Genomic DNA, 260,115 nt, shown 5'->3' on the forward strand with positions numbered 1-260,115 from the left:
AGCTAGGCGAGGAGATTTGACACATTTGACCATTAAACTGACAGAAAGATGATCTCTAACTGTCATTATCTGTCTTGTTGCATCTCATCAGTTGAAACTTCTAATGTGGGACTGTTTCTCACATGCACAAATGGACCCTCAGACACCACTCCCACCCCCTGATCCTCACCCCAGCAGGTCTCTGCAGGCTGGAAACCAATGATTTTTGGAGGTTCCTCCCTGTTGCCTAGCAACTAGACCAAAAATTACTGTTTGTGAATTTAGCAGAGACAGTTAAGGTCTCTTCAGTTCATGATATGTGTGTAAGAATTTCATTGTTAAATTTTTTATAAGATCTGCTGGAGCTATCCCAGATAGCAAGTATACATTGGTCCAACGTTGGCTCAATGGCATTGTTAATGTTTGCATGACACATTAGACACATCTTTTTGTCCATGGGCCTGTGTTGGTTTGACGTTGGGTATCAAGTGATGTTTGATGTTGGGCCTACATTAGATTGACTTTGGCCTACATTGGATTGATGTTGGGTATCAAGTGATGTTTGATGTTGGGCCTACATTAGATTGACGTTGGCCTACATTGGATTGATGTTGGGTATCAAGTGATGTTTGATGTTGGGCCTACATTAGATTGACATTGGCCTACATTGGATTGATGTTGGGTATCAAGTGATGTTTGATGTTGGGCCTACATTAGATTGACGTTGGCCTACATTGGATTGATGTTGGGTATCAAGTGATGTTTGATGTTGGGCCTACATTGGATTGACGTTGGATATCAAGTGATGTTTGATGTTGGGCCTACATTGGATTGATATTGGGTATCAACCAATGCCTGCTGTTGGGTGTGAGTAGATGTTTTATTGGGCATAAACAGATGTTTATGCAAATATTGGTCTGGCATTGGGTGCCAATTAATGTTTGCCAATGGGTCTTCATTGGTCTGACACAGGGTGTGAACTAATGCTTGAAGTTAGGTCTATGTTGGGCTGTTGTTGGCCTCTGCCTGTTCTACATGGCACAGCTGTGTAATAGTTACATTGTCAGAAAAGTTTCTTACCAGTAGATTTTACTTATAATGTAGCACCATATACACCCATGCATCTTCCTAAAACATAAAAACATATCACTGTATTCTAAACTGATGTTCCCAGGTCCCAGTACCTGAACTAAATCTCTTACATCCTAGTACTGCTGCTTACTCATAATGTGTTTAATACTGATGATACAAGTGTAAGAACAGCACCTAAATTCCAGAAATGAACTTTCCTCTTTTCATTCTGCCTCACACACACCACATCTTGCTCTCTGCCTCAGGATGCTGAATATATTTCTTTTAATTGGGAGACAATGAGGATGATGTCATTACCAGCATGAATTAGTGACAACTAATAGAATTTTATAGTGATTACGACCTCATTTCACGCTCATTATGCTCTATACAGACACACACTGGACCTCATTAAACTAATACCGAGTAAAATTAGTGCATTATCCACGATGACGCTTAATTCATCACATTAATGCTCTGTTATTTTCTGCATCTCTCTCTCTCTTTTTTTCTCTCTTTGCCTCTCTTTCTCTCTGTCTCTCTTTCTCTGCCCACCCCTCTCTAAATCTCTGTTCTCTATCTTCCTCTTTCTGTTTCTCTTTCTCCCCGTATTTTCTCTCTCTCTCCGTCTGATTCAACTGTATTTCCTCTCTCTCTCCCTCTTTTTCTCTGTTTCTTTTGATTTTTCTCTGTCTCTCTCGATGTCTCTCTGTCTCTTAGCCTTTCCTATAAATCTCTCTTTTCTCCCTCTCTGTTTCTCTGTCTCTTTTGTATTTTTTTCTCTTTTGTGCCCTGTTTCTCTCTTTTTCACTTTCTTCCTCTGTCTCTCTTCTCCCCCACCCTCTCTCTCTCGGTCTCTCTTTTTCTGCTCACCCCTCTATAAATCTCTGTTCTCCATCTTCCTCTCTCTGTTTTTCATTCTCCCCCTTTTTTCTCTCTCTCTCTCTGTTTCAACTGTATTTCTTCTCTCTCTCCATCTCCTTATCTCTGTTTCTATTGATTTTCTCTCTATATATGTTTCTCTCTCTCCCTCTCTCTCTAGGCCTCCGTATAAATCCATCTTTTCTCCCTCTCTCTTGTATTTCTCTCTCTCGTGCCCTGTTTCTCTCTCTTTTTCTCTTTCTTCCTCTGTCTCCCCCCCGCTCTCTCTCTCTCTCTCTCTCTCTATCTCTCTCTCTCTATTGTATGTTCTCTCTGTAACCCATGCTGTGTTATGGTGTTGGCAGGTGGTGAGTTGGGTTTATAGAGAAAGCTAAGCTGTAACAAGCAATGGCAGCTTCTATCCCATAATTATCACTGTAGACACTGCATATTCAAATCAGCACAGCTTTAAAGGGATACTCTGGCAAACATGAAAAATGGAGCTCTAACTGTAAGCCTGGCTGCTCACCTCTCATCTAGTGCTGCAGATTTTGGATGTATGGATTAGAGATGCATGAATAGTGATAGTGATATAGAGTATCTGCCCAATCCCACGCTCATTTACTCATAATCACATACAAGTCCCCGATACTAACATGTGATACATTAAAACTAATGTTTCCAGCAACTTCATCATTCAAGTCCAAGTTATGGACATCCAACACGAAGTATCTCCAGCAAAAAGACCAAAACTTGCTTAAAAGCTCCGCTCGCTTCTCCTCCCCTCCACCCCTCCTATTTACTCTCTGTTTTTTTTTTCCAAAAGTCTCTAGATTGATGTGGTCCTGAGATCACATGATCATGCTGGGGTAATGAAAAGTAACCTCTATTTTTTTTATCTAAGCATAGTATCATAAAATATATGCTTGTTTGAAAATATATTTTAAAAGTTCTACGCAATTAAACAATGCTCCTGATTGCTTCATTCTTAGTTGGTCTCGTTACCAGCAAGTACAAAAATACACACACACACTATGTATGCATCTGTAGAATGGACTTTTGAGTGGTGATGGATTTAAGTTTAAATGGAGCTCCTCAACACTGTGATCTGTTTGTGTTGTGTTGGTTGTTATGTATGGTTACTGTGGGTCAGTGGCGGTTGCTCTAAGACTGCAAGGGAAGCTAAGCTTCCCCTAAAATGTAAAAAAATAAGTGATTAAATATATACTGTTGTGTGTACATGTCACTGATTAAATATGCGCTACAACGGGCTGAACTTAGTTCAGAATCAGCTTCTTATCACTGGTAACGCTGCGGCTCTCCTCTCACTCATTCCCGCAGCTTCACAGCACTGCTTTAAACAGTGCACAGGCTTCAATAGCGGAGCAAAGCGCGCGGCCAAACGAGACGAGTCATTGGATAAATGCTGGGCTTTGTCCCGCCCATCGGACGCTCAGCGTCTCTGGGGGTCTATGGAGCAGTGGGCTGGCCTCGGCCGGCCCGGACGCTCAGCTTCTGCATGACGATTGGATCTGTCTGAGGCGGAGTCCCTTTTTGATTGACAGCGAAATGAGCGAATCAGCGATCTTTTAGTGTAAAACTCCGTGATGGGAGCATTTTCATTCTGTTGAACCTGAGACTTTCCTAATCCTTATAGCGGCATTTTCTTTGATAAAAACGACTAATATTGTGTTATCATCAAAAATAAATTAAATCATTTAAATTAATAAAGGGATTATTCAAGAAAATTAAAACTGTCCAAAAAGGAACTAAATTTGCCTGCATTTTTTCTTTTACCATCTTTAAAGATTTTGCGTAATGTTTTTTTTTTTACTGATCATTTTATGTTTATTCATGTCATAGTTCATGTAATTGTTCAATGTAAAGAATGGGTACCTTTTTGTTGTGTAGTGAAAACTTGAAAATAATGCCTTTTGTTTACAAAAAAAAAAGAAAAAACATCTCATGGAGAGTAGAATTTTTGTATAAATAAAACGACATATGTTAAGATGTAGGCCGAAATTGAGCTTCCCCTCCTTGAAAGAACAGCATCCGCCACTGCTGTGGGTGTAATCTCTAACACAAACTCTAACACAAAGTAAAGAAATGTGGCTTCCTCCTTGTGGTTGAACTCATTTTAACCTTTGTGTGTATTGTGGTTTTCCTTCCTTTGTTGTCCCTGTCCTGCTTTTTAGTCTGTTTTGTTTCTGTCTTGTCTCCTCCCTAGCATCACCTAGTCATTAGTGTTCTCACCTGTCTTGTTTGTTATCGCCCCTTTATTTCCTCCCCCAGGTGTTTCCTGTTTCCCAGTTTGTACAGTTGCCAAAAAAGTATGTGAACCTTTGGATTTAATAACTGGTTTACCCTCCTTTGGCAGCAAAAACCTCAACCAAACGTTTCCTGTACTTGCAGATCAGACCTGCACAATTTCCAGCATTTGAAGCATTCCTCTTCACAAAACTGTTTCAGTTCAACAATATTCTTGGGATATCTGGTGTGACTCTCTCTCTTGAGGTCATGATGCCACAGTATCTCACTTGGGTTGAGATCAGGACTCTCCTGTGGAAGCCATTCGTTTCAATTTGTTGATTTACTTCAATGTTTTGGGTCACTGTCCTGTAGCATCATCCATCTTCTGTTAAGCTTCAGTTGGTGGACAGATGGTCTATAAGTTTTCCTGTCTTAGTTAACTTAGGAATTAATTTTTCCGCAATCTGTCCAGGCCCTGAGGCAGAAAAGCAGCCACAAACCATGATGCCCCCTCCACCATATTTCACAGTTGGGATGAGGTTTTGATGATGGTGTGCTGTGCCTTTTTTCTCCACACATTGCATTGTGTGTTCCTTCCAAACAAGTACAAACAGTATATTTAGCCAGTAGTGCTGTGGAACATCCAGGTGCTTTTTTGCAAACTTCAAACGTGCAGCAATGTTTTTTTTGGACAGCAATGGCTTCCTCCATGGTGTCCTCCCATGAACTTTTGTGCACAGAAATGTAAGCATGTGCCAGAGATTTCTGTAAGTCTTCAGCTGACACTCTACGATTCTTCCTCACCTCATTGATCTTTCTGTGCTGTGCTCTTGCAGTCATCTTTACAGGACGACCACACCTAGGGAGAGTAGAGGCAGTGTTGAACTTTCTCCATTTGTAGACTGTCTGTCTTACCATGGACACATGAACACCAAGGCTTTTAGAGAGACTTTTATTAGGAAGCAATACTTTTTCATGCAACTGTATATTTACCCTTTGTGTTCGTTTGTTCTCTGTTGTGTTTATTGCTGTTTGTTTGAGCCTCAGTCCTGCCATGTTTGTAAGTTTCTGGTTTGTATTCTTTAGTGTGTTTGTTTTCTTATTTTTTTAATTATATATATATATATATATATATATATATATATATATATATATATATATATATATAATGAACACTGGTTTATGCCACCAATATATCCAGGTTCGGGTGTGTGACACACACTTAATACTCATTCGGTCGATACGTCCTGCTGCCTACGTGGTGCACATGTTCGAAATTCAGAAATCCAACCAAGCTGAGATGTTTATAATAAAGTAAAAAAAGATCCTTCTGATTAAAAGATCCTTTTAATTAACACCAGTAATATAAATAGAATAGCATTTTACATTTCTTACATTCTTTATTTCATTCACCTTAAAATATCCACTATAAAAACTTACGTCTTAAGAAGAACTCATGAGGAAAACACAATTGGCACTGTTTAAGCACAGCTGTGTGAGTGGGAGCACGGTGGGTTAAAACTAATGACTTCAGAATTGAGTGTTTTGTTTATGTTGGTGCTGAACGTGATAATAAACATTGGTTGGTAATTTGTATTTGAAGTCACGTGACTCCGCCTCTCCACAGATACACAGATAGGTGTAAGTGAGGATCAGATCCACTGTGGTAAATAACTCAACATTGAGAACTTGCTGCTTGTCTGACATAAATGCAGCATGTTCCAGAGATTTTAAAATTTAAAATTTAAAGGGTTTTTTAGTTGTTGATGGTCTATGATATATAAAACTCAAATTTTAATAATTTAATTGTAACAATGTTGCTACTTACAATATGTTGCTTGATTTTTGGTTTAGCATATTAAGAAGTAGTTTAGAAGTGAACGGGACTGTTAATAAATTCAGTCAATCAGGTAATAATTGTGACCTCAGGATGTCTGTTAGGTCTAAAATAATAATATGTGGAATAATAATGCCAATTATTTATGTATTGATTTACTTCTCTGTTAAAATTAATTTTACTGCACAAATGAATAAATGTGATTGTCATGTCCTGTCTGTCCTCGTGCCTGTGTATGTTCCACGTGACCTGTGCCCCTGTGTTCTGTTCCAGTACTTTTCCACCTGTGTCAATTTGTAGCTCCGCCCCCTAGCCCCAGGTGTTTCCACTTCCCTTGTGTATTAAATAGCCCTCCTCTGCCACCTTGTCCTTCGTCGGTCTTTGCACTAACCCCTGTCGTTTGTCTTCCCGTGTTCCCAGATTTTCTCTCAGTGTTTCTCTCAGTGTTTCTCTCCGTGTTTCTCTCCGTGTCTATCTTAGTTTAATCCTTGTAATTATCCTTGCTCTGTTTAGTTCATAGTCTTGTTTCATTATTCATTTTGTTTTCCTTGTATATATCTCCCTGTTTTATGTTTACGTGTTTATTTTGTTGCCTGTCTCTGTTTATCTTTGTTATTTATTTATTAAATTATTCGTTTCGCTCCTACCTGCACTTGTGTCCGCTTTCCTCGTCTCCCTGCCTGGGTCATCCGTGACAGAAAGACCGACCGAACATGGACACATGGCACCAGAATGGCGATTCGTCGTGCTCCTTGCGGGACCCCGGCGCAGGACACCTCGAGGCCTCAAGGACGCCGCAGGCCTCGGGGTAGGCGTTCTAAGGGGCCCCACCAGCCGGAAGAAGACCCCTTTTCCGGGGAGGATTTTCTTGGGGGGGCGATACGGGTTGGTGCTATGAGCCTCGGTGCCTCCGTGTACCCGAGGCTCAAGGAGCGGGATCCGTGGGACTTTCTCGGGTGCGCTCCCAGCAGCTCCGAGGACGAAGAGGAGCTCTACCCTGCACCAGCCCGCACTCCGTTGCCGTTCCCCCCAGGGGCGGTGCTCTACCCGGCTCTCGGCCGCACAGCTCCAGAGGCCGTCCCGACTCCCGTCCGTTCCCCTGCGGCCAAGGCTCTCTTCTCACCGGCGGTTCCAGTGCTAGCTTCCCCGGTGGCTAAGGCGTTAGCTTCCCCAGCGCCTCCAAAGCTAGCTCCTCCCGCGGCCAAGACACTCTCCTCTCCAGCGGCAAAGGCGCACTCTGGGACTTCCGCAGCGGCTGTGAAACTGCGCTCCGTGACTATCGCGGTGGCAGCCGAACCGCGCTCCGAGACTTCCGCGATGGCAGTCGAACCGCGCTCCGTGTTCCCCGCGGTTACTGCCGAACCGCGCTACAGGACCTCCAACCCGGCGAGCCAGCCGCGAGCAGAGACTTTCCCCGCGCTTGACTCGGCCGGAGAGAGTAAAAATCCGGTCCGGGATTTTGCGGCAACCGCACTCTCAAGCCCTGCAGCTGCAGCGCTAGCTCCTCAGGTTGAGGAGCTGGCTTTCATGGCGGCTGCAGATCTGAATTCCGCCGCTGCAATCCAGCCTCTCTTTGGGACTATCTCCGCGGCCACTCAGCCGCACTCTGGAACTCTCTCCGCGCCGGACTTTACCGGCGGCCCCGCGCTTTCTGCCTCTACAGTCTCTGCCGGCGAAGCTGCAGCTCCGGTCCAGGTGTTTGTTCCACCCGCAGTCTCAAGCCCTGCTGCTGCTCCGCTGGATCTGCACACACCCACCTCCGAAATTCTCTCGGCGGCCACGCCCATCTCCGAGGTGTCTTCGGCTGCTGAGCCACGCCCCCGGACTCCTGCCGTGTCTGCAGAAGCTGCTCCAGCCTCCGTGTCTGCAGAAGCTGCTCAAGCCTCCGTCTCTGCTGAAGCTGCTCAAGCCTCCGTGTCTGCTGAAACTGCTCAAGCCTCCGTCTCTGCTGAAGCTGCTCAAGCCTCCGTGTCTGCTGAAGCTGCTCAAGCCTCCGTCTCTGCTGAAGCAGTTCAAGCCTCCGTGTCTGCTCCAGCTGTTCTAGCCTCCGTGTCTGCTCCAGCTGTTCAAGCCTCCGTGTCTGCTCCAGCTGTTCAAGCGTCCGTGTCTGCTCCAGCTGTTCAAGCCTCCGTGTCTGCTCCAGCTGTTCAAGCCTCTGTGTCTGCTCCAGCTGTTCAAGCGCCAGCACCAGCTCCTGCTGCCAGAGTCGCCGCACCGCCAGCACCAGCTCCCGCTGCCAGAGTCGCCGCGCCGCCAGCACCAGCTCCCGCTGCCAGAGTCGCCGCGCCGCCAGCACCAGCTCCCGCTGCCAGAGTCGCCGCGCCGCCAGCACCAGCTCCCGCTGCCAGAGTCGCCGCGCCGCCAGCACCAGCTCCCGCTGCCAGAGTCGCCGCGCCGCCAGCACCTGCTCCCGGAACTGTGTTTCGTCCCAGGTCCCATGTACCCAGGCAGGCACCGAGGTCCCCTGACTTTGTTCCCTGTACTGTGCCCAGGCTGGCTCCTTGGACTTCCCCTCAGACATTTGCCAGTCCTGGGCACCCACCCGTGTTTCTGGTCCCCATGTCTCTCCCTGTTTTGGTCCCTGTCTCTGTTTATGTCCCTGTACCCGTGTCTGTCTCTGTCTCTGTTCCCGTCCCAGTTACAGTGTTAGTTTCTGTCCCTGTTAATGTCCTCGTCCCTGTTCCCATGTCCAGTCCCGTCCAGTCTCCTGTCCCATTTCATGTCCAGTCTCCTGTTCAGTCTCCGTCCACCGTCCAGTTCCCTGTCCAGCCTCCATCCCCTGTTCTGTCTCCGTCCACCGTCCAGTTCCCTGTCCAGGTTCCGTCTCCTGTCCAGTTCCCCGTCCAGGCTCCGTCTCCTGTCCAGTTCCCTGTCCAGTCTCCGTCTCCCGTTCAGTCTCCCATCCAGTCTCTGTCCTCTGTCCTGTCTCCGTTTCAGTCCCCGGTCTCGGCTCCTGTTTTCCCCGGCCTCTCCCCGCCGCCGGCCCCCGGGGTTCGTTTTTACGCGCCTCGGGAGCTGCGCGTTTAGGGGGAGGTTTCTGTCATGTCCTGTCTGTCCTCGTGCCAGTGTATGTTCCACGTGACCTGTGCCCCTGTGTTCTGTTCCAGTACTTTTCCACCTGTGTCAATTTGTAGCTCCGCCCCCTAGCCCCAGGTGTTTCCACTTCCCTTGTGTATTAAATAGCCCTCCTCTGCCACCTTGTCCTCCGTCGGTCTTTGCACTAACCCCTGTCGTTTGTCTTCCCGTGTTCCCAGATTTTCTCTCAGTGTTTCTCTCAGTGTTTCTCTCAGTGTTTCTCTCAGTGTTTCTCTCCGTGTCTATCTTAGTTTAATCCTTGTAATTATCCTTGCTCTGTTTAGTTCATAGTCTTGTTTCATTATTCATTTTGTTTTCCTTGTATATATCTCCCTGTTTTATGTTTACGTGTTTATTTTGTTGCCTGTCTCTGTTTATCTTTGTTATTTATTTATTAAATTATTCGTTTCGCTCTTACCTGCACTTGTGTCCGCTTTCCTCGTCTCCCTGCCTGGGTCATCCGTGACAGTGATAACATCTGGTACCGCACAATTTGCTGTGATTACAAGACCATACACAGCATACTTGTGCTGGAAGCACAGACAGAACACATCCGTGCACACAGTGATTTTGTGAGAACACCGGCTCTGAGAGTAGCGAGGGTTAAAGGTCTTGCTCAAGGGCTTAACAATGGCAGCCTGCCAAACCCAGGTATTGAACCCACAACTTTATTATTGATGCCCTGTTGCTCGAACCGCTGAGCCGCCACTGCCCACCTAGCACAGTTTATCACATCTTTCTTTATTAAGACTGAAATTATTTATAATGGATCTTTAAATGTAATACACAATAATCAATGTAAAGTCATCACCTCACAATAGGATTTTATTTATATTCACGTTTGTTTAATTGTATCGTTTTAACTTTGAACACAGGTTGTCCCATGTAAACTATATTCAAGTACCAGTTGAAATTCACATTAGCAAAAGTGCAAAATATGAAAAAAAAGAAGAAAACATTTTCCTTAAGTATTCTCTCTGTAGGTGATCTCACTTCATATTTAGACAGTAATCTACTTTCTGAACTCAGCAGTAGTGACATTGTGTTTGTATCTCTACATAATGCTAAAAACTGCAATAAAAAAAACAAAAACACTAAAATGTCACCAAACTCTATAAAAAAAGAGGGAATTGCAGCAGGACATTGGTGGTCTAACTTGATTAAATGGTAATTTTGTTAAAAATGAATAAAACATTAAATAAATAAAAATAAAAGATTTTTGTTTACATTTTTCATTCTGTTTAATTTAGGGTTGTACAAATGGTTTAAGGGAAATAACTGTGTCTGTAACATTACTTGTAGCCAGTCATGGTTGATGGACCTAATTTGGAGAAAATTTACATAGGTCGGATATTTTTCTGTAAACTAGTGGGTTAATGATGTAGTGCTGTTGTGAAGAGTGTCCTATTTTGACACATTATTAAATGTAGACAATGTTGAGAATCAGCTTCCCAATTTGCCTTCAGGGTAGATTGTGTGTGTGTGTGTGTGTGTGTGTGTGTGTGTGTGTGTGTGTGTGTGTGTGTGTGTGGCCACTATAAGAAGGCCAGTCTCTCGGTCAGCATGCAAAAGCCCCTGCTTATTCTGAGTAACAGCGATCGGTCACAGCAGGAGCTGCCGGGGGAATGCAGTTCTCCGCCGGACAAACGTCTGAAACACGTCGCATCCTAATCCCTACACCCGCTCCGAACAGGGGGGCCACAGAACGCTCTAACCACCCTCGGGTGGAGAAAGAGGGAGCGTGGGCGTCTGATGGCCCAGAGATGCAAACAAAAGCACTCAGACTGATGCTCTCTCTGTGTGTGTGTGTGCGTTTGTGTGTGTGTGTGTGTGGGAAAGATAAGAAAGACTTAGAATCCGGGAAAAAGCCGTGAACAAATGATGAGAAATAGCAGGGAAGAGTCTGTCACTCTCTGTAAAGTGTTACTGTCTAATTATTTAAGCAGGAAGGGGGTAAAAAAATTAACCCTTTAACTTCTGCTGAACCATGCGATAGAGCACATTATGAGTCACTATATATTATATTAAACAAAGTGTTAAACTGAACTCAATTTAATTTAATTTTATCTAATCGGCAGTGTCATATTAGGCTAAAATATCCACTAGAGGTCACTGTGTCTTATTAGTTCTTATCCTTAAATCATTAGACAGGTTGATGGTTTTTGGTAAAACCTTCAAAGGTTAGCATATTACTGTATTACTGTCAGCATATTATCATTTCAGAGGATTTGATGAATAAAATTATGTAACCAAATACAACAAATATCATTTTTATTTATTTTTGTTTGTTTGTGTTCTGGATTTACCACAAAGTGTCACCTTAAATTAAATTTGATGGAGGTGTATATTTAAACAACTGTGGAGTCTAATCAGTAATCATTATAAAAGAAATAAAAAACAAAAATGCTGCCTTGATCCAGGGATCACTGATTCGAATCCTGGCTTATGCTGGCTTACTGACTGCCCACCTGTCTGACCCGATACCGATGGATGTTGGACCCTCAGGCTCTCACGTCTCCTGTGCGGCCAGACTGATGGAAGTTTCTGAAGTCAGCTCTTCTCCACCACCACCACAGATCAGCTGCTCATCGTCCACCTTACTCTCCACTACAGATTACATCCAAGCTTACATAAACTCTAACTGCTTCCATTAGTGGCGCTGATATACCACTGAATATATAAAACCTGTGTGGATGTATAAAGACTTTTTACAATTAATGTAAAAGCCGTTTAAGCAGTGGTAGGATGGTCCCCCCTTAAATGTGAGTCTTGGTCCTCCCAAGGTTTCTTCCTCCTCCTGCAGCTCTGAGGGAGTTTTTCCTTGCCTCCGCGCTCACTGGGGGTTCTGTATTCTGTATTTTCTATGTTTAATGTTTTGCCTGATTCTTTGTCCTGTAATCATGTTTCTGTAAAGTTAATTTAATTGATGTTTTATTGCAATTACATTTGTGGCCTTCTTTTTCATTTCATCTAAGTGAAATGTGTTATTATTATATATTTTTCTAGAAAAGCAATTCTCTTTCTGAGATTGAAACTGGCCTTCTGATTAGGGGAGAAATGGAATAAAATTTGAAATAAATTTGAAAGGGAAAAGGAAAATATTACTATTAACTGACAGTGCCAGGCTACAGTGTATGTATGTAAGATGCTGCTGGTGCAGCAGTGGGCGAGAGAGCAAAGGGGGAGGGAGGAAACGATAGACAGAGAGAGAGAGAGAGAGAGAGAGAGAGAGAGAGGGGAAAAACAAGGAAAGAGAGATAATCGCAGGCATAACATCACATGCATCACACACACTCTCAAGGAATTTCTCTTCAGGCGACCTCTTTTCTTTTTTCCCCTCCTTTGCTCCTCCCCCTCTTTTCACTTTGCACTTTTAATTTATTCTTTCTCTCTATTCCTCTCCTCCCTCAGTATCCCTCTCTCTAACATCTCTCTCTCTGATCAGCTTCACCTGAATTATAGATGCTGAAGCTGGGTGAAGGCTGCGTACAGGCATCTATAGCTTTTCATCTTTTTTATCCCTCTTTCTGGCTTTGTCTCGCTCGCTCATCACTCTCTCACATTCTGCTTCCCTCCTTCCCACCTGTTAATCCTGGTCTGTCTGGCGCGAGGTTCCTGCTGTTTATGAGAACTTTTACTCTCAGGCTTTCTCACAGGTAAGACCTGAGCTGCTCGTGCTTTTCACGCTTTATTTCTTTTATTTCCTTTTATTTTCTTTAAATCCTGTCTTTTTAAACTGTTGAAGGAGAATGCCAGTAATTCAGAAAAAATCCTCCCAATCATCCAGATTGGGATTTGTTGAGATGTAAACAGTGAATCATAGTTGGGGGTTTGGTGTGAAATGTCTTTACAGTGGTGAGTGATTGACTATAGTAAAGATGTGCTTTGGCAAGAACGCTATGTATCAGGATACGGGGCTTACGAATGTATTTTGCTGTACATTACAATACTGTAAGCGAGGTGATATAGTGCAATTGTTTAAATCAAATTTTAGAAACAATATGGTCATAGTATAAAAATACAAATTTAGATAAAAGTTGATAGCACTTTTTTTTAGGGAACACAAATTAACTGTATAAAACTGTATTAAACTCTTTGTTTAGTAGAGCCTGTAAATATATGGCCATTAAAGCAAAAACATAGAGACACATATTTGTGCAAACTATATATATGGAATCTATTCAAAATTGGAACAGTTTAATATATATCACACATATGTTTGGGCCATGAAATATCTATGTTACATGTCTACAGAAGAGGCTGCACTTCTGAAGGAATTTTGAAAGTATATTAATTTCCAGGAAAATGTACTGCTGCTACAAGTATTTCCTTTAGTAAATGAACTGAATGTTTTGTTTTCTCTCTTAAAAGAAACACAGCACTGTAGATCATGAGCAAGTATAAGTGTTTTTAACAGTTTTTCTAATTGTTTCGGACAAATAACGACGCTGGGCATCGTCTATCTAACGGAACTGGTGGCATCTAATGGCTTCTTGATTAATCATTGGTTTTGTCTCTGTCCAGTTCCCTCTTTCTTTGTCCACGTGGGACGTCCAGCATATCACAGCATGTAGTCACTGTTGCTTCACTGGACTTCAGTGCTCTAGTTCTCCACCTGTTTTTTTTCCCCGTCACCTTCCATAAGCTGCTTCACTGCTGTTTGTGATGCTTGTGTCGTTTGGTCAGCAGCTACTGTATCTCATGTGGTCAGTCTTGTACACAAGCAGGCAGACACACACACACACACACACACACAGACAAAACACACACAGGCAGACACATACACACACACACACACACACACACACACACACACACACAGGCAGACACACACACACACAGGCAGACACATACAGACACACACACACACACACACACACACAGGCAGACACATACACACACACACACACACACACACACACACACACACACAGGCAGACACATACAGACAAAAAAACAGTAGCACAGTAGCACCATTGTGACTGTAAGGGTGTACATAGTTGTTTGATAATAGTTTATTGTAATGTTACAGTAATTTAATGTCAAACAAAAAGTTGGGGGGACGGGTGCCAATAAGAAAGATATGTTTTGTGTATCATACTAAGAAATGCTTGATTTTTTTGAGGGTCTTAGCAGTTCATTTTTAGCAATACTTTCTCAAAATATGGAGTAAACTCTTCCCCAACCAAGTGAGGGCAAGTTGTGTCAAGTTAGAGGTTAGATCAGGCCCAAAAAATCCAACCCGACCCAGCCCGAGCCCGTGCACGTTCTGCCCGAGCCCGACCCAACCCGAACCATAAACTGTCATTATGAGCCCGACCCGATCCGCCCCATATACTGGCTATTTTTGGGCTGTTTCAATAAGCGAAATATGATCAGAATTATGTTAATTAACACTGTAAGCACAGTCTGTAACATAGAAGCATAGATCTATTATTTAATTAAAATGATTTTTAAGAACAGCTACACACAGTGCTGCAAGTCAAACGTGGAGGAGTTCATGTGCGAGAGAGAGAGAGAGAGAGAGATTTGCGTGTTCTGGTGTATGAGCTACTCACAGGTGAAAGTTCTCACATACTGTATCTCCTGTTTCTCTTTTATCTCCTCGTGCTAGTATTCTAGTCCCATACATAGTTCTGCAGTTTCTCAGTGTTTTCTGTCGTATTTTGTGGCTAACGCGAGCGCTTACAACTAACACCGCGGACCGTGAGGTGCCGCCGCGCTGCCGCGCTGCCGCTGTTGTGCTGAATCCGACTCCCTGCTGAATCCGACTCCCGCTTCGTGGACAGAATCGGCACAACACCCTCGCTGTAGAACTGCGGGAGTGAAAACAGCATTATAAATAAATTAGTTTTTTCACTTTCAGTTTTCGTTTTTTGGTTTGTTTTCGTTAACAATAATAATTGGTTACTTAGCAACTTTGTGATTATCACACCAGAGCTTTATTTAAAAAATAAAAATATAATTAAAAAGCAGATGCCTACATCTCAGACTCATCTCTATTTTCTGGAGCCCGACCCGACCCGGGACCCGACCCGAGGAATGTGGTGGGAAATCTCTGAACTGACCCGATTTCGGGTCGGGCCTCGGGTCAGGTCGGGTTTGGGCAGAGAATCTAAGCTCTACTTCAAGTTTATTAAGTAGATTGCATACGTTACTGTTTACAGTGTTTTATTGGATAATATTTAGGAAGCCTCTGCATGTGGTAGATTTGATGTGTTTTTGCCTGGTATTTAGTCTCACACACTGAGAAATGTCTTCCCACATCTAGCCACCCAGTATGAGGTCATTTGTTCCTGTTGTTTACTGAAAGCTTGAGGTCATTAAACTTTAAAACGTTCTGTCATGTAATAAACAGATTTGTATTTGGTCTTTATGTTACTTATCCAAAATCTGAAATACTCATAGAAAACTTTAAATGCTAGAGAGTGAACAGTATAGTCCACAAACAGCGCAGAGGTAGCAGTTCAGAAAATGATCCTTGCTCTTACAGCCTACAACATAGAAGCCAGGCAGTTTTAAATCAGATTGTAAATCTAAAAGCCAGTAGAAAAGAAGCGATTAATGGAAACAGGCTAAACTCTTATTAAAAGCTGATTCAACTGAAAGATCTCCATTTAAATATATATGTGGACACAAATGTATAATTAAACTCAAAGTAGTTTTGTAATGTTTGGAAATATTCAGTTTCACATAAACGTAGTTTATCTCAAACAAAGAAATTGAGGGTTTCCAGTAGGGGAGGACGATACGGCCGTAAAATTATATAAAAATATTTCAGAGTATATTTGCAACAACTATGTTATTGTGTTCCAAAACATTAACATTTTAAAAATTAATAAAAAAAAAAAAACGTAAAGACTAAACAGTAACATACCAAAAGCAATATATTGCATTCTAGATTTTATGAGAAAACATTACAAAATAGTTATTTACTGTATGCCAATAACAATAGCCATTGGATACAGTGAACATATACACAGCCACACTCGTACACACTGGAGTCATGTGTATAATTAGTAGCATAGCGTACCAGAGCCAGGCTCGACAGGCTTACTCGTCTCTCGCTCTCTTTCTCGCTGTCGTCTTCTAAAAATACAGCCGCATAATTGGCAGCACTACATGGCGGTTGTAGAGGAGTGAGACTTTTTAGGTGTAATGAGGGAAAAAATTGCAAACAATATCAGCAGCAATATTCATAAAATACAGTCTGAATGTTTCTGAATGGAGGAGCTGAGCTGTGTGATCAGCAGCATTCAGCAGGAATATAAAACAGGACCCTTGATTTGGCTGTTTCCTGTAGAGGCAGATCTGAATAGAGTTGCTGAAATTCGTCAACAAAAGAAAATATTCTGTAGGAATTGTTAGCACAAAGAGGTTTAGTGAACAGATAGACTGGCAAACCCAAAAATATTATAAGTGTTACATTTATTATAATAGTAATAACAATAATAACAACAACAACAAATACTAACACTAATTCCAGGATATTCTGACAATGGGCTCAATTCCCTATTCAGAGCTGTTCACAATGTAATATTATAAATATGCTGATGAGGTAGATGTATAAACTGTTGTGTTAGAATTGTTACACCCTAGCCTAAGTCTGTGTTATGTTTCTCCCTCATTTGTTCCCTAGTGCTCCTCCCCTCTGTTTTCCTGTCATGTGTTCACAGCCACGTGTTTCTGTTGTGTATCTGTCACGTCTTAGCCCTGCCCTAACCATCAGTGTTCTCACCTGTGTCTTATCTGTAGCCCTGCCCCCTCATCAGCCCTGCCCAGGTGTTCCTCCTGTATTTAAGCCCCTCTGTTTGTACGTGCTGTGTCGAGTCTTTTGTGTTTTCTAGTCTGTTAATCTAACCTTGAATCCTGTTTGTAGTGTTTAGCCTTAGTAGCCTAGCCTTGTATCCTAGTGTTTGTATCCCAGTCTTTACCCCAGTCTTAGCCTTCGTTTATGTATTTTGTTTTCTTTTCTGTGTTTGTTTGGTTTATTTATTAAAGTATCATCTTTGCACTTACGTCCTCCTCCTCCTTCACACCCCTCCGTCTTCCGTGACATAAGACTCGACCAAAATATGGACGTAGCAAAGTGGAATGCCACGAGGAAGGCGGACCTGGCGTATCTCCGGTTCCTCGCGGAGCTAATTCGGGGGGATGAACCGCTCCCGGCGCCTCTCCGTGGGGTGGAGAGTGTCGGCCCAGCTCCAGCTAAGCTAACTAGCATGTTAGCTCCACCGCACTCTCCAGCCCGGCCGACTTCCAGCACTCCAGCTCGGCCGGCTTCCAGCTCTCCAGCGCGGCCGGCTTCCAGCTCTCCAGCGCGGCTGACTTTCAGCACTCCTGCTCGGCCGGCGTCCAGCTCTCCAGCGCGGCCGACTTCCAGCACTCCAGCTCGGCAGGCTTCCAGCTCTCTAGCCCGGCCGGCTTCCAGCTCACCAGCCCGGCCGACTTCCAGATCGTCGACTCCGGCTCCGGAAGCAAGCTCCGGTCCGGTGTTTAAAACCACGCCCTCTGCTGAATCTGCGGCTCCAGTCCGGATCTTGGCGGCAGCCGCACTCTCAGCTCCCGCTGAAGCGGCTTCTTCGCCAGCGGTGCCAGCCGCCTCCAAGCTCGCGGTGGCAGCCGCCTTCACGTCAGCGGTGCCTGCCGCGCTCACGCCAGCAGGACCCACCGCCTCTGTTTCAGCGCTGCCCGCGGCTCCGGCCGCCTCTGGATCAGCGCTGCCCGCGGCTCCGGCCGCCTCTGACTCTGTGCCCACGGCTCCGGCCGCCTCTGACTTTGTACCCGCGGTGCCTGCCGCGCTCACGCCAGCAGGACCCACCGCCTCTGTTTCAGCGCTGCCCGCGGCTCCCACCGCCTCTGTTTCAGCGCTGCCCGCGGCTCCGGCCGCCTCTGACTCTGTGCCCGCGGCTCCGGCCGCCTCTGACTCTGTGCCCGCGGCTCCGGCCGCCTCTGACTCTGTGCCCGCGGCTCCGGCCGCCTCTGACTCTGTGCCCGCGGCCCCGGCCGCCTCTGACCCAGTTCCCGCGGCCCCGGCCGCCTCTGACCCTGTGCCCGCTGTTACCCCAGTTCATGTGCTTGGGGGTCCAGCCTCTGCTCCTGTGCCTACTCCCAGGTCACAAGCTCCTAGACCCGCCGCGCCTGCTCAAGCTGCACCCGCCGCGCCTGCTCAAGCTGCACCCGCCGCGCCTGCTCAAGCTGCACCCGCCGCGCCTGCTCAAGCTGCACCCGCCGCGCCTGCTCAAGCTGCACCCGCCGCGCCTGCTCAAGCTGCACCCGCCGCGCCTGCTCAAGCTGCACCCGCCGCGCCTGCTCAAGCTGCACCCGCCGCGCCTGCTCAAGCTGCACCCGCCGCGCCTGCTCAAGCTGCACCCGCCGCGCCTGCACCAGCAGCACCCGACGCGCCTGCACCAGCAGCACCCGCCGCGCCTGCACCAGCAGCACCCGCTGCCACAGCCTCAGCTCCAGCACCAGCAGCTCCCGCTGCCACAGCCTCAGCTCCAGCACCAGCAGCTCCCGCTGCCACAGCCTCAGCTCCAGCACCAGCAGCTCCCGCTGCCACAGCCTCAGCTCCAGCACCAGCAGCACCCGCTGCCACAGCCTCAGCTCCAGCACCAGCAGCACCCGCTGCCACAGCCTCAGCTCCAGCACCAGCAGCTCCCGCTGCCACAGCCTCAGCTCCAGCACCAGCAGCTCCCGCTGCCACAGCCTCAGCTCCAGCACCAGCAGTGCCTGCCACCCATGTGGTACCCACTGCCCCTGACCCGGTACCTGCTCCCAGAACTTTGTACACCCCCAAGCCTACTCCCAAATCAATGTTTGGTCCCAAGCCCCGTTATTCCCGGCCTGCTCCGAGGCCTCCTGTCTTTGCCCCCAGAACTGTGCCCAGGCTGGCTCCTTGGACTTCCCTACAGACTTTTGCCAGTCCTGGGCACCCACCAATGTTTGTTCCCATGTCTCTCCCTGTCCTGGTCCCAGTGTCTGTGTTTGTTCCCATTCCTGTCCCCGGTGGTGTTTCTGTTCCCGTCCCAGTCACTGTATTTGTTTCTGTCCCCGTCTCTGTCATGGTTCCAGTTCCCCTGTCCAGTTTTGTCCAGTCTCAGCCCCCTGTCCGGTCTCAGCCCCCTGTCCAGTCTCAGCCCCCTGTCCAGTCTCAGCCCCCTGTCCAGTCTCAGCCCCCTGTCCAGTCTCAGCCCTGTGTTCTGTTCCCTGTCCAGTCTCAGTCCCCAGTCCAGTCGTTTGTTCAGTCTGAACCCCCTGTCCAGTCCCAGTCTCAGTTCCCTGCCCGGTCTACGTCTCCTGTCCAGTTTCCATTTCCTGTCCAGTCCCCTATCCCGTCTCCGTTCCAGGTCCTGTCCCCGTTTCGTGTCCAGTCTCATGTCCAGTCTCAGCCCCTGTTCGGTCGTTAGTCCCGTCTATGTTCCCTTCCTCTGTTCCCTCTCTCTCGGCGCCCCTGGTAGTGGCGCCGTTGAAGGGGGGTTATGTTACACCCTAGCCTAAGTCTGTGTTATGTTTCTCCCTCATTTGTTCCCTAGTGCTCCTCCCCTCTGTTTTCCTGTCATGTGTTCACAGCCACGTGTTTCTGTTGTGTATCTGTCACGTCTTAGCCCTGCCCTAACCATCAGTGTTCTCACCTGTGTCTTATCTGTAGCCCTGCCCCCTCATCAGCCCTGCCCAGGTGTTCCTCCTGTATTTAAGCCCCTCTGTTTGTACGTGCTGTGTCGAGTCTTTTGTGTTTTCTAGTCTGTTAATCTAACCTTGAATCCTGTTTGTAGTGTTTAGCCTTAGTAGCCTAGCCTTGTATCCTAGTGTTTGTATCCCAGTCTTTACCCCAGTCTTAGCCTTCGTTTATGTATTTTGTTTTCTTTTCTGTGTTTGTTTGGTTTATTTATTAAAGTATCATCTTTGCACTTACGTCCTCCTCCTCCTTCACACCCCTCCGTCTTCCGTGACAAGAATATCTGGTCAGTTCATATTAAATTAATTCTGGTTGTATCATATTTAAATTTAATGCAGTCTGAAATAGTAACAGCTGTGGAGACTGACCTTAGAGTAGCTAGCTACGCTAACCCAACATTCCAATAGGCTATATTAAACCTTATTTACAGCATAGCTAACCAGCTTTTACTCACAATACACAAAAAGATAGTGCAGTCCTGAGCTAGCCTGCTAACAAAAGCTTACTTAACAGCTACTGCCTTTCGGAGAAGGGGAGCTGTGTCTGTGGTTGAAGGGTTGGGTAGTCGAGTTTAACGCCACATCAGCTCGTCGGCTATTTCGCGGCAGGAAAGGTACTGTCTAATCACAAGGTTCTACGATCTAAGCCATCGCAAGGCAGACATTCACTCACACACTCACACCTAAGGGGCAATTTCAAACAAGTTCCAATTAGCCTGAACGTGCCGTCTTTGGACTGTGAGAGGAAACCGGAGAACCCGGAGGAAACCCACGCAGACACGGGGAGAACGTGCAAACTCCACACAGAAAGACCCGGGACGCCCCAGCCGGGAATCGAACCCACGTCTTGCTGTGAGGCGGAAGTGCTACCCACCGCGCCACCGTGCCGCCCTGTGGTTGAAGGAGCTATGGAGCTAAGTTGCTGTGAGTCTGTGGAAGGAAACTTTGTTCTTAAGCTCTGGTGAAGTGGACGGGTCGGTGCTGTGAGTCTGTGAAGTGAAACTGGGTTCTGAAGCTCTGGTGAAGTGGACGGGTCGGTGCTGTGAGTCTGTGAAGTGAAACTGGGTTCTGAAGCTCTGGTGAAGTGGACGGGTTGGTGCTGTGAGTCTGTGAAGTGAAACTGAGTTCTGAAGCTCTGGTGAGGTGGACGGGTCGGTGCTGTGAGTCTGCGGAGGGAAACTGGGTTCGGAAGCTCTGGTGAAGTGGACGGGTCGGTGCTGTGAGTCTGTGAAGTGAAACTGGGTTCTGAAGCTCTGGTGAAGTGGACGGGTCGGTGCTGTGAGTCTGTGGAGGGAAACTGGGTTCTGAAGCTCTGGTGAAGTGGACGGGTCGGTGCTGTGAGTCTGTGAAGTGAAACTGGGTTCTGAAGCTCTGGTGAGGTGGATGGGTCGGTGCTGTGAGTCTGTGAAGTGAAACTGGGTTCTGAAGCTCTGGTGAGGTGGACGGGTCGGTGCTGTGAGTCTGTGAAGTGAAACTGGGTTCTGAAGCTCTGGTGAAGTGGACGGGTCGGTGCTGTGAGTCTGCGGAGGGAAACTGGGTTCTGAAGCTCTGGTGAAGTGGACGGGTCGGTGCTGTGAGTCTGTGAAGTGAAACTGGGTTCTGAAGCTCTGGTGAAGTGGACGGGTCGGTGCTGTGAGTCTGTTGAGGGAAACTGGGTTCTGAAGCTCTGGTGAAGTGGACGGGTCGGTGCTGTGAGTCTGTTGAGGGAAACTGGGTTCTGGAGCTCTGGTGAAGTGGACGGGTCAGTGCTGTGAGTCTGTGGAGGGAAACTGGGTTCTGAAGCTCTGGTGAAGTGGACCGGTCGGTGCTGTGAGTCTGTGTAGGCAAACTGGGTTCTGAAGCTCTGGTGAAGTGGACCGGTCGGTGCTGTGAGTCTGTGGGTGGAAACTGGGTTGTGAAGCTCTGGTGAAGTGCCCACAGACGCCTCGTGCCGCCCGGCGCCACCATTAGCATGATGGGGAGAGAGCGCCATCTACCCACCCGGAGGGAGCAGGGCCAATTGTGCTCCCTCTAAACACCGGTAGCTGATGGCAAAACTGCATAAGCAGAGGTTCGAACCTGCGACCTCCCGTTCATAGTGGCAGCGCATTAGACCGTTGGACCAATCGGTTAGATTAGCTTTAAAGCTAATCTATGAGTGCAGGGGCATGGGGAATGTGTAGCAGGTAACCTCACAGCAAACCCACTTTACCGGAGCTTTAAAGCAGGCGTATGGGTACTTGGTAAATTGAGTGTTAAATTTAGTTCCATTAACTGTAGACGTAGCTCCTCTTCTGTTGAAGGTGGTAGAATAAAGTTAAAAGGAACTTCTCAAAAAAATTCTCCTCTTCTTTTAATTCCTGTGACAACTTGTAACTAACAGAGTATATTATATTAGTGTAAAGTTTGGTGGAGGAGGGATTATGGAGAAGGTTGTTTTTGAGGAGTTCAGCTCTACCTCTCAGTTACAGTGATAGAAACTTTTAATGCTTTAGCTAACTACGTGATTTTTGACAATTTCCAACTTAGCAGGAACTGTTTGGGCACGGCTTCTTTTTGTTCCAACATGACTGCACCCCACCAGTGCACAGAGCAAGCTCCATAAAGACATGGATTTAATTGAATTAGAGTGGAGACTGAGAGCGTTTTCACACCAGCACTGTTTGGTCCAGTTAAAACGAACTCTGGTCCGTTTGTAACTTTAGTGCGGTTCGATTGAGCAGCACTTGGGTGTTCAGTACCGTTCAGTACTCACAGCCGTGTGACGTTTACTATGTTTACATCTGTGCTGCACGTAGTAACACTAGCTGCGGTCCAATCTGAAGGGAGCTGCCTAGGTAGTCATTGCCTTCAAAGGCAGCTCCCTCGTTCGGCAGCATTTTCACAAGGGATCTTATAAGGCAGCGCGTTCGGGACACGCTCTGGAGTCAGCATACGTCATCACGTCTAGCGCGCTGTGCTCGTGAGCTGTTTATAAATAACTAAAGTTAATGATCACTTACCTCGGGATAAATCTCAATGCAGCGGCAGCTATTTCTCTTTTACTCATCCAAATATTACATATATTTAAATATTCATGATTTACTTTAATTCTACACTTTTCCTCACTTAATTCTCAGAGTATGGTCAGTTTTATTTATGTATTTAATTTATTTTTGATAAGATGCTTCATAGAAATGCATAAGTAATGAAACCATAATATAATAAATATTTTGTATGAGCCATCAGAGCTAAATAATCAAACTAAGCTACGTTTCACACAATAGTACATTCATACACAGTAAGCTAATTTATCTTTACCTTTTAGTTGCATAAAACACATGATTCATAAACTTTTTATTTATTTATTTACCCATACCCACTAGTTGAGATGTGATACTACAATAAGCATAGTGACTATAAAACAGAGCAAGCAAAAATAATAATGTTAAGAGAGAAAACTTTATTACATTCAAAGAAAAAATATATATATTCATAAAGGGAGCTAACGCTGCCTCCAGCCGGTCTGACCAGCGTTCACCTTCCCCGGCCCACGTTCATCCCTGTGGAAAAAATAAATCTGAATTAGTAACAGCGGTTTATGGAGAACACGCTCATAATTCCACTATTTACACAATTAATCACTCAGTTACAGGTAACTCTAGTTATTCCCTCTAACAATTAAACTGTTTACGCATTAAATCACCAAATTACAGGTTATTCTACACGTTTACACTATTTACACAGTAAATCACTTAGTTATACGTAACAGTGACTTACAACAGTTAAAACTTTTTATACTGGACGGCCAGGGTATCTTTGTTTCCTAGCGGGGGTTTCCTCAGCGCTGCAGCCGCGTTTGGTACTCTGTAAGTCGGCTAGATGCGTGTTAGCTTACCCGGTAAATTAGCGCGATAAGCTAACGGTAGCTTCCGCCGGTCAGGTCTTACATTAAATGAAGTACAGGCGAAAACAACGATGGAAAACAACTTAAAACAGTCTAAAATATGCTAGTTTGATAAACCCACGCAGCGGTGAGTGGAAATACAGGCGGGAATTACTTACATTTGTACAGAAACTCCGTGGCAGGCCGGCTCCGTCCGCCATGTTTTTAAATCTGAGCGCTGGAACTCTGAGCTGGTGAAATGCATCATGGGATTGCCTTCGCCGTGAAGGATACACCTCACGCTGCCTTCAGAATTGGGGTAAAATAAGGCAGCTGCCCAGGTAGGCAGCACATGCTACCTTCCGAATGGGACAGTCCTTTTCTCGGGAGCGCGCCTATGCTGCCTGAAAATGCTGCCTAGTTGGGCAGCTCCCTTCAGATTGGACCGCAGCTACTATGTTTGAAAGCGCATCGTTTCAGCGTTCAGTGTTAAAGCACAGATACAAGCGCTGGAACACAGAATCTTCTTGCTACATTTACTTTTTTCGTATATGTATATTTACTCCCACGCCAGACAGCTCTGACCAATCACAGGACACAGCCTGCTCGCATGGTTTATTTGTTCGCATTTTGGTGCGTTTACAATTATGTCTGTGTGAAACCAAACCAAACAGAGGGAGAAAACGCTACAGGTGTGAACACGCCCTGAAAGCCAATCCTTGTTGCCCAACATCAGTGTCTGACCTCAAAAATTAAAAATGAACGAATGGTGAAAATTCCCATAAACACACTCCTAAACCTTGTAGAAAGCTCTCCCAGAAGAGTTGAAGCTGTTGTAGCTGCAAATGGTGGGCCGACATCATATTAAATCCTATGGATTAAAAATGGGATGTCACTCAGGATCATATGCATGAGAAGGCAGAAGAGCGAATATGCCACTTTCACTCCTGTACTTTACCAGAATAAATAATAGATTTTTCAGGGATTGGTATGGAATATGTTTTTCTCGACAATACGAACATGATTACCTGTCAGAACCAACCCAAGCACACGACTCTCACACAGAGAGAGAGGAGGACTCAGGGAGGAGAGTAACAGGTGATGTAGATGTGGAATGAAAGACGTGAGGAAACGGAAGAGAATAAGAGATTATGAAAGATTGAATAAGTGTGTAGAGGAAGCGACAGAGCAGGGAGGATGAGTGCAATCGGAAGTGACTGAGGAAAGAGCTGTGATTGTTGGGGGCTGGTTTGTTTACACTGCTTTCCTGTTTTCCTGCCTGAGGTACGGCCTGTCGGGACACTTTATCGCATGGGACTAATGTAGCATTGCAGCCCAACATTTAGATATTCAAGACTGAAGCTCTCACTGTGTGTGAGTGTGCATGCGAGTGTTTTTATAAAAACATTTTTTTTATGTTTACAAGGTCATGTTAGGGTTATTAAGGTGGAGATCAGTGCTGATAAGGCTCAGTTAAAAAATGTGATACAGATGGCTGCTCAGGCTGCATTTATGTCACTATGATAACTACCATAAGAGGTAACAATGACAACTGCTTTGATACTTCCTAATATTGCCTATAAACAAAAACCTTCACAGTAGACCCCTTCATTGTTATATATAAAATATATGGCCATATGAAATAAAAGCATTTGTGTTTATATATGTGCAATGCTATTTAAACTTGAAACCATTTTATATATTGGCATTTATGTCTGTCCCATAAAATATGTATGGTTATGTACATAGACTGTGTAAAGCTGGACAGAGCATCGTCTCTCAAAAGTGAAGCCACCACAGGTTGGGTGCCCCTGCTGTTCGGTTTCAGAAAGCTGTGTAACTCCACCCATTCCCATAGGTTTCAATGGCAAGACAGACAACTTTCAATCACGTTTTTTTCTAATATACTGTAATTCTACCTCCATTATTTAAATGTAACAGCTAGTGTAACCTCTGCTTATATTGTCAAATTTTTACATCCCCACAGAATTCGTTTATAAAAACGTTATTCAGCTCTATTAAAAAAATGTGTGGTTATTGTAAAAGGGCTGGTTATGGGCGGGACCAATAACAGACCGTCAGCTCCGCTCCGCTCTGCAGCCTGTGACCTCGAGGCAGCCCTCTGGGGCGGAGTTATTTAAATGAGTAGGCTGTCTCTCCACAGTCTTTCTCTCTCCTCTGGTCTCTGCTGCACAGACTCGGGTATCGGGATCGCCAACATGGCGGAAGATTTTGGCTTCATTTTCATTGAATGAATGGGAACGGCGACACGAAGTCCATCTTTTTTACAGTCTCTGGTTATGTATGTGAAATGTACGTACATATTTTGAAATGTAGGTTATACATATGTCAGACCCATAAAAAGTGTTATGGTATAAATATAGTATACAAAGGGTAAAATAGGGCCATTAATATTACTGAGTTATGACTCTTAGTAACTATTGATGTGACAGTCTCGGTAAATAGAAATCTCATCTCATCTCATCAGACCCATAAAAAAGTGTTATGCTATCAGTTTTGGGCACGTTACTTTGAAAAAGTAATTAGTTATAGTTACTAGTTACTTCTCCAAAAAAGTAACTGAGTTACTCTATTATAAGTAACTAGTTACCAGTAAAAGTAACCATAGCGTTACTTTTGTGTTAATCGCCCCCGTAACCCCCCCACCTGGCCCCACCTTCTCAGAGCATGTTTCATAAGCAAGATGAGTAGAGTGCTCAACAGCAAAGAAAACAGTCATTGCTAACCCTGCGCTCACACTGGAAAGATGTGACACGCGAGAGGCGAGAAGCGGCAGAGTGACACAGAGTTGAAATGTTCTCAACTTTATGCAAATGAATTATGATGCGGTAAAGCGTCATTCTAACCCGATTGGCTTCTAACTTTTTGTTAGACCTATCACAAACATGGCAGTCCGAGGTCCTCAAGCTTCTGCTGTCTGAACTTTTGGTTCCTTTCGCTGTTCATTCTGTTGAATAGGGGGGGGCCACGTTGATCTGTGGGAACGGCTGTGTTTCCAGTGCAGGTAGATCACAGAAACGCCCAAGAGTCTAGCAAGCTCAGGAGTTATAGCTGTAGCATAAAGTGGCCAAGCGATTCCTTTTTTGTGCTTTTTCTCTTGTCGGAGGCTGGACCATGATACGCGCTAACGTTGAGCTTGACACGCCCACAAGCAACAAACGTGGGGCGACACAAGCGACTCGTCGCATTCCAGTGTGAACGCAGGGTGAAGCAGTTGTCTCATCCTTCCCTCCCTTGTGACTCACACAGCGTCAGTAACAGCGTTAGTAGCGCCATTTATTTCAACGCCGTTATTCCCATCACTGTATGCTATACATATAGTATACAAAGGGTATTATATTGCAAATTCATAGCATTATGAGGAGCACAGAGGAGACTACTGATGATAGTGAGCTACTTCACTGTGTAGTACGTGACTAAATCAATAGTTACTAAGAATCATAACTCAACAACATTAGGGGCCCTATTTTAGCGATCTATAAGGGAGCCATTAACTGTGCACAGTGCAACTTAATTTAACATGTGTCAGTGTTTATTTGCTCTAAATTGAATGGCATGTGACACGCTGCTTGGTTTATTTTATATTACTCCCAAAACACCCATAATTAATTAAGAGAATTAATACAAGCCTTTGAGTGTTTCAAGCATACTTTTCCCGCCATTATGATAGCAAATAAACACTGACACGTGTTAAATTAAGTTGCACTGCACAGTTGATGGCGCCCCTATAGATCGCTACAATAGGGCCTCTAATATTATTGAGTTACGACTCATCTGGTCACTGTACCTTGTGAATGTGAAGCCCCAGTCTCAAAATCACATTTAAGGAACAGAACAGAGTGTACCCTGCATCATGATGTCACCTTATCAACTTCCCCATTTTATTTATGAGGTTTATCAAACCATTCATACAGCACATTAAGTGGTATCCTTTTAATGTGTGGCTAATCATCCAGAGACATCCCTGTTCTTTTGAATGGGCTCTATGCTGTGAAAGTGATAAACGGTTCACAGCTGATGGTTCTGAAATGTCCAGACTGCCTTATTCATGTGTAATTATAAAGAGCCATCACACAGAGGCAGCGTTTGCAGATCATAAACACAGAGAATGTTCCAGCTAATTGAGGGCAAGTGACCCTGGACATTGCTGTGCTTCCAATCAAGACATGGCTTCAGACTTCACTAAGCGCTATGGTCCTTTCAAGGACCTTTGAAGGTCAGAAAGGATCTTGGAACACACTGGCCGCAATGGAGGGGTCCTAATTGTTTGCAGTGTTAGTCATTTTCCCCTCTGCTGAGAAAAGCACCGGCTTTATTCTTGTCTCGTTGTACCTCTTTCACTTGTCACAGCTCTTGCTTTTAATTCTACCTGCTCCAAACAATTTGTTGAAAGTGTTTTCATTCAAGCTTTAAGTCACCATCTGTTCTTCCATTCCTTCCCCAAAAGTACAGCTGGCTCAATATGACCACTAATGATTAAGAAAAACTGCTGTTGGATTTAGCTAGTAGCTGCATTATCAAGCAAAAAAGTCCTTCATTCTTTCCCTGTTAAACTACAATGTTTTACAATGGAATTTATTTTTATCTCCGCTCTCAGAGGCATTTTTTTAAACACCACGTGACTAGCTCTTGTTTTTGTTTAAAAGCCACTTTATTAATTGCTTGTTACGGGGGCGAGTACAAAAGTAACACAATAGTTACTTTTACTGGTAATTAGTTACATTTATAGTGGAGTAAATCAGTTACTTTTTTGGAGAAGTAACTAGTAACTATAGCTAGTGTCCAACACTGCATATAGCACAATCATCTACACTTTAATAATTTAGAATAAAGTTTCATAAATTAGCTTTAATACGTCACATTCAGTAGACCTGTCCACACTAGGCTGCTCTCCTAGCTAATGTTACATTTCAGAGTAAACTAAAGAAATAACATGATGGAAGTGGTTTTCTCTTACAGTAAAGGCTAGACTAGCAGCATGTAGTCATAAGCCTGCTTTGTCCCTCTTTTTAACTCTGCCACTGCTGTAGTTTAAAGTTTGTCAGCCTTCAGGGGTCCCAAGTAGTTGGTATTAGCCTTTAAATCAGCTTTCCCACAGCTGCCAATCACCTCATCATCACACAGCTTTAAACATCACCAAATAACTCATAACTCATAACACTTAATAAAAAGAAGCAGAGCTTGCAGAATGAACAGAACTCAACTGGCAAAAAACACAATATGTCAGGGGTCAGCAATTAGTTTTGGCAGCGGGCCAGATATTTTCCAAGCCCTTACATGGTGGGCCACAGAACAAAATCTGTTTTTGGAAAATGAAGCAGGTAAACCCAGGAAAAAAGGAAGAAAATAAATAAATAAACACACCGCTCCTTACGCAGGGCTCGAACCCGAGTCATCAGGATCGCTGTCCAAAATACTACCGGTGCCCCGGCTAGTAAATTGAATAATAGCTTGGAAAAAACGCCTTACAAGGAGACCGATAGCCCGAGAATGGGCGGAAAAATGAAAATAGGCGGTAACTAAAGTCACGCCGAGCGCGAAAAAAGACAGGGAAAGCGTGTAAACTAAAGTTCGCCAGAGAAGCGTTCTATATTTTTATTTTTTTCATTATCGTCCATTACAGTTCAAACAACCTCACAGGCCAGATGTTTCACGCCTGCGGGCCACATCTGGCGCGCGGGCCGCCTATTGCCAACCTATGCAATATGTGAATATTTTATTGAATGTTTTATTAAGTGAGATTAGGTGGGATTAAATGTTGGGTAACACTTTACTTGGATGGTCCATTTGATGGCCTCGTTGACGCTCAACTGACATTCAACCAACATTCAACTGAATGTCTGTTAACTGCAACTTAACCATATGTTGAATATAAATTATTCAAAATAGAACATAACCCTACACCTAACCCTAATCTTAACCCTAAATCAACCCTAAAATCTAACAAAACACTTAACCCTAACCTAAACTTTAAATCTAATTCTAAACCCAATGCTAAAATGTTAAGATTAGAGTTTGGGATAGAGTTGGATGTAGGGTGACATTCAAATAGTGTTGTATCTTGATGCATTGCCCACAATAATGGTGATACCATGATACTGTAATTCTGCAGTACTCGATATATCAGTTCTCTACGATACTTTTGCGTAATCTCTGTGTTACTCTACAGTGGTGATATTTAACCTGTTGGCCGCTGTTCCCCAGTGGGCCGCAGAGGTACTGCAGAGGTACTGCAGGGCGGGTGTAGGCCAATTTTTTTTTTTTATGTTTTGCAAAATATAAATGATTTTAAATATATAAATAGTTCAGCAAATGTAATTTAAGATGTGAGTTACATAATAAGATGATAAGACGTTAATTGTTTTGTGCAAAACAAAGCATGTTTAGGTGGAGCTACTTAAATGGTTTGGTGTGGTCCAGTCACATGACAGGCAGAGTGAGCTAGTAGAGTAACACACTAGTTGTGTTATTAATGAGAGTCTGATTGAAGCGATGAGCATTTTACTTGGATAAACAGTTGTCTTTGACAACAACAGACTCTAAATCTGCACCACAAGTGAAGCAGCCACTGGATCACTGTGTTTCTACAGAACATGAAGCAGTGAGTACCGAGCACAAGGCTTCGTATTTAGAGTTTAGATTTCTACCTGAATTCACACTGCTTTCAGGAAAATTGCCTATGACATTTTTAATGCTATTTATTATTGTATATAAAGCTATTGTGTAATAATCACAATATAGCAATATCTAAGCAAATATGTGTCATCTAAGCAGAAGGTGCCTACTTTGAAAAATCTAAAATATTAAAAAAAAATTCTAGTTTGTTTAACACTTTTTCTTTACTAAATAATTTTCTTAAAAGTCTGGATGAGTTTTTTTTGTATTTATCTACAATACAGAACATTTTAAAATAATGATAAAACTAAGAATTTAAGGTGTGTCAGAACTTTTGACTGGTATTATAATTTAATAAAAATTATATTTGATGCCTTGTATATATAAAGTATTGTAAACAAAAATGATACGATATATCGCAATATGTTTTGTCCCACCCTAACTGTCTTCCGGTATATTCTTATATAGAGTCTCTGGTTCACGCTGTCATGATGTTAGCTCACATGCTGCTTCAGAGCTCATAGCCGTGTGCATTTTCTGCCCTTTTGACCTCTCGGCTCTGAGAGATTCATCAGCCTGGACTGACCCACAGAACTCAGCCGGTGTCCAGCTTCACCACTGACTGAGATTCACACTGACAACCTGCTAACGGGGCTTCCTCTCACTATTGATGAGCAGAGCGTCTACAGAAGGCTAATGCAGTTATCGGCTGAGAACACTCACTGAGGCCCTCATGACTTTGCAGAAAGCCACAGGCCTAATCTAATCTGACCTGTGTAAGGAACTGGACACTAATTGTGCCACCAGGGGACGCTAAGGGGCCCATAGCCACCCTTATACAATCACTGCCACCCTCAAGTGCCCCCCGCCTTAGAGAATAAACTTGCATATCCCTTCTTGCCCAATGAATACAGTTTTAATTTCTAGTTTCCACTTTCTCTCATTTTTTTTCTACATTTTCTACATTAATTAATTGCTCTGTATATTCTGTAAATAATTCTGGATGCATAGACCAACAGAAATGCTCTAAAATGACTTAAACTATTAAAATGTATTAACTGTTTATTTACATAAACTAAGATTAGAGAAGTTTAGCTTTCTCTGGTAAACTCACCACTTTGGAGATACGCGTTTTTCACAGGATAACGACAATATGCATAATATGCTAAATATATCTGGCAAATTACATTATGTTCTATGATTAATCACAATTTGTCTTCTACTTAATACTACGCTTTAAGCTTTAATCCATATTTTAGCACAAATACTGTATAAATAATATATTAAGTTACGTATAGAAAGTCCACAGTAGTGACAGCATGTTTACGTAAACAGTTACCTAACAGTACCTAATAATGCAAATACAGCACCAGCCAAATGTTTAAACACATTCTTATTAATATTTGTTCCTTATCTGTATTATTTACTACATTGTAAATGAATATTAAATACTTAAAATCTATGAAGAAACACATATGCACATATGCAGATAGAACACAAAAAAGCATTCCGACATAAAAACCCAACCTAGACGGTTTGGGGCAAAGTGAAAGAGAAGGAGTAAACAAGATTTCAGCTCCTCAAGATCTCCTGTATGACAGTCGGAGAACCATTCCAGGGTCTACCTCATGAACTGACTGAGAGAACGCTTTTTTGCTTACTTCATATTTGTATAAAAAAAAACATTAAATGAGAAGGGGTGTGTCCAAACTTTTGACTGGTACTGTACATAAATACGGTAGAAAGTTAGGGCCAAACTTGGTAACGTGATTAATCTGTGTTATAGAAATAAACATGTTTTTTTCAGTTTAAACACATTTGTTTAATGTAATTAATAAATGTAAAACTATTACCCAGAACCTGCATATAATCTTTTTAATAAAAGAGGTGGCACTAACAGCATGCTGTAGTTGAATAAGAGCAAAAATCTGTGCTGTGATTGGTTAAATAAAACTTGAAAAAAAAAATCTGGTTTGACTACTTAAAGCTTTCTTATTGGCCAAACAGGGTCAGAAATTTGCAGTTGCAAAATGAGGTTCATAGAACACACAAGCAGTAGAGAAGGTGTGTGTGTGTGTGTGTGTGTATAAAACTCCCACTGTCAGATTTAGAACCTCAAAAATTCCATGGGATTCCAAGGCCTGGCTTTAGTTTAGATTCTCTGCCTGAGCCCAACCTTATGTCCAGCCGGAACTGGGGTCGGGTTTTTTTTTATCTGGCCTTTTCGGCTCCACCTGGCCTCTTTTTACCCTTCATCACAGTCGACTGACACTTCGTGCTATTCTGTTTCTATATTTAAGTTCATCACTCCAGAAAAGACCACTCGTGGGCGCAACCAACTCAAACATTTGGGAGGGGAGAATTCCCTCAGATGGTTAAACCCATCTAATCTACTGAGAAGTAGGGGCTGTGCTGTCAGATGAATAGAGAATGCAGACGTAGTTGAATGGAAATGAATGCGATAATAAGATTAGATAAGTGACAGACAAGTGTCTAAATTATTTTTTCCGTTCACCCGCCCTCCTCCCGAATCTCCCGATTAGCCACTCCGGGCCTGGTTCCTCCACTTCTCCACATTACACTCTTCCATTCTTAATAAACAGTTTTATTAAAAAACAGGTCTATGCTTCTTTTGTGCTGCACTGTTCATTAAAACCATTCTGAACACATCAAACAACAAGAAATTGTAGTTTATGCTGTTTTAATGCTGTACTGCTTTCACTGTATCAGACCAACTCATTCACCGCTCTACTTGACTCTTCTACATGATTCAGATTTACTCATCCATGGTATGTGTCTGCACAACCGGGGTTATCTTTACTTTTTAGTGCTGAAGATGATAAAGAATGAGAATTTTCAGAAACACAGATTACACAATTAATGTGTAAATCAGCAATTTCTGCACACAAATACGAACCATAACTAAGATTATTTGTGACTGTTCCTGATCTCTATTAAGAAACATGTGGAATAGTGTTGTCACAATACCAAAATGATGATATTCGATACAATACCAGCATAAATATCTCAATACTGATACTGGAGTAATATCAGGGAAAAAACCTAAAACACCAGAAATTAATATAATAATAGAAGATCAAACATGGAACTATTTTTTTTCAATTAATAATAAAAGACTAAGAATGTGATGATTCTTAATTTCTTTTAGAATTACTTTGATAGTTAACTTTGTTTGTGAGCTGTGAGATGTTTGACAGGAGAGCCCCTCCCAACCAGAAAATCTCTGCTTTAATAGTATGACAGTGTTTTAAAATACATCACCTTGCTTACAGTATTACAATATATTACAATATATAATCAATTGTAATACAGCTCCTCTGTTACAAAAAAAATCAGCTCTCTCTTTCAGATGGATTCAGTTCTCTTTTTTTGCTTTAGCTTTCCTGCAACTGGTGTAAATATTCTGCCCACAGTAAATTTCAGCTTCTGTGTTACCTTTAAACACCAGTGAGATCCTCCTTTTTAGATAAGAGGTTTTTGTCTGGTCAGTCTGGGACTAGCTGAGCTGTTTCCTGCTGTGGCTCTGCTCTTCAGGGTGCCATTGCCCTCTTCACAACAGACAGGTCTCAGCTCAAATGGAGCTGAGGTCATTACCTCATTACATACACAGATTTGGGGAGAGAATGACTGATTCACCTTTAACTCCATAAATTATTACACAACTATTCACTTGCTTCTATTATTTGAAAGGAAATTCTACGGATTTTTGAGAATTTCAAACAATTTGACATTTTTATACCATCAACAAACGCCTAAATGTAATGGCAATATTATATGGTTTTATTTTTGGAAAGTTTTCTGGTAGCAACAGTCTGACCACTCTTTGGATTGGCCAATAGAGATTGGGCTGATTAAATCCAATATAATATTATTATTAGTCTTATATTTATGCAATTAATGGTTTGGATATCAAATAGACACTACATAACTTTTTGAGTTGTCAGTCGTTTTGCTGATCACACAACACGACTCGTTTTTCTGTAATCGGCTGTTGAGATTTTCACACTACATGACTGATCGGCGACACAGGGTCACAAATTACACATTGTTTTTCACTGTGGTAAATGACAGACTCACCTGGCTGCTCTCCAGAAAAGTGTTTCATCACAAGAACACGCCAGAACTTAACACACGAGAACTAGTGATGCCATGCCAGAGAATAGAATATGCACTCGCATTGGGTTCAACAGGAATGGATTTATATCATAGACTGTATATAGCTGGACAGAGAATCGTCTCTCAAAAGTGAAGCCACCACAGGTTGGGCGCCCCCTGCTGTTCGGCTGCAGAAAGCTGTGTAACCCCACCCATCCTCATAGGTTTCAATGGCAAAACAGACAACATTCAATCACGCTTTTTTCTAATATACTGTAATTCTACCTCCTTTATTTAAATGCAGCAGCTAGTGAAACCTCTGCTTATATTGTTACATTTATATATCCCCACAGAATTCGTTCTTTAAAAACATTATTCCGCTCTATTCAAAAAGTTGTGGTTATTGTAAAAGGGCTGGTTATGGGCGGGGCCAATAACAGACCGTCAGCTTCACCCTGCTCTGCTGCCTGTGACCGCGAGACAGTCCTTAGGGGCGGGGTTATTTAAATGAGTAGGCTGTCTCTCCACAGTCTTTCTCCCTCCTCTGGTCTCAAATGCGCAGACCCAGGTATCAAGATCGCCAACATGGCGGAAGATTTTGGCTTCATTTTCAATGGTAACGGCGACACGGCGTCCATCTTTTTTTACAGTCTCTGATTTATATGAAGCAATGAATAAAATCAGAATTTATAAATGTCTGCTCAGTTTTATACTGAAATATGTACCTATGTTCTCAACACAGAACTATATAGAATGTTTCAGTACCAAACACATAATTTTTTGTCTTTTTGAACTCCAGTTATAAGCCTTTTAAAACATGCTCTACCTGTATCTCCAGAATCAGCTCGCCAACCAATCAGCTCACAGTAGCAGTAATGCTAGTGCTCTACTGTGTAAATCCTGTTTTCTTTAGATAAACTGAAATATACAGACACACTTTCTTTACTTTTTAGTCAAATACATTATTCTACTTTCTAAAATTAAAGAAATACTTAGAACAAGTAGTTCATTATTATTTTTTATTTAATGTTTTTAGCTTTTAGCTCCATTCACCTCATTCATAGAGGACTCACTCACGGCTCCCTCTAGAGTTTAAGAGTAATTTCATGACATAACAGAGGAACAGAAAGTGGTCTGACCCTCTATATAATGTTGGGATGCAGACCATTATTATGGATCATTATTTCTATAACATTAAAGGCTAACGTTGCTGGAACCATTTTTTATGTGATAAATGTCGTTATAATGCTTCTGTTAGCTGGATTAAGACTTCTTTTCAGTAGCCAGACATTTTGAAAAGTCTAACGTGGTTTTGTGGTGATGTCACACGTGAGTGTTACATGATTAAAATGAGGCGCTTTTTAATTTCTTAATAGAAATTAGTTATAAATCATTTAAAAATTTTAAAACATTCTTTGTGCTATGTTCCTTTTTTCAACTTTTGCCTTGAATGTGGGCAATGAGGACCATGAATGATACATCAGCTCTGTCTTTTAAATTATCTTGAACTTTGACTGAATTTCTTTGCTGTATATTATATAAATTCTTCTGTTTCGAACTGCCTTCAATTACTTTCAAGTACTAGTCGAGAAATGCAGCCCCCCTTTGATGCAGCTTCGACTTTGGAACACACCAACTGGCTTAGCATGTACTGTGTATGTTTTTTATTCACCGTTAGTCCAGCAGGACTAAAGAAATTAACAAATCAGTGTGGAAAAATGTTGGATAAAGCTGGATCTGTATTCACTGTGTAACAGGCAGTTTACCAGACTTACCAGACAATGCAGACCTGTCAAGAGATTTCACAGAGAGATACCACACACAGTGCTGAGCTGAAAGGGGACAGCTGTGTAAATAGAATTTTTGATGAAGTGTTCAGCAGGTGCTGGACTGGAGTGTCTCTGACGGCAAAAACTGTTGCCCGTCTTCTCCCTAAAGTAGAAACTTAAGGAAACATTTTTAGAACACAGTATAATTTGTATTGAATGATAAATTACTGATGATTTAAAGTGGCAGTACTTTACACTAAAACTTGGTACTAGGACCTCTTATTTTTTCCTTCTCAGGTATTTTCTACCACTGTTATACAACTGATTTTTTTCTTCCCACCTTCAGACAATCAGATGAAACGCCACAGCATCCCAAGCATTTCTCTCTAGCGAGTCCATTCAGGTGTACTACTAAATGTCTTGAAAAAGTATTCTTAACTCTTGAATATTACCACTTTTTTCATGTTATACCCACAAACTTAACTCAAAATAAAAAAAAATGTCCATACCATAAAACTGCCCCCACCATGTTTGACAGATCCCCAGGCAAGGCTTTCATTGTTTTTAACTCTTACCAGACATGGATCAGTGGCGGTTGCTCTAAGACTGCAAGGGAAGCTCAGCTTCCCCTAAAATGTAAAAAAATAAGTGATTAAAAATATACTGTTGTGTGTACATGTCACTGATTAAATATGCGCTACAACGCGCTGAACTTAGTTCAGAATCAGCTTCTTATCACTGGTAACGCCGCGGCTTTCCTCTCACTCATTCCCGCGGCCCGGACGCTCAGCTTCTGCGTGATGATTGGATGATCTGTCTGAGGCGGATTCCCTTTTTGATTGACAGCGAAATGAGCGAATCAGCGATCTTTTAGTGTAAAAATCCATTTGATAGTCTTCCTTACGAAGAAAAACTTAGAGTTAAACAGCAGGGCAGATCAACTGCTCAGATGAATTTAGTGTAAAAGGTGGGGAAAAGTTACAGGTATTTCCAGTTGTTCTGGGATGATAAAGTGAGCTGGCTGACTGGAAGTGCTGTAAATAAAATGTACTGATGGCCATTCTTCTTGATGAAACGATCTCAGGACATAAATGAACAGGGGCCAGTAGTAAGTATTGTGTTATTATTAAAAATAATTTAAATAATTAAAATTAATAAAGGGATTATTTAAGGAAATTAAAACTGTCCAAAAAGGAAATAAATTTACCTGCATTTTTTCCTTTACCAACTTTAAAGATTTTGCGTAATGTTTTTTTTTTTTACTGATCATTTTATGTTTATTCATGTCATAGCGTCTTTTTTATGTAATTGTTCAATGTAAAGAATGGGTACCTTTTTGTTGTGTAGTGAAAACTTGAAAATAATGCCTTTTGTTTACAAAAAAAAATCTCAGGGAGAGTAGAATTTACGTATAAATAAAACTACATATGTTAAGATGTAGGCCGAAATTGAGCTTCCCCTCCTTGAAAGACCAGCATCCGCCACTGACATGGATATATTTAGAGAATTTAAAATTCGGTCAATTGCACTTAGTGCAGCTTGATTTAGGGCGTGTCAGTGTGTCTTTGCGATTGTGAGTACGCCTTACACAGCTTAAAATGCACAACAGGCATGAACAAATTCTCTTAATTAATCATGGGTGTGTTTTGGGTGTAATGCGAAATAAACCAATCAGTGTGCCACTTGCTATTCCCTTTAAAAGGCTGACTTTGGCACGTTCACGCTGTGAAAGTGCACCAGCAGCACATTTATTCCTAAAGTCTGTCGCTTTTTTAATGACATGGGCACTAAGCATGAAAAAAGACTGTTGACAGGGTGTAAGATAGCAACAAGCATTGTGACATGCCTAGCGCAGGGTGTACGATAGGGCCCCATGTCTCCAAGGTTTAGGATGGACTTTAAACCCAACCAGCTCATGTTCAGCTGGTGCTACTGGCTATAGGAGAGCAATGAATCAGAATGTTAAGGCTTTTCAAGGTTGCTGTCAAAAGGAGACTGATAATAGAATATGAAGTGATCACTCAGTATGCTTTGTTTACTAAGCTGATGTCATGAACATTGCATAGTTTAAAATCAATAAAAGTCCTTTACTTAGTCTATCCCAGTCCGGCAGTGTAATCCTGGACGTGTGGTTTGTGGAGGACGCCGTGCCTTTCAGACGATTTGGCAAGACTTCTTGGCCCAGTCTGCCAAAGCCACTGCAGCCACTGCAGTCACAGCTACTGTAAGACCCAGGCTGGGAGAACCAGTGCGTTTGAAGGAGATCATATGAAGATATTTATCAGCACACACTCCCACGCACAGATGTTCTTATTCTGGTTGACTCCCCATTGCCTGGAACTATGCATTATGCATAGCGCTGCAGAAAATGCCTGTAAAATGTAAATGTGCACGGAGCGCCCACCCAGTTCCTGCAGTGATAGGCTTTGTGAACATGCAGGAGTTAATTATACCTGAATACAAATCCAAGAACCAAAAAACTTCCACCCATTTTAACAGAAAACAACAATCCTGCTGAGTGTGTTTATAAACACAAGCAGCTGCATCTATAAACTCAGGTTAACAGGTCTTATTCTCAACACTGATATTTTTATACCTAGTCCTGTACTGTCTGTACATTTGCTGCCTTTAAGTCGTAAGTGTAAACCTCCCACAGAGGTTTGTACTTACGGCATTAGAGATCATAAGTATGATTGTATGAACAGTATCATTTCTGTTCAAGAAACAAAATGAATATCCAGGGAATAAACTTTTTTATTTGAGAAGGTCCTTGTTTTTCCAAATACTCCAAATAAAACAAACAAGATACTAAGAGCAAAGTGTGATCATTGTGTAAGCAATATTAATAAGCGGTATGAATTATCAGTAGCGTGTACGTATCTGTTTTTTTTTCACATATGGATGAGAGTAAACCATTACCAAATAAAATGCAATTACTGTGAAATCAATTGTCATACTCCATCTCCCAGATTCTCACTAATAAATATGAGTTTGTGGCACCATTCTTGTGCATATTGTAAAATTCTGACTTAAGGGCAGCATGAGGGTGATCATATTTTGTAAAAACGTGTTCTCCTCCAACAGACTTACACACTGCGTTTGAAGCAGCTTGGTTTGTTGGCTTGTTATCATCCATCATCCTCTTGAGATTCCAGCTTGACCACAATCAAATGCAGCACACACTATGCTGGAAAAGGAAAGAATACTCTCCTTTACCAGCATAGTGTGTGCTGCATTTGATTGTGGTCAATCAATTGTGGTGATTGGATGAGCAGTTTTTCAATGATCTTCTCAATCAAGCACCAGTTTAGACTCTCTTTCTGTTAGTCACCTGCAACCAATAAAAGCTGGTCTTGAGCTGGATTTTCCAGCAGAAATATAAAATTACTACTATTTTATTAGTCAGAATGTATTTCTAAATTTTTGGATATATGTAGCATAAACTGAACTTCTGGTTATACCAGCAAAACCATCTTTTCAACACAAATTCTCTATAAGTATCGACTCTCTCTCTCTCTCACCGACAAAGGTTGCTAGGAACCTGGGTGTTCTGGTTGATGACCAACTCTCCTTCACGCACCATGTGGCCTCAGTTGCTCGGTCCTGCCGCTTTGCGCTCTATAACATCCGAAAAATTAGACCGTTCCTGACGCAACAGGCCACCCAACTCCTGGTGCAAGCGGTCGTCATCTCACGCCTCGACTACTGCAATGCCCTGCTAACTGGCCTCCCGGCCTGTGTAGTAAAACCACTCCAGATGATCCAGAATGCAGCAGCACGTCTGGTCTTCAACCAGCCAAAACGGGCACATGTCACCCCGCTGCTCATTGAGCTCCATTGGCTACCAGTTGATGCTCGCATCAAATTCAAAACTCTTACAATCGCCTACAAGGTGATGACAGAACAGGCTCCTTCCTACCTGCACTTGCTCCTGAAGGCTTACGCTACCTCCCGGCCGCTGCGCTCCTCCAGTGAACGTCGCCTCGCTTTGCCAAACATTCACACAAAGCAATCCAGACTGTTCTCATACAGAGTTCCCCAATGGTGGAACAAACTACCCTCCACTACCAGATCAGGAGAATCTCTCGCTATCTTTAATAAACTCCTGAAGACAGAGCTCTTCAAAGAGCACTTACTCTCTTAACACCTCTAACACACTAACTACTTCTAACCTCATTTCCTTCTTCCCCTCCTTCACTCCTCTATCCTATTATTCCCCTTTGTCCTCCTTTTATCCCTATCCAAAGATGTTTTTCCTTTAAACTTATTTTACATTGTACTTGACTATTGTAAGTCGCTTTGGACAAAAGCATCTGCCAAATGTAATGTAAATGTAAATCATAGCATTCATTAGAGTTGCTTGGCTGTGAAGTACTCTGCAACAGGTTGATTGGTTGTTAGCTAGCCAGCTAATATTATCAGAAAGATAACTAACACAGCACTTTAAACAATTTAATTATTTTAATTTAACTAATTTATTTGGATTTTTATGTCAGGAATTGCACCTCAGACACTGTTCTGACAGATATTGCTTGTTGTTGTTATCACAAAAGGCTAATGTAAGTAGCATAAGCCACGTAGCTATTCTTCATTTTGCATATAAAATGGTTTATTTCATTAAATAATCTTATTTGTAAAACATATGTTGGGTCAAATTGTCCAAAATTATTCACTTCAGTACAAAAGAGCAGTAAATGAGCTTGAGTTGACATGTTAGAGCAGAGAATTCATAAAAAAAGTGGCCTCTAAGAACAGACGACCCCTGGCCAGGTCCATTTAATAACCTGCTGGTGGACTGTTATGTGGGCTGACGTGTTGGTGCTAAAAGCTAATATTTCCTCTGTCTGTTTTGCAGCTAGATGACGGTGCAGAAAGGCAAGCGGATGGGCATCTCCATCCAGGAGCACATGGCCATCAACGTCTGCCCAGGCCCTATTCGGCCAATCAGACAAATCTCCGCCTACTTTCCCCGCCTCTCTCCTACGTCCTCGTTTTCGGATTCGCTGTCGCCCAACCAGCTGACCTTCCCGTCTACAGCTCCCCCAGCTGGAGGGGGGAGCTCTGGGGGAGGGGGGCTTCTGTCCCCCCTGTCTCCGGGGGCAACCGGAGGCGGAGGGACGCTGTCCGTCATGAGTAGCATGGACACATCCGTGGAGATCGACAGCTGCGACAGCGATGACAACAGTGAGTGGCATATGTGGGGAACTAGTGTTCCTCTGGGGGATTGTCTGAAGCACCAGCTCAAAAGGACTGCAGAACTGAGGGAGTTATCTGTAGTCTGTCCAGGGAATTTTTAGAGCACTTTTGTCACGCTGAATAATTGCAAAATGCCTTAAAAATAAATTTAAATGTAAAATATAAGAAGTGCAGGGCTCCTCGTTAACTGGTCCCAAACATAACCACAGGTATTTTATAAACTAGGAAGCGTACTCATCATTAGCGTCCATGCAGTAACATTCAGAACACACACTGGGGTTACAGTGTAGAGTTAAACAAGTGACATAAGCGGTAATGTTTCAACAATTCCAGGCAATTCGAATTTATTGATGTTGTTGCAAAGCAGCTTCAGAGAAATCCAGTGATTAAACTAAACACAAACATTAACCATTAACCCCCCGGTGAGCAGCCGAAGACAACTGTGCCAAGAAAAAAGATATAGGATTAGTTCTGATTAAAATCCTTTAATTTTAATATAAATAAAAATCTTCAGTGTGCCTTTTAATCCAGTGCGTCTTACGTACACTCTGCTGAAGTACACTGTTATACAGAAGTTTCAGTTTAGCATTAGCCACTAACCGCTATTTCCCTGTTCAGAGGGGAGTATTATCGGCATGTAGCCTGCTGCTAACCCCGGCTAGCTCTGCTGGAGCAGTTAGCCACTAATGCTAATGCTTCAGTCTAGTGCTGGAGAAATTTGTGAATCTAAGCTTACTGTAAATAAATGAAATCGCTTTACTCACCCAAATGAACAGTTTTCAGGAGTGAAATCTGTGTAGATTAACATCCAGTGCTCTTTGACTTTAAAATAAAGTCTTTTTTATTACAGTTTTGTTTACTTAGCTTATCTTTATTTAACTTAGTTAGCCACAAATTCTTAGACTAAAAAAAAAAAAAAAAAAACAAAGAAAAGTTTTTTTTTTTTTTTTTTTTTTTAAAGGGAATCCATGAAAAAACTTATCATTTATCAACAGGGATTATTTGGCTACTGGGGCAAGCTGGATAAATCTGATCAGCTGAATCCAACAATCCTACAAATCATGTGCCAAAGACCTTAATAAAGCCATATTGTTTCTTTTGTATTATATATGGACATATTATATTTGTAATGACTTATTAGATTAGTGCTTTCCTTCTGTGGTCCTGGGAAACTTATGTTCTGCATATTAAACTTTCTCTGCTCTAACATACTAAAAATTTATCAGCTCTTTAGTAAGCCTCTCCTAAGCTGAAGTGGATCTGTTAGAGAATAAAAACACTAAGTGTATCAGGTAAGGGTACTCCAGAGCCAGTCTGCGGAGCTGAATTACAGAGTGTGGCAATGAGGGCGTACTCTGTTTATCTGTTGCAGCATCTTTAGGAACGCTGGAGTTTGATGTGCTCTATGAGTCAGCCACAAGTTCCCTACACTGCACCGTCCTCAAAGCCAAGGTAAGGTTTTTGCTTATTCAGAAACATAAATCCTGTAAAGCATCTTTTCATGGGGCAACTCTGAAGATACAGTGTAAAGTTGTCAGTGTACAGCTTGTATAATAGTGTAAATTTGCTGTTCCCTCAAAATTACTCAACACATTGCCATTTATGTCTAAACCGCCAAGTGTATCTTAATCTTGCTAGACTACAGTAAATGGTTACAATAAACCATGGTATTGGACTGCATGTCTTCAGAAAACTGTTTGCGGGCTTTCTTGTGCATCAGCTTAAGAAGAGGCTTCCATCCGAGACAACAGCCATGAAGACAGAGTTGATGCAGTGTGTGGCGTATGTTCTGAGCATTGCAGACTGACCTCATAGTTTTTCAAGCTTGGCAGCAATGCTGGCAGCACTTATGCATATTATTGTTTTGCGCTAACATTTATATATGAGGCTGAACATGTGGACACAACTTACATGTTTAACCCTGGGGAGGCCTGTTCTGAGTAGAACCTGTCCTGGAAAATGTAAAATTTTAGTTTAAGGGTGTTAGCCAATTTTTTATAGCCTAGGCCATCAATGTGGAGAGCCATACTTCTGTTTCTCACCTCCCGTTTACACATGACATTGTAACACTAACGAGTCACGTGACATCCGGGAGGAAAAAGGCTTTTTGGGGTGTACTCCTTATATTTGTTGCCAGCAGTTTAGACATTACTGGATGTGTGTTAAATTATTTTGAGGGATTTTACAGTTATACAAGCTGTACACTGACTACTTTACATTGTATCAAAAATCCATATCTTCATTTTTGTTCCATGAAAATATATAATTAAATATTTTCACTCACTTTTGTAAGATACTGTATAGATTATCACTGAATCACAGGCAAAGTATTGTGATAATATTATATCCTGGGATGCCCTGAGATTCAATCCTTATTATCAGTAGATTGCAGATCGCAGATGTACCGTGTATAAAGTATGTTCCATGGTGATGCAGGTTCTGGAGTAAGCCAGGTGGTAGTAGATATGTTTAATATCTGATGACAAAATAAATGTAAACGATGAATTTGAACCATGTAATTCAAATTGAGAGCATGGAGTCTGGAGTCCTCAGTGTACCGTGTCTGTCACACAAAGGAAGATTCTGTTAATTCCTGTCACCTCCGAGTGCCGCCTCATTTCACTGAGACGAGGAGGGAATTTAAACGACATCCCGCATTATTAAAATACACTACAGAGGACACCTACAGTGCTCGGGTTCCAGGCAGCTACGTAATTTGATTTCTGCTGCGTTGTTTTCACCGCCGTTGTGTCTGAGGCGTCTAGTGTAGAGCTGAGGAATTGAATCTGGTCTCGTATGACGGTTAGGAAGTTAATAATTACTCTCTATTGACCTTGAATAGCAGCGATGAATGTAACGGGAGATGAGCTGGACCGTATTGGAAAGTTCCTCCTCAGTGAGTCTCACGCACAGCTGTTTCCCAATCTTTCTCCTTTGCAGACGGGCTATTGATTACAGGCCCTGGGGGCCGACCTCAGCTGAGGCTTTGTTAGGCACTCCGCGGTCACGGAATCTATTGCCGTCATCTGTATTTCACCAGTCAAAAGTTTGGACACACTCACTGCAGTGTTACAGGAATAATCCTGAACATTTTGGAATAATAGTAATAAAAAGTAATAGTAATAAATTGGGATAATAGACAACTGCTTTAAACTAAACCTCACTGTGTGCAGTATGTGCATACCAAAATACTGAAAAAAATTAGAGACCTTAAAAATTATGAGAATTATTGAAAACCCCTCTGGAATATAATCTAGAGGAAGATGGATGATCACAAGCCATCAAACCACCAAACTGAACTGCTTGAATTTTTGGCATGAAGTTATTCAAAAGCAGTGTGTAAGACTGGTGGAGGAAAACATGCCAAGATGCATGAAAACTGTGATTAAAAACCAGGGTTATTTCACGAAATATTATTTCTGAACTCTTAAACATTTATGAATATAAACATGTTTTCTTTGCATTATTTGAGGTCTGAAAGGTCTGCAAGCTTTTTTGTTATTTCGTCCATTTTTCATTTTCTGCAAATAAATGACAATATTTTTATTTGTAATTTAAGAGAAATGTTGTCCGTAGTTTATAGAATGAAAGAACAATGTTAATTTTACTCAAACATACCTAAACATACCTATAAATACCAAAATCAGAGTAATTGATTCAGAAACTTAACAGTCTCTTAATTTTTTTCAGAGCTGTATGTCCAACACCCCTTCTAATGAGTGCTGCATTCATCTTCTTTAAGTGACACCCACTACTGTACAAAGTGTAAATGCTCATTTATATAGTCTGTCTAAACCATGTAAAAAAATATTGCCAAAAGAATATGACTCTGGAGCAGATAAACTTGAACCTACTGGCACCATGCCTTTTAATGCCAGGCGTGGTCTAGAGAGGTATAAACTTTGTTTCCTGGAATTATTGTGCTCCATCCAGTACTTTTGGGATTTTGGAGATCCTGACCTCAATAAAGATCTATTCCAAATGCAATCAAATCCTTACAACAATGCTCCAAAGTCCAGAAAAAAAGTCTTTCCTAAACGGTAGATACAGTTATTCCAACAAAAACAGGATGAACTCTTTTTAATAGTCTTGAGTTATAAATAAATTGAAAAATGAATGATTACGTTTCCCAATAACATATTGTAGCAATAGCATGTACTGCATTTTCGAGTAGACCCTTTTCACACTTATGTTCTATTCAATGTTTGAAGCTACTGCCCATTTCTAAATACACCGGTTATTCAGTTAAACACACTCACAAGAGTTTATACTCAATCAGGATTAACTCCAGCTTTAAAGCTATGCTTATTTTGTGTTATTTTAACCAGCAAATCAATAAAAGGAGTAAAACTAAACTGGAGGGACCCAGCGCTCAGCCCAGCCTTCACTCCGGTTTATTGATTAAAAAAAGCTAAACTCAACATCATTAATTAATTCAGCATTTATTTAGATTATTAACAGTGAGGACTGTCAGCTGTGTTTAGTTTAACACTACATAATTTAATGTAGAAATAGCACAGTGTGTGACTGAGTGGGGATTTTTTTTCCCCTCCAGAATATAGAAGCTCAGTAAGCGTTATTATTTTATTCTGTAGTTCAGAGATGTGATGATCCATACTGATTTTTCTTTTATGTAGAACTTGTGAAGACAAAAGATATGCTATGCTTTTATTGGCTGGTTTATATCACAGAGATCTGCCGCGGGGAGTTAGCATAGCATAGCCTAGTCATATTGATACTAAACAATGCTCCAACCTCCTTATTTTTTTTTTTATACCTAACACTTCCACACTTAAATACTATGATTGAAATATTGTATTTCTATACTGTATTTATACCATGTTTGCCCATCCCTAATAGCCGATGGTCCATTTACCCACACTCTCTTTTCTTTACAGGGTTTGAAGCCCATGGACTTTAACGGCTTGGCTGACCCTTATGTGAAGCTACACCTGCTCCCTGGAGCTTGCAAGGTCTGCTCTAATTCCTCACCCTTCTCTTCATATTCCCCATCCTCACCCACTGAACCACTAAGCTGACCATGACAGTCTGATACTGTTATTTACATTCACACCTCAGGATAAAGAGAGAGAGAGAGAGAGAGAGTTTTTGCTCTGTTCAGATAAATATACAGTATGCATGTTTTCCCCCTCAGGCACCTGTACTGTCTTATATTCACCCTACTTTTACAGAAAATAAAAATATGGCACATTGCCTGTGGTTTTCCCTGAAAAATGGTTAAAAGCAAAAAGCTAAGGGTCACCAGCTGGAGGCTTCAGTGGTGTTGGGAGACACACAATATTGCAAAAAGTATTTACTTATCTTCCTTTGCACACATTTGAATTTGAGTGACATCCCATTTTTTTAATCCGTATGGTTTTACATGATTTTGGCCCTCCCTTTACAACTATAACAGCTTCAACTCTTCTGAAAAAGCTTTCAATAAGGTTTAGGACAGGGTGAGAATTACAGGGGGTTTGGGGGGTCAGACCCTCCAAATTAATACTTTACCACCACCCTAAAGGGGTAAAAACAATAGTTTGGGCGTCAAAACATTTAAATCGAATTCTTACATATAATGTTAAATACTACAAAAACAATGCAGTATCTATGCCTGTAAAAATATTGTGCTACAATTTCAAGCACCCCTAAAGTGGATCATACCATTCCATGTTAATAATCATTCCTCTCTGCCTGCTGCTTCATTATTGGTCAGGCGGTTTGAATCTAAGTTAAGGTACAAAAGCTGCTCAAGCTACAGCATTACGTGTAAGTAGCTTGCTCTCTACTAAGCTTTCTTAAATATGTACTTTAAACACACTTTTCCTTACATAAATAACCTGAATATGCTATCCCACCTTAAGTGTTAATAATTAAAAATTCCGCCTTAAATGCTGCTGTCGTGGCACACACAGGGTCTTTTTTTACGCTTTTAAGGTGGAACAGAACATTCAAATCAGAATCCAAGTTCTGTTTTATATGGACTGTTTGTGATTTCTCCACACCTTATGCATAAATGTGTAAAACTCTTAAGACATATTATCGTCTACTACAGTCTAAAAAGGGAACTGTGTTTTAACGTGGAGAAACTGTTAAGGTGGAATGGAAATGTGAACAGGAAACTTAAAGCTTCGTATGCTGCAGTAAGTTAGACCTAGTGAGGAATTAGTTATTTAGATGAGTAGTTTTACAGTAAACTGGTGTATTACAGTTTTTTAAGGTAACACTTATTAGTATCTTTTCTTAAAGCTACTTTGAAAATAAACAATAGCCAAGCTTTTTAAAAGGCATTAGCCAACCTATATAAATGCATTCCTACATCTCCCCTTAACATTTAATATTGTAGTCCCAGTGGCAAAATATGTGAATGAGATGGAACAAAATTCTCATCTACAGGGTCGAGAAGACCTGGCTTTCAGTCTCCACTCTAATTCATCCCAAAGGTGTTCTATCAGGTTGAGGTCAGGACTAACTTCTGAGAGCGACCAATTCTTTCACTAATGTTTGTAGAAAGAGTCTGTATGCCTAGGTGTTTGGTTTTATACACCTATGATCATGGAAGTGGTCACCTGATTTGGATGGGTGAGTCAATATGTTTGAAAATATGGTTTATTTTTGGTGATTTACATAAAGAACTGTATGAACTGTATAAAGGTACTAACAAAGTACCTTTAGGTAGCTTTCCGGGTGCCGCCATCTTGATATTAAATTACGATATCTCAGCTGCCAAGCACAAACAAATGCGTAGGATAAAGAAACAGATCGCTGTTGCTGAAATATCTCTATAATATTCATGCATTTCCACATCATTATTTAGCAATCTGTTCCTCTATCCTACCTATTGGTTTGTGCTTGCATATCATGACTTAATTTTAAAATGGTGAACTGGAGAACTACCTGAAGGTACTGTTTAAGGTAACTGTTCACCTTTAAAGGTCTCAGTGTGGAGCTACTTTAAGCTTGTTAATGGTGTAAAAATATTATTTGCATGGGCAACGCTATGCCCCTACCACTAGCATTGTAAGACTGCTGGGAATATTGACTAATTCGCTGTATTTCGAAATGCTGGGGGTAACCAGAGGTGGACCGGAGGTCCACTTTACTCAAATGTTTACATGTGGGTAAAATATAATCCAGAACATTAATGAGGCTTTGGAAGCCATCGTTTTCAACAACACTGTATGAACATATATACTGACATTTTAGTTATATTAAACAAAAACATAACATTCTTTATGAATTTCGTGAATTTTGTGAAGTTTACCCATACTCACTAGTTCAGATGTGATAATATAATAAGCACAGTAATAAAAACACAATACGCAAAATGAGTAATGTAAAGAGAGAAAACTTTATTAAATTTAAAGGAAAATGCAGCCCATCTGACGGGAGTTCAGCTCCCCGGTTATAGAGCCTATTCCCCGGCCGGTAATCACATTCATCACTGGGGACAAAATAATCTGAATTAGTAACAGCGCTTCATAGAGAAAACGATCATAATTCCACTATTTACACAGTAAACCACTCAGTTACAGGTTAATCTACAGTTATTCTGTGTACCCGTTAAACCTGTTACACTGAGCGACCGCCTGATTCTGCTAGCGCACCGTTGGGGGGGTGAGGTTGGTAGTTTAGCGAGCCGGCTGTTTGTAAGGCTACGAAGCCCGGCTAAAGGGGGTTTAGCTTAACTGGTGATTTGGCTAAAATGCTAAGCTAACGGTGGATTCAGCCGGTCAGGTCTTACATTAAAAATAAAGTACAGGTGAACACAGCACTGGAAAACAACTTAAAACAGTGTTAAATGTACTAGTTTGAAAAACACAGACAGCATTGAGTGGTAATACAGAAGTAAGTCACTTACATTTTCACAGAAAGTCCCCGCAGTGTCGACTCCAGTACTCCAGCCTCCAGCTTACCCCAGCCAGAGAGCGGTGCTCGCGAGGATGGTCTTGCGAGATAAACAGGAAAAATGGGCTGTTTCTAAAGATGGTATCGGGTTTATATGAATCGATATCTGTTTTTTTAAACATTTTATTTCACACTGGATTTCTCCTTTAATATCGTTTGCTGTGGAAGTGGATCTGTTGGTGTTCACCATGCGTAATGAAGCCTCTCATTCCACCTGGCCAACCAGATGGGGGCTGCAATGTGACACACCTACAGGGCTTTATTTGGGGGACTAACAACACACTGGGACTTTTCATTCCTCGCAATGACAAAAAAAGCAAGTAGGTGGCTTTTGGATGTGTGCACTGGAGGGTCTGACTGACACATTTCCTGGAGTTTGTCTCATTAATATCATACAAAAATACACTGGCATCCCACATACAGGCATACTTGATTTAGTGGCTCGGGCAATGTGCTAGTTGTTTCTAGCCTGATAGAGGGGCAACAAGTCACACTTATTGGTTTTGGCATGTCTGTCACAGTGCTGTTAGAGCTGATAATAATAAAAGGGTGAGAAAGAGGTCAGGCCTTCTGTTCGGGTTCATTGGGTATCACTTATGACTGTAGTTTCAGTCCCCACATTCTTTTTTTGTTTTATTTTTAATTAGTTGCCAGGGGCATGTTTACAGCCCCTCTCTGGCTGCCACCTCTGTCACTGGCACTGGTAGGCCCCTGAGTATGGTTGCACTAGATGTACATGCTGTAGCTTTAAATGTGTACATCACAAATGCCAGTAAAGTACATATCCATTAAAATAACTGTGTCATCACTAAAAAATTAAGTACAGTGTTTGTAGTAATGCCATTCGTCTTGTTTAATATATAGAGGGCTCTATTTTTGTGATCTAAAGGCAAGTTGTCAACTGGGCACACTGCAGCTTGATTTAGGGCGTGTCAGTGTGTCTTTGCTATCGTAATGATGGGAAAAAGTACCCCTTGCGAGGCTCAAAATGTGCAAAAGGCATGTAGTAATTCTCTTAATTAATCGTGTGTTTTTTGAGCGTAACATGAAAAAAACTAATCGGCGTGTCACTTGCCATTCTGTTTAAGAGTCAGACTCTGGCAGATTGCTATTTTAACGGTGCAGTTGCCTGGACATGTCCAACACTTCTCAGCACAGGAAACTGCAGGTCATTTACATCAGTGTTATTTTATTTAATATTCTGTGTATTGTTGATGTAAAAGTTGTTTTTGCACACTGCTGTGTCAATGTGTGTGTAATAAGTGTGGGGGGGGGGGGTGTACGTGCTGCATGCCTGCGTCTCAAGATAGCAATGAGTGCATGATGGTTGAATGTTGTCAGGGTCTTTAATTTTCAGCATCATTGCCAATAATCTGCCCATGTTTGTCCATCCAGGCCAACAAATTGAAGACTAAGATTGTGAAGAACACCCTCAATCCTGTCTGGAACGAGACTCTTACCTACTGTGGCATCACAGAAGAGGACATGTACAGAAAAACACTCAGGTAGTCTTCATCACACATCACTTTTTACTTGTTACCTACTACTGGTGTGTCCCCCACTCCACCAAACACACCTATTCATGTTGGTTGGTTGCCGCGTGAATGCGCATCTTGCTTTTTTACACAAAATGACAGGCAGAGAGCAAGTCTTTAGTATTGATGAATATCCTTATGCATTTGTGCTGCAGGTGTGGAATCTATCCGCTCCCTGTGCTGTGTGTGGGGTTAAGTGATTGGTTAATTTTGTAAAATGACATTTCCACTGTTCTGTAATAAAGCGTGCTGTAATAAAACTGGAGTGAGGGTAATGTAATAAAGCACACTCAAGTGTTTATATCCAATCAAAATAATAAAAAGCACCAAATGGATGAAATATTTAGCAAAACTACACACAGAAATTGTATTGTGTGTAATTGTGAAATTGATACCACAGTTCGAATAAAGTTCTTGTATGTGAAATCAAACCAATGTTGTCAAGCCCCCCCCCCCCTCCAAATGGGCCCAGAACTGGCCCTGGGTGTTAACTTATTCATTCCAAACAAGTTTGAAAAAACCTTTTTAAAAAAACAAGGCTTTACTTATTTAATAACCCACTCAGTTTTAACCTTGTAACTCTGACTGTCAGAAACTGGACTCATCACAACGATACTGTAATGCTATAATTTGATATCAGCATAACTATGTTGTGTTTAAGGTTATGTTAGTAACGAGTTAGCAAGGGTGCAATATCTGTGCATGAGTCTTGATTTAGATTTAACTTTTGAGGCACAAAACAGACTTTTAAATCCTTTTTTAAAGTTTCTATGTGGAATTTTACAGTGTTTTCTCAGTAAAACTTTGAAATGGCTGAAAATTACAGTGTAGACCAGCATGAATAGCTTCAGATTTGTTTTTTGATTACTAAATTGTGATGAAATTTTGCTCAGAATTATGACAATACAATAGTATTTATTATGTTAAGGAAAACTATTTGAACTATTTGCCAATCATTAAAAAGATCAATATAAAATGCTAGCCACTCCCCCCATTAATAACTTGGCATGAGAAGTTGTACTCCCCTTCATGCCCAATCCTTGGAGCCTCAGCATTATTTCTAAAGTGCTCCTTCAGCCAGATTCCATCAGCCTTCTATGACTTCACAGGAAATCTGGGATTGTGTCGTGTGGATCATTTGGATAATGGCCATTAGCAGGCATGGTTGGCCTGCCCGTTATGAGGGAGACGCTGCTGGAGAAGCTTTTGATCACAATGGCCAAGTTGCTGTGCCCACACTCAGCTCAGTGTTGCAGGATCATGGCCTTTGCCAAATCGTCGCTGGTGCCATCATGGTCTCAGCAGGCAAGTTAAATAATATTTTAAATGTGTAGAAGCCTTCATGCTGTGAGATGAAGACTATAGTAGACATTTCACAGTAAGTGGTATTATACTCTTGGCAGATCATGTTTTTTATGACCTTGCCCTCTGTCTAGTCTCCTCAAAGTCAAGGATCTAGCTCAACACGATTAGCCAGACCACCTCCTTTTTAGGCCTTACTCATCCCAACCAGATAAGCTTTAGAGAAAAATCCTGGAGTCTGGCATCGTGTCCTCCTGGTGGCTCCAAGATGGCCTGTTTACTGCATAATTGATCATCAGAAAATATGTGACCTTCCTTCACAACTTGGAAACAGTGTGGCATCCTAATTTCTGGTGACCTTCAACTGTGGCTACAGCTGCTGAAACAGATGTGTTTTACTGGTGTCTGTCATAATTTCTAATGTCTCTGCCAATGGAATACTTTTGAAAACACCTTGACCTTGTTTTGAAGTTACTGCTACGTTTTATGGCAAAACCTCTGGCTGTGTTTGTCAAGAAAATGGAACCCTTCACTATATGGCACCACATGGAAAAAGATGTTAAGGCCTTCTCTCGTTTGACATGACCTGGAGAAGCATTTTCCCTATTTGTAACTGGAAACCTTAATGCCTTGCTGCTGTTTTATATTTGGGAAAATATAAGATTAGTCATGAATCCTTGAGTTGTTCTGTGTTTCTGCTCATTATATACTTATTGCCTAATAAGGATAAAGCCCACCTCAAATTCCTGTAACTGGTTCTCACAGCTATGTGTATTGGGTAAACCTCACACTACCCCAATTTGTCCTTTTTACCAGAGCTTCATTTCTCTTGGTTAAGATTTTCTGATATGCCTTTCTCCTAAACAGAATGGTAAGAGCTACATTGCATATGATGATGTAAGGTTTGGATGGAGCTGCTTGGCCATAGAAACCCATTCTATAAAGCTTTCTGGTGTCTGCTGTTCTTGATCTGATCTGAAGCTACATGAAGTTTGAAGGTGTGTAGTGATGAACTCTGAAGCTACATGAAGTTTGGAGGTGTGTAGTGATGAAATCTGAAGCTACATGAAGTTTGGAGGTGTGTAGTGATGAACTCTGAAGCTACATGAAGTTTGGAGGTGTGTAGTGATGAAATCTGAAGCTACATGAAGTTTGGAGGTGTGTAGTGATGAACTCTGAAGCTACATGAAGTTTGGAGGTGTGTAGTGATGAACTCTGAAGCTACATGAAGTTTGGAGGTGTGTAGTGATGAACTCTGAAGCTACATGAAGTTTGGAGGTGTGTAGTGATGAACTCTGAAGCTACATGAAGTTTGGAGGTGTGTAGTGATGTAGTGAGTTGCTGTAGTTTCCAGTCTCTTCCACTGTGTTTAAATATCACTGACAGTTGGCTGTGGAATATTTGGTAGTGAGAAAATTTCAGTATCACAGTACCACGCTAGAATTCACCGAGCTCCTGACAACAACTCATTCTATCACTAATGTTGAATGTAGAAGCAGTCTGCATACTGAGGTACTTTTATAGGTCTTATACACCTGTGGATATGGAAGTGACTGAAACACCACAATTCAATTATTTGTATGGTCAGTAAAGACTTTTGGAAATTTAGTGTATCAACGGTCTGTTAAAACCATCAGCACAAAGTAAACGAATGTGTCACCATGGAGAATAAGCCGCATAAAAGCTGCTTGTATTACTGTCATTTTTGCCATTGACTTCTGCATCTGCATGACATAGAAAACCCATTATGACGTACAGTACTTGGCGTTCTTTCCGTCAGTGAAGTGGCAGATGTGTCCTGATTCTTCCTAACCTTCTTTTCTCTCGTCAGTCACACTGGAAGCTCTGCATCTGCTGGTCAAGAATAAGGAGCGTGTAGTCATTCAGAATCAGCTTGAAGCCACAGGGGGTGATTTGGCATCCGATAAGCATTCTTAAGGTTATATTCTGGCCTCTCGCATCAATCGTCCTTTGTCGTCTATGTGTCACTGTGCTTTACCGTCTGTGCTTGTGTTCACCCGTGGTGAGGACTGGAGCTACATAAAGACATAGGCCTATATTACCCTGTGATTCAAGTGATTTTAATATCATACTGTCATGTTGTACATCAGACTGTATTGGTTTTTGCTGTTGGCACAGCGCCACGATGACTGGAAAGTCAAAATGAACAAACTCTTGCTAACAGACCACATTATGTGTGTTCAGTCAACCTCAAATGTCCTCACAGACATTACTCTCATGGCATGTTGTGTACTGTAATATTGAAATTGTCATAACTGATACATTGCGCATGACCCAACTGTCTAAAAATACTGATATTGTTTGGCCTTATTACCCAGCCCTACCTGCAGCGTTCCTCTACGATTGTTTACTGTCAGCACATTCTCTCAGTTCCTCTCTCTCTCTCTCTCTCTCTCTCTCTCTTTGTCTCTTCCAGCTGTAGTGACAGATTGAGGTCAGAGTTACTTCTGGGGGGCATTTAATTTCACTGACCCTTGGAGAGGTTGTGAGTAGTGTGTGAGTGTGTGTATGCGAGTGTGAAAGAGAGAGAAAAAGAGAGGGAAATAGAGGCTGGTGGGTGTTATTCTTCCCGGGATAAGTTAGACCGCCTCGGGCAGGTGGAACTCATATTAACCTCCGCAGAAACACACAGAGAACACACACTGAACCAATGCAGAGAGTAAGGAGTGCAGATACATTCTTTATACTGACAAAGAATGTGGGTTAATAAATCAGAATTCAGAATATAATCATACTCCTTAGAATTATTACAGCACATACCAAAGCCTTAGCCATGAGCTGAACATCGGGGGGAAAGAGATCTACCTGGAGGCGCTGGGGGCTGGGGGTTGGGGGTCTAATAAAGTATAACCATAACCATATAAACAGCAAGGTAATGGCGAGACAATGTATATTATCTGTGTTTATGTAAAGCACTTTAAATTGTCAATGTGTGTATAAAAGATGCTGTACAAATAAATTGACCTGTTTATTTGTGTAGCACTTTTCATACACACTGACAATTTAAAGTGCTTTAAATAAACAGAGATATAATGCAAAAACATAAAAACAAAGTAGACGAAAATTGTATACACATTTTATACAGTTAACTAAAATAGGACCTGTCTGTCAAAGTTAAATAGATCAAAATAAATGAATGAATGAATAAATGAATGAAGTTACACTTATATAGCGCCTTTCTAGAAACCCTAGGATGCTTTAAAATTTACATGTTTTACACACAACCGTTCATACTTACTCTTCCACACAGCGTACTCTCAACCAGAAACCACCGTCCACCTGGAGGACTGCATCGGACACTACAGCATTTACCCAGAAGTGCCAATACATATCTGGGCACAGTCATACACACATTGTATACACACAAAATCATATAAAATACATATTAATTAATTCAGTGTATTTAATTTTTCTATGCAATTTAGAGTATCCAATTTATCTGATCTCCATGTTTTCGGACTATGGGAGGAAACTGGAGTCCCCCATGCAGACACAGGGAGAACATGGAAACTCCACCCAGATGGAGACTTGAACCCAAAACCCCAGCACTGGGAGGTGAACGTGCTAACCACTAAGCCACCGTGCCGACCAATAGATACTCAAAAGCTAGACATCATGCCAATATCCAAAGAAATCCAGCAATAAATGAGAAGTTTTTGAGATCTATCAGGTTGGAAAAAAGTTATAAAACAATTTCTAAAGTTTTAGGACTCCAGCTAACCAAAATGAGAACCAATTTCCACAAATGGTGAAAACGTGGAACAGTGGTGAACCTTCCCAGGAGTGACCGGCTGACCAAAAGTACCACAAGAGCACAGCGAGCACAGTGGGGTCACAATAGACCCCACAACATCCAAAAAACTGCCAGCCTCACTTGCCTCAGTAAAGATTCACACAACCTTGCATAAACCTCACTCACACTAGATAACACCTTATACCTTCACACATTCCACATGTGTGCGTTTCCAAGGTAACCCCAGAGGTAACTCTTTATAATCAGTTCACACACTGTGCCCATGACTTTAGGCATGTCAGTGTATCGACAGCTTTCCAGTACTTGAATGGAAAGTTTGCCTCTTAAACTTTCTAAACCCTTTTTAAAGCTTGTTTTTGGCAGCAGGTAAAATGAAGGTGCTTGTGAAAGTCACTGTGTGGGCATATGATGCTCAGAATGAGCTGTTCTGCATATAAATTGGCAGCTTTGCGCTGCTCTGAAATTGATCCTTGGCTGCTTTAAACCCTTCCGTATTTACTGACGAACACATATCCAGACTTTACTCTGGCATTTTCCGATAACTTTGCTCCGATAACTCTGGTGGAAAATTTAACTGCCACCCTGATAGGTGAATCGTCATTTACTTGCAAGTAAAGATTAAGTTCCTTAATCCCTCCATCATTCTAAACTCGTCACTCATTATTATTCTTCCTCTTTTTCTCTCTTTCATTCCTCTTCAGCATAAGTGAGTGTGCTGCCGGATTCTCGTTTTCCACCGGGATGACAGGGTGACGCACAGTAAATTACCGGCCGGTCCTTAAGCGACTATCGACTCGTGCTGTTTCCCAGGGCAACACTTGTCTGGCATAATGCACAAGCTTTCACGTGGCCAGAGAGTTCCGGAGGCCGGTGACAGGACCCAATTTTGCCTCTGTGCTCTCAGTCTGCCAAACAGAAAGAGCGAGAGAGGGAGGCATAAAAAGAAAGAAAAAAGAGACTGCCGGAACAAAGAAGATCTTGGTGCAGTCAGAAACCAGGACCCTCAGAAATAGGCCTTCTTTTCTTGCCGTGTCTTGTCTTTGTCTTCTGCTCCGCTTCATTCTCTACTACAGCTGCTACATTTCTCCTTCCTATTGTGCCTCTGTTCTCTGCTGGTGACATCCTTTCTCAAGAACATTAATGTGTGACCAGGACTGGACAGTAATGGATTACATGTTGCAGCGTTGTGTATCGTATTCAGTATACAAAAAATAGTAACTGTAATCTGCTACAGTTCAGTAAAAAATAAGATTAGGTTAGATTATAGTTATACTAGAAACACAGGGTGATTACTTAAATGTTTACATTACCGCCTAAACAGATCACTACTCTTACCATGTCTGTTTTTTAATCCAATGAGATGGCGTGTGTTTGTGAGATGCTGCTGATGTTGTTGTATTTAAATAGAAAAAGAGAGCAGAAGGTTGACGGGAAGCAGAGAAACAGAAAGAGTGTACATTTCTCAGAGCTATTGGAGAATTCTATCTTATTCTCAGAGGACAGGAGACAAAAGTCTTCTTGCACTTGGTGTAAAGATTCCACTGTGTTAAAATCGTCTTTTTTTTTCGTCTGAAAAAGTTATACTCTGTGTAAAAGTTCCATCACAGTTTCTGAAACTATACCTTCTTTTGTCCAAACTTAAGACAGATCTGCCCAATCCATATACACAACTTACACTTCAGGACTAAGCAAAAACCTCATCCAAAGCTTTGTAAACTCTTGCTGAACAGCTATTTCTACAGAACACCTATATACTGATTGACTAAATGGAATACACTATTTGCTTGTGTTTTTGTTGAGAGTTCAGTGAGTCAGTCTATCATAATACATATACATACATATATTTTCACAAATATACAGGGTATTTATGCATACTTATCACATTACAAGAGTGAAAATGTATATTTTGAGGGTCGTGAACAGCACTGCAACATACCTCTACATATGCTGTAACACATAGATAACAGAAAAAAATAAAAACTGTTAACTAAAATCTAAAAATTCAAAAATAAAACACACTATGATATTTCCACCATGCTGCCCAGGAACACTATACACAATGTCCTATGCCCTGTGCTTCTTACGCAGGGTTGAAGCTTCTTCAGTATAGAGAACTTCTATTGCTGCTATTTGAGCTACATATATATTTCATCACTCCATAAAACCAGTACAGTACTGTAGGACAGGATGAAACAGACATAAAGTATTCAGTATTGTGCTGCACAGGACAGTACATTACATTACCAGAGAGAGAGAGAGGATAGCCTGGTGTTCTGCACATATTCATTGTGTCACACTGCCGGATGATTGCTATATTGTAGTAGGTTAGGCTCTCTGCCCAGTATCCTGACAACTGAATAAAATGGACCAGGTCTCACCCAAGTTGGTTACTGGTAATTTTCCTTGCACTTGTGCTTTTTCTCTTCCTTTTTCTCCTCCTATTTCTCTCTAAATATGTGTAAAGGTTATCTAACAGTACCAGTTTTCCTACAGCTGGGTTTGGGTATCTGGTAGATGAGTGGTTTTACAGGGCAGTGTTTCCAAAAACAATCACAGGGTGTTGAGTTTGTATTGCTGCATGCAATGTAGGGAACAGTGTTTGGACTATCCAGATGGGATTAGTTTCTCAGGGGGATGTCTGTAAAAAATAGTACACACCTCTACTCAGTGATATAACTCCTGCATCTGGACTGCAATTGAAAAAAACAGGAGGACCAGTGAGTTGTTTTTTGGCTTTCTCGGTCACATGACTTTCGTTCAGTAGCTCCTCAATTTCCACTTACTGTTGTGTTTGCGTGGATCTCTGTGGAAACGAGATTTGTAATTACAGTTCGTAGCAGTGGACAAATAGCTAATTTATTAAAAGCGATGTGACAAAAAGGATGTGCCTCTGGACAGAATTAAAATCACAGAGGACCAAACCCCCCACCCCCCCATAAAAGAGAAAATTACCCCGGGACCCCCTGAGAAACTAATCCTGTCCAGATAGGGCTTTAAAATGTGTTTTAGAAAAACTACTAAGTATAAAGTAGAGAATGATCTTATAATTTAGTGTACCAGGTTAACAGATTAATAGGATAGCAAGCTATTTGAGTTAGTAATTTCCAAAATTAAGAGTTTTTAGGCCTTGGCAACAGATTTTAAAATAGTTATCAGGACATTTCAGCTTTTATTTCCAGGTATTTACACATGGATCTGATACACAGTGCAGAAGATAGCATCTTCTGTCTGGAGCCACCTGTTTTTTTTGTGAGCAAAAGTATTGTAAAGGTATACGGAAATATGTAACGTAAAATAAATTGTGGATAAGACTTAATATTTAGCTGCAAATCCTGTGCTGTAATAACTAAATCACATCTGTGACCCACTAACATCACTACCCTTCTACATTTGTCTTTTATGATGCTTTTCCAGGCAGTGGGTTTTGGGTCATTATCTATCTATGATGAAGGATCTGAGTTCTTTAAACATCAATTAAATTAACGAGCCCCTCCCAGCATACGCAATGCAAGGTTAAGCCATGACTCTACCTCCACTGTGTTTCACAGATGAGCTGATATGTTTGAGATCATGAGCAGAGCCTTTCCATTACACTGGTATACATTCATCTTTGTCTTATCAGTCCATAATCAGTCCACATGCTTGTCTAATGGAAAATTCCAGATTGGTCTTTCTATACCTCTTCTTAAATAATGTTTTTCATTTTCTGCTGAAGCCTCTGTATTTTTAAGTTGGCTTGGAAAAGCCAACTTATTGTTCTTCGTAATCTTCTTATTAAGTTGGCTTGGAAAAGCCAACTTATTGTTCTTCGTAATCTTCTTATTATTATTATTATTAAGTTGGCTTGGAAAAGCCAACTTATTGTTCTTCGTAATCTTCTTCTTATTATTATTATTATTCCGCGCTTTTTTTGTTGTACGCATCTCCTCCTACAGCTTTTGACGTAGAATCACGAAATTTTACAGTATCGTAGTACCTATAGCGGTTCAGGTTGCTTGTGCTTTTTGAAGCGATATATCGTACGGTTTTCGTAAAAACTTCGTAAACGTACGCATTTTTTTCCCATAGGAATGAATGGGGCCAAATTTTAAACGTCCGTAACTGCCACAATTTTTGAGATACGAACACCAAATTCGGCGAGCTTATAGATCTTACCGAGATCTTTAAATTAATAGCAGGTTGCGAAGTGATACGACGTACGGTTTTCGTACAATTGTCGTACGAAGTTTTCCCATAGAAATGAATGGGGAGCCCAGAGTTCCATCTCACACACGAGCAGCTCTGCGCACGGAACCCCTTCTCTCCCCTGCTCCTCCAGTACTGTGAGTGTATGGAGGAGCTGCTGTATGGAGCAGCTATCAGTCAAAAGTTTGGACACCCCGGCACCCCAGCCAGGTTTTAGCAACCACCTATTAACTGCTTAGCAACCACTTAGCAACACCTTAGCAACCACCTGGAAAACGTTAGCAACTGCCTAGCAACCACTTAGCAACAACTTAGCAACCACTTTAGAAATTATAGCAACTGCCTAGCAACCAGTTAGCAACCACTTAGTAAACACCTGGAAAACGTTAGCAACTGCCTAGCAACCACTTAGCAACTGCCTAGCAACCACTTGGAAAACGCTAGCAACTGCCTAGCAACCACTTAGCAACTGCCTAGCAACCACCTGGAATACGTTAGCAACTGCCTAGCAACCACTTAGCAACCACCTGGAAAACATTAGCAACTGCCTAGCAACCACTGAGCAACCACCTGGAAAACGTTAGCAACTGCCTAGCAACCACTTAGCAACTGCCTAGCAACCACCTGGAATACGTTAGCAACTGCCTAGCAACCACTTAGCAACCACCTGGAAAACGTTAGCAACTGCCTAGCAACAACTTAGCAACTGCCTAGCAACCACCTGGAAAACGTTAGCAACTGCCTAGCAACCACTTAGCAACCACCTGGAAAACGTTAGCAACTGCCTAGCAACCACTTAGCAACTGCCTAGCAACCACCTGGAAACGTTAGCAACTGCCTAGCAACCACTTAGCAACCACCTGGAAAACGTTAGCAACTGCCTAGCAACCACTTAGCAGCTGCCTAGCAACCACCTGGAATACGTTAGCAACTACCTAGCAACCACTTAGCAACCACCTGGAAAATGTTAGCAACTGCCTAGCAACCACTTAGCAGCTGCCTAGCAACCACCTGGAATACGTTAGCAACTGCCTAGCAACCACTTAGCAACCACCTGGAAAACGTTAGCAACTGCCTAGCAACAACTTAGCAACTGCCTAGCAACCACCTGGAAAACGTTAGCAACTGCCTAGCAACCACTTAGCATCCACCTGGAAAACATTAGCAACTGCCTAGCAACCACCTGGAAAATGTTAGCAACTGCCTAGCAACCACTTAGCAACTGCCTAGCAACCACTTGGAAAACATTAGCAACTGCCTAGCAACCACTTAGCAACTGCCTAGCAACCACCTAGAAAACGTTAGCAACTGCCTAGCAACCACTTAGCAACCACCTGGAAAACGTTAGCAACTGCCTACCAACCGCTTAGCAACCACCTGGAAAACGTTAGCAACTGCCTAGCAACCACTTAGCAACTGCCTAGCAACCACCTGGAATACGTTAGCAACTGCCTAGCAACCACTTAGCAACCACCTGGAAAACGTTAGCAACTGCCTAGCAACCACTTAGCAACTGCCTAGCAACCACCTGGAATATGTTATCAACTGCCTAGCAACCACTTAGCAACCACCTGGAAAACGTTAGCAACTGCCTAGCAACCACTAAGCAACTGCCTAGCAACCACTTGGAAAACATTAGCAACTGCCTAGCAACCACTTAGCAACTGCCTAGCAACCACCTGTTATATGTTAGCAATTGCCTAGCAACCAGTTAGCAACACCTTAGCAACCACCTGGAAAACATTAGCAATTGCCTAGCAACAGCTTAGCAACCTTTTCAGAAATAATAGCAACCGCCTAGCAACACATTAGCAATCAAAAGTTTAACCAAAAGTTTTACGATTTCAGCATTTAAACAAGCGTTTTTAGATTTCAGCGTTTAACCAAACGTTTTTAGATTTCAGCGTTTAATCAAACGTTTTTAGATTTCAGCGTTTAACCAAATGTTTTTAGATTTCAGCGTTTAACCAAACGTTTTTAGATTTCAGCGTTTAATCAAACATTTTTAGATTTCAGCGTTTAACCAAATGTTTTTAGATTTCAGCGTTTAACCAAACGTTTTTAGATTTCAGCGTTTAATCAAACATTTTTAGATTTCAGCATTTAACCAAATGTTTTTAGATTTCAGCGTTTTTAGCATTTAGCGTTAACAGCAAATCAATGACTCTTCACACTCTTCAGACGGAAAAAGCTTAGCAACCATTTTAACTTTTTAACGTTATTAGCGTTCTTTTCCAAGCCAACTTAAAGTTCGTTCACGAACTTTACCTTTTCTAGTTATTGTTATTATTATTATTCCGCGCTTTTTTTGTTGTACGCTACTCCTCCTACAGCTTTTGACGTAGAATCACGAAATTTTACAGTATCGTAGTACCTATAGCGGTTCAGGTTGCTTGTGCTTTTTGAAGCGATATATCGTACGGTTTTCGTAAAAACTTCGTAAACGTACGCATTTTTTTCCCATAGGAATGAATGGGGCCAAATTTTAAACGTCCGTAACCGCCACAATTTTTGACATACAAATACGAAAATCGGACGGTCTATAGACCTTACCGCGTTCTTTCCGAAAATGTAAACGTTTCGACGATACGTCGTACGCTTTTCGTACAAATGTCGTACGAAGTTTCCCCATAGAAATGAATGGGGGGCCCAGAGTTCCATCTCGCACACGAGCAGCTCTGCGCACGGAACCCCTTCTCTCCCCTGCTCCTCCAGTACTGTGAGTGTATGGAGGAGCTGCTGTATGGAGCAGCTATCAGTCAAAAGTTTGGACACCCCGGCACCCCAGCCAGGGCTTAGCAACCACCTTAGCAACCACCTGGAAAACGTTAGCAACTGCCTAGCAACCACTTAACAACACCTTAGCAACCACCTGGAAAACGTTAGCAACTGCCTAGCAACCACTTAGCAACCACCTGGAAAAAGTTAGCAACTGCCTAGCAACAACTTAGCAACTGCCTAGCAACCACCTGGAAAATGTTAGCAACTGCCTAGCAACCACTTAGCAACCACCTGGAAAACGTTAGCAACTGCCTAGCAACCACTTAGCAACTGCCTAGCAACCACTTGGAAAACGTTAGCAACTGCCTAGCAACCACTTAGCAACTGCCTAGCAACCACCTGGAAAACGTTAGCAACTGCCTAGCAACCACTTAGCAACTGCCTAGCAACCACTTGGAAAACGTTAGCAACTGCCTAGCAACCACTTAGCAACTGCCTAGCAACCACCTGGAATACGTTAGCAACTGCCTAGCAACCACTTAGCAACCACCTGGAAAACGTTAGCAACTGCCTAGCAACCACTGAGCAACCACCTGGAAAACGTTAGCAACTGCCTAGCAACCACTTAGCAACTGCCTAGCAACCACCTGGAATACGTTAGCAACTGCCTAGCAACCACTTAGCAACCACCTGGAAAACGTTAGCAACTGCCTAGCAACAACTTAGCAACTGCCTAGCAACCACCTGGAAAACGTTAGCAACTGCCTAGCAACCACTTAGCAACCACCTGGAAAACGTTAGCAACTGCCTAGCAACCACTTAGCAACTGCCTAGCAACCACTTGGAAAACGTTAGCAACTGCCTAGCAACCACTTATCAACTGCCTAGCAACCACCTGGAAAACGTTAGCAACTGCCTAGCAACCACTTAGCAACCACCTGGAAAACGTTAGCAACTGCCTAGCAACCACTTAGCAGCTGCCTAGCAACCACTTGGAAAACGTTAGCAACTGCCTAGCAACCACTTAGCAACTGCCTAGCAACCACCTGGAAAACGTTAGCAACTGCCTAGCAACCACTTAGCAACTGCCTAGCAACCACTTGGAAAACGTTAGCAACTGCCTAGCAACCACTTAGCAACTGCCTAGCAACCACCTGGAATACGTTAGCAACTGCCTAGCAACCACTTAGCAACCACCTGGAAAACGTTAGCAACTGCCTAGCAACCACTGAGCAACCACCTGGAAAACGTTAGCAACTGCCTAGCAACCACTTAGCAACTGCCTAGCAACCACCTGGAATACGTTAGCAACTGCCTAGCAACCACTTAGCAACCACCTGGAAAACGTTAGCAACTGCCTAGCAACAACTTAGCAACTGCCTAGCAACCACCTGGAAAACGTTAGCAACTGCCTAGCAACCACTTAGCAACCACCTGGAAAACGTTAGCAACTGCCTAGCAACCACTTAGCAACTGCCTAGCAACCACTTGGAAAACGTTAGCAACTGCCTAGCAACCACTTATCTACTGCCTAGCAACCACCTGGAAAACGTTAGCAACTGCCTAGCAACCACTTAGCAACCACCTGGAAAACGTTAGCAACTGCCTAGTAACCACTTAGCAGCTGCCTAGCAACCACCTGGAATATGTTAGCAACTACCTAGCAACCACTTAGCAACCACCTGGAAAATGTTAGCAACTGCCTAGCAACCACTTAGCAACTGCCTAGCAACCACTTGGAAAACGTTAGCAACTGCCTAGCAACCACTTAGCAACTGCCTAGCAACCACCTGGAAAACGTTAGCAACTGCCTAGCAACCACTTAGCAACCACCTGGAAAACGTTAGCAACTGCCTACCAACCACTTAGCAACCACCTGGAAAACGTTAGCAACTGCCTAGCAACCACTTAGCAACTGCCTAGCAACCACCTGGAATACGTTAGCAACTGCCTAGCAACCACTTAGCAACCACCTGGAAAACGTTAGCAACTGCCTAGCAACCACTTAGCAACTGCCTAGCAACCACCTGGAATATGTTAGCAACTGCCTAGCAACCACTTAGCAACCACCTGGAAAACGTTAGCAACTGCCTAGCAACCACTTAGCAACTGCCTAGCAACCACTTGGAAAACGTTAGCAACTGCCTAGCAACCACTTAGCAACTGCCTAGCAACCACCTGGAATATGTTAGCAACTGCCTAGCAACCACTTACCAACCACTTGGAAAACATTAGCAACTGCCTAGGAACCACTTAGCAACCACCTGGAAAACGTTATCAACTGCCTAGCAACCACTTAGCAACTGCCTAGCAACCAGTTAGCTACATTTTAGCCACCACCTGGAAAACGTAAGCAACTGTTTAGCAACCGCCTTGCAACCACTTAGCAACCATGTGTAATACATTAGCAAATAACTAGCAACCGCTTAGCAACAGCTTAGCAACCACCTGTAAGACGTTAGCAACTGCCTAGCAACCACTTTCAAGATTTTAGCATTTATCCAAATGTTTTTAGATTTCAGGGTTTAACCAAACATTTTTAGTTTTCAGCGTTTAACCAAACATTTTTAGATTTCAACGTTTAACCAAACATTTTTAGATTTCCGTGTTTTTGGCATTTAGCGTTTAGCAACCATTTTAACTTTTTAACGTTATTAGCGTTCTTTTCCAAGCCAACTTAAAGTTCGTTCACGAACTTTACCTTTTCTAGTTAAGTTGGCTTGGAAAAGCCAACTTATTGTTCTTCGTAATCTTCTTATTATTATTATTATTATTCCGCGCTTTTTTTGTTGTACGCATCTCCTCCTACAGCTTTTGACGTAGAATCACGAAATTTTACAGTATCGTAGTACCTATAGCGGTTCAGGTTGCTTGTGCTTTTTGAAGCGATATATCGTACGGTTTTCGTAAAAACTTCGTAAACGTACGCATTTTTTTCCCATAGGAATGAATGGGGCCAAATTTTAAACGTCCGTAACTGCCACAATTTTTGAGATACGAACACCAAATTCGGCGAGCTTATAGATCTTATCGAGATCTTTAAATTAATAGTAGGTTGCGAAGTGATACGACGTACGGTTTTCGTACAATTGTCGTACGAAGTTTTCCCATAGAAATGAATGGGGGGCCCAGAGTTCCATCTCACACACGAGCAGCTCTGCGCACGGAACCCCTTCTCTCCCCTGCTCCTCCAGTACTGTGAGTATATGGAGGAGCTGCTGTATGGAGCAGCTATCAGTCAAAAGTTTGGACACCCCGGCACCCCAGCCAGGTTTTGGCAACCACCTATTAACTGCTTAGCAACCACTTAGCAACACCTTAGCAACCACCTGGAAAACGTTAGCAACTGCCTAGCAACCACTTAGCAACAACTTAGCAACCACTTTAGAAATTATAGCAACTGCCTAGCAACCAGTTAGCAACCACTTAGCAAACACCTGGAAAACGTTAGCAACTGCCTAGCAACCACTTAGCAACTGCCTAGCAACCACCTGGAAAACGTTAGCAACTGCCTAGCAACCACTTAGCAACTGCCTAGCAACCACCTGGAATACGTTAGCAACTGCCTAGCAACCACTTAGCAACCACCTGGAAAACATTAGCAACTGCCTAGCAACCACTGAGCAACCACCTGGAAAACGTTAGCAACTGCCTAGCAACCACTTAGCAACTGCCTAGCAACCACCTGGAATACGTTAGCAACTGCCTAGCAACCACTTAGCAACCACCTGGAAAATGTTAGCAACTGCCTAGCAACAACTTAGCAACTGCCTAGCAACCACCTGGAAAACGTTAGCAACTGCCTAGCAACCACTTAGCAACCACCTTGAAAACGTTAGCAACTGCCTAGCAACCACTTAGCAACTGCCTAGCAACCACCCGGAAAACGTTAGCAAGTGCCTAGCAACCACTTAGCAACCACGTGGAAAACGTTAGCAACTGCCTAGCAACCACTTAGCAGCTGCCTAGCAACCACCTGGAATATGTTAGCAACTACCTAGCAACCACTTAGCAACCACCTGGAAAATGTTAGCAACTGCCTAGCAACCACTTAGCAACTGCCTAGCAACCACTTAGCAACCACCTGGAAAACGTTAGCAACTGCCTAGCAACAACTTAGCAACTGCCTAGCAACCACCTGGAAAACGTTAGCAACTGCCTAGCAACCACTTAGCAACCACCTGGAAAACGTTAGCAACTGCCTAGCAACCACTTAGCAACTGCCTAGCAACCACCTGGAAAACGTTAGCAACTGCCTAGCAACCACTTAGCAACCACCTGGAAAACGTTAGCAACTGCCTAGCAACCACTTAGCAGCTGCCTAGCAACCACCTGGAATATGTTAGCAACTACCTAGCAAACACTTAGCAACCACCTGGAAAATGTTAGCAACTGCCTAGCAACCACTTAGCAACTGCCTAGCAACCACTTGGAAAACGTTAGCAACTGCCTAGCAACCACTTAGCAACTGCCTAGCAACCACCTGGAAAACGTTAGCAACTGCCTACCAACCACTTAGCAACCACCTGGAAAACGTTAGCAACTGCCTAGCAACCACTTAGCAACTGCCTAGCAACCACCTGGAATACGTTAGCAACTGCCTAGCAACCACTTAGCAACCACCTGGAAAACGTTAGCAACTGCCTAGCAACCACTTAGCAACTGCCTAGCAACCACCTGGAATATGTTAGCAACTGCCTAGCAACCACTTAGCAACCACCTGGAAAACGTTAGCAACTGCCTAGCAACCACTAAGCAACTGCCTAGCAACCACTTGGAAAACGTTAGCAACTGCCTAGCAACCACTTAGCAACTGCCTAGCAAACACCTGTTATATGTTAGCAATTGCCTAGCAACCAGTTAGCAACAGCTTAGCAACCACCTGGAAAACATTAGCAATTGCCTAGCAACAGCTTAGCAACCTTTTCAGAAATAATAGCAACCGCCTAGCAACACATTAGCAATCAAAAGTTTAGCCAAAAGTTTTACGATTTCAGCGTTTAACCAAACGTTTTTAGATTTCAGCGTTTAATCAAACATTTTTAGATTTCAGCGTTTAACCAAATGTTTTTAGATTTCAGCGTTTAACCAAACGTTTTTAGATTTCAGCGTTTAATCAAACATTTTTAGATTTCAGCGTTTAATCAAACATTTTTAGATTTCAGCGTTTAACTAAATGTTTTTAGATTTCAGCGTTTTTAGCATTTAGCGTTAACAGCAAATCAATGACTCTTCACACTCTTCAGACGGAAAAAGCTTAGCAACCATTTAAACTTTTTAACGTTATTAGCGTTCTTTTCCAAGCCAACTTAAAGTTCGTTCACGAACTTTACCTTTTCTAGTTAAGTTGGCTTGGAAAAGCCAACTTCTTGTTCTTCGTAATCTTCTTATTATTAAGTTGGCTTGGAAAAGCCAACTTCTTGTTCTTCGTAATCTTCTTCTTATTATTATTATTATTATTCTTACGCCTTTTTTTCTGTACGCTACTCCTCCTAGAGCTTTCAACGTAGAATCACGAAACTTTCACGGATCGTAGGACCTATGCCAACTTAGCGTGCTTGTGCTTTTTGGAGCGATTTATCGTACGGTTTTCGTAAAAACTTCGTAAACGTACGCATTTTTTCCCCATAGGAATGAATGGGGCGAAATTTTAAACGTCCGTAACCGCCACAATTTTTGAGATACGAAGACCAAATTTGGCGAGCTTATAGATCTTACCGAGATCTTTAAATTAATAGCAGGTTGCGAAGCGATACGACGTACGGTTTTCGTACAATTTTCGTACGAAGTTTTCCCATAGAAATGAATGGGGGGCCCAGAGTTCCATCTCGCACACGAGCAGCTCTGCGCACGGAACCCCTTCTCTCCCCTGCTCCTCCAGTACTGTGAGTGTATGGAGGAGCTGCTGTATGGAGCAGCTATCAGTCAAAAGTTTGGACACCCCGGCACCCCAGCCAGGGTTTAGCAACCACCTATTAACTGCTTAGCAACCACTCTCTCTTTCTCACTCTCTCTTTCGCTCTCTACTTCTCTTATTCTCACTCTCTTTCCCACTCTCTCTCTATTTCTATATTTCTCACTTTCTTTTGCTCTCTACTTCTCTACTTCTCACTCTCTCTTTTGCTCTCTACTTCTCTATTTCTCACTCTCTTTTGCTCTCTACGTCTCTATTTCTCACTCTATTTCTCACTCTCTCTCTACTTCTCTATCTCACTCTCTCTTTCTCACTCTCTCTACGTCTCTATTTCTCACTCTCTCTCTACTTCTCTATCTCACTCTCTCTTTCCCACTCTCTCTCTACTTCTCTATTTCTCACTCTTTCTTTTGCTCTCTACTTCTCTACTTCTCACTCTCTCGTTTGCTCTCTACTTCTCTGTCTCACTCTCTCTTTTGCTCTCTACTTCTCACTCTCTCTTTTGCTCTCTACTTCTCTATTTCTCACTCTCTCTCTACGTCTCTATTTCTCACTCTCTCTCTACTTCTCTATTTCTCACTCTCTCTTTCTCACTCTTTTCTACGTCTCTATTTCTCACTCTCTCTACTTCTCTATTTCTCACTCTTTTCCCACTCTCTCTCTACGTCTCTATTTCTCACTCTCTCTCTACGTCTCTATTTCTCACTCTCTCTCTCTACTTCTATATTTCTCACTCTCTCTACTTCTATATTTCTCACTCTCTTTTTCACTCTCTCTCTACGTCTCTATTTCTCTTTATTTCTCACTCTCTCTACTTCTATATTTCTCACTCTCTTTTTCACTCTCTCTCTACGTCTCTATTTCTCACTCTCTCTCTACTTCTCTATTTCTTACTCTCTTTCTCACTCTCTCTCTACGTCTCTATTTCTCACTCTCTCTACTTCTCTATTTCTCACTCTCTCTTTCTCACTCTCTCTACTTTTCTATGTCTCTTTCTTTCTACTTTTCTATTTCTCTATTTCTCTCTTACTCTCTCTTTATTTCTCGCTCTTCTCTCTACTTCTCTTTCACTCTACTTTTCTGTCTTGCTTTCTCTTTCTATCTATCTCTCTACTACATCCTTTTTCTTTCTCTACTTCTTTATTTCTCGATCTCTCTTTTTCCCTAATTCTCTTTCTCTCGCTCAATATTTCTCTCTACTTGTCACTCTTTTTCTCACATTCTCGGGTGTTCTTTCTCTACTTCTCACGCTGATTTTCTCTCTACTTCTCTATTTCAGGCTCTCCCTTTTTCTGTACTTCTACATTTAACACTCTTTCTTTTTATCTACTACTGCCTAGGAACCAGTTAGATACACCTTAGCAACCACCTGGAAAACATTAGCAACTGCCTAGCAACCACTTAGCAACCATGTGTAATACGTTAGCAACTGCCTAGCAACCAGATAGCAACACCTTAGCAACCACCTGGAAAACGTTAGCAACTGCCTAGCAACTGCTTAGCAACCACTTTAGAAATGGTAGCAACTGCCTAGCGACCAGTTAGATACACCTAGCAACACCTTAGCAACCACCCCAGATACCATAGCAACATCTTAGCAACCACCTAGCAACACCTTAGCAACCACCCTAGACACCATAGCAACACCTTAGCAACCGCCTAGCAACACCTTAGCAACCACCTTGCAACCACCTAGCAACACCTTAGCAACCACCCCGGATACCATAGCAACACCTTAGCAACCACCTAGCAACACCTTAGCAACCACCTAGCAACACCTTAGCAACCACCCTGGATACCATAGCAACACCTTAGCAACCACCTAGCAACACCTTAGCAACCACCTAGCAACACCCTAGCAACCACCTAGCAACCACCTAGCAACACCTTAGCAACCACCCTGGATACCATAGCAACACCTTAGCAACCACCTAGCAACACCTTAGCAACCACCTAGAACACCTTAGCAACCACCCAGGATACCATAGCAACACCTTAGCAACCACCTAGCAACACCTTAGCAACCACCCTGGATACCATAGCAACACCTTAGCAACCACCTAGCAACACCTTAGCAACCACACCATAGCATCCACCCCGGATACCATAGCAACACTTAAGCAACCGCCTAGCAACCACCTAGCAACACCTTAGCAACCACCCCGGATACCATAGCAACACCTTAGCAACCACCTAGCAACACCTTAGCAACCACCTAGCAACACCTTAGCAACCACCTAGAAACACCTTAGCAACCACCCAGGATACCATAGCAACACCTTAGCAACTGCCTAGCAACCACCTAGCAACACCTTAGCAACCACCCAGGATAGCATAGCAACACCTTAGCAACCACCTAGCAACACCTTAGCAACCACCCCGGATACCATAGCAACACCTTAGCAACCACCTAGCAACACCTTAGCAACCACCCTGGATACCATAGCAACACCTTAGCAACCACCTAGCAAAACCTTAGCAACCACCTAGCAACACCCTAGCAACCACCTAGCAACACCTTAGCAACCACCTTGCAACCACCTAGCAACACCTTAGCAACCACCCCGGATACCATAGCAACACCTTAGCAACCACCTAGCAACACCTTAGCAACCACCTAGCAATACCTTAGCAACCACCCTGGATACCAAATCAACACCTTAGCAACCACCTAGCAACACCCTAGCAACCACCTAGCAACCACCTAGCAACACCTTAGCAACCACCCTGGATACCATAGCAACACCTTAGCAACCACCTAGCAACACCTTAGCAACCACCCCAGATACCATAGCAACACCATAGCCACCACCTAGCAACACCTTAGCAACCACCTAGCAACACCTTAGCAACCACCCTGGATACCATAGCAACCGCCTAGCAACACCCTAGCAACCACCTAGCAACACCTTAGCAACCACCCTGGATACCATAGCAACACCTTAGCAACCACCTAGCAACACCTTAGCAACCAACCCGGATACCATAGCAACACCTTAGCAACCACCCCGGATCCCATAGCAACACCTTAGCAACCACCTAGCAACCCTCTAGCAACCACCTAGCAACACCTTAGCAACCACCCCAGATACCATAGCAACACCTTAGCAACCACCTAGCAACACCTTAGCAACCACCCCAGATACCATAGCAACCAGTTAGCAACCACCTGGAAAATATTAGAAACTGCCTAATAACCACTTAAAAACCATTTGGAATACGTTAGGGATTGCCTAGCAACAAGTTAGCAACAGCTTAGCAACCACCTGGAATATGTTCGCAACTGCCTAGCAACCAATTAGCAAGCACTAAGCAACGATGTGGACTACATTAGCAACTGCCTAGCAACTACCTAGCAACCACTTAGCAACACTTTACTTTATAAGATAGTTATAAGCTTTTCACCATGTTAGCCAAAACTTTTTGGACTTCAACATTTAGCCGAAAGTCAACAGCATAGCAACCACTCTTCACACGCTTTAGACAGAAATATCTTAGCAACCATTTTAACTATTCAACGTTATTTAACTATTTAACGTACTTTTCCAAGCCAACTTAAAGTTCGTTATCGAACTTTCCTTTTCTAGTTAAGTTGGCTTGGAAAAGCCAACTTATTGTTCTTCGTAATCTTCTTATTATTATTATTATTCTTACGCCTTTTTTTCTGTACGCTACTCCTCCTAGAGCTTTCAACGTAGAATCACGAAACTTTCACGGATCGTAGGACCTATGCCAACTTAGCGTGCTTGTGCTTTTTGGAGCGATTTATCGTACGGTTTTCGTAAAAACTTCGTAAACGTACGCATTTTTTCCCCATAGGAATGAATGGGGCGAAATTTTAAACGTCCGTAACCGCCACAATTTTTGAGATACGAAGACCAAATTTGGCGAGCTTATAGATCTTACCGAGATCTTTAAATTAATAGCAGGTTGCGAAGCGATACGACGTACGGTTTTCGTACAATTTTCGTACGAAGTTTTCCCATAGAAATGAATGGGGGGCCCAGAGTTCCATCTCGCACACGAGCAGCTCTGCGCACGGAACCCCTTCTCTCCCCTGCTCCTCCAGTACTGTGAGTGTATGGAGGAGCTGCTGTATGGAGCAGCTATCAGTCAAAAGTTTGGACACCCCGGCACCCCAGCCAGGGTTTAGCAACCACCTATTAACTGCTTAGCAACCACTCTCTCTTTCTCACTCTCTCTTTCGCTCTCTACTTCTCTAATTCTCACTCTCTTTCCCACTCTCTCTCTATTTCTATATTTCTCACTCTTTCTTTTGCTCTCTACTTCTCTATTTCTCACTCTCTTTCTCACTCTCTCTCTACGTCTCTATTTCTCACTCTATTTCTCACTCTCTCTCTACTTCTCTATCTCACTCTCTCTTTCTCACTCTCTCTACGTCTCTATTTCTCACTCTCTCTCTACTTCTCTATCTCACTCTCTCTTTCTCACTCTCTCTCTACTTCTCTAATTCTCACTCTATCTTTCCCACTCTCTCTCTACTTCTCTATTTCTCACTCTTTCTTTTGCTCTCTACTTCTCTACTTCTCACTCTCTCGTTTGCTCTCTACTTCTCTGTCTCACTCTCTCTTTTGCTCTCTACTTCTCACTCTCTCTTTTGCTCTCTACTTCTCTATTTCTCACTCTCTCTCTACGTCTCTATTTCTCACTCTCTCTCTACTTCTCTATTTCTCACTCTCTCTTTCTCACTCTTTTCTACGTCTCTATTTCTCACTCTCTCTACTTCTCTATTTCTCACTCTTTCTCACTCTCTCTCTACGTCTCTATTTCTCACTCTCTCTCTACGTCTCTATTTCTCACTCTCTCTCTCTACTTCTATATTTCTCACTCTCTCTACTTCTATATTTCTCACTCTCTTTTTCACTCTCTCTCTACGTCTCTATTTCTCTTTATTTCTCACTCTCTCTACTTCTATATTTCTCACTCTCTTTTTCACTCTCTCTCTACGTCTCTATTTCTCACTCTCTCTCTACTTCTCTATTTCTCACTCTCTTTCTCACTCTCTCTCTACGTCTCTATTTCTCACTCTCTCTACTTCTCTATTTCTCACTCTCTCTTTCTCACTCTCTCTCTACTTCTCTATTTCTCACTCTCTCTTTCTCACTCTCTCTACTTTTCTATGTCTCTTTCTTTCTACTTTTCTATTTCTCTATTTCTCTCTTACTCTCTCTTTATTTCTCGCTCTTCTCTCTACTTCTCTTTCACTCTACTTTTCTGTCTTGCTTTCTCTTTCTATCTATCTCTCTACTACATCCTTTTTCTTTCTCTACTTCTTTATTTCTCGATCTCTCTTTTTCCCTAATTCTCTTTCTCTCGCTCAATATTTCTCTCTACTTGTCACTCTTTTTCTCACATTCTCGGGTGTTCTTTCTCTACTTCTCACGCTGATTTTCTCTCTACTTCTCTATTTCAGGCTCTCCCTTTTTCTGTACTTCTACATTTAACACTCTTTCTTTTTATCTACTACTGCCTAGGAACCAGTTAGATACACCTTAGCAACCACCTGGAAAACATTAGCAACTGCCTAGCAACCACTTAGCAACCATGTGTAATACGTTAGCAACTGCCTAGCAACCAGATAGCAACACCTTAGCAACCACCTGGAAAACGTTAGCAACTGCCTAGCAACTGCTTAGCAACCACTTTAGAAATGGTAGCAACTGCCTAGCGACCAGTTAGATACACCTAGCAACACCTTAGCAACCACCCCAGATACCATAGCAACATCTTAGCAACCACCTAGCAACACCTTAGCAACCACCCTAGACACCATAGCAACACCTTAGCAACCGCCTAGCAACACCTTAGCAACCACCTTGCAACCACCTAGCAACACCTTACCAACCACCCCGGATACCATAGCAACACCTTAGCAACCACCTAGCAACACCTTAGCAACCACCTAGCAACACCTTAGCAACCACCCTGGATACCATAGCAACACCTTAGCAACCACCTAGCAACACCTTAGCAACCACCTAGCAACCACCTAGCAACACCTTAGCAACCACCCTGGATACCATAGCAACACCTTAGCAACCACCTAGCAACACCTTAGCAACCACCTAGAAACACCTTAGCAACCACCCAGGATACCATAGCAACACCTTAGCAACCACCTAGCAACACCTTAGCAACCACCCTGGATACCATAGCAACACCTTAGCAACCACCTAGCAACACCTTAGCAACCACACCATAGCATCCACCCCGGATACCATAGCAACACTTAAGCAACCGCCTAGCAACCACCTAGCAACACCTTAGCAACCACCCCGGATACCATAGCAACACCTTAGCAACCACCTAGCAACACCTTAGCAACCACCTAGCAACACCTTAGCAACCACCTAGAAACACCTTAGCAACCACCCAGGATACCATAGCAACACCTTAGCAACTGCCTAGCAACCACCTAGCAACACCTTAGCAACCACCCAGGATACCATAGCAACACCTTAGCAACCACCTAGCAACACCTTAGCAACCACCCCGGATACCATAGCAACACCATAGCAACCACCTAGCAACACCTTAGCAACCACCTAGCAACACCTTAGCAACCACCCTGGATACCATAGCAACCGCCTAGCAACACCCTAGCAACCACCTAGCAACACCTTAGCAACCACCCTGGATACCATAGCAACACCTTAGCAACCACCTAGCAACACCTTAGCAACCAACCCGGATACCATAGCAACACCTTAGCAACCACCCCGGATCCCATAGCAACACCTTAGCAACCACCTAGCAACCCTCTAGCAAACACCTAGCAACACCTTAGCAACCACCCCAGATACCATAGCAACACCTTAGCAACCACCTAGCAACACCTTAGCAACCACCTCAGATACCATAGCAACCAGTTAGCAACCACCTGGAAAATATTAGAAACTGCCTAATAACCACTTAAAAACCATTTGGAATACGTTAGGAATTGCCTAGCAACAAGTTAGCAACAGCTTAGCAACCACCTGGAATATGTTCGCAACTGCCTAGCAACCAATTAGCAAGCACTAAGCAACGATGTGGACTACATTAGCAACTGCCTAGCAACTACCTAGCAACCACTTAGCAACACTTTACTTTATAAGATAATTATAAGCTTTTCACCATGTTAGCCAAAACTTTTTGGACTTCAACATTTAGCCGAAAGTCAACAGCATAGCAACCACTCTTCACACGCTTTAGACAGAAATATCTTAGCAACCATTTTTACTATTCAACGTTATTTAACTATTTAACGTACTTTTCCAAGCCAACTTAAAGTTCGTTATCGAACTTTCCTTTTCTAGTTATTATTATTATTCTTACGCCTTTTTTTCTGTACGCTACTCCTCCTAGAGCTTTCAACGTAGAATCACGAAACTTTCACGGATCGTAGGACCTATGCCAACTTAGCGTGCTTGTGCTTTTTGGAGCGATTTATCGTACGGTTTTCGTAAAAACTTCGTAAACGTACGCATTTTTTCCCCATAGGAATGAATGGGGCGAAATTTTAAACGTCCGTAACCGCCACAATTTTTGAGATACGAAGACCAAATTTGGCGAGCTTATAGATCTTACCGAGATCTTAAAATTAATAGGAGGTTGCGAAGTGATACGACGTACGGTTTTCGTACAATTGTCGTACGAAGTTTTCCCATAGAAATGAATGGGGGGCCCAGAGTTCCATCTCACAGACGAGCAGCTCTGCGCACGGAACCCCTTCTCTCCCCTGCTCCTCCAGTACTGTGAGTGTATGGAGGAGCTGCTGTATGGAGCAGCTATCAGTCAAAAGTTTGGACACCCCGGGCACCTCAGCCAGCGCTTTGCAACCACCTATTAACTGTTTAGCAACCACTCTCTCTTTCTCACTCTCTCTCTACTTCTCTCACTCTCTCTTTCTCACTCTCTCTCTACTTCTCTCACTCTCTCTTTCTCACTCTCTCTACTTTTCACTTTCTTTTGCTCTCTACTTCTCTATTTCTCACTCTCTCTTTCTCACTCTCTCTCTACGTCTCTATTTCTCACTCTCTCTTTTGCTCTCTACTTATCTACTTCTCACTCTCTCTTTTGCTCTCTGCTTCTCTATTTCTCACTCTCTCTTTTGCTCTCTACTTCTCACTCTCTCTTTTGCTCTCTACTTCTCTATTTCTCACTCTCTTTTGCTTTCTACTTCTCTATTTCTCACTCTCTCTTTTGCTCTCTACTTCTCGCTCTCTCTTTTGCTCTCTACTTCTCACTCTCTCTTTTGCTCTCTACTTCTCTATTTCTCACTCTCTCTTTCTCACTCTCTACGTCTCTATTTCTCACTCTTTCTTTCTCACTCTCTCTACGTCTCTATTTCTCACACTCTCTTTCTCACTCTCTACGTCTCTATTTCTCACTCTTTCTTTCTCACTCTCTCTACGTCTCTATTTCTCACACTCTCTTTCTCACTCTTTCTCACTCTCTAAAAATTGTGACACTCTCTACTTCTCTATTTCTCACTCTCTCTTTTGCTCTTTACATTTCTTTATTTCTCACTCTCTCTTTCTCTCTTTCTCACTCTCTCTCTACTTCTCTATTTCTCACTCTCTTTTGCTCTCTACTTCTCTATTTCTCACTCTCTTTCTCACTCTACTTCTGAATTTCTCACTCTCTTTCTCACTCTCTCTCTACGTCTCTATTTCTCACTCTCTCTTTTACTCTCTACTTCTCTATTTCTCACTCTTTCTTTCTCTCTTTCTCACTCTCTCTCTACGTCTCAATTTCTCTTTCTCGCTACTTTTCTATTTCTCTATTCTCTACTCTTTCTTTATTTCTCGCTCTTCTCTCTACTTCTCTTTCACTCTACTTTTCTATGTCTTGCTTTCTCTTTCTATCTATCTCTCTACTACTTCCTCTTTCTTTCTCTACTTCTTTATTTCTCGATGTCCCTTTTTCTCTAATTCTCTTTTTCTCGCTCAATATTTCTCTCAACTTTTTTTCTCACATTCTCGCGTGTTCTTTCTCTTTTTCTCGCGATTTTCTCCCTACTTCTTTATTTCTTGCTCTCCCTTTTTCTGTACTTCTACATTTAACACTCTCTCTTTTTCTCTACTTCAACCATTTTAGAAATGATAGCAACAACCTAGCAACCAGTTATCAACACCTTAGCAACCACCTGGTAAACATTAGCAACTGCCTAGCAACCACTTTAGAAATGATGACAACCGCTCAGCAACCATCTGGAATATGTTAGCAACTGCCTAGCAACCAGTTATCAACACCTTAGCAACCACCTGGTAAACATTAGCAACTGCCTAGCAACCACTTTAGAAATGATGACAACCGCTCAGCAACCATCTGGAATATGTTAGCAACTGCCTAGCAACCAGTTAGCAACACCTTAGCAACCACCTGGAAAATGTTAGCAACTGCCTAGAAACCACTTAGCAACCACTTTAGAAATGATCACAACTGCCTAGCAACCACTTAGCAACCATGTGGAATACGTTAGCAACTGCCTAGCAACCAGTTAGCAACACCTTAGCAACCACCTGGAAAACATTAGCAAGTGCCTAGCAACCACTTAGCAACCATGTGGAATACGTTAGCAACTGCCTAGTAACCATTTAGCAACCACCTCGGATACCATAGCAACACCTTGGCAACCACCTAGCAACCACCTAGCAACACCTTAGCAACCACCCCGGATACCATAGCAACACCTTAGCAACCACCTAGCAACACCTTAGCAACCACCCCAGATACCATAGCAACACCTTAGCAACCATCTAGCAACACCTTAGCAACCACCTAGCAACACCTTAGCAACCAACCCAGATACCATAGCAACCGCCTAGCAACACCTTAGCAAGCACCCCGGATACCATGGCAACACTTTAGCAACCACCTAGCAACACCTTAGCAACCACCTAGCAACCACCTAGCAACACCTTAGCAACCACCCTGGATACCATAGCAACCGCTTAGCAACCGCCTAGCAACACCCTAGCAACCACCTAGCAACACCTTGGCAACCACCCTGGATACCATAGCAACACCTTAGCAACACCTTAGCAACCACCCCAGATACCATAGCAACACCTTAGCAACCACCTAGCAACACCTTAGGAACCACCCCAGACACCATAGCAACACCTTAGCAACCGCCTAGCAACACCTTAGCAACCACCTTGCAACCACCTAGCAGCACCTTAGCAACCACCCCGGATACCATAGCAATACCTTAGCAACCGCCTAGCAACACCTTAGCAACCACCCTGGATACCATAGCAACACCTTAGCAACCGCCTAGCAACACGTTAGCAACCACCTAGCAACCACCCGGATACCATAGCAACACCTTAGCAACCACCACAGATACCATAGCAACACCTTAGCAACCACCTAGCAACACCTTAGCAACCGCCTAGCAACACCTTAGCAACCACCCCAGATACCATAGCAACACCTTAGCAACCACCTAGCAACCACCCGGATACCATAGCAACACCTTAGCAACCGCCTAGCAACACCTTAGCAACCACCTAGCAACACCTTAGCAACCACCTAGCAACACCTTAGCAACCACCCCGGATACCATAGCAACACCTTAGCAACCACCTAGCAACATCTTAGCAACCACCCCGGATACCATAACAACACCTTAGCAACCGCCTAGCAACCACCTAGCAACACCTTAGCAACCACCCCAGATACCATAGCAACACCTTAGCAACCATCTAGCAACACCTTAGCAACCACCCCAGATACCATATCAACACCCTAGCAACCACCTAGCAACACCTTAGCAACACCTTGGCAACACCCCAGATACCATAGCAATACCTTAGCAACCACCTAGCAACACCTTACCAACCAACCTGGATACCATAGCAACACCTTAGCAACCACCTAGCAACACCTTAGCAACCAACCCGGATACCATATCAACACCTTAGCAACCACTTGGAAACCATGTGGAATACATTAGCAATTGCCTAGCAACCAGTTAGCAACAGCTTAGCAACCACCTGGAATATGTAAGAATCTGCTTAGCAACCAATTAGCAAACACTGAGCAACGATGTGGAATACATTAGCAACTGCCTAGTAACTACCTAGCAACCACTTAGCAACACTTTACTTTATATAGGTATATATAAAGTAAAGTGTTTATATTACTTTATAAGACAATTATTAGCTTTTCACCATGTTAGCCAAAACTTTTTGGACTTTAACATTTAGCTGAAAGTCAACAGCAAAGCAACCACTCTTCACACGCTTTAGACAGAAATATCTTAGCAACCATTTTAACTTTTTCAACGTTATTAACGTACTTTTCCAAGCCAACTTAAAGTTCGTTATCGAACTTTCCTTTTCTAGTTATTATTATTATTATTATTATTCTTCCTCACTTTTGTTAAACGCTACTCCTCCTAGGGCTTTTAACGTAGAATCACGAAACTTTCAGGGATCGTGGGACCTATAGTGAATTACGTTGCTTGTGCTTTTTGGAGCGATATATCGTACGGTTTTCGTAAAAACTTCGTAAACGTACGCCCTTTTTTCCATAGACAATGAACTAGAAGATTTTTGAACGGCTGTGAACGTCAGAATTTTTGAGATATGAAGACGAAATTCGGACGGTCTATAGAACTTAGTGAGTTCTTTCCGAAAATATGCTTTACGAAACGATACGTCGTACGGATTTCGTACAAATGTCGTACGAAGTTTTCCCATAGAAATGAATGGGGGGCCCAGAGTTCCATCTCACACACGAGCAGCTCTGCGCACGGAACCCCTTCTCTCCCCTGCTCCTCCAGTACTGTGAGTGTATGGAGGAGCTGCTGTATGGAGCAGCTATCAGTCAAAAGTTTGGACACCCCGGCACCCCAGCCAGGTTTTAGCAACCACCTATTAACTGCTTAGCAACCACCTTAGCAACCACCTGGAAAACGTTAGCAACTGCCTAGCAACCACTTAGCAACAACTTAGCAACCACCTGGAAAACGTTAGCAACTGCCTAGCAACCAGTTAGCAACACCTTAGCAACCACTAGGAAAACGTTAGAAACTGCCTAGCAACAGCTTAGCAACCACTTTAGAAATGAAAGCAACTGCCTAGCAACCACTTAGCAACCACTTAGCAACCACATTTAAAACGATAGCAACTGCCTAGCAACCACTTAGCAACACCTTAACAACCACTAGGAAAACATTAGCAACTGCTTAGCAACCACTTTAGAACGTATAGCAACTGCCTAGCAACCACTTAGCAACCACCTGGAATACGTTAGCAACTGCCTAGCAACCAGTTTGCTACACCTTAGCAACCACCTGGAAAACATTAGCAATTGCCTAGCAACAGCTTAGCAACCTTTTTAGAAATGAAAGCAACTGCCTAGCAACCACTTAGCAACCACATTTAAAACGATAGCAACTGCCTAGCAACCACTTAGCAACACCTTAACAACCACTAGGAAAACATTAGCAACTGCTTAGCAACCACTTTAGAACGTATAGCAACTGCCTAGCAACCACTTAGCAACCACCTGGAATACGTTAGCAACTGCCTAGCAACCACTTAGCAACACCTTAGCAACCACCTGGAAAACGTTAGCAACTGCCTAGCAACCACTTAGCAAAAACTTAGCAACCACTTTAGAAATTATAGCAACTGCCTAGCAACCAGTTAGCAACCACTTAGCAAACACCTGGAAAACATTAGCAACTGCCTAGCAACCACTTAGCAACGCCTTAACAACCACTAGGAAAACGTTAGCAACCACTTAGCAACCACCTTAGAAACGATAGCAACTGCCTAGCAACCACTTAGCGACGCCTTAACAACCACTAGGAAAACGTTAGCAACCACTTAGCAACCACCTTAGAAACGATAGCAACTGCCTAGCAACCACTTTAGAAATGATAGCAACAGCCTAGCAACCACTTACCAACACCTTAGCAACCATTAGGAAAACGTTAGCAACTGCCTAGCAACCACTTAGCAACACCTTAGCAACCACCTGGAAAACGTTAGCAACTGCCTAGCAACCACTTAGCAAAAACTTAGCAACCACTTTAGAAATGATAGCAACTGCCTAGCAACCAGTTAGCAACCACTTAGCAAACACCTGGAAAACGTTAGCAACTGCCTAGCAACCACTTAGCAACACCTTAACAACCACTAGGAAAACGTTAGCAACCACTTAGCAACCACCTTAGAAATGATAGCAACTGCCTAGCAACCACTTAAGAAATGATAGCAACAGCCTAGCAACCACTTACCAACACCTTAGCAACCATTAGGAAAACGTTAGCAACTGCCTAGCAACCACTTAGCAACAACTTAGCAACCACTTTAGAAATTATAGCAACTGCCTAGCAACCAGTTAGCAACCACTTAGCAAACACCTGGAAAACGTTAGCAACTGCCTAGCAACCACCTTAACAACCACCTGGAAAACGTTAGCAACAACCTAGCAACCACTTAGCAACACCTTAGCAACCACCTGGAAAACGTTAGCAACTGCCTAGCAACCACTTAGCAACAACTTAGCAACCACCTGGAAAACGTTAGCAACTGCCTAGCAACCACTTAGCAACAACTTAGCAACCACTTTAGAAATTATAGCAACTGCCTAGCAACCAGTTAGCAACCACTTAGCAAACACCTGGAAAACGTTAGCAACTGCCTAGCAACCGTTTAGCAACACCTTAACAACCACTAGGAAAACGTTAGCAACCACTTAGCAACCACCTTAGAAACGATAGCAACTGCCTAGCAACCACTTTAGAAATGATAGCAACAGCCTAGCAACCACTTACCAACACCTTAGCAACCATTACGAAAACGTTAGCAACTGCCTAGCAACCACTCAGCAACCACTTTAGAAATGATAGCAACTGCCTAGCAACCACCTAGCAACACCTTAGCAACCACCTAGCAACCACCTATCAACACCTTAGCAACCACCCCGGTTACCATAGCAACACCTTAGCAACCACCTAGCAATACCTTAGCAACCACCTAGCAACCACCTAGCAACACCTTAGCAACCACCCCAGATACCATAGCAACACCTTAGCAACCACCTAGCAACACCTTAGCAACCACCTAGCAACACCTTAGCAACCACCCCGGATACCATAGCAACACCTTAGCAACCACCTAGCAACATCGTAGCAACCACCCCAGATACCATAGCAACACCTTAGCAACCGCATAGCAACACCTTAACAACCACCTAGCAACATCTTAGCAACCACCCCGGATACCATAGCAACACCTTAGCAACCACCTAGCAACCACCTAGAAACACCTTAGCAACCACTCCAGATACCATAGCAACACCTTAGCAACCACCTAGCAACATCTTAGCAACCACCCCGGATACCATAGCAACACCTTAGCAACCACCTAGAAACACCTTAGCAACCACCCCAGATACCATAGCAACACCTTAGCAACCACCTAGCAACATCTTAGCAACCACCCCGGATACCATAGCAACACCTTAGCAACCACCTAGCAACCACCTAGAAACACCTTAGCAACCACCCCAAATACCATAGAAACACCTTAGCAACCACCTAGCAACATCTTAGCAACCACCACGGATACCATAGCAACACCTTAGCAACCACCTAGCAACCACTTAGAAACACCTTAGCAACCACCCCAGATACCATAGCAACACCTTAGCAACCACCTAGCAACACCCTAGCAACCACCTAGCGACACCTTAGCAACCACCCCGGATACCATAGCAACACCCTAGCAACCACGTAGCAACATCTTAGCAACCACCCCAGATACCATAGCAACACCTTAGCAACAACCTAGCAACACCCTAGCAACCACCTAGCAACACCTTAGCAACTACCTGGTATATGTTAGCAATTGCCTAGCAACCAGTTAGCAATAGCTTAGCAACCACCTGGAAAACATTAGCAACTGCCTAGCAACAGCTTAGCAACCTTTTCAGAAATGATAGCAACTGCCTAGCAACACATTAGCAATCAAAAGTTTAACCAAAAGTTTTACAATTTCAGCATTTAAACAAGCGTTTTTAGATTTCAGCGTTTAACCAAACGTTTTTAGATTTCAGCGTTTAACCAAACGTTTTTAGATTTCAGCGTTTAACCAAACGTTTTTAGATTTCAGCGTTTAACCAAACGTTTTTAGATTTCAGCGTTTAATCAAACGTTTTTAGATTTCAGCATTTAACCAAATGTTTTTAGATTTCAGCGTTTAACCAAACGTTTTTAGATTTCAGCGTTTAATCAAATGTTTTTAGATTTCAGCGTTTAACCAAACGTTTTTAGATTTCAGCGTTTAACCAAATGTTTTTAGATTTCAGCGTTTAACCAAACGTTTTTAGATTTCAGCGTTTAATCAAATGTTTTTAGATTTCAGCGTTTAACCAAACGTTTTTAGATTTCAGCGTTTAACCAAATGTTTTTAGATTTCAGCGTTTTTAGCATTTAGCGTTTAGCCAAAAGTTAACAGCATATCAATGACTCTTCACACTCTTCAGACGGAAAAAGCTTAGCAACCATTTTAACTTTTTAACGTTATTAGCTTTCTTTTCCAAGCCAACTTAAAGTTCGTTCACGAACTTTACCTTTTCTAGTTATTATTATTATTATTCCGCGCTTTTTTTGTTGTACGCATCTCCTCCTACAGCTTTTGACGTAGAATCACGAAATTTTACAGTATCGTAGTACCTATAGCGGTTCAGGTTGCTTGTGCTTTTTGAAGCGATATATCGTACGGTTTTCGTAAAAACTTCGTAAACGTACGCATTTTTTTCCCATAGGAATGAATGGGGCCAAATTTTAAACGTCCGTAACTGCCACAATTTTTGAGATACGAACACCAAATTCGGCGAGCTTATAGATCTTACCGAGATCTTTAAATTAATAGCAGGTTGCGAAGTGATACGACGTACGGTTTTCGTACAATTGTCGTACGAAGTTTTCCCATAGAAATGAATGGGGAGCCCAGAGTTCCATCTCACACACGAGCAGCTCTGCGCACGGAACCCCTTCTCTCCCCTGCTCCTCCAGTACTGTGAGTGTATGGAGGAGCTGCTGTATGGAGCAGCTATCAGTCAAAAGTTTGGACACCCCGGCACCCCAGCCAGGTTTTAGCAACCACCTATTAACTGCTTAGCAACCACTTAGCAACACCTTAGCAACCACCTGGAAAACGTTAGCAACTGCCTAGCAACCACTTAGCAACAACTTAGCAACCACTTTAGAAATTATAGCAACTGCCTAGCAACCAGTTAGCAACCACTTAGTAAACACCTGGAAAACGTTAGCAACTGCCTAGCAACCACTTAGCAACTGCCTAGCAACCACTTGGAAAACGCTAGCAACTGCCTAGCAACCACTTAGCAACTGCCTAGCAACCACCTGGAATACGTTAGCAACTGCCTAGCAACCACTTAGCAACCACCTGGAAAACATTAGCAACTGCCTAGCAACCACTGAGCAACCACCTGGAAAACGTTAGCAACTGCCTAGCAACCACTTAGCAACTGCCTAGCAACCACCTGGAATACGTTAGCAACTGCCTAGCAACCACTTAGCAACCACCTGGAAAACGTTAGCAACTGCCTAGCAACAACTTAGCAACTGCCTAGCAACCACCTGGAAAACGTTAGCAACTGCCTAGCAACCACTTAGCAACCACCTGGAAAACGTTAGCAACTGCCTAGCAACCACTTAGCAACTGCCTAGCAACCACCTGGAAACGTTAGCAACTGCCTAGCAACCACTTAGCAACCACCTGGAAAACGTTAGCAACTGCCTAGCAACCACTTAGCAGCTGCCTAGCAACCACCTGGAATACGTTAGCAACTACCTAGCAACCACTTAGCAACCACCTGGAAAATGTTAGCAACTGCCTAGCAACCACTTAGCAGCTGCCTAGCAACCACCTGGAATACGTTAGCAACTGCCTAGCAACCACTTAGCAACCACCTGGAAAACATTAGCAACTGCCTAGCAACCACCTGGAAAATGTTAGCAACTGCCTAGCAACCACTTAGCAACTGCCTAGCAACCACTTGGAAAACATTAGCAACTGCCTAGCAACCACTTAGCAACTGCCTAGCAACCACCTAGAAAACGTTAGCAACTGCCTAGCAACCACTTAGCAACCACCTGGAAAACGTTAGCAACTGCCTACCAACCGCTTAGCAACCACCTGGAAAACGTTAGCAACTGCCTAGCAACCACTTAGCAACTGCCTAGCAACCACCTGGAATACGTTAGCAACTGCCTAGCAACCACTTAGCAACCACCTGGAAAACGTTAGCAACTGCCTAGCAACCACTTAGCAACTGCCTAGCAACCACCTGGAATATGTTATCAACTGCCTAGCAACCACTTAGCAACCACCTGGAAAACGTTAGCAACTGCCTAGCAACCACTAAGCAACTGCCTAGCAACCACTTGGAAAACATTAGCAACTGCCTAGCAACCACTTAGCAACTGCCTAGCAACCACCTGTTATATGTTAGCAATTGCCTAGCAACCAGTTAGCAACAGCTTAGCAACCACCTGGAAAACATTAGCAATTGCCTAGCAACAGCTTAGCAACCTTTTCAGAAATAATAGCAACCGCCTAGCAACACATTAGCAATCAAAAGTTTAACCAAAAGTTTTACGATTTCAGCATTTAAACAAGCGTTTTTAGATTTCAGCGTTTAACCAAACGTTTTTAGATTTCAGCGTTTAATCAAACGTTTTTAGATTTCAGCGTTTAACCAAATGTTTTTAGATTTCAGCGTTTAACCAAACGTTTTTAGATTTCAGCGTTTAATCAAACATTTTTAGATTTCAGCGTTTAACCAAATGTTTTTAGATTTCAGCGTTTAACCAAACGTTTTTAGATTTCAGCGTTTAATCAAACATTTTTAGATTTCAGCATTTAACCAAATGTTTTTAGATTTCAGCGTTTTTAGCATTTAGCGTTAACAGCAAATCAATGACTCTTCACACTCTTCAGACGGAAAAAGCTTAGCAACCATTTTAACTTTTTAACGTTATTAGCGTTCTTTTCCAAGCCAACTTAAAGTTCGTTCACGAACTTTACCTTTTCTAGTTGTTCTTGTCGTCTTTTATGAACAGTAGATTGTGATATCTTCACCTCTGCCTTCTAGAGGTTGTTGCTGATGTCACTAACCATTGTTTTAGGGTCTTTCTTTACAGAACTCATAATGTTTCTGTCATCAACTGCTATGGTTTTCCTTGGTCTACCTGTTTAACATCCGTTATTTAGTAAACCAGCGATGACTTTCTTCTTCTGGACATTCCAAACAGTAGTGCTGGTTATGGACAATAATTGTGCAACGGCTTTGATCGATTTTTCAATTTCTCTCAGCTACACAGTGGCTCTAACTATAAATACACGGTCTGCACAGATAAAACCCAAATCTGAAACTGAACGCTGTTTATTGATTGACTAATTAATGTATCAGGACACACCTGGGCAAAAAAATGGGTGAATTCAGACAGAAGGTGCTATTTTCTGAACTGTGTATCAGATACAGATGTAATAGCTGAAATGTTGATCTTTTGTCATCTTTTAATATCAACCCCAAATGTTTTTAGTCTATAAAATAAATAAATGGATTGACCTCACTGTTACATTTCTTTTGGAAGGGACAGTATCTTCTTTATAGTCAGTTAAGATGTGGGTCAGTTCATTGGTGAATTTGGATTGTAAAAAATTGCTACTTTTTATTCAGTTCTGCTTTTGAAGGAGTAACCAACAGTAGAGTTTCCCAGTAATTTTCCATCAAGAGACTGACCTTTATGAGGAGTTTATTAGACCAAACCTCAGTCAGTCACTCAATTCTAAAAACACTGGGTGTAGTTCCTAGAAAGTTAGAGTTAGAAAGCAGAATGAAGCATCACATCAGCATTACGGCTGATCCCTACATTCATTTAGTGGAGTCAAACACTCTCAGACTGGAACAATAAACTAATAATTTGACTTTTAATTCTAGTTAAATTCTCCTTGGCCCGGATGCACCTGCCGGCTGGCCATTGGTTAAGAAGACAACCTGTTTTGTCTCTGAATAAATAACGTCTTTCATTCGTTTCACTCCAGCCGTTCAGAGCAGTACTGAAGAGTAATTACCACAACCTCATTCATTCCTGATTAGACTGCGGCTTAAGGCTCTATTATCAAAACACAGTGCGGATATCATCATACAGCCCTTTCTTTATTAAACTGGGCTTAAATACTTAAGGAGAGATCCAGTCAGGCTGTGGGCCGAATGCAGTCTGCGTTAAGCTGCAGTTAAACTAGACTTTCACAGTGGCTATGTTTATATGAAAAGATTTTCTCCGGTCTGATTGAATTTATTACGATTATAGAATAGAAGTGAAGTGTTTATGTGTGCAGACTACTCAAAACTCTGATAAAAATCTCCATTTACTCCTAGTACTAGTACAATGACAATGTGCATCACACAAATCCAATCAGAGTAAGAGCAGCAGTGTTACTCTAGTTTCTAGCTGGCATGTTTGTTGTTTTTATTGAATTAAGTGGCAAACTCAGAAACAGGTTCTATACATTTATTTATTAAAGAAAACACACAAAAGGCTTGTACTAATTCTCTTCAGTAATCATGGGTGTATTTTGGGCATAAAATGCAATAAACCATTTCTTTCAAGGGCCAGGTGTGCTCTGACATTGGTGGATTGCTATTTTAACGGCACAGCTACCTCTACCTTCTCAGCAGAAGAAACTGATCTGCTCATGCACGCTTGTTCATTCTGTTTATTGTTGATGTAAAAGTTTTTACAGATACCAAAATGCCAGTGCTATGGGTGGGTGCCTTGCTGCGTATCTATGTGTGCATAACAAGAAGAGGTGTATGCGTGTTCAGCGGGCTCAGCACATCTGTGTTGAAAATTCACTGCCAAGATAGCAATGAATTTCTGATTGTTAACATCTGCCTAGGTTGTGTTCAGTCAGTGGTGCACCTGTGTTTTCCGTTGACAAGATAATAAGCCAGCAATTTACCTGAACACACCATATTTTGAGACATTGATGTAGATGTAGATGTAGATATATATTTACTAGCACCATTGCTATTTAAACAACGCAGACAGAAGGCATGAAAATCGACTGTTGGTGGGGTGTAACATAGTGCCCCCTGTAATACTTTTTGAAAAACACTGCTACACAAATACCACACTCGTGTTTCTTTGTGTGGAAATTCTTCAGGACAATCTTTAGAAATCTTCAGAAACAGAGAGGAAAATGGAATGATGAGAGATAAGAATTAGGGATGAGAATTAGGAAAAGAACAAGCAATCAACGCGGAGTTGGATTTGAGTCACTTTATTCAGTTTTTAGGATCTCGGGCAGAGTCTCCAGACTAATCTGAGTTGCTATAATATAGCAAGCATCTGACAGTATTACACAACTGCACTGTGAACATGTTCAAGAACACTAGGCTGTCCTTTCACTAATACTGTAATCCAGTGTGCAGCACAATACTGAGTACTGTATGTTTATTTCTTACTGTCCTTCAGTACTGTACTGATTTTAGAGAGTGATAGATAGGGCTAGAGATGTAGCTGCAGTGGAACATGGGTTTCTTTACACTGATGAAGCATTAGACTAGAGATGTTCTTGCTGTTTGGCCTTGCGTTCACATGGACGACTGTCTGTTTTCCAAACGTATCTGTTCCCAGCCTTGCGTATGTGCTACACATGATGATGCCTTTGACTTTTTCTGACAGTCTAAGAAAGAACAATCTTTTGGTTGTTCTTCAAACTGTGCCGAAATGTCATGATGAATAGAACAAATGGAATGACAGACTTTAGAACAAAATCCAACACTTTCATGTACAAATTTTTAGCAATTACTGTTACTGGGTGCAAATAGCTTGTGCTAAGGTAGGTATTTATATATATATATATATATATATATATATATATATATATATATATATATATATATATATATGGACACAAAACTTTTATTCAGTTGTCTTTGGGTTTATGGACTTTATGGATATCTTAAAATAGCTTGCCCAAACAGTCTAGCTTAGCTCCAATTTAGCTCCTGCGATACAATTTAGAAGCAGAATTTGGACATTAACCCTTTAACTTCTGCTCAACTATTTGGTAGAGCACACCTCTGTCACTTTATATCATTTAAGAAGGTATTGATCTTAATCCTACCCGCTGTGCCTTCTTTACCAGTTGGTAGATTTAATTTAATATAAGTCTATATTTTTAAGAATATACTGTTTTTTTCTTTAGTACCCTATATATAAACTATATATATATATATATATATATATATATATATATATATATATATATATATATATATATATATATAGTTGGTAGATTTAATTTAATAGAAGTGTATATTTTAAGAATATGCCGTTTTTTTATTACCCTAAGCATATATATATATATATATATATATATATATATATATATATATATATATATATATATATATATATATATTGCATTGCTTTTTCAGTGATGTGGATGTTATAAAGGGTTAAACATGTCTTGGCCAGTCGGGTACATCTAGGGTCAGTGGAAATTTGTGTAAGTCTGATTTTACTCCTGAAACATTGCTTTAATGAAGTGGCTAGTGTGACTAACGGTGCTTATACCCTGACTCACAGCTTGGGCTCTGTATAACTTTATGTTTTTTTTTATATATGCCCAGTGTTTCTGCTATGACAAGTTCTGCATCACATGACCTGGAATGATATTGTCTGTGCAAATGCCCCCTCTCTCTCTCTCTCTCTCTCTCTCTCTCTATCTCTCTCTCTCTCTCTCTTTCTCTCTCTCTTTCTGCCCTCTGTCCGTCGATCTCTCAGGGTGTCGGTGTGCGATGAGGACAAGCTGACGCATAATGAGTTCATTGGGGAGTCGAGGGTGGCCCTGCGTCGAGTGAAGCCTGACCAACCCAAGCACTTCAACGTCTGCCTGGAACACCCGCCCCCTGTGAGCGCCCCCTCGTGTGTTTTGGTCCGGAAGATGGACATGTATGCTGCCCAGAGGGGGCAGACAGAGCACATGAATTATTCAGCTACTCTCCGGTTTATGAACTTAACAGAGGGGCAGGCCGGGGATCCGTAAACAGCAGGGAGACCGAGAAAGGGGGGGAACGTGGCTCTGATGTGTATTGATTTCAGTTTTCAATTCCAATTAAATGGGGGAGTCAGCAGCACAGCCACTACTTCCCCACAACTTTTCATTTATAATTGGCAGTCTTCGCAATTGTTGGGGGTAGAATATATTGCTTTTTAGGCAAAGGCTAGTATGGATTTTCAGCTAGGTTGTAGGAATGTTACCACTTTTTAATGCTTTGCACAAACACTCCCCAGCAACAAGTCAAGTAGTAAATTAACTCTCACAGGTTTCATTTCAGCTCCCTTTCAGGGTTTATGTACCTCCGCATTTTAAGGCGTTAAATCTATACTTTTGAAATAGTCATTTAATAGACATTTAAACCTTGCCATAGTCTTTTTTTAACTTGCGAAAAAGGACGGCAGTAACACTAGGGGCCCTATTTGCTTTTTGCTGTTCTGTAGGTGAACTGTCAGCTGTGCACTTTGCAGCTTGAGTTAGGGCGTGTCATTGTGTCTTTGCTATCATAACAACAAGAAAAGTACACCATGCACAGCTCAACACTCGCAAAAGGCATGAACTAAATCTCTTAATAAATCATGGGTGTATTCAATCAGTGTGTCATTTCTTTTAAGAGCCAGGTGTGCTCTGACTTTGGCATATTGCTGTTTTAATGGCTCAGTGCTTCTGCGATTCTAAGTGAGCGGCTGTGTGTCTGTGTGCATAACTAGTGGGGGTGTACAAGCAGTATGTTGACGTTTGTCAAGGTTGTTTTCAGTCAGTGGAGCATCTGTGGTTTCCATTCTAAGATAGAAATTTGCAATAAATGTACCTGAACACACCTTACTTCTAGATCTCCATGCCCCTTAGCATAGATATATTCACAAGTGCCATTGCTATTTTAAAGACACAGGCAGAGGTTGTGAAAATTGCCTGTTGGTGGGAAGTAAGATAGTAATGGGCATTGAGACGTGCCTTGCACAGGGTGTAAGATAGGGCCATAAGTGTATAAACAGATAACACTGCACTAAGGCATTACCACCCACAGTGGGCAGTGGAGTAGGTTGTAATGATTGTGACTGGCAGCGTTGGGATAGAATTGTAATATAAGGGTGTAGTAATATATTCATGTGGGTTTCCTAGTGTTATATTTATAGTGTTATAATAATTATTGTAAAGTTAACTATTTGTTTAATGATTAATGAAATGATCTCCAAATAGAACTAGCTTGTGTTTTACACATTTATCACATAATGATAAATGTTCCCCATTGATTTTCACTGATCATTAGCAATATTAGCATCAGCTTGCCTGCTTTAAACTAACAATATCTTTGTTTTTCAGCTGGCATCTCCCACTGCTATGAGCACAGCACTCAGAGGGATCTCCTGCTACGTCAGAGAGGTACATTTCTTGTTTTTTACTCTGTTCTTCTGGCTCATGGACATTTTTACCTGTTTTAGGGGTGATATAGGCCCCTGTAAATACATTCTTTAGCCCCCTGATATCAACATGTAGGCCATGGGAAATATTGTGAGTAATATTGTCTTATTTCATAAACTTTAAATATGTTTGTGTTCAAAATCCTTAATATTAGGGAATGTATCTAAACTGAATCTAATGGTTAAGAGTTTTTAAAACAGGTTCTTGGTTGGCTATACAGTAGATGTCAGTCTTGTATTCATCTGTTGATTGGCGCTGTGTCCGTGGGGGCGGGGCAGAGTAAAGGCAGAAGAGAGACTGAGCTTGTTTTAATAGACTTTGATTTGTTAATATTTATTTGTGTAAAAATACAGTACCAGTCAAAAGTTTGGACACAACTCTTCTCATTTCATGTGTTTTTGTTTATTTCTTCAATTAATTTATTTTCTATATTGTAGGTTAATATTAAAAACATGAAAACAATTAAGGGACACATATGGAATTATGTAGTAAACAGTAAAAAAGGTGTTTGTCCTCCACATTAATCCCCTGATCTAAACCTGATGAACTGAGATGGTGATTTGAGGTGATTTAATTGGGATGAGCTGGAGCTTCACAGCATCGAGGCAAAACAGCAACTATTGTTCAGCACCTCCAGAAACTCCTTCAAGACACTGAGAAAACTATTCCAGGTGACTCTCCCTCATGAAGACACTGAGATTAAAATACCAAGAGTGTGCAGATCTGTCCTCAAAAATGTATGTGCTACTTAGAAGAATCCAAAGTACTAAACATATTCTCTTTTTTAAAAACAGCGTGTGTTTCTGTATAGCTTTAATCAGTGGCATGCAGTGAATATAGTGGGTACCTCTTCTGCAACCAGCCGCCCTGACCCGCCCGACCGACACATTAATAAATATTAATAAATAATAATACACATTAACAGCCCACAAATACAGCAACAAACGATTAAAGTATACAATTGACCCACCAAAAATTCTTAAAAAATCAGGAGAAGGGCCAGCAGACATTTTAAAAAGCTTTGATTGGTTAGTACCGCTGTCAGTCAGATAAGAGTCCCATAGCAACTGAAAAACACAGAAAAATGCTTTGAATTAGTTGCTATTTTTTATTTTAGTTAATTTATAAAATAAATGCTTACACTTACAATAATTATATTATATACTTCCTAATAAAAAAAAATGTAATTATTAACATGAACTTTTGTCACCCCTTCTCTGAAGGTTTAGAAGGGCCTTACTGCACATCACTGGCTTTAATGTCTTCAATATTAAATGTACAATGTAAAAATCATAAAAAGAAAGAAAACACATTAAATAAGAATGTCCACAAGGTATCCACACTTTTGACTGGTACTGTAAGTAAAATTACATTGAGGAAAAATTATTTTAAAAAAAATCATAGAGAAATGATTGTTTTCTGTTGTCAAATGTCACATTGTCCTAAAATCCAGTCATCCAGGTTATATAACAGAAATGCAACAACAGAACAGCAGCACATGCAATTGTGCTGAATTGTCTTCTCAGTATCTGACCTGCTGGTACCATTGCATTATTTGAGCCTGTATTGGTGGACGGATAGTAGTTAGGTCATATAATATCTGTACCAAACACAAATCTGCTGCTATAAAACAATTATCCAAATAGCTGTGTTTCTATGTTTTTATTGTACATGATATGGGCCATTTTATTCTCAGAGGTTTACCCATAAACCCTCCTAATTAAAACTTAGTCCCTGATTCAAAAATCTCTAGCTGTTCTTGATCAAATTCTTAGTACCAAGTCAACAATTACTTTTTCCATTTTTCCCTGTTCCACATCAGTAATGATCCACTTTGCCCCGCCCCCTTTCTCTTCACCACTAAATATTTAACTAAAGTGAGAGAGAGTCAATTTAGTAGTTCTGAGGATGGCAGCTGTGCTCCCCTTCATGTCTCTCCCTCATTACCGCACCATTTGACACAGCCCAGGAGAACCAGTTCAGCAGATCACTTCCTGAGACCTGCTAATTAACCAAATGAGGCCAGGACGAAAGCGCTTGACAAGTGGAACCAGAAATGAGAAAGAAAAGACGAGAGGAAAGGAGGGTCGCTTTAAATGAGCAGAGCTTTCTCAGAGAGAAGGGAAGGTTTAACGGTTCAATGAAGAAGAGAGCAGGAGAATTAGAGGACCTTCCTCCACTCAGTGAACACTTCAGCTGTAACGGAAATGTAATATATGTAGACGCAGTACCAGTCAAATGTTTTCTTAATTGCAGATTAATACTAAAGTACTAACATTTTATTTTTAAATGTTATTATTATAAAGAACTTGTCAAGAGATAGTTACTTGAATTTCTTGTCTCTTAATGTGTTTGAGAGCATAAGTTGTAAAGTTGTAAAGAGGTAGAGTTACAGGTATACAGTGAATAGTGAATATTTGAGGAATGTTCTAATCCAGATTGTGTCAAAAACTACTCAACTAAATAAAGAAGCAATACTTCTTTAAGAAATGAAGGTCAGCCAATCCAAAAAAATTCACAAACTTTGAACGCATTCTTAATTGCAGTCTAAGACCATCATAAATGTTATGATGAAACTGGCTCTCATGAGGAGGACTGCCCCAGTAAAAAAAGAGCAAGAGTTTCCTCTGTTGCACAGGATTAGATCATTAAAGTTACCACTCCAGATAAGAGCACCTAAATGCTTCACAGGGTATGTTGGTTTGTTTAACACTTTTAAGTAACTACATGATTCCTTATGTGTCCCTTTCAAGTCTGGATATCTTCAGTATCCTTTAAAATGTAGGGAAAAAATAAAAATTTTGACTGATGCTGTATATGTACATAGATGTTTTTACTTTATAAGACATATATGTATATATGCTTCATTATTTATTTATTTATTTATTGCATGTTTCAGATCATCAAACAATTTTAAATATTAGTCAAAGACAACACAAATAAACACAATGCAGTTTTTTAAATGAAGGGCTTTATTATTAGGGGTAAAAGGCAAAAAGCAAACCTACATGGCCTTGTGTGAAAAAGTATCCTCAAAAGAATTTTATACCTACAGTAAAACATGGTGGTGGTAGTGTGATGGTCTTGTTGCTTCAGGACCTGGAAGACTTGCTGTGATAAATGGAACCAGGAATTTCACTGTCTACCAAAAAATCCTGAAGAACAATATCTGGTCATCTTTTTGGCTTCAAGCTAAAATGAACTTGGGTTCTGCAGCAGGACAATGATCCAAAACACACCAGGAAGTCCACCTCTGAACGTCTGAAGAAAAACAAAGTGAAGTCCTGACCCGAATACTATTGTGATGATGTGGCATGACCTTAAAAAGGAGGTTCATGTTGGAAAACCCTCCAATGTGGCTGAATTACAACAATTCTGCAAAGATGAGTGGGCCAGTTTTTCTCCACACTGTTGAGAAAGACTCATTGCACATTACTGTAAATACTTGATTGCAGTTTTTGCTGCTTAGGGTGGCCCAACCTGTTATTAGGTTTAGGGGCAGACACTTTTTTCACACAGGGTCATGTAGGTGTGGATTTCTTTCTCCCTTAATAAATAACCTTTATTTAAAAACTTAATGTTGATCTGAAACATTTAGCGTGAAAATATTCAAACAAATAAAAAAAATCATGAAGAGGTAAACACTTTTCCACACCACTGTAGGTAACATACATGGAAACACCTATTAAGATTGCAGAGCAACAAAACTATGTAGAGCTTTCAGACCTCAAATAATGCAAAAAAAAAGTTCATATTCATAAAGTTTTAAGAGTTCAGAAATCAATATTTGGTGCAATAACTCTGGTTTTTAATCACAAGTTATCATGCATCTTGGCATGTTCTCCTCCACCAGTCTTACACACTGCTTTTGGAAAAACTTTGCGACTCCTGGTGCAAAAATTCAAGCAATTCAGCTTGGGTTGATGGCTTGAGATCATCCATCTTCCTTTTTTATTATATTTCAGAGGAAACTCATAATTTTTACGTAGTCTCATATATTTTTGTGGCTGGTCTTTTTCTTAAGAGAGTGAACTGGTGGAACAACTGGTTTTGGTGTATTTAAAAAGTCCCTGTTGGACTCAGCAGTGTGGGTGCCTCAGCAGAATGTTGTTGTAGGGTGTTGGGTGATGTCACACATGAAACTGACGTCTCACGAACCGCTTAAAATAACGCGCCACTGGAAAGCTATAAATACACGCGGCTGTACGTACGATCCTGCCTATGGTCACGAGTGACTCATTCTCTCTCTCTCTGTCTTTTTTTCTCTGGATTTTGACTCTCGCTTTTCACTCATCTCCTCTTCCCCCTCACATGCCCCCCTCAGTCTTCTGCCCACCCCTCCATCTGCTATCCAGCCGTCTTCACTTGCTGTGGCCTGATGGCAGCTTGTCATTAGCAGACTACGCAACCACTTCATTACGGAATGATGTAAACTCTTAGAGAAGGTTTGAGAAGAAACCTGCTGTGCTTTTAGCTGCTTGATAAACTTACACTTACAGTATTTAACAAAAGTGAGTACACCTTTTACAATTCTTCAAATATTTATTACGTATTACAACACTATAGAAATGAAACTTGAATGTATCTTAGAATAGTCAGCGTACAGCTTGTGTTGCAGTATAGATTTACTGTCCTCCACCACACAGTGTACACCACACAGTGAACATGTCTAAATTGTGCCCAATTGTGTCGCTCTCTGGTGTCATGTGATACATTGAATTACAAGGATCCAGGTGTGATTGGGGAGCAGCGCTGTAAAATTTGGTGTTTTGGGTACAAATTTATCATACTGTATACTGGATATTCATCATTGCGCCTCACGGCAAAGAACTCTCTAAAGATGCGAGAAATAGAATGACTGCTCTTTACAAAGATGGCCTAGGCCAGGGGTCACTAATAGGTGGACCGCGGTCCGGGTCCGGGGACGGTTTCTAATGCGGACCCAAACCGATAAACTACTGAGAAGGATTTAATTTTGATAGAGTTCATTTAAAGCGGCGTAACTTTTCTTGTTCACACTGCAGCGACGCGGCATCGCTCCCAATCGCTTTCTCCGCCTTTCTCTCGCTGCTTTGGGGCTTTGGAGCAAGCAGTTTATCTGCCACCAGCAAGAATGTTCAGAGTTGTAGTTCAGTGCTGCGTGTGAACGAGACGCTGTTCTTTTTTTATCGCCTGGTGAACTCTGCTAAAACATCCAGTTCAGAACCAGCTGGTCCTCCGTCTCTGTTATCTTACAAAGGGTTTTTTTAAAGCAAAAAAAAATAATGAAAAAGCTGTAATCAGCCTCTCCTCCGTTTTCTCCGTTTCTGTCCACGTGGCACTGATTGGCTACCGCCCAGCAAAACTTGCTTCTCATTTGCAGAAGTTGAAAAAACTCTAAAACTTTTTGCCGCTCGCTTCGCCTCGTTCGCGCCGCTGCCGCCACTGCAGTGTGTGTTTTGCAGCGCTGTAAACGCACCGACCATTCATGTGTGGTGTAAGATCACCAAACAGTTTTGTGCAGACCGCTGCCCCAGTTAGTGAACTGGGACGCGGCCGGGAAAAAACGCCTATATAAAGAGATAGGGAGCCCAAGACCTGGCAGAAAAATGAGAACGGGCGGAAACTAAAGACACGGCGAGTGCGAGAGAGAGAGACAGGGGAGGAATGTACACAAAATCTGTCCAGAGAGGCATTTTAGTATAATTATTATTATACATTGTTTTCATCATAGTTCAAACAACCTCACGAGTCAGATGTATCATACATCATAGCACAGTTTCCGAAGTCAGCAGTTTTCTTGGACAGGATTCACTCTGAACAGGCCTTGCCAGATTAGACCTCCAAGAGAACCATTGCCTTGCTGAAGAAGGTAAAGGTAATGGTGATGGACTGGCCAAAGTGCCTCCATACCTAAATCCAATTGAGCACCTATGGGATGTCTTACATCCACCATCCAGCTCTGTGATGTCATCAGGATTCCAGTAGCACAGGTGTGCAGTGCTGTAAACAAATGGTGGACACTTTGGACGTATTCACTTTGAGGTGTACTCATTTGTATTGCAGCTGTTTGGGTTATTTTTAAAGTAACTCGATACTGCTATACAAGCTGTACACTGACTACGATATATCCAAGTTTCATTTCTATAGTTTGTTCCATAAAAAGATTTGAGGGGTGTACTCACCTTTGTTGGTACTTGTTATTTTTAAATAACCCCTCTAATCGTATGGCAAAGACAATCTACTCTTCCCTAATGTGATGAGAGTTGGGAAATTCTACAGAGTTTTTCACTGGTCCCCATTCACACTGGTTTACTTGGTAATTGAAACAATGTAAAGCCACTCACTAATGGGCATTAATAGACTGTTTTTGTTTTTGAGGGAATACTGGTTGTGTACCAACCTAAACATCAGTACCCTTTAGCAATTCTGATGTTTAACAATAACAGTTAAAATTCCATTAAAACTGCAACATTTATTCAAACATTATTCTCCACTAGTGGTGTTATACATTGTATCATATTGTATGCATAAAAAAACTTCATATTGTGATAATAACAGTATTCCCAAAAGCTTATTTATTGTATTTACTTTTAATTGTTTGCAGTTTATATGCATATAGTCAGTGTGCTGCATTTTATTCTGTTACACTATTATGAATTTACTCAAAATCAGGGTCTTGGTAAGTTACTGTTTAAAAAATAGTCTCACATTAAAAGATTATTTTCATTTGACTGAATGTATAAAATAGTTATATTTATACAATATATATATATATATATATATATATATATATATATATATATATATATTTTTTTTTTTTTTTTTTTATTATTTGTTTATTTGCAGTAGTATTTTCTTAACAATTAATAAAGAAAAAAAACAGTGCTTTTTCATATCATATTTAAAAATTCTCTCAAAATTTTAGGGTTATGCTGTACACCTCCAATGTTTACCACCTTCAACATTCTCCTCCAATTTGCAATATTTTTTGACACTTAACATTTTATAACACTCGCTACAATTAAACACACTAATATTCTCTATGACCCCAATATTGTAAACATTAAAAAAAACAAAAACTTCTACAAAGTCTACAATGAAAATTGTTATATAAACACAAACATTCTACCCAAAAGGCACATTTATTTGTTACATTTTACAGTTACATTTTCAACACTGAAAATCACCACTAACAAAATTTCAAAATTTCCCCAACTCCAACACAAATAAATTACCAGCAAACTGAAATAGTTACCATCATACAAAAAAATACTGAATAAACCTCAGCATTCTCCAACAAATACCAGCATTGTGCAGGAACTCGTAATAACATACTATAGCTGGCTTATGAGTTTAGAATATTCTAGTTAAAGCATAAAACCACAGTGTCACACTGGGTTCATTCAGGGCTGCAGATCTGCACTCCTACGAGAGCGCCGGCATGTCAAATGTGATGTGTCTTGATGTTTCTATGAATATCTCAGTAATAATATAGTACAGAAATGTAGCTAAATGCCTCGTTGAAGAAGCAAGTGTAATTGGAAGTCTGCATTTAAAGTAATTTCTCAGTTATACAGTGAAGTAATTCCTTAGTTATATCCTGAGAGTCTTTTTCACATGAAACATAGACCAGTGGTCAAAAGATCTAGATCAACTGAAATTCTCCCAGTTTTTGTTGATGGTTAAGTATTTCCATATAATTCTCCAACTACTAGTCTGGAAAATGACTTAAAGTGATTTAAAGGTAACAGTTTTTGAGGAAATTAATTACTTTTTAGAAAAAAGGAGATTTATTTTTTAAAATCGAATGTTATTGGTTAACAATTCCCAGCTAGTAAAACTTAACAAATTGATACAAATAATTTGTGCTCTCTCTACTGTGGTATTTACACAATTTACACTGCACGTCTATGTTGCTGCCATAATGCCAAAAAAAGATATTTAATGAAGGAACACAGAATACTGAATCGTGAAAAAAAAGGTGTTCTAAAACTTTTGACCAGTGTGGTAGCCAGAGCAAGAAGCAGCGAGAGGTAGAAGATGAGTTTCTGTTTTATTGTGTACATTTGTTCCAGTTAGTTTTGGTTTTACACTGCAGTTCAGTGAAGGGACTAAAGAACTTTACTACATCCTGTCGTCATCAGCTATGTGGGCGGAGTCTCTCTATACTTCATATTAATTGGTTTATAGAATGTTAGTTATGAGTTCTGCTTTGCCAGGTGTTGTGCTGAATTCTAGCCCTCTGTCAGAATCTGACTCCCCTTCGTTTACATGCTCAGTGCAGCAGAATGAGTGTAAAAGATATATCCTCATATTCCTTTTATTACTGTTTATAAATAAGGGTTAATCTACTGTTGCATAAAAAAAAGTAATTCCCAATCTAAGCTTTTGTGTTCATACTGCTGCATGACACATCTGCCTGCAAATTGAAGTCTGATTCAGCACAACACCAGTTCTTGTTTCCTCTGGTGTGATTAAAGAATCGCTGTAATCCTGTAATTGTTCTGAAAGTCTAAACTATCTAGAAAAGTTTCACACTGCAGATGAACCGGACCATGGTTCAGTAGATCCGGACTGAGAACACCTCTGTTGGTCGAACCTGAACTTCTTTGTCTGTATGGTGTTGTATTGTCTGTCTGCACTTTTGTACTGTTGCACTATTGTTCTGTCTACACTGTGTTTATGTGCACCATGGTCCCTGGAGGAACGTTGTTTCGTTTCACTGTGTACTCTGTATATAGCTGAAATGACAATAAAAACCACTTTGACTTTGACTTTGACTTTGAACAGTCTGAAAGTCTGGATCAAACAGGGCTGGTGTGAAAACACCCTGAGAGACCCATAGTCGCTGTCCAATTAAAAACAAGTATCTTTAAATTGGTGACTTTAAAGGAAAAGACAAAAAAATCTCTAAACCTTGTATGAAGGTTAATGTAAAATAGGAGGTTTTCACATAATTTTCATTGGTTTACTCATCCTCTATTTATCCAGAGTTTATTTACAAAGCGTGTAGTACTCAAATGATGAAGAATATAGCTGATGAAAAATACAGCTGATTGATATCCCTACTTAATAAACAGCACCATCAATAAGCTGAATTCCGAGCAGAAGCGTAAAGAGGGAGGGAACATACAGTACATGCACCCCTGCTCTGTTCAGTTAGATTCCCAATCACTAAGAAAATACCTGTGGCACAGCAGCTTTGGGCATATTAGTGTATAGTTGAGAATGTAGGATTACTGTGTTTTGAGCTTTTAGCCTAAAATAGTATCTAGTACTACTGGGAAGACTGTAAGTAATAGTAAGACTGTGGTTAGATTTTCTTTTTGGCTGAGTTCTACATTCTTTTTCATTTGCACTCTACAGTATGTGTCAGATTAAATATTGTCATGAAGTTCAAATATGAAAATTTTAGCTGGGAGCGCTGTTTCTAACCTGAATTCCAAATGGCAGAGGGCACCACAGAATGGCTTTTCATTTGGAGAAGGGCTTTACTCACCCTATAACTGGTTCATACCATAGTTCATAGTTCTCTGTGTTGTCCCCCACATTACCTTTCATCAGCAGGCTGGACTCTAACTGGGCCTGACATCATTGGTTTTTATGTACGAGTCACCCGAGGGACTTGTTGGACAGAAAGAAATTGCTTTGGCACCTTCAGAAATAGAACTTAAGTGAAGTCATTTCAGTGACACCACACAGCTTGGTGGTGTGTACCACAGGTAGAGCAAAACACAACCATGAAAAAAATAAAGCTGTTTCCCACTGTAAAATTTGATGAGTTGATTTTACTTAGTTAATAAATATAACTGTTATTTTTAAGATATGCTTACTTAATGTATACTATTTAAGTGTACTTAAAACACGGTTTTATTTACTTAATTTAGTTATGATGTACTGACTTTAAAGGTGTCCTTTTGCTAAAAAACAGTAGGTCTCTCTGAGTTGTATATGATGCTGCGCATGAAACTCTTCCTTAACATCGATTGTCTGCAGTAGCTAGTAAAAGAAAATATTCAGAAAAACGAGTTGATCATGATATTCAGAAACACGTTTTAAAATTGTCAGCGTCCTGTCATTACTTTCCCACCGCGCTCCGCAAATTCATTTGGGGCTTGGATTTGGCGCCCCCTGTAGTGCAGTGCCCCTATGCATCGCATACGCTGCATACCCCCTTTTTGCGCCACTGCCTGGACTACCCACCTCTGTGTAAGTAACTATTGGTTTACGTAGGATCTCCGGTGGATTTTGCGTTTTACAGAGACTCTAAGACTAGGTCAATAGCTGAACTGCAGGATGTTACACATATTGTAAAGTAACATATGACATTGAAAAGACTGTTATTAGTGTAAAAATGTCTTTATTTTCAAATGTAAAATGTTTGCGATGTGTGCATGTATGAATATTCAAGAGCAAGAGCTGAAATCATATCGTCTCTCCCTCCCACTCCTTCACCAAACTAAAGCAGTACTATACCTAATCATCGTAGCATTTTTTCCCACAAAAACCAGCTCACATGGCATTCATTCATACTAGAGACCACAACTAGACATTTTAAAAAGAATGAAAAATTATTTCATGAGACCTTTGAGTAGCATAGTAACGCTAAATTGTAAGTGTTCACAACTCATATTACCAAAGTTAATATACCTCATGGTTCCTGGCATAACACTGTTGCAAAATGGGTGTGCCCTCCAACCACTTACTCACCATCAGTGTTTTGCTGACAAGGGCTACCTTCACTTGGGTATTTAGTTAATACACACAAAAATAGACAATTCTGAGTATATATTTTTTTTATTTAATTTTAGTTCCAAATGATCCCAAACAGCAGATTTAGGTCTTTTTCTGAGATTTTGTCATTTCATGAATGCTAATGATTTGATAAATGATGAGCAATAAAATATAAAGCAATGCAATGTGTGTTACAATGCTTTGAATTTCTTTTAAAGTGTATGAGGGTGTGGCAATGGCATGTGTTATGGGTTTCGAGTTTGACCTCACAATATATTTTTTTTAGGTTTCAGAATTAATTTGTGTTTTTGTTCCTAATAATGCAGTTCTTACTCAACACTAAGGTCACACTTCTCAGTAAATTCAATGGTAACTTGCACTTATAGCCTCCAACACTGTGACCAAGCAGTCCAATACCTAAAATATAACCAATTACCCAAGGGAAGGTAGCCCTTATGGGCAAGGCTACACACTGATGATGAGTTGTGTTGGTGAGTGATGAGGGGCATGCCTATTGTGCAAATAAAGGATGCAAGGAACCATTAAAGAAGAAGCATGGGTTAATATGGAGCTACGTTATTTAAGTAAAATCAATTTAGATTTGATATTTATATATATAGTATTTAATCTACCAATTTACCAAAATAATGAGAAGTCCCTGAATTTGAAATTAAAGTTTGTTGTGTGGAGGGGTCTCCTTCACCGCTCCTCTGCATATGCTCACTGAAGAACCTGAAAGGGTTGAGTGTAGTTTACTTTAGATGTCTTTTATACTAAATTACAACTTTACTAAACTTACACAAGTTAAATCATTAGAATATTATAAAGTTAGTAAAACTCATTAATGTTATTTGAGAAAGTAGTGATGTTAAATTTTCTGTGTTAGATTGGGCTAAAAACAAGGAGTGAAAAAGAAAAAGGCAGATGTCCCAGGAACATTCAGCGGAGGCCTGTTGTCTCCAGCACTCCTCAGCAACTGGGAAAGCACCATTGATGATGCTGGCTTTGTGCCGCGTATCTCCTGGGCACATCTATCGTAGACAGATTCCCCATATCCTCCATGATTTCCACTCAGAATACCAAGCAGATGCAGACGCAGCCACAGCGCCGCACAGCTACAGCCTGTCGAGCTCTATTGTTATTCATGTATTCCAGCACCTAACTATTCAGATTTTATGAGCTCAATTCCAGAAATTCAAATCATCTCACCCATGGTAGCAACCTGTGGAGAGCTGGAGTGCGGCGCTCGTTATGTCAAATTTAAAACAGACGGGAATTCATCAGAGTGACACATCAGCATGAATCCACAGAGGAAAGTCATTCTGCCTACGAACCGTTTCCCACTGTTGGGAAGATTTATCTTTAGTTGAGTCATTAGCATGCGTACAGCAAAGAGACAACTATAACAGCTCCTCATTCACAGCCAGCACACTGATGAAGAATTCCTGGAAATGTCTAAAGGTGTGAACTTGAATCAGTCGTAAATTTGATGAGTTGAGGCTCAACCCTGACACGAACATAGATGACTTGGAATTAGACTCAAACCTGAGCCTCATGATTCAAGAGGAGTTGATTGAGAAGCATTCTGTTGAGAAGCCTCAGTCCAGAGTCTGTACAATGTAAACATCAGTGTTTATCATTTAACACAGTCTTTCTTTCTTTGGGTATTTAGTTAATACATAAACAAACCGGCCCCTTAATTAAGGTGATGTTAACTTTTTTTGTTTTTTTTTAATAGAGGATAAATAAACTGTATTCTTTCTGCTAGACTATTTTAAAATTACATGGAAAATAAATCCAGCTGAGAGAACCTTCATTGCCGTTCTTGCAGCATGAAGCCACACTTCACAATAAAGAAAACGGAAACTTGCTCATGTGGCCTTTAACACTATGAGCAACCAGTAAATGTAAAAACATTTACATTTGAAGTACCTGAATACCCAAAGCAAGGTAGCCCTGGTGCAAAAAGGCTACACACCTATAGGAAAGTTTGGCAAAACCAGCATTTCTGCTGGTGTAAATAGTAAAGTTAATAAAGTGAAAAAAGGAAAGGTGCTCCATGCAGAAGAGCAGCCCAAGAGATTTGAGCTCTCACGTCACTTTGTCCAAGACCAAGTCTTAGACCTTCCGTAGCTTTTGCTGCCCATAAAGCAAAAGACTTCATCGGTTTGCAATGTAATTAAGAAATAGCAAGTAACATTAACTGTAAGGTCAAGTTCAGGTCTGGAAGATTCAGGAAGCTTGACTAGACTCTGGAGTGGTGGTGCACTGTTCTACTATGCAGTGACATCTTCATCAATATATATATAGATTAATCAGAAGAAAGCTATTCCTGCATCCTTACAACAAATTTCAGAATCAGCTGTTTGCCAACCTGACACCTGATCACAAGCTTTTTTAAAAACAGTTTTGTGGATAGGTTGAATAGGTTGAATACCAGCAAGTTCTGGAAGCAAACGTCACACAGTCTTTAGATAAATACAGGATGAGTTTCTACAGGAAATGATCCTAAAATCACCTCAACATCCACATGGTGGCCTGATAATCTCATAGTACACAAAAACCTTTGCAAGACAGAATCGAACAAAATCCAACAAACTAGAACGGAAGCACTTTTTGCTAAGTGTTGACCAAACAGAGTGCCCAAAATTTTAGATGGCACTAATAATCACTAGCAGCGATTATGTCGATAGCTATAGATATGTTTTGCTTATCTTATAACAGAGTATAAGTGAGATGAGTATGACAATTCAAGATTAAGCTAGAAAAAATCTTGGTTGTTATTATAGGTGTTATAATATAATATAATGTGTGATTGTGTGTTATGGCAGTGGGAGTCGGAGCAGCAGCGGAGTTTGGAGGAGCGGGGTCGTTTGCTGCTGTGCTTACAGTTCCTTCCCCCGGCTCAGAACCATGAGGGTGGGGAGGTCCCTGCCGAGACCAAGGAGAAAGCCAAGGGAGGCCTGTGTGTGGGGGTCCGACGCTGCGCTCACCTGGCTGCCATGGACGTCAATGGCTTCTCTGACCCCTACGTCAAAACGTAAGTGCAGTGGATAATGCAACTTGTTTTAGATGGAAAATGCCTCAAAGTATCTTAATAAATCTTTATATTTTTGCAGGGTAAAGATTATCCACATGGGATTGATATTAATATTATTTGTTAATGATATTTTGTCTCACAGCATCGAAAGAACAGAAACTGACTCAAAGGTGGAAGCTTGTCAATTGTGAATTATTGAATATTAAAGGCACACTATGCAAAATTTTTCAATTGATCAATGCGTAACATACAAAGATTCACTCAGCCGCCCTTGTGTTGTCTGTAGGAAAAAAACATGCTTATAAGTTCAGGAGCCCTCGGCCCACACCCATCAGCTAACAAGTCTCAGGAAAGCGAATATTAGGGACATGCCTCCAGCACGAGCAGGATACAAGCTAGTTTGCTGATAGCTGTAGACAGTTTATCATGATGGAGCAGTGAAAGCATGTTTCAGAGCAGCAAGAAACAGGAGAAGATCTCTCTACAGAAAGAGGTGTTCCACACAGATGAACCTCGGCAAGCCTTCTACGAATTGTGTCAGTTTTTAGTTATTGCTCAATTATATTTTATTCTTTTATGTATTAAGTTCTGTTGTTGCCTGATTTATCATTTTTATTACCTTTGATTACCTTAATTTTGTATTTTAAACTTTTATTTTATATCATTTTATATATTTATTTTATACTTTTATATCAGAATCAGCGGTTCCCTGCAGGTTTAGTATTTAATTACGGTCATTAGTTTATACTAATTACAACACCTGACCCAAATAATCAACTAACAACTAACTAATCAACTAACTACCTGCCCTTACTGAGGCGACAACCAACCAGAAACACCCATTTATTTCTCTGCACAATAAAGAGGGTAAATGTTAAACGTGTTCCAGCTGGTTCTGTAGTATTACTGACCTGTTTTAGTGATTTTATGCTGTTACGCTCTCAGCTCTCCTCAGTAAGCGCAGTTAGTTCATTATTAGGCTCAGCTGTTTGTAAAATGCTCCTAATTTACGGCCAGGGTTCTCTGGTGTTGCGCCGAAAACAGTCCCCTGCTAATCTCTGCAGCGGCACCGGAAGGTCAGTTCACTCCGCTGTAGCATTAGCTTAAAGTTAGCATTTTTCTCATTACGACTCTTAAACGACCTCGTAATTCAGAGGATCCGGTGATATTTAGGAGGTAAATGTACACAGATTAAAACGTATAGGGGTCTGAACAAATTTATTTACCACAGAATGTGACAGAGGCGGGTTTTTTAAAAAACCCTTTCATTTTTCTCATAAGGAAAAAACGCTTAGACACGGAAGCTGTACGAGCACTACAGAATGATGCACGACTTCAGTGGTCTATTCATATTTAATTACGTTGATCAGTGTATACTATTGATATCAACGTTACCACATAAAGTATGCAGTTAATCTGGAAACTGGTGATGTTTTAGCAGTTTATTTAGCTATGTAAACACAATCACTACTGCTTAGTTCAGAAGGTAGATTATTTTTTAGATGCATTTTAATATGCTTTAATAAATGCCTTAAGAAGTCTTAAGAAGAAGTGTGATTAATTCAGATCCATCCCAGAATACTTTGTGATTAATCCAGTTAGATTTTTTTTTATAAAATACGCTGGCTAGATGCAGGTTAGTACATTCACTGTAAAATAAACTATGAACTAACTTAATACTACCGTACACTTAAACATACAAACTTCACTAAACTAGCTAGCTAGATTACCTCAGTTCAGAAGAAACATGATTTGAAATAGCTTACATATCCACACATCTAGCTAGCTATCTAACATTACAAAACTACTAGCCAGTGATTAGCGTTAGCTGGCACTAAAAGAGAAACTCATAGAGCATGAGGAAGAACCACAATAATTATAATGCTTTGATTGACACGCTTCTAAATGAGCTCTGGAGACCACAATTAAATCCCTCCAGCATTTACCAAAGGCTAGTTTATATTGGGAGAAGTGCAAGAAGTTTAAAACGTGTGTGATCCTGTCGTGATCCTGTCCATTATTGCTGCCTGGAGCTCCTGCAGGTTTTTACCTCAGTCCGTTCACAGCACCATAAACCACAGATAGCACAGAGACACAGCTCCGTATTTCTACATTAAACCACTTACCAACACAACTGCTGACAGTCCTCCATGATAATAACCTAAATAAATGCTGAATGAATTAATGCTAATGTTGAGTTTAGTGTTTGCAATCCCTGTTTTCATTAAATTAGGTTTTTTTATTAATTAATTTAATTCACTCTGTTTTTATTCATTTGATAAAATTACACGTAGCAGAGCTTTTCAGGTGGAGTTGAACAGTTTAATCCTGATGGAATATAAACTCTACTGTGTTTAACTGAATTATTGGTGTATTTAGGAAGGGGCAGTAACCTCAGACATTAATTACAACATGATCGGAAACAGCTGATATTTATGCTTCAGCATTAACCAACACAGGAGTGTTAAAAATGTCTATTTATTATTCATCAAGAGTCCACGTCAGTCTAGCCTAACTGTAACTTGTTGTAACTGTAATGTTTTTGTGTTGTTTGATGGAATGTGTGTGTTTGTGTGTGTGTTTGTTTGTGTGTATGTGTGTGTGTGTGTGTGTGTGTGTGTGAGTGATAAGTTTTGACAGATAGTGGGGGAAAGTGGGTCTCCTGCTATATTTACTTTAATGCCACTGATGTCCTCAAGCTCAACACTGCAGACATCATTTCATTTTTCTTTTTTCTTTCCTGTTTGACTTTTCTCTCCATCAGCCCTTCCACTCTTTTTATCATTTCTTATCATTTTCTTTTGTTCCTTTTGTTGCCTTTAATCATCCTGCGCTCTTCAATTTTCTTAACCTTGTATTTTATATTTTTTTCCTGCATATCTTTTTACTCATCCTGTTTGGCATATGTTCTCTCTTCTTTTCTTTGCCCACACACGTAAACACTTACACACACACACACACATAACCAGTTATTTCCCTGTGGGCATATAACAAATATGGCAGCCACTCTCTCCTGGCCGTGCATATGTGCAAAAACACTCCCTCTCTCTCTCTCTCTCTCTCTCTCTCTCTCTCTCTCTCTCTCTCTATTGCTGTGTGTTGTGTATGTGACGAGTGCGTAGGCACACTCTCCATTAAATGACCAAAAAAAGAAAAGGAATTGGGGAAATTGAAATAAGAGGCTTTAAATGTTCTTTATTGTTTACTCTCTCTTTCTTTCTCTGACATTCTCTCTCTCTCTTTCTCTTTAACAGGTACCTCAAACCAGACGTGAAGAAGAAATCCAAACACAAGACGGCTGTGATTAAAAAAACACTAAACCCTGAGTTTAATGAGGTAGGCGTGTGTATGTGTGTGTGAGTAAGTTTTTGTATTTACCTCACAATGGGGTCCAAACCTGTTTAACCTGAGCGTTTAGTGGCTGTGAGTTGATTTTACTTATTAGTATTTAACCCTTGTGTGGTGTTCGGGTCTGTGGGACCCGTTTTCATTTTTCATCAAATGATACTAAAAAAATATTTTTTCTAACTCAAACTCATTGGCATTGGCTCATTTTTTGTGAAAAACATATATCAAAACACATTTTCGATAAACACACACTGTACACCCCCCCCCCCCCACACACACACACACATTTATATTACATACAGTATGTTTGGCCAAGGGCTAATAAACATTGCTTCATTTGTAAATTTGAAACTAAATAAATTTTCTACTCATATCTTGAGTTTAATTCATTTTCTTTTACATTTTATTAAAAAAACTAATAAAAAAAAGAGTAGCACTTTTTAGAAAGAAATGTAACATAAGAAAGGTAAAGGGCAAATATTAACCATGTAAGCTGTTTATATTGCTTGCAATTTAGGTGAAGCAAGCATGTGTAAAGCATTTTAATGTAAAATGTATTCAATTTGGTTGAGTTTTGTACTGACTTTAAATAGCATTTTAACTCTAAATTGTAATTTTAAGTGTGGGCAACTTATAATACCAAAGTTAATATAACTATTGCTTTCATAATAGGTGTGTTTCCCCGAACCACTAACTCACCATCCGTGTGTAGTCCTGTCGTACATTCAGGAAAGGATGGCTTGTATTTTTGTTTCTTAATTGGGCATGACCCTAAAGACCCTGCATCCTCTCTGCCAGACTTTTTTCCCATTACATGCGATTATCTTTCCAGCATGAAGTCACACTCCACAGTAAGGGAAATGGTAACTTGCTCTTATGGCCAGGCAGTCTACCATTATATAAGATATAACTGAACACCCAGGGAAATGAAGCCCTGGTGGGTAAGACTGCACACTGATGGTGAGTTACTGGTGGAGAACATGCCTGTTAAGCAAATAAATGATGCAGGAACCAATAGGGAAGATGCATGGATTAATATGATGCTACGTTATCTAAGTAAAATCTACTAACAGTAACTAAATTATACTTCAGTGAGAGTGAGTTACAGAGTGTGAATTAGTGTTTAAGTTGAATAATTTACCAAAAGAAGTTCCTGAATTTAAAGTGAAATTTGAATGTGTGAAAAGTTCTCCTGCATTGCTCCTCTGCACATGCTCACTAAAGAACCTGAAAAGGTGGAGTGTAGTTTACTCAAGTGTATTTAGTTATAGAAGTTTTCATACAAAATTACAAATTTACTAAAGTTAAACAAGTTAATTTTTTTGCGATATTATGAAATAGGTTCACTAATGTTATTTGATAAAGTAGTGAGGGTACAAATACCGTGCCCTGGCAAGAGTACCAGTAAAGACTCCTAATGGCCAGGTCATACTAATGTGTGTCACAAGCAAAATGACATTAATTTCAGTTCGATTTACTACAACTTCAGGAGCAAATACATGCTATGTACACATTTTTATTTAAGTTTGTTAAACGAATGCTCTTTTCAGGTGAAATAATTTTACTTGAGTTGGTGGAGAAATGGAATCTTACCAAAGTTTTATGACAGAATAACACGGAATAAGACATCTTGGCAAAAATGACTCAATGAAATGGGAGTGGCTACTCAATTTTCGCAGTTCACTAACAAAAATATACAGTTTTGAATCCCAGAACATGCTGCTTCACCATCAGCAGCCAGAGATCGGCCATGCTTTCTCTGGGTGTGTACAGTAGGTGGCGCATTCTCTCCAAATTTTTGGCCAGAGTTTTAGAGCTGGGGATCGAGTGTTGGCTGTCTAGTGATGCTGCAACAGCGGCAGTTTGAAAAGAGGCAAAGTCTGGCTTTCCGTGTATCGGAGAAGGCATGTCTTCACTGTCCTAGTGTTCGGGGCATTAAATCAAAAACCTTAAAATGTCAATTAGATCAATCAATAGAAAGAATAACAGCAGATTTTTTTTACCTCAGCCAGTCACACTTTTATTCTATTACCAGCAAGCATCTTAAATACCCAATACATGCATTTTATGGCAACTTAAAACTATATTTCATATTATGTATTTTTATGTTAAAGGTAATAAGCATAAAAAAATATAATTTGGGCTGTAACAAAATATATTCATATTTCATTTAATTTAATTCTTAACGGCGTCCATCTTTTTCACAGTCTTTGGTTACACCCTTAAAGACCTTAGTCGATCAGTGGGTTCTGTAAAAGTTATAAGGCTAATGTAAACATATAAAGTAATCCATTTAAGTCAGGAAAACCTACCATTGTGTGTGTGTGTGTGTGTGTGTGTGTGTGTGTGTGTGTGTGTGTGTGTGTGTGTGTGTGTGTGTCATTGTGTTCACGCTTGCATGTGTTTAAGAGTCATACATGTTTCCATTACCGCTTTGCATTCTGGGTGTGCCTGCAGGGGTCACTACAAACATTGTTTAAATGTCAGTGCTGGAAACAGTCCTGCTTGTGTTTAAAATGGGTCACAATTGCATAATATTACTTGTAAATCACATTTCTAGTGTGGGCTGAACTGTAATAAAGTATGTTGTAGATATAAATGCCAAATCTGAACTGAACTGAATATTTGTAATTTTGGCCTTTCCCCTTCATCACTCCACCTCTCTCTCTCTTCTGCAGGAGTTTTTTTATGAGATTACATTCAACGAGCTGGCAACCAAGACCCTGGAGGTTACAGTGTGGGACTATGATCTGGGGAAATCCAATGACTTCATTGGTGAATAGCTTTACTGCTTCTCTGCAATATGCACTTATCACTATCTAGTGTTCAATTAGCAAAGGTGTGAACAAGTCACTAATGCCATGTTCACAATCAGTTTTTTCAGTCGCAGACAGTTTTTTTTGTAGTTCAGGCGGGTAGTGTGAACTTTTGAAAGAGGGTCACTGAGCCATCACCAAGAGGTCACAGGTCGACCAGTCACAGACAACCAGCAAATATCTAGCAGGTTTAATATCTAGACCAGTCAGAAAACCACATAACTAACCAACACATCTGCAAGGCCCAGGCTGTTCATGGATAATCGGACCACTTTCTGTTTTCCCTGTTAGATCAGACATTGATATTGTTTTAGGTTGAGGAAATGAGAACATATTTCAGTATAAAAATGATCAAACATATAAAGTCTGACTATGCTTAATTGCTCCATATGAACCCATTCATTTTAAACTCACTTTATACGGGCATTCTCCTCCTTAGTGTCTCTAGTTCTGGCGTTAGATCTTGTAAAAAAAACGTGTTTCTGGTGAGCAGCCAGATAAGCACAATCACCTGACCTCTCCAACAGTCCTGTAGTGTGAACCAGGCATAAGGCGAATGAAAGATAAGAGCAGTGTCTGCCTGCAGCCAATTGGATCACGTAGGAAAAGAGAACCACATAAATAGACAATGTATATTCTTCATGGTCAGAGATATTTATAGAGAGTCTAAACACTTTCTGTTTTTCCGGTTAAATTAGAAAATTACTGTTAAATGCTAAAGAGAGCTGTGAGTCCTCTTTCAATGGTGGTGATTGAAACTAAAGACTATAAGCTATTCCTTTCTAAATTTAGAAAGTAGAATAATGTATTTACTTATAATGCAATTCTGCTGCTACAGTTTAAAATACAGCTGTGTTTTGATATGTGTATAATTCCATGTTAACCTATAGATTGTACAAGCTGCAAGAGTACTGCATTCTGTATTAGGCCTGTATAGAAGTGCTTTTTTTGCTTTGTGCTGATTTGTGTTGGTATTGGTAACACGCACGGTTGGTGTAAAACGGCTGGCATGAAATGGCTACACTTACAGTGATACAGCACTCTGCAATCAATACAAAATGCTACAGTTATATGATTTAGTGTTATTTATTTAACAGTTGGAAATTAAGTATTTGGAATGTAGAGTTGTAATTTTTTTTATCCTAAAGTCGCAGGTCAAAGTTGAATGTTTTTTTTTTGTTGTTGTTGTTGAGGGAATTAGCAAGTCAGCAAATGTATGACTTGAGTTCACACATCTGCTAGTTAGTAGCTACTGGACCAAATTAGCCACTCTGAGTTTTGTGCTACAAAATAAAGTGGGCTGGTGAATTAACACACTGGAACTGGTTAACTGAGCCTCCTTTCCCCACATGTTTAGTGAGAGCCAGTCAGTCCGAGGCTTTGAATAGAAGGCTGATTACATGTATTCACATCACCGTCCCGTTGGAGCAAAGTGATAATTACACGTTTCCCTCTCTCCATCCAGGGGGTGTGTCTCTGGGCTGTCATTCGCAGGGCGACGCCCTCCAACACTGGATAGACTGTCTGAAGAACAAGGGCACAAAGGTGGAGCGCTGGCACACACTGACCAACGATCTGCCAGGATCAGGCTTCCAGGAGTGAAGGAGCCGCCGCTGAGGGCCCACTCCCCGCCGGCCTGTTTCATTATCACCGGACCGTCTCCAGCCGAATGGTCATCCACCTTAAATTAGCAGCCGATGAGTGTTGGTGACTAGCGTGCGGCTACGCTGTACGAGTTCCGCCAATGGGAATTGCGCCGAAATGTTTTCTCAAGTGGAGGAACTTCTTTTTGAGAACAGTTTCCATAATATTTATTCAGAATCACTCAAATCTTCTTAATCTCTGGGTTTTATTCACAGCTAGGCTTTTTATATCTGTTCCGCTCCACCACCTTGTTCATTTCGCAGCGACACGCCTCTCAAATGCAATTAGCTATTGTTTTATGAAGGTTAATGGAACTGCTGCATAATCTAGAATGGTTTATTCTAGGGTTATTGTATTATACCAAACATACACAAATGAGTTTTAAATCAGGGCAGCTTTGGGAAGTATTAGATTTAAAAAGCCATCATATTTTGGTTTCAGTGCAATAACTTCCCAAGTTTTTGGTTGCAATAAGGCAATGCTTCCTTCGAATTCTGACAGAAGTGGTCTTAAGTCGAAATGTGCAGTGTTAAGGAATCGCCATTAAACTGCTTGCTGTTGTGGTGAATTATTGTTACTCCTAATTTAAAGGGGAATACCACTGATGTTTTCATTAGTAATTAATTAGTGATTGATGAGTAAACAGAGCCAGTCAGAGTGGGGGTTTGGTGTGAAATTGTGGTTTACTGTAGAGAAACTTACAAACATATTATTTTTTCACAGTGTTACCAGATCTCCATGACTACAACACAAACATAGCCATTTCATTTACAACCCCAAATCAGAAAAAAAATGGGACAGTATGGAAAATGCAGATTATGTTGGTCTTTAATTGATTGCAGACAGTATGAACCCAAGATAACCTACTGTACATCCATTCCTGCATTTCAGCCCTGAAACTTCTTCCAAAAAAGTGGGCATAGTTAAGCATTTACCACTTCATAATGTTGACATTCCTACTTAAAAATGGCTTTGTCAGTGACGATACTAAGCAAAGAAAGTTACGTCTTAAGGTGTAGGTTCAATGTTGCATTTGTAGCTTCAGAATTATCCTCATATTCTTTACTGGGGACAAGTCAGAACTGCAGACAGGCCAGGTCAATACCTGTACCATCTTCCTCTGTAGCCCTGCCTTTGTAATGCGTGCAGCAGGTGGTTTTGCATTGTCTTGTTGAAAAGTGCATGAATGTCCCTGAAAAACATGTGGTGTTCAAGAAGTGGTATTGAAGGCAGCATATGTTGCTCTAAGATCTAGATGTACTTTCCTGCATAAATGCTGCATCACACCATACCAGGACAGAACATGGCTTTTGGACTTGTTGCTGAGGTACTGTTAACATTATTAACAGTGTCTCGGATGGCGGGAAGTATATTGGTAATTAAGTGTATTTGCAGCTTAAGTGTCTTACAGCTCCATTTCACACCCCAGCCACTCTGAAATACTTTGTTTACTTCTCCACCATTTAATCAAGTTAGCAGTGATACCAGTGGAATTCTCCTTTAATTAGGACGCATCCTCGCTAACGGTCTGTTTGTGTGTGTTGTTCAGCATGCTTGATGTGTTGATATGGCTCTTCTTCTTTATCTGTGTTTCTGTTACGGAATCCGTGTCAGAGGAGTATGAAAGTATGCCACTGTCTGTCCGTGAGCCACTGGTGCTCAGTTAGCAGCTCACTACTGCCACTACTGGGGGTTTTTGAGGCATTACAGAAGCAATCCTATATTTTCTCATTCTACAGGCTTTTTTTCTCAACCTCTGTGTATTAAAGGTGCACTCTATGATTTTATTGGAACCCAGGGGTGACCCTGCTATGAAATATCTATGTAATGATTATGCGACACTGTTGCTATGGACAGATCACTAATTAAAAGAAACACCCAAATAGATCAGTGCAGACAACAACGGGTATAGACACTACCATGCTTTTGTGGGCAGAGCCTAAATCCTGAGTAGGACCCGCTGACCTTGAAGATCTAAGTGACTTTGAATGTGAGTTCATTTTTCTTCCAGGCACAATAATTTAGATTTCTGTAGTTTTCTTTCACATATTATGTACAGTATTTTAAAAAGTATTCATATTCATATTTATTCCTTCATACACCAACACGAAGTAGCAAGTATTTGTGAAGTGAAAAGAAAATAATACATGTTTTAAAAAAATTGTTACAAATAAAATTTTGAAAATGTGGCATGCATTTATATTCAGGCCCCCTTATTCAGTATTTTGTAACATAAACATGTTATAATCTAAACCATGCAGTTCTAGATCTGGCTGGTGAAATACACAACAGATAATAATAGTCATCCTGTGGACAGATTTCCCCACCTGAGCTGTGGATATCTGTGGCTCCTCCAGAGTGACCATGAGCCTTTTGGCCGTTTCTTTAGTTAATGCTCTTCCTGCTCTACAATTTTACAAAATAATAAATTATGCACAGGTGGACTTTATTAACTAATTTCATGACTTACCCTCTGTAGGTAATTTTTCATGCTGGAATTTATTGTTAGGGGTATCAGAGTACAGAGGGCTGAATACAAACAAACACCACACTTTTCAGATTTTTATTCATTAACATTTCTGAAAAATATGAACTGTATTATTTTATTCTCACTACTTGCCACTTAGTGTTGGTCTATCATATAAAATTCCAATAACATACATTTACGTCTGTGAATGTAACGTGGAAAAAGGGGTATGGATACATTTTTAAGGCACTGTATAACTAAGATTATATAGTTCACATACTACTGCAAATATATAATTTTATGTATTTCTGGTTGAGTTGTGCAACACCTCACCTGGGTTTGTCAAATCTTTTAGGAGGTTCTTTGCAGTTATATATGGGGTCGGCTTTGTCTTTCTGGTCAGCTCATAAGGTCTTCCAGATCATGCCTTGACTTCCACAGTTCCCCTTAACTGCCATTTCCTATTTTCTGCCTTTGTTCTTTCGATATTTGTGGAAATGTGTCTGCTGTAGAGGTGGTGTTCACAAATGAGCTTTTGGAGCTCCGAGTGTTCCAGCGGGCTAAAGCACTATGATCAGAAGATGGCTGGTTCGAATCCTGTTTATGTGGCTTGTCATTGGCTACCAGAGCCCTGAGTGAGCTCAATTGGCCCTGCTCTCTCTGGGTGGGTAGAGGGCACTATTTCCCTACATCACTCCAAGGGGTGATGTTGATCAGCACAAGGCGTCTGTAAGATGATCTTCCGGCGCTTTCCTCCAAGCGCGCTGTGATGCTGCTTGGTAATGCTGCATCAGCAGCAGTTTGAAAAGAGGTGGTGGCTGACTTCACCTGTATCAGAGGAGGCATGTGCTAGTCTTCACCCTCCTGGTGTTGGGGCATCACTAGTGATAGGGGGAGTCCTAATGAGTGTTTTGGTTAATTGGCCTTGACAATGGAATAAAAATTAGAAAAAATAAATAAAAACATGAGCTTCCTTTACTGTTCTGTATCTGTATAGTCAATATCATTTATTATTTATTGCCGCCATAGACACTCCCAAAATGTCGCTACTGTATGTAACAGATCAAGACAAAGTGTACGCTGTTGGTGTACATGCCTTTTTCATTATGTACACATAAACCAAAGGTAAAGATTTTACACAAAGTAGTGGAGTGAGTTTAAAATGTAGTTCAAGTAAAAAATGCAGATACTTCAGTACGAATACTGTAACACATTACATTTACTTGATTACTGTCTACCGCTGGAGGATTGTGGAGTTGAGTAGGCATGTTTACAGCACATGTAGCGACAGTAATTTTTCATTTTGTCCAGAACGTCTCTTTAACTTCAGTGTCACATTTACATATTTTATTTTGTTTCATTTTTATTGGTCCATTCATTATAAAATGTTTAAACAGTATATGCTGGTCTGTTTCAAGGTTTTGGTATGACAGCACAAAGGGTGGTGACTCTAAAATCGCAGAGTGCATCTTTTATTTAACCTGACTAACAGTTCTGCTGTGTTTTATTTATTCTATAAAGAATATAACCCATATCAGATATACACTGATCAGCCAGAACATTAAAACCACCTGCCTAATTATGTCTTTGTCCTCCTACCGCCACTAAACCAGTCCATATGTATGTTAACCAGTAATATGGATTACACAGTACCTCTGAAGGTGTTCTGTGGTCTCTGGTTCCAAGATGCCAAGAGTTCCTGCAGGTTGTGACGTGGGATGAGCCTTCATGAGCATCATTGAGCCTTGGGTGCCCATGACCCTGCGATCAGTCCATTGGTTGTCCTTTCTTGGGCACTTTTTTATGTAGTGATTATTGCATTTAAGGAATAGGAGATGTTCTGACTCAGTCATCTAGGGTAAAATCTGGCAGTTTGATATGTGGCATTGGAATCAGATGATCTGTGGGGCTCACTTCACCTGTCAGTGGTTTTATTGCTATGGCTGATAGGTGTGTGTTTATGTGTTTATACATATATAAACTTTGTACACTTTTACTTTTATTTTATTTTATGGACTGTTTGAACAGTTGTTTCTTTTCTGATTATTTGTTTATTCTTTAAACCATTTACTTTTGTGAAAGAAGCATGCTGTTAATAATCAATGCATGTTTCGTAATTTGAATAACAACAAATGCTTGTTTGTATGTTTATATGCTGTTCCGGTCTCTCTCAAATGATGTGAACAATATGATTCTGTACACTGGTTGTTTGTCACTGTGCCTGGAATGATGCATGAATGTTTTTCAGTGTGGATTTGTTCGGTCTCCTTTTATTTCAAATCCTTTTGTTGAAAATAAATCGTTTTTTGCTTTAAATGTGTGCCGTATTGTCTTTGAAAAAGATATATGAACATAGGGTTTATTATGATGTCAGCCCAGCCTTTACAGCTATGACGGCTTGGGAAGGCTTATTTATTAAAGGAGTGTTTATTAGAGTGTGTTTAGTTGGTCTCTGCCTCTTAATTCCTTTCACTGGAACTAACAGGCCAAGGCCAACTCCTGAAAAACAAACCCAACATCATTATCCCCCCTCCACCAAACTTTACAAATGGCACAATGCAGTCCATACCATTCTCCTAGCACCCAAGCTAAGAGCTTGAGCTAATCTGAAGGCTACATTAGTTTGGAGGTCTGTAGTGACTAACTCTGCAGAAGGTTCCATCAGTATCCGCAAACCCGGTTCTGTCATTAATGAAAATGCTAGAATTTACAAATAGCCTTTTTCCAACTGTATAATTACCTAATTCAGATGGATGTTAAAGGTATGTAGTGCAGGTCATTCTGTTCTGAACATTTCTGTCTAAATATGCCTCTCAGTAGATAGTAAAAAGGCAAGAACTTTCTTAAAGGGGAAATATGCTCAAAATAATATGTAGTTCATAGTAATGTTAAAAAACTGTCCAACTATTTTATACATCACCAATAAATAAATTAATATAAATTGCATGACATTTTAAAAATGTTAGAAGCCCCTTTAATCTGATGTAAATTAAATCATTACTAAAACACTTTTTAAAAAATGAAAATAAATAGTTTTATTTTAGGTTTACTTAAGCATGCAACAATATGCAGTTGTTTTTTAAGGTTTCATGTTTTGAAGGAGTTTTGGCAAACATTTGGGAGAGTTTTGCGAAAACCTCAGCAGGAATATACTGTCTTCAAGAAAAGGTGTCAAGTAATGAAGTATGAAATATGTAAGAAATAGGTGTCATCTATATTTTACTTGTTACTACTGAAGAGTAACTGTTTATTTTACCTTGAGTGTATTAACAAATATCTTTCAGTTATGATTACTTATCTTAGTATCTATAATTACTTATTTTCTATAAATACGTATTTTTATCATTAACATACTGTAAAATATTTGCTCACTTGCATACATGTAACTTAATAGTATATTTCCTATACTTCCTAAAACTTTTTTGTATTTCAAAAACATTTTCATTTATTAAGCTGCTGTACATATTTGTGTAGATACTGACTAAATTTGTCCTAATTTAATATAAGTTGACATTTTTAAATGTAGTATTTTAATTTGACTGCAGCAACATAGATCTGCAGTTGTTTTAATGACTCTTATTGTGAAATTGAAGAAGCTTATGAACCGGAAGTGAATCATATCGACAACATTGGTTTACTTTATTTTTACATTATTATTTCGTTAATCGTTATTATTATTTTGTTGTTTCAGTTTTAATCACTGTTGTATTTATTAATATGACCCCTCGCGCTTTAATTTAAAATATATAATATTAGGCTTGGCTGGCGCGCGCTCGCTGCCCTCGTGCGGTGACGCGCAGTAGCAGGCAGTGTGATGTCACGCGGAGAGCAAGCCACCGGGGAGCGCGCGATGTGGGGCTCGGAGCTGCGCGCGCGGGTGAACGCGCTGCTGAGCGCCGCGGTGCACGAGGTGCTGGAGGCGGTGCGGGAGACGGTGACCGAGTACGAGGAGCAGCGGAGCCGCACGGAGCGCGAGAACGAGGCTCTGCGGCGGAGAGTGCGCGAGCTGCAGGGCCAGCTGCGCCAAGACAACTCGGGTGGGCGGAGCTTCAGCACGGCCCGCACTGACGCGTCAGAGCCCGGGTCTCACGATACATCAGTGTAGCATCGATATCACGATATAGCTGAGATATGCACAACACACACAGATTACTTTATTTCAGTAATTCAGTTCAAAGTGTGAAACTCATATATTATAGATGTATTACACACAACCTGAGCTATTTTAATCTTATACAGTACATTAAATGATGTACATTAGCAATAGAGCACATAGAAGTTCAATTCAGAAAAAAACATTGTTAGGCAGAGCCTAAAAGAGGCCAAAGGGAAATAGAGGAGGAGAGGAGGGGAAGAAGAAAATGAGGTTAGAAGTCAAGCAACTGAGGCAACATAGTGTGTAAAGGATAGTTGGTCATCGGTCATAACACCCAGGTTCCTAGCAATCTTTGTCAATGAGAGTGAGTCAATGGTTATGGTAAAGTTGTGTTGAATGGATTGGTTTGCTAGCATAACCAGAAGTTCAGTCTTAAATATGTTTAGTTGGAGGTGGTGTTCCTTCATCCATGTGGATATGTCTGAGAGGCTTTGTAATATCCATGCAGAAGAATTTCCTTAGATTTGTAACAGAAGTCAAAGATCCAGAGTGTCATGATATTAATAATGCACCTCAAATATCTCTAGTAGATATATAATAGGAAATGAGAACAGTGTGAATTTTTATTTTACTAAAAACAGCAAAAAAGTAGTTAAATACCGTTTACTACATTAGAAAATGTTGGCGATATTATTGCGTACGATAAGATATGGCACACCCCTAATCGATGGGTCATCAGGTGGGAAAGACAGATAGAGATGGGTGTCATTATCAAATCAGTGCTAGGAGAGGCCATGTGAGCGGATAACCTGACTTAGAGAGGTGGTGTAAATGGAAAATGTACTTCTTTAATTGTTGTTGATTATGACTTACAGCCAATGAAAACCCACAAATCAGTGTCTCAGAAAATGTGAATATTATATAAGATCAATTGGTACTTTTGACAGTGTGGACAGTGTGCCAAGTCCTGATAAAAAATGAAATCTGCATCTCTATAAAAGTTGTGAGCAGAGGGAAGCATGAAGAGCTGTAAGATTTTCTGGGAAAACACTGCACTGACTTTAGACTTGATAATATATAAAACACAGTGGATCAACACCAGCAGAAGACATGTCTCTCCAAACCATCACTGATTGTGGAAACTTCCCTTGATTTTCCAAAATTTTTTACTGATGGTCAATGATGGTTTGAAGAGCCATGTGATCTGCTGGTGTTGATCTACTTTGTTATATCAAGTCCAAAGTCAGTCTACAGTGCCAAAATTGGTGCTTTATAATATTTTTCTGAGACATTGATTTTGGCTGTAAGCCATAATCATTAACAATAATAGATATGGAAACCCCGCAGTTAAAGATATTAAACAGTGTTTACAGCTATTTGGGAACATATGTGGGGACACAAAACAGATATAGCAGGGTTAACTAGTTGGCTAACATATCCAACGTCGTCCAAAGAAAAGGAGCTGCATCTGTGGTTAAGGGGTTGCATTCAATCATTCACCCAAATGTCTACTCTTACCAAACTGTGGAGGCAAACTCTGTTCTGAAGCCGGAGCTGTGAGGTTGTTGAGCAGACTCTAGTTTAGAAGCTTCATAACCGATCTGTTTCTGTTGGTCAGGATGTTCTGGTGTTGGATTCTCCTCCACTAAATAGTAAGAGCAGATGTATGGCATTTGGGGGGTTCCTTCAACCACAGACGCAGCTTCTCCTCTGTGGAAGATGGTAGATAGAATTTAAACTGAGCTCCTCAAAACTGCAATCTTAACATATTCTGTACATTTATTATCACTGTGGGTAATTTATATTAATAGTCCACTGCTGCACCTCAAATTCCGACACAAAGTAAACAAACATCGCCTTCTCCTTTTCATCACACAGAATAAGGTGTATTTTTAATCTAGTTCTGGCACAATGTCAGAAAAGAACTTTTAAGTTATAAGTTTTAAGTTATGTTAAAAAAATTAATTCTGCAAAAATGGAGATGCAATAGTATATAGTGTAAAATATTAAACATGTATCTATCATGCAAATCCTACAGAAAAAAAGCATGGTAAACTCAAGCTGGTTAAGACATAGAGAATGTTTTTATTGGAGTGTGATGGTTTTGCTGGTCTTCGATCAAGATCAGCCTGACCATGCTGGTCAACTGACATGACCTGCAAGTCTAAGCTAACTGACCAGCAAGACCAGGATAACCCAGTCTAGAGACTAGCTCTAAAATCTTTAGTCAAAACTACTTTTTAAAAATGCAAATTCTTGTTTCTTTTTACTGTATTAATGTGTAATCTGAAATTCTACAAAGTATTTTTTTATGATGAAAAACCACTCACCCCTGTTTCCTTAATACATTTACCTTTATACAATATTGGTAGTCATTTTACAAACTGACGACTATTTAATTTTGCAAATTCTTGTTCTTATTGTTAATATGAGGTTTGATACTGTTACAAATATGTTAGGGGGAAAATATGATATTAGAGAAAATCTATATTGTGTTATTAAAACATATAAGAAAAAAAAATCAGCAGAAAGTCAGTAATTTGAGAAGAAATCTGTTTTGAAATGGACTTTGTTTATACACACAGTATCATGGGGTAGTTTTCCGGGCAGCACCATCTTGAAATCACGAGTCACGAAAAGACTAATGAGCATAAACGAATAGGCAGGATAACGGTACAAATTGCAGGATTAATTCTGTGGAAATTAAATCTCATTATTATAATATTCATTCATCTCCACTGAATTCATTTTGCAATCTTTCTCACTTATTTTTTTGTGCTCGTAACTTAACGTTACTTAATTTCCTGATGGTGGCGTTCAGAGAACTACTTGAAGGTACTGAGTGTATAACTGTGTTTTTACAGATTTTAAGGGTAAGCTTCTTTCAAATTCCCTGAATTTGCAGTCATACACTGTAGATATGTATCTTTTTTAGGGTCTAACTCTTGTTATTTCTGTTTTCTCTTCAATGATCTTTCAGTTCAGCTGATCACTTCCATGCCCACAACCTCTACTGGCCATGAGGAACCGTCCACATCGAGGTGTCAGCATAGTCAGCAGGCGGATGCAAAGGTTCCAGTAGTGAAGGATAAGCTACCCCTCAAGGAGGAACCTTCAGCCGACTGCAGGCAGGGTTTGTGTCCCACCGAAATAAAAACTGAAATGGAACAGATAGACTATCCTGCTGCTGCTGAGCAACCCATGCTTCACAACAGCTTCTGCAGTATGGGCTCTGGATCCATGGACTCAAATTTCCACGCTTCTCAGAGCGAGGTTCCTCCAGATCTCCCGCCCACCGAGATGGACTTCCCAGCAATGGCTCAGTGCATTAGCACCGAGGCTCTCAGCGCTTTTGTGGAACCGTTTCCTTATGAAGAAGATCCAGGCCTGCCACTGGACTCTGGCTGGAGACAGCGGGCGTGCCAGCAGGACCAGGAGGAGCGGCACAGCTGCCTCGTGTGTGGAAAGACCTTCAGTCGCATTGGGAACCTCCGCAGCCACCAGCGCTGCCACACCGGAGAGAAACCGTACACCTGCCTCCACTGCGGCCGGCGCTTCAGCCACAGCGGGAACCTCCAGAAACACAAACGGGTTCACACAGGAGAAAGACCTTATCGCTGCCTGCAGTGCAGCAAGACGTTCTGTCAGTCCAGCCACTTGAAGAAGCATCAGATGATCCACACAGACCGACAGATGATTGTAGGAAGGACAGAAATGGAACTCTGAAGAACCTCTATTGGAAGTCTAATGGAAGGAATGTCTTGCTTGCTCTGTTTTTGTCTTCATCTTCAGTATGTAAAGTTGCAACAATGCAAAAACAATTATCTATGATCCAAGTGGCCATACACTAGGGCTATGTTCACACAGCAGGTAAAAGTTGCCCATATCCAGTCTTTTACGTCAATATGTGACGCAGGTGTGTGGTTTGTGTGTCAGTGTGAAAAACACACTGAATCTGATATTTTATTCTGATTTAAGGCACAGCAATATGTGGTTTTAACATCCAATGTGTGGCAGTTTGACTCTAGCGACATAGCGCGGGTGGGGAAGGGGCTGATCACGTCATGGGCCCTGCATTGTTTAATATCGCGATAAATATAGTCAAAAAAAGAACACTTGCAGTGTAAAATTTTTGCAATATCATGCAGCCCTACTGGATATAGATTCTAAAATGTCCAAGACACTGCCTTATCCAATTCAAACTGGTACACCTTACCTATTATATCAAGGCTCTTGTGTCTAAGATCTATATGAAGGTTTATCAGCAGTCTGCGATTGGTGTTAGCAGACCCCAGTTAATCTAATTCATATGCTTTGACCCACCTTTCACAACTACTGCTCAGAAATTTCTGAAACCCTGTCTGAGGTTATTGGAGAAGCGATAGAGCCAGATGTTCTTAGTGCATTGTTTGGAGCTAATTGCTAGTAGGCTAATAGAAATCAATGTATGTAAATCCCATTGGATTATACATGAATTCTGGAATTCTGAGTCCAGACTTCTCTCTTATCCAGAAGAAATGTTATTCTAATTTAAGCTGATATGTATATATATAATACATACTATTTGTTTATTTTTGTATTATTTATTCTTTAGCTTTATGAGGTAGAGTCACCTGAAAAGGCTTTTAGTTAACAGCTGTGCTGAACTTGTCAAGAGTTAATTACTTGAATATCTAGCGCTCCTAATGTGTTTGAAAGCATCAGTGGTGTTGTGAAGAGATAGAGTTGAGTTCAAAATTATTCAACCCCCACTGCAGTAAAGTGTTTTAGAAAGTTTAATATTTATTTTTTATCTTTTTCACAATCAGATCAATTAAGGACTTGTATAATAGAAAAATGCAACTTAAATTACAACGATATTTTTCTAATATACCAACAAATTGTGATTTCCTAATTGATAATTATACAGCCTCTTAAAGAATACCATTCAAATTGTGTCTCTCAAGAGACACAATTGGAAGTATAATTCAAAAGTTTAAAGCTAAAGGCACAGTAGAAACACTACTTGGGCGTGGCAGAAAGAGAACGCTGTCTGCTCTTCTTCGGCTGACTGCTGAGGAACTGTTACAGGACTTGTCAGAGGGAGGTGCCCAGGTTCTGGCCCAGACAATATGGTGCACACTGCGAGATGAAGGCCTCCTTGCCAGAACTCCCAGACGCACCCCCTCCTGACTCCAAAGCATAAGAAGGCCAAAAAACACTTGGACAAACCACAAAGGTTTTGGGATACTGTTCTCTGCCAGGAGGAGGTAGATCGAGGTTTGTACAGAAAAGAATACCTACTGTGAAGTATGGCGGTGGGTCAGTTGTGCTCTATAGCTGTTTCGCTTCTTCAGGTACAGGGAATCTCCACTGTGTGGACGGTACCATGAATTCAGTAACAGGAGATCTTAGGTGGAAATGTCATGCAGTCAGTGACAAAGCGGAAGCTTGGGAGATGTTGGACCTTCCAATAGGACAACGATCCCAATTATACCTCCAATTCTACCATGGCTTGGTTGCAGAAGAAGGGCTGGAAGATTCTGGAGTGGCCATTGCAGTCGCCCATAGAAAATCTCTAGTGGGACTTGAAGAAGGCAGTTGCAATATGCAAGCACAAGAATACTACACTTGCTAAAACACTTTACTGCAGTGGGGGTTGAATAATGTTAAATGCAACTGTAGAGTTGGTCTACAGTGTATAGCCCTATTTGAGTAATATTCTAAATCATATTCCAATCCAAAAAAGAATTTTGAAAGCATCCTTGCAGTCTTAAAGAGCATCAAAAACATTATGATGAAACTCGCTCTTATCAGGACCGCCCCAGGAAAGGAAGAACAAGAGTTTCCTTTGTTGCACAGGATAAGTTTATCAGTGTTACCAGCCTCAGAAACCACAAGCTTCCCAGATAAGAGCACCTAAATACTTCACACAGTATTTTGGCTTGTTTAACACTTTTAAGATACTACCTGATTCCTTATGTGTTCCTTTATAGTCTGGACCACTTTATTTAGAATAATTATTTAGAATGTAGGAAAAATCTATGAAAAAATACAAATATTGAATGAGAAGGTGTGTCCAAACTTTTAACTGGTACTGTAGATGTGGCAGTTGTCCTTTTTGTTGTTGTCTAGTTAATTGATATAAATATAGTCATTCTAGATACTTGCTGCATATCCCTCTAAAACCCAATAAACAAATTAATAATAATATAAAAGAAACACTACCTGAGACTCACTCTCCAATTAGAATTACTAAAGTTACTGCTTCGTTACTCCACGTGGTGGCGCTAATGAAATGAATCACAGTAACACAGATGTCATTAAGTATTGCAGAGAAATGTCTCACAGAGAAAATGAGTAAAACAATTTTTTTGGAGACGCCCTGTGATTCACACCCCTAGAATAGACAGTAAAATAGTCGTAAGTAGGCTGATAAATGGACAGCAGCAGTGAGTAAAGCCTTCAGTGTTAAAAGGTTTGATATATTTGGACTGATATGTCTCTGTTTTAGGCTTGTGTCGCAGCAGGACTGTGTTTCTAATGGAAAATTAAAAAAAAAACTTCAATGTGTCTAAACATGACACACTTTTTAACGACACTGAGCTGCAACCTGATCTCATTTAAAGCTCCTAAAATTCTGACAAGGTTTAAAGCGAAACATGAACCAGTGCTCCTTAAAGCATATCAGTTACACAGTGTAAACTGTTTAGACACGTCACAGAAATAGTTCACATTTAAAACATTGTGTGAACAGCCCAAAATAAATAACGGATTTAGGCCACTTTTATCTGCTTTGTGAGTGTAGCCTGAGATGCTGACTTGCAGACTCGAATTCCAGGTCATACTGCTTTTGCATCAGCAGCTGGAGTCTGAGAGAGTACAGTTGGTCATGCTCTCTTTGGGTGGATAGGTCTATGCCTTGATCACACCCATTGTGATTCTGCCCAGCACAGGAATCTTCTAGCTGATACGTTGAAGCTGGGGAGGTAGCACTTTACTCCACATTGGCTGCCTAGTGATGCTGTACTGGATGCAGTTGGAAAAGAGTTAGGATCTGACTGCACTTGTTTTAAGAGGGTGTTTGCTGGTCCTCATCCTCTTAGTGCTGGAAGCATTGTGTGTGATAAGGGGAGTTCTAGTGCGTGGTGGATTATTAGGCTCAACTAAAAAAATATGGAGAAATATGGCTTAAATTAAACAAAGTACATTCTGCATGATTTGAGAATGCATTGATATCTATACAGTATATGTTTCAATAATTCATTAAAATAATATAGTGAGGACTGTGGGGTTCATTTTTACTGTTTTCACTAATTTGCATTCCTTAAAAATAAAGTGTTACAGATTGTAATTGTTAAGGTATTGTCGCTGGCACAGAAAAAAACCCCTTTTATTTCCAATATGTTACATTTAAGTCAAGTCAGGTCAAGTCAAAAGGCTTTTATTGTTATTACATCTGAGTACAGGTGCAGTGCAGCGAAATTATGTTCCTGCGGAACCATGGTGCAACATGGAACGACAAACAAAAAAAATGCAAGAGTAACGAGAAAACTATAACATTACAGTGGGAGTTGATGTAAAATATTTAATTACAAGGCTTCTACTGCCATTCATAGTGTCACAATGTAAACAACAGCTGCAAGATTTACATTTAAGTAAAAACATGCATTAGAATTTTATGCCAGGCATCCAAGATACCAAAAAAATGACATGTGGGAGGAAATATGTCCCTCTACTGGACATACTTTAAACTGCAGCAGTTGTGTTGTAATAAATTGGCAGAGGCTGCTGCCCGTTCCTATACACCAATAAAAAAATAGTTAAATACCCTTACCAGAGTTTATACTCCTTCAGGATCAAATTGTTCAACTCCAGCTGAAAAGCTCTGCTTATTATGGGATATTTTAACCAGCAAATCAATAAATGTTGTGATTAATACTTTTTTTTATATCAATTTTTCATGCTGAAAATGTTCTAATTTTCTCAACAAAGAACAATACCAAATGTTTCTGCACTGCATACATAAAGCATTTGAAACTTTTAAACACTAGTTTTAAACCTTTTATAACTTAAAACTTGCTCTAGATGTACAGCTCTGGGATAAAAAATAAGAGACCACTTCAGTTTCTGAATTATTTTCTCTGATTTTGCTATTTATAGGTATATGTTCAATTAAAATGAACATTGTTCCAATATTTCTCCCAAATTCCAAAATAAAAATATAGTCATTTATTGTCAGAGCATTTATTTGCAGAAAACGAGAAATGGCTGAAATAAGAAAAAAGATGCAGAGCTTTCAGACCTCAAATAATGCAAAAAAAAAAAACAAGTTCATATTCATAAAGATTTCAGAAATCAGTAGTTGGTTAAATAACCCTGGTGTATAATTACAGTTTTTATGCATCTTTGCATGTTCTCCTCCACCAGTCTTACACAGCTTGGTTTGATGTGATCATCCATCTTCCTCTTGATAATATTCCAGAGGTTTTCAATTTGGTAAAATCAAAGAAACTAAGTGTTGTCTTTTTTTTCAGATCTGTATTTCCAGTATCAGCTTACCAGGTAGCTCACAATAATGCTACAGTCTTTATGCTTTAAATCCGTTTACTATGTAACAATGGAATATACAGGTAAGTTTTATTTGCTGTTTAAGCAAATACGTTTATTCTAATTTCTAAAATGAAAGTAATATCCCTGGCAAGTAGGGTTTTTTTGTTTGGTTTTTTTTTAGCCACGAGTGAGTCCAAAGTGAATAGGAGCTTAACGGCTAAGAACTCAAATTAAATAGTAGATAACTATAATATGATATAATATTATAATACTACTTGGTAAGCGTATTTCTTTAACTTGGGAAAGTGGAATAAAGTATTAAATCAAAATAATAAAACATAACTGTATAGTCTAATCCTTATACAAAAAAAATGCACCAAAAAAAAAGCAGTAAGCATAATGCTAGCACAAGCATTATTGCTACGGTGTGCTAATGCTAGAGTTACAATTATTAAAAGGTTTATAATTGGAGTTTATAAACTTTAAAAATTATATCTGCTGTGTGGAAACTATTGGTATGATTCTGTTTTAAGGAAATATACACCTTATTCAGCCACGCCTACTTTCAAGAGTGTGTTTCTTCTGTATTTGTGTTAGAGTATCTGGTCAGTTCATATTAAATGTTTTTTTTTTTTCATATTTAAAGTAAATGCAGTCTGAAGTAGCTACTGCTGTGGACACTGATCATAGCATGGCTAACACTAGATATGCTAAACCAACATTCCAACAGGCTATTAAACCTTATTTACAGCATACCTACCCAGCTTTCACACACACCGCTGTGCAGAACTAGCTCCTAACGCTGGCTAGCAAACTTAAATCCACTGCGTTCCAGAGACATGGAGCTGTGTGTGGTTGAAGGAGCTAAATTTAACATATCCACCCAAACGCCCACATCTGCACTTTTTATTCTGTGAGGGAAAGTGGGTTTTGAAACTCTGGTAAAGTGGACGGGTCGGTGCTGAGAGTCTGTGCAAAAAGGCCTTACCTTTAAACCTTTCATGAGGAGGTAAACTCACAGTACACCTGTTTTACCGGAGCTTCAGAACCGAGAACCCTTTTCTCTGGGTCAAGATGTTCTGGTGTTGGTTTATCTTCTATAAAATGTGAGTACACCCCTCACGTTTCTGCAGATATTAAGGTAATTGTTTTTTAATGGGACACTAACAGAAAAGACACTTTGACACAAAGAAAAGTAGTCTGTGTGCAGCTTGTATAACAGTGTAAATTTATTCTTCCCTCAAAATAACCCAATATACAGTAATTTATGTCTAAACCACCATTATTTTCCAAAACTCATCTTAACTCTCCTGGGCATAGAGTTTACCAGAGCTTCACAGATTGCCACTGGAATGCTTTTCCACTCCTCCATGACTACATCACAGAGCTGGCGGATATTCAAGACTCCTCCACCTTTCGCTTGAGGACGCCCTAAAGATGTTCTATTGGGTTTAGGTCTGGAGACATGCTTGGCCAGTCCTTCACCTTTACCCTCAGCCTCTTCAATAAAGCAGTGGTCGTCTTAGAGGTGTGTTTGGGGTCATTATCATGCTGGAACATCTCTGCGACCCAGTTTCCGGAGGGAGGGGAAGGTCTGAGTGGACCCTGCTCCTTTAAAATGCTGGATGAGCTTGGCCACTGTGCTGCAGCTCAATTTCAGGGTGTTGGCAATCTTCTTGTAGCCTTGGCCATCTTCATGTAGTGCAACTATTTGTCTTTTAAGATCCTCACAGTGTTCTTTGCCATGAGGTGCCATGTTGGAACTTTCAGTAACCAGTATGAGAGAGTCTGAGAGCTGTACTACACAATTAAACACACCTGCTCCCTATGCACACCTGAGACCTGGTAACACTAACAAGTCACATGACATTTTGGATGGAAAAAGACAAGCAGTGCACAATTTGGACATTTAGGAGTGTAGTCTCTTAGGGGTGTTCTCCTTTTTGTTGCCGGTGGTTTGGACATTAATGGCTGTATATTAAGTTTTTTTGAGGGAAGAATAAATTTACACTGTCATATAAGCTGCACACAGAATACTTTTCATTGTGTCAAAGTGTCATTTTGTCAGTGTTGTCCCATAAAAAAGATATACTTAAATATCTGCAGAATTGTTAGGGGTGTACTTACTTTTGTGATGCACTGTAGATGTATGGGCGTTTTGTTAAATGTGTTTAATTTAGTTGTCAACAGTAGACACAGCTCCATGGAAATCTGTAAAATGATATGGTCTCTTGCTATCACACAGAATAAGGTTGAAATAAATTATCAAAATGTATAAACTATGATTTTGCTCAGTTTCTACATATGATGAATTTATTTTGGACTTATCAAGGAGCTCTGGAAAATACTAAACACTTTTTTTCAAGTGTTTTTTATTTGAAGCTAATAAACAGTCACCTTAAATAGCAGAAACAAAAAGAGAAGAGCAACAAAATAAAAGAAGAAGTGCCACAACAATTCATAACAAATACTTATACAATCATCTGAACATGTTAGCTCTAGCTCACATTATCTCTCTGTACTGTTGTTTTTTTGTTATTTGTTTGTACTGTCTGGGTCGACCAGAGGGGGATGGCTTCCTCTGACTGAGTCTTGGTTTCTCCTAAGGTTTCTTCCTCTTCATGTAAGGGAGTTTTTCCTCCACTGTTGTCAACCACAATTATTGGTATCTCTGTGGTGCTGCTTATAAGAGGTGTAGACCTGTTTTCTCTGTAAGGCTGCTTTGTGACAACATTTGTTGTAAAAAGCGCTATATACATAAAACTGAACTGAATTTAAATTTAATAAAGTTCTAATTTTCCAAAAGATTAAATATTTTTTTATTCAAAGAGGGTCCTAATAGTTTACAAATATATTTTACGGTCATACAAGATATATAAGATGATAGTTTGTTAGAGTCTTTAAATGTGTAATTTGTCTAGAAATTTAATTTAATTCAATTAGTACTTGCTCTATTTGAAATACAGTAGGTCATTATGCTGCACATAAAACTGTTCTATCTTATTGTCGACATTAGCCAATTAATGAAAACAGACAGAAAAACGAGTAAATAGGGAAAAGCCGCGGACTGATGTCAATCTGTCAATTAGCAGTCATGGCCTAGCTCACCTCAGCTTGTAACTGCCCTCAGCTGTGAAGGGAGCGTTACAGTGCTGTTAGCCAATCAGAGACGAGACATATGAATGTCATGTACATCCATGAGTAAGAGCCAAAATCCTGTCGTTTTTTTTTACCTAAATAAAACAGGGTCAATAAATTTTTCTCACAAAAGCCGGCTCACAGGGCATTCATTTATACTACAGACCACAAAAAATTAATGAAAAACAAAAAATATAAAATATTTAACTTTTTGAATGTAATATTTTGCCACATTATAATATGGTTAATAATAAAATATTAATAAGATATACATATATTGTTACAAAAAAAATAATATATTGCCCCCCCTTTTTTTTTACCCTAAATTCTAAAATATAATTCTATTAGATAATCTCTGTTATGGTATCCCTCCACTCCTGCGAGTGACCGGGAAGGACTTTTAATTTGAAATGGGCGACACGCCCGGATGTAAATAACGGGAACTAAGCAGTGACAAAAGCATTTGTAGTGAAATTGCTGTTTTTCGAAGTTCCTCTTTGCTTTAAACCTCTTTAAAAAGCCTAGATTTAACCCGATAACAGCGCGGGAATATCATTATTAACTCGTTTACAGTTTAATTCCTTATATTCCTCACAGCCCGCCGGCCTGAGTCTCTCTCTCTGCAGCTGCGCAGTCCGGCTCTGCCTGCCAGTTTGTTTGTTTGCTGCAGTGCTGTGTCTGGTTTAGTTTAATATCGAGAATAATAAATCAGATTATAGAGGAGGATTATAGAGATTAAACCGGCCACGATGTCCATGACGACGCTGGGGAAGAGCCAGGCATTCTGTCGGTAATGCTCCTTCTATCTTTTTAATATTAAAATTAGCTGATATTATAGTTATCATTGATTAATATACATGTTTTATATGTATTGTTAAGTAATAGTAATTTCCTGCTTGTATGATTTGCATAAAAATCGTCGTTTTAACCAATAGCATTGTCTTGACAAGCTGTTGACAAGCTGTCACATTTAATTGATTAGCTAGATTAATAATTCATTAATAAACCAATCAAATACAGTCCAAGCAAATATTACCTCTAAATGGAAACTAGCTTTCATCAGTTTTCACTCATCACCACTAACAGACAATACCTACAGTAATAGTACTAACCCTGATCCCAAATAATATTGAATAGATGTTAATGTCCTAATGTTGTTTATCGAAAAACAACATAACCTTTATGTAACATTGCCTAGTAGGCATCATCTGTAGGTGCTAAACTTCTGACATGAAATCAGTGTTTATGTATAAAGGTTTTAAATTGTTGTGGCTCTGAATCTACACTCACATTAATTCTTTTCGGTGAAAGGTGTTTTCCGAAAGAAAAAAAAAAGAATAATAATAATAGTGTGTAAAAAATATTATTTTAAAGGTCTTTTTCTGCACTGCTAGAACACTGCATAAGTATGAATGCACTGCATAACTGTAAGTATGGATGCACCGATGTGGGAATACTCTGAAGTTATCTGATATTACACATGATTATATTGTTGCTGTCCAATAAAAACATGTATCTCCAAAAGAGCAACTTTATTGCAGAGAGATAAATCCTTTTTAATTTGTAATGGAAAGGAGTGGACACAGTGTAAGGGAGAGTATAATTATGTAGTAAACTAAATATCGACAAAAATGGAGATACTTGATTTCATTGGACAGTGATACCTGCCAAGGACGATGCTGATATATAATATATATAAATAATATTTATGTTAGATATATATTTATAACTTACTTGACTAGACATCCCAGCATAACTTTATAACTTTAAATGAATACAAATAAAAAAAAGCTTAAATAAATTAATTTGTTTAAATGTTAGTAAGTATACGTTTAAAATATTGGCCATCTCTGCCAATGATTCTTAAAAAAAAGGAAAATTATTAACTATAAGCTATAAGAATAGAATACGAACAAGATAAACATATTTAACATAACATAAGTAAAGTTTGATACGAAACATTACCACATTTATTGTGGTTAATTCTGGAGATGCTTATTTGCATAGTTTAATTAACCTGCTTGATTGACTGATGCAGTCTCAAAATGATCACAGTGAGGATGCACTCAAAATCATTTGGACAAAATTGGCAACTAGGTGCTTTTAGCCAAGTAAGTGACAAATACGTGAAAGGTCTGTGGCAAACAATGACTAATGTTATTTTAAATATATTGTTAAATATTTAGTGTTTAATAAATATTTTATTAAATGTGTAGTTCTCCAAATGCTTTTTCAAGCAAGACCAAATACATTTAGGCTATATATTTTTTCTACATTTTAGTTGATACAATCTAAATTTAGTATTGATACAAGCTGTACAAAAATCACCACCCTTGGTGCATGTCATCACATATTTACGAACTGTAACATTTTTACACTCAAAATTATTATTATTTTTTTTAGATAAAATACATCAGTAGTGGTAGATTCTCCAAAGAATATCTATTAAAGTACTCTGTCATGTACAGTACAGTGATTTTTATTAATTGTTTGCTGCACAACATGTAATTAAACAGGACTAATTACACTCTCTTTAATAAAATGTACAGTGGAGTGTTCTTTAAGCACTGATGATATATTCTTGACATTTTTTATTAAAGCACATTTTCGATACAATAAGATAATTATTCATGATATGGTCATATTGCCAAGCTTAGTTTTAAGTTATTTTAGACAGTGTTAAAAAAGTGATGTTCAGTGTCTGGCCAGTTTTGACGAAAAACAAATGGTTTTCTTTACACAAGGCATGTTTCTACACTGTTTGGCTTCTTTTGGAATTCACTGTGTTGGGAACTTTACATTACTCTAAAACACTGGATCTAACAATAATCAAATGAACACGGTAAACCTGTGGTAAAGAATAATGGTTGTTAAAATCTGTGAAACTGACACCAATAAATCTATAATTCCTGGTATTTGTGTACACAGATGCTGTGAAGTATTGTAGAGAATTGTCTTGTGATATATTGAGTATCACATAATCACTGTATTGTGATAATATTGTATTGTGAGATGCCCTGTGATTCCCACACCAGTTAACAGTTAAACCAGCATTAAGCATCTCTAAATGAAGTGTAAACCTTTTTACCTATTAGTTCTTATGTTCTTAAGTCTGTGGACGTGACTTTTCTGTCCTGACTATGTGTTGAGACAAAGACATTTGCTAGTTACATTAAATAGCCTTAAATGGTCAGTGTTTAAGAGGCAGTGTGTTCGTGTTGGATTAACCAGACCTGCCTGTAGAGGAAAATGAGAAGTAGTGGTCATATGACGATGTGGTGTAAGGAACTGAAACCAGAGCCAGCTTAAGCGGGGACTGGCCACTTCCTGTTCTTCCAATTCTATCAAAAACACAACAGCTAAACATTATCTGATCCACAACATTTTTAACCTATAAATCTGTCTGCAGTATCCTTCTATTGTCTACAGTAAACAAGCACTAGCATTACTGCTACTGCTAGATGCGAATTTACACAAAAACATTATTAAAAACATTGTCTGTACCTCCCTTAGTGTCAAATAAAACTAAATGGCATGCTGTTCTTTCAAGTGAGGTATACTTCCTTTTGATAAGAAAGCCCTCACCACTTTTATTTATTTTTGTATATATTTTTATAAATTATTTTGTCCAAAAGCACAGTCACATTAATGCTAATACTTTCTAATATACACATTTACAGCAATGAATGGTGAAAAAATGACTAATAATTAGATTTTCTATAAGAACTAATTCTGTAGGAACTAGAAAACGGTAATTTGTGTGGGTTTTAGCATAAAAACCTGCCCTCTGACATTCCCCAGCCTTTTTTCTCACCCCAGGCAAAGCTACTATTCACTAGCCAAAGCTAGTTATTTTCTCACAACCCTCAGTGTAGTAGGAAAATGCATTTTTATTAATTAAAAAAATGTAGTGCTGGCATTTATACTTAGTGGTTCGCATGCAGCTGGGATATCTAGGCAGCTAGTATTTGAGATAGCTAACTAAAGTGATCTGGACTATGCTGGTTAATGCAGTCATGTTACATCATGCTAACATAAACTGAGCTTGTTTGGGAATTGGAGTGCTGTAGCCATTTCACACTCTAATGATTGTTCCTTTAATGAACAGATGAATTGGAAAGTAATTGCGATTAAATATTATTTTATTTTAAGTCTTTTTTAGAGCTTTTTTGACACTGATATAATGAAAACGCATAATGATGCAGTTACATTCTAAAAAAAAAGTGTGTTTTTAATTATTACAAATATTCCAGTATTAGAATAAGAATATAATAATGCTTAAATACCCTAAATGAATAAAAAATGAATAATCTAAATCTAAATTTCCTGTTTTTTAAGTCAACATATTGGCTCGCTTTGATTACCATTACAGAAACAGTTTGTAGCGTTTGTCTCCATATTGCCTTGTTCTGGCTACTGTGCTTATGCAGTTCTCCATAATGAGGGTGGCTTCCCCATTAGCACACTGACCCTCATTTGCTCTCGGCAAATCCAACAAGCTGATTGGCTCTTTTTGGTGAATGGTAGTACTGTATTTCATCCATTAAAGGGGTGCTGGGATTAAATATTACAAAAAAACTCTCTTTCTTTAAGGAAACTTTTATAGGCATCACACATTCTATCCTGCTTATCGCCATTGTGAAAATTTCTATATTCTATATGTTTAAAACATCTTCAGAATGGATCATCTTACATAATTTTCTTTTTTATTCCTCCAAACCAACAGAAATGTGTCCAAACTTGAGCGCTTGAACACCCGGGTTAGCAAGCTGCTAACGGTGGCGGTGCATGAGGTCCTGGAGGTGGTGAGAGAGACGGTGTCAGAGTATCAGGAGAAAACTGCGCGAACACAGCGGGAGAACGAGAGACTGCGCCTGAAGTTACGGGATGCACTGGAGCAGCTGGAGAAGGAGAGGGAAGGTGAGCTTGGGTAGCCAGTGAATAGCTAACTACACAGCAGTTAGCTATTCCAAGAACAGATGATGGTTATAAGAATATGGATGTTTTAAACACCAGCACTATTTGGTTCAGTTAAAACATTTAACTTAATTTTATTTAATTTTATTTAAGTTTTAGCATGTGAGAAAACTCTGGTGTGGACCAAAACAACAGTCTGCTCCCAAACCAACTCCAGACCGGTTTTGTTTGTAGTGAGAATGTGATCTGGACTCAGCCTGACTCAACAAATGTTCTCCTTATGTTTGAGCTAAACGGCTGGTCAGGTGTTGTTTAACCTGATTTATTATACAGATAATTACCACAGCAATTAACTTATGCATCTCTATGCTGCTTCATGCCAACATTCACACTGAACATGGTATATGCAGTACTCACCGTACACACTCGCTCAACTCTCTTTACTAATGCATCCTATGTAAAAAATATGTAAAAAAAAAATGTGAATGGGCGCCGAGTGGTTCAGCGGTCTAAAGCACTGTCACTATGAGCGGGAGGTCGATGGTTCGAACCCATGCATCATGAATCATGCAGCTTTGCCATCAAGCTGCCGGCGCTCAGCGGGAGCACAATTGGCCCTGCTCCCTCTGGGTGGGTAGATGGCACTCTCTCCGCACATCACTGATGTCCGCAGAACAGGGCGTCTGTGAGCTGATGTATCAGAACCGAGCCTCTGAGCTGTCCTCCGAGCGCGCTGGCTGCTCGGCATTGCTGAATCAGCAGCAGCTCGAAAAGAAGCGGTGGCTGGCTTCACATGTATCAGAGGAAGCATGTCTTAGTCATCTTAGAGTCTGAAGCATGTCTTAGAGAAGCATGTCTTAGAGCATCACTGGTGAGTGGGTTGGGTAATTGGCTGTGCTAAATTGGGGAGAAAATGGAAAAAAAATGTGAATGAGGTTAGAGAAAGAGTTCATATAATTTTTCTTTTATTGTTTGCAATCATTCCCACAGTCATTGTGTCATGCAATCATTTTGTCAAAAATGATTTGTCCTGCAATAATTGTTTTATGAATATAAATGACACATTTTGTCTTGTTCCAAACCATTCTAGTGTGCCCCTAGTGCTTATAAAAAGTTATGCTGCACCTGAAACTCTATAACCTTATATTACCTGTAAATTCATTGTCACTTCCTTTTATTTTCAACTTTGCAGTGTCCCAGCGTTGCACCGCCTCCTTGTCAGTCAACAGCTTGGCCACTCAGACTCTGCGCTTACCTGGCCCAGATGTTTCCTGTTTAAGGCAGGAGTCTGCATCTGCTCGGATGGAGGATCCAGCTGTTAAAATGGAAGAGAGAACTCCTGCTGCAGAGACAGTGTGTGACCTGAGAGTCGCGCTAACCTTAGCTGACATGTGCGCAACTGAAGCGGAGCACGACAAAAACGAAAATGAGCAAGCCTCTGATTCCTTACCCGCAGACTGCATTCAGACCATAGTAGTGGAAGACATTAAAACTGAATCTGCTGCTACAGAACACTCCTCACCACAGCAGCAGATAGCCCAGGTTTTTGATGAGGTTTCTGAGAATCACAGCAACCCAGTAGATAGACAGGACCTCGGTACAACAAGCACCTACATCGTCCCTTTCACCCAGTCAACTCTCCCTACACCTGGGAGAAGCGCGATTACAGGAAGAAGCACAAAGTTGGCCACAGAAGGGTTAAATCGTGGACTTTCAGGAGGATCCAAGACTCTGCTTGGGCCACGGGGTATCGAACGGCATGGCTGCAGGGTGAGAATGACTGCACTGACTGATTTGTACGGGTTCTGTAATATGTACAGGTGCATCTCAAAAAATTGGATTATAATTAAAAAGTTACTTTATTTCAGTAAATCAGTTAAAAAAGTGAAACTCATATATTATATAGATGTATTACACAGAGCGATCTATTTTAAGCGTTTTTTAAAATATTTTTTATTGTTATTATTATTTCATTATTATTGATGATTATGGCTTTAGAGTATTATTTAGTAAACTAGAGTACTATGTAAGACCGCTTGGTATTTTTGGCAGTTTGCCAAGTCCATATGGAAAATGAAGTCCACATCTCTATAAAAGTTGTGAGCAGAGGGAAGCATGATGTGCTGTAAGATTTTTCAGGAAAAAACTGCACTGACTTTGATTTAATATAACACAGTGGACCAACACCAGCAGATGACATGTCTCTCCAAACCATCACTGATCATCAGTAATTTTACATTTCATTTGTAAATCAAAAAAGCAGAGTCTTGAAGAAGTGTGGGGAGAGACACAGTTCAAGCTGCTTGAGGTCTAGTGTGAAGTTTCCACCAATCAGTGATGGTTTGTAGAGACATGTCATCTGCTGGTGTTGATCCACTGTGTTTTATTATCGAGTCTAAAGTCAGTGCAGTTTTGTTTTCCCACAAAATCTTACAGCACTTCATGCTTCCCTCTGCTACTGACAACTTTTATGAAGATGTGGATTTCATTTTCCAGCAGGACTTGGTACACCGCCCACACTGCCTAAAGTACCAATTGGTCTTATATAAGCTTATATTTACATATTTTTTATTTTCATTGGCTCTAAGTTATAATCATCGACAATAAAATAAATAAACGCAATATGATATTTAATATCTGGCTGTGTTTATGAATAGTTATAGGTTCAATATAGACACCCAATATACAATTTTAAAGCTTAGAATCTCTGCTTTTCTGTTATCTAGCCTATTTAGCTGTATCTCCTTTCAGAAATTAAACATTTAGGGCGAAATATGCCTTGGTTATGAAAATATTAAATCATAATTTTCATATTTCCGTTTACCGTACGTCCATATTTAACCATAACCATATTTAACGTGCGGACATGTTATACACCATTCAAACCGTCTGGCTCTCCGGATTTCGAAACTGTGCTCTGTTTTACTGTAGGATGTACGGTCCCTGAATTAGAGCTGAAAGAGCGCGTTGCAGCGCGTGTTCAGAGCTGAAATATGCTCAGGTTTTGTCCTGTATTTACCTAAAGTCAAAAATTTTCCTGGTTTTTACCATATTTTGGCCATTACATGTTCAATTGAATAATTAAAATGCTTTAAATGAATTGTGTAAAGGCTTCTAAGTAATAATAATTCATAAAATTGACTCTAAGTTATTTAATATTGGAGTGATAAGCCTTCAAATGTGAGTATGTAATTTCAGGCGGAAAATGGTAAAAATAGGCTTGGAGCTTAAGAGGTTAATGTGTAGTGAAACATAACAATTGCAAACTTTTGTTGATTAGACCACCTCTGTTCACCGCCAGAGTTTTGAAATTCAGCACTTTTAGTTGATGTTCCTAATAGAGTTACAATGCAAGCAATGGAGCATAGCGTTGCCCATGCAAAGAAATGGCTATTTTTACCCCATTAACAAGCTCAAAGTATAGCTCAACACTTTATTGGCAGAATTCTGATGGCCCTGACATTTACAACAAGACACTGAGAACTTTGAATGTGCACAGATAGTTAAAAAAATGCATTTTAATGAATTAAGTTGTGATAAGTCTACTGATGAGCACAAACTATTAGGCACGAACAGGGGATCAAAGTTAATTCAGTGGAAATGCATGAATATTTGAGCTACTTTGAACTTGCAGTCTCTTTGCCTGTTCCAAACCGTTCTTGTGCCCCCTGGTGGTTAAATATTTATGATGCACCTGTAACTCTGTAACCTAATATTACTTGTGAATTCGTTGTGGCTTTCTTTTATTTTCATCTTTGCAGTGTCTTGGCATTAATGTACTTAATGAGTCCATTTTTAAAAATGCTAATTAATCACATGACAAAATTTACACAGAGTGGTCTAATACTGTTTATTTGTTTAAGTACCCATTATTCAAAGCTTAAATTAAAGTGTGACATCACTAGTTTAAATGTTTCTATAAACAGTTTAACAAGAAAATAATAATATAATAATAATAATAATAATATTAGCTTAGCTAATAATATATGTATAATGTGGTGTAATTTAAAAATCCTTACCTTACTTTAATGATTTTTAAATATTGTTGAAATCCTTATGATGCCATTCTACACCACCAGATATGTGGGAAGACATTCAGCCGGGTGGGGAACCTTCGAATCCACGAGCGATGCCACACCGGGGAGAAGCCTCACTGCTGCCCCGTGTGCGGCCGCTGCTTCATTCAAGCGGGAGATCTGAAGAAACACAAGAGAGTTCACACCGGGGAGAAGCCTTACTACTGCCTGCAGTGTGGCAAAAACTTCAGTCGGAGGGAGAACCTTAAGCGGCATCAGAAGATCCACTTAGGAGAGAGTTTACATCACCAGCGTTTGTGGATAGACCCTCAGTAGAGCCGGGCAAAATGTCCTGAATCATATCACAGTTTATTTTCGCGGAGTTTGACTGCATTACATTTTGTAGTTCAGATTACATCAGACAGCAATGCACAGATCAATCAAGAAAAACTGCTGCATTGTTGAGTACTGTTACATCATTATGTGGGGAGTGGGGGGCATTAAGTGTATATAGCAAATTAATTCATACTTTTATAATGATCTTGTTTTAATGTTAATATGTACTATTAATACTGTTAATGAAGGTATTGCATAAATCAATACTAGAGCATGGGTCACAACTGCTTTATTAATAAATAAGAAACTGCCCATCCCTAACCCTCAGGGAGTATTTAAACAAGTGTTTTAACATCAGAAGACATGTACATTTGATTATCTTAATGCAAAACTATTAAAAGAATTAGGTATATTTTAATGCTGCATTAACTTTGATCCAATTCTGGTTGTACTTTAAAGCTGTTTTACCCCTGTTTACAGCACTGCTGTAGAGATGAGATGACAGAAAAAGAGACCCATAATCTACAGCCCAATTTTTTTTGAACAGGAAAACTGTTTTAAAGTAGAAAGCAGTTAATAAACAGCCACTAAACACAATTAAACAAGCAGCTAACATTTTTGGATAACTTTGTGTCAGAACAGTTTGGTTAACCAGGGTTCTGAAAAGCATTTAGAAGAAAGTAGGGTTTAAGATGTGTTGATTTTTTTCTCTTCAAAGATGTAGATTGCTCACATCCAGATACATAACTGCACCAAATGCTGATAATGGATTTTTACTGTGTAATTTTGTTCACCTAATAAAGAAGCATCCAACAAAGGATTTGTAAGAATTTTTTATTGAGAGATTTTAAATTTTCTTTTAATGCTTTTAGTAGATGCCTTTACTCAAACAGAAGTACTTGTTTACTTTGAGTATATCCCAAGCCGATTAGTCAATTTCCAAATACAGTGGATTACCCACTTGTTACTGTCTGGATCTGTGGTGGGTAATAGGGGGTCCAGAACAATTAGCTGATTTCCCACCTGTAACAAACCTGGTGAGCTGAATCTGTTGTGCTTGAAAAGCAATAAACAGTTTAAAAATCCAGTGGTCCAAGATTACAAATGTTTTGTTTATACTGGCAGCACCCTGTTCCAGAGTCCAGAGGTCTTTGAGTTGCTGTGTTTCCCCCATATGCTCAGGTAGTAGGGCTGCAACTAATGTTATTTTGCTAGTTGACTAATCTGTTGCTGGGTCATGATGCTTCATGGCCACCTGTTTAAAATCTCCTACACCTTCAGCTGATTAGATTATTTGATTCTACTCCATTAGGATAATGACCTATGTCAAGAGTGTGACTTGAACTAATTTATTATGCCTAAATCAAAATAAAACGTGACTTAGACAATTTTAGTAGCTTTCCAAGACTAGACTAACTTCACTGAACTAATCTCTTCTACAGTGAGGTTATATTAGCGTATTGTGCCATGCTAAAGTTATTCTACAGTCAGCCTGATTTTACCTTATTTTAGTTCGCTTTCCCTTTTAATGATGCACTAATGTTGGCTGATTTTTTTTGTCTTTTCAAAATAGCTAATGCTAACAATAACATTACATTCTGGCATCAGCCAGGTTAGTACACACAGACACACAGGCAAGACAGCAGAAATGGATTAATGTTTCTTGTTAAAACTGTATGCAGGACTATGTTTCATGATTTTTACCCTAATATTTATTTGGTTTGAATAAAATTTGTTTAATCCCAGGATTGTTATTTTTACAGCAAAAATGTACTATATTCGTAAACTCTTGGTTAAATGGGAGGAAAATGTAATACAAGTAAAATGTCTGAACCTCACAGAAAGTTTTACACCAAATGATTTGAATACACTAAAACACTGTCTGATGCCCAAGACACAGTTTAACCATAGTTTAAATTGGGGTTTTTGGGTCTGAAACCTGCTCTTACAATTAAATATAAATAAAATATAGGACACATACATGCAGCTTTCATTTACTGTTAGGACAGTCAGATTGTGTTGTTTTGGTCGTTCAGCTGAAATGGAAAAGAAGTCGGTGGGTTAACGGCTGATTGGTAAGTGATGAGATTTTTACTATAATATAAAGTTTAATTGTTATTTAAAAATATTAAAGTCCTGAAGTATTGCATATTTTTTTAGTCTTTTTAATTAGTTTTATTGATTTCTTTGGTCTGCCATAAAGCTATCTGGAAATACCCTAGAATTTGTGGCTGTTAAAATGTGAATTGTTTGCTGTCTTTGCAATCAGTATTTATAAGGATTGAATTAAGATGGTTCTTCTGCTTAACTGTAAGATTAATGATCCTGTTAAAGTAGAATTCTGGTGTGAAATGGACTTGGGATGTAGTGAAACATGATAGCGAGTACAAACTTTTGTCAAATCATCTCTGTTCACCACCAGCATTCCAAAATTCAGCATTTTTTGCACTTTGCTCCTTACAGGCTTACAATGGTAGAGATAGGGGCATAGTGTTGCCCATACAATGAAACTGCTATTTTTAACACCATTGACAAGCTCAAAGGGACCTCACATTTTAAATGAGGCACTGAGAAGGTATATTCTGTTTATACACCCAATACCTTCAGATATTTCTCCAGATTGCAACATTAATTCTGTTGAAATGCATGAATATTATCAATATATTTTCAGCAACTGCTGTAATTCATGCATTTCCACTGCGCAAATTGTCCCCTATCCTGTTTATTCACTTGTGCTCATCATTCGACTTATCGTATCTTAATTTTAAGATGGCGGCGCCTAGAGAACTATGATACTGTCTGTATAAACAGTGTTTTTACTAAACTATCTGCACACTTTCAGTGTTCTGAGTGCCTCGTTTAAAATGTGAGGGACCTTGAAATTCTACCATTAAAGTGATAAGCTATATTGAGCCTGTATATGGTGTAAAAATAGACATTTCTTTGCGTGGGAAACACTATGCCTATATCACTAGCATAGCAAACCTGTTTGTTTAGAGCGTCGGCTAAAAGCACTGTATTTCGAAATGTAAGGTGGAGGCTATTAAAAAATGTATAAAAAATAAAAAAATGGAGTTGGCGGCTTATTTTAGGAAGGTTTGAATATGTACAGGCTAAAAGCTTCCCGGAAGAGTCTGCTTTTATTAGCTTAGCTAAGTAAACAAAACTATATATATATACACGCCCACAGTCATTCATATTAATATTCCCAGAGCTCAGATCTACCTGTGCACTACCCTCCAATTATAAACAGTGTTTTTATTAAACTATCTGCGCACTTTCAATGTTCTCAGTGCCTCGTTTTAAATGTGAGGCCCCTCAGAATTCTACCAATAAAGTGTGGAGCTAATTTGAGCTTTATATGGTGTAAAAATAACCATTTCTTTGCAAACGCTCTGTCCCTATCTATCACTAGCATTATAAGGCCTGTTAGTTGGGAGCGTCGGCTAAAAGCACTGTATTTCAGAATGTTGGGGATGAACAGAGTTGGGCTATAGGACAAAAGTTTATACTCGCTGTCATGTTTCACTACAACCCAAGTCCATTTCACAGCAGATTTGTGCTTTAAACCGTTGCTAATATTTTAATATCCATAACAAATGTCATATGTTTCCTGAAACACGTGAAAAAAAGGAGTTGGGGGGTTATTTTAGGACGGTGTAGATATGTAGAGGTTAAAAATAAGAAAGCTTCCTGGAAGATACGTCTTTTATTAGCTGAGCTAAGTAAACAAAACTATATTTACACGCCCACAGTCATTCATATTAATAACCCCAGAGCTCAGCGCTACCTGCGCACTAACCCTCCCACAGGACCAGGGCTACCGGCTAACACTGAAACCCCGCGGACAGCGGGCTGGAGGGAGTTCACCGCTGAAGCCGCGCGTTTATGAAGTTATTGGAAGCTGTATAAAGCTGGTAAATAATATGAGGGGTGAAGCAGGGTGTTGGAGAGTAATTGTGCCGCAGGTGGACTGACTGTTTCTCAGCGACGCTTTGCGGAAGTGGAGAGTTTCAGTCGCAGCCGCGCTGTGTGAGTGTGTGTGTGTTTACTGCGAGACCAGCCCGGGTAAGAGAAAATACACCGCTATAAAATAACTTTAATATAACGGAGATACACTCCGAATAACGCCTGCTCTCTGTTTGTTTAGTGGAATTAAGGCACCAGAAGCGCGTTTAACCCTGTAAACCCTCCAGTTTACAGCCAGTCACAGTCATTACTGCAGCCGAGAGACCGTGTGTGTGTGTGTGTGTGTGTGTGAGAGAGAGAGACTCAGTGTTAAACAGCAGTTTACACAGTTTACAGTTTTACACACCTTTTACAACTTTTTACTACTTTATCCTCTCTATAATGCTCTTTTGTGGCTTCAGTGTTCTGTAGGGACGGGTGGAGTATGAAGTAATTAGCTTAGCTAAACTTATAAAATAGTATGACGTACAGTGTTACTTTTCTGACCCTTTGAGGCTAAATAAAACATTTCAGTAAAACCTTATTATTCCATTTGTATTTTGCATTTACTTGAGTGAAGAAAGCATTGGTTTTCATCCTTTTTTCATTAGGTTTTCATTCCTGTCTATGTTTGCAAACAAAGATTTTAAGTTTTTTTTTTTTTTTTTTGCATTTTTGCATCTTGTAACAAAAGTACCTTGATTTATGGCATAATATTTTGTTATAAGATGCCAAAAAGTAGAAATCAGAATTTTTCCTAAAATTCAAATTGTAAGGTCTCAAAACAATGTTATAGAATCTTAAAACAATGACTTAGTATCTCAGAATAATGAGAGAGCTTCTCAAACCAGTGACTTACTATCTCAAAATTACTTAATCTGTTAAAATAATAACGTAGTATCTTAAAATAATGACTTAGTATCTCGAAATAATGACTTAGTATCTCAAAATAAGAATTTATCTTAAAATAACAACATAGTATTCCAACATAATGAGATCATCTCAAAATAATGAGATAGCATATCAAAACAGTGACTTAGTATCCCAAAAGAATAAGACAGCAACTCAAAACATTTTTAATAGTAAAAGTAAATAAAACTATAATAGAAATTGAAAACTAGATTTGAGTAATGGATAAACACATTTCTTCTTTATTATACTTAAAAAATAATTTAAAAAAATAAAATTAAATAATGAAAATGAAACTTTAAACATTACATTGAAGTTGTGAGTTCATCTCTGTATGATATTTATTGCTGTTTTTCACTCTCTTGTAAGATGTTTGGTACCACAGACCTTAGCTGGGTGTTCTGGCTTTTGGAAGGATAAGAAGAAGTCTATGGTTTGGTACAGTGATGAAGATCCATGGAAAAATCCTGAATCACTACCTCACCTGTAGTGCACCTGTGGTTAAAGAGGGATATTTGTACAAAAAGGTAGGCTTAAGACAGACGCGAAATGTTTACAGTTTAAACCAGTGCTTCACATAAATTATACAGGAGTTGGACAATGAAACTGAAACACCTGATTTTAAACCACAATAATGTATTGTCCCGGCGGACAGTTCAGGTGGAAACAGGAGAGTTGAGGTGCACATTGAATTCTGCTGTGATTTGGGCAGCCGTCTTTTTATGTTTTTTGGATACAATCCGGGTTAGCAACCAAACATCTCTTTCAGACAGCTTCCTCTTACAGCGTCCACAGTTAATCCTGTTGGATGTGGTTGGTCCTTCTTGGTGGTATGCTGACATTACCCTGGATACCGTGGCTCTTGATGCATCACAAAGACTTACTGTCTTGGTCACAGATGCACCGGCAAGACGTGTACCAACAATTTGTTCTTTTGTGAACTCTGGTATGTCACCCATAATGTTGTGTGCATTGTAATATTTTGAGCAAAATTGTGCTCTTACCCTGCTAATTGAACCTTCACACTCTGCTCTTACTGGTGCAATAATGTGCAATTAATGAAGATTGAACACCAGGCTGCTCCAATTTAGTCATTAAACCTCCCACACTAAAATTACAGGTGTTTCCGTTTCATTGTCCAACCCCTGTATGTATTTTTATTTAATGTTTTACAGTGGCGTGCAGTTAATGTAGGGGGTACCCCTTCTGCAACACCCCACCTCCGCCGACCTACAGATAGATAAATATTACAATAACTACATATTATCTATCTTGACTTATTCTCTATCTTGAGTAATATGAACTTAATACATATTAACAGCCCACAAATACAGCCAGAAACGACAAAAGTACTATGTACCTTCATAATAATCATGAATCTGATTGGTTAGATTGTCCTATGACATTGCTAATAGCCTCATTACTATACCCTTAAAAAAATCAGTAGAAGGGGCACGCAGGTAGCAACTGAAAAATCCAGACTAATGCTTTGAATTAATTGCTGTTTTTTATTTTAGTTAATTTATGAAATATATGCTTACAATTTACAATAACTATAATATTTCCTGATCAAATATTATATAATGATTTACTGCACACCACTGATGTTTTATAGGTTTCAAAGGAATTGCAATGAACTGGAAATAGCACATCAATCAATCTCAACAAACAAACCTTAAGAAGCCTAGAAGAATAAGAATACCTAAAAATATAATATCAAATAAATAAAGCAATCAATATAGATTTAGAAATCTAAATATTCAATACAATTAAAGAAGGGGGTTGAGGCTCTTTTCATTAAAATAGAATTGTGCTCCACATAAAGTGTTTTAACCATACAGATTGTTTTTGCGAAATAGCTTCATATATTTTTGTATAACAATCTATTCAGCGTTTCAGTCTGCGCTGCATATTGAATAAGATGTAACAAAGAGGCTGTCAATCAGAACAGGATTTGTTCACATATAGGTGTACATATCAGCGTTTAGTAGCTATTGAACACCTGTGTTGGCATTAAGTAAACCTTAGTAGCTTTATTTGCTAATTTAAAAGATGTGTTTCAATACTTTTGAATAAAAAGTGTGGGCAGATTTATGTGCCATATATATATATGTCTTCTCTGTGTATACATGACAAATTTACAAACATACTTGAGATACACCCACAAAAAGGAATTTTATTCGTTTAATTAGGGATTTCTATCACCGCACATGTTGGCTAGTTAACAAGGCCAAAGATCAGCTGTTTCAGTCTGATATGTCTGAAGATCAGTTAGTGAGTCATCTAGTGTTTATTGAGTTGTGAAAACCATCAGCAACTTGTGATTTATCTTTAAAACCCACAATGTTTAAAATATCTCTGTGTGTCATTTATTTTTTTTGTCTGGTTAGCTGATTCTTACAATCAAAGAAGAAAAAAAAACAGGTTCTACTTTTATTGCTACTCAAACATCTTTTTTGTATAATACTAAACTTGGGTGTTATGTGAAGCATTTAGCAAATATTAAATAAGAAATCCTGCATCAGAAATAAGATAAATCACTCAAAAGCTCTCTTTAGATCGTTCTGAGAACTGTGTGGGTGCGGTCATTAATATTATAATGAATCTTCATGCCATGATGATTGGCAAACAAATGCTTGTTTGCATTACCATGGCAATGCACACAGTCTTGAAATAAAGAAGCTGCACCATTTTCTGCCTGTTCTTTTCAGCTTGTTTAGCACAGTGTTTCTCAACCAGGGTGCCGCGTAAACAGGGGTGCCTTGACATCTCGCATATACTTAAAGGGTGTCGTGATAGAAAAAAGGTTGAGAAACGCTGGTTTAGCAAAGATGGTTGCTAAGTGGCAGCTTACCAGTTCAGGTTGCTCAGACTTGAGGAAAGGGCGGAGCTATGCTAGCTTTGTAATTGGTCAGGGTTCTGGTGTGAAATACAGCAGAGATTTATGAGTTTGAGAAGAAATTTACAAGAAATACTTTGTACTTTGGCTTCCCAGTGGCTTTAAAGTGCATTTAATGCATGTACCTAATCGGGGAACCAATGATCTTTCAGATGATCCTGTAGTGGGCAGAGTTTATAATTCATTTTTTTCTCCTTAGTCTTCTCACAGGTCAGTTGCTCCACACCATTGGCCGTTGGTTGAAGTAAAATACTGTTTGTTTGGAGATATTTTAGTGCAGAAATGCTAAAAAGCAAAACAGTTACTTGTAATGTGAGTACAGATGCAATAAGTTCAGTTGAATAAGTGTAATTAGGAACCTGCAGAGGAATTACGTAAAGAGTATCTGCTGCAGCTTCGGTTAGTAACTGTATAAGGTAAGAACATTTTAGCTGTTGGCTTGTTTGTTTGAAGATATTTTAGTCTGTAAAAGGCTGAAAATCATGCTGAGTGGTTGGAGACGAGCTTCCAGTATGGCTCAGCTTGAACCATCATCCTTCTAGGTCCGTGATGGACAGACATCATTTAAACAGCAGAGTCACTCACTGTCTTCAAACGCCAATTAAACACCAATTTATTTACAGAGTTCCTAAATTACCACTTTTCTATGTGTCCATACTGACTTTTATTTAGCAGCATTTAAGCTTGATTTATCTTTTGATTGTAGCCTGTACAAAATGGCTGGTTGTAAACAGTTTTTTTTTTAAGTTGCTCTGGATTAGGGCATCTGCTAAATACAGTCAATCAAGCACAGGATCAGAACTGATCCATCACTAATATATAAATACAGCTACACCTATAGCTAATGTATATACCTTTAACTTGTGTATTTGCGTGTATAATTTAATATGGGCAGTGAGTTTTAATCAGGTCAGATGGTGTTGTGTTTGGGGGATTGATGATAAGCAAAAATTAAAGATAAAATATGTCTTAAGGTGTGGAGTTCGCACATTTTTAACACCAGTTAAGTAGTGTGAACCAAACATAACAGGAAGGGCAGTGTGTTAGTTGGTTTTGTTTACAGGCCTGATGGCTTGTGACTAAAAAACGTGTATGTGTGGCTGTTCTGGATTTCACACTCCTGTAGTGTGTGAAGAGGCTCTGTTACAAAGAAACAAACTAAAAACTCTACAAAAACACTTTAATTAGGAACCCCATGTACCCCCAAATGATCAAGTGGTGAAGAAAACCTCTGTCTGTAGATCAAACATGCTCAATGCCCAGGAAATATGAGGTTATCAGCTTATTTAAAATGCCTTACAACTGGGTTAGTTTGATAGTTATATGTAACAGTTCTCAACTGATACTGTTTCTACTTTTAGTACTGGAGAAACAGATCAGATGCTCACGGATATAAAAGGTAAACAGTGCTTCAGTATAATTAGTTGGTAAACAAGCTAGGCTTTAGCACGAAGACGAAAAGGAAAGTAAACAGAGCAGATTCTAGCAGTTCTTAAGCAGAGTTGAAACCCAAGTTGATACTACCACTCAACCAAATTAGCCAAATGACAAAACCAAAGAGAGAGTCAAAAAACAAAACGCACACATACACACATAAATACATACATACAGGGGTTGGACAATAAAACTGAAACACCTGTCATTTTAGTATGTGAGGTTTAATGGCTAAATTGGAGCAGCCTGGTGGCCAATCTTCATTAATTGCACATTATTGCACCAGTAAGAGCAGAGTGTGAAGGTTCAATTAGCAGGGTAAGAGCACAGTTTTGCTCAAAATATTGCAATGCACACAACATTATGGGCGACATACCAGGGTTCAAAAGAGGACAAATTGTTGGTGCACGTCTTGCTGGTGCATCTGTGACCAAGACAGCAAGTCTTTGTGATGCATCAAGAGCCACGGTATCCAGGGTAATGTCAGCATACCACCAAGAAGGACCAACCACATCCAACAGGATTAACTGTGGACGCTGTTAGAGGAAGCTGTCTGAAAGGGATGTTCGGGTGCTAACCCGGATTGTATCCAAAAAAACATAAAACCACGGCTGCTCAAATCACGACAGAATTCAATGTGCACCTCAACTCTCCTGTTTCCACCAGAACTGTCCGTCAAGACAATAAATTATTGTGGTCTAAAACCAGGTGTTTCAGTTTCATTGTCCATCCCCTGTACATACATGATAGATACAAACAAGCAGTAAATGTTTGGTATGCAACAAAAGGGTTGGTAATACTTTGCAAAGAAACAGTGATACAGATAGGGTTTAAAAACAAATGGGTTTATCGACCACAGGTGTATTAAATCAGTACTCAGGGTATAGTCCTCAGGAAACAGAAGATTATGGGAGTTGTAGTCTGAGTTATAGAGCCAGAAGTCAGACCCAGAAACATGTTACTAACAGATATCAATTAGTGCTGTTATTGTGTGATTAATCTAAAACTTTAATGCAAATAATTTATGATACCAAGGTTACAGAGTCTGATCATAAGCTAGATACCTTTTTTTTTTTGAGCTGAAATATGGCTTAAATATCTCTTCTTAAATGCCTAAGTCTTAGGAAAAAATAACAAGTGTTATTATTAAACTCCTTTTTTAAACAATTGACACCACTAACATTCATACATTTGAACAGATTATTATTTTGTAAATATACAACAGAAAGTTATGTCATGTAGTCATGTAGGTAAATATCATAGTCCTCAGGGTGCACTCTGGACCTGACTGAGTGTTCTGTCTGATACTGCAGGGTGAAGTGAACACATCCTACCAGAAGCGCTGGGTCACCCTCAAAGGGAACCTGCTGTTTTACCAGGACCGGCCGAGGGACCGGGAGGTGTTGGGGGTCATCGTGTTGGAGGGCTGCTCTGTACAGCTCTGCGAGTCGGACGAGCAGTTTGCATTCTCACTGGTGTTCAGCGAGGCCGGCCTCCGCACATACAAGTTCTCTGCAGAGAACCAGACCAGCCAGGAGCTCTGGGTAAAGGCCATCCACTCTGCTCACCACAACTTCCTGTCTATCCTCCTGAAGGACCTGCGGCAGCAGTATCTGGGTAAGACAGGACCCAGTGAGCTGGGGCCTCATGTACTAAAGGTGTGCACGCACAAAAACAAACGCTCACGGTCAGATGTACTAAATTTGACTTGAACGTGAGAAAGTGCATTCCCCCATGGCACTTTCGTTTCGGGTGTACGCATGTTTTTTTGTGCGTATGTATTGTGCTTTTGTCATTTGGTGACACTTGGAGGCGATGCATTGATATTACAACTATTAAGATATCCTTTATGCACACATTGTGGTAAGCATTATTGGGTAAAATAAAGTAAATTAATCAGACAGTTTAATTGGCTTACAGAAATAATCGTGTAAATTTCCCCATTGTGGGATTAATAAAGGACTATCTTATTTTATCTTCAACATGCTTTCACTTAGTCTAGATTATATAAACATGCATAAAAGTTTGCACTGGAGTTGTTGGAAATGGCAGAGTTGGCATTACTGGAAAATATTGCTAATGGCCGAATTCATTGAGAGCACATTTTCCGTGACCATTATGTTTTTTGGCCCATGATGATGACTGGCTTGTAAGCCGTTTTAGATTTCCAAGAGCATAAGAGGATAAGAAAACAAGAGGATAAGAAAACAAGCGATTATACTCTAGCAAGCAAACAAAACAAGCAAATTATACTCTAGCATATTATTATTGTTATTATTATTATTATTATTATTATAACATTATACTCTGCATAATTGAGGGAGAAGTCGTGGCATGTGTGATGTTTTCGTGCACTTGCGCTTGATTTCAAGTTGATTGCGATGTACTAAGAGAAAGTACGTGGGATTCTGCCTATGCACGGTTTGATAACTCCAAAGTACAGAACTTTTCAGGTATGAGCGTACGGAACATTTTAGTAGGAAGTCCACGCAAGTCTTTGTACATGAGGCTCCTGGGGTATGTGCTGAAACTTAACCAGTCTTATTTAACCCAAAACAACCCTTTAAAACCTGTGTACAGTTACTTATAGCACTCAGTACTTTACTATTGTCCCTAAGTGACACATACTGAACATCCTGAGCATTACTACAGGACAGTATGTGAATGTAGAAGTGCTTTAGGGTCAGTGCTGGAGATAATACTAAACTAGCTGCTTTTAAAAGTGTTATTTCTTCTAATGCTCTGTTCCAACCATTCAAACACTTAAATGTATGTTTTACGTAAATAACTGAATTTACGCACTGAATTTATCTGATTCCATTTTGAAATTGGTATCAATATTCAGAAATGGTTCTGGGCTCTTATGGGCTAACAACATACACACCTTCTAAAATTGTTGATCCAACCTGCCCTATTTCACATTTGTGTAATATTAATATGTGAACTGGATGGTTTCACATTATTTGTAGATAATTCTGTGAAAATACTTCTAATCTGCCCGTGCTCGTTCTTAGGTTTTACACGATAATAGAAGAAACTAAAGAAACTAAAAACAAAAAAGAAATTAATTCAGGAGGATGAACTGAACTGCAAATAAGTATAAAATAATAAAAAATAATCGCTAGAGCATCAGAAATGAAGTTCTAATAACATTGAAATCCAAAGTGTAAGTCCTGATAAATTAGTATATAAAAGGAAACTGTAATAAATAAATATCCAAAATGCAATTTTATTAAATTAATATCTAAAAAAAAAGTTTTCATAAATTAATATCAGAAATTATATAAAATATTTTTAAGTATTAATATATGGAGGAAACTCTAATTAATTATTCTTAATGAAGTTCTACAAAATGATTATGTAGTAGGTAATTCTAATACATTGATGTCTAGAATGTAGTTCTAATAAACAAATAACCAAAAATCTAATCATCATTATATCTAAATAACAGAATGTCCAGAACTGAGCTAGAACTGAATATCCAGTACATGATTCAAGTGCTGAAAGCCTAAACTTTTTCAAAATTGGTATGTAAATTATGCTGGTTATAATATATTTGCTTGGATTTTAATTAATAACTTAACAATGGAATGGCTATTAGTGTAATATATAATCAAACTAATTGATGTACTATTTCTACTAATAATAATATTAGAGATATATTTTGCAAGCTGTTTGTACTTAATATATTTATTGGAATAATGGTCATGCTGTTCTGTTTTATTATTATTTACCTAATCAGTTATCTTATTAATCAGTCACTAATTTCTACTGCTCTATTTGCTGCTAAAAGTTTTTTTTTTTATAACCAAATTCTGTATATTCTCCTCAGTACCTGCTGTGCACATGTATAAACTGCTTTTATCTACATATCATAGCATGTTACATATCTCTGCACCTTATCCTCACCACACACATTCAGACTGTACTGTTGGTAATACACTATCCTGTCTGATATTTTTATTTCTGTATTTATTGTATTATTTTTTTTTTATTGTAGTGTCTGTGTTGTAATTTTGTTAAACACCTGTTTTACCTGTTGGTGTTTCTGCTATAGAAGCAGCCAAAGCGGTGGGGGTGGAGCCGGTGGACTGTTCACGTCTGACTAAGGAGACCATGGCCCATTCTCAGAAGCTCTATCTAGGGTCTGTGTTTTATGCTGAAGCGGACATGAAAGGACTAGGAGGTCCTGGAAACAACCAGCTGCTTCAAGTCCCGCCCACCGCTGCTAAACATGCTGGCAAACGCTCTCCTAAACTCTGGCCCAAACGACAAGCCCACGTCACACCAGTCAGCGGCCCAGCTCCACCCCTCGGGGAGTGGTCGGAGCCCACGGAGGACTTTAGCACAATGCACGAGGAGTTTGGAAAGGAGGTGAGGCGACTGGTGGCCGAGTGGCGGAGAAGAGGGAAGGAAGTGAGGGCTGTGCCGGAGGGGGATCTGATTGATTTAGGCTAGATTTTCCTCACTTTCTCCCAAATTATATTTAATTGTCTGAAATGTGCTTTTTTGGTCTTGCCCTCAAGATGTGTGAAGCTGTTGCTTGCACAAGTTACGTTTTAATTTTTAATAATTAATTATACGCACGTACACTTCCGGTCAAAAGTTTACCAACACCCCAATTTTTTAGTTGTCCAGTTGCAGTGCTACATACAGTAACCAAGACAAGCTTTTTTATTTTATCCTCTTCACAAAGACTTTTTTACTACACTTCATCTGTCAGACCTCTCATTCTTTTCTTCACTGCTGAAATTAAGACTTAATCCAATCTTAAACTGAGCTTAATGCTTTGCCATGTGGGTCAGCTAGACCTCTTCCTGCAGCAGTTTTCTCCAGTTTCTAAAAGTCTTTTGAAGGTGTAGGAAACAGTACTCACCGCTCTCTGGCCTTATCTGTAATTTCTCTAAAGAAAATAACTTCTACTTTTAATAGATACAGAGTTCTCTGTGTTTCTGTGTCTTTTTTTAGTTATGGTGATGAAGGTGTGAATGTGCTGTGAGTAAGTGTGTTAATGCTCCAGTAGAGAGTAGCAGCAGTAATACCATCAGTCCCAGCACTGCTTTACTACAGACAAAGGCTTCGTAAATTCAAATTTTTTAAATTAATTTCCAAAGCTCAGTTTATTTCTATTGCTACAGATTCCTTATTTCAGCCAGTTTACTTTTGTGCCAATTAAGTTTACTGGATTTTTACCATTTCAGGTTATTCACTGTACCTGAAGAGCTTACATTGTAAAAATAAAGTAGGGAAATGGAGGTGTTCTAAAACGTTTGACCGATAGTGTAAGTAAGGCTGTTAGAGATAAAGTACCACAACAGCTTTTCAGAAGCCAGTGTGTGATTGAGTTAATTTAATTAATTTAATTTAAATGCAGTTTGTACAGTTCCAAAGAGACAGACAGTTGTTAGCCTCTTTAGCCATGTATATCTAGTGCTACAATATAGAAGCAAACACTGAGTGAAGGTCTGTTTGTATATTTGTAACCATTTTGTTCCGTTAAACAAACACTGTTATAAAGCTATATGAAGCTGTTTTTGCCAGTCCTAATTTAATAAGGCCAAAACCTACATTACCAGGGGTGTAACAGTACACATGTCTGTTAAATTCAGGGTTCAGTACTCACCACAGTACAGACATCAAAAAACAATAAAAGAGATGCTGTCTGATCCGTCCTATCCCGTCCTTCAACACCCACCGTTTGTGTTTGTGGTGCAGCTCCGGTGGATAGTGGGACCCACAGGACCCAAGAATTCACATATAATTGTGTGATTATAGCAAGATATATATTCTTTTTTATGGTTCTTATAAAAAGGATGTGACGTGTCATAGATAATCTTGTGAACTTTCACAATTGGCAATTTGTGTCAGCAGGAAGAAACAATGCCTGAAAACCTGTTTACCGTTTACTGCTGTAAATGAGACATTGTTTTGCCAATGCAGAATATAATACTTCAACAGTTTCAGGTCTGTCATTTTTCTTTTCATCTGAAAATAATTTAAATATTGACTAATTTTAGTTTTATTTAAGAAAGATAAATGAAGCAGAGCTTTCTCTCAGTTGTCTATTTATTTACACTTCAATTTTACTGTTTTACTTGTGACTGAGGACATCAGAAATGAAACTTATGCAAACTGATTAACTGATTGAAAGGTAGGGAATATCTATTACTCTATAAATGAAATCCCCAAGTGTTCCCAGACCTTTACTGGATGCTCTAGACTTTAGGTTTTGTCTATCATAAATGCTGGAACTAAAGGTAAATGTCCATTTGAACGGCATTTAATTTGTAAATATTTAGTGTGCCGTGTATTTTTTAATGCAATAATTATATTCAGATGTAATATTTATTATCTCTGTTAAAGAATGCAAGTGTAGCAAATGGGCAATGTAGAATTATTATTTCTTGCTTTTAATAAAATATTGTATACTTGTTGCCTTGGCTAATGATTACTTATATCATGCATTATTGTCTCTATTGTTTACCTACTGCAATAGGGGGTGCCTAGTGTGAAGAACAGTCACCCAGCAACCAGAAGGTCATAAGTACAAAAAAAAACTGAGTAGGACAAAAAAATATATATATACTTTAATGCAGAATTCAAAAATAGGCTGGACAAAATTATTGGGACTCCCAGCTAGGCCTGTCACAATAATTATATTATCGACGTATCGAATAATAAATGAACATGACCTCAATAATATTTTATATTGTGATATCGCCTATTGTGTTTATTTGTATGTTTCACATATGCTTTAAAAACTAAGATTCCATACACACAGTATGGACTGCAGTAGGTAAAGAAAAAATATGTATTTCCAAGACTATGATTTTTAAAATTTAGTTTTCTTTAAAAGGGTATATTTTCTTCTTTTTGTTGTTTTTTGATGTTTGTTAGTTCATTTTTGTATATTCTATTATCATTATATCAGTGACATAAAATTGTCTTAACTTCAATAATATCGATTATCGCAATAATTTTTGGGACAATATACCGCAGACAAAAAATCCTATCGTGACAGGCCTACTCCCAATTTATTCTTTTTTTCCATGCCCTTTGAAAAAATATCTGAAGTCGCTTTTTACACCTCTTAACTGGAATTTTGGACCAGATATTTTTTGCAAACTGCCTTCTAAGCAATTTTAAAATCTCTGAACAGTGCTTTTTGAGGTATGTTTGGGGTCATTGTCCTGCTGAAAGACCCACAAACTAAGATGCAAACCCAGATTTCTGACACATATTCTCACCCACTGCAACCCAAAATGCTTTGGTAATCTTCAGATTTAATGATGCCTTGCACCCAGTGCCAGAGGCAACAAAGAAAACCCAAAACATCTTTGAACCTCCACCATATCTGACTGTAGGTACTGTGTGAATATTATTGCAGGCCTTGTTCCGTTTTGGAATGTGCTGTACCTGTATCTTGCGCTCATCTGTCCACAAGATGTTTTCCCAGAAGGATTTTTGGGAGTTTACTCTCATAGATTTTGGGAAAATGCAGTCTAGCTTTTTTAATGTCTCTGTGTTGTGGGGTCAAGCCAAGATACTTTTATTGTCATTCCAACTGAGTACACGTACACAGTGCAATGAAATCCTCCTGGATCTCCTGCCATAATGTTTAATTTCATTCCAATGTCGACAGAAAATTCATGCTGACACTGATACACCCTGAGCTAGCAGGACATATTGAATTTCTATGGAACTTGAATGGGGCTGCTTTTCCACCATCTAGATTATCCTGCTTTTTAACCTTTCTTTAATTTTTCTCTTCTGTCCACGTCCAGGGAGAGAGAGACTGAGCCTGACAGTTTCCATCTGACAATATAAAACATGGAATGTAGGTTAAATAAAAAGTGACATGCTCTCATTTGCATTCTGTCCTTCAAGAGAAGTGTGCTGTATTTCCTCAGTGATGATGTCACAGGAACTTGAATGGTGTGATGGGGTTGAACAAAAACTGGGGGACATGTTTTGAAATTGCAGTTCCATATAAAATTCATTTTTATACATTTATAAGTATTTTTAGCCAAAATGGACAAACACATGGTTACATAAGCAGCAAAATTTAGCTTTTTTTAGCACCATAATATTTAGTATTTTTTGTTTGTTTTACACTATAAAGCAAAGACAGGAAAATTCTGAACTTCAACATTTCAGCTGCTTAAAGGTCAACTAACATACTAATAAAAGGAGCTGAGCTGGTAAATTATTAGCCGCTGACAGTGGAAAGTGGTCAGTAATGTGCAGTAAATTGCTGAAGTTGTATGTTCTGCCCTTGGTACTCTTGATCCTGGCCTGTCTTACGGAACAGGTGGAATTTTATGGCTCCTGAAGGCTGACGACAAAAGGACGTGCCAGAGCAACCAGGGTGGGGGCTTGGGGGGGGCTGAAAGGGAAACATGTTTTTGGTCAGGCCAAATGTTTTCAGGATAGTGGTGGAGAGAAAGTGAAAAAGAAGAGGAAAAAATAAGTGTCTCTTTTAAAGAGCTACACTGAAGCCAAAAATACACTCACCGATATTGCAATATATTGTATTGTACCAATATGTGGAATCAAATATGGATATGTTTATTGTATGCATATTTATATTTATATTTCTATGGCACATCAGTCACTTTCATAATCAATGTCATTGCACCTTGCACTTTGCTCTTTTAATTATTTAATGACCATTAGTGACATCTACTGCACTGCTCTGTTTACAGATAGACCTTTACCTTGTATAGTAAGTTTTTTATAGCCTTATATATTTTCTATTCTTCTGTGTTTTAATTTATATTTAAATATGTTTCTTATTGTATTGTGTTGTTGCTGCTAGATGCCTAAATTTCATTCTGGATAAATAAAGTATCCATCCATGCATCCATCCATCGAACATAGGCGCTCTAAACTCCCTAAGATTTGACCCCTAATTTGCTTTACTAAAGTTACTTCTTTGGTGCTCCATGTGGTGGCACTAATCAAATGATCATAATTCCTGGTATTGGCTTATGTCGGAGTATTTTATCCTCTTCACTTACACAGAAGCTGTCAAGTATCGTAGAGAATTTTCTTGTGATATATTGTGTTTCGCAAAATTACAGTATCTTAATAATATGGTATCATAAGATGACCTGCGATTCTCACCCCTAAAAAACACAGTAACCAGTGTGTCAAATAAATGACATCCAGTACAGGCAGAAACATTGGTGGACCATCTTTAATGTTATTAAAGCAAATATTTACTGTTACTGAGCTAGATTAATGTCCCATGACTAAAATAATCTGCACTGAACTGTGATATGTATGTGGGGTGTCTAGCTAGATACTGCCGATCAATAACACCCTCTGCACTGCCCACTGTGGGGGGTAATATTAGTGTTCTATGGTGCATTCCAAGAACACATATAACACTGTGGATGGAGGAATATTAAATACACAACCGCACAACTTTAGAAATCGGTCGTCCCATCCACCTGCACCCACTATCAGCCCTCACTCCAACTCCCATAATTCACCTGCACCCACTATCAGACCTCACTCCAACTCCCATAATTCACCTGCACCCACTATCAGACCTCACTCCAACTCCCATAATTCACCTGCACCCACTATCAGACCTCACTACAACTCCCATAATTCACCTGCACCCACTATCAGACCTCACTACAACTCCCATAATTCACCTGCACCCACTATCAGACCTCACTACAACTCCCATAATTCACCTCCACCCACTATCAGACCTCACTACAACTCCCATAATTCACCTTTAGCCACTATAAGCCCTCACTCCAGCTCCCATAATTCACCTTTACCCACTATCAGACCCCACTCCAACTCCTATAATTCACCTGCACCCACTATCAGACCCCAATCAAACTCCCATAATTCACCTGCAACCACAATCAGACAACTCCCATAATTCACCTGGACCTGCCATTAGCATGCTGACCAGTGACCTTTGGCATGTTGAAGTAAAAATGTACCTGCATCACTGTCATAACAAGCATATGTTTTATAGGCTCTAAAATAAGATATCTTAAAGCCAGCAGTTATATTTTTCTTTCCCTGTAGTTTCTGATTTAAATTGAACACTTACTTAACAAATATAGGATAAAAATTGTTAATTGATAAATAAAAAGATTACTCCCAATGTGGGAACGATTTTTCTGAACAACACAAATCTCCAGCCTACTCAAATTCTGACAATGGTGTAACAGCTCAGCCCAGAAGTGGCACAATAACCTAGATGAACATCTCAGGAGCTGCAGGCCTGTTTACCATTAAAACAACTCAGTGAACAGCTCAGAGACCTCCAGTGCTTGTGGAGTTATGTGCTGTGGAGCATACCATAATCGAACCCTGAAGGTTCCATTGTGTCAAGTATAAAGCTATATAAGGACACCATAAAAGCAGTTAAGCATGGTGGAGGTAGTACAGTAGAATTGTGGTGGGATGCTTTGCTGCTTCAGGGCTTGATTCTCAATTGTTTGCCTTCAGGGTTATGTGTTCATGATTTCATCAATTAAAGAATTGCATTAAAAAACATCAATGGCTGACTAATATATTAAAAAAAAAAAAAGTCAATTATAGAGTCATTTTTCTTTAACTAAAATTAATTGATTAAGAAAGATTTTTGTTTTAAAAATGAAAATAGTACATTAGAGGCATCATAAATCATGGTCATTTTACTTTAGATATTACGGACATTTGAGGGCAAATATTTTGTACTTTACATGAGTGGCAGTCTGAAGGGAGTACTTCTCCTCTCACTTTGTTTATTTTTTTTACAATTTTTTTTTAACTAAAGTATATGGTTTGCGTATGTTGTTCACCTCAGCTGATCTGCTATAAATTAAATCAGAGCCATGAATTATGGCCTTAATACAAAGCATATCAGGTCAAGATGGGAGAAAAAAGAATGATTTCTGGTTGGCCGGGTTCTAAATTTAAACCCTGATAGATGCTGTAGCGTGAACTTAAAGGGGAAGTTCACATTTTCAGTATTTTGCAGAAGAGGAGTTGGTCACTGCAGTATGAAAGACTGATTTGAGCTAAACTGCTAAATACAACTCAGGAAAAAAAAAAAAAAGAACACTTAAAAATGATGAGATTCTTTGATTTTAAGAGAACGGTGGATGATCATAAGCCATCAAACCAAGCTGAACTGCTTAAATGTTTGCACTAGGAGTGGCATAAAGTTATCCAAAAGCAGTGTGTAAGACTGGTGTAGTAGAACATGATAAGATGCATGAAAACTGTGATTAAAAACCAGGGTTATTCCACCAAATATTGATTGATTAAAACTTTATGAATATGAACTTGTTTTCTTTGCATTATTTGAGGTCTGAAAGCTCTGCAGCTTTTTTGTTATTTCAGTAATTTCTCATTTTCTGCAAATAAATGCTCTAAATTACAATATTTTTATTTGGAATTTGGGAGAAATGTTGTTTGTAGTTTATAGAATAAAACAACAATGTTCATTTTACTCAAACATAAACCTATAAATAGCAAAATCAGAGAAACTGATTCAGAAACTGAAGTGCTCTCTTTTTCCAGAGCTGAATAACACACGCTGTTATTGTTATTTAATTGAATTTCATTTTAGTTTGACTTTAATCATTTCCTTTTTTCAGTTTAAAGTCGTTAGTAGAATCATCTAAGCAGAGAAATCAGTTGGAGTAAAATAAAATATTGCTGTTTGTTACTTTTAAAAACGTAGCCTCCAAAAAACCTGTCAGAAAATGTACATATATGAGGTATATCATGTCATGTATCAAATATATGACCATATAAACTTAACGTATATGTACATATCTATGCAAAGTGTAAACAATTTAATATATTAACATTTGACTGGCCCAAGGATTATGTATGGTTATGTAAGTAAAAATCGTTTTTCACATTTACATTGTCTGGCCAAAAAAAAAAGTCTCTACCAAAAAATAATATTTTGTTGAACCGCCTTTAGCTTTGATTGCTGCACGCATTCACTGTGGCATATTTTCAGTAAGCTTCTGTGAGATTTATTTCCATCCAGTGTTGCATTAATTTATTTATTCATTATTTATTAATAATGATTATTTATTATAATAAACATTCATATGTTACTTTAATATAAACGTCTAAATACCATATGGAAATAAATCCTATAGGTATTTATAGTATTTGTACTTATACACATTTAAATGAATATTTCATACACCGGTATGTTATAAACTTACTTTATCTACATAAAATTATAATATTACCTTATTAACAACATACAGTACCAGTCAAAGGTTTGGACACACCTTCTCATTCAATGTTTTTCTGTTTTTCTACATTGTAAATGTAGTAACTTATAAGTGTATATATAACTCTTAAAGTATTTTATTCTGTATTTAGCTGAGTAGTTCTGGCCATAATATAAATTTGAACGTTACTAAAACAGGGCTATTCACTGTATACCAGCTCTACCTCTCTTGACGAGATCAGCACAGCTGTTAACTGAAAGATATTCTATGCGACTCTACCTAATAAAGCTGACTGAGAAAATCCAGCCAGAATGTGTAAAGATGTCATCTAAACAAGAGGTGGTACTTTAAAGAACCTAAAATATATGTATAATGTTTAACACTTTTTTGTTTACTAAATAATTCCATGTTTTATTCATAGTTTGAATTACTTTAGTATTAATCTACAATGCAGAACACACTGAATTTAAGGTGTCTAAATTTTGACTAGTACTATATATTGAATTCCTGATATAGGGACAATTACAGTATGTCATGTATTGCATTTCTGTGTGGGGTTAGACAAGGCTGTTAGAGCAGGCAGTAGTGAGTTGTGCTGTGAGAAAGAGGAAGTGCGTGTGTGTGTGTGTGTGTGTGTGTGTGTGTGTGAGGCTGAGAGATAAAGCTGCTTAAGGCTTTCGCAATTATTAGTTTGGTCAGAGTGTCTAAAAAAAAGAAAGATCTGTGAACTGCAGGGAAGCGGGGAGAGCTATTTCAGTCTCAGAACAGCAACAGCTGACGCTTTTTACAGAATGCCTGCTCTGTCTTCCTTACCCTGCCTGCTCCCTCACCTCCTCAGCTATGCTCAAAGAGGTTTCAATACAAAAGATTTTTTTATAGTATTGTTTTGCTTGTATGTACTGATGGATTTATGAATGTATGAATGTTCCAATTAAAGTACTGCAAGATATAAATTAAATAGGGGCTGTTATTTTCCATTAAAAGGAACATTTAGTACAGGACTGGTCGTAGCCTTAATGAAAAATATTCATTTAAAAATGATGTGGAATCCAAGACTATGCTTAATCCCTGCATGTAAAACTGACCCATAAAGACAGTTTCCCAAACAGGGATTAGGCCTAGTCTTAGACAACATATATATTTCAGTGTAGAATCTCCATTTAGGTGCTAACTCCCAGACACAGATTAAACCTGTTTTTAGACTACACAGCATTTTAAATGGAGATTTTCCATCGAAAGGAAAATTTAGCTCAGGACTAGGCCTAAACCTTTTCCAGGAAACTGCCCTATAGGGTTATACAAAGTCCAGGACTAGGCATATTCCCTGTCAGTAAAACCAACCTATAACACATCTCTTCTCGCTAGTTAGCTTTTCTTTATTACTGTTTTAATGCATATTTATAAAAAGGGGCATTGATCTTCAACTAGGGGGTATAGAAGTAAACCTCAAGTAAAAAAAAAAATAATATCTACATTTTAAATAATAATAAAAAAAATATATATATTTTTTTAAAGCAGCATGTTTGTGTTAGGTTCAGATATTATATGACTACTGTCAATCAAGTAGCAAGAAGCTCAGATACAGCAAAAACTCAAGCAATAATACCAGCAGCAGCAAGTCTTAAACACTCTACTCAAATACTGAGGGTATAGATCACAGCAATCACAAGTGTTCTGTAGTTGTAATTCTATTATATATTCTGGATGATACAATTTTTAACAGAATGTGATATTTGACAGGTTAGCGGCTAATGCTAATACAGCCAGAGAACAAGTGGCTTTACTGCTCCTTATGTTTTATACTTTCGATTCTTCAACTTAACAGCTTTTTCTTTGAGAATAAATAGTAAAAAAAAAAAAAAACATCACCAGAGAGACCAAAAAATTGTGCAGTGACACTGATTAGCATGATGGTGGTGTATGAGGTATTAGTGTGTGTTGTGCTGCTGGTAAGAGTGGATTACACCTCACTGTCACTGCTGGACTAAGAAAAATCGTCCTGTGGCCATTTTAGAAGGACAAGAGGATGACCAATAAAAACAGTCCAGCAGCAGATTCAGAGCTTCTGCCTCTGATTTTACATCTACAAGGTGTTTCAGCTGTAGGTAGAAGTGTAGAACAGAGTGGAGGACAGTGAAACTCCAGCAGCACTCGTTTTAAATCAGTGAAAGCTCAGGCCATGCTGTTGGCCATGGAATGGCATCTGTGTCTTCAAGCCAAGCTCCTTCTGAACAGAACCGCAATCTGACACTTCCTTCTGGGTGCAACTATTTGTTTGATGACGAGTGTATAAATATATATCTTTCATCCTGTTCTTCAATGCTCAGGACCCCACAGAGAGCTATTATTTGTGTGGTGGGTCATTCTCAGCACAGCAGTGACACTGCACTTACCTAAACACCTCAAATTTCCTAAATTGTACTTTACAAGAAAGAGGGATAAACACTATGGATCAAAATTAACAGTACTATATTTTAATAATTAAATAAGTTATAAATAATAATGAAAAGAGCATTTGTCAAAAAAAATGTTATGATTAATGATATACTAATTAGACTGAATAATTAGTTGAGACATTCTGTCGTAAGTTCTGTTCCATAATTTGCCTTTATTGTAACGTGTTACCAAAATATGTTACACATTATATAAAAAAAAAGTGAAAAACAACAAACAATGACTGATAAACATGTATATATAAATATACAGCTGTGGAAAAAAAATAAGAGACCACTTAAAAATAATGAGTTGTTTTATAATTGAGATTTTACCGAATTGAAAACCTCCAGAATATAATCAATAGGAAGATGGATGATCACAAGCCATCAAACCAAACTGAACTGCTTGATCTTTTGCACCAGGAGTGGAATAAAGTTACTGATTGGTGGATGAGAACATGATTAAAAACCAGGGTTATTCCACCAAATATTTGTGGACAATAATTTTATTTGGAATTTGGGAGAAATGTTGTCTGTAGTTTATAGAATAAAACAACAATGTTCATTTTACTCAAATATAAACCTATAAATAGCAAAATCAGAGAAACTGATTCAGAAACTTTTTCCAGATCTGTATATAAAGTTTCAGTCATAAGTTTGGACACACCTCTTCTCATTGAATGCTTTTCTTCATTTCTTTCTTTATTTTCTTTTCTACACTGTAGATTAATATTAAGACATGAAAACAATTAAGGGTCACATATGGAATTACAAAGTAAACAGTAAAAAGTGTTAATCCTCCAAAATCCCCTGATCTAAACCTATTCAACTGAGATGGTGATTTGAGGTGATTTAATTGGGATGAGCTGGAGCTTCACAGCATGAAGGAAAAGCAACAACTATTGTTCAGCACCTCCAGGAACTCCCTGACAAAACTATTTCAGGTGACTCTCCCTCATGAACATGAAGACACTGAGATGACAATATATATATAATCCAAATCTGACAAATAGTATTTTTTTTTTTTTTTAATTGGAAACATTAAATTGGAAAGAATTGTGTGAGAAAAGAGCTGTCTTAATGTTGACACAATGACCGTACAGGGGACAGGGGGTAAGAAAGAAAAACAAAGGTAGAGAAAGAGATAAAAAAGATATAGATAGAGAAAAAGAGAGAGAGTGTGAAAGAGAGACAGAGGGAAAGAAAGAGACAGATAGCGAAAGAGAGAGAGAGAGAGAGTGAGAAAGAGAGAGTAAGAAAGAGATAAAGGCGAAAAACATAGGGAGCGAGAGAAAGAGATAGAGAGGGACATAGAGAGAGAGGGAAGGTAGACCTTTAAGTCTTTGGAGAGAAGCCCATATCGGTTCTCACAGCTCTGCATTTCAGTACACGGTGACACATTTCAGACCCTGATGGATGGCTGGCAACGGGGCTCATATATGGTGTGGAGTAGGTGGGCTGCAGCCTTCCACTGTCTTACGCTAAACTGGGGTGGGCCTGGGTAAGGGGGGTTCTTCAAGTGCACCCCAATATAGAGCCATAGTACTGATGGTACCAGTAGCACCATTAGTTGAGTCATCAATCTCAGAAAATCCATATCATTCCTTACCTACAGCTTTACAGCTTTAACTGCAGCTTTAACTGAGGGCTGTAAGGACTGAGTATTAAAGGCAAAGCAATAAAGTGAATAAAGTGTTCTACAGAGTTCTGCAAAGGGTTCTGCAGGGTTACAACTGCTGTAACAAAATTAGAGTTTCTTAACATGAGGAAACTTAAAGAACTAAAGTACGTTCATTAATGTGTTACTATATAATAGAGTAGAGCCACACATTTTAACCAGGCAAATAACCATAATGACCTACAAATATGTTTATATTATGTTTAACTTGAGAAACTTCACAGAACTGTAAACCTTGGTCAGTTCCATAATGATTTGTGGTGTAAATATCCATATATAACAAAATAAATCAACATTATGTCGGGTAACAGCTTTAACAGTTATTGTGATATCTAAATGGTATGCTACTACTAAAACATCACATAGCTGTTTACAGGTGGAATGTTTACAGTTCCTGGAAATTAAATTTCAGTCAAGCTGTCCTTCAAATAAAAGTACTGTAATCTTTTATACAATTCAGTAACCCCCTAAAGTTGAAGCTAAAGGTATCCAATAGCATCTAACACCTCTTGACTATGTGTTTATTTGACACTGTATACTGTTTGTATTATATGTCAGTTTCTGTATTAAATTTGAACCAGTGCCCTCAGCAAACACTCTTAAAATTTCATGACTGGTGATATTAGCTCTGATTTACAACCCCTCTTTTCATATTCAGGCCAAGTGTTGACATCAGTGTGAGCCTATCATTTGATGAATGATGGGTTCATCAAAATATTCAACCCAATCATAGATGATCATGCTCTAACATGCTCTGTCTGAAAACCACTTTGAAGAATGCAGCGAGGATCCTGTCCTTGTTGTCCATGCCTGTTCTGAAGACAGTAAAACCTATACAAAACTGGACCAAGCTTCCAAAGTAAAGCATTCTAAAATAAAAGCAGCTAGCTGTGCCATTTAGACTGGCTGCAATATTAAACATCTCTCCTTATAAGTCTGCAGGCTGTACCAAACTATGAATTCACCTCATTCCAAGGCGTTCAGATCCTATTTTGGATGGGGAGAGTGAAAGGTGACACTTGAGGACCTCCACACTCCTCCTCTGTATTACTTTCCCTTGCTCTCTCTTTCACTGCCAAACCTGATGGTGATGCTATAGTTAGCCCACCCGAGCCAGTATATAAGCCCATAGGATCAGCATTTACATGTCAGTCACACCAGCTTGGCGTAGGCTTCTCCTCTCTTGACCAATCCCCCAAACTCCACATAACCTTGAGAGATGGTGAGTTTGTTTGCTGTGTTTACCTTTGGAATATTGGGCAGAGTTGAGGATTCGCATCTGGGAATCTGGGAAACATTGGGGAAGAGCTAAAGAGAGATAAATGCTAAAGAACAAGCTAAACCTTAACTCCTAAAACGTAGAACTTAGAGGAACCATAGTACTAGAGGCTGAAACAGGCATAGAAGATCTGTTAAGTCTGTTTGTGTTGCCATCCAAAGACATCAGCTATTTAGGCTTAGACAGATGCTTGGCAAGTCAATGTACAACGGCAGTTTGCCAGTAAGCTTTACTAGACATGAATTCTTGAAAGCAGATTGGGTCCTAAATTGCTTTAGAAGCCAAGGTATCAGTTCCACTTCAACCAGTGCCATACCACATCAATGTTTACTATGCTGGCTGGCATACATAGAACTGGAGCAGTGATGCAAGGTGGTCTTTAAAAAGTTCTCTCACTGCTCTTCAAGATGGTAAATATATTTGGGAAGTTGTTTGGTCTGGGTTTAGGGACCCATTCCAAATGGAAATGCAGCCAAAGAAGTAAACTAGCTCTTGTCTACTGTAGTTCCTGACCAAATAGTTTTTGCTGTACGTTCTTGAGAAAGACCTTCTCTATCCTTGTTTCTCTCCAGGCACCCAAGAAGGCCAAGAGGAGGCAGGCAGCAGAGGGCGGCAGCTCCAATGTGTTCTCCATGTTTGAGCAGAGCCAGATCCAGGAGTACAAGGAGGTGAGAAACTGTTGCCACACTTTAGAACAAATATGCCTTTACTAACACGGCTTTCTCAGCTTTCACACCATTCACACATTAGTTTTTATTTCCAGTTTTTAACACAGGAGGGAACAGGAATATGAATACAAAATCTACTGAATAACAGGGGTGTCCTCATAGCACCTCCTCAGTATTAACGCCTTCAGTCCAGTAGGATACAAACGCATAGTGTGACAGCTCTGCAGTGTAGGTGTAGTTTCTACACAGCAGGTGTTAATTCAGCTGGGAGAATCTGCTGCGTATGTGACAGTAAAGATTAGCTCTGCTGGCCAAGCAAACCTCGTGATCTGCTGGCTTTTTTCCATGTACTCCCATAGGTTTTGATGCGGCAGGGGTCCCCGAAATGCCAGTGATAAAATTAAACCCTGTTGCGATGCCAGTTTATGCCACACTTTCTGTATCACTCTATAAAATTGCCTCATAAAAATAAATCAAACCAGTAATTACTCTAGCAATTACTAGAGGTCGCTGTCAATCCAGTGTAAATTGCTGTACATCATGAAACCGCAGATGTAGGAAGGCTTAGAAGGATGGGTTTGTCACCAGCTGACACGTGGACATTGGAATGTGTTCAGCATTTGATATGTAGTAGTAGTTGATATGAAAGATATGTGTTCTAAAGGGTAAGACTTCCTGAGAAGAGTAGCAAAAGGACAACATTTTCAACCATCACCCTGAATAAGTTTAAGAGAATCCTGATGGATCAATGTTGACTATCTTACTTCAGGATTTCTTAGGAATGTTTAAGAATTCTTAAAGCATTTGGCTTCCTTTAGATTTTGGTACTATCTGTAGTGTAGTGAATGTTAGCAGATTAACGTAATTGTGGTTGTAAACCTAAGAAATGAAAGGAAAGTTGGAGACAAGCAAACAGTTCAAGCCAAGGAGCTGGATATAAGGGAGAGGCATCAGAAGGTAGAAGGGAATGATTGGAGGGTGGTTGGGTGGAGGGTTGAGGGGACAAGTGTAATCGATCCCTTCTCCTTAAATGTCCCTAATGTGTTGTCGTGAATTCCAAGACCATTTTAACGCCTTAGAAAGACAAGTGGCCGGCAGCTGCCAAGAGTCCTCTGTGGCTCGGGTTTCGTCTCCAGTTTCAGAGGGTCTTAGTGGAACATTGAGGCACACATTGAGGTCTGGTACCACCAGAGTAAACACATTTCATATTTATGTTGACAGATTAACTAAGTCTTAATTAATCCCTCAGAGACACTTAGTATATCCTTGCGGTCATGTTAAACACAACTGTATTTTGCTTGGGGTCAAACGAGGTTGACCCTAGTTTAGGGAAGATAAGAAGTCAGTGGGTTATTCTTTATACCAAAATAACACACATGAATAATTGTTACTATGATTCTATAGACGTGATTTAAGTTTTTTCAGAAAATAGCTTTAGAGAAAAAATGCTTTTAATTAAAGCATACAAACCAATGCTTATGTAATGTAACCATACATACTGAGCAGTTCTTCCTGGAACTTGAGTATAGATCCTCCAAAAATAGGATATAGCTTAGGAATGAGAAGCCTAGGAATCTCCATCCTGGACCATGTCTAATCTTAACACACATACTGCCAAATTCCTTAGACATGACTACATTAGTTGAACCACATTACATTCTGAACAGTGCACACTGTTATTATACATAACCTATAATACTAACAGTTAACCTTCTCCTTTTGGAGGTTCACTAATGACAGTGAAGGTCTCCTTTATGGAAATGCACAACAAAATACATAATAAATACCTTTTGTCTTTCCAAACACGCAGGCCTTCACAATCATTGACCAGAACAGGGACGGCATCATCAGCAAGGATGACTTGAGGGATGTGCTGGCCTCCATGGGCCAACTGAACGTGAAGAATGAGGAGCTGGAAGCCATGGTCAAGGAAGCCAGCGGCCCAATCAACTTCACCGTCTTCCTCACCATGTTCGGCGAGAAGCTGAAGGGTAGGCCATCTTCTTGTTAACACTTTATTTATTCCTCTCCTAAATACTGCACTTACTGCTAAACACTGCTGCCTTCAGCATAAACTCACTCTACAAATCCACCATTTATTTAAGGTGCTGACCCCGAGGACGTCATCGTGAGCGCTTTCAAGGTCCTGGACCCTGAGGGTACCGGCGCAATCAAGAAGGAATTGTACGTAGACCGGTTATCCTCCACATCCTCTTTTACTGAGCTGTCTTTAGTTATTAATATATTTATTTGTGGATGAACATCAATAATCAAAGCTTGTCTTTTTATCTCCAGCCTTGAGGAGCTTCTGACCACCCAGTGCGACAGATTCACCGCTGAGGAGGTCAGTTCCCAATTTCTCTTACATATTATGTCATAATACTAAATCTAATAGTCATACAAACAAATAATTCTGGATATTACCTTGAGTAAATTAACTTATAAATGATGATAAAACACATTATTAGAGCTTTTTTGCAAACTTTTGCATTAATCAATCATTTATTTTTTATTTATTAGATATTAGATCTTGAATTAAAACAATTATTATGAATGTTATAGATATCTTTCTTCTTGTGATACTTTAAAATAATTCAAATTTATTTTGGATATTAATGTTATTAGAGCTAAATTTCTAAATATAAATTTTACTCCAACTTCTTTCTGGATATTTATCTTATGTTATTAGCCTTTATTTTTTCAATCTGGATATGAAGTCATAATGCCATTCTGGATCTAGACTAAATCTATTAATTTACTCTGCCTTCATTCTGGACAATAAGTTTAGCAGAAATACACTTAATAATATACTTAATTCTGATGCAATTAAAGCTTCATTCTGGATGTTTTAATAGTACTTCATTCTGGATATTCTGTTTTTTCTTACTGAAACATTCTAGAGATTTTCTTAAGATCTCATTTGTGAGATTAATTCTCTAGGACTCAAAATATTAATATCATAATATTAATCACAATAATTATCTTGACATTATTGTAGTAACTGAATATAGCCTGTGGTTTGGTGCTGTGTTTTCGGGCAGATGAGTACTGGTTGTATAACTCTATCACTCTTACTTTTTCAGATGAAGAACCTGTGGGCTGCCTTCCCCCCAGATGTGGCTGGCAACGTTGACTACAAGAACATCTGCTACGTCATCACACACGGAGAGGAGAAGGAAGAGGAGTAAATCTCCATCCTCCATCAGAACCATCCATCCATCCCTCCATCCATCCATCAATTTACCTCACCAAACAACATCGCGTACCTCCTTCTCCTCCTCGACTCTCTCGCGTTCCCTCTCTCAGCCTCACCATGTGTCCACGTTCCCTCGCTCGCCCAGCCAATAGAGAGACTTGGGTTGGGTTGGAACTGGGTCGGATTCTGGGTTGTGTGAATGTGGGTTAGTCTTGGAGATAGTGGGATCATCTTCATCATTAATAAAGAAAGAATAAGGACGTATCTTTTCTCTCTCTCTTTCTCGCTCTCTGCCTTTTTCCATTGCACTTTCTTTTATTGTCTGCACCTCCTTGTCTAGACAGACAGCTGCATGCACCATACCATCATTACGCTAGGCCTCAGCGTACAACATGAAGCAGAGAAGCCGTTCTTGGGTGCTACGATGATGCATGCCCTGCTGCTCACCTGAAACAGATCAGCAGTTAGGCCTCAAACACCAGGGCTGTTTGCCTGGACCTACTGAATATGTGGAGCAGTAGATTTTCCCCCTGATATATTGTGAAAGGGAGGTGGTTAAAAGAGTGGGGTTCACTTAATTCTACAATAGAAGACCACCCCTCTCTCTCAACACCTCCCTTTCCATCCCCCAGGAGGTGGAGATAAAATAAAGGGATGGAAACCTGGGTTGGGAAAAAGAGAAGAGAGGTCATTTAGAGGGGGAAAATAATAATCAGAAACTGAAACAAAAGATAATATCTTTGTTTCAGCTTCTTTATCCCCCTCGCTTTCTAATTCACTCACCCACTCCTCCATTCCGCAGTTTCTTTTCTTCTTTCATTTTCTTTTCCTTTTTCATCTTTCTGTCCAAAATACACTGTAACCTAAAAAAGCCAAACTCAGAATAAAAACCCTGAAGTCTTTCGTATATTCTCTTGTCTCTCCGCTCATGTTGCTCGCTAATGGTGAATGTTTCAGCCAAATTCTGCCTAAAATCAGTTAACAATCAATTCCACCACAACACAGAACAGAACACAAGGGGGCAGTACTGACCTAACTACATGACATGTCCAAAAGTTTGTGGACAACCCTTATAATGAATGCACTCGGCTAAAGTATATTACCAAAATATTCAGTCTCCCATCCAAATAATTAAATTCAGATGTTCCAGTCACTTCCATTGCCATATGTGTATAAAACAAGCACCTAGGAATACAGACTGCTTCTATAAACATTAGTGGAAGAGTGGGTCGCTCTCAGGAGCTCAGCCTGGTACCGTCATAGGATGCTGCAACTCGCTGCTAAATATTCCACAGTCAACTGTCAGTGATATCATAACACAGTGAAAGAGACTGGGAACGACAGCGACTCTGTGCTCTGTCAGTGTAAAATAACAGAGCGGGTCAGCGGATGCTGAGGAGCAGAGTGCACAGAGTTCACCAACTTTCTGCAGAGTCACTACACCAATCACTACACACCTCCAAACCTCATGTACCTTCAGAGTTCATCACTACACACCTCCAAACTCCATGTAGCTTTAGAGTTAATCACTACACACCTCCAAACTTCATGTAGCTTTAGAGTTAATCACTACACACCTCCAAACTTCATGTAGCTTCAGTGTTCATCACTACGCACCTCCAAACTTCATGTAGCTTCAGAGTTCATCATCACTACACACCTCCAAACTTCATGTAGCTTCAGAGTTCATCATCACTACACACCTCCAAACTTCATGTAGCTTCAGAGTTCATCACTACACACCTCCAAACTTCATGTAGCTTCAGAGTTCATCACTACACACCTCCAAACTTCATGTAGCTTCAGAGTTCATCACTACACACCTCCAAACTTCATGTAGCTTCAGAGTTCATCACTACGCACCTCCAAACTTCATGTAGCTTCAGAGTTCATCACTACACACCTCCAAACTTCATGTAGCTTCAGAGTTCATCACTACACACCTCCAAACTTCATGTAGCTTCAGAGTTCATCACTACACACCTCCAAACTTCATGTAGCTTCAGAGTTCTTCACTACACACCTCCAAACTTCATGTAGCTTCAGAGTTCATCAGCACTACACACCTCCAAACTTCATGTAGCTTCAGAGTTCATCAGCACTACACACCTCCAAACTTCATGTAGCTTCAGATTAGCTCAGGAACAGTAGAGTGTAGAGAGATTTATGGAATGGGTTTCCATGGCCGAGCAGCTCCATCCAAGCTTCACATCATCAAACACAATGCAAGCTTGCTGATACTTTTAGCAACATAGTGTAGTTCAAGTTAAAGCCATTGCTAAAAAACAGATGAACAAATGTACACACACAGCTATTCTAGTCCCTGTAGATAAAGAAGCAGAGGAACAGACGAGAAATATCTGGAACAGATCAAACCTATAGACACCTTACTACCTCTTACAGTGGCCCTGAAGTGCAAAACAAATTAACATGTCAGAAAACAAAATTACAAAAAATAAAACAAATGTACATACGAAAAATAATTACATTCAAGAAAACAAAATTACCAAAGAAAAAAAAATTTACATGGACAAAAAAAAATTACAATTTAGAAAAACAAATTTACAAAAATTGAAACAAATTTACAAGTTGCAGGAAGTGCTTGTTGCGGAACCTTCTTGTCAGTCAAGTTGCTTAACGATGAGAGAGTGGAGTTATGGACACTAAACTATATTTTGTGGCACATATTTTAGCAGCAGCAGTAACTGCAAGAACTGTCCCTGTCCTGTTGCTACTGTCCTGTACTGTAGCTGAGCACCGCGAGGCAGTGGCTGAGCTCTGCATGCATTCTCCTCTGTAGAAGATCAGAGGTTACAGTGGCCCTGAAGTGCAAAACAAACTAACATGTCAGAAATACAAAATTACAAAAAATAAAACAAATTTACATACGAAAAATAATTACATTCAAGAAAACAAAATTACCAAATAAAAAAATATTTTACATTACAAAAATTTAAACAAATTTACAAGACGCGAAACACTTTTACCAGCACTGAAACATTTTTACAACTGCAATTTCTGACGGAAAGGGAGGTCTAACACACAGGAAGTGCTTGTTACGGACCCTCCTTGTCAGTTAAATTGCTTCACGATGAGAGAGTGGAGTTACGGATGCCACTACCCGATCTGTACCCCCTGCCCGATTTGTGCCGCGCATGCACACTGCAAACTGAGCAGGGGGCACAGATCGGGCAGCCACGGCTGTCAACAGTTTTCGACGCTGTGAGATCGCTGATCAAGCTTAACTTCCGTTTTCTGAATTCTAGATAGACTGATAGGTGTTTAAACTAATTATAATTAGAAAATAATCTCTTAAAATGTATAAACCTGTGGTGTTTTTAACTATTTTTACATATACCATGTCTGTAAACTACTCCACATTTTATTAGTTTATCTTTCTGTAATCTAGATAGACTGGGTGATAAATTACAAACAAAATACAAACATCAACCAGAAAATAATTTATAATTAATAATTATTAGTAATTTTCTTTGTCCTTGAGCAGTTGATATATAAACTGTGCATTTTACACTTTGTCAATTTAGTATTAACGGGTGTGTAAGACGTTTTAGAAATGTAATTAGTTTACCTGTTTGGGTTATACCCATCTTATGGAAGGTGGTCTTTGACCAGTTGTAGTATTTCTCAAGCTAACAAAGAATTTATGCATATAAAACAATAATTTTATTCTTAAAATACACAGCAAATTATGCGCGGCACAAATCGGGCAGGGTGTGCGTTGGTATTGAGCCTGAAATTCAGAGTTATTTAAGTGATTTTATTGTTATTAAAACACAGACTAGCATGTTATTAGAAAATGTAAAGCCATGATGATTATTATGTTTTCAATTTAGTTTGCCAGACAATGTCTCTATATTAACCTATCAGTAGAAGTTAGAGAGAGAGCTACACTGAAAAACAGGCTGAGACCGTGGCTACACTTCTTCAGATAAACTTTATTGCCACACTCAGAGAGTACAGTAATGACTCTCTGGGAAAACAGCGCCACACGCAGTCTTGTAATAGTAACAACAACTGACTGCAAATACATCACATTGATATCAATCAAAACAACTAAGTTAGCCAGTGAGTTATGCTACCCGTCGATATGTGCTTCCTAACGGCACTCCGCATGCACTGACCTACAATTTTTCATTATTTCTCTGTTTTTTGTGCATTAAACAACCTGAACCCCGTGCCATATATAAAATACAAAAATATCAAATACAAAATATAAAGCAACTTTAGCATGATACTGACTAATGCTCTCCAAATTTACTACATACTATGAGTTCTACTGGGAACATGCTCTAATGTGGAGCTCCTTTTGTTTTTTTACAGTTAAATATACACTAGGGTATCACAGTTTGACAGGATAGCACAACTCGACATAACACCGGTTTTCTTCTTCAATTAATGTTTTTATATTATAACATAAAGCTGTTGCCTACAGACAGTATCAGTCAAATTTAGAATCACATAGGCAGCTAGTTCGCTAAACAGATATATTAATGTTCAAGTCACACTTATAGCATAGCATAATACAGAGTCGTGGCCATAAGAAAACATAAGTATTAAGAGTTTAATTGACTATTCTCGCTTGTTTTAGCAGAGTTTTCTTGCACTGAGCGGTCGACCATATAAACTTTTGTTTTGAAGCGATGAGATATGTGTCGGAGGAGAGGTGGACTGACAAATGAGATCTGGGCCTGAGGCTGTTGAACACTAAAGGGTCTCTTCCATGTTTGTCAGACCATTAGAGTGCGCTCCTGAACGCGGAGTCTGAAATTAAATGAATGGGTTCCTATGAAGCAGTTGTGCAAAATAATAGTTTCTAAATATTTGGTAATCTTTATACTGAAAGCTTTATTCATTCTTTCAGCACTACAGACAATACCTTCCATGCATCCACTGCAAATTACACTAAAAAAATAGAGTAATGCATAAGCATAAATCACAACAAAGGCATTGGAAAAAAACAAACAGGGAAAAAGATAAAGTATGCTTCAGATATGGCCGGAGAGATCATTTTACAAAGGATTTGTATGCCTCTATGCCTAGGAAAAGGGAAAGAATTCAACAAATACAGTGGAAAAGATGTGCAAATCAAGAAATGAAAAAAAAAGCTGTCAAATATGTGAAGCCACTAGTAGAAACCAAAGAACAGGTTTACTGTGGGGGGCATGAAGGACAATAAAATGGGTGTACATGTAAATGCTTTTTTATCAGTTCCTTGAATTTAATTAACTATACACTTATACAAAATAACATTTATTAACTAGTTGTATAATATTATTAATGTTTGAATGTAAAATATTTTATATTTGTATATAATTTAACTTATATTATTATTGTAGGTGTGGGACTGTAAATGTAAACATTTTAAATTAAAATTTTGTTCTACATCCCAAAGCTTTAAAAAAAAGAATCAAATACACAGATACAATACACAGATTCTGGTTGACTTTCAGACAAGGGCTCTTTGGCTTTTAGGTATGTGGCCAGAACTGCAACTGTGAACAAAATGTGACCATTTCTGATGGCTAATATGAGCTATATCAATATTCTGTCTATACACTACTCCTCACATCCATATCCTGTCTCTATACTGCTCCTCACATCCATATCCTGTCTCTACACTGCTCCTCACATCCATATCCTGTCTCTACACCGCTCCTCACATCCATATCCTGTCTCTACACCGCTCCTCACATCTATATCCTGTCTATACACTACTCCTCACATCTATATACTGTCTCTATACTGCTCCTCACATCCATATCCTGTCTCTACACTGCACCTCACATCCATATCCTGTCTCTACACTGCTCCTCACATCCATATCCTGTCTCTACACTGCTCCTCACATCCATATCCTGTCTCTACACTGCTCCTCACATCCATATCCTGTCTCTACACCGCTCCTCACATCCATATCCTGTCTCTACACTGCTCCTCACATCCATATCCTGTCTCTACACTGCTCCTCACATCCATATCCTGTCTCTACACCGCTCCTCACATCTATATCCTGTCTATACACTACTCCTCACATCTATATACTGTCTCTATACCGCTCCTCACATCCATATCCTGTCTCTACACCGCTCCTCACATCCATATCCTGTCTCTACACCGCTCCTCACATCCATATCCTGTCTCTACACTGCTCCTCACATCTATATCCTGTCTATACACTACTCCTCACATCCATATCCTGTCTCTACACTGCTCCTCACATCCATATCCTGTCTCTACACTGCTCCTCACATCCATATCCTGCGTGCAGTAACGGGGTGTCGGAAATGGTAACGGTCTTATAGTGACAGTCAGAGTAATTAGTTGTATTACTCGTTACTGAAAAAAGTAACAGCGTTACTTCCATCACTGCTCCTCACATAGTCACTGCTTTACCTGCCAGAGCTTCATTTCATGTTGGAGAAAACACACCGATGTAAACACCACTAACCAGTCCGATGTAAAATTTAAGGTGGAGTTAAAGTACCAAATTTAACTCTTAATTATTTAAGGTGGATCAGAGAAATGTAATTCGCAGCTGGCAAACACTAACCCATACTGTAAAAAAAGTAGCCAGCTTGCAGCTTCATCCCACCTTTAATGGTGCAGCAGTTTATTCCAGACACCTGTACCTGTTCACAGGGGCTGAGATTTAGAAATAGGGGGCTAAGTTAGGGGGGTCTAGGGGTAAATGTACAAAGAAAATCAAAAAGGTGTTCAGGGTGATGAGACGTGTTGCTTTTACGCCCCTCTTCCATAAAGGCCAGATTTGTGTCCTATGGACAGAGTCTCCCACCTCCGCTGTAAATCTCTGCAGTTCATCCAGAGTGATCATGGGCCTCTTGGCTGCATCTCTGATTAAGTCTTCTCCTTGTTTGAGCTGAAAGTTTAGAGGGACGGCCGGGTCTTGGTAGATTTGCAGTGGTCTAATACTCCTTCCATTTCAATATGATCTCTTGCACAGTGCTCCTTTAGATGTTTAAAGCTTGGGAAATCTTTTTGTTTCCAAATCCAGCTTTAAACTTCTCCACAACAGTAATTCGGAGCTGCCTGGTGTGTTCCTTGGTCTTCATGTTGCTCTCTGCACATTTAACAGAACTCTGAGACTCTGATCACAGAGCAGATGCATTTATACAGAGACTTGATTACACACAGGTGGATTCTATTTATCATCATCAGTCTTTTAGGTCAACATTAGATCATTCAGAGATCTTCACTAAACTTCTGGAGTGAGTTTGCTGCGTTGAAAGTAAAGGGGCCGAATAATTTTGCACACTCACAGTTCTTTTATTTCTAAAAAAAGTTAAAAATATCAATCAAGTTTGTTACACTTCATGATTGTGTCCCACTTGTTGATTCTTCACAAAAATGTACATATTCATATTTAATGTTTGAAGCCTGAAATGTGGCAAAAGGTTGAACAGTTCAAGGGGGCCGAATACTTTTGCAAGGCACTGTAATAATGTAGCTGTCTAGCCCATAGACCTGTATACATAGACGCCGCATAGCCTGCCTTCAGGCGTGCCAGCCAGGAGTCAACCGTGCACCCCCAGTGCATTTACTAGTACTGAGGAAGATGTTTAACACGCCTATAATAATCACAACTTTACCTAAGACAAATTAAAATATAAACAGTTTAGTTACTGTTGCTGTTTTAATTTATTTTTAGTTCATTTACTGTAGTTAATCTGTAGTTCAAATGCTTAATATTAAACTAAATTTAAATACAAATACATCTGTTTAAATACATATAAATCTAGTTTGTGAATCAAATTACAATAACTTGCAAAAAAACTAAAGACTTTTTTTTTTACCACATAAAACAGAAGTACGTGTATGCACATTTCTGCAGCAGTCCTTTTGCTTTAATTGTGCTCTACATGCGGTTCAGGTGTGGTTAATTATCAGATTGGGCCTGTGGGTTGTGTTTTGCATGTCTACTAAACACAGATATTAGCTGCTCCACTTCGGCAAAAAATGACCTAAAGTCATCGTTCTCTGCTTTGCTAAGTTCTTTATTGTGTTGTGTTGATGCTTCTTAGTCCAAGTGTCCTCAAGTATAGTAATTATTTTTTAACACATCATTTTTTAATAGCTTTTTGGTCTCCTTTTCACATGAACATAGCGTTTTAGGCAAAGTCAGTTTTAGGTCTGTTTAAATGCTCAACACGCTTTCCAGAGTCATTTTTAAGACTTCCATTTTGTTTGGAGTCTTTTTATGAAGAATTTGTTGCATTATGTTATGACTACAGGAAAGACTACTGTATCTACTCTGGTTCCCCCAAAAGCTCATTCACAAACTGGACAGTCTGGGGCTGAGCACTTCACTAGGCAACTGGCTGTTAGACTTCCTGACCGGACAACCACATACATATCCAGCATCACCACACTGAACACAGGGGCTCCCCAAGGATGTCCTGAGCCCCCTTCTGTTCACTCTGCTGACCCACAACTGCACACCAGCACACACCTCCAACCTCTTCACACTACAGGAGCGAGGTGAGCCGCCTGGCCTCCTGGTGCAAACACAACAATCTCTCTCTGAACACAGAGAAGACCAAGGAGATTGTTGTGGCCTTCAGGAGAACTCACACACAGCACACTCCTCTGTCCATCAACGGAACTGCTGTGGAGAGGGTGAGCAGCACCAAGTTCCTGGGTGTGCACGTCACAGAGGACCTCTCCTGGAGCACCAACTCAGCATCACTGGCCAGGAAGGCAAATTAAGCCCTCTGCCTGGCGGGAGATCCCTCCCACCCACTACATGGCTTCTTCAGCCTGCTGCCATCAGCGATGAGAGTCTCGGTGCTAGGACCGGCAGACTGTGAGACAGCTCCATCCACCTGTCTGTGAGGATGCTGAACTCTCTCCCTGCTCTTCCCCCCATCCCCATCCCCATCCTGCCCCCAGCGCACACTCACTCAGCATCCTGACCCCCCACCCCCCCACCCCCATCAACACAGTACTGAAACTCTGTACTAGAACACACACAGTAATGGAACTTTTAAAAACGAACATGCATTACACATCCCATACCTGCACTACTGCTACACTCACGCTGTCATACACACTTTAACTCCCTATAAACTGTGAACTTTAAGAACTTTACCAGCCTTAAGCTATTATACCATATTTGCACTAGGGTTGGGCAATATTATATCGTATACAATATATCGTGACACAGAAATATCATGATATTAAAAATCCATATTGTGATAATAGAGATGTTCTGTCTTAAAAGTAGTCTATTATTTACTGTGAAGCTTTATATTATTTTATAATTTTATGCTATATTATTTATTTTGCCACATTATGATTATTCTACTATATTCCTGAAATGAATTAATTATTTTAGTTTTCCTATATCGCCAAGTATATCGTTATCGCAAAAATACCCTGAAATATCGGGATATTATTTTAGAGCCATATCGCCCACCCCTAATTTGCACTACTGTTTTATACAGGTTCTGTTTATACTTGCACTGTCATTCCATCTTAATCATGAGAAATCTCAGGTTGTCAGGCATAATGCACACACAGTAGGATTTGATAAAACAGCTTCAATCACATCTGTTAAAAAAATAAACGCTAAAACATTTAAGGTTAGAGTTGTGCGTCTTACACAATCTACAAAGCAAGTGAGTGCAGACCAAGAACTTAATGCACAGGGCAGCAAATTTGACTCTGAACAGGATGTAATAAAATCTGAAAATGTTCTAGATAATGCAGACATTAGAACATTGTATCTGGAAGATTAACAACAATTTGAATGACATTTGCCACAAGTTTACTAAGAAACAGATTGCAGGCATACTAGCTGCTAAAACCGAATTGTCAGAGACATAAAAGTTGTAATGGCTTGTTTAGACGGGACAGATTTACAGGCCATTTATCTAGGCAGAGATGAGAACAGGAAGGACTGCTATATGCAGTATATTCCTGTCAAGAAAACTATAAAAGCATTGTTAAAATATCCTGCTGTGAGGCAAAAGTGTAATGTTGAATTTGCTGTGTTGACTGATGGAAGTGATGGAACTGTTTTCAAGTGTCACGTCTTTGCCCTGTTTCCTGTCTGTTCTCATGTCTCTGTGTGTGAACCCCACGTGACCCGTGCTCCTCTGTGTTTCTTCCCCAGTTATTTTCCACTTACCTGTGTTCATTTGTAACTCCGCCCCTTAGTCCCAGGTGTTTCCTGTTTCCCGTTTGTGTCCACCACTATTTATAGTCCGTGTTCCCTTCTCTCGTGTCGATCCTTGTACGTTTTTACGTCTCTTAGTAGTCCTCATGTTTTTCTGTTTATGCTCAGTTCTGTTTTCTTTGTTAAGTTTATGTTTATTTTGTGTTTGTTTACGTTATTAAATTTATTATTGTTTGCATTTGCGTCTGCCTCCGCGTCCTCCCTGCACCCTACCTGACAGAAGGATCGACCTATAATGGACGCAGCGAACAATCCTTGGCTCGGGTCCAGGATGTCCATCCGCCGTGCCCCCTTAGGCACCCTGGTGCAGGAGGTAAACGCTCTAAAGGGTCCTGCCTGCCGGAAGAAGAACCCTTCATGGGGGAGGATTTTCTTCGGGGGGCGCTACGGGTTGGTGCGGTGAGGTTCGGGTCTACTTATGAGTACCCGAGGCAGGTGACGTGTAGCCCGTGGGACTACCTGGGATATGCACCCAGTAGCTCCAAAGAGGAGGAGGAGCTCTACCCCGCACCAGCCCGTACTGCATTGCCATTTCCCCCGGGGGCTGTACTCTACCCGGCTCTACCTGTGCTCCGTGAAGCCCGCGGCCGAGACGCCGCGCTCCATGAAGCCCGCGGCTGAGATGCGTGCTCCGCGACTCTCGCGGCTGAAACGCCGCGCTCCGTGAAGCCCACGGCCGAGACGCTGCGCCCCGTGATGCCCGCGGCTGAAACACTGCGCTCCGTGACTCCCATGGCTCATCCGTGCTCCTCGACTCCAGCCACCCCTGAACCTGCATATGCTGCTCCCGCAGCCCCTGAACCTGCATACACTGCAGTACCAGCAGTTTCAGGCCCCGCTGCACCTCTGGCAGCTCAAGTCAGTGTGCCCGCTCCAGCTGCCCCTAATCCTGCTCCAAGAACTATGTTTGGCCCCAGGTCCCGTGTTTCTAGGCCAGGAGGTCAGCTGGGTAAATATAAAATGAAAGAGATGGTATGTTTTTTTTGTGTTTTGTACACATTTTATATACATTGGTGTTGTTTTGGGGTCAGTTTGACCCCAGGCTGTTTTAGCTGTGTAAAACATACAAAACATATCTGAATTTTACACACATTTGTGTTGAATGATGTGAGGATCACTGTGACATGCAATTTAATGATCGTCAATAAACTTTAGAGCCCTAAAATAAGATAATAATAATTATATTCGTTCAAGAACCACTAATATTTCAGGCAGAAAGGGGGGGGGGGGGGGGAATAATTCTCATGTTTCTCATTCTTTGGAGGAATATATTGTTCCTACAAACATTTAGATAGTTCACACAACATAGCTGTAATGCAGGTATATAAAATGTTTATACAGAAGCTTCTAAAGCAGTTCTCTCTTGGTTCTCTGTGTGCTCTCTTTTTCTGCTCTCTCTCTACTGAAAATGACGTCTGAATGAAGGAGAGATTTTCTTTCAGTGAGGTTTTGTCACTCCTGTGATCATTTTTTAAATGGCTATTTAAGTAGTCAACAAGCAAATATAGCATGTGACATAAACTTGGGTAAAAAGTAATTATTATATAAGATTTTTATGTAGTTTAAAATTGCTGGGGTCAAATTGACCTCAAACATAAAAGGTGTTAGTAAATTTGAACATAACAGGAGGGTTAAAACAATTCACAATTCCTTAATTAAACTTATATGTAAGCTTAAAAAAATCTATATTTGCAATATTCATCGCAAGTTTACCCTATTCACGTTCTCACCACAAGCAAACTGCTCCAGAGTTCGTTTGGGACCAGATTGAAACCAACTCCTCTAGCTGGTCTCAGTCTCATTATTTTGATCCACATCCGAGTCCAAATAAAGTCTGTTTTAACTGGAACAAATAATGCTGGTCTAAAAACGCCTTTAAATTCTTTGTAGTGATGCAAAAGTGCTGCTTTTGAGAGATTGAATCAAATGAAGGAAAAGATTCGATCTTGACCACACAGACATCTGCAGAGCAATCAGACACTTCATTTGTTTGTCTTTAAGTTTAAAAAGATCTCAAACTGTAGAGCTGGTTCTTTTTCAGAGATCCTTTTGATTTAACAAATGCTAATGACTTGACAAATTATGAGCAATAAATAATAAAGCAGTGCAGCCTGTGCTGTAATGCTGTTGTGTGTCCTGTTGACCACAAACTACGGTGGCCGAGAAAGCCCAACGCAGTGCAAATTGAAAAGCGCTGCAAAAGCACAAAACACATCCATCAAAATTACAACACAGGCGCAGCAAATAGAAAAACGCGCTGCAAATAGAAAAACGCGCTGCAAATAGAACCACAACACAACGGAAGTGAGTCACAACACAACGGAATTTTCCCGGGGGACCTTAAAAGATACTGTACCAGCTAAGCTGCGTCTTCAGTAACGTCTCGGACTTCACTATGTGTACAAAGGACAATAAGTGGCAAACAAGGCGTTTTGTGAAGCAGAACTTTTAATAATATGCACACAACCGTGGTGATCACAGGTAATAAACATAACTTACTTTTCAGAAGCTTGTTTGCCACTTATTGTCCTTTGTATACAGCTGGTACAGCATCTTTTAAGGTCCCCCGGGAAAATTCCGTTGTGTTGTGACTCACTTCCGTTGTGTTGTGGTTGTATTTGCAGCGCGTTTTTCTATTTGCAGCGCGTTTTTCTATTTGCTGCGCCTGTGTTGTAATTTTGATGGATGTGTTTTGTGCTTTTGCAGCGCTTTTCAATTTGCACTGCGTTGGGCTTTCTCGGCCACCGTAACAAACACAGTTCTGAGATCAGAGATCAAATTTTTCAGCTCACATTTACAAGCATTTGGGGACAAAACATTCTGATCTCAGATCAGCTGCTTGCCCTGAGGCGTGTACCAAAGTGCAAAAAAAAGATCTGAAAAGTTTTGAAACTGTGTGAAGTAACGAAACCTGTTTTGGGACGGTCACAAATATATATTTTTCATATTGATACTTCGAAGCAGTGTATCAAATCACTGTGTTTCAAATGAACTGATTTCGTTTGAATCTGAGTTTCAAGTTTGATATCTCTATGTGCACTATTTAACCCCTTCAGACCCCTTTTCCCTTTTATCATTCCCAATCATTTGGTTCATTTGGTCCAATCTCTCAAAAGCTCCAATTATCCAACTCTCACTACACACATATAAGCTAGCTAACTTTGCTAGCTAACTAACACACACACACACATATAACGTTAGCTAACATTAGCTAAAACACATCCTAAAGCTGTTTAACAACTGAAGAGTAACTGTTTATTATACCTTGGGTGTATTGACAAATATCTTTCAGTTATGATTACTTAACTTAGTATCTATAAGTACATAATCATTGTGTGAAACCTTGTATTTTATATGCATTAATCAATACTCACATTGTACTTTATATACATTTATATAGAAGATTAACCAATAACCACAATATATATTCTTTACACATATAGTAAAACATTGTTTGATCAGGCATGTGACTAACACAGACTCTATTATATGACAAATTAACCCACATGATACATAAGGCATTTACTAACACATAGGATTTATTGTATGGCGGACTAACCACGCGCCACTAACACATTAACATATAACATATGAGAACTATTGTGTGACTTGCGTAGCTCATGCTTGAAGCATCTCGTTCACTGCATGACCCTAACTACCGGTCATCAACTCGACTGGTACACTTGGTACGAGACTACATTTCTACAGAGGAGGCTTTTAGATCAAAGCGGCCTTCTGTGTGTGGGGGAACCTGCAGCGGCTTCAAAGAGGGGGGTGACGCACACTCACACAGATAGTGCCACGATGTTCCATTCTGGAAGAACACAGTCAAGGCCAAACACTAGTGGTCCGGTCAGACACGTGAAACTTGAGTACTAACACGTGAAATTATGCATATTAACATGAGCTAATCGTCAGCAACGCCTCATCAGCAGGTTTCACGTCATTTGGGGTATAAACATGGAGTCAGATCAGAGGGGGGTCAGAACTTTTACTGGGACGGCTGTTAACTGTCTTGTATGTATTGGTTCTCCTGAATTCAGTAATAAATACTTGGTTTGCTTTCAACTTCACTCCACCTGTCTGCGACTCTATCAAACGAACACGTAGGGGAGTTGTACCCCGGATGAGGGGTGGGTGTGAACCCATCTTTCATTTTCTTTTCTACAACACAACACACACATATAACCTTAGCTAACGTTAGCTAACGTTAGCTAAAACACATCCTAAAGCTATTTAACAACACACAAATTGTCCTTGTCTGATCTGGGGGTTAAATAAGCTGGAAAACATCCCAATATCTTGATAACTAGTTTATTTTCAGTCAAATACAGAAGAATAAAGACCTGAGAGACCGAGCCGGAACATACCTAACAATCACATCACTAAAATAAAGGGGTGCAAGGCCATGAAGATGTTTAAAAACGGTACTAATACCTTAACCTCTTAACACGCCCTGAAATTTATTAAATATAATATCTGGCTGTGTTTATGAATAGTCATAAATACATATATGTTCAATATAGACACCCAATATACCATTTTAAAGCTTAGAATCTCTGCTTTTCGGTTCTCTTGTAGCAATTATATTCGCTTCCATTACTTTTCAATATTCGTTTTCTTCTGAAAAAGCATATCTGCAGCCTAAACCGTAAGTCGTAGAGACATGAAACTTGGTAGGTAGATGTAGGATCAGTGCTTCTTGGAGGACAACAAAAATGGCACCGATTGGTCAAGTGGTGGCGCTATAAACAAGGAAATACTTTGTTCACATTTTGCTCAATAACTCAAAAACCATAAGATCTACATTCAAAATTCTTTTTTTGCTGGATTCCGTGGGTCAATACCTACAACATGCACTTCCTTCTATATAGATTTTTTGCTAATTTGCATAATATGCAAAACATACTTTTGCGAACTAGTCCTAGGAATTTTGACCAATCCTGGCATGTTTGGTATCAAAATACTCGTGAGAGCATGGCCTTCAATATTCATCAAAAAATGTTGAAATTTGTAAACAATATGGCCGCCATATGCAAATTAGTCCTTCCGGATATATGCCCCATTCACTCCAACAGTTAAATTTGGAACACTGTTTCTCAGCAACCGTGCAACCCAGCAACATGAAACTTTGCATGCAGAATCTATCATACAACCTCTAAAGGATGTTCAAAGGGCAACTTAATCAATCAACATGGCTGAACACCATCAGCCAATCAGCATTCAGCAGACATTTTGGCAGGCTGAATGTTGCCCAATCTGGATGATATTTGGCAGTTATGTTCAGGTGGAGACACTGTAGTGACCTGCAAAGTGCTGAAACAATCCGGCCATTGGGGGCGCTGTACCAAAAAAACTAGGATATGTCATTCATACTGTACTGTTTTCATCTAATTGTTTTGCCATATTTAGTACAGTGGCTCTGACAAATATGTCCATACAACTATGTTTAAAAAGTGCTTTGTTTATTCATAATTGCTAATTGTATAAAAAAGCTATATTGAAACCAGTCTCTGGATATTTTGCCTATCACCTCCATTTTGGTCTTTTTGCACACTGTAGAGTCTCTAGGTAAATGTTCATTAAAAACATTTGTGAAAATTTCACATACAATACTCTCCAGGCATCAAGCAATCTGTGCGTCCTTGGAATTTCTAACCTAAATTGCTGTAACTCTGCAGTATTTGCTGTAATCTCACAATGTTAAAGACCTCTGTACAATATCACTCTGATGAAGCGCCATTTAATACAGAACTAGATTTAGAATAACTTTGTAATTAAATGTCATGTCAGACAATGCACTCCTTTGTGTTAATTTAAACTTGTTTGGTCAAACATTTCAGCTTGTTTTGCAAAGGTTCAAAAGGTCAATCTGAACACCACTTTGTGAACATTCTGGTTGAAACCACCTGATTAATACCAATAACATGTAGACACCTTTTGACTAGTTCTAACTCACTTGATGACTATGCTACAAACTCAATAGATTTGCATATGAATTTTAGCACTGATCATGTTGAAAGGCCTCTGCTCAACATTAATAACAGGTGAAAAACTTGATAATTTCTAAATGTGACAGGGCGTCTCCAATCATATTAGACCTTCTTACACATCACCATTTAATGCTCTAGTAGGTACCATTGTGCCAGTTGGTGCTTGAACCCGCTGATTGCCGCTTGCGGCTATATTTAAATTTTTTATTGTTTGTATTTGCGTCCGCCTCCGCGTCCTCCCTGCACCCTACCTGACATCAAGTCCAACAGCTTTTTTATGGAACCAGGTTTAACCATAAAGCTCATTTTATACCAGGATGCATTTAAAGTTGTAAACGCTCTTGGATCAACAAGCACAAGATTGTAGGTGTCTACACTTGCAAAGTTTGAGCCATTTCATCGTTCTAGTGTTGACAACTTTCAGCTTGCACTTCTTGTCTTTTGAAAAAGATATGAAATACTTCTCGAATGACAAGCTGTTTGCAAAGATTTTGTCAGATTTGCGAGACCTTGAGAGGGATGGAATTGTATCAGAGTCTGAACAGGTTGTACAGGCAACAGTGTTGTGTGTCGTTAAGGATAATCTTGGTTTCAACAACATAGGTGGCTTTTTAAACTTAATTATCTCAGGTTACTGCTGTTGGTTCTGCTGTATTCTTTGCTGTATGGAAACCTACGTCACAGAGAACTTTCCTGTCAGAACAGTTACAAAATAAAAGAAGTCTGTATAAGAGCTCCTGCGATGGATTGGCGGCCTGTCCAGGGTGTATACTGCCTTCCGCCCGATGCTGGCTGGGATAGGCTCCAGAACCCACCATATCTGAATGCCTGAAGAAGCAGGCATATTCCCTTTTGAGCCCACACTCTTCAGTCTACATGCCACAGTATGGCCTCTAAAAATGCTTTGCATCAACGCTTGAATTTTTATCCCCTTTCTCCATACACTCTGTGTGGACTGACAGTTTTGTCTTTAGTGTTTTGGACGTGCAGTGTGAATATTTAGGGTCAGGCTGTCACACCTTAGCCTGTGTCTGTCTCTGTTTTCTTGTCTTGTGTCCCTAGCCATGTACTTTTTTGAGCACATGGCATTTGTTTTGGTTATACTTCTGTGTCCGCCCGAGCCCCGCCTTAGCCGTTAGTGTTGTAACCTCTAGTCTCATTTGTAACCCCGCCCCCTTGTTAGCTCCCACAGGTGTCCCTTACGTTTGCCTGTGTATAAATACCCCATGTGCTCCTTTGTTATCTGTCACGCTTTTTGTTTGACCTTATGCTGTTACCCTGTTTGGATTGTGTTTATATGTTTTGTTTAGCCTCAGACCTGCTGTGTTTTTTTGTCTTTAGTTTTCAAGGTTTGCTTTATGTAGTTTATTTCTTTATTTGTTATTTTGGCTTTTTTGTTTCAGTATTTTAGTTTATCTTCTGATTCATAGTGTTTTGTTTTAGTTACCTTTTTGTTATATTATTCCATAGTGTTTTGTTATTTGTTAGTTTCTTAATGTCTAATAAAAGTGACTTGCGTTTGCATCCGGCCTCCTCCTCCATGTTACATAAAGCGCGACCAAATGAGGATGCAGCAAGTCGACGTTTGGCAATGGAGGGGCAACAGGAGTTTCTAAGAAGCCTCATCTCCAAGCTGCAAAATGGTCAGCCGCTCTTGTTACCCTCCTTAATGTCCATCCCCAGTGAGTATGATGGAGAACATGGCACCTGCGAAGCCTTTATTATGCAGTGCTCCATCTATTTAGAACATTTGAACCCCTCCAGATCTTATCATGGTACTTTTTATAAAGACTTTGCTGAGGGGTAGGGCTTTACAATCGGGTGATATTATTTTTAAAGAAAGGCCTGAAAAATCAAAGACTGTTGAGGGGTATTTCCAGCTGCTCAGACTCAGATTTTTAAGAGCCTCAGCTCCAGCATCTCCAGCACCAGTCCTCAGTATTCACAGCATTCAGCCTACAGGAATTTATTTATTCCTCAAATTGAAATATCCTTTAAGTGGAAAAATAAAAATAAACAGATTTTTTGCAGACATGGAAGGCCTTGAGAGATTTCAACTATGCTACCAAACTGCCAAGCGTAGACTTTGGAGTGAGCTTCGTAGATGATTTGGGCTTTGTGGAACCAAATGACCTGAATGGTGTGTTAAGGAAAGTGGAAATACGGAAGCTTCTTGCTCATGCCAGAAGTAAGTAAAACATTCTTAAACTGGTGCTTGCTGTAAAACGTTGCTTGTGTTCATACATTTACTTAATTTAATGTTTATCTAATTACAGTTTTTTAAATATATATCTTAAAATAAAATTATATGAGAATTAATATTTGACTGCCATTCTCTTTAGAATCCCTGCTCAATCTGTGAGAAAGTGATTATTCGGGAAGCGTGATGTGTTCAAGCTTTCCTGCAAGCTCCTCAACATCCCAGACGACACCACGAGGACGCTCCCTCCTTGACAGAGGTATGTAAAATTATGCGGATTATATTAATGACAACATTTTTTGAGACATCTTGATTTGCGTGATATCTACATCATTCTCAGTTTGATGCTTACATAATTTTAAAAGTTATCCCCCTTTAATAATAATAATCTTATTTTACCAATGAAATGAATGAATTGCTGACTTGAATTGTACAATGTTTTTTTTCTTAACACCTTTTACATAAAGGGTAGTCATAAAATAAGTAATAACAGGCAGTTATTTGCCATTACTCAAACCAGAAATTGAAAACCTGTGGGGTTAAAAACCTGTATATATATATATATATATGTGTTTATATGTGTGTGTTTGTGTTTGTGTGTCAGTACCTTTTAACATGACACCAACTTAAATTTAGCTTTTTTTTACAGTGAGTACCTGCTCTAATGCTCTGTGGCGGTTGGAGAATTAATTCAGAGATTTTCAGGATTTGACACTCTCAAGCTCTCCTGAAAATTCACAGGCAGTTGCAGGGTGTACCACCTCCACAAATGCAGGCAAGTGCACATACATCTATCATATCGGACATTCACAAAGCAAAATGAATGAGTGATACTGTTAAGTAATTTGGAATATCTGTTCAGGGATATTTTTTAAGTGCAGTATTGTTAATTACAGATTTGTCTGTTGAAAACTTGACAGCCTCTAACAGTAACAGCAAAAAGAGACCATCAGTACTGGACAATGACTGGCCCTTCAACTTTAGCCTACCTTGGAACAACAAGAGGCACTCTCAAGATGAAAGAACGCCCATCTGCTAGGGATAGAAGAGAGGTCATCAGACTGGTAGCTGTATGTCAAAATCCAAAGAAGAAACGCTTAAATGAAATTGCACGCATGATGGTCTTGGACTATCATAAATCAAGGATGTAAAGATTCCCTTACAAAACAACTTCAGTGCAAAATGGACAACTACAAAAGAACACAACCAATGATTGCTGAATCCAGTGTTGCTGAGAAAAGCAGACAGTGGAGGACTGTATATGGATGTGTCAGCCCTGATCCGCTTCCTGGAATCCTTATATTACTACAAAAGAAAAGGAAGAACTAAAGAAAATGTTTGAGAACAATGACTAAGACCAGAAAAAAGTGAGGTGCTGATGTTTGACACATTTGCGTCTCAAAGAAGAGATGAACCATGAAAGAGGAGTGGCCCTATTTATGTAATAGCAACGGATTGAAGACCCATTTAAAAAAAGGAAGAATTTAATGAAACCATGAGCTGTAAATTCAAACGCATTCTGAATTTCTTCCAGTGTCAGGTCAGAGGAAAAGGAAGCTATGCAGCATGATATTAATTCTGCAAATACAAGTAAAGATCCCAGTGGTGCTAAACTGGTGCTGTTGCTCCACTTCAAGACACATGTTTGTGTGTGTCAAAGACACATGCATGTCTTCTGAAGTAAGAAAATCTGCCATCTTCTTTATGCATTGTGGTGTGTGGTCAGTGAAACTGAGTATTTGAGAATTGTGAGATTGTTCAGTTTTTTTTTATCTTTTCATATCTACAAACATTTTATTTAGGGTTATACTAGAAACGTGGCAAGACAAACGACAGAGGAAGGTGCAAAGACCGACGGATAAACATAGACAAAAGGGTGCTATAAATAGTAACAAGAAACACTAAACACCTGGGGAAGGGGCGGAGCTACAAATTAGACACACGTGACAGAAAACTACTGGAGAAACACACTAGGAAACGGGGAAAACACAGGGAAACATAGCGAGGGCGTGACATTTTATATTTAATCTTGAACAGTTAAGTAACACTTTGCATGCTTAAAATGCTATTTGCCTTGAGAAATGGTATGTAAGAATGCTGGACAAAGTATATAGCATCATTATAAAAAGGTTCTGTATAGCTTTCTAAAGGGTTCTGCTGCTGGAACAAGCTTTAACATAATAGCAGAATCTTGAAGGTGCTATGTAGAACCATATAAAACCTGTACTGTTAGCAGGGTTGGGCTGAAATGGAACAATACAGATGAAGCTATACAGGTTATATTGACATGGAGCTGGTATGTGTTTTTCCCCATACCGCTAGAGGTACTGCAGAGGTAAGGCTCACAAAAGAAGCACAAATCATGCCAGAGAGGAGAAATCCTGAGAGTTGCCCATTCTTTTATTAATGGTTCTAACCGCTGTCTGAATGCCAAGGTGCTTGGTTTTATACACCTGATCATGGAAATCACTGGGCCTGGTATTCAATAATTTGTATAGGTTAGCATACTTTCACAGTTTCGGCTATATAGTGTATACAAACTAAGAATAGTAAGTATAATAAATAAAAAAGATTATAAAGATTTTAAACATTATCATCAACTGAATATGTGTCAAGAACATGATGATCCAAAATTGCCTGGCTTTCAAATGAAAAAAGTATAATTAAAATATATATTGTTTATTAGTACAGTGATACAGAATACCGAATGCACCTTTTGGTTGGTTAAATGGTACAAATCTGTACTTCCTGCTGTTAGGAACGAGTTTGTACTTCAGAGGGAACACATCTGACCCTGTAAAGACCAATATTATATCTTTGATTATTAAAAGTGTAGCATAAACATATGGGGAGGCCAGCACGAGACAGGACCTGATGGTGTGCACCCTGTTTTGCCAACACGTGTTCAAGATTGGGGGGAGGTAATGCAATGAACAGGCAGATTCAGACATGCCTAACAAAGGTGTTCAGCTTGTTTTCCTGTTTTGCATGCGTCACCCGTGTCTCACTATCATACAGACATGTGAGGTAAGACAAGAGAGACAGTTGCTGCTGCTGCTTTACGGATCTGTTTACGGATAAGTTATCAGTGATGTTGGAGCCCAGGTAGATGAACTGGTGGAGGACCTCCATATCACAGTCATCGATGTAGATGCTGGTGGGGGGTAATGCTGAAACTGTAACTACACTGCTAATGCTGCGCTCTCTGCACTGCGGTTGATCCTGTCTGGGTCGTACCTGTGCCAGTGTCTACCTGTCTTTATCTAGATGCCCTGTTGCAACATTTCAGGTAAACCAATTCATTGCCCATGGTCCCAATCTGGCCTGGGGCCCCCAGACAACGAGAGGTTATGAACTAAATGCAAGATGTACACATGTAAACTGCCTGATATAACCAAACCTGATATAGTTAGATAACCTGGCTGTGCAGGTCATATAACATTAGTTTCATTTCACATAATGGAAACAACGTACCAAAACCTCAACCTATCCTTTATATTTGACAATATTTTATGAACTTTACATTTATTTAGTCATCTAAAGTTTATCTTAAGTGTGTAGTAAATTGAGTTTAATCTGTCTAAACTTATCTGTCTGTCTTATGTACTGCGAAAGAGACAAAGTCAAATAACAATATGACATTTCAGTAAAGATGGTGGTTATAGCGTGTTGTATACCATTGCTTTGACATATGAACTACACTCGATCCGGTGATGTTTTTTATAATTTTATAAAATTTTTGACCAAGAATGATGCGCAATTGTCAAAGCACACACACACACACACACACACACACACACACACACACACACACACACACACACGCTCTGAGAGGCACTCCATGCTCAAATAAGGACTTCTTCTAATCAGGGCACGCACACACAGCCAGCCAGCCCTGATTAGAGATCAGCTTCACCTGGGCAGAGTTGCTTAAAAGCACGCTGTTTCTCTCTGCTGTGGTCGAGTATTTGTCGCTTTAATAATAGCTCACAGTCAGATAAGATATTACTAATAGTGACTAATAGTTTCTGTGCACATTTTTGAAGTATATTGGATTTTATATAGTTAAATTGTATAGTTACTATGCAATTTACACTACCCCCCACTGCGCCGTCTCCAGTGCGTTCCCCCTAGATTCTTTTGATGGATGATCAGAGTAGAGTTGATGGAGAGACAGGTTACTTTAATCTTTAGCAAATTAACAGTTTATTAAAACAGAGCTCTGGGAACCCCTTACACTCACAAAAGAGTTTCAAGAGAAGAGGTTCAACAATATTTTCATTTACCAGACCTTATAACACCCAAAACTCCACCCAGACTTATTGTGTAAAGGTCAGTGAAACGGTTCCCATAAAACTGGTTCTAACTGGCTGATAAGACGTTTACTCTATAACAACTTTATTGAGTATTACTGTGTCCCATCTGTCAGGTTTCCTACCAGCCGGCCTTATTTAGGCACTGACTTCTGCATTACAGATTACAGACTAGATATTCACACACAGTTCAGTTCAAATAGCAAGAAAAACTCAGTAGTTGGAGACGTTTGGGTTAGCACAAGCAAGATTAATCACATGACACCTGCTTCAATAAGGGTTTTGGATTAAATTTCATTATGCATGATCAGTTGAAAGCCTAGATTTAATATTGAGAACACTTTCTCACAATGTGTTGGTTGGGATGGTAGTGCATTTTTTTGCAAATGTTCATATGAACACATTACTATGTGCACTTTGCTTGTGGCCCCCAAATGCCTTGATATGTCCCCTGTATATTAATCATAATGTTTATATCATGTTTGGAAATACAGGGGTCAGGTGTCATAGGTTTCAGTGTTCCTGTCAGTCTACAATCCTCAAGATTCAAGGTGAACACCTTGTTCTAAGCCTCACCCACCACAGAAAACTGTGCCGAAACTCAGAAGCAAAAAAAAGGTGAAGCAGAAGCAAATGAGAGATTCAAGAAACTGGAAAAAATCCAGAAAAAGACTTTAACAAAAAATCCACAAAAATGAAGGAAATACTGACAAAATCCAAACTAAAACAGTTTTAAAATAACTCTAAGGTCTAATTACGACAAAGTTAAAAGTCTCCCTTCTCGCACCTTCTTGTGAAACAAAAACACTGATGCGTACAACGCCAGAGAAACAATGATTGGAACAAGACAATGAAGCAGTCTTATGATTGCATCACCTCACCACTGCTCTAGAACATTCTAATGATTTACTTTTGATCAGAGTTTTATTCTCAGTCTTAAATCTTCTATTACCTTTGGGGTCAATTTGATCCCTTTTAATGTTTAACATATTTACACAATAAATGAGTGACAGAATTTTTTAAAACTTCATAGTTAATTACTTTTCAAAACACAGCTAGGTGGACACAAGGGGTTTTTGGGGTAGCTTTGACCTCCGGATGTTTTAGCTGTATGAGACATATTAAAAAATATCAGCATTTTGAATGATGTTTTCCCCTCCCTCTGTCGTGTGAACTGTCAGTAGTTACTTACTTACAGTTCACACGACAGAGGGAGGGGAAAACATCATTCTCACAAGAACTTATTATTATATAACTTAATATTTCCTAAGCTGTGGAAGAATATACGGTTCCTACAAAGATATTGATATTACACACAACAATTTGTTAATCCATATAAGATATTTTCACAACAGCCTTCTAAACCATTGCTCTGGTGCTCTGTGTGGTCTCTCTCTCTCTCTCTCTCTTTCTGCTCTCTCTCACCTGAAAATGACATGTAATGAAAGGTTTTCTGTCAGTGAGGGTGTTTCATCTCTTTGACCGTATGTAGGATCCTGATTTACTCCTCTGATGAGTATGAGACCCTTCTTTTGTCTCTCAACAACTAGCAAACGCACTACCCTCCAAAAGTGAAAAGTTATTATGGTCTGTTTCCCCACCTAAACAATAGATTAGTGCTCCTAATGTAATGAAAATGGTTCCAGGATTCACCAGATAAACCATCAGCCATTTCCAAGACATAAAATAATAAATAAATAAAATCACCATTTGAGCCTGCATAACACCATCAATCTAAAAGGATATTCTTTAAAATATTTAGAGGGGAGGTGTTTATTATGGGGTTACGTTGAAAGACTTGGATGTAACCCCACTTATGAGCCTACATTGGGTTGATAATTTTGGCAGGAATGTCACGACAAAGTCTTTGGGCTGCTGACACAGCCAGCACATCTGTAAACACATTCCATATATTTTCCTGTAATACGGTTTGATTTCAGAGAAACAGGGCAGGGCTGAAAAGAGCTCGACAAACTTGCAGCAGTACGGGTTTATGGAACATGTGGGTTCAGGGATTTCCCTTCGTCATTGTGACCAGATCAATAACCGACAAATTGACCCCAAACTTAATACATATTTCTATTCTTGATAACATAAAATCTTTTATTTCAAATGTTTTAGATTACAAAAATATGTCCTTGGCCGTAAACAAATTGTCCATAGTCACGTAACATGTATAAGCGGGGGTGGCAGTATTTTTTAAAAGGCTATTTAAGCATCAACAACCTAATATAGCAGTTGACATACAATTAGGTAGCAAACCAAATTATAAAAGATGTTAGTACATTTAAGAGTAACAGAAGGGTTACCACAGTCCAAGAATCCCATAACTGGCAAACAGGGCAATCGGAGACTAAGGCAAAAACATGGGGTCAATAAAATGAAAGTAATGCTAAGAGTTTGAATGAATAAAAACTTAGACCTCACAATGAGTATAGAGCGTTAGGATCATTTGAATAATATGCAAGTACTGTGGGGGAAAAAAGTATTTAGTCAGTCACCAATTGTGTGAGTTCTCCCACTTAAAAAGATGAGAGAGGCCTGTAATTGACATCATAGATAGACCTCAACTATGAGAGACAAAATGAGAAAAAAAATAGAAATCACATTTGTCTGATTTTTAAAGAATTTATTTGCAGATAATGTTGGAAAATAAGTATTTGGTCACCAACAAACAAGCAAGATTTTTGGTTCTAACACACCTGTAACTTCTTCTTTAAGAGGCTCCTCTGTCCTTCAATCATTATCTGTATAAAAGACACCTGTCCACAAACCTGTCCAACATAACAGCAACAGTGTGTGCCAACCTTGTAAAGACTTACAGAAAATGTTTGACCTCTGTCATTGCCAACAAAGGATATATAACAAAGTTTTGAAATTAACTTTTGTTATTGACCAAAAATGTATTTTCCATCATTATTTGCAAATACATTCTTTTATATTTTTTTTCTTAAATTGTCTCTTATAGTTGAGGTCTACCTATGATGTCAATTACAGGCCTCTCTCTTCTTTTTAAGTGGGAGAACTTTACAATTGGTGTAACGCCACAGACGGGAGTCAGACGCTCGCGGTAAAAACAAAACGAGGCTTTATTATTAAGCATGTAAGCAGATAGCGTAGTCAGATAACAGGCGTGGGTCAAATAACCAGAAAATCACAATACAAACAGAACAAAAGGATAAGGCAAAAACGTAGTCGAAAAGAACAAGTAAGGGTCATACACGGGTAATACAGACAGGAAAATAACGCTCAGTATATCGCTGGTGAACAGGGAAAATACCTCGCAACACGCGAGACAAACAGACAGGTATTTATACCTAAACTAAATTACTAACACCTGAACACAGTCTAGAATTCCGGTGACGTAGACCGCACGAATGAGCCGCGGTTGGCTGAGTCCGAACACGTGGTGTTGTCAGGTGCATGCTGGGAGGTGTAGTTCCGGACCGGGGATTGTCCATAGACGGGAACGGCAGAGTCAGAAAAAGGAACTACAGAGTCTGTGGTAGGCGTCACAATTGGTGACTGACAAAATACTTTTTTTCCCCATTGTATGTATCCAGATGAGCAGGATGGGTTGGTTATTTGAACTGTTGGGCAGGAGAGGTTGGTGTCAGAAGGCTGAAAGTATGAAACAGTCCAACTACGTCACCCAATACGTAGTTCAGATGTTTTTTGTTAATGAGTCAGAGAACAGGATCTGGACTGGTCTGTTTGCATTACATCTTTATGAGAAAACCACTTTTTTGCTCCGCCTTTCCAAAATTACTGTCAATAAAACTGCCTTGACAGTCCTGCCCTGGCAAAGAATTTCCTCTGCTGACATTTTGCCGAAACCGTCCAAGCACAGCTGACCCTTTAAAGGTAAGATATTAACAGAATTATTGATTTTTTATTTTCATTGATAATGCTATCAACCTAACAATCCACATTCATTAGTGTAGTTAGCAGATGAGGAAATGAAATGTTATATTTAGTTTTTTCTACTGGTTCATTCCTCACCAACGGTCAGAACAAGAAAACAATGTAGGGCACTGTGTGTGGGTCTTTCTCATTTGTACCTCTAACCCTTGATTTCAAGTGTAACCCTTTTACTAAGAACAGAGTTACAAGTGACAGGGGTGAAATTCTCCCCCAAAGAATTGGGACCAACCTTCAAGTGCCCAATACAGATATATAGGGGAGACTGGGGTAAGTTGAGCCAAAAGGTAAGTTGAGCCACGCCTTGTTGCTAGGAAACGGTAAAAACATTTTTCACTCTTAAAAGTGAATTTAGTTTATCATAAGTTTCATGAGAAATGTGTTCAGACCAAATCAGACCATTTTAAACTTGTTTTATACATCAGTTGTGGTATCTTTGACCTACAACACGAGGTCATGAATCTAGCATAGAAGTGCACCATTTTTGCTGTGGGGAATTATACAATCAAAATTGTAGCTCTGGGGTAAGTTGAGCCATTTGGCCAGGGGTAAGTTGAGCCGGTGGGGGTAAGTTGAGCAATTCACTTAATAAGTGTATTTTGGCTGTAGCTTACAGTATATTTCTTAATTATTAAATCAAGTTTCTGCATTTTGTTCGATTAAAGAGTGGTCATCATGTCACGAAAATATAAGCGCAAAACAAGCAGGGGAACCACCACTGGTGTTCTTGAAAGAGCCACCAGTGAAGTGAGACAAGGGAAAATTATTAAAGCCGCAGCAAATGATGGCAATATCTATATAGATTAAAGGTGATGATCTAGATTGTAAATTCTTGAGAAGAGGTAAAACTGGCTATGGTAAACCCATCTTTAATTTCAAAGAGAAAGATAAAGGATTCTTCCCATAAGTTATATATAAGTTGTGTCACAAGACATATTGTTTTGGACATGTTATATTATCAAACCAGTTATGTTTACATTCATTCTGTTTGTTTGGAGGGATGCACAACATCCTAAAATATTTGCAGATATATTATTTTCTGACAAAACTATGATTGCCTTGATGTAATGACCCTAAATATGAAAAATAGCTCATCTTACACCAGTCTCCCCTAACAGCAGAGAGCTAAAGTTCAGCAGCCTATCTGTTGTTTAACTAGTTAACTTTAGGGAATTGAGATACGTCTTGAGATATGGGGCACGGTGGGTGCAGATTAAATTTTTTTTTACTCTTCCGTTGCACCATAGCCGTCATAGAGTCTTAGCCGACTGTTGCACCATTTAGGGTGGAATGGGAAAGTTAGCTAGCTAGCAACTGAGACAAACAACTAGCAATTTTCTATGCTTGTTATGAAGAACATGACCACTACACTATAAAATTACTACGGTAATATAGTGCTTAACGTAATATTTAATACTTGTGGGTTTCTTTGGTTGCTTGTGCAGCCGTCTTACCAGTGATTTTCATAGCCTTCATAGCCTTGTGACTGAAAAATCTCTGTTTGAAGGGTCATATACCCCCAAGACTTTCCCCTAACCCCAGACAAACAGACCAAACAAAGAGTCTGCCTGTAATACCCTGTGTTTTCTGGGTTAGTTCTGGAGATAACAAAAAAAGCTCCTTTTAAAAGTTTATTTTTAGCTTCTAAAGCTCTGTTCCAACCAATTAACCATTCAAATGCTTTAGTTAAATGTTTTACATTATATATAACTAGTTCAGACAACATTTTTAAAAGAAAATGTTAAAATAAAGTTATGAAACCTTAAAATATTTATATTTATTTGTTGGATTGTTCTGAATAAATGTTAAGTTAATTAATCTGATTTAATTTGGAATTTGGTATCAATATTCTGAGCTGGGTGTGGGCTCTTAGGGGTTAAATGTAGGGATTAAATCACCTCATCTCCTTTTTCTCAAACTTGAACTAGGGTTGTCACGATACCAAAATTTTGACTTCGATACCGATACCAACTGTAGTATCACGATTCTCGATACCAAAACGATACTTGGAAGAAAAAAAAACAATAAAAATATCTGAACATAAAATGTTTATTTTTGACTGAACTGGATTGAACACTGAACAATCGGTGCAAACGTTTTTATTCTAAAATGAAACATTTGAACAAAAAACAAGTTTCGTTATTATAACCTTAACTATAACAATTATCTAAACACTTCCTAAAAACTAAAACTAAAACCAGAGGTAATGGTAGCCTGACTATGTGAACCTGACGGGCGGGCAGAAGTTAAGTTCTGAATAAGGAAAATAAAGAGACAGAAGAACATTACAATGTTATGTTCATTTTAACACTCACTGCTCCGTTTTATTAATCAACCGTTTACCGTTTTTAATAAGCCCATGTTCAGTGTAACGATCAAGCAGGCTACGTGCCTGACCACAGATTTGCGATGGAAACGCGAAAACGTGAACTTCTTGAGTTCATGTTTCACAGCCAATGGGATAATGGAGAAATAGAGAAAACCACGGGTCCAAAACAAAACTCCTGCACACTCCTCTCCATGTTAACGTGATTTACTAGCAGTCGCTAGTAAATCTTAGTAAAGCTACAGACAGAGTGTATCTTGACTAACTCCACTAACCTGTCGACTTCTCAGCTCTTTGTAGAGATCAGGGTGCTTGTCTGCTAAATGAATGAGCGAAATATGATCAGAATTATGTTAAATAACACTGTAACATAGAAGCATAGAACTATTATTTAATTAAAATGATTTTTAAGAACAGCTAAACACAGTGCTGCAGGTCAAACGCGGAGGCGTTCAAGAGAGAGAGAGAGAGAGAGAGAGACACAGAGAGAGAGACAGAGCGAGAGTGAGAGAGAGAGATTTGCGTGTTCTGATGTGAGCTACTCACAGGTAAAGGTTCTCTTTTAGCTCCTCGTGCTCATTTTCTAGTCCCATACATAATTCTGCAGCTCCCTCAGTGTTTTCTGTCGTATTTTGCGGCTAGCGCGAGCGCTTACAACTAACACCGCGGACCGCGAGGTGCCGCCTCGCTTGTGCCGAATCCGCTACTGAATCCGACTCCTGCTTCGCGGACAGAATCGGCACAACACCCCCCGCTGTACAACTGCGGGAGTGAAAACAGCGCTTATAAATGAATTAGTTTAGTTTCACTTTCAGTTTTCGTTATTTTATTTAAAAATAAAAATATAAATAAAAAACAGATGCCTACATCTCAGACTATTTTCCCACACTTCACTCCTCGCGCCCGTTTTGTCCACAAGTCGCGGACGAGAGACATCTGTTATTTTAGCCGTCGACATTCTACACTCGCTGCTGCTCTGCTGGCTTGCGCGTGAATCGATTCATTTGTTCAGAACACTAAGTTTATCTGAATCCTGCCACACCGACTGCTGCGGTGTGAATCAGTTTTCTTATGAACTGAATCAAATCGCGCCTACTAATTTGACTCTTTTGAAGCTAGTGACTGGGCTATATACAGTATCGAAAGCATCGAACGCTAAAGAACCGAATCGTTTGTGAGGACGTAGTATCGAAAAAGAATCGAACCTTCGGTACACCGTGCAACTCTGCTTGAACAAAGCTCAAAACAACCAGATTAAACCTGTTTGGGCAGATCAGGAACATACCCACAGCCAGAGAGAACAAGAAGTTTCCACTCAACCGAACGACTGATTTTATCAGATAGTTGATGCTGACTTTAAATGAAATGTTGATTTATAGAACTGTATGCTGCCTATTATTACATAAAGACTAACAAATAACATATACTACTCTACTGGGTAAAGTGTAATTTACAAATACAAGAATAATACAAGTTTGTACTGTACTGTAAAATGATTCTAAATCTAAGTAAGTTGATCATTTTGCTTTAACTTATGAAGACAACACTTTTTTATCAAAGCTAAATGATAATAATAGTTAATCTGACTAAAAACTAATAGTTAATCTGATTTTTAAAATGTCATATTTTGCTCTATTGTAGTCTAAAAATGATGGAGGATGGGGAAGTTCCAGATGTTGCTGGTATAGATGATAACAGGACTCTTCATCCACAGCCCTCTGTGGAGAGTCCTCCGCCCACTAAACGGTCAGTATATTTGCACTCTAATAAGACAATGATACTTTTGACTGATTTACCCCCGCTCATGCAGCTTAACCATCAGCGTCAGCGCACTCCTGCGTCTTAAAGGGGATGGATACTGACACACTGATTGGTTTATTTCACATTACGTCCAAAACACACCCTTGAATAATTAAGAGAATTAAAACACGCCTTTTGCGCCGTTGGGGCTGCGCAAGGCGTATTTTTCGCGCCTTTACGATACCAGACACAGGACACGCCCCTAAATCCAACTGCGCAAAAGCCCAATTAACTAGTGCGCTATATAGGGCCCAAAATGTACAATACAACAAGGTTACAAGAGACACAAGACAATAGTGTAGTGGTGATGGGGATGGGGGTTTAAAGAGGGAATGACGCTACAAGTAAAAACAGAACCCATATAACAGTTTTGCAAATATAGAGGTATAAGAAATATCTTTAAGGCTAGTAAAATAAATAAGTACACGAAGTTCTTTAAATGTCACAGTTTTATGGGAAATTAAAGTGAGTATGACAGTGCAGGTGTGGGATGTATGAGTGCATGTTAGTACTGTGTTGATGGGGAAGGGGGGCTCAGGATATAGTGCTCTCCTAATGCTCCACTAAAGTTCCATAGTGCAGTAGCAACATTTAATCCTGGCATGAGAATGACATCCAGTCAGTGAACCATCAACATGATTTTAAAGCTGCTACCTTACTACACCCAACCATTCTTTAACTTTGCAGTAGTTGTTGTTTAGAGTTTTATATAGAGTCTGACAGAATGACAGTAATGTGTTGCTTATTTGTAATTAGTGTTTTGTGTACTATTACTTTTTTAACAGATACAAGCCACGTGAGATCCTTGCCATTACAGCTACTGGTGGCAATGAAGAAGTTCAACAGGAAAATGTACCAGAAGATGTACCAGAAGATGTCAGGTGAGCAAATGTGATTCTTAGAGTTAGGCTTCAAAATTCTACTATTGTTGTGGGACCAAATTTACCATGTGATGGTAAACAAACCCAGCAGTATTGTGGGCCATGATGCAGCAAACCTCAGCAGGTTTAGAGCATGTTGGTTCTGATGCTAAATGTTTTCAAAGCTAAGTGAATCATTCCAGTTTGACTAAATCAAATTTGACTGTAGCAGACAATGTGAGAAATAGAAATTGATGATGGTAAACTTGCCGAAGAATTCAGGAACAAAGAAAACTAGGAATCAACCACAAAGCAAATTATATTCTCACTGCATAAATCATGATAAATACGATTTACGATTACATCTACACTGATGGGTGTGGTGTTCTGGAAATGAGATGTTAAGGTAAATTTCTGCTATGTTGCAATCTTGGCAACGGAAAACACAGGTGCACCACTGACTGATTAGAACCCAACATCAGTCAGACATTCATTGCTATCTTGGAAATGCAGGTGCGTAGAATTGTTGCATCGTCAAAATACCAATCCGCCAAAGTCAAAGGCACCTGGCTCTCAGAGGGCTAGTGACATGCTAATTTGGTTTATTTTGTTACACCAAAAACACACCCATGATTAATTTAGATAATTAGTACATACTTTTTGCACATTTCGAGCCATGCAAGGTTTACTTTTCCTGCTTTTACAACAGTACAGAAACACTGACACGCCCTAAATCAAGCTGCGTGGTGCACAATTGATGGCTCGCCTATAGATAGCTAAAATACAATTTAACAATGTACTGTTAATTTTTTTTTTTTTTTTTAAATATGAACTCTGTTCCTATTTGAGCTAACAACAAGCAAGGCAATGGTACAGCAAACTCATGATCTTTTCCTTTTTTTCCTTTTCTTTGCAGATATATCACTAACTTAAATGTGGAGAGATGTCCAGATATAAATCGAAGTCAGTTGATTCAAAGGCTAATATACTGTATTAAATACAACCATCTAATACATTATTCAGAAAAGACTTCCTGTTTGAGTGAAGAAGATAATCTTTTTTTTTATTATTCAATTAAAATTTATAACAAATATTTGACTAAAAATACTCCTTTTGCTGTAATATCATATGATAATTATAACGTGGTTTTGATCGCACCTCAAGATCTTGAGAAAAATGAAAAATATCAATCTGATCACACAAAAAATGAGAGATTTATTCACAGAGAAACCATTTTACTTTCTTTGATTGAGGAGGAAATTGGGTGTAATAATAATGTAGGCAAAGTATATATCAAACTCCCTTACAGTCCTTGTCCTCATAGAAAAGATGGAGGATCATGTATGAGAGATATATTTAATAAAGCAAAAGAATGGGACACTCGATATGGGATTAAAACAAAATGTGTATTTAATAAATACTATGGGATCAATGGAACGACAGGAACGTTTTGGGATGAATTTCTGAAAGAGCCTTTGAATGAAATTTTAGAAGACAAACCGATGACTGACAAAAGCAACATCGGGCATGTCATATTAAAAGAATTCCTTGGTGTTCTGAAAGGTTCGCTGCCCGTACAGAAACCACTCAAAATTTCTAAAATAAACAATGAGAAGTTACAACGAGAAAATATGCAAATTCATTTAAAGGAATTTAGGAAGTTTTTGAAACCGATGAAACAAAGGCTAAACCAAGAAAGTCCCGACAGCCTAGATAAGTATTATAAAATGGCTGACTCTAAAAGTGAATTTTTCTCTTTCTGGAAAAACTGTTGCAAAGAACTTTACAGAGAACATTGTAAAGAAATATTCACTGAAAAATTCAATAAAATAATATTTGAATACACTTTAGATCAGAATGAACGACCATATTTGCAGTTTGGCTTTCTGGGAGATCTATAATAAGAATTTTTATATATAGAACACCCTAATATATTATACACAATAGGGGGTACCTCTGGTTCTGTTTCATGGCATCCACGTCTCAGAGAGGAAGTCTGGGCATAAGTGCGGGGGGGGAAGCATAGGCCCTTTCCTGCATGGACCTCAGCAGAAAAGCAGCCTTTGAGCATTTAGGGTTTGCCATGAAATTGAACAGTTTTTTTGTGGAAAATTTAAATAAAAAGATTTTAAACTTTTTTAAATGTGTAAGTCTCTTGTTTTGCCTGGGTTTGCACAGCTGTGTTTCCTGTCTTATGCACCCCATAGAGTGCATTTACTGAGTATTATAACTGTTGTCTGATGTATAAATTGTAACTGTGTAGCTTAGGTTTGGTTTAAAATCCTCAGATTTGTTTTTTATCACCCTGTAATTTCGCCACAGAATGAAACATTGATTTTCAGTGAACAAAATGTTAAGCTCTGTTCTTATTTGTGATGACACTGTAGAATGAAAAAATTAAATACATATACAGTAGAGTATGGACACCGCAAGATGCGTTTTACGGGGCCCTATACCGGGATACGTGGATAATATAATATTTGTTAATAGAAATGTGTTGCTATGAGACAGTTTCTAATAAATTTTAATTTTAAAAACATTTTTTAAATACTTAATATTTGAATTAGACGCTTACTCCTGAAACCCCTGTTCAAATCTTAGCTTCCTATTCATGAACCTCTAGTGACGGCCCTGGGAAACAGTAACTTCATGGCACTTTTGGTAAAAGTAACTAGAGATCACCATCAATACGACATAAACTATTGCTGAGCCATTTCATCAGAACATGTGCTTTCTCCGCCTTACCCCTCCATCGCTCTCTCTCTCTCTCTCTCTCTCTTCATCCCTCACTCACTCTTCATTTATCAGAGTATTGTCTTTGAGGAGCTGGGGAATTTAGCTAAAACACTAAAAGGGGGATTAAATATCAGGTTTCAGTTTTTTTCGATGCTCTTTGTCCTGAAAGATAAACTCTCATCATGTTACTCATCATAAAGTTCAGAGGAGTTCAAAACTGTGCTGACCACATAAAGGGTAAAGTGTAAATACGTGTACACGTTCATGGTTTAAGTTGAAAATGTTCACACATTTTTCTGATAATTTTCATGATTTTCCTTTATAAATCATTGGTTGTTCAGATCAGCAATTTCAGTTAAATATATCATACAGCAGAAGAACACAGTGATATTTGAGAAATGAGGTTGAGGTTTGTAGGATTTACAGAAAATGTGCAATAATTCTTTAAACTAAATTAGGCAGGTGCATAAATTTGGGCACCCTTGTTGTTTTATTGATTTGAATAACTTTATCACTGATTATTGGAACGAAATTTGTTTGATCATTGCTCATTAACCCTTGACCTAAGTACACAGGTGAATCCAATTATGAGAAAGGGTTAATGTGCCAATTGCAAGTTTTTCTCCTCTTTGAATCTTCTCTGAAGAGTGGCAACATGATCCTTAAAACACAACTCTCAAATGATAGAAAAGAAAGATTGTTCAACATCATGGTTTAGAGGAAGGACACAAAAGAAAATTGCATTCCAATATAAACACTATACTGCTCCACACAGTAAATCATTGCAGATCAGTGCAGGTACTGGGAATCTTGTTAAATTTGAGGGTCTCATGGATTCCAGTCAATATCAGCAGATTCTTAAAAACAATGTTTAAGAATCGGTGAGAAAGTTGAAGTTAAAGCACCGGGGCTGGATACTTCAACAAGACAACGACCCTAAATACGAAACACTGTTCAAAATCTACTAAAGCTTTCATGCAGAGGAACAAGTACAACATTCTGAAATGATCATCTCAGTCCCCAGACCTGAATATTATTAAAAATCTGATGTGATTTAAAGCGGGCTGTTCATGCACATAAACCATCAAACCTGTCTGAACTGGAGATGTTAGGGGTAAAGAAGAATGATCTAAAATACCTTCAACCAAAGTGTATAAAGGCTGTTATTTCTGCAAAAGGAGGATCTACTAAATATTAAGATAAGATACAATTTTTCTATTGGGGCGCCCAAATTTATGCACCTGCCTAATTTTGTATAAAGAATTATTGCACACTTTCTGTAAATCCTATAAACTTCATTTCAATTCTCAAATATTTCTGTGTTCATCCGCTATATGATATATTTAACTGAAATTGCTGATCCCAACAACCAATGATTTATATGATAAAAAAATATATATTAGAATTTTCAGGGATGTCAAAACTTTTTCATACCAATATAAGACATTTCTGTAATCCATTTTTATTACATTTTTGCATTAGATTATGTAATTAAGCAGAATTTTTAACACTCTGGGTAAGTTGGGTCAGTGTTTTTTATGTACAGATGATATCCTCCATATTCCTAAAAAAGTGTATTGCCCATGCGATAAGACAATTTATCACAATAAGATAAAATATCAGTCTACAGCCATGGTTGAAAGTGTTGCCCCCCCCCCCCCCCCCCCTAAAAATTAAGTATTTCTACTAGAAAATTATTGCAATTAAACACACCCATGTATATTCCCTTTGAGTGTATTGAAAAACACAAAAAGCAAAAAAAGCTAAAATTTATACAATTTCATGCAAAATTCCACAAATGGATTGAAAAAAGAAATTAAATAAATCTCCTCCTACACCTATTAACTGGAATTTTGGACCACACTTTGTTTGTTAACTGCTCCAGGTCTCTTATATTTAAAGGTGCCTTTTCACAGCTATTTTACAATCCCTTCACATGTGTTTAATGGGATTTATATCAGGACTCATTGGGGAGGAGTTACTCATGTCTGAAACAATATAAGAAAACATTGCAATAAAAGTTGCAGCAGGTAATTTCAATTAGGTGCAACAGGGAGCTGGAGAACTTATACAAAATGTAAGACATTATTCTCATCATACATAAAGAAAAGAAAAAAAAGGAAAATAAACAAAAAAAGTTTTCTTTTCAATTGCTTTTAGAACAAAACAGGTTAATGTGTTAATATTTCAGCTGTGTTCCAAATTAAAGCAGCATTCAGTAGGAAATGAGAGCGAGCATGTAAAACAACTACAGCAGTCCAATTTCAAAACACCACAGAAAGTTGTTTGCCCCGCCCACTCCTCCCCAGATGCAAAGCTCACTCAGGTTGCCAATTTGAGGAGGTTAAATCTACACAATCCAGTGCAAGACGAGTTCAGTAACAACAAAACAAGATGAAGACATGTCTGCTCCTCTGTTGTGACTGATTGCAGTTCACGTTAGCATGTGTAGCATGAGTGTGTTAGTGAGCATAGTCCAGATCATTTTAGCTAACCTTGCTAACTTAATTATCTCTCTTAGGTACCCTCTTGTCTTGTTATCCCAGCTGCACTCAGACCACTGATATAAATGTAAACCCTCAAAATGTTGAATTAATTTAAACACAAGTCCCTAGTTAGCTAACCTAATGGTTGCGATAAATTCCCTGATTAAATTAGATAGTCAGTTAGCTTAACGTTACCTGTTCAGGAGAAAAGTAGCAGCTCTGGGTCGGTCTTGTAGTCTTTTTGAGCTCTAATTCTCCACCTTTCGAACTCACTGCCAATATTCACTCTTGTTATATTCCTTCTTTGGTCACTGAGCTTTTTTGAGACATGCTGAGGCTTTTAAGATGTGTAGCAGCTGAGGTTTAACTGAATCAGCCCTGCCTGCTAGCTTCCATGTATTTATTTTTTATCTTTTTATCTTTTTTATCTTTCAGATTTTTATATTTTTGGCTTCTGTTGCCTTAACTTTTTCTAAGGGGCGATCAGGGGAGGACAGGTTTCTCACAAGATTTCTTCCTCTCAATCTGAGGGAGTTTTTCCTGACACTGTTGCTGCTGGCTCGCTCAAAAGTGGCTTGGATGCATTTGTATTGAATGCTTTGTAAAAATCTTAGTAAACTGCTTAGCAAATCACAATAAATGTTGTTTTTGTTGTTATTGTTTTTGTTTGTGTGTTTATTTCACCATCCTTGAGTATCTTGAAAATTGCTAATTAATAAAATGATGTAATTAGTATATAATCACATGAGGATTTAAAGGACCACTATGTAACAAATTTTCAGTAGTAAATGATAAAACTATCAGGATTTATCATAAGATATTAAGGAAACATGTTGAGTGAAAGTACTGGCAGCTCTTGTCAGCACGGATTCAGCAGTACGTTCCTATTTTAAATTTGCAGGCCGTCCTGCGGTTTTGTGTTTGTTTTGTCCTCTGACTGCTCCTGCTGCTCATTCCCCAACACTAACTCCACCCCCCGAGGTTGCCAGAACCCACACTACACTACAGCGATCAGCGCTGCAGCGAAGGAGCTAGCAGAGCTGGTTCAGTTAATCCTCAGCTGCTACACAGCTTAAAAAGACTCAGCATGTCTCAAAAAAGCTCAGTGACCAAAGAAGGACTATAACAAGAGTGAATATTGGCAGTGAGTTCGAACGGTGGAGACTTAGAGCTCAAAAAGACTACAAGACTGACCCAGAGCTGCTACGTTTCTCCTGAACAGGTAACTAAGCTAACTGGCTAGCTAATTCAGTCAGGTACCTTTGCGGAGCCGCAGTCCGACACACTGCAGAGCTTTAGCTCTCCCTCGTGCAACATACAGTCAATACAACTTTAAATACGGAGTTTAGAATTGCTGTATTTCTCCTCTCCTCTCGCTCGTACTCTCCGCCTCTCCTACTAGCCTTAACGTTGTGTAGATTCAGCCTGCTGAATTTGGCAACCCAAATAAGTTTCGTGGCTGGGGAGGGGTGGGCGGAGCAGACTACTCTCTGTGGTGTTTTGAAATTGGACAGCTGTAGCCATTTCACACACTCACTCTCAGGTCCTACATAATGCACCTTTAAGGGCCACATTCAGGCAACTTGCCTATTCTTTCTAGAAAAATTCTAACTCAACACTGAGAAAAGAGTCATCATTAATTATTCATATGATAAATAGAGAGGTTCTAAAGGTAAAACTGCACCCGGAGCTTCATATTCCTGAGTAAACTCACAGTAAAGATTACAGGCCGTGTCAGTCTGAGGTCTTATTGTAGAGAGAGCATTCTGAAGGTTTCAGTAGTGACCCCAACAATCGCATACAATTCCTTCACTCTTACAATACAATCCTCACACTCACGCAACTCATTTACAACCATCATATTTTATGCAACATAAGAAACTGTGTTCATGTTAATTCACAGGTCTATAGTGGCACAACAGACTAACTGCCTGCTCATCAATTGTGAGGAGATCATGATATTCCAAGTTCTTAGAGATCTGTCACAGTGTGTGTTGGGTTCCAGGCTGCAGATGGCAATACACAGATCCGTGTCTTACAGCTTTGCCTCCAGCATTTCAGCTGGTACCTGGTGGCCTCTAGTGGATGATCATGATACATCACCCAAATCCAGTCAGTTTTAAATGACTGAAGCCTTCTTATAGGATTATGAAATGCTGGCTATATACTGATTATAACTATGTTGAATGTAGTTAATAGCTAATTATAATTGGAAAATACTATTAACAGTGGTTTCAGTATTGTGAGGGAAACAGTAGAATTTCATCTTAGATTTATGTGCATGAACATTTCTCCAATATTCCACAGGGTAGTCCTAAGCAGCCTTTTTAGATTAGAGTGTGATTGTTGTTGCATCACATGACATAAATTAAACTACAGATAAAGAGAGTAGCAGTGCAATATTGCTGTTAATTAATAGGGTATATGTTTTGGATTAAAAATGCATTAACTTCTTTATCAGAAAAGCTCTGATGTCGGGAGGTAATTGTGTAAGTAGGTTGTATCTCAAGTGCATTCTAATTCCTAATTTAAAAAAGAATACTATGTGGATTGCTTCTCAAGTTTGTCGTCCCCATCAAAATAATAGAAACTGTTTTTAACATTCTTCATATTTCTATCTATTAAAAGTGCTGCTTGATATGTTTTTCTTCTGTGAAACAGAAAAAGAAACAGTTTATTGTTTATTTTACTGTTGTCCCTACTTAAAAACATTTTGGTTAAATTCTACTGTGTTCTTATTTTTAAGATTCAATAAATTAATGAACATTACTGGTGTCATCAGTTTTGTTTTACATTCTCAATCAAGTAATGCAGACAATAATAATGCTATAATATTGATCATTGGTAGCATGCAATTGCTATTTGCAAAAAAAAAGCTGCTTCTAAAATTTGACTTAGACTCGACTAATAATAGTCTTGTTCTCGACTCTGACTCAACTACTGAAAAGTCTTGATCTAGACTGACTTGTCTAGTAAAAGTCTTGGTCCTGATTCTATTGAAAAGTCTTGGTCTCGACTGAATCGACTACTGAAAAGTCTTGGCCATGACTGACTCGACTACTGAAAAGTCTAGGTCTTGACTCTGACTCAACTACTGCAAAGTCTTGTTCTCAAATCTGAATCGACTACTAAAAGTCTTGGCCTTAACTCTGACTCGACTACTGAAAATCCTTAGTCTTGACTGAATCGATGACTGAAAAGGCTTGGTCTTGATTCTGACTTGACTACTGAAAAGTCTTGGTCTCGACTCTGTTACCACTCCTGTTATTTTCTAACAGTTGCTTGTTTCATTGCAGCAACTGAAGACATAATCAGTGCAGAAGTTTGAGATGATCACTGATCCACCATGAATTCTTTATTGTAAAAAAGTGGCAACAGTACACTATTATATCTGTCTCCCTCACAAAAATACAGGGACACACCAGCAATTAATTGTTTTTTTAAGTGATTGTCACCAATAATATAATTATCTTTTACCAATCTTACATTTATTTAAATACCCTCTATTAAACAATTTAGCCTTAGGAAGAAAAAAGTGTGAAAAATCTGACATCACTAAGAAAAACACATTTTCAAGCAACTTTTCTATTATCAGCAATTTTCATCACATGGTACGGCTGCTAATTTAACAATGTTATTAGGCTAATTGATTTTTAGGAAACCCTTTTCAATATTGTTGCACAGTTCAAAAATGTTTAACTAAGAAGGGAGCATAAAAAAGAGCAGCACATCGTAGGTTAGTGTAGTATGCAAAGTTGTTGGGATTGTTCACAGGCTCAAAATGGCCAGAAAGCGACAACTTTCATTACAGACTCATCAGTTTATCGTTCTGATAAGAAGAGAACGCTCATAATGCAAGACATTGCACAGAAATTGAAAATATTTTACCATGCTATTACCTACTTCCTTTATTGGCTCTAACAAGGACAGAAAGAGGAGTGGGAGGCCCTGATGCACAACTGTGCACGAAGGTTCTTATCGTAGATCTGCAGTTTGAGACAGACACCTCACAGGTTGTTAACTAACTGGAATCAGTCAAACAGCAGTGTCAGCATCAACTGTTAAAAAGCAACTTAAGGGGGCCATATCGTATATTGGCCAATAAAAAGAAAAGACTGTGTTGGGCTAAAGAGAAAATGCACTGCATCTTGACAGAAAAAAAACAGAAATGTAGAAATTTTGCAAATTTATTAAAAAAGAAAAACTGAAATATCACATGGTCATAAGTATTCAGACCCTTCGCTGTGAGACACATATTTAACCTGCATGCTTTCCATTTTCAAGCAGGATCTCCATCCTTCTTGAGATGGTTCTACTCCTTCATTGGAGTCCAGATGTGTTTAATTAAACTGATTGGACTTGATTAGGCACACAGCCGTCTATATAAGCCCTCACAGCTCACAGTGCATGTCAGAGCAAATAAGAATCATGGGGTTGAAGGAACTGCCCAAGGAGCTCAGAGACAGAATTGTGGCCTGATAGAAGCCTCCCCGCAGTAAAAGACTCCCAGACTATGAGAAATAAGATTCTCTGGTCTGATGAGACGAAGGTTAAACTTTTCTGTGTTAATTCTAAGAGGTATGTGTGGAGAAAACCAGGCACTGCTCATCACCTGCCCAATACAATCCCAACAGTGAAACATGGTGGTGGCAGCATCATGCTATGGGGGTGTTTTTCAGGGACAGGATGAATGGTTGCAATTAAAGAAAAGATGAATGTGGCCAGTACAGAGATATCCTGGAAGAAAATCTCTTCCAGAGTGCTTTGGACCTCTGGACAATGACCCAATAACCCAAATTAAGCATTTCTGGAGAGACCTGAAAATGGCTGTCCACCAATGTTCACCATCCAACCTGATGGAACTGGAAAGGATCCCCAAATACAGGTGTGAAAAACTTGCATCATTCCCAACTACACTCATGGCTGTACTAGCTTAAAAGCCTGCTTCTACTCAATAATGAGCAAAGGGTCTAAATACTTGTGTGTTATTTCAGTTTTTCTGGACCCAAGACTGGACAGGGAACAGAGACTGGACAAGGGGCTTAGACTGGACAGGGGACATGGGCTGGACAAAAGACTGGACAGGTGACAAAGACTGAACAAAAGACTGGGCAGGGGGCTTAAACTGGACAAAAGACTGGACAGAGGGCTGAGACTGGACAGGGGACAAGGACTGGACAAAAGACTGGACAGAGGGCTGGACACTAGACAGGGACAGAGACTGGACAGGGGGTTGAAACACAAACTGGACAGTGGCCGGGAACTGGGACCGGACATGGGGCCTGAACACTTGACAGGAACGCAGATGGGGCAGCAGACTGAACAGAAGACAGGAACGGGGACTGGACAAGACTGGACAGGGGAACTGGGACAAATACATTGACTGGGACGGACACGAACACAGTGATGGAAACAGGAACTGAAACCTGATTAGACACAGGTACAGGGATACAGACAGAAACTGAGACTAAGACAGGGACAGACACAGGTACAGAGATAAACATAGACTGGAGCCCAGGACTGGTAAAGTTCAAAGTCTGAGGGGCCAGCCTGGGCACAGTTCTAGGTAGGCCTGTCACGATAACAACATTTTCAGGACGATATATTGTCCCAGAAATTATTGCGATAAATGATAATATTGTTATCTTAAAGCAGGGATGGGCAACTTCCATGATGGAGAGGGCCACATTTTTTTCAGCATGACCATTGGAGGGCCACATGACCTCGCACTTCAAATAATTGAATATGAAAAACGCTACAAATGATTTTCAATAAGAACAAATTTTATATGAATTTATATCTGTATGTTTACAGCACCAACATTTATCAACAACTATTTTCTGCATATTAATGCATTTTAATACGGCAAAAGACAAACCGTTTGCTTAAAAAAAGTGCAAAAAGGAAGTCCTTCATATCAAAGAACAAAAAGTTTGCTTAAAAAACTGATTGCAAATACAGTAGTTCCTCTGTGTAAAATAAGTTCATTATAACAAGTCCTTCATAAGCAACAAGGACAAAACATTTGCTTATAAAAGTGCAAAAGGCATTTGAACTCATTTATAACAAAGAACAAAAAAGATTTAAAAGCTGATTGCAAATAGCTCATTCAATAATAGCAGAAAACTAGACCACAGAGGCCCAACATTTATTGAAGCTAATGAGAGAGCTGTGGTTTGGCCTGCTGGCTCACAATGGACTGGATGTCAATGTCAATTTTCGTGGTTGTTTGGCAGCGCCCTCTAGCGGTCAAAAGTAGAATTACGTTTTTTTTGTTTTTTTAATTATGAAATTATGAAATTATTTTTGATCTATTCGCGGGCCGCACTGAGTGATGACGAGGGCCGTGTGCGGCCCCCGGGCCGCCAGTTGCCCATCCCTGTCTTAAAGCACCACTATAGCCACACTAATAATATAGTAGCATAATACTATTACACCATTTTACAGTTAAGCTAACTTTATATTATTAAGAGCAGACATTGGGCTCCCAATATGAAAATATTTTAATATCGTAAATAACTAAAACAAATAAAGTTCTGAAAAACTGCACTAAATATTAAACAGACCCTTACTCAAAAAATAAAGTAACAACAAATAGATTATTTTTTTCTGATCATATATGTATATGCTGTAAAACACATATTAGCTTAGTCCATATGATCAAAGGCCAGAGCTCTTGCTATAAATGTATTTTTTAATTTAACAGTCAGACAAATTCTGAGCAAGATACACCAGCATGTTTACCGTGAGAGGCAGGATCTCTCTGGGGGAACCATTTTTATATTCAATGTTCAGCTGGATGAATTGGGCTGGATGGTTGTACTAAATAAGATCTCAGGTATTGGCAGATTTTTTTCCCACTGTTGTGAAACCTTGTAAACATACCGGCTTTTCCTCGCTCATTTGGCTTAAAGCCAAAATACTCCCGCACCAGAGCGGCTTTAAAACTTCCTCAAACGTTCACCAAAGCTGTTTAGTTTACTTTTGAGAAAGTCCAATTAGCCTCGAATCGTTCGCTAGCTAACACATCTCCACACACACACACTCCCGCTCTGTGTGTGCGCGTGCGTGGCACCGTCACTGCTCACTCTCCCTGCTGCATAAACTCTGCGTGCACTCAAAAAATAAAAACATAAAATAAATAAGCTCTACGTGCACTCAGTTCCTAACCGATAGATGTCGCTGTCTGACAGATCCGGCGAGAGCCGGCCAGAGAGCAGCGGGGACTCGCTTTCTCATGTAAACAAATCCACGCGGAAACACGCGGCTGTTATCGACTTCGGCAAAATTATCGCGATAAAAGAAAATTGGGGTGTGCTTAGTTCTGGGAGCGTGCACAAGATCAGAGGCGGCCGGTCTTTCTGGGTCTTTTGGATCCTTTGGATCTATGAAGTTTAAAAATTAAAAAGTATCAGTACTGATATCGGCAATACTGGCCCTGCATTTACTTGGTATCGAATTGGAACCAAAATTCCCGGTAACGCCCACCTCTACTTGGGATATGTTTTTATAACCTAACCCTGCTTTAAACTTCTCCACAACTTTATCTCTGACCTGTCTGTTGAGTTCCTTGGTCTTCATGATGCTATTTGTTCACTAGTGTTCTCTTACAAACCACTAAGGTCGATACAGAACAGCTGTATTTATACTGAGACTAAATTTCACACAGCTGGACTTATTCAGTGACTTCTGAAGGCAATTGACTGCACTGGATTTTATATTGGGGGTTCAGAGAAAAGGGGGCTAAATACTTACACATTACACTTTTCAGATTTTTATTTTATTAAAAAAATTGAAAACAACGTATCATTTTCATTTCACTTCACAATTATGTGTTACTTTGTGTTGGTTTATCACTTAAAATCTCTATAAAATACATTTAAGTTTGTGGTTGTAAGGTGACAAAATGTGAAAAAGGTCAAGGGGTGTGAATACTTTTGCAAGCCGCTGTATGCATATTACTTGGATCAAACATTTTGTAATTGGTTTTGGTTAGTAATCAACTTTAATTACAGTATTTTCCAAAAGTTCAATGTGTAAAACATAAATAAACATGAATAAAAACAGAATGCAACAATTTGCTAATTTCAAAAAGCGATATTTTTATTAACAATAGAACATAAAACATAGTTTTATTGTAAACTTATGTAAAAGAAAATGTGTCAAAGTCTCAGGAGGGAGCAGACAGTCCATGCGTTTTTGCATTTATAACTGGTTCCATAGCTTTACTGTTTATTGACAAACTGTAATACAAATCTTATTTGAATTATAGCTAATTCAAATAATATACAAAAATCTGTAATATTTTGTTACACTGAAAATCTAGAATTCAAAAAAGTAGCTTGTTGTGCTTGAATTCTTGTTAATTACATGTTTAAAATAGTGCAATGACGTAGTGCTGTTAATAGTCCTGGGTTCCAGTATAACATCTGGCCAACAGTAAAGTGAAATATCTCCAAACATCATCGAGTTGAACAAAATCGAAATAGGTTTCTGAATACATGATCACAGCACGGCAAAGCGTTTTTCGTGCTCAGTTGTAATCCATTATCTTGGTCCCGAAGATCTCCTCCCGTAGCCATGTTTTTTTTATTGTTTTTTAATTTTTTTAATTGTTGTTAAAAGTGGTCGTCCACATTTTGTAAGCATGAAATCAGCAAAGATTTTTCATGTAAAGCATTTGACTTATAAATATTAAAAATTGCCTTGTTATAATATTGAATAAATATGTCTTTGCAATGTTTTGTATACATTGCATCGCAAATCATTACCCAAAAACCTTTTAACTCATGGAATGGTTGAATTAGGTTATAATACTCATTCAAAGTTTGAGGAAACATTTGTAAGTTTTGTAGGTCTTTGTCCAAACACGTAATAAAGAACTTCTTTACAGGTGAGTCAATTTTCTTCATCAAAGTTCCTCTGTTTTTTATCCACTCTATTTTAAGTGGCTTCTGTACTGGCAATATCCTATCCAGATTAAGAATTTTCTTCACTAATACAAATAAAACTTCCTCAACCTTTGGTAAATGTTGTATACTTACCTCTGTTTCATATGCACGGTAATCAGAACAGCTAGAGATGGCTTTTAAATTTCCAGCATTAAGACTGGAAATAAATCTTGTTATTGAATGTTGAAGATGATAATATTCTTTAAATATAACTGTTGTGGATATGTTATGAGGTTTCCAATCATCTGCAGCTGTAGTTAACATACTCATACAAGATACACCCCCCTTTTTAAAAAGGCAGGGGCTGTAATAAGTGAAGATAATTATTTTTAGTCCATATCTATTCTTAATCTTTTCTTTAATCTGTTGGATTATAATTTCTTCACAATGATATTTTGTCTCCTGTGTATGGCGATCAATGTTACCTTCTTTTTCCTTAGGTTTAACAAACTCAGTATACTCTACTGTATCATTATTAATGTCTATAATTACAGCAAACCCAAACTGATTTTGATTTTTAGTAATATCGATTTGTTGAAGCTTTATTTCCACATATTTTCTATCCTCATTTGTTAAATTGGAATTGTTATAGGCATGTTTTGGGAAATTTTGAAAGAGTTCATTAATGCACTGTACAATTTCTAGAAATGTGTCACGTGAATGTTCCTGAGATCCATCAACAACTGTAGAGATGAGGTTGAAAACAGACCTGCAAAAAAAAAGAAGAAAAAGAAAAGGGTTATGTGTGTAGATGTAATAAACACATATTTAAAAAATAGATTATTTAAGTAACTATTATTTCTTATATATTAGTTAAACTGTTAATACCCAACTAGTGAAAGGAGTATCTCTTGTAATAGGCTAAGTAATTCCTAATTATGTTATTCTAATAAAAATGCATCGATTAAAACTTTAGTTAGCTCTAGGTTTACATACCAGAAATACACAGGGGAAACTCATTATCTACGTGATAAGAAATACATCAAACATATTTCCAATAAACAGGCATATATATAGGTAACTATCCCTAGACTGGGTTGTTGTTTTTATGTGTTGGTTTTAGAAGGTTACATGCTCAACTTAAAAGTGCTCTATAAGTTAGAGACACAATAGTAAAAAGCAGAAAAGCTAAACTAAGAAACAGCCTTAAAGCCACAAAAGACCCCAAACTTACTGTAAAATCTGTTCTCTCCTCTTCGGCAAAATATCCATAGTTAAACAAACTGTTCCGCGCGAGATGCCTGTAAATGCCTGTGCCGCGCGAAGCCTGTGTCGAGTCCCGTCTGCGCGATTCAGAATCAGGAAGCGTATCGTTAATAAAATGAAAGCTCGAAAAAAAACTGAATCAGTTGAATCAGTTCAGGAAAATGAGTCGAACTTTAACAGAAATGATTATGCTGAAACTGTAAAGAGTAGCGTTTTACGGGAAAATCATCTAATTTTAAAGTCAATATAATAAAAGAGTGTCTAAAGAAAGTAAAAAATAAAAAATAATAAAGCAAATTATTAAATGCAAAACGCTTCCAAATACGTGAGTGATTGTTATTAAAGCAGTGAAACTGTCTGTGACGAAACGATGGTGTTTGTGTAATACTTTGAGAAAAGTCAGGAACGTTAATAAATCATGTTTAATCTAATTCTTGTGATAAATGTAAAAATAGGAAGAGAAAGGGAGAGAGAGAGCAGAGAGCTGTGAGGAGGGGGCTCTCACTAAAAACCAGGGGTTTCGTGCATGACGTATTTTTGGGGGCGGAGTTGTGGGAAGGCTGTTGTCGTAAGGGGAGGGACTTGAATAGGGTCAGGGAGCATGCGCAGAGAGGAACCCGCACAATTCAAAAGGCCGGTGTGAATCTGCTGCCGAAAAAAGAAACCGCTGGAGCAAGAAAGGTACAGTATAAGCTTTAAAACACATTGTTTGTGAAATAAAAAATGCACGTAACGAATACAATTATTAAAATCTAGGAAGAACAGTGTTTATTTATGTTGCTGTGTAATATCTGAGGCTCAATTCCATTTATTTATCAATGTAAAGCTCCAAAACGCCCCAAAGTTAGCTTTGCTGAACAATATTATTGAATGTACAGCAGTGGTGGGGCATCTGAATCTTAAATTACACCTAATTTAGTTCGATTGAGGTGACCATATCTGTTTAGTATCTTGCTTACATACCTGGTTGGTCTGGGGGGATTTCATGCCAGTGTAGTTTAATCTGATTTATATATATCTGGTATCCAAATACCTGGATGGTCTGGCGGGTATTTCATGTCAGTGCAGTTTAATCTGATTTATATATATCTGGTATGCAAATACCTGGTTGGTCTGGCGGGTATTTCATGTTAGTTTAGTTTAATCTGATTTATATATATCTGGTATCCAAATACCTGGATGTTGTGGCGGGTATTTCATGTCAGTGCAGTTTAATCTGATTTATATATATCTGGTATCCAAATACCTGGATGTTGTGGCGGGTATTTCATGTCAGTGCTGTTTAACCTGTTTTATATATATCTGGTATCCAAATACCTGGTTGGTCTGGCGGGTATTTCATGTCAGTGCAGTTTAACCTGTTTTATATATATCTGGTATCCAAATACCTGGATGTTGTGGCGGGTATTTCATGTTAGTATAGTTAAATCTGATTTATATATATCTGGTATCCAAATACCTGGTTGGTCTGGCGGGTATTTCATGTTAGTTTAGTTTAATCTGATTTATATATATCTGGTATCCAAATACCTGGATGTTGTGGCGGGTATTTCATGTTAGTATAGTTTAATCTGATTTATATATATCTGGTATCCAAATACCTGGATGGTCTGGCGGGTATTTCATGTTAGTATAGTTAAATCTGATTTATATATATCTGGTATCCAAATACCTGGTTGGTCTGGCGGGTATTTCATGTTAGTTTAGTTTAATCTGATTTATATATATCTGGTATCCAAATACCTGGATGTTGTGGCGGGTATTTCATGTCAGTGTAGTTTAATCTGATTTATATATATCTGGTATCCAAATACCTGGATGTTGTGGCGGGTATTTCATGTCAGTGCAGTTTAATCTGATTTATATATATCTGGTATCCAAATACCTGGATGTTGTGGCAGGTATTTCATGTCAGTGCAGTTTAATCTGATTTATATATATCTGGTATCCAAATACCTGGATGTTGTGGCGGGTATTTCATGTCAGTGCAGTTTAATCTGATTTATATATATCTGGTATCCAAATACCTGGATGGTCTGGCGGGTATTTCATGTTAGTTTAGTTTAATCTGATTTATATATATCTGGTATGCAAATACCTGGTTGGTCTGGCGGGTATTTCATGTTAGTTTAGTTTAATCTGATTTATATATATATCTGGTATCCAAATACCTGGATGTTGTGGCGGGTATTTCATGTCAGTGCAGTTTAATCTGATTTATATATATATCTGGTATCCAAATACCTGGATGTTGTGGCGGGTATTTCATGTCAGTGCAGTTTAATCTGATTTATATATATCTGGTATGCAAATACCTGGATGTTGTGGTGGGTATTTCATGTTAGTTTAGTTTAATCTGATTTATATATATATCTGGTATCCAAATACCTGGATGGTCTGGCGGGTATTTCATGTCAGTGCAGTTTAATCTGATTTATATATATCTGGTATCCAAATACCTGGATGTTGTGGCGGGTATTTCATGTTAGTATAGTTTAATCTGATTTATATATATCTGGTATCCAAATACCTGGATGGTCTGGCGGGTATTTCATGTCAGTGCAGTTTAATCTGATTTATATATATCTGGTATCCAAATACCTGGATGGTCTGGCGGGTATTTCATGTCAGTGCAGTTTAATCTGATTTATATATATCTGGTATCCAAATACCTGGATGTTGTTGCGGGTATTTCATGTCAGTGTAGTTTAATCTGATTTATATATATCTGGTATCCAAATACCTGGATGTTGTGGCGGGTATTTCATGTTAGTATAGTTTAATCTGATTTATATATATCTGGTATCCAAATACCTGGATGTTGTGGCGGGTATTTCATGTCAGTGCAGTTTAATCTGATTTATATATATCTGGTATCCAAATACCTGGTTGGTCTGGCGGGTATTTCATGTGCAGGATATGTATCTTATATCGTTTTCATGTTCATGCACTCTATAGTGCTAATAACTTTATTCATATACCTCAATAGCCTGTGTTACTCATTGTACTGGTCCTGATATTCAGGGTACATTTACTCTGTTAGTTGTAAAATCTGTGTATTTTGTTTAAAACTGTGATTTTGTAGTAATCTATATTTATTTACTATGATTTTTCCCCAAATAAGTCATAAATCTTGTTATTGTTGAATTTCTTTGTGATAAATAAATGTATATATTTTTTTCTAGGTGGCGATCGTGTGAACAGTCAATCATGAAGATCCATCAGAACTTCTTCTGTACTGTCAAGAACATACTCCAGTGCCTTCTTGTCTTTTAGAGAAAAGTTGGTAAAATGTCCATGCAGTTTTTCCTCTTAATTCTGATACCAGCTCCACAGTAACCGAATACTAGTCTTTATTGCAAGTGAAAAACTTGCTGCATCGTAAACCTTAGACTGCAATGTACAGGGCCATCTCACAAAGTTACTATTTCAGTAATTCAGTTAAGAATGTGAAACTCGTATATTATAAAGATATATTACACACAAAGTGATCTATATTTTAAGCGTGTGAAATGAAAACCTAAAAATCAGTGAATCAGAAAATTAGAATATTATATAAGACCAATTGGTACTTTCTGCAGTGTGGGCAGTGTGCCAAGTCCTGCTGGAAAATGAAATCTGCATCTCCATAAAAGTTGTCAGCAGAGGGAAGCATGAAGTGCTGTAAAATTTTGGGGGGAAACAAAACTGCAATGACTTTAGACTTGATAATAAAACACAGTGGATCAACACCAGCAGATGACAGACATGTCTCTCCAACCATCACTGATCATCAGTAAATTTTACATTTTATTTGGAAATCAAGGGAGAGGAGTCTGGAGGAAGAGTGGAGAGACACACAGTCCAAGCTGCTTGAGGTCTAGTGTGAAGTTTCTACAATCAGTGATGGTTTGGGGCGACATGTCTGTCATCTGCTGGTGTTGATCAACTGTGTTTTATTATCAAGTCTAAAGTCAGTGCAGTTTTGTTTTCCCACAAAATATTACAACACTTCATGCTTCCCTCTGCTGACAACTTTTATGAAGATGAAGATTTCATTTTCCAGCAGGACTTGGCACACTGCCCACACTGCAGAAAGTACCAATTGGTTTTAAATAATATTCTAATTTTCTGATACACTGATTTTTGGGTTTTCATTGGCTGTAAGCTTCATAATCATCAACAATAAAATAAATAAATGCTTAAAATAGATCACTCTGTTTTAATACATCTATATAATATATGAGTTTCACATTTTTAACCGAATTACTAAAATAAAGTAACTTTTCAAAGATATTACAATTTTTTGAGGTGGCCCTGTACACTCTATAGCTAACTTCAAGTAATAATTTTTGTACACAGTACTTTTGATGTTTGATAGTGCACATGTAAAATGTTTAAAATAAAGTGTCTTTTTCTTTTAACTGGGTGAATAAAGTGACTATTTTTGCATAAGAGGTTGATTATCGTTGGTTAATATTTATATTGTGTAATATAGTAGAAAATAATGCAACATTCAATTTGAGACCACATTAGCCAAAATGTATATATTTTTTTTTTATTGGATATACTTTCATTGTTTTATATAATTATTTTTTCATGCATTAACTCTTTACACTGGGACTACAGTTATCCTGAGTCAGAACATAGTTTGCCTCTGTGTCAGATGTATGGGATTTAATACAATCAAGATATAAGGCATGAAAACAATGTTAACAATAAAAGTATGTTTATGAGCATATTGTTTCTAAACTCAAATAGCAAATGTATTAAATTCTGAAGTATACAAAAAGAGAACATTATATTGACCTAAATGTAGTTTCGTTGCGGAACATATTTTCCAGCTTTTTCTATCTAAAAAGGGCACAAAGTTCATTTACATTCTTTAGTCTCAGCAAGTGAGGGTTAGCATGTGCTGTGTCAAGTAAGTAGTTGAATTGGCAAACTGTAATTGATGGAAACTATAAAAGGTATTGTCTTTAAAAAAAATAAACAACCTCCGGTGAAAAAGTCTACAATAAAGTTATGACATACATTTTTAAGGTGTGTTTTTTTTAACATAAAATGAAAAAGAAGTCTGATTAGAGTTGTTGGAAAACAGTGGTAGCAATGACATTTAAAAGCAGGGTCAGCGGATGAGTTAGTTGGTAGGGGCTGTCTTATATCTTGCACAAAGGGCAAAGGAACTCCTCCTCTTCAGGTGAGTTTCCGACACATGAATGGTGGAACCACTTGTTGCATCAGTCACAGGCAATCTAAAAAATCAAGCAATAATTAAAACAATTAATAACATGTCAGATTTTAAATGTATGTTTTCTGACCTTATTTTTGCATTTAAAATCTGTGACAACCAAATAACTCATATATACAGAAACCAAAATTATCTTCATTTGTACCCATTTAGAAGCAGTAGCAGTGTCCACAGAATCCTGTGTAGTGGCTTCCCACAGAGTCTGCAGACATCAGACAAATCTTCTGCAAAACAAAACATTTTTGCACACTTCAAATATAAAGTTCTTACTAATTACTTGTAAGAGTAACATGACTGTACCTGATTCCTGTAGACGTTTTACTGCAATCTCCTTTCTTGAGTTCTTTGACTGCATCTTCTGTGCTTGAAAAATGGAAATTCTGATCTTCCAGCATGCCTTCTGCAAACTAAAAACCATAAAGTGGTTAAGAAACCTATTTCTTTAAATTGGTATGGGGGGCATACTTATATTTTTAGATTATCAAACAAACTTTAATATCAGACAAAGCTAACCTAAACAAAGACAAATAGTTTTTTAAATTATGACCTCGATCAGTATAAAAAAAAGGTTACAAAGTAATTTGAGGGTTTGGAAATTTAGCAAACTACAGTGAATTATTCACAAATCAAACATGGAACAGTGGTGAACCATCGACAGAGTGACCAGTTGACACAACTTATTCCAAAAGGGCATGGACAACTCATCAACTTTTGCTTAAACATGCTAAATCTATGGTCATGGCAAAAAATGTTGCTGTCTTTTCTCTTTGAAAACGTAAAAATCACACAACTAAACTCTTACCACACAGTGAAAGACGTCATAGTTGCCCGCTTATGGCTCTCCAGAACAGTGTCAAGATCATATTGGTTTGACACAAATCCCGATAAGTGGGTATTGCTCATTGTGAGGAACGTAAACAAAATAATAATAAAAAATAAATAAAATTGAAACGTGATGTAAAATATTATATACAAACTCTCTAATTCACATTCCAAAAAACATCTGAAAGAGGCAATGATCAAAACCAAAGGCTTTGTATATAACCATGCAGATGGTAGTCATCATGACTCAAACATGTGTTGGGGTTGTGTCGTGTTGTTATAGAAAGTTGTGACACTGATGTGAAACATCAGAAAATGTGGATCTATAAAGTATTAAAAAGATTTAACTCTTACCCAAATCAACACCGCTTTGTTCGGCCATTAAGGAAATGCTTAATTTTAGGGAAGAAATAAAAATGAATAGAAAACATATACACAATATTTTATAATAGATATAATATATTACAAAATAGTACACAAACAAATTAACATCTTATCAGTTAATACCAATGCAGGTATTTGGATACCAGATATATATAAATCAGATTAAACTACACTAACATGAAATACCCGCCACAACATCCAGGTATTTGGATACCAGATATATATAAATCAGATTAAACTGCACTGACATGAAATACCCGCCAGACCAACCAGGTATTTGGATACCAGATATATATAAATCAGATTTAACTATACTAACATGAAATACCCGCCACAACATCCAGGTATTTGGATACCAGATATATATAAAACAGGTTAAACTGCACTGACATGAAATACCCGCCAGACCAACCAGGTATTTGGATACCAGATATATATATAAATCAGATTAAACTAAACTAACATGAAATACCCGCCACAACATCCAGGTATTTGGATACCAGATATATATATAAATCAGATTAAACTAAACTAACATGAAATACCCACCACAACATCCAGGTATTTGCATACCAGATATATAAATCAGATTAAACTAAACTAACATGAAATACCCGCCAGACCAACCAGGTATTTGGATACCAGATATATATAAATCAGATTAAACTAAACTAACATGAAATACCCGCCACAACATCCAGGTATTTGGATACCAGATATATATAAATCAGATTAAACTAAACTAACATGAAATACCCGCCAGACCAACCAGGTATTTGGATACCAGATATATATAAATCAGATTAAACTGCACTGACATGAAATACCCGCCAGACCATCCAGGTATTTGGATACCAGATATATATAAATCAGATTAAACTACACTGGCATGAAATCCCCCCAGACCAACCAGGTATGTAAGCAAGATACTAAACAGATATGGTCACCTCAATCGAACTAAATTAGGTGTAATTTAAGATTCAGATGCCCCACCACTGCTGTACATTCAATAATATTGTTCAGCAAAGCTAACTTTGGGGCGTTTTGGAGCTTTACATTGATAAATAAATGGAATTGAGCCTCAGATATTACACAGCAACATAAATAAACACTGTTCTTCCTAGATTTTAATAATTGTATTCGTTACGTGCATTTTTTATTTCACAAACAATGTGTTTTAAAGCTTATACTGTACCTTTCTTGCTCCAGCGGTTTCTTTTTTCGGCAGCAGATTCACACCGGCCTTTTGAATTGTGCGGGTTCCTCTCTGCGCATGCTCCTTGACCCTATTCAAGTCCCTCCCCTTACGACAACAGCCTTCCCACAACTCCGCCCCCAAAAATACGTCATGCACGAAACCCCTGGTTTTTAGTGAGAGCCGTGAGGAGGGAGACTGTGTTTCCGGGTGTGTGGGCTGGAGTGAACCCTCTCGCTGTGGCGTCGCTCAGTGAATATCTTGGCGCCGCTGTTTGTGTGTATCGGCACGGAGGCGCCGATAATAAAGGCGGGTATAAACCCGGGGAAATCTGCGTCTCCGCGCTGTTTATTCACTCTTGTGACGACCCCCATGTGTCGGTGAGCTCCCGTCCGCGGCGTCTTTCGCTCCAATGGCTTGAAAGCTCGGGGATCGGTCTCGCCGTGCCTTGTAGTTCAGAGAGGCCTGACAGCTCCAGCATGGCTCCGGGACTGTGGGCCGTGGCGGCGGCCGCGCTGCTGCTGCTGCTGGCGGGCCCGGTCGGCGCCTCGCAGGGCGACAAGGAGCCGGTGTACCGGGACTGCGTGAAGCAGTGCAGCCGAACCAACTGCACCGGAGCCCGGCTTAGGGGCTTCCAGTCCACCCAGCCTCCGTACATGGCGCTGACAGGTGAGAGGAGCATTTATTAATGTGTTTTTATTCATTTCTGTGCTGTAATGTAATCGATAATACAGCATGTTTAGCCTTTTTTTCTAAATGTAAAAAACTAAATTAGTAAATAGCATTTAAAACGTATTTTAGTTTACCTCAATTCATTTTAATAGTGGATTTTTTTATTTTAATTTAATTTTGTAAGTACGTTTTTAAAACATATTTAATATAATTTATAGTTTTGTAATGTGTATATGGTTTCTAATTTATATAACATATTAGTTTTTGTCTCCCTGTCACTATCTATGATTTTTGTATATTTGATTTTTAAACATCTTTATGTATTTCGTATATACATAGTACAGTACCTTTAAATCATTAGTTGTGCTTAGAAAATGTGTGTATATGTACGTAGTTATGTATATTTATGAAGCATAAACAATGGTGTTTTGTGTAATTAGCATTTCAGTGCTATATAAAATGGTTAAAAAAGGATTTGTTTACATAGTGAAATGTATGTCTACTAATGTCTAAGACGTTTTTTTAAACGTACACAAATTTTAAAAAGTTATTTATTTACTTTTTTAGTTTAACTAATTTACTTTTAATTACAAGTTACATTTATTTTGCTATTTATATAAATATTATATTTTTATTATATTATATTGTATATAATTATGTCTATATATCTATCCGTTTATATAAACTGTTTATAAACAAATTATTGGAATATTAAAAATGTTAATGTTTGTTAAATGTATATCCTAATAAGTACTCAGTGCCCTATGTATGTTTTTGGTTTATTTTTAATATATATTTTAATTATGTAACATATAGGCAGTATGTACTATCATTTATTTGTAAATAATAACTAAGTATGCATCTCTCTTTTTATATAGGTTTGTTATACATGTTAAACTTTAATTTGTTTAGATATAGACTGTCAAATCTACATGATAAATATTCATGAAACGTTTTACATATGTTTTATTTATATTAAATGTTTGTTAGTTATATATGATGAAGTTATGTGTGCATATGTTTGAACTGTAAAATTTGTACATGTAGTTTGTGATGTTCATGTGCAGAAGACAAAATTCTATAAAAACTTTATTGGTGTAACTGTAATGAGAAAAGTATTACCAAAGCATTACAAAAAAATCAAAATCAAAATAAGTGACAGTAGTGAATAAAAATATCAGTAATTAAAAGAAATAAAAAGACTCACAATTTACAAAAGAATATATATAGAAAACATGGATGTGTAGTTTTAGTATCAAATATCTATATTTTTATTGAAATATAGCAGTAAACTCAGTAAAACTCTCCCCCAACTTAGAATTACTAAAATAACTGCTTCATTACTCCATGTGGTGGCGCTAATCAAATGAATAGGGTAAACCTATGGCGAAGAATATTGGTTGTGAATTTGATACCCATAAATCTATAACTTCTGGTATTATTTAGGCTTATTTAGCAGCGTTTAATCTTCTTCAGTAACACAGAAGCTATGAAATATCCTAGAGAACTGTATTGTGATATATTATTGCATTGCAGAATCACAGTATCATGAGATTATCGTTCTCATGGGCAATGTAGTGATTCCCACCACTTGCCTGTAAATGCAATAATTACTGTGAATGCTGAGGTATAGTGAGATACTCTGAGGTATGGTGAGGAACAGTGAGGTATATTGAGGTAGTGTTAAGGTATAGCGATTTGATGTACGGTTGAGGCATAGTGAGGTAACGTGAAGCGGTATGGTGAGGGATAATGAGGTATTGTTGCAGTTTAGTGAGTTGAGGTATGTTTGGCAACTTCTGTGTGTTGTAGACACCGTCTTATGCTACCAAAAGTGACCAAAACATCAGCCAGAAAGGATGAGAAGAGAGAAAAGGTCTGTGGTCACCACCTGCAAAACCACTCCTCTATGGGGGTTGTCTTGCTAATTGCCTCTCATTTCAATCTGTTTAGTTCAATTGGCACAACAGCAGGTGAAATTGATTTACAATCAGTGTTGCTTCCTAACTGAACATGTTGAATTTACAGAAGTGTGGTTGACCTGGAGGTACATTGTGTTGTTTAAGTGTTTAAGTAGTATATATTAAGATTTGCTGAGGTATGGAAAGGTGATGTATGTTGAGATATGCTGAGGTACTGTGGTCCTCCTCCACTGTTCTCAGTGCTGGCCTGGCTCAGCTCCAGCTGGGTTAAATTATCAGCTGATGATGTAGTTAGTTGAGAGCAGGTGGACTACAGGCCCGGAGCTGGAAACACTGACCTAAGCAACACTGTTAGGTGAAGGGGCTTCACTGGGGGGCTGACAGGGGGGCTTTTCAGGTCACTCTGAAAGCCCTGTGGGTCCTGACACTTTGTTTTCAGGCTTTAAAAGGGCGTTTTAAACTTGTTCTGAATAATTAGTTTGTGTTAAGGTATACAGTACATTTGTGTCAGTCCAAACACAGTGTGCTTTATTAGGTATTGGGTATTGTTTGGCCTGTCGTGATAATTACATTTCTGACTCATCCGACGATAAATTAACCTGGCAATAGTTTTTGGCGCCCAAGATACTTCCTGCTATGTTTACTTATGTGTATTTTAGCAGCGTGTAGACATAGACAACACGCAGAGAGAGTACAGTTTAACTGCTGCTGTAGTGTAGTGGCAAAAATATTCTAACCTGTGACTCCAAAAACTGGGGTCCTTTCTGAACACTTGGTTTCCAAGGAGATCCTACACTTTTGATTTAGCTGGTAGGTCGATCTTTTTTTTATTAACAGAGGATAATCCTTTATTAATCTCGCAGTGTTGGTATGTGTATAAAGTATAAAAAATTACAATAGAATCGTTTTTCGCTATAATTCCTGGGGCAATATCACTCAAATTAATACAGATATTGTAACAAGCCTAGGTATTATTGTACTAGATTATAATGGAAAGGGAAGTAAAGTGATAAGTGGATGAGTCACATTACAAAATTAACTAATCACGTAACCCCACACGCAGCACCTGGAGCAGATAGCTTTTACACCTGCAGCACAACTGCACCATATGGAGCGAAACCCAAACCACTAATTTCAGGAGAATCTGTAATCAATACCCTGGACTGCTCCCAGCTCCAAAACTGCTTTCGCACCAAATTTACTGAACCTGCAGAGCAAGCGCTACCAGGTCTGGGTAAAAAAGGGCCAGTGTAAAAACATCCTAAAGGGAGCTTGAACCTTGGTGTTAAAACCTGCTCGCATACAGGCAGACAGGTGAGCTGAGGGTGGACTTCACATTCTTAAATTAGTTTCACTTGCAGAGTTTCAGGTTTTTCCTGACTGGCATGTCCTTCAGCTTGTGTCCAGGGTCCTAAATGCTCAGGGCCTTGTCTAGGAGATAGCAAATTCTTACTGGCTTAAACCTTTGACTGAGTGGACAGTAAAAAAAAAAAATCTTTGTTCTGTACAGATTTAACACATTTACAACAGTAATGAACATTGTTAAATGGTTAATTAATGTCTCATCTAATTATTACTTGACATCAGTTTAGACATTTAAACAATTTTGAACATTATTAAACATTACTGCATTTTAAAGATTCAGACTGTTGTAAATAGACTAAATGTAATTTAAAGTGTAATGTTTAGTAATTTCTAACTAGTTAAGACATCTTACCAGCATTTAACATAGTGTTTCATTTAAAAGAGCGACTTAATTGAACTATATAACAATAATTACAGAATATAAGCCATATTTAAAATGAATTTATGCATTTCCTGCTTCCAAATAAATAAAACAGTTATTAATTGCACTATATAAAAGTTAGAGAACATAAACACTCTTGAATCAATGCATGCTTCATGATCTATAAATCTTTTAAAAAAGATTTTAAATGTTTTTCCTTTCCTTTTAAATTTTATGGATTGTAAGACCACACACGTCTTGCAACAGGGTAAGTTCAGATTACTGTTATTATGTGCTTTATGTTCTAATCCAGACTTAGTGATTATAGATCAGTAGTGAATTTTGTTTTTTAGGGGTGATATTAGTGTTGATTTAACTACACGTTGTAGGTTGAGGTTTTGGCCATTTTTAACAGGCTATTTATTATGCAGGCTGGACGTGTCGCGATGACTGTCGATATCAGTGCATGTGGACCACAGTGGGGTTATACCAGGCTGAAGGCTACAGGGTACCACAGTTCCATGGAAAGGTTAGTGTCCAAGGGTTGAAAAGTTCTGTATCAGGGAATTATTTTCATTCTTTATTTAACTATGGAAACAAACATACAGTTACATTTAGCTACATTCAGCTATTCATATTATTCACTGTACCACACAGTATAGATATATTACAATTCTCTACAATACTCCACGGCATCTGTATTACTGAGGAGGATAAAATACTCCTAATTAATGAATATTCAAAACTTACCATTATCAGTGTTTTACTACTTACTTAGGAATCAAACTCTTTTAGCTAGTTGGGTATCTTGTAAAAATAACTATAAAGATTGGTAACTGACATTCCACATTTTTACCCCAAGAGTCCCCAATAATAATGCCTTTAAAACATGCCAGTGGCATCATTTTAATGAGATGAACACATAATGTACTATAAATGCAAGAACTGGATTTATTATTGGGGAAACTAAGACAGTTAGCGTAAGCGAAGTTAAAATAGCTGGTTAGCATTAGCTAAACTAAGGCAAAGTGGGTGTTAGCAAAGCTAAAGTAACCAGTAGCATTAGCTAAGCTGTGCTAAAGTAGCCTGTTAGCGTTAGCTAAGCTAATGTAGGCGGTTAGCTGAGCTGGGCTGAAGTAGCTGGTTAGTTAAGCTGAGCTAAAGGAGCTGGTTAGCTACATTAAAGTAGCCTGTTAGCGTTAGCTAAGCTAATGTAGCCGGTTAGCTGAGCTGGGCTGAAGTAGCTAGTTAGTTGAGCTGAGCTAAAGGAGCTGATTAGTTGAGTTAAAGTAGCCAGTTAGCGTTAGCTAAGCTAATGTAGCCGGTTAGCTGAGCTGGGCTGAAGTAGCTGGTTAGTTAAGCTGAGCTAAAGGAGCTGGTTAGCTACATTAAAGTAGCCTGTTGGCATTAGCTAAGCTAATGTAGCCGGTTAGCTGAGCTGGGCTGAAGTAGCTAGTTAGTTGAGCTGAGCTAAAGGAGCTGATTAGTTGAGTTAAAGTAGCCAGTTAGCGTTAGCTAAGCTAATGTAGCCGGTTAGCTGAGCTGGGCTGAAGTAGCTGGTTAGTTAAGCTGAGCTAAAGGAGCTGGTTAGCTACATTAAAGTAGCCTGTTAGCGTTAGCTAAGCTAATGTAGCCGGTTAGCTGAGCTGGGCTGAAGTAGCTAGTTAGTTGAGCTGAGCTAAAGGAGCTGATTAGTTGAGTTAAAGTAGCCAGTTAGCGTTAGCTAAGCTAATGTAGCCGGTTAGCTGAGCTGGGCTGAAGTAGCTGGTTAGTTAAGCTGAGCTAAAGGAGCTGGTTAGCTACATTAAAGTAGCCTGTTGGCATTAGCTAAGCTAATGTAGCCGGTTAGCTGAGCTGGGCTGAAGTAGCTAGTTAGTTGAGCTGAGCTAAAGGAGCTGATTAGTTGAGTTAAAGTAGCCAGTTAGCGTTAGCTAAGCTAATGTAGCCGGTTAGCTGAGCTGGGCTGAAGTAGCTGGTTAGTTAAGCTGAGCTAAAGGAGCTGGTTAGCTACATTAAAGTAGCCTGTTAGCGTTAGCTAAGCTAATGTAGCCAGTTAGCTGAGCTGGGCTGAAGTAGCTAGTTAGTTGAGCTGAGCTAAAGGAGCTGATTAGTTGAGTTAAAGTACCGGTTAGCGCTAGCTAGCAAAGAGACTACTAGACATTAAAACTTTAACACAGAAGCTACACTGCTCATTACTGAAGCCAGTCAGGTATGTTCACGTACCCGCCCTGTCTGAGATCCAGTCGAGGCTGAAGTGAAGCCGGTCTCTCCAGGTGGGTGAGTTAATTTGTTAAATTGTGTGTTTCTCAGCTCCTCTGCTGTGTGTCAGTAGGATGGAGGAATAAACACTAGGGGAGCTCTAACGACTCCACAGCATCACAACACACATGCAGCCTGAGGTATTCATTAAATAAGAGATCGGGCCCAAAAAATCCAGCCCAGCATTAAAACTAGGCTTTTCAAAAATATTCTCAGGCTGTTTAATATCTGTTCAGAATGATGTTAACATTGCAACACTGCAGAATCATAGACCTATTATTAAAGCCGCAGTCCGTATTATTTTGTTTCTAAACTGAAAGCAGAAGCATTTCTGAGTGGAGAAGGGATAAAATATTAGTCTAATAGTATCACTGTGCTGGAACATCCATCTCTGCTAAGCCTAATATATTCATTCTAAAAAACGGGGTGTCTGGTCGCTTTTTGCTGGAGCTCTTCCGGCCACGTCACACGTACAGCCTCTGAAATCAGTGAAGTTTCTGACTGAACACGCTCTCTCTTTCTGACTGAACATCAGAGGTGGAAAAAGTACTGAAAATTTGTAATTAAAAAAAGTACCTTTACTTTGTTAAAATTCTACTCAAGTAAAAGTGAAAGTACCCATCTAAAAATCTACTCGAGTAAAAGTAAAAAAGTACTTAATTTAAAATGTACTTTGAGTAAAAGTTACATGGTTACTTTTATTTATTTGATGTAAAAAAGTAAAAACAAATCATAAATTAAGTTGTTTTTAATGAACTATTATTCCACATAATAATTTGGACCTAATTTTGGAACAGTATTTGTTCAGACCTAACCATAAAACATTTTCAAGAACAAGTGGCATAGGTTTCTATGATCCATTTTTTCTTTACTATTAAAAAGTTATGGTCATATAGGTGACTATAAACTGTATTTCTATAATTTTACAGTTCATTATTATTTTTTAACTTGCCATTGCTAGGCTTTAAGTGCTATTTACATGTTTTATTAACATTCAAGCAGATTGTTTATTGTTAAAAATACTTACCACCACATGCTTTTGCAGGTTTGATGTGGAAGTTTTGAAAGCTGACGGCTCTGTCCGGCGGAGCACATTTTGTATTGCATGAGGACGTTATTGCCTTATTGTTCAACACGCGTGCCACTTTCTTTCCTTTTTTTTTATGTTCAGACAATTGTTTTTTTCCCCCCAGCATTTTATTTTTTACACAGTAATTGGGAGTTTTCTAATGTAGCAAAGTAAATTACTAGTGTCAAAATTTAAAAATTAAGTAAAAAAATAAAATTACCTATTTTAAAAACTTTACAAAAAAATGACAAATTACTCATAAAATCTACCCAATTACAGTAACTTGATTAAATGTAATTCATTACTTTCCACCTCTGCTGAACATAACCTGGAATCGGAATCCTCTGCTCTGAAAGGAGACCGCATCACACCCTCCCAGTTTAAAATGATTCTTCCGCATGCTCTGTGCAATTACCAATTCTCACCAGAGAGGGCCCTAAACCCCTAAACTTAAGGACATCAGCTTTAAAGAAAAATGTTTATTAAGAAGAAATATCCAAAAGATTAAAACAGGAACACAGCAAACTTGTGCAACTTTTATTAAAAACACAGCTTGATTTGTTACTTTTATCTGTAGTTCATCAAATTTAGGGATCAGCTGTCCCATTTACAGAATTACAGCTTTTTCTCTCAGTTCCTTCTCTTCCTCTCCTCTCCTCTTCTCCATTCCTCCATCTCCTTCTGGGGTAGGAGAGGAGGAGTAGCTAAAGTTTCTGGATGCAGCTCTAATGGCAATACTTCTCAGCAATATTAGTTTAGCATCTCTTTTGTAATGTAATGAAGCACACATCGGTTCCCAAAAAACGATCAAAGCCAATAATCACTCATTCTCTTTTATTTTTTGGCAGTGTATTTCTTTGTGTAATCTCTTAATGTTTTTTTAATGTTCAAAGTGAGATACATAACCTCTGAGGTTGTACAAACAGTTGTGTTTTTGTTTATTTATTGTGTTTAGTGGCCGTTTGCACGGTTCCTGTGTTTTGAGGAGCCGGCGTCAGCGTTAGCGTCTCTGCTGAACGGCCTGGCCTGCCTGCTAATGCTGCTCCGCTACCGCAGCTCCGTCCCCCGCCAGAGCCCCATGTACCACACCATCACCGCCTTCTCACTGGTGAGACCGTCTGTCTGTCTGTCTGTCTGTCTGTGTTAGTATTTATTATGATGCTGAAACAATACCACGGCAAAATCCTAAAACATTTTGTATGGAATAATAGAATATCGTACATGGAACATAAAATTATCTGTTTTTATTAATTATAAAAGAAAAAACTATGAACACATGTTTATGGATTTTTTTTGATACCTAACTGTTTAAGAGGAGAGCCCCTCCGAACCCTAAATTTGTGAAAAAACTTGAAAAAAGTCTGTGATCTCACCAGCCCCGCCCTACGCACACTCTTGTTTGGAATCAAAGTTCAAGAAGAGAACTTGATTACTTACAAGCAGAGAAAAGTTCATTTAAATGCTGGGAGACATTTAAACGTTAAAATCCACTTATTATTAGTGAACCTGTGTGGCGTTTAGATGTTTTGAGAAATGTAAATGATGTTGCGTGTAGAGTCGTTTCATGCATTGATATCAGACTCTGAGCTGCAAGAAAACTCTGAGACACAAAGCTGAGGGTCTCAGACACAGGATTTTACTTCAGAATGCGGGTTTGTGACTGAAAACTGAGAAATAAAGCAGTAAAGAATCACAAACAGTTACTTTAAAATAAAGTAATTGTGATTGCCACAATGGATTAATCATGGATCCTCACCAGAGAGCGATAACTCAGTGTTTTGAAACTGTAGGATTTCTTTGTAGATCTCTCAAGACGTACATGTGGTTTATGCTGATGTGTTAAAAAAAACGAATGAGTTATTAAGCTGAGAATATGGCAAGGTGCAGCACCTGGTGCCGATTAGGTTAAAGTACCAGTAGTGAATAACTAATACTTTGGTGTTAAAAATGGTACAATGCCGTAACACTTTTTTTAGAATGGCTATACCGAAAAACAAACACACAAAGTTTGTGTGTTTGTGTTTTTTTTTTTTTTTTTTTTTTTTGTGTGTGTCTGTCTGTCTGTTTGTTTCCGTAAAGAACAAATGTATTTAAAGAAATGTGGGGATGCTAATTACTAAAGCAACTTGAATTTATTGTAATTTGCTTGTGTTGCTTGTGCTTGTGTTATTAGTTATTGCTGTTTTGGTATGTATGAAAAGAGACTGCATGTGTAATATTTAAGCCAGTTATTTAACAGTAATACTTTGTTAAATATTAGCAGTTATTACAATTGTGTTATCCCCAATGCTTTTTAATGCTTTTAAAATATAAAGGCATTCTGAATATTACCTCCTCTCATTGTTTTTAAAATTAATTCAAGATTTAAATTTCCTTGAAACATTTTTCTGGATTTTTTTCATTTATTCTCTGAGGTTTATAAAATGCATTTGATTTAATATCTTACAGAACATATAAAGGTTTTTGTCTGTTTTTCTGCTGTAGGTGTCCCTGAATGCCTGGTTTTGGTCTACAGTATTTCACACCAGAGACACGTATCTAACTGAGGTAGTGAATGCTTTACCAGTGACTGCAGTCATAAGCTTTAAATGTGTTTTTCAATTATTTGTGTGGTTTAACCCCTAAACAGGCCTTGGCCTGTATACAGGCTACAAGTGTAGGGGATACAAAACCTTTTTTCTCTGCAGTAAAATAAGTTATTTACATTCTGAAAACTCTGGAGACTTCCACAGACTTGAAAAATCTGTTCTCTCTCTCTCTCTCTACTTAATCATTTCAGATCTGTAACAGAAGTCAACACAAATTCTGCATGTTTAAAAATAGACATAAAAACTGGTTTGATTTGAATTCAGAAAATATTCAGGGAAGTTCAAGAATGCACTAATTTTATGATTTTTTGACAGATTTACTAGAGTTTCAGTGATGTTTCTTTTCATATATAAAATCTTTATATGTAAAGGTTGAATAGAAATTCTAAAGATATAGATATGTAATATCAAGCAAAAAAGAGGCCTGCCTGTGGCAAATTGTAATTATAACGTGATGTGTTTTATTTGAACAGAACAAGTCATAAGCTAAATCTTACTGATCTTCTCTGCTGCTGTTGTCTTGCAGAAGATGGACTATTTCTGTGCATCAGCGGTCATCCTCTACTCTATCTACCTATGCTGTGTCAGGTAAGGAATAGGACACTTTTTATTTATTAATTTTTTTTTAAACATTTCTGATTACCTATAGTAAAAGGTGACTGTGCCTTTAAGACTAAAATATGCAAATGACTTCTGTTCTGATTAGAATGGCCTGCTGTGCTGTAGAATTGCTATTGCTACAGACCAGCTGTACACTGTTAACCTATGAATTGTTTGCTACAAATCCTCACCCCCCCCACACAAAACACACTACCACCACCACCATGTTTTACGTTCAGTATGATGTTCATACCGCTGTAATTTCAGAAAAAGAAAAAGTTTGGGCACCTCTAATAATTTTCATAATTTTCCTTTATAAATCATTGGTTGTTCTGATCAGCAATTTCAGTTAAATATATCATACAGCAGAAGAACACAGTATTATTAGAGAAGTGAAATGAAGTTTGTAGGATTTACAGAAAGTTTGCAATAATTCTTTATACTAAAATTAGGCAGGTGCATAAATTTGAGCACCCTCGTCATTTTATTGATTTGAATACAATTAGCACTAATTATTGAAACACAAAGTTTGTTTAATCATTGCTCATTGACCCTTGACCTACATACACAGCTGAATCCAATTATGAGACATGGTTAAGGTGTACAGTTGCAAGTTTTTCTCCTCTTTGCATCTTCTCTGAAGTGCGGCAACATGGGAGCCTCAAAACACAACTCTCAAATAACCTGAAAACAAAGACTGTTCAACATCATGGTTTAGGGAAAGGATACAAAAAGCTCACATCTCAGAGGTTTCAGTGCTCAGTTTCCACTGTGAGGAACAGAGTGAGAAAATGAAATAACCACAAGCACAGTTCTAGTTAAAACCCGAAGTGGCAGAACAAGAAAAAAATTCAAATAAGCAGAGGACAAAGATGATGAGATGATACCATTATGACCAGTCTCTTTCCTACTATTGAATCATTAACACTGACCTTAACTGAAGCAATTGAGACCTGCAGTTATTTAATGTTGTTCTGCTTCGTTTGTGACCTCCTGGATTAGTTGTCTATGCCCTTTTGGAGTAATTTTGGTCAGCTGGCCTCTCCTAAGAAGGTTCCCGGGAGTCCGAAAGCTTTAGAAATTACCTTTTTAAACTTTTTTTAAACTGACAGATGTCAGTGACCTTTTTTTTTCTTATCTGTTTTTGATTTTTTTCAGATTGCAGCATAGTGTGTGTTTTTTTTTGTTGAGATGTTTTAGCTGCTTAATGTTGTCAGACAGGTTCTATGTAAATGATTTCTTAATTTTACAGGTCTGGCAGTAATCAGGCCTGGTCGTGGCTAGTAGTAAAATTGAACTCAGCTTTCCAAAAATTGCTGGCTAGATTTTTTTTTCTCATATTAAATGAAATCATTATTTAAAACGTGCTTTTTATATTTTTTCCAGGTTATATTTGTCTGATATTAAAGTTAGTGTTTATAAAATGTAAGCATGACAAAAATGCAAAAAAATAAAAGATATCTATAAGGGGCAAATTATTATTTTTTTTACTAGATTAGTATTTTAGTCTCATTCTGATGGAACAGCCAGACCTCTTACTGTGGTAAATGTGTTTTTGGATGAGATGCTAATCTCAAATATGTTTTGAACCTTTCTTCAATTGCAGAACGCTGGGTTTGCGGCGGCCGGGGGTGTCCAGTATGGTGGGAGTTCTGCTCATCCTTGCCTTCACTTCCCACGTCTCCTATCTCACCTTCGTCAGCTTCGACTACGGATACAACATGGCTGCTAACGCCACTATAGGTTGAGTTCTCTGGCATCACATGACTGTTTTTTCTAATGCTTTGATCCCTCTCCCATGTCTATGAGGGAAGTGTCACTAGTAGTACAGAAGAGTTATTTTATCTTTATTCTGTTCTGAAGGGCATACTTGTGTTGTGTGTCCTGTTGGTAAACAATACCGACTGGTATCTTTGCTAAACCAGTGTCTGCTCCTCTAGCTGGTCTTAACAGCGTCCTTTTATATATAACTTTTTTTATTGAACTTTTTGCTTTAAATAAAGTATTTTTGGAAAAAGGAAAATGCTGAATGCTAGCATACAAACTTTATCCCATCTTTATCCCAAGACTGCACAAGACTGTTTGATTGATAATGTAGGATAAGCAGATACAGTGAAGAGGGCAGAGAGTGGGAGTATAAACTGATGTATTTTCCCGTGGCCCTTTTTCCTCCAGGCATGATAAACCTGCTGTGGTGGCTGGGCTGGTGCTGGCAGAATCGGAGGACGCTGCCCTACTGGTGGAAGTGTGGAGTGGTGGTGGTGCTGCTCCATGGCCTGGCCCTGCTGGAGCTCCTCGATTTCCCACCACTCTTCTGGGTGCTGGATGCGCACGCCGTCTGGCACCTGAGCACTGTACCCGTCCACTTCCTCTTCTACAGGTACCCCATGCTCTCAAACCATCCAAATTCGGGGTGGAAATCACAGGGCAGGGTATCTCAAGATACAATATCAAGATACATTATCTACATTAACACTTATATTACTATAATGTGATTTGCGTCTGTCACAATTATTTTTTTGTTTTTTGGACGATATATCGTCATAGAATCTTTATTTTATTTATTTTATTTTATCCCAATTTTCTCCCCAATTTAGCTAAGTCTATCCCACACACAAACATACAAATAAACACAAATGACGATATTACAATTATTTAAAATGATTGAGGTTATGTCCATTTATTGTTTGATATGTTGATGATGTAATTATCACGACAGACCTACTGTGATTTTGAGATACTTGATATACAGTGGGTACAGATCCCTTAAAATTGTTCAGCCTTTGTTTCATTGCAGCTATTCGCGAAAATCAAGTTCATTTTACTTCTCAATAATGTACACTCGTTACCCCATCTTGAAAGAAAAAAAAACTGAAATGTAGAAATGTTTGAATATTTATTAAAAAAGAAAAACTGATATCACATGGTCATAAGAATTCAGACTCTTTGCTCAGTATTGAGTAGAAGAATCATTTTGAGCTAGTAGAGCCATGCGTCTTTTAGGGAAAGATTTGGGGATCTTCTCTCATTTTGCCTTGCAGATTCTCTCCAGCTCTGTCAGGTTGGGTGGTGAATGTTTGTGGACAGACATTTCAGATCTCTCCACAGATGCTCAGTTGGGTTTAGGTCAGGGCTCTGACTGGGCCAGTCAAGAATGGTCAGAGTTGATCTGAAGCCACTCTTGTTATTTTAGCTGTATCCTTTGGATCCTTGCCTTCCAGGACATCTCTGTACTTGGCCGCATTCATCTTACTTGCAACCAGTCATCCTGTCCCTGCAGCTGAAAAACACCACCATAGCATGATGCTACCACCAGCATGTTTCACAGTTGGGATTGTATTGGGCAGGTGATGAGCAGTGCCTGGTTTTCTCCACACATAGTGCTTAAAATTAACAACATAATGTTCAATCTTCATCTCATCAGACCAGAGAATCTTATTTCTCATAGTCTGGATTTTTTTTTTTTGGGGGGGGGAATCTATGCAGGCTTTCATATGTCTTACACTGAGGAGAGGCTTCCATCAGGCCACTCTGCCTTAAAACCCAACTTTGTGGAACTTCCTTCTCCCTACTCCACAGTGATCTTTTGATTCCTCTTTACCTCTCTCACCAAGGCTCTTCTCCCACAATTGCTCAGTGTGGCTGGACGGCCAGGTCTAGGAGGAGTTCTGGTCGTGCAAGACTTTTTCCATTTAAGGATTATGGAGGCCACTGTGAACTCAGGAACCTTGAGTGCTGCAGAAATTCTTTTGTAACATTGGTCAGATCTGTGCCTTGCCACAATTCTGTCCCTGAGCTCCTTGGACAGTTCCTTCCTTCCACCTCATGGTCTTATACTGTATAGACAGGTGTGTGCCTTTCCTAATCAAGTCCAATCAGTTTAATTAAACACAGCTGGACTCAGATGAAGGAGTAGAACCATCTTAAGGAGGATCAGAAGAAGTGGACAGCAGTATGAGTGTCACATCAAAGTGTCTGAATACTTATGAACTTGTGATATTTCAGCTTTTCTTTTTTTAATCATTTGCAAAAATCTCTACATTTTTTTTATTTGTCAAGATGGGGTGCTGAGTGTTCATCTGTGTTACTGAAAAGGATAAAATAGTCCTAAATTATCAAATACCAGGAATTATGGATATATTTGTTTTCGTTTTTTTTTTGTTCAAAGTTTTTTTTATTGTTTTATATTGCATCAGAAAAGAAAATACATCATATACCCCACCCCCACCCTCACAACACATTTACATAAATCCAGATATACTTATAAGAATACACATACATATGTATATAAATATACTGTATATATACATTCAAATATACACATACATAAGCATATGAGTAATTATACAAATAAATTATAGAATTATTAATAACAAATTACAGAAAATATTAAATTGAGACAGTGTCAGGGTCCAAATCCTCAACAAAGGCCAGAAAAGGTTGCCAAAGATTATAAAACTTCCTAGTGGATCCTCTCATAGTATATCTAATCTTTTCCAATTTAAGATGCTACATGATTTCTCTGATCCAATGACTGTAAGATGGTGCATTAGCATCTTTCAATTTAAAGAGAATTAATCTTCTAGCAAGAAGAGAACAGAAAGCAAACACATTTATATCCTGTCTACTGAGAGAGCCGTCTGACGGTGCTACAACAAACTATGCTATGAGTGGTGATGGCTCTACGATTTCCCCGGATGGAATTCCAAAAGTTATATAGTTTAGAGCATGTCCAAAACATATGCAAGAGGGAAGCGGGAGCCAACTCACATCTATCACATGTAGGGTCTAAATCAGCATTGACCTTTGAAAGTCTAACTTTGGACCAGTGTAAACGATGTACGATCTTAAACTGAATAACAGCATGTTTTGCACATATAGAAGATAAGAAAATTCCTTTTAATATTTTTTGCCAAGTTTTATCCGGTATTGTTTCACCCAGATCAGTTTCCCATTTATTTTTAAGAGTTTCCAGTGAAGTAGAATCATGTGAATTAAGTAGTTCATAAATTACACTAATAGTTTGCTTACTAACAAATTTATATTTAAAGATTGACTCTAACAGAGAGGTTGATGGAGATAATGGAAAGCAATCCAGATTTGAAGATACAAAATTGCGAAGCTGTAAATATCTATAAAAATGTGATCTAGGAATATTATATTTCTGTGTTAGCTGTTCAAATGAGGCAAAATTACCATCTATGTAAAGATCAGACAATGAGAGAACACCCTTTCTAGCCCAAATAGAAAAGGCATCATCCATTATTGATGGGCGAAACATATAGTTCTTTGCAATTGGTGCTGTCAGTGATGGCCCCCTTAGGGAGAAGGACCTCCTGAACTGGTTCCAGATTTTGACTGAGCATATGACTACAGGGTTTGAGCTAAAGTTGGTAATAGGTTGTGTAAATGGTCATTTGGAGGTTGTCCACACAGGAGTGACATACCCATTCCTCATCCAGTAGAACAATGCCCTTATATTCGCTGCCCAGTAGTAGAAAAGAAAGTTCGGAAGTGCCAGACCACCATCATTTCGACCTCTCTGCAGTGTTTTTCTCTTTATTCGAGGTTTTTTATTATTCCAAATAAAGGTCAATATTAAATTATTTAGTTTAAGAAAAAATGATTTATTTAAGAAAACTGGAAGAGACTGAAATATATACAAGAATTTTGGTAAGACAGTCATTTTCACTGTATTAATTCGGCCAATCAGAGAAAGTGGCAGGGGGGCCCACCGCATAATGTCTTTTTTCAGTTGGGATAATAGTGGTTGAAAATTACTGGTATATAGATCATTATAATCATGTGTAATCCAGATTCCAAGGTATTTAACCTTTTTAGGGCAAATTTTAAATGGAAAAGAAGTCAATGACACCATACAGTGTCCAGTACCTACAGGCATTAGTTCACTTTTCAGAAAGTTGATTTTATAGCCAGAGATCTTTCTGAATTCTGTAAGTAACATCATTAACTTTGGTATGCTTGACTGGGGATCTGATATATATAACAACATATCACCAGCATAAAGCGAGACTTTTTGTTCTAACCCAGCTCGTACAATTCCCTTAATTTCTACACATTGCCTTATAGCTATAGCGAGTGGTTCCATTACAATTGCAAAAATTAGTGGGGATAGGGGGCACCCCTGTCTTGTACCGCGTCCAAGTTCAAAATAAGAGGACAAATTATTGTTAGTGCGAACGGCAGCCATTGGTGACTTATACAAAATTTTTATCCATGATATGAATTTAGGGCCCAATCCAAACCGTCCCAGTGCATCAAAAAGGTAACTCCACTCCACCCTGTCGAAGGCCTTCACGGCATCAAGAGATAGCACTACTTCAGATACACTGGGCAGAGAGGGGGTATAGAGTATATTAAGCAGGCGTCTAATATTAAAAAAAGAAAAACAATTTTTAATAAAACCAGTCTGATCCTGAGAGATAATTGTAGGAAGAACCCCCTCTAAACGACGAGCTAGGACTTTGGCTAGGATTTTAGCATCTGTATTTAATAAAGAAATGGGCCGATATGAACTACAATCAAGAGGATTTTTATCCTTTTTTAGAATCAGGGAAATAACTGCTTGACGCATGGTTAGTGGTAATGACTGACCTGAAAATGATTCTTCAAAGACTGATAGTAATAATGGAGAGAGTAGATCAGAGAATTTTTTGAAGAATTCCGTAGGATAGCCATCAGGCCCTGGAGATTTACCCGTCTGCATTGATTGGATTGCTGACTCTATTTCCACTGCTGAAATATCTTCCTCCAGCTCACCTGCTGCATCTAAATCTAAAGAAGGAATATGTAGGTTTTTGTAAAAATCCTCCAGCTCAGAGGGATTAGATCCTGAGGCGGATGAATACAATGACTGATAAAAACGTTTAAAACAGGAATTAATTGCAAGACTTTCATTATGAGTATGTCCTAGCTCGTTCTTGATTTCTGGTATGGTTTGATTAGCAGTTCTTTGCCGCAGCTGATGCGCAAGTAACCGGCCAGCGTTCTCCCCATGCTCATAAGTCCCATGGCGTGATTTGTGAATTAAATATTCAGCCTTTCGCATTGACAGGAGGTCAAATTCAGTTTGTAATGACATTCGTTTTTTACATTATCTGCAGATGGTGAAACACTATTTAGTTTATCTAACTCCAACATCTCCTCCGTCAGTACCTTGAGGCACGCATTTTCAAATTTTTTTAAATTGGCACTATATGAAATGACCTGGCCCCGTAGATATGCCTTCAACGCTTCCCACACGGTTAGAGAGGACATTCCAGGGGTCTGATTAGTTGCAAGAAAAAATCTAATCTCTGATGTGATGAAATTAATAAAAAAGTCATCTGATAGAAATAATGGGTTAAGTCTCCAGGGACGGTAATTGGCCTGTGTATCAGGAATACGCATTTTCATTTGTAAGGGGCCATGGTCAGAAATAACTATGGCTTCATAATCACATTTATTAATGAAGGGTAAAATTCTTTTATCCACAAAAAAGTAATCAATACGCGAATAGGTCCCATGGACCGGGGAGAAAAAAGAATAAGCTCTGGAAGTGGGATTGCGAAAGCGCCACACATCTGCTATCCCGAAAGACTCCAGAAACGACTGGATAGTGAGAGCTGAACTAGACGGGTTTTCCAGAACTACGGTCCAAGACAGGGGAGATAACACAATTCATATCACCCCCAAGAATAAGATGATGAGTTGACATGTTTGGTGAGCAGGAGAAAAAATCTGAAAAAAATTTAGGACTGTCCCAAGTTGGGGCATAAATGTTGGCCAAAATTACTGGGAATGTATATAGCTGCCCCACCACAATAATATATCGCCCTGCGAGATCTGCTTCTACACTTGAGACTGTAAATGGTACATTTTTACTAATCAATATGGCAACACCCCTAGCCCTTGATTGAAAACTAGAATGGAACATATGCCCTGCCCACGCATTTCCCAACCGGAAGTGATCTGTTGTACATAAGTGGTTCTCCTGTAAAAATGCAATGTCTGCATTGAGCCGTTTTAAATGGGTCAATACCTTTTTACGCTTAACTGGGTGATTTAATGACTTAACATTCCAACTTACTAGATTCACTAGACAGCCATCTGACCTACTAGGAATATTAATCTGAGCCATTTAAGTACTGGAAATTATAAATGTGAAATTGCATGGCAACCTCTGAGAAAAGAAAATTGTAAATACCAAAAATAGTAATGACAAAATGATGGACAAATAAATAACTATAGCAGTGATAAAATGTCTGGTATAACTCCCAACCCATCAACCACCCCCTCCCCCCACCCATCGCCCCCCAGTCACCTGTGGAACAGAGGTGAACGTAGAACCCCAGAAAAAAAAAAAACCTACACATTAAGTGTTATCTAGGAGCTTCAGAGAGCAAACCACTCGAGCCCCAACCGAGCATTCATAGAAACGAAGTTAGACGCCTTAAAACGCTAGAATTTGACAATATATTGTAACAAAGACAACAGAAAATTTGCACAAGAACAGTGCCGCCTAATTGGCCCGAGGCAGAAGAAAAAAAGAATAGTAATAAAAAAAATAATAATAATAAAAATAAAAATGTGTGCCTGAGAGTTATAGCCATACATAAATTACAAGTCCTTCTGCCAAGAGTGATATGCTACATGGTTGGCTAGATGGGTAAAACAAAATAAAAGTAATAGAGAGGCACAAGATATCAGACACCACACTGGGCTGAAAAACACACCTGAGCAAAAGAAATGTTCACGAGATGTGTGTGGCATTTTCTTTACGTGAAGGAACACACTGCAGTTAGCTACATTAGTAAATGTTCGGACCAAGGGCGGCTCGGAAGCCCACTAAAGTCAGTCTCTTACCCTTCAGATTCAGGTGAGGAGATTACACACTTCTTAACATAGCTCATCGCTTTATCCGCATCCGTGAATTCCTTTTCCTCTCCCTTGTGCGTGATGCGGAGTCGAGCTGGGAACAGAATGCCATACCGGACACCCTGGCAGCTGCGGAGAAGCTTTCTGACCTCCGAAAAAGCAACGCCCTGGCTTTGGCCACACTGGCAGTGTAGTCCGGGAAGATAGCAATTGGGTCACCGTTGAGCCGAAGTGGGGTGCGGGTGCGTGCACGTGTCAGCACCTCAACACAATCCTGATGGTAGTGCAGTTTAGCTATGATTGCGCGCGGCTTCCCATCCGATCTCTTCGGAGCCAAACTTCTGTGCGACCGATCCACAAGCACATCTCTGTCCAACTGCAGAACATCTCGCAGCAACTTCGAGACCGACTCTGTAGAACAGGAACCACTCGTCTCAGCCACCCAGATAATTCTGATGTTACACCGCCTCATCCTCCCCTCCATATCCACACACTTCTCTCGAAGCTCCGCCAGTTCCACTTTTAAATCAGCCACCGTTGACTGCAAAGTAGTCACCTCGTCCGACCATGTTGACAATCCGCCTTCTACATCTTTTAGCGTAGCTTTCACCTAGTCGACCTCAGAGTGAAGCGCCGCCATCTTGCCAACAATCTCAGCCTTCACCCCTTGAAGCTCAGCTTTAAGAGAATCAAAATCCTCTGCAAGTGCCTTTCTCATTTCTGATTTAATCACCGCAGAAATATCCGCTTTTAGCGAGAGTAGAATCTCAGATTTGAGAGCTACCGCGTCCATCACGGGGGAACCTGGCGGAGGCGATCCTCCCGAGGCGTCAGCGGAATCAGAGGTCGAGGCGGCGCTGGGCCTAGTGCTTGCTTGCCCGGTGTACTTGTATTTGTCGCCATAAGTCCACACAAACTCCACCGCCTTGCTTGGAGAGATATTTTCAGTGACTTCTCACGCAGTTCTGTCGTCTAAAGCGCCTAAAAATATTAAATAAAACAGATGCTCGGCAGGAGCTCAAGTGCAACACGTCCTACTCCATAGCGAGCCCAACAGCGCCCCCCATATTTGTTTTAGTTTAACAGAATTTAACAACCACAAGTTTACTCTATTTGATTAGTCCCACCATGTGAAGTAATGAAGCAGTAACTTGCAGGGCGAGTCTTTTTTTAGTAATAATACAGATATTTGATGGTATGTATCAATATAATACTCATTAGGAGTTAAGGATATTTTTAATTCTTAGATGCATTTGGATTTTCTCAACTCTGAATCGATTCACAAATGTCAAAAATCAATTTCAGACCTGCTAATATGTACACATTTGTAAGGTAACAAAATGTGGAATAGTTCAAGGGTTATGAATACTTTTGCAAGCCACTGCATTTTGCAGGGGCTATAGATAATAGTTATATGTAAATGATAGATGTTTGTTTATTGTCACATGAATAATATGGTCACAGCCATATATTTGGTTTTAAGAGGGGGAGGGGCTTGTTATATATTTAGTTACATGTCTTATAACACACAAGTTCACATCTTCATCGTTCTGTGTCATCAGTTTCCTTATAGACGACAGCCTCCACCTCCTCAACACAGAGAAGATCGGAGTCAAGCTGGAATAGGAGGAGCCGGTCTCAGAGCCCCGCCCCCTCCTCTCATCTCCTTCCAGTCTGGACAAGCGGGAGCCGGAGTGGGATGGGTCTCGATCTCCGTGGTCGCCTGCATGACTCCCGTGGCCGACTTTAGGAATTCCATTTGAGTTTGTTTGTTTGTTTGTTTGTTTACACTCCAGCTTTTTACTGAATTTCTGTGTTTTACTGTAGACAGTTGAGGGATTTTACTTTTCTTTTTTTTTTCCTTTCTATCTTTCTTTTTCTTTATTTCTCTCTCCCTCCCACATGGTGTCTGATAGGGACTTGATTGATGTCTGCGTCTGCTGAGCTTTGCCTTGAAGCTTTGAAGCTTCAGCGTGGAGATGCAGTTATGGAGTCTAGCTTGAGCATTTTTTGGTGTCCGTGGTGGACGTTGGAATTCAGGAGGGGTTTTACTGTAGTGAAAAGTCCCGTGTTGTGTCCTTGGGGTCTGAGGCCCCCCCTTACGTGGTTTGGATGTCCTCAGGGTGCAGTGCCAGCAGCTGCCAGCAGAGGGCAGACGAGTTCTTCTGCTTCGGGAAGCTTTGCATTGTGGGCCCACAGAATCTAGTTAGCAGATATTCAACTGGTTCAATTGGGAACAAGCCAACTTAAACTCTTTGATTATCTGTGGGGGACCCTTGATATCTTTTTAATATTAAAGTGTGGAGGCTAGAATTATGGTTTATTTATATTACACATGCTCTACCAGTGCCCTTCCATATAAGACACAAACCTGAGTGCTAATCATGAGCGGATGACTGGAGCCTGATTTGCGAGGAGAGCGAACAAGACTTTTTTTTTTCTTTGCTTGTGACCTTTTTGCCTTTAATTTGAGTTTTGCTTTGCCACTTTAATTTGGTGTTTATTCCATTGCTGCTTTTTGTGCCCTTGAGTTTTCACTCTATTCTTTACTGTTTTTTACACTGTTGTGCTATTCTTCTTTTTTTTTTTTTTAAATCAGCTGATCATGAAGTGCTTTTATTTTGTTTTATTTTACCTGGAATGCCTTTAGAGGAGAAGGTGAAAGAAGGATATGTTAATATATGTGGAATATATTGTGTGTGTGTGTGTGTGTGTGTGTGTGTGTGATTGAGTGAATGAATATATAAATCTATGCGTCAGTGCAATACGCTTTTAACTCCACTCTTTTTTGCTCTACACACTCACCACACAGCCGTACCCTCGCTGATCACCACAGTCAGTAGGGATTCTGATTGGTCTCTCCATCTCCCTCCGCCCACATGTGTACTCTTCTGTAGCAGCTGTTGGACAAGCTTTGTTGAATATTTGCTAAAATCACAATCAAAAGTATTAGAAACAGTAGGGATCATTTACATCTAACTGTATATTACTTGTTTTGAATAATAGATACATTTTTTCGTTTGTAAAATCACATTGAAGCTGCTTTAATACTAAATACTATATAATTAGTAATTTGTGTCACTTTGCAAAATGGGTGTAACCAAATCTGAACTGACAACTGGAAACTTTTATTTTTGTGTGATTTGCCTGCGGGCTAATTGCTAAACATACAGTACCTCTAAAACAATGCACCAGAGTTAATGAACATTAATGCATAAACTCAATTACCTAATACCTAATAATGTGACTTGTGTGTTTAGTAGCAGTGGACTGGTGAGAGGAGCTGCATCATGGGGAAGCTTTAATAGCAGGTTAAGCTGAAAAGCTCTCCTTATTACATGTAATTTTAACCAGCAAATCAGTAAAACCAGACTGAAACTAAACCGGAGTGACCCATCACATACGGCTCTAAAGTATTAAACTTAAGTGTGCCTTTAGTCTGTGCTGGAGGAACGTCCACACGTTAGCTGTGCTCCTGTTCGCTGTGCTGAATCTCAGTAAACCGGCGAGTGCATTATTAAACAGTGCAGGAGGAAATACAGTAACACTGCTATTCAGAGCTGGATGTGAAGAACAGTGACTGTTAATTGACTGCTAATTGCTTGCTAACATTCAGGTGAGATTGTGAAAAAGGTCTAACATATTCAGTAAAAAAACAATTACACGAGATCAAAGGGCTGGCGGTAATTTGCTATCAATATTTGTGATAAAATACTAAAATAAAGATGACTGTTTTTTCATAGAACAGTTAGCATCACCATTGAGCCGTTAGCCAGCTCCATGTAGACCAACCATCTTTAAGACAACATTGAGCTGCTAGCTGCATTCCAGTGTTCTGGGGTTATTAACTAAAGACTGGAGTCAACTATAGTCATAATCCACCTATCATATCAAGCCACAGAACCTACCAATCTAACCAGCACAGTGCCATCCATCTGTTATCAAATGCCACCATTAAAGAGCCACTAAACCCTAAACCATATTTTTCTATTAATAGCTGAATTGTGTTCCTTAGAAGTAATTTAAACAAACCAGCCCCCCCCCCCCCCCCAATTCCGCCTCTGTGCTATAGGCGTGGATAATGTTTCTATTTACAAATGTGAAACCATTTAAAATAAAAATTAACAGGCTTTATTGCTAAGAAGTATTGTTACAACAAAAAGAAATAATCTATCAAACACTAGGGCTGCAACGATTAGTCAATATAATCGACAATGTTGATTGTTTAAATTTGTCGACCACAATTTAAATTGTTGATTAATTGTTCATTTGTAACAGTACCGCCTTACACAAAATGCTGGGGACAGAAGCACAATTGGAGATGGATAAATGGCTCACTCACACAGTTTACACTCAACTCTGTCTGTCTCCAAAAGTGCCCAAACTCAACAGATTACATATTTACTCATTAAATATCAGTACTTTCTACAATTAAACAACATCTAGACCTTTAAATGCCTTTAAAATTTGATCTTCAGCTGTTTCTATCATTTTTAGAGATGGAGGACATGGCAGAAACAATTGTTGACTAATCGACTAATTGAAAAACTAATTATTAGATTAGTTGACTACTAAAATAATCATAAGTTGCAGCTCTACCAAACACAAATATCCGTACTTTTTTGTGCTACATATATATAACATTCTGTAAAGCTTGTCCAGCATCTAATAAGCTAGCTACAGTAGTCTGGTGCAGTGTTTGGAGGCGGAGCTTGAACTGGTCGGTTTCGTACGTTCAGACTCAGCAGAATGTCTTTTTTTCCGCTTATGCCTTATTGGGTCTGGTCGAGTGCAGCAGTGTGTCGAGTAGGACCTGTGTCTCATTTCTTTCTCTGACCACAAACAGCCACTTTCTGGTGCCATGTATCTTCTTTGCCTTTCCTCTGATCTCTCGGATAGATGTTCTCCTGCTGAGGAGTTAACGCCCGGTGTCAGCGCGCCACACATTCAACTGCCTGTCTTTGTTCCAGATCGCCACTTGTGCACTTTGTGTGTGTGTGTGTGTGAGCATGTTTGGAGGGTGGGTAAATATAGCCTCTGTGAGAGGCTAAAAAGAGTAGAAGAGGCGATAGATATTTAGAAGTGAGGGGAGGCTGGTGGGGGGCTCCCAGGGTATTCATAAACGTTACAGTGGAATCGCTATTGATGTTTAAGCACAGAGGGAATATTACAGGTTCTGAACCGCTTAAACTGCAGGTTTGGTGTTCAGTTTTCATTCAGACTTCTTATTCAGTAGGCCTGAATACTACAGGGCCTGTACAAGTGTTGATTTTATTCAATTCATTTAATGCAATCATGCTCAAAATAATTTGATTTGGCCCTAATAAAGATGAAAAACGGGTTTCTACAAAGTAATGTCAATTAAATAAAACTCTTATATGCATATATATATATATATATATATATATATATATATAGTGTAAAATATATGATATTGGTTCATACAGTAAATATTTATCCCCTTTATAGTGAGGGAGCTAATGCTCATATTCTCACATTCTGTAAAAAGGAGATCAGCTGAGTTCAGTGAATGTCTCTGAGGTGATTGTAATATAAAGATGCACCATGAAGATAAAATAACTCTCCACACATCTCAGAGAAACACTTATTAATGGTGTAAATCAGAGGATTGATACCAAAAAAAAGATTAATATTTATGCAATCATTTACTTAAAATTATATATTTGCATTGAATTGGCATTACTTTGTTGAAATCTGTTTTCATTTTTACATTGATATTTTCTTAGAAAAAAGGCTAAATAATATTAATTATGACAAGTTTCTATTTATAAAGGTAATAAAATGTATGAAATGTACAAGTTACTGCAAAAGCCATAGACCACCCTTTGTTTCTTCATCTCCAGTATAAACAAGTACCATTTTAATTTTTTTTCAAGACACAATTATTAAGATTTTTTGGCACTTCCAAACTTCAGTCATACAAATCAGAGCCTTTTCTACTTCTCACCCTTCAGGTCCTCCAAAACACATTCAGTGAAGTTGAGGTCTGGATTCTGGGGTGGTCATTTCATTGTCTATTGTTGAAATTTGCAGCATCTTCTAGGTTTGCTTTTTTTCAGGGAGTTTTCTTGATTAGCTCTGTTCAGATCTACAGCTTTAAGGATTCTCCTCGCAGTGAAAGGATGATCACGAACACCTGTGGATGTTTGCGAATCTGAAGCGATCTCAATACTCAAAACTTTAAGTACTGTTTATCCAATGGTGCAGCTTTGATGGTCTATCTGGTCTATCTTTTATTTACAACTGATTTTTACACTTATTTTTCTTTTTCCTTCTTTATGTAAGTGGATTTTTTTTACATTGAATCTCCTGTGGAAAAAAAGATGTGTAAAATGAGCAGGTACAGTATTTTAATGGCTGTTTTGATCAGACATTAATTCAGTGAAGGTTGGTCTCTGATTTTTGTAGATTATTTTTTGGGGAAGCTACTAAAAAATTTGCTATGAGGAATTGAATTCCAGTAATTACAGATTATTCCGTAATTGAGTGTTTCTGCAATTATGGGCAGTTTGATGTCCTGAAAGTGATTTTATTTGGATGGTTGTTCACATTTTTAGCATGACACACAAAATAAGAACACTGTACTGTTTTGAATGCTGTTCATGAGGCTGCGTGAAATCTTTACATAAGATTGAGATTAATGATTGACACAGACTTAAATGAAGACGTTGATATTCTTACACTGGAGTCACGAAGCCTTATGAACAGTGAAGTGTCACCAAAATAATTTACTTAGTGTCATGGCACATGTTCACCCATAAAATGGTTGCTAAATTAAGTTACTGTATTTTGGGTCAAAATACCAGTTTTATTCATGTCCTACAGCTGTACTTTCAGTCTACAGATGCATAAAAGAAGATCCTGAGCTTCAAATATGACACCTTTTCAATTGAAACTGCATTGTATAAATGTTAAATCAAAATATATTTAAATAAATATTGTTGTTGATCAGTCATTTGTCACATTTTCTTTTTTACTATAAATATGTGTCACACTTTCTTTGTCTTAACCTGATGTAAAATAAATCAACTTAATAAATTCACTAGTGAAAATGTACTTTAGGTTTAGAACTTTGCAGCAATTTATTTTTATCAGGTGTCAAAAGTATTTACATTTATTAGTCAGGGTTAAAATACTTTATATAAGGTGAAGTATTAACCCAAGTAAAAGTGTAAAAGTACTGGTTTCAAAACTACTTCAAGTATGAAGTAAAAGTAATGTAAGAGGAAAAAAGCTTAGACTGTACCGCAGGGTCCTATAATGCACTATTCACAACATAATCATGGTTGCTTAAAAATTTGTTGAAAGCAAATGGTAGAAAAACAACACTAGAACTCCGGGATATGTTTAATAGTGAAAGTAAGAGCATTTCCACAGGCACAGTGAAAAAGCAATTCTGGGGATTGGGACTAAACAGCTGTGTAGCTTTAAGAAAAACACTATTTGGTGAGGCTAACTGGTAAAACACCTTCAGTTTAGTAGGGAACATAAAGATAAAGATTCTAAAGTAATGGAAGAAGGTCATGTAAAGGTCTGATGAGTCCAGATTTACCCTGTTCCAGAGTGATGGGGCATCAGGAAAAGAGAAGAGGCAGCTGAAGTGATGCTCCCATCATGCCTAATGAATACTGTACAAGCCTGTGGGGGCGGGGCTATGATCTGGGGTTGCTGCAGTTGGTCAGGTAAAAGAATATAACCTCTCAAAATATCCTTTAATGTTTAGGTCAGGGGTGTCCAAACTTTTTTTGTTGGGGGCCAGAAGGAGAAATATATTTGAAGTCACGGGCCACAGACTCTGTAATAAAACAAATAATGAAATATACCACTTTAAATAATAAATTTTCCTGATTATTTCATTTACACATCATTTTACTTGACTTACTATCTTTATCTTTGACAGTGTTGTGTAAACTAAGGTTTAATGATAACTCCTTAATTACGGCAACTTTTAGACTCTTTGGCCACTTTTTCTGCGCTAAAACTGCGCACCCTCTCCGCTTTTAGACTCTTTGGCCACTTTTTCTGCACTTAAACTGCGCACCCTCTCCGCTTTTAGACTTTTTTGCCCGTTTTTCTGCGTTAAAACTGCGCACCCTCTCCGCTTTTAGACTAATTTGCCCGTTTTTCTGCGTTAAAACTGTGCACCCTCTCCGCTTTTAGACTCGTTTGCCAGTTTTTCTGCGCTACAACTGCGCAACCTTTTCGCTTTTAGACTCTATTGCCCGTTTTTCTGCACTAGAAATGCGCACTCTCTCCACTTTTAGACTCTTTTGCCCATTTTTCCGCACTAGAAATGCGCACCCTCTCCGCTTTTAGACTCTTTTGCCCGTTTTTCCGCACTAGAAATGCGCACCCTCTCCGCTTTTAGACTCTTTGGCCCGTTTGTTTGCGCTAAAACTGCGCACCCTCTTCGCTTTTAGACTGTATTGCCCATTTTTCTGCACTAGAAATACGCACACTCTCCGCTTTTAGACTCTTTGGCCCGTTTTTCTGCACTACAAATGCGCACCCTCTCCGTTTTTCTGTGCTACAACTGAGCACCCTCTTCGCTTTTAGACTCTATTGCCCGTTTTTCTTCACTAGAAATACACACTCTCTCCGCTTTTAGACTCTTTGGCCCGTTTTTCTGTGCTAAAACTGCGCACTCTCTCCGCTTTTAGACTTGTTTGCCCGTTTTTCTGCACTAGAAATGTGCATCCTTTCCGCTTTTAGACTCTTTGGTCCATTTTTCTGCACTAGAAATGCGCACTCTCAACACTTTTAGACTCTTTGGCCTGTTTTTCTGCGCTTCAACTTCACTCTCGCCTCTTTTAGACTCTTTGGCCCGTTTCTGACACTTAGCGTTCAAACTTTGAATCTCACATTATAAAAACCTGCCTAACAGCGGGCCAACTTTCATTCTTTTTCTAAAATACCTCGCGGGCCGCTCCAAAAAAGGAAACGGGCCGCAAATGGGCCGTGTGCCGTAGTTTGGACACCCCTGGTTTAGGTGAATAAAGGTGCAGCTATGAGAAACTGGTCTTATGTTGTAAGAGATACACAATATTTACAGCATCTGTTGATGACTGACTGATGTTCATTACAGGGAGCTTTAGGTCTATTAAATAATTCATTCATTCATTCATTCATTTGTTCCTTAAAGGCATTAGAAAACACTTTATTATTGACAGCAGTTCAGTTCTAGTAGTAATAACGTAAAAGGAATGGAGTCAGTGCACCCTGAAGCATTTCACACTTTACACAATAAAGACCCTTTATAGACAGCAGTTGCAAGTAGCACTCAGTGGGCGGGACTGTGGTCAGCAGGGCGTGGGAGGAGCCTGGACAGTTTTGTGTGAATGGAACTTATTCTTCCTCCTCTTCTCTCCATCCTGTGCTGAAATTCAGAGATACAAACATACTTGTGATCAGTGAGTAAGTGTGTGTGTGTGTGTGTGACCAGAGTTTAAAAACCAGTTCATACTCCTTAAACAGACCACTTATAAACTAGAATCTTGTGTGAATTGAGACCAAATTTCCCATAGGAAATGATAAACATAATCATGCTGGTGATTACATATACACTATATATACAGCACTGGAAAAAAATAAGAGACCATTCAGTTTCTGAATTAGTTTCTCTGATTTTGCAATTTATAGGTATATGTGTAAGTAAAATGAACATTGTTGTTTTATTCTATAAACTACAGACAACATTTTTTTTTCTAAATTTCAAATAAAAATGTTGGAAATAATGCAAAGAAAACAAGTTCATATTCATAAAGATTTAAGAGTTCAGAAATCAATATTTGGTGGAATAACCCTGTTTTTAATCACATTTATTATGCACCTTGGTATATTCTCCTCCACCAGTCTTACACACTGCTTTTGGATAACGTCATGTCTTTACTCCTGGTGCAAAAATTTAAGCAGTTCAGCTTGGTTTGATGGCTTGTGATAATCCATCATCCTCTTGATTATATTCCAGAGGTTTTCAATTTGCTAAAATTAAAGAAACTCGTCATTTTAAGTAGTCTGAATATTTCCAGAGCTGTAACAAAACTTAAAAAAAATATCATGTTTTGAATTTGCTCCACAACAAAGGATATGCATATGTGAGCCGTGCTGCACAAAGAAGATCTTTCAGAGGATCTACAATCAAAAATAAGAGTTGCCGGTAAATAAAGCTGAAAAATGGTTCTATAATGACCTCAAAGTGTTTAGAAATTCACCAGCCTACAGGCAAACAATCTACACATGAGGTCAGTTAGGGACTGTGGCTACTTGCCCAGTCATAATTACCCAAAGAGCACAATGGAGACTCATCAATTAGGTAAGGAAACAACCCTGAGTGTCAGACAAAGATTTGAAGGAGTCGTTGGTACAGGCAAACATCTGTGTTAGTGATTCTTGAATAAGCAGAGTATCTAATGCAGGACACCACGAAGGAGACATTACTGCAACAAAAAGAATATTACATTTTATTTTGTGATATTATTGCATATGGTATGGCACACCCCTAATGGTACTAATAGTGCACTCCATATATCCAGGTCTGAAGGAGGAAATATATATATATATATATGTACAGAACAGGCCAAATGTATGGAAACACCTTCTCTTTTTCAATGCGTTTTCTTTATTTTCATGACTATTTACATTGTAGCTTCTCACTGAAGGCATCAAAACTATGAATCAACACATGTGGAGTTTTATGTACTGTACTTAACAAAAAAGGTGAAATAACAAAAAAAAAACATTATACCCTAGTTTATTCAAAATAGCTACGCTTTGCTCTGATTACTGCTTTGCACACTCTTGGCATTCTTTCAAAGAGCTTCAAGAGGTGGTCACCTGAAATGGTTTTCCAACAGACTTGAAGGAGTTCCCAGAGGTGTTTTGTTGCCCCTTAGCCTTCACTCTGTGGTCCAGCTCACCCCAAACAATCCGGTTTGGGTTCTGGTCCGGTGACTGTGGAGGCCAGGTCATTTTTTTGATAAGTACATAAAACTCCACATGTGTTCATTCATAGTTTTGATGCCTTCAGTGAGAATCTACAATGTGAAATGAGATGAGAAATGGCTGAAATAACAAAAAAGATATGGAGCTTTCAAAACTCAAGTAATTTAAATAAAACAAGTTCATATTCATAAAGTTTTAAAAGTTCAGAAATCAATATTTGGGGGAATAACCCTGGTTTTTAATTACAGTTTTCATGCATCTTGGTATGCTCTCCTCCACCAGTCTTACACACTGCTTTTGGATAACTTTATGCCACTCCTGGTGCAACAATTAAAGCAGTTTAGCTTGGTCTAATGGCTTGTAATCATCCATCTTCATTTTCATATATTCTAGAGCTGTATATATAAAATTGGAAACGAGAACAGTGTGAATTTTCTTTTTGCTACGAGCAGCAAATGAGTTTTACTCTGATGGCCCATATGGCCCTAAAATAATATATATGATATTTTAGGGAATGTGTGCAATAACAACATACATTTGTTTGGCAATATTATTGCACACAATACGATATGGCGCACCCCTAATTGCTGCATGTCTGAAGTTTGGGAAATAGTACATTGACACTACACAACAGTACTAGCAAAATGTTTTTTGGACAAAGATTGAACTGTTGCTGCACTGCATCTGGCATAACAAAAGTCACTGCACATCACCATTAAAACATCATCCCAACCATACATAAGTATGGTGATGTGAGAGTGTCCTTACATCAGTTGAAACTCTTTTGAGGTTGGGTGATGCAACAGGACACTGACCCAAAACATCAAAGCAGCGGAGCAGATCCACAACAGAATGGCTTATGAGAGTGGCCAAGTCAGAGCCCAGATCTCAGATGCTGGATTGACTGGATTGAGGCATCCAAGAAATATGACAGAGCAAAAGCTGTTCTGCCAGGAAGAAAGGGCTAAAATTCCTCCTGAACAATATGCAGGTCTGATCCACAACAAATGCCTGGCTGAGGTAATGGCTGCCAGGGGCAACCACTTTAAGTTTTGAATGGGGGTGCTCTATGTTATTTTACGCATGTTGCATTTGTTAATACCCTAGAAACTAGTAACTAGTAACTTCTCTGGATGACCCGGTCCATCCAAAATACTTACCGGGTCCTACAGGTACTTTAACTGTACATATAAATAAAGAAAAACAAGCAACAAGAGTGTAACAACTAGGTAAGTTTCTGAAACTTACCTTTTACTTTCCCAACAGGTATGGTGTAATTGTTCACTATAAATCAGTAAATACAAAATACTTATTGGGTCCTACTCGTACTTAAATCTTAAATATAAGTACAAGTAAAGCACAGGGGAACCTGCAATTTCCCTAAACTTATGTTGCAATTTTCATGAAATAATATATATATATATATATATATATATATATATATATATATATATATATATATATATATATATATATATATATATATATATATATACACATATATATTATTTTGCCCTTGGTTCATGGCAGTTATGAAGGCTTGATTTCAGTCACCCTCCAGGGAATTATTATTCTATTAATTTTATGAGTTTGAAAAAAGAAGATTTTTTAAAACTGTCATGGGTGGAGTAGCTAAAAACAGTCAGAGTGGAGCAGGAAGAAAACGTACAGCTTAAAATTCAAGACTAAAATACAATAATATATATATATATATATATATATATATATATATATATATATATATATATATATATATATATATATATATATATATTCTCAATAACAAAATCAGGAATGCAGAGATTTTAAAGAAAATATATTAATTAATACACAAAAACTACAAGGTTTTATATTATTGGTTAATAAACCCACACCTCACCTGATTTTTACTGTTTTTACTCTATAAGTACACAGTACTTCCTCAGTAAGTAGTTAGAAACAACAGGGAGTGGGCTGTATTATGTAGTGTACAGTGTTTCACTGGTCTTACTCTGTAAGTACACAGTACTTACCCTCTAAAACGCGGGCTGTATTATAAAGCGTTACCAAATATAACTGTTGTTGTGTCATTTATGTTTACGTTTATGTAACCTTAAAGTATTTACCTTAAATATTTACAGTCTTGTACCCACAATAAGAAACAAACATAAATGAGCTGCTCACTAAATTCATCTGAATTCATTCTGAATATTGCTACATCAATCAGTAGCAATGTTCAGAAATGGTCTGGGCTATTATGTCAAAACCAGAAAGGTATAGTAACGAAGTAGAGGTACTACTGTTCTTAAGTACTAAAATGCTGTATCTTTATCTACTGGAGTATTATTTTTACTTCACTACTGTACTTAAGTACTAAAATACTGTATCTGTGTCTACCTTAACTTCACTATGTATTTTCCACAAGTTTAATACTTTTACTACAATATATTATTTTATGTGCTAATTCATTACTTGATTCAATTATAAAAATTCCCCATTTCACATTATCACAAAGCAGTAGATGATGCTGCTCATTCTTGAGTGAATCAAGAGATCAAACTTATCTTATAAGGGCTCTGAGTGGTTCAGCCGGCTAGCGCCTGCCACTATTATCAGGAGATTTCCCGTTTGAATCCTGTTCATGTAGCTTGCCATCAGCTGCCGAAGACCTGAGAGAGCACAATTGGCCTTGCTCTCTCTGGGTGGGTAGATGGCACACTCTCCCCGGGTGATGTCGATCAGCACAAGGCGTCTGTGAGCTGATGTATTAAACCTGAGTTGATGCGTTTTCCTTCGAGCGTGCTGTGATTGGAAAAGAGGTGGCAGTTGGAAAAAAGACAGTGGCTGACATCACATATATCGGAGGAGGCATGTACTAGTCCTCACCCT

At 39.1% G+C, this 260,115-nt stretch overlaps 9 protein-coding genes and 3 long non-coding RNA genes across 16 annotated transcripts; 8 read left to right on the forward strand and 4 right to left on the reverse strand.

Annotated features, from left to right (window-relative positions):
* Nucleotides 1-12,323: 12,323 nt before the first annotated feature.
* On the forward strand, nucleotides 12,324-114,335 carry LOC103047660 (double C2-like domain-containing protein alpha). The gene is made up of 11 exons (XM_022669370.2): nucleotides 12,324-12,729; nucleotides 40,971-41,299; nucleotides 42,684-42,763; nucleotides 46,210-46,284; nucleotides 50,615-50,724; nucleotides 90,508-90,634; nucleotides 92,105-92,164; nucleotides 105,751-105,959; nucleotides 109,214-109,295; nucleotides 111,986-112,082; nucleotides 113,589-114,335. Exons 2-11 carry the CDS (start codon nucleotides 40,975-40,977, stop codon nucleotides 113,723-113,725), a joined length of 1,302 nt encoding a protein of 433 aa, XP_022525091.2. The 5' UTR covers nucleotides 12,324-12,729; nucleotides 40,971-40,974; the 3' UTR covers nucleotides 113,726-114,335.
* Nucleotides 18,717-19,943, forward strand: LOC125781262 (BCL-6 corepressor-like protein 1). The gene is made up of 2 exons (XM_049464852.1): nucleotides 18,717-19,164; nucleotides 19,225-19,943. Exons 1-2 carry the CDS (start codon nucleotides 18,889-18,891, stop codon nucleotides 19,480-19,482), a joined length of 534 nt encoding a protein of 177 aa, XP_049320809.1. The 5' UTR covers nucleotides 18,717-18,888; the 3' UTR covers nucleotides 19,483-19,943.
* Nucleotides 23,152-24,047, reverse strand: LOC111195041 (uncharacterized). The gene is made up of 2 exons (XR_002651434.2): nucleotides 23,774-24,047; nucleotides 23,152-23,271 (listed from the first exon to the last, which is right to left on the reverse strand). It is a non-coding gene; the product is annotated as an uncharacterized LOC111195041 (long non-coding RNA).
* LOC125781263 (uncharacterized) lies at nucleotides 79,193-83,371 on the reverse strand. Its single transcript, XR_007424484.1, has 4 exons — nucleotides 83,293-83,371; nucleotides 83,045-83,173; nucleotides 82,872-82,936; nucleotides 79,193-79,247 (listed from the first exon to the last, which is right to left on the reverse strand). It is a non-coding gene; the product is annotated as an uncharacterized LOC125781263 (long non-coding RNA).
* A 5,696-nt stretch (nucleotides 114,336-120,031) lies between the features above and the next one.
* Nucleotides 120,032-127,595, forward strand: LOC103021371 (zinc finger protein 583). Its single transcript, XM_007239316.4, has 2 exons — nucleotides 120,032-120,271; nucleotides 123,311-127,595. Exons 1-2 carry the CDS (start codon nucleotides 120,049-120,051, stop codon nucleotides 124,054-124,056), a joined length of 969 nt encoding a protein of 322 aa, XP_007239378.2. The 5' UTR covers nucleotides 120,032-120,048; the 3' UTR covers nucleotides 124,057-127,595.
* Nucleotides 127,596-132,418: 4,823 nt separating this feature from the next.
* LOC103045814 (zinc finger protein with KRAB and SCAN domains 5) lies at nucleotides 132,419-142,091 on the forward strand. Its single transcript, XM_007239311.4, has 4 exons — nucleotides 132,419-132,790; nucleotides 136,727-136,920; nucleotides 138,110-138,687; nucleotides 140,997-142,091. The coding sequence occupies exons 1-4, from the start codon at nucleotides 132,750-132,752 to the stop codon at nucleotides 141,267-141,269; spliced, it is 1,086 nt and encodes a 361-aa protein (XP_007239373.2). The 5' UTR covers nucleotides 132,419-132,749; the 3' UTR covers nucleotides 141,270-142,091.
* A 2,969-nt stretch (nucleotides 142,092-145,060) lies between these two features.
* Nucleotides 145,061-156,893, forward strand: LOC103046327 (sesquipedalian-1). 3 transcript variants are annotated; one of them, XM_022669368.2, is made up of 4 exons: nucleotides 145,061-145,337; nucleotides 146,496-146,653; nucleotides 151,773-152,076; nucleotides 154,520-156,893. In XM_022669368.2, exons 2-4 carry the CDS (start codon nucleotides 146,573-146,575, stop codon nucleotides 154,915-154,917), a joined length of 783 nt encoding a protein of 260 aa, XP_022525089.2. In that variant the 5' UTR covers nucleotides 145,061-145,337; nucleotides 146,496-146,572; the 3' UTR covers nucleotides 154,918-156,893. The 3 variants fall into 3 exon arrangements, with proteins under 3 accessions (XP_022525089.2, XP_022525087.2, XP_022525088.2); XM_022669366.2 differs by having other exon boundaries at nucleotides 145,062-145,337; nucleotides 154,517-156,893; XM_022669367.2 differs by having other exon boundaries at nucleotides 145,075-145,186; nucleotides 154,517-156,893.
* Nucleotides 156,894-167,906: 11,013 nt separating this feature from the next.
* Nucleotides 167,907-172,840, forward strand: mylpfb (myosin light chain, phosphorylatable, fast skeletal muscle b). The gene is made up of 6 exons (XM_007239313.4): nucleotides 167,907-168,012; nucleotides 168,642-168,737; nucleotides 170,548-170,728; nucleotides 170,843-170,921; nucleotides 171,033-171,081; nucleotides 171,821-172,840. The coding sequence occupies exons 1-6, from the start codon at nucleotides 168,010-168,012 to the stop codon at nucleotides 171,923-171,925; spliced, it is 513 nt and encodes a 170-aa protein (XP_007239375.2). The 5' UTR covers nucleotides 167,907-168,009; the 3' UTR covers nucleotides 171,926-172,840.
* Nucleotides 172,841-197,695: 24,855 nt separating this feature from the next.
* On the forward strand, nucleotides 197,696-205,699 carry LOC125781332 (uncharacterized). Of its 2 annotated transcripts, none has more exons than XM_049465149.1 (4): nucleotides 197,696-200,505; nucleotides 202,142-202,648; nucleotides 203,488-203,583; nucleotides 204,479-205,699. In XM_049465149.1, exons 2-4 carry the CDS (start codon nucleotides 202,551-202,553, stop codon nucleotides 205,461-205,463), a joined length of 1,179 nt encoding a protein of 392 aa, XP_049321106.1. In that variant the 5' UTR covers nucleotides 197,696-200,505; nucleotides 202,142-202,550; the 3' UTR covers nucleotides 205,464-205,699. The 2 variants fall into 2 exon arrangements, with proteins under 2 accessions (XP_049321106.1, XP_049321105.1); XM_049465148.1 differs by having other exon boundaries at nucleotides 197,696-198,519; nucleotides 202,544-202,648.
* Nucleotides 205,700-216,889: 11,190 nt separating this feature from the next.
* LOC107197179 (uncharacterized) lies at nucleotides 216,890-219,074 on the reverse strand. Its single transcript, XM_049465179.1, has 2 exons — nucleotides 218,910-219,074; nucleotides 216,890-218,444 (listed from the first exon to the last, which is right to left on the reverse strand). Exons 1-2 carry the CDS (start codon nucleotides 218,945-218,947, stop codon nucleotides 217,403-217,405), a joined length of 1,080 nt encoding a protein of 359 aa, XP_049321136.1. The 5' UTR covers nucleotides 218,948-219,074; the 3' UTR covers nucleotides 216,890-217,402.
* Nucleotides 219,075-223,462: 4,388 nt separating this feature from the next.
* LOC125781242 (uncharacterized) lies at nucleotides 223,463-226,760 on the reverse strand. 2 transcript variants are annotated; one of them, XR_007424450.1, is made up of 5 exons: nucleotides 226,573-226,760; nucleotides 225,348-225,385; nucleotides 224,472-224,578; nucleotides 224,317-224,395; nucleotides 223,463-224,175 (listed from the first exon to the last, which is right to left on the reverse strand). It is a non-coding gene; the product is annotated as an uncharacterized LOC125781242 (long non-coding RNA). The 2 variants fall into 2 exon arrangements; XR_007424451.1 differs by lacking the exon at nucleotides 225,348-225,385.
* A 40-nt stretch (nucleotides 226,761-226,800) lies between these two features.
* pgap3 (post-GPI attachment to proteins phospholipase 3) lies at nucleotides 226,801-253,257 on the forward strand. The gene is made up of 8 exons (XM_049464738.1): nucleotides 226,801-227,241; nucleotides 231,324-231,421; nucleotides 235,176-235,328; nucleotides 236,705-236,767; nucleotides 237,335-237,396; nucleotides 239,015-239,151; nucleotides 239,584-239,788; nucleotides 247,848-253,257. Exons 1-8 carry the CDS (start codon nucleotides 227,052-227,054, stop codon nucleotides 247,909-247,911), a joined length of 972 nt encoding a protein of 323 aa, XP_049320695.1. The 5' UTR covers nucleotides 226,801-227,051; the 3' UTR covers nucleotides 247,912-253,257.
* Nucleotides 253,258-260,115: the final 6,858 nt, after the last annotated feature.

The sequence above is a fragment of the Astyanax mexicanus genome, chromosome 15, assembly GCF_023375975.1.
Source record: "Astyanax mexicanus isolate ESR-SI-001 chromosome 15, AstMex3_surface, whole genome shotgun sequence".
In the NCBI taxonomy this organism is placed as follows: domain Eukaryota; kingdom Metazoa; phylum Chordata; class Actinopteri; order Characiformes; family Acestrorhamphidae; genus Astyanax; species Astyanax mexicanus.

Excerpts from the sequence above, each read along its gene's own strand:
- LOC103046327 (XM_022669366.2), top strand. The coding sequence starts at position 146,573 with ATGAAGATCCATGGAAAAATCCTGAATCACTACCTCACCTGTAGTGCA. Across the intron at positions 146,654-151,772 it reads AGGGATATTTGTACAAAAAG|GGTGAAGTGAACACATCCTA; the intron begins GTAGGCTTAAGA and ends CTGATACTGCAG. Across the intron at positions 152,077-154,516 it reads CCTGCGGCAGCAGTATCTGG|AAGCAGCCAAAGCGGTGGGG; the intron begins GTAAGACAGGAC and ends TTTCTGCTATAG.
- LOC103021371 (XM_007239316.4), top strand. The coding sequence starts at position 120,049 with ATGTCACGCGGAGAGCAAGCCACCGGGGAGCGCGCGATGTGGGGCTCG. Across the intron at positions 120,272-123,310 it reads GCTGCGCCAAGACAACTCGG|TTCAGCTGATCACTTCCATG; the intron begins GTGGGCGGAGCT and ends ATGATCTTTCAG.
- LOC125781332 (XM_049465149.1), top strand. The coding sequence starts at position 202,551 with ATGATGGAGGATGGGGAAGTTCCAGATGTTGCTGGTATAGATGATAAC. Across the intron at positions 202,649-203,487 it reads AGTCCTCCGCCCACTAAACG|ATACAAGCCACGTGAGATCC; the intron begins GTCAGTATATTT and ends CTTTTTTAACAG. Across the intron at positions 203,584-204,478 it reads GATGTACCAGAAGATGTCAG|ATATATCACTAACTTAAATG; the intron begins GTGAGCAAATGT and ends TTTTCTTTGCAG.
- LOC103045814 (XM_007239311.4), top strand. The coding sequence starts at position 132,750 with ATGTCCATGACGACGCTGGGGAAGAGCCAGGCATTCTGTCG. Across the intron at positions 132,791-136,726 it reads AAGAGCCAGGCATTCTGTCG|AAATGTGTCCAAACTTGAGC; the intron begins GTAATGCTCCTT and ends CCAAACCAACAG. Across the intron at positions 138,688-140,996 it reads TCGAACGGCATGGCTGCAGG|ATATGTGGGAAGACATTCAG; the intron begins GTGAGAATGACT and ends CTACACCACCAG.
- pgap3 (XM_049464738.1), top strand. The coding sequence starts at position 227,052 with ATGGCTCCGGGACTGTGGGCCGTGGCGGCGGCCGCGCTGCTGCTGCTG. Across the intron at positions 231,422-235,175 it reads TACCACAGTTCCATGGAAAG|TGGCCGTTTGCACGGTTCCT; the intron begins GTTAGTGTCCAA and ends TATTGTGTTTAG. Across the intron at positions 237,397-239,014 it reads ATCTACCTATGCTGTGTCAG|AACGCTGGGTTTGCGGCGGC; the intron begins GTAAGGAATAGG and ends CTTCAATTGCAG.
- mylpfb (XM_007239313.4), top strand. Across the intron at positions 168,738-170,547 it reads AGATCCAGGAGTACAAGGAG|GCCTTCACAATCATTGACCA; the intron begins GTGAGAAACTGT and ends CCAAACACGCAG. Across the intron at positions 170,729-170,842 it reads GTTCGGCGAGAAGCTGAAGG|GTGCTGACCCCGAGGACGTC; the intron begins GTAGGCCATCTT and ends CATTTATTTAAG.
- LOC125781262 (XM_049464852.1), top strand. The coding sequence starts at position 18,889 with ATGTTTGGTCCCAAGCCCCGTTATTCCCGGCCTGCTCCGAGGCCTCCT. Across the intron at positions 19,165-19,224 it reads CAGTTCCCCTGTCCAGTTTT|TCTCAGCCCCCTGTCCAGTC; the intron begins GTCCAGTCTCAG and ends CCCCCTGTCCAG.
- LOC107197179 (XM_049465179.1), bottom strand. The coding sequence starts at position 218,947 with ATGGATATTTTGCCGAAGAGGAGAGAACAGATTTTACA. Across the intron at positions 218,445-218,909 it reads AGGAGAGAACAGATTTTACA|GTCTGTTTTCAACCTCATCT; the intron begins GTAAGTTTGGGG and ends TTTTTTTTGCAG.
- LOC103047660 (XM_022669370.2), top strand. The coding sequence starts at position 40,975 with ATGACGGTGCAGAAAGGCAAGCGGATGGGCATCTCCATCCAGGAGCAC. Across the intron at positions 42,764-46,209 it reads GCACCGTCCTCAAAGCCAAG|GGTTTGAAGCCCATGGACTT; the intron begins GTAAGGTTTTTG and ends TTTTCTTTACAG. Across the intron at positions 46,285-50,614 it reads TGCTCCCTGGAGCTTGCAAG|GCCAACAAATTGAAGACTAA; the intron begins GTCTGCTCTAAT and ends TTGTCCATCCAG.